Source organism: Nomascus leucogenys, chromosome 14 (genome assembly GCF_006542625.1).
Source record: "Nomascus leucogenys isolate Asia chromosome 14, Asia_NLE_v1, whole genome shotgun sequence".
Taxonomy (NCBI): Eukaryota; Metazoa; Chordata; class Mammalia; order Primates; family Hylobatidae; genus Nomascus; species Nomascus leucogenys.
Genome location: NC_044394.1, coordinates 862,407 through 1,150,764, shown reverse-complemented (window position 1 = coordinate 1,150,764; position 288,358 = coordinate 862,407). Strand labels below are relative to the sequence as shown.

General features: G+C 42.7%; 4 protein-coding genes and 2 long non-coding RNA genes across 9 annotated transcripts in view; 2 read left to right on the top strand and 4 right to left on the bottom strand.

Annotated features, from left to right (window-relative positions):
* Positions 1–8,284, bottom strand: part of LOC115838400 — a 10,170-nt gene extending 1,886 nt beyond the window's left edge. The window contains exons 1-3 of the long non-coding RNA XR_004033413.1: positions 8,015–8,284; positions 3,445–3,640; positions 1–172 (exon numbers count right to left, since the gene is read on the bottom strand). The exon at positions 1–172 is cut by the window's left edge and continues 1,886 nt beyond it. This is a non-coding gene — a long non-coding RNA (uncharacterized LOC115838400). The remainder of the gene's footprint in view (positions 173–3,444; positions 3,641–8,014) is intronic.
* Positions 8,285–107,284: 99,000 nt separating this feature from the next.
* On the bottom strand, positions 107,285–113,243 carry LOC115838401. Its single transcript, XR_004033414.1, has 3 exons — positions 111,928–113,243; positions 110,117–110,234; positions 107,285–108,582 (listed from the first exon to the last, which is right to left on the bottom strand). It is a non-coding gene; the product is annotated as an uncharacterized LOC115838401 (long non-coding RNA).
* Positions 113,244–157,945: 44,702 nt separating this feature from the next.
* Positions 157,946–193,055, bottom strand: UTP18 (UTP18 small subunit processome component). The gene is made up of 14 exons (XM_030827623.1): positions 192,617–193,055; positions 190,134–190,246; positions 186,942–187,040; positions 184,673–184,740; positions 180,232–180,320; positions 177,728–177,853; positions 176,418–176,592; positions 173,713–173,813; positions 173,339–173,429; positions 168,902–169,025; positions 166,068–166,242; positions 160,217–160,359; positions 158,870–158,908; positions 157,946–158,097 (listed from the first exon to the last, which is right to left on the bottom strand). Exons 1-13 carry the CDS (start codon positions 193,007–193,009, stop codon positions 158,884–158,886), a joined length of 1,722 nt encoding a protein of 573 aa, XP_030683483.1. The 5' UTR covers positions 193,010–193,055; the 3' UTR covers positions 157,946–158,097; positions 158,870–158,883.
* A 153-nt stretch (positions 193,056–193,208) lies between these two features.
* LOC100591792 (MBT domain-containing protein 1) lies at positions 193,209–261,365 on the top strand. Its single transcript, XM_030827439.1, has 13 exons — positions 193,209–193,418; positions 194,332–194,395; positions 228,976–229,151; positions 233,718–233,851; positions 235,128–235,242; positions 236,665–236,747; positions 247,335–247,452; positions 250,523–250,657; positions 251,208–251,296; positions 251,502–251,736; positions 252,357–252,412; positions 252,738–252,842; positions 261,218–261,365. The coding sequence occupies exons 1-13, from the start codon at positions 193,286–193,288 to the stop codon at positions 261,284–261,286; spliced, it is 1,512 nt and encodes a 503-aa protein (XP_030683299.1). The 5' UTR covers positions 193,209–193,285; the 3' UTR covers positions 261,287–261,365.
* LOC115838289 (MBT domain-containing protein 1-like) lies at positions 261,070–276,025 on the top strand. The gene is made up of 5 exons (XM_030827438.1): positions 261,070–261,300; positions 261,711–261,945; positions 262,447–262,524; positions 268,569–268,760; positions 274,710–276,025. The coding sequence occupies exons 2-5, from the start codon at positions 261,741–261,743 to the stop codon at positions 274,826–274,828; spliced, it is 594 nt and encodes a 197-aa protein (XP_030683298.1). The 5' UTR covers positions 261,070–261,300; positions 261,711–261,740; the 3' UTR covers positions 274,829–276,025.
* Positions 276,026–281,188: 5,163 nt separating this feature from the next.
* LOC100592128 (nucleoside diphosphate kinase B) lies at positions 281,189–287,615 on the bottom strand. 4 transcript variants are annotated; one of them, XM_004090315.3, is made up of 5 exons: positions 287,375–287,615; positions 286,010–286,139; positions 284,629–284,730; positions 282,894–283,006; positions 281,189–281,446 (listed from the first exon to the last, which is right to left on the bottom strand). In XM_004090315.3, exons 2-5 carry the CDS (start codon positions 286,133–286,135, stop codon positions 281,329–281,331), a joined length of 459 nt encoding a protein of 152 aa, XP_004090363.2. In that variant the 5' UTR covers positions 286,136–286,139; positions 287,375–287,615; the 3' UTR covers positions 281,189–281,328. The 4 variants fall into 4 exon arrangements, with proteins under 4 accessions (XP_004090363.2, XP_004090364.2, XP_030683002.1 ...); XM_004090316.3 differs by lacking the exon at positions 287,375–287,615 and adding an exon at positions 287,153–287,237; XM_030827142.1 differs by lacking the exon at positions 287,375–287,615 and adding an exon at positions 286,469–286,689.
* Positions 287,616–288,358: the final 743 nt, after the last annotated feature.

The window sequence follows — 288,358 nt, the reverse complement described above, 5'->3', positions numbered from 1 at the left end:
ACACATTGTTCAGCCAAAGCATCCAGATACTTCCCCAGATGGTGTCCCCAAGTCGGAAGTGGTGGCTCAGATGATTCCACAGAGCACTGCGTGGGTAACAACTTCCTCTCTCACTCCAGAGGAACTATAAATAATTCTTGATAAAGGGTGAATTTCTTTCAACCTAAGAAAACTGATTTTTAAAAAATAAAAAGAAGAAAATAATAAAGGGTGAATTTCTAACTCTTCCTGTTGAGACATCCCTCCTGTTTCACTGCCTTCAGAAGAGTTTCTTCTTAACACTGTCATTAAATAATGTTATTTCAGCGCCCAGAAGCCTCAGCTCAGTCAACCAATTCCAGGAGCCCCATATTTAGCTTATATCGTGGGGGGATTGGGAGGGATGTCCCTGTGGCATGTCCCTATCTTCAACGGTATCATGTGTCCCTCTACCATGCTCAGACTCACTGTTTACCCACCTCCCTTTTCTCCTAACAGTTTGGAAAATCTCCTTAGGAAGATCTCACAAGAGTCAGAAGGAAGTTCTAAAACTCATTTGAGATGACTCTCACCACAAGGGTGGTGGGTGCAGGTACACTGTCAGAGAGCCAAGTACGCACGGTCTGAGGGCCAGAAATTCCCCTTGGGTGAAAGTAGGCAAAGGAGGCCTCTGAAAATTGCTCAGAAGAATCAGCACCTAGAGACACAGGATTTCTTTAAAGTTGAAGTCTTTGTTGAAAGACATGCTTGGACTGATGGAAAATCCTCACCCAGCCCACCTGCTGAGGCAGAAGCCCAAGGAGACTGGCTGACGCAGCAAAGAAATTAGGGGTACAATGGACTCCCTGGTAGAAGCTGCGTGCTATCAGGCTCTGGGGAGATTTTAAGGAAATGCAATGCAGGGCCTGGAGAAGATAATTGTAACATGTGGTTAGACACGTTCTGGAGATGTTATTACAATACTGGCAGGGCCCTGAAGCAGAGGAGCGGGAACTGACAGTCAGTCTCCCACTCTCTGCTTCAGAAGCCAGCAACTGCCTCAGAGCTTCAAATGCCTCAGTCCCTGTGGCTGGCTGCCTAACAACATTCAAACAGGTAGCTAGAAATGCAGAGGGAAATGGGGACTCGACACTAAATGTTGACTGTGTTCCAACAGATAGGAGAAATGTTGTCCTCATATGTGTGTCAAAGAACAGTTGCTGGAGACAGCGTGGGAACTGTGAGCCGGCTCCCAAAGAGTGGCCCACCCCAGACTGTCCCAAGGTGGCATGACCAGGCCTTTGGGATTCTGCCCCTGACACTCAGGGTTCAGGGGAGTGGGACAGCCCCCACCTCTGTCAGAGGGTTTCCAGCAGAGACCTACTTGGAGTCAGCTATCCTACTGATGAAGATGGGGTCAGCTATCCTACTGATAGAGATAGCTACAAATTGCCTCTTGAGAATGTGACAGATCCAGGAAAGAGCCAAGAATGTGCCAAGCACCTTCTAAGGGTGGGGGAGACAAAAGTGAAAAGAAATGCCCTCTACTCTGAAGAAGCCTGCGGTCTCCTGGAGACAGAGTTACACAATGCAAATTATAAAGCAGTAAAGTGAGATCAGTGGTTTATGCAGGTTCAGAAGCTCTCCGAGACCTGAATGGGGTATGTCAATGGCACCCTATGTTTACTCTTCAATCACTGTCTTTTCTTTCTCCCTCTCCTACTATAGTGATCATGCAGAGATGAAGTACTATACCCCAGTCAACACCACGTCCCTGCTACGGCATCATGCCTCACAGTGGCAGGTGCAGTTATCTAAGCGAAAATTAAACACAGAACACATATGTTAGTTGGAAAGTAAAAACTGAGATATTCACACCCTTGAGAAACAGGGTACATGGCAGGAATACAGAGAAGTGATTTGAAAGAGGCAACACCTAGCACAGTACTCAAACCGAAAGAGCTCTCACTCTCATTTGGAAGAGTAGATGAAAGAATGCCAGACGTGGGTCAGAGGGCAGGGCTGCTGGTTCACCTGGGCCTCTGGCACAATGTGTGGTCAGGTGGTTAACCTCCTGAGCTTCATTCCATGGTCTTTAAAATGGGAAGAGCTACACCCCCACTGCCCACCTAATTAACCTCATCAAGTTGTAGAGAAGCTCACACAGTCAATGAAGAGACAGAATATAAAACAGTGCTATCAAGTGTTGTTCAGCAGTCAGGAGCTATTGTTCCTGTGCTTCCCATTGGATGGGCATGAAGGCCATGGCAGGCCCAGCGGCAGAAGTAGAAGCTCAGGGTTAGGAGAGAAGAGTTGGCCGAGACCTCCTGCCTCTCTCTCTCAGCTCCCAGCTCATGCTGGCTCCAAGGAGTCCCCACAGTGCCCCTTCCTCCTCTGGGCCCTGGGCCCCATGCACACATCAGCAGACCAGAACCACCTCTTCCTCAAGGAGAGAGGCCTGGCCCTTCCCCAGCCTGGGCAACTTGAGCTGAGCTGCCCTGGACCATGCCCGTCTATCAGAAAATCCATTCCTGCATTACTTGACTGAGGCCACTTTGCATGGTGTAAATATCACTCAGCTGGTATGATGGTTTGAATCTTTGTCCCCTCCAAAACATATGTTGAAACTTAATCCCCAGGGTGGCAGTATTGAGAGATGGGGCTTTTAAGAGGTGCCTGGGTCCTGAGGGCTCTGCTCTCATGAATGGATGAGTGAATTCCTAGAGTCATGGTTATCATGGGAGTGGGACTGGTGGCTTTATAAGAAGAGGAAGAGAAAGCTGAGTTAGCACACTCAGCCCCCTCACCATGTAATGCCTTGTGTTACCTCAGGACTCCACAGAAAGTCACCACCAGCAAGAAGGCCCTCACCAGATGCAGCCCTTGACCTTACACTTATCAGCCTCCATAACTGTAATAAATAAATTCCTTTTCTTTACAAGTTACTCAGCTTCAGGTATTCTGTTGTAAGCAACAGAAAACAGACTAAGACACCTGGGGTGCTGCAAACCTCCACTCTGGTGTCATCTCTACCTCACTTGAGCTGTGTGACTTAGGGGTGGGCATCCAACTCTTAGGAACCCTGTTTCCATATCTGCAAATGAGGGATTTCCAAGATCAGACTTTCTCAATCTCAGCACCACTGACATTTCAGGTTAGATGATTCCATATTGTGGGAAGCTATCCTATGCATATTTAGAGTCTGGCCTTGACCCACCAGAGGCTAATAGCACACACCCACCCCCACCATGACAACCAAAAATGTTTCCAGACATTACCAAATCCCCCACAGTTGAGAACAACTAACCTAGCTGATTCCTTAGGGCCTCCAACCTGCTTGGACTTCTGCAGCCCAGGCAACTCTGCCTTCAGTACAGGCTTCTTTTGCTTGAGACAAATGCCCCCTCATATCAACCACCACCTCCTCTTTAACAACCACACCCAAAACAAAGTCATTCACCTCTCTCCTTGGGTTTCTTCAGTTACCTGCATTCTTGTATTCCATTTAAATGGTTGTCAGACATGGAAATCTGAGCAGAAAGGACTCAGCTGTCACGTCACAGGGTCCAAAGGAAAGGGGAGATTTCTGGAATGACCTTGGAATCAAGCAGGTCTGAATCTGAATCCTGGCTTTGCTATGTGTCCTTCACCAATTCACAGAATCTCTCCAAGCTTCGACTTCCTGTGTATAAAGTAGGAAAATAAAATAATTGCATGGGACCAACATGAGGATTAACTAAGTGTTGAAAGGGCCTGAGGCTGTGTCTCTTCCACAGTGGGCTCTGGATGTGTGGTCGCTCCTGCTCTGCTCTGTAGTTGTGTTGATGGCAAGGAACTCAGTGACGGGGAGTCCCTCCAGCTCTTTGACCTGACCCCTTCCTCAAACCTAAGTTGACACTGCATGGCTTTGCTCCATCTCTCTTGGCTGTGGCGGCGTGTGGCCAGAGGCCCTGGCCCATTTTCATCTGGCCTCAGCAGTAGATGCCTGGTCCACGGGCCAGCTCTCCAGTAGGAAAGCCAGTCCTCATCTTCAGAGCTCTGCCACCAACACGAAGCAATTAAGCCCATCTTCACATCGCATGGCTGCATCCGGACTAAGTGGGAAAAGCTGCTGTGGAATTCATTACTTGCTGAAAACAGAATCCTCTTAACCCTGCTTCATCTCCCTTCCTGCCCGCCCTCCCCAGTCCTCACAGTTCAGTAATTTAATAGGAAGGAACCAGAACCAACAGGAAACGGAGCTGCCTGTCTGTTTGCAATAAACACAATAGAATCTCACTTCCGAACAAATCCAGGAACACAGGCTCGGCTATGAGTCATGCCTACAGATGAAGCGTCTCCCTTCCCCACTGCAGCAACGAGGCCCTCCCCAAGGCCAGGAAAGGCATGCAGAGAAAGCACATAAGCACATGAATTCTGCAGTGTATGTGTGATTTTGGCCTGTCTGCTCGGCCTTCTCTCTGTCAGAAAACATCAGATCAGACCAATAACTTCTGGAGGCCTTGAGCAAGTTAACCACCCTATGCCTCAATGGCTCATTTGTTAAGCAGAGGTAGTAAGAGTACATTACCACATAAGGAGGTTGTGAGGATTGAGTGAGTTAATATATAAAGCACTTAGGACAGTACCTGGGATGTACTTAGTACTATATAAGTGTGCCATGTTTTTGTTGTCATCATCATTATTATTATCCACAGTCTCTGTTCCTTATTTGGGGACCCCAGAGAGAGATGAGATCCAACACAGCACTATTACCCAAGCTTTCATTATTGTAATCACAATCAAAGCCAGTGTTGATTGAGAATTGACCTTGTGTATGTTTCTTCATTCTTTATGGCCATTCTGTGTGGCTCGTTATTATCTCCACTTTATAGAAAAGAAAACAGGCTTAGGGAGTTTGGGAGACCTGTCCAAGGACACCAATAAGCAAAGGGGCCACTAGATGTCACATCCAATTTGGCTTAGGTCTCTTCACTGCAGAGCCTGAATGTCACTGGGTGGCGTGGCCTGCATTTCCCAGCACTTCCAGAAATTTCTGAAACACAGAGCACATTTCTTACCACAATGGGGTTGCAAACAACAGAAAGTGGTTTTGCCCTAACTGAAGCAAAAAGGGATGTCAGGGCAGGAGAGGCTCTGGGAATCCACTGGAAGGCTGGGACCCGGGCCTGGATGCTACTAGGGGGCACAGACACTTCCTGGAGACAGGAAGAACAGAAATGGTCCTACTGCAGGAGCGGTCCTAAAGACAGTGGACAAAAGGTAATTATCCCAAAGGACCCCAAGGCACTGTTAGGAATGAGACATGGATGCCAGAGGGCCCGAAGGCATGCGTGCCAGCACCACGAGGCTTCCAAGAGTTTTCACATCACGGCACACGAGGAAAAGAGTGAGTCCTCTAATGAGGGGTAAGTCAAGTTACCTTGGGTGTGACAGAGCTAAATAAGAATCCTAATGTGCTAGAGTTTGAAGGAATCTTGGAATTATCTCATCTAGCCTCCCCCTCTCCCCTTTTATTTACAGACAAGGAAAGAAAAAATGGTAGGTTAAGAGAACCGCACCACATGTTGGTGGTAGAGCCAGGACAAACAAAGGACTCTGCAGCCCATCAGCGACTCTTCCACTAAAATACTAATGATCTCCCACTATCCAGAAGCATTGCCACCCTTTCCAAACAGCAAGTCAGGCCCCCGTGCAGTCCCGGAGATCTTTCTGGGGTCTGGAAAATCAGGTCATTCACCTACTCTAGGGCCTCCCTTTCCTGAGCAGCCAGCCAGAGATGCCCTTAGGGGAGGCAGAGAACCATAGAGAAAGGGGTAGTTCAGCCAGCCTCGAGACACCTGTCCACACACATTGGATCTGAATGGGAAGAAGAGTGTTGCTCATGCCTTTCCCCTTCTCCAGCTCCCTCCCAGCCTCCTGTGATCCTTTGCTGTATCCTCCCATCCCTGAAGGGGTCCTCAATATTCACTGTAACCAGACTTCCCAGTATTCTGATGTGGGGGAGTCTGGAGTCGGCTGAGACACACCTGGGTGTCACACTCAGATAAAGATGGCTCTGTCTGTTCTTGGTCTTTTGAGTTGTGACATCTGGACTGCCATTGCTAGTGCTCTAATTTAGAATTTGCATCCCCGCAGAGGCAAACATAAGGAACAAGGGGCCAGCAGGGGTGTGGGGATGGGGTACAATATGTGCTTCCAGGTGCTAGAGGGGTGGCCCTTGCCAAAAAAAAAATAATAAATGCTAGTTTTTGCAAATTCTAGCCAGCTATGTGCCTATAAGGAATGTGGGCACAACCATATATGACATCACCCAGGGGCATCATTAACCTGTTGATTCCATGCACTCCTTGTTTATATACTAAGTCAGGGTCATGCAGATGAAAGTCTACAAATACGGTACAGCGTATCCTGCCCAGGTGATGGGTGCACCAAAATCTCACAAATCACCCCTAAAGAACTTACTCAAGTAACCAAACACCACCTGTTCCCCAATAACCTATGGAAATTTAAAAAAAAAGTTACATATCACCTAGTCAAACCTCTGGATGGGGAAGAAAATTCATTGCCCCAACTGATTTATAAAAAGCTTCTAAGGCCAGGCATGGTGGCTCATACCTGTAATCCCAGTACTTTGGGAGGCCAAGGCAGGTGGATCAACTGAGGTCATGAGTTCAAGACCAGCCAGACCAACATGGCAAAATCCCACCTCTGCTAAAAATACAAAAAAAAAAAAATTAGCCAGGAGTGGTGGTGCACACCTGTAGTCCCAGCTACTCAGCAGGCTGAGGCAGGAGAATGGTGTGAACCCAGGAGGCGGAGCTTGCAGTGAGCTAAGATCGTGCCACTGCACTCAGCCTGGGCGACAGAGTGAGACTCTGTCTCAAAAAAAAAAAAAAAACCACTTCTGAGAGTGTTGATGCTGCTACCAAAAAAATGGCTTAGACAAGAGCAGACTTCTGCTGAGAAGGCAGAAAGTAATTAATACACTGCTCTTCCTCCTTTGCAAATGCAGTAAAGCTTGTGTTCCCATATATTAAAATGGGGCACTCTTCAAAATTTTCAAGATCATCACAAGCAATAAAACACTGAGACACTGTCACAGATGGGAGGAAGCTAAGGACCTCTGACAACTACACACAACGTGGGATCCCAGATCGGTTCCTGGAACAGAAAAAAAGACATTCGTGGAAAAGCTGGTGAATTCTGAAGTCTGTAATTAATAGTATTGTACCAAAAATGGTGAACAGCAAGGCAAGCTGGATGAACGGCATTTGGGAATTCTGCACTACCTTTATAACTTTCCTGAAAATTCAAACTAAAAAGTTAAAGTAGGGAAAGGATCTCAGATAGGGCAAAGGATGGACCACCGCTTGGTACTAAGCCCAGCATGGGTGTGAAGGGAAGCCTTGGATGAGGCACATTTAAGAGCAAATCTAGCTCAACCTCACTCAGGCCTTGAACATTCAGAAACACTTTGGCAGAAATGCCAGAGAAAGGAAGCAAAGCAATTGCCGAGAGTTACTCGAGTTAACAAGCAGCACCAGCAACCCAGGAGAGATCATGGGGACTTATCTCATCCTTGTGAAAATACGAAGCAAAAAAAAAAACATCAGGCTGGGCCAGCTTGGGTGGTAAGCTCCCAGATTTAAAAAAAGAAGAAAAAACGAAAAAAAAATTCTGTGATATTTAATAAAGGAAAACCTTAAAATTTTAAAGTATTAAAAAGGGAGCCAAGCGGTCAGGCAAACAAAGGGTGGAGAGGGGACAAAGATAAGCACCGCTGTCCTCTGGTCACAGGGGAGCAGAAATCAATCCAACTGCACAAACCAACTCCCTGGAAGCCAAGCATGCCCTTGACAAGTCCAACTCACCCTTCTGAGGCTCCCTACGGGGTTGACTGGTGGTAAATATCATGACTGCACAGCGCCCCACGTGGTGAGCAGGCTGATTCTTGCATAGGGGCTCCCCTGGCTGTACATCTAGAGCTTGGAAAATCGCAAAACCCCACACACTCCCCACCTACAATCTGCAGCCACCTCTTGGCTGAGCTCACCCAAAATACTTTCAGCTGAAAAGCAAAGGGAGCAAAAACTCCAAGAGGTAGTCTTAGCATCCAGGACACATCGCAGAGTCTGTAAGCTTTGACTCTCGGTTTTTCTTCTTTTTCCACACATTTATTTGTTCATCCAGCAGCTGCGTAACTGCCCAATGGGTTCACCTTGCCCGTTGCCTAGACACAGCTGATATATCAAGACAGGGGAATTGCAATAGAGGAAGAGTAATTCACTGCAGAGCCTGCTGTGTGGGAGACCGGAGTTTTATTATTACTCAAAGGATCAGAGTTTTTAAGGACAATTTGGTGGGTAGGGGAAAGCCAGTGAGCCAGGAGTGCTGATTGGTTAGGTAGGAGATGAAATTATAGGAAGCTGAAGCTGTCCTCTTGTGCTGAGTCAGTTCCTGGGTGGCGGCCACAAGATCAGATGAGCCAGTTTATCAATCTGGGTGGTGTCAGCTGATCCGTCAAGTGCAGGGTCTGCAAAATATCTCAAGCAGTGATCTTAGGAACAGTTTAGGGAGGCTCAGAATCTTGTAGCCTCCAGCCACATGATTGCTAAACCATAATTTATAATCTTGTGGCTAAATTATTAGTCCTACAAAGGCAGTCTAGCGCCCAGGCAAGAAGGAGGTTTGTTTTGGGAAAGGGCTGCCATCGTCTTTGTTTTAAACTAGAAACTAAGTTCCTCCCTAAGTTAGTTCAGCCTACACCCAAGAAGGTACAGCACAGCTTAAAGGTTAGAAGCAAGATGGAGTCAGTTAAGTGAGATCTCTTTCACTGTCTCAGTCATTATTTTGCAAAGGCAGTTTCAGCTGCACAAGCTGCTTCTCAGAATTCTTGCAGATTTGATCTTCTTAACTTCATTAACTAGCCTGCCAAGTTATGCCATTAGATATGAGTTCTAAATTTCTTTTCAAAGAATCAATATGTCAGTATATTCAATTCTTTGCCTTCTACTTTTAATCTTCATCATAAAGCAATCTTTTTCTATTACCTGCTCCACCCTCATTTCAATCACCTGCTCCAACCTGACTCATTCCGATTACCTGCTCCACCCTGACATTCTAATTACCTGCCACCTGCTCTGCCCTGACTCATCCTCCTCACCGCATAACCATTTTTTCCTGCCAAACCACTTGCCGCCGTCATGCTCTTTAAATTAGCCAATCAGAATTACTTTAGCCTGTGCGGTCTAACCCTAGCCAACAGGGGAACAACACAGCAGCAGGGGCCACAGCGCCTCAGGGATAAGAACACCTTTCCCTCCCTTGGCGCTCACCATTGCTCCATCTGTAAGGACTCACCTTTCTATAGAAGTACATTGCCTTGCTGAGAATTAGAAAGAAAATTTTACATTCAAGTGCTATTTCTTTTGCGGCACCAAAACGTTATAATACCCATCTCAGAGTTAAGGAAGCCGATGGTCAGTAATGTTAGTTAAGCTCAGGTGACTAACAAGGGGCAAAGTTGGGGCAAAAATAGGTCAAACTTGAGGGCCAAAATTGTGTCCTCAACATCATAGTAGTGAATTGCTTACCATGTGTAAGGCTATGGGAGAATATAGAAAACTTTTTTTTTAATGGTCCCTGTCCTCAAACAGATAAACACAGAGACCAAAAATGCCCACATATAATTCAATCGAATAAACATTTATTAATAATTAAATCTAAATGATAGAAGTGGGACATGAAATTGCAATAGAAGTTTAAATGGATTCTTAAACTATAAGGGGCATGCTCTAAGAAAAAAGTTAACATACAATTAAAATTCCAAATTATTTTGGCAAAACTGGAGGGACATGATCACTATTTCACTTGTGTAATTGTTGGAGATATATGTTTAACTATGTATGTTACATGTAAACACAGTAGAATATGAATTTATATTAGAACTTCTAATTCACTGGAGAAGAAGAAAAACGAATAAACTTTATCAACCTAACAAAAATAAGTAAAGCAGAAATGAGGGAACCAATAGAAACTGTAATAAACAGAAAGCATAAAATTAAATGGCAGGAGTGAGACCAAACCTCCTGGATGACAAATTCATGTGAGAGGGTTAAATTCCACTATGAAATGATACAGGTCCTTGGGGATGGGTTGGAAAAACAAAAATCCAATTAAATGCAATTTATAAGAGATGGACCTAAAACAAAATGACACAGGGAAGGTGAAAACAATTGGATAAGCAAACATGTATCAGACAAAAGCAAACAAAAGGAAACACGGATAGAGATATTAAGGGCTAAGAATAGAATGTTAGGCCAAAAATTTAAACAGTTTAAAGGAAGGATATTCTTAATGATAAAAGGGCACTCCATGAAGAAGTAGCTATAGTCATGAAAAATGTATGCAGTGAACAATCTACAATGCAAAGGCTCTTAGAAATGCAAGGCAAATTCAATTTAAAAAAAAAAAAGCACAGTGAGAATCCAAAACATCACTCTTCAAATTCTGTAGATTAAACAGACAAAAGAAGGAACAAGTATAGACATCATTTTGGCAACATAATTATCAATCCTGATTTAATAGATATGTAGAAAGAGAACCATGTACACTAAAGAGGAAAATATATTCTTTTTTTTTTTTTTTTTTTGAGAGAGTCTTGCTCTGTCGCCCAGGCTGGAGTGCAGTGGCGCGATCTTGGCTCACTGCAAGCTCCACCTCCCAGGTTCACGTCATTCTCCTGCCTCAGCCTCCCGAGTAGCTGGGACTACAGGTGCCTGCCACCACGCCCAGCTAATTTTTTTGTATTTTTAGTAGAGACGGGGTTTCACCGTGTTAGCCAGGATGGTCTCGATCTCCTGACCTTGTGATCTGCCCGCCTCAGCCTCCCAAAGTGCTGGGATTACCGGCGTAAGCCACCGCGCCAGGCCCCAGAAAATATATTCTTTATTCCCATAGAAGACTTAAAAATAGGGACCATGTACTTAACTACATATGTTATTTTCTAAAATGTTAGTATTTTACAGGTCATGCTAATTGACTATAATTATACAAATTCAGAAGCTAATAATTAACAGATAAGCAAACAAAAAATTTTAATCATTGGGGAAACCTGAAAATTATCCTTTAAATAACTGGGGAATTTTTTTAATTATTAGAAATAAAATGACAAAATTGTCAGGCACAGTGGCTCAAGCCTGTAATCCCAGCTACTTGGGAGGATAAGGTGGGAGGATCACTTGGGCTCAGGAGTTTTAGATCAGCCTGGGCAACAGAGTAAGATCCCATCTCTAAAGAAATAAAACTAAAAAAATTAGCCAGATGTGGTGGTGCATGCCTGTGGTCCCAGGTGCCCGGTAGATTGAGGTGTAAGGATAGCTTGAGCCTAGAAGTTCAAGGCTGCAGTGAGCTATAATCACACTACTGCACTCCAGCCTAAGTGAAAGAGCAAGACCTTGGTCTCTAAAAAGAAAAAAAACAAAAAAGATAAAATTATTTAGGGCTAACAAAAATTAGATTACTTCTTTTCAAATTCTTTGGGATATGGCTAAACCCATACTTAGAGGAAAATTCAGTCTTAAATTATTTATTAATAACTATCAGAAAGATTTTTAAAGGAATTACATAAGTAACGAGCACATGAGAAAATACTCAACATCGTTAATCTTCAGAGAAATTTAAACCATGATAAAATACCGCTACATACCTGCTTAAATTGATAAAATGAAAAACACATCACGTAATGGAAAAGATAGACACCATCGAAGGGGATGTTGAGTAACCAGAACTCTCGTACTTATTGGTAAGAATGTAAAATGGTTGTAACCAACTTTGGAGAACTGTTTGGCAGTTTCTTAATAAGTTAAATGTACATCTACCCTATAAGGTTGAAATTTTACTTCTAAGTTTTTGTGATTTAATTATTTTAAAGTGTTTAGAATGGGGCCTGGTACACAGTATAGGGTCAATAACTAATAGCCTTTATTATTTCAAAAGAAAGGAGTCTGTGGCTTATACTCCAGGTGATTTGGTAAAGTCAAGCTCTTGTTCCCTATTAGAAGGTCTTGTAGTTTAATGATGAGATCACTTATCCAGTAGTGTGAGCACCTCAACCTCACTAGGAGACTTTACTTCTGTCTTTTTCTATGAACAGTAACAGAAAACATCTTAACAGGGATAATACCCACTAGGCCATCTGAGCCAGAAAACAGGTGTAAAACCTAAATGTCCTATTGCCATTTCCTCCAATCTCCTTTCCCAAAACGCAGGGACCAGCTGAAGGCAGAAGATCAATGCTGAGGGGCACTGACAAGTCCCTTGCTTATCTGCAAGCTGAAAACATTTCACCCATGCCCTTATCTGTGAATATCCATCCATGGAGGGCAGCACGATGTAGAGAAAGCAGCAGGTGCTTGGGTGGAGTCCACCCGGGTCTGAATTCCAGCACTGTGGCCTGGGCCAGTCCCTGCACCACCTTCCCCACTGGGAAAACCAAGAGGATGACAGGCACCTGAGATATTTCACCCAAAGCAGCCTCCAGGACATGGCTTGTGATACATTTTAATTCTGTTGTTTAGTCAGATCTTTCTCAGTTGCAAGCATCTCCTTTGAAACTTTAATTGCCTGTATTGTTTGAATTTTGCTTACAATGAGCATGTATCACTATATAATCAGAAGAAACAACAAAGATATTCCCTCTACATGAGGGAAAAAAACACAATTACTCTGGACAAATAACCTTCTAAGCATTGATCAGCTAACCCCTTAATGAGGCAGACTGGATAAGGGTGTATGGGATGGGCGGGCAACGAAAACTGTCAGCAATAATAACACCACAACCTTACAGTTGCATAACACTTGTCCATATACAAGGCACCTTCAAGCATGTGATTTTGATTTGTTCTAACAACAAAGCAGCACAAGCTCTTCTTCCCTCCAGGTATCTGCCCTCCCCTCCCTTACTGCAGGGTTCTGTGGCCCCATCAGAGAAGCTGTCAGTGGCTGTTTCAATAGACACAACTTTTTCTCCATTACGCCATCTTCCATCCTGCCCTGTATTCATCCAGAGCACTGATCACTACCTGAACCTAAATACACAGAGATCTATATTTATATCTTTATTTATTTATCTAGATAAATCTAGCACCTGGTATGTGTTAAGAATTAAAGAAAGAGGAAAGAAACATGAAAGGTGGCTCAACAGTCAAGGACAGGTTTATTTTAGAGAAAGCAAACCTGAGAGTGGCTTCTGGCCGAGTTAGGTCAGAGCCCACTCTCTTACAGACTAAGAGATTTTAAGGATTCAGGGTGGGAGAGTTTGTCAGAGGCTTGTACTGCTTCTGTGTCTCTTTGTTGTGCTTCTCTGGGAGGGAGCGTTTTGTGTCTGTTCTCATACATCTTTCTGCAGTTGCAGGCATACCCCTGAGCCTGCTTTTAGTTTCTCTATCTTAGGGCATCCTGAAGGGAAAGGAATGTGCTTATTAAGGCCCACTGTTTTACTCGGGCCCATTGTATGAGGGTGAAGTTTGGCAGTTACCCAAGAGACTTTCCCCCCACCTCCCTCTGTGCCCAAGCTATCTTATCTGTGTTTTACTGTCTGCTTTTTCTGGTTGCTTGTTGTTAGAAGAGAAGTGATTTCCTTGAAATGCATGAGGCTAGTAAGGGAGCTGGAACTTAAAGTGGCAGTGTTTATCTGAGATGACGGTGCTCCTGCTCTGTCAGTACGTATGTAGCCTATCTCCCCTACCAGAATGCAAGCTCTGGGAGATATAGAATTGTGTCTGTCTTACTTGCTGTTGTATCACCAGGGGTACACAGTAGGCACTCAGTAAATCTGCATTGTGTGAATGAATGGCTGTGATAGGCGACCTCTAGGATGGCCTCCAGTGATCTCTCCTCATGGAACACATCCCCTTATGGTATTTCCCCTCCTTGAGTACAAGCTGGACTGAGTGGCTCTGTTCTTACAAATAGAATACAGCAGAAGTGAGGGAAGCCAATGTGATAAACGTCATTTCCAAGATTCGGTTATACAAGGACTTTTGGGAGTGCTTTCAGATTCTTCCATGGATCACCAGCTCCTCTGTCATGAGAACACTCAGGCAGTTCATAGAGAGGCCTGTGTGAAAAACTACCACGGCCCAAGTTGTGTTCCCCCAAAATCCATACGTTGAAGCCCTAGGCCCCAATGTGACTACATTTGGAGATAGGGCCTTCAAAGAGGTAATTAAGTTAATGAGGACATGAGGGTGGGGTCTAATCCAGTAGAACTGGTGTCCTTATAAGAACGGGTAGAGATCCCAGGGATGCAGAGGCACAGAGAAAAGGCCACATGAGGACACAGCAAGAAGGCGGCCATCTGCAAGCCAAGGATAGAGGCCTCAGGAGACAGCAACCCTGCCAGCCCCATAATCTTGGACTTCCAGGCTCCAGAACTGTGAGAAAATCAATTCCTGTGGTGTAAGCCACCCAGTCTGTGGTATTTTGTTATGGCAGCCCCAGCAGTCAGGAACCAAGGGTATGCAAGTGAACTTGAAGTTGAGCCTTAAGATGACTGCAGTCTTGGCCCACGGCTTGATTACAATCTCATGAGAGACCCAAAGCCAGAGGTACCCAGCTAAGCTGTGCCCAGATTCCTGACCAACAGAACTGAGAGATAATAAAATGTTTGTTGTTTTAAGCCACTACATTTTGGTGTAATAACGCAGCCATAATCCACTAATATAGTGAATGAACATTTCCTTGAGTTAGATATATCTAAGACTGGTATTATCATTGGCCCCTGTTCATGGGCAAGAAAGCTAAGCCTCCAAAAGGCAGAGTGACTTGCCTAAGGTCAAACAGCCTGGCAGAACCTGTCAAGGGAGAGCAGAGGAAACCAAAGATGAAGTTCAGCCTCTGTGCAAGTTTTGCCATGGGCAACACTGCCAGGCCTATTCAGCTGGGGACACCAAGGTACAGAGAACATTCCTGAAATACCCCAGAGTGTCACCTTAATGGTCTCCTTGGAGTCTTTGCTGCCAGAGTTGAACAAGAATTGGAGTTTTAACAAGGTTCACCGTGGTGACCTGGCCACATGCAGTAACAAGCCCCCTTGGACATAGTCTAAGAGAACCACCTCTGTCACACCAAACAGTGTGCTATTGAGGCTCGTGTCAGAAAAAAATCCTAATGTTTGTGGTCTTATCAGAAATTATAACGGCAAAGACTTACAGAACATTTACTTGTTCTAGGCAGTGCTCTAAGCACTTTGTTATATTCATTTAATTCTCTGAGGTAATTCTACAATCATCTTCATTTTATAGATGAGGAAACTGAGGCACCTAAAGGGGCTGAGCAGTTTGCCCAAGGTCACACAGTTAGCCAGTGATAGAACCAAGATTTAAGGCCAGGTAGTTTAACTCCAGAGTTAATACTCTGACAGATTTTTCTCTAGGTCTTTGCATTATTTAATATCTCCAATATAATAGTAAGTAATTTGCTGGCAAGGCTCTATATCCCAAAGCCTCTCTAGCTTTAAAACATCAAAGTGAAAAATAATCACAGCACATGAAGGCATCTTGCCATGCCCCAAAGAGAACATTTTAGGGGCTCCCCACTGCCCTCAGAGTGGCTGATGAGGCCCCCCCCAGGTTCTGGCTCCCAGCCTGCGCTCACTACTCCCGCCCCCACTCAAACAGCCTGATTTCCTCTTTGCTGTAACCCAGACACCCCACATCCTGTGCCTCCCTGCCTTTGCTCAGGCTCTGCCTGGGAAATCGCCTTCACTCATCTCCCTTCCTGCTAAACATTGTCTATTCTTTGTTTCTGGGGAGTTTCACCTTCACACCAGTCAGGAGCCTTAGTCCTGCCCCTACCACCCTGGAAACCCTGGCCCGGCACTAGTGTGTTACCCCCTCTCACTCCCTCTCCCACTGGACTCTGATTTCTGCAAGGGCAAAAGCAGCTTATTTGTCTTTATATTCCCAGCAATTAGCACAGCACCTGGTTCCTATTAAGTACCAGTTCACTGAATGAACACAAGCCCTCCAAAGAACCTAGCAACACTGTTTCATTTCTCACTCCAACTGTCTCCACTGGGTGGTCCTGGAGCATAGACCATACAAGGGCTATACTGGAAGGGACCCAACAGAGATGCCAGCTTAATCCAATCCCTTCGGTGAACAGGTGGAAAAACATTGCCTCAACTAGTCCAGGGCATAATAGGAGCACAGTGGGGTCAAGTTTCCAGACGTCTGAGCCCCCACCAAACGCTCAAAGTCATCTGTATTCGTTTCCTGCTGCTGCTGTGAGAGATTGTCACTATTTTTGGAGGGTTTTTTGTTTTGTTTTGTTTTGTTTTGTTTTTGTTTTTGTTTGAGTCTTGCTCTGTCGCCCAGGCTGGAGTGCAGTGATGCAATCTCACCTCACTGCAATCTCTGCCTCCCAGGTTCAAGTGATTCTCCTGCCTCAGCCTCCCAAGCAGCTGGGATTACAGGCACGTGCCACCTCACCCGGCTGATTTTTGTATTTTTAGTAGAAATGGAGTTTCACCATGTTGGACAAGCTGGTCTCAAACTCCTGGATTGTCACAAATTTAGTAGCTTAAAAACAACATGCATTTATTATCTTATAGTTCTAGAGATCAGAAGTCCAAAATGGATCTCACTGGACTAGGTCTCAAACTCCTGGATTGTCACAAATTTAGTAGCTTAAAAACAACATGCACTTATTATCTTACAGTTCTAGAGATCGGAAGTCCAAAATGGACCTCACCGGGCTAACACATCAAGGCGTTGGCTGGGCTGCGTTCACTCTGGAGGCTCTAAGAGTGATTGGCTCCCTTGCCATCCCAGCTTCCAGAGGCCACATGTGTTCCTTAACTTGTGACCCCTTTCTTCTTCAGAACCCACAGTGTAACATCTTCAAATCTCCCTCTTCTTGGATCTCACGCTTCTGTCATCTCCTCCTGCCTCTCCTGCCCCCTTCTTTTCCCTAGAAGGACCCTATAATAAGGACCCAGGATAATCTCATCTCATGACCCTTAATTTAATCGAGGCTGCAAAATTCCTCTGCCATGTAGAGCAACATGTTCACAGGCTCTGGAGATTGGGATGTGAACATCTTCGAGGAGCCACTGTTTGGTCTACCACAGCACCCTTCTGTTTCTGATGTAAAAACACTCATGATCTGACAGCATCTTCCATGGGCAGGATGAAAACAAAACAAAACAAAACTTCACCAATGTTCAAACATATTTCATTCTCTTTTTCCATTGTCTAAATGTCTAGTTTTGAAGAACTAGTAAAAGTGGTTTATATATATTTATATAAAATATGATATTATATACTAATAACTATAGTATATTCCTCTGCAACATTTATGTTTTAGGCATGCATTTCTAATGTATTAATCATTCTGATTGATTCCTTACAGAGTCTGTAATACCTAATATGCAAAGAGAGTGGATAGAAGGAAGTAATGTTTAGTGAGTATTGCTATATGTCAGGCACTCTGGGTCTTATCTAATTTAAACCTCACAATAGCCTTCTGACCTTGGCTCTATTATCTCCCATTTCATAGATGAACAAACTGACTCTTAGATGAGGTAACTTATCTCACTGATGGAGCCAATAAGTGACAGAATGGGTTTGAAACCCAGATTTATTTGACTCCAGAACTCATGGTCTTTCCACTAGACCTAGCGGTGTCCCCAAAAAGTTCAACTTTCTTTTAGCTGCCTGGTTTATTGATTGATCCAGAGAAAAAGGGCAAAGAGGGGCAGAGGAGAAAAAGAGAGAGGGAGAAAGAGAGCAGGATGGATAAATTTAGGTGGAAATTTCCATGTGCCAAGCAACTTTGGGGAAGTCCTTCTCAAGGGAGTATGGATGCTGTCCACCAAAATCTGCAGTGAGGTCCAGGAGACTGCTGGTTGCTAGGCAACTCCTCTCCGTCCACACTCCACATCAATCTAATTAGCAGATTTCACCTGAGTTCCAACAGTTGCTAGGTAACTCTCTGACTGGGGCCTTTTCCTCTCCCCTTCAAACCATTTCTGATTCCAAAAGAAAAGAAGGGTGTGTTTGGAAAAAAAAAAAAAATCCACTGATGTTATCTATCTACAAAATTCCCCTGTGCTTTCATTATATCCACCAAGAGTAAGTAAACCCAGGAAATGGAATTCAGTGGCTCTGATGTTGCAGCGAAGGGGATCCTAGAGCCAGAGAACTGATTCTTTAGGGACAAAAGACGTATGGGACAAGAAAAGGCCAGAGACTTGGGTCGGGCGCAGTGGCTCACACCTGTAATCCCAGCACTTTGGGAGGCCGAGGCAGGTGAATCACGAGGTCAGGAGATCGAGACCACCCTGGCAAACACGGTGAAATCCTGTCTCTACTAAAAATACAAAAATTAGCCGGGCGTGGTGGCAGGTGCCTGTAGTCCCAGATACTCGGGAGGCTGAGGCAGGAGAATGGCGTGAACCCAGGAGGCGGAGCCTGCAGTGAGCTGAGATTGCAGCCACTGCACTCCAGCCTGGGTGACAGAGAGAAACTCCATCTCAAAATAAATAATAAATAAATAAACAAATAGGCCAGAGACCAGGCTGAACTATGTTTGTGAACCACTTCAGACAAGAATTCCTATTGGTGACTCTAAAAGGACTGCACTTGGAGCGCCCTGAGAGGGAGGAAGGGAGGCTAATATTTATGGAGCACCTGTTACATACGTGGCAACAGGCTTGATGGTTTTGCAAACACCTCATTTAATCTCCACAAAATTTCAGTGAGTTGGGTAGCTGTTACCATCTACATTTTACCAATGAGAAATTGCAGTTCAGAAATAGTAAGTAATTTGATCACAATCATTTGCCCAGAGGAACTTTAAGTTAAAGACAGGACTGTCTGACTAAATTTCATGCATGATCTTTCCACGATTCACTGCACATTCTCCTGTCTCCGTGGGGCTATCTCCACAGGTTGACAAGTACTATCATTCATTCAATATAACTTCAGTATTAAAACAGACTACTGCAAACGAAGATGCAAGCAGAAAAAAAGGTAAATTCCCTTCTCCCGTTCATTGCCAGGGACTTAACATCACCCTAAGGCAGTGAGTGATTCTCAAACGTTTAATCCCGGGATGCCTTCACAGTCTTAAAAATGAGTGAGGACCCCAAAGAGCTCTTGTTTACATAGGTAACATCTATCAATACTTGCCATATCAGAAATTAAAACTGAGAAATCTCTACAAGTGTACACACTAATTCATCTTTAAAGTAACTAATAAACTCATTGCATGTTAACATAAATATCTATTTTTACATAAAATAACTATTTTCCAAAAAAAATAGTGAGAAGAGTGGCACTGTTTTCCATTCTTGCAGACTTCTTTGATGGCTGGCTTCACGGAAAACTTGGGTTCTCATGCCTGCTTCCACGTTCAGTCTGTAGCATGTTCATATGCCAGGCATCCCCTGGAACATTTCATTCTCCTCCACCGTACACCAGTGAGTCAATGACAGTAACATAAGCAAATAACTTCTTATATTATTATGAAAATAGTTTTGACCTTGAGGACCCTCTGAAAGAAACCTCAGAATCTCCCAGGGCCCCCTAGAACACGCTTTGAGAACCACTGCCTTAAGGCATAATAGCTAGAAAGCCCAGAATGCATTCTGTGCATTCCCTGTGTTCCCTCTGTTTTTTCAGCCAATTGTTTAAGAAAGCCCACATCTTTCTTGCCTGTAGCATTTTATGGCCCCTGAGAACCCTCAACTATCCCTCTGGTATGCTGTCTTTGCAATGCCATCTGTGAAAAATAAGATTCAGATACTGGCTCCAGACTGACAAGAATGGCTAGAAATATCAAAACACATAGTTTCTGTCTTCCCAGCAACCTTTCCCCCACCTCTTCTAGTAACTGGTACAGGAAGAAGCAAGAGACCCTCTGGCCTGTGATTGGTAGAAGGGATAGGCATTGGACTCAGCGAGGCCAATCAGAGCCCTTCCCTGAATTTTTTCACCCTGTCTTGCAATTTATCTTTCCCCTGAGGTATTAGCATGTTATACGGGATCACCAGCTTTATGTTGGTGCTTTACAGTCATACGTCCTGCCCTCCCACCTCAACCCCACACTATGATGTCACATGTTGGGAATTCTATCAGATGATTTCTAACAGAGCTTTTAACATTGAGGTTCTGCCCCAGGTTTGTTTGCTGAACAAATGTCTCATTGCCCCTGAAAAGTCTCATCTTGGCTGCCCATCAAAGTCCACAGCCTGGAACACTGACGGGCATCTCTCTGCTTCCTCCCATCCTCCCATGCACTTACCCAAATTCCTTTTCCAGGGACTCAACCCTTCTCTGCTTTCACGCAGTGGCAAAGCAGCTCAGGATGTACATATGCAGCTCCCCACCTTGCAGCTAAGTGCCATGGTAGAACATGCCTTTTGTCTTTGTGTGAGCCATTCCCAAGTCAGCTCAATGCACTTTAGCAGGCATTTATTGAGCACCTACTATGTGCTGGACACTGTACTGAAAATACAGAAACATAAAAGACAGTCCTGATCCTCAAAGAGCTCACATATAGGAGGGAAGATGAGACATAACCAATAACTACAATAAGAGCTAGTTGATAAGGTTTATATATCACCTAGGACTCTTACAGTACAAATGATAGAACAGGCACCCAAAACTGGCTTATACAAAAAGAAGGATTATTGGTTTTCCTAACTGACAAATCTAACACACATTAGCTTTGTGCTGGTTTTTTCCACTTACCTCCCCGACCCCAGATCCATTCTCTGCCCTTCTCTGCTGTGTTCTGTGTCTAGAAGGCTGACCTTAATCTCTGGCTTTGACTGTTGTGTCCAATCAATGCAGGGCCAGCAGAAGATGAGAAGGCTCCAGGAGGGTACGGTCAGAGCATTTGCCTCCCCCAGCCCATTCCCACTTCCTCCCTGCCTCATCACAGTCTGCCAACGGCTGCATTCCTCTGCCACCACCACCCCCCTTCCATGGCTCAGCTCCTATCAGGCTCTGGTAACACTGTTCCCTCCCCTCACCCCTTCAGGACTACGGGTACTAACAGCTTCCCACTGTTGCTAGTCCCTGAGTGATTCACTGTGCTTTCTCATTCCCTAATCTTCCTCCACACCTCTGCAAATACTCCTGGCATTAGCCTTTCTTCAGTTATGCCCTTTTGAGTATTCCATCTGTTTCCTGCTGAGAATCTGACATAAGTTAGATGCAGAGCACCAACTGATGACATCAAGAACTGGTTTCTTCTCTAGGTTCTGCTACATCTGTTGGCTCAATGCTCAGGCAAGGTCTCCCCTCGTGGCAACAGGGTGGCTACTGCTGAATAGAGCCTCCCAGGCTCGAGCTGTCAAGATCCCAGGCAGTGGAAAGTGGGTATCTCTCTTACCTGTAGCATCCACTAAATTCTGCTCACCTGCCCACCCCTGAACCAATCACTGTGGCTGGAGGAATTCAGTGGTCTGACATGCCAGGTGTGGCCATAGGATCCACCCCCAAAGCCAGCAGTGGAGCCATCTTCATCCAACACCTGTGGCCTTAAGCATGAGGAAGGAGTAGCCCAAAGGAAATTCTAGGTGCTGTCACCAAAAGAAGGAGGAATGGGCCCAGGTGGCCCCAAAACAAGGAATTTCACTTCAGTGCATCACAAAAGAAAGAACCAGGTGGAGATAGAGAGATGAGAGGAGCCACCAGTAACAGAGATTGTCCCTCTGTTGATTATGCCAGAACGTTCATGGCCCCCTTTTACTTCAAAAGTTATTCTCAGCATAACATGCTCACTATCTCTCACCAAGAGGGTGAGACACCTTTGTATATTCCTCCATGATTCTCTGAACCAGACTTCTCCCAGAATACTCACAGGAATATGCCTGCTGCCACTTCCTTTCAAAGTAATAAACTAACTCAAAAGCTGAAGTTGAGGCGTATGCCAAACCTCATCAGACTTGGTGACTGCTTTCAAAATTATCATAATATGTATGGATATGTGTGAACTTCCAAGTGATCAGTTGTAACAGACATCCCCTTTTATTCCATTTAATGCAGCAAATATATTGCATGCTGAAGTGGAAGCATTTTGTAAATTGAAAAGCACCATACAAATAGCAGGCATAATTAATGCCATGTTTAAGGAATGTGCTGGGCCCTGTCCCACCTGCTCAGCCCTGTAAGACTGCAATCCCAGCCTCCATGCCCGGCAGCCAGTACTACCCAAGGCAGATGCTTCACATCCACTATCTAACTTCCAAACCGCCTGTTCCACTACCCCACATCCCAGCCTGCTGCAAATCACAAAGCCTTGTGACCTCATTACTCTGGGTGTCCTCTGTCTTCAGACTTGAGCCTTCCAGGTAGGACCTTGTCTCCACTCCTGCACAGTTAATTCTTGCCCTGGCTGCACTGTCTCAGATCACATGATAGAGGGCCTCCCTCTGATCCAGGAAGGGCAAATACTCCCTTCCAAGGTGCTGTTGGTTCTGGTGTCCTCCTGACCTTTCAGAAAGAGAGTGCACAACTCTGAAGAATCCTGAGCCACGGCCCCTGAGAACAACACGTCAATTATCTCCCACGATATCAAATGCGGGGAGAGAGTGGGATACGGCAAGACCCTAGAAAGAACTCTTTGATTGTCAGACTCTGGCACACGTATCCATCAGTGCCTTAGAGTCTAAAATAATGGCTGATAATCTTGTAATCAATTAAATCTGATTCCTCTCTTGCCAATTTGTTGCCCTTCTGCACTTTCTCCTCCCTCAATTTGGATATCGATATCTATGGCCATACAATTTAGATGTGAAAAGCAAAAATTGTAGGATCGCATGACCTATTTTCAAATGTAGGCACTGTCCCTTATCAGCTGTGTGACCTCAGGCAATTCACTTAACCTCTCTGAACCTCAATGGTAAAATAAGGATAACCATTCTGCTCTATCCAGCTCATAGATGCCTGCAGATTAAGTGAGACAGTGAGTAGAACACAGTAGGTGCTCGAAAAAGATGTGTGTGAACTATTACTATTTTACCATTATCATTACTGTATTGCTCTGTTCTCATGCTGCTAATAAAGACATACTAAGACGGGGTAATTTACAAAGGAAAGAAGTTTAATTGATTCACAGTTCCACATGGCTGGGAGGCCTCACAATCACGGCGGAAGGCAAATGAGGAGCAAAGTCACATCTTACATCGCGGCAAGCAAGAGTGTGGCCAGGGGAACTCGCCTTTATAAAATCATTGGATCTCATGAGACTTATTCACTATCATGAGAACAGTACAGGAAAGACTGATGATTCAGTTACCTCCCACTGGGCCCCTCCCACAACACATGGGAATTATAGGAGCTACAATTCAGGATGAGATTTGGGTGGGGACACAGCCAAACCATGTCAATTACTATTAATAAAACTTGAGGGGACATAAGTCCCATTTTTCCCCTTCCAATAATCATACAGCACCCCCCAAATCGCCCCTCAAATACAGTCACCTACTTCAACCAAGCTCATGCCCCTCCCTGACCACCAGGGCACTGTTTGCCTCATATATTTCTCTTTAAAAGTATCATTACTAAACCCAGAGAATAAATAGAAGCAGCAGGTTTTCAGTAGTTTTCACTCTGACTGCTTCAATTAAATAAACTCCACACAACTCTTCCATTAGCATGTGGGCGGAGAAGCCGGCAATGTCTCAGCGACCCTCGCTCCGTGGTTCACTTAGACCATCCAATTATTTTTAGCCAATAACATCTCCTTGGCTGGTCTTGTTATGAGTAAACTGTGCCAATGTCTGCATGAAAAGATGAGGTTGGGACAAATCTGCTCTAACCTTCACATCTCTTACAAGTGTTGAAATTACAAATGTTTTTCGAATCATGAAATTCTTTATCAAGCAATTTTTTTTCTTCCAGTGTTTCTCCAGTGTCTTCTATTAGCAGACTCTTGAACTTATAAAAAGGCGAATGATAAATAAATGGAAATAGGAATCCTCAGCTTGGTTGAGAACGTACAAAATATAATCTATATAAGGAAAGTCCTGTGCCTGGTGGGGTGGGCACTCCACAAGTCAATGTGTACCAGGTAGCGTTCCTACATCTTTCCCTGTGAAGTCTTTCTTCAGGGCCACAGGTAGCCTGCTTTCTCGTTCCCACCAGATACAGCCAGGTAGCCTCTCCAAGATGTGGCCTGGCTGGCTGCCAGAGGAAGAGATTTCACTGCAGTGAGATGAAGTTGCTGAGGGACAAGAAGAGAAACCCTGGCTTTGGCATCAGTGAGAGATGTGGGGAGTGAAGGATGAGGGTGCCCAGAGTCCACACCTGCTGCAAGGGAAGCAGTTCTGCATTTGGATTTAGAAAGCTCGAGAGTGAAATAGAAAAGTGCCACCTCTCTACCAAGGAAAACAATAAAGTAGCTTGAAAGAATGATTCCAGTTTGCAAAAACTAACATGTAAGAATCTCCAAAACAGATTGTTAAAAGAAAAAAAAAGCCAGTTGCAATTTATCTACAGTAGTCCATGCATGTAAAAGAACACACAAGAGCATGCAAAATAAAACTATGTATTTCTATTGCTATATATATATGTATATGTATATGCACACCCTATATATGTGTATATATATATACACACACTATATATATGTGTATGTATATATACACACACACACTATATATATATATATATATATATATATATATATAGTGTGTGTGTGTGCGTGTGTGTGTGTACATGTGTAGAAAAAGATCGGGAATGTTAAACACCTAACTATTAATAGCAGAGTCCTGAAGACTGGGTTTGGGGTCAGGGGAAGAAAACTCAGATCCCACCACTTTCGATTTTTGCGTGAAGTTCATTCTGATTTTCCCCATTCTGCATGTGGGAAATTTGAGATCTTAAAAAATTACCCAGAGACCCAGAGAAGTCTCTGGCCTTTTGCACGAACATTGAACATCTTTGCTTTTATACCCGAAGATAATGGCCTTTGCTCCCTTTGTGCACCTGTGCGTATAGTAGGTATCGTGTGCACGTGCTTCCTCTAGCTAGTGATTCTCAGACACTGCCATCACAGTGCTTACTCGGGTACTCTTGCTTCTGTGGCCACATCAGCGTCTCTGCATCCTGACTATCCTTACTGTGGTCAGATCGTACTAAACTCTCACCAGGATTATTTCAAGAGACTCCTAAGTGGTCTCCCTGCCTTTCTCTGATCTACCCTACACTTAACTCCAGAGAGAGTTATCTAAACCACAGATTCAGCAGCATTACCACTTAAAACTCTTCAATGACTCTTGTCTATTTCCACAATAGTTCTCAACTTCAAGGTACACCAGAATCACCTGAGAGCTTCTTTAAAATGCAGATTTCTGGGTCCCTCCTTCAAAGACTCTGATTCTGCAAACCCTGATTTGTTTTTAACAAGCATTTCGGATGTGCTAATGCAAAGACTACAGGGATCAAACTTTGCAAAACACTAATCTTAGGCTAAAGAAGCCCTAGTTCCTTAGCATGGCCATCAGATTCTTTATAACCTGGTGCTTACTTACTTCTCCAGGCTTACCTTGCACCTCTCCACACCTCACACATTTCCTTCCAGCAACACAGAACAACTTCTTGTCCCCCACTTGCTGTTTTGCCCCCAACGTTGTTGTCCTCAGCTGTCCCATAAGGCTCTCCTTGCTCATCCACCACCACTCTTCATCTGGCTGATGCCTACACAACCTTTAAAACGCAGCTCAGGCATCACCTCCCCCAAGAAACCTTCCCCAACACTCCCAGGTTATGTTACATGCCCCCACCTCATCCTTCTAATAGGTAAGGTACATGTTAGGCAAAGCTCTTACGCTGTTTCCTGAATTTTTTAGAATTCCTGGATTCTGACGTCCTTGTAGCAAGTCTATGTCTTACTCATCACTTGACTTCCACAAGAGCTAGCACAGAGCTTGGCACACTGTGGGCAGTTATCGGGGCATGCAGTTACAGTGGGACACTGCTGGCAGTGTGCTGATGGTTGGATGAGGCCACAGCAGGGGAAGACTTTTCAGATAACACTTCCTTGAATCCACAAGAGCAAGTTGGCCAAGAGATGATACACTTGCCCCCAACTCCCCCTCAATCAAACAATGTTTCTACTTAACCTAAACTTTGGTATTTTTTCAGCTACACACACACACACACACACACACACATACACACACACACAAAATGCATCTAGCAGAAGTTTGGCTCCAAAAAATTCAATAACTGCTGTGACTGAGAAAGAGGATTTTGCCCAACCCCCTTAGTAAACCAGACAGTCTTATGCTGGGTGAGGTTCTTATTCATCTCTCAGTTTGCCATCATTCTATCTCCTGACCCTATCCTCACTACCAAATGATTTTTAATTTCTGGAAAATACTCACAAGGACCTTACCTCTAGAGAGCAATGGCTACACTTAGGGGCAAAAGTAAAGAATGAACTTTCCCTCTCCCCTTGCCTACAACATGGGTTTGGAGGTCCCTCATGAGTGACTCCATGAATGTTCACCTCATTCCTGAGGATTTGTGCTAATCAATTATAACCCTGTTTGACCCAGGTCACCAGTTTCTGACTTGCTGCTGTACACTGGACATCACTAAAAGGAAATAGACAATGCATTCCCAAACTTACTTGACAGACTGTCTCAAAGGACTAGTGTCCTCTGAAATATATTTTAGTAAATGCTGCTTAAGAAACTATTCGATCTTGAGATTTGCACAACTAATGCCCCAGATATTGCAACACATTGTCTTAGGATCCAATGCTTCATTCTATTTCCAGGGCAAGCTATGGAATTAGGGTAGAGGAAAGAATGGACCTCATTTAATCAGGATGACCTCATTTCCCTGAGACTTCTGAGGGAACCCAGTCCCTCAGAAAAGGTGAAAAGTAGGAGGTACTGTAGAGATTATATCCAATGCTCTTGTTTCCCGGCAAAGAACTGTTAAGTGCCAAATAGCTGGAAAAAAAAAAAGTGTCTAACTTCAAAGCCACACAGTCATGGAGCTAGGATCCAGAACAAGGTTCTAATTTAAATTCAGAAGTCTTTCCACTACACCATGCTGCCTTCGAATCATTTATTATATCTGTAAGATATATAATACTTTCACCTCCACAGCAGTATAACAATATGTAGTAATGCCATTGGGTGGTTAATGCATCCTAAATAGATAATGTTCTTCTGCAAGATCTCCCTAGATCTGTCCTCTCTGTTTCAAAGATCATTTCATGGCCGGGCACGGTGGCTCACACCTGTAATCCCAGCACTTTGGGAAGCCGAGGTGGGCAGATCACTTGAGGTTAGAAGTTTGAGACCAGCCTGGCCAACATGGTGAAACCCCCTTTCTACTAAAAATACAAAAATTAGCTGAGTGCGGTGGTGTGCACCTGTAATCCCAGCTACTCGAGAGGCTGAGGCACAAGAATCGTTTGAGCCCAGGAGGCAGAGGTTGCAGTGAGCTGAGATCATGCCACTGCACGCCAGCCTGGGTGACAGAGTGAGACTCTTGTCTCAGAAAAATAAATAAATAAATAAATAAATAAGCAAAGACCCTTTTACAACCATCCCATTTTTCCATCTCAATCTCACTATCAAGTGATTTTTAAATTCTAGAAATTATACACTAAGCACTGGAAGGCAGTGCTCACCCTTTGGGGCAGTCAAATAAAGCCTTCCCCTCACTCTTTATGCATCACATGACTTTGGAAGTACTTGATATTCAAATATTGCTAATTCTAATAATGTCTCCCTCAAAGCTGTTTCTGACCCATGGAACTATTCTGTGTTGATTGTCCCATCCACAGCCAAATTTCCTAAACAATGATGTACTATCTGTCACTTCCTCACATACCATTCACTCTTTTTCATCCAATCTGGCAAACTATCAATAGCTGGTGAGTTTAATTCATTCACATTTATTGTTGTTGATATATGTGGACTGGGTTTCTGCCATCTTACTTTGTGCTTTCTATTTATTTTAATTTACTTTTTCTTTGCTTCCTCCTTTTCTTGTACTACACCGTCAGGAGCTGAAGGAGATTGTGTTTTTGTTATTAGAAAAAGAGAGAATGAACACTGAGTAGGAAAAGTGAGAATTTTACCACATGCTGTTCAAATAATTTAAAACCACCTTTTTAGGAGCACCAATTACTCACGAACATTACATTAATTGCAAATCTTTCTTGTCTATTCATTATAGCAAAGCTGGCAGACCTCTAATTTTCTAACATTTCACAATATGTTTCATTTCTCCTCTATTCGTTTAAAATTTAGGCCAGGTGCAGTGGTTCACGTCTATAACCCCAGCACTTTGGGAGGCCGAGCCAGGCAGATCACTTGAGGTCAAGAGTTCAAGACCAGCATGGCCAAATGGTGAAACTCTGTCTCTACTAAAAATACAAAAAATTTGCCAGGCATGGTGGCGCACACCTGTAATCCTAGATACTTGGGAGGCTGAGGTGGGAGGATCACTTGAACCAAGAGTTAGAGGTTACAGTGAGCCGAGATCGTGCCACTGCACTCCAGCCTGGGTGACAGACGAGACTCCATCTCAAAAAATAAATAAATAAATAAATATATAAATATATATACACATATATAAATATATATATACATATATAAATATATATACATATATAAATATATATACATATATAAATATATATAAATATATACACATATATAAATATATATACATATATACATATATAAATATATATACACATATATAAATATATATATACATATATAAATATATATATACATAAATATATATACATATATAAATATATATACATATATACACATATATAAATATATATACATATATACATATATAAATATATATATACACATATATAAATATATATATACACATATATAAATATATATATACACATATATATACAATCTGTTTTTATTATTTTAGTGGCTGCCCTTAAAATTTTACCAGAAATACTTAGCATAACAAAGTCTAAATTATTGAGTATCTTAAAACCATCCACACTTCAATAAGATAAGGGTCTTAGAATACTTCATTTTCAATCACTGCCTCCCAATATATGTGTTCTTATCATCCAGCATTTTAGTTCTGTCCTTTTCCTTATCTCACGAATTTGACATTATCACCACCATCTTCATCACCATTCATCATTATAAACAGACAATGCTTATTTACATTTACCGACATGCTTTCTGATTTATTCACTCACCATTCCTTCTTACATCTCAGATATTTTTCCTGGATCATTTTCCTTTTGAAGTCCAATCCTTTAGAAGTTTCCTTAGTGAAGTTCTGCTGGTGATAAATTCTTGGCTTTTGTTAATCTGAAATTTTATTTTGTAGTCTCATTATTACTGTATAGATAATTCTAAATTGGTGGTAATTTTCCTTTGGCACTTTGAAGATATTATTCCATTGTCTTCTATCTTTTGCTGTTGTTAGAAAGTCCACCATCAATCTAATAGCTGCTTCTTTGTTCATGATCTGTCCTTTTTCTCTAGCTGCTTTCAAGATTTTATCTTCATTTGGGGGCTCTGCAATTTCACTATAACAGATCTAGGAATAGATTTATTTTTATTTATCCTGAATGAGATTTGTTTTGCTTCCTGATTAAGAATAACTTTTATCAGTTACAGAAATTATTTCTTCAAATATTTCCTCTCCCCCATTTTCTTTGTTATCTCCTTTTGTGAACCTGTTAAGACGTATGTCACACATTATCATGTGATTCTCAATGTCTCTTATCTCTCTTTACTATTTCTCAATTCTTTATCTCTTCATGCTTCATTCTTTATAATTTTTTAAACCTATCTTCCAGTTCACTAATTCTCTCTTCATCTTCCTCTTGTCTATTGTTTAACACATCCACTGAGGTTTTAATCTCAACAATTATATTTTTATTTCTAAAATGTCTATTTTCTACCTTTTCAAATCTGCCTGACATTTTTATGACCTCTTATTTCTTGCTCATAGTTCATTTCATCTTTTGTATCTTTAGACATTTTGCACTTAGTTGCCTTATATTCTATATCCAATATTTACAATATTTGAAGTCCTTGGAGATCTAAATCTCTTGTTTCTATTCTACTCATTCCCATGCATAGTGGTTTGTTTCCTTGTATGTTTGGTAATATTTTCACTGTAGGCTTATATTTTATAGAATTTAATTTTGGGAATTCTGAGGGCTTAAACTGGAAATATTTTCCTCTAGGCAGGACATGTTTACTCCTGTCAGATTCAAGGGACCCTACTGACTGTGTCTTGACCTTTTCATCTCCTCTCCTTTGCCAAGGTTCCAAGATCTAATCTCCCCTTTGCAGAGCTGATATTATATTTGCCAGTCAAGAAGTCCCCCTGTTTGAGTTTGCTTATTGCTCACAGCTCCCTCCTTCCTGATCTGTGTTTAACTACCTGATTTATGCACAATTTTTATTTGGTTTTGTTCTTCGTCTTGGTGATTTCTCTTATTTTCAAAAGTAAGATGTTAATTAATTATTAAAAATTAAGGCTAGGCATGGTGGCTCACTCCTGTAATCCCAGCACTTTGAGAGGCTGAGGTGGGTGGATCACCTGAGCTCAGGAGTTTGAGACCAGCCTGGGCAACATGGCAAACCCAATCCCTACCAAAAGCACAAAAAATTAGCCAGGCATGATGGCATGCATCTGTGGTCCCAGCTACTCAGGAAGCTAAGGTGGGAGGATTGCTTGAGACTAGGAAGCTGAGGTTGCAATGAGCCATGATCCTGCCACTCTGTCATCCAGCCTGGGTGACAGAGTAAGACCCTGTCTCAAAAAAAATTATTAAAAATTATACTTGATTGTATTTAGCATGAAGGCCTTTCATAGTATTTTGTTTGCTGTACCATCAGCCCACTGATGCTTCAGCCCAATGTAGCCTGGGTCTGACCTCCTCACTCCATTATAACTATTCTCACAAAAGTCACTGGCAACCACATATCACATCTAGTGGCTTCCTCATTCCAGCATTCATCCAAATTGACATCATTGTAGCATTTGTTAATATTAGCCACTAATGCCTTGTTAAAATTCTGGACTCCCTTGGTTTTTGCGACAGCTCTCTCTACCTCCTCCACCTCTGGTTATTCTATTTCTCTGGTTATTTCTCCGTGAAATGTCCGTCTTTTCACTGACTCCAATTCCTCTATCCAAGCCTTAAATAAATGCATTCCCCAGAAGCCAGTTCTTCACCTTCTGTCATGCTCTCTTCCTGGCCTCTCAAAATCACTTCTTGGTATCAATTAATGCCCATTCAAACTTATCCATCCAAATATTCATGATGCCTAACCCATATCAGCAGCCCAGGCTCTCACACAAATGCCATTCACAGACCCACCTCAGCCCCACTAGCACACCAAGCTAACTATATCTAAAATGAAACTTATTCCGTCTACCCACAATTGTTAAAAACTTGCTCTTTGTCCTTTGTCCTCTGTCTGTGGTGATAGCATGTCAATTCCCAATGTCGTTCAAGCTAGAAGTCACACTACCCTTGACTTCAACATTCCCTCCACCCATGAGGTGTCTTTGTCAATTCTTCCTATCACAACTGCTATTCCCTTGATTCCGATCTTCTTTTTATCTTGTCTGGATTCTATCAACAGCTCCCTAACTCATCTTCCCCACCCTCCTCACTCCATCTTCATGGTGATATTACCACAATCTGATCACATTATCTTCCTTCCTTGACTAAAGAATTACATTTATGATGACTATAAATACTACTTACAGTTTCCAAAATTCTATGATATAAAAAGTAAAAGGCATAGAAGATACATAGATACACTAAAAATATGCAAAAGAATAGATATGTGTAAAAGATAGACATAAAAATACACCAACTAGTAGTTGGATTGAGGTGATAAAATTCACCATGGATTTTTCTCTTTTGTCTATTTTTCATAATGAGGTTATACTACCTTTTCAACTGAAAAAATAAACTTATTTTTTAATATTAAAACTCTGATGCGTTCCCATCACCTATAGCAGAATTTTCTAAAGTGCTTTGAGATGTTAACCGGTCTTGAAGAAAAACAAAAAGGAAACTTGATGATCAAATAAACTGAGGAAATACCTGACAGACAAAGTTAAACAGGTCTCTTTGCTGCATGATTTCTTGGGGTTTTTGAATTATTGATGTTCATTATGAATCTTCAAATGGGGGCAAGAGTATTCAGTGATACCCAAAGTGATTTCATCTTTAAACCCTATTTCTGCAGAATATATCAAAGGACAGAGCACTTTTTTAGAATCTCTGCCCTGTAGGAAAAAAGAATGTAACCTACGAAGCTTTTCATAGCCTGGCTCTGCCTACTTTTCAGACTCCTTTCCCGCATCCTCTCTTCCCAGTCTGTATTAGGTTTCTATTGCTGCTGCAACAAATGACCACAACCTTGGTGGCTTCAACAACGCAAATGTATTCTCTTACAGTTCTAGAGGTTGTAAGTCCAGCACAAGTCTCACTGAACTAAAATCAAGGTGTCAGCAGGATCGTGCTCCTTTCTGAAGGCTCTGTGGGAGAATCCCTTGCCTTGCCTTGCCTCTAGTGTTTCTGGAGGTCACCCACACTTCTTGGCTTATGACTTCTTTCTCCATCTTCAAAGCCAGTTGAGTTCAGAGTGAGTTGAGTCTTTCTCACCTTGCATTACTCTGACTCCTTCCTCTGCATCCTTCTACTTTCAAGGACATTTGTGACTACATTGAGGCCCCCTGGATAATCCAGGATAATCTCCCTATTTTAAGATCAGCTTATTGGCAACTTTAAACCCATCTACAAAGTTAATTCCTCTTTGCATGTAAGGTAACATCTTCACAGGTACCAGGGATTAGGATGTGGACATTTGGAGGGCAGGAAGCATATTCTGCCTACCACACCACCTTTTACATTTCCTTACCTTTCTTCCATAATACCGTCTATACTTTTCATCAAAGCCACCTGTTATTCTCAGAGATAAAATTGTTCATTACTTTCCTCTAATACCCATTCCCATCCTCACCATTGTCTTACCTATCCAGAGCATTCCTACTTATCCATTGAAGTCTTTTTCAAATCTCACTTCCTCTATGAATATCTCCCTGAATCCTCCAAGTACAATGGGACACTCTGAGATCCTATATTATTTTGTTCATGTCACCAAGATAACACTCATCATACTGTATTGCATTCTTAATAATATAACAGCTAATACTAACTGAGCACTTATTAATGTGCCCATCACTGTGCTATGTGCTTCACCCATATTATCTCATTTTCTCCTCACAGCAACCTTATCAGGTAGGCATTATTGACCCTTCATCTCCTCCTTCAGCCCTAGATGATGAGCATTTACAATGCGTGAGCCTTCCATGCCTCCTTCAATTCCACACCATCAACACCTCACTCAAGCTCAGTTCGTTTGGATCTACTGAACTGCACTGCTAGTTCCCTGAGCCAAAAAAGTATTATTGGCCACCCTACTAAATGCTGGAGTGAAAGCTTTCCTGTAGGTCACACTAAAGGTCTATGACATCTGATCTGTCTTGAGTCTTGGGATCAGGAGCAAATATGTCTGAACTTGGTACATGACAGATCACAATGCAGCCCAGCTGTTTGAAGAGCATCACACAAAGCCCTCAATGAGCAAGAAAGAATAGCTCGTAAGGCAAGTGCTGCATCAAAAGCAGATTTCTGCTGTAGCACCTGCAGACACCACTGTGGTGTCCAGTTGGTCATGCACCCCTTCTAAAAGAATGAGCCATCCAGGCCAGACGCGGTGGCTTACACCTGTAATCCCAGCACTTTGGGAGGTCAAGGTGGGTGAATCACTTGAGCTCGGGAGCTTGAGACCATCCTGGGCAACATAACAAAACCCCCTCTCTACAAAAAAATACAAAAATTAGCCAGGCATGACGGTGCATGGCTGTGGGTCCCAGCTACTTGGGGGGCTGAGGGGGGAGGACTGCTTGGGCCCAGAAGGCAGAGGTTGCAGTGAGCTGAGATCGCGCCACTGCACTCCAGCCTGGGTAACAGAACAAGACCCTGCCTCAAAAAAAAAAAAAAAAAAAACAGCCATCCATCACTGGCTGATGATTCAGCCCTTAAATCAACCATGGAATAAATATTTGTTGAGTGTACCCAGTTACATATTAGTATAAAATAAATTCACTGATTAATAAGCACATTAGCATATTGAATAGCAACATTTCTTCATATAATAATAGTTCCTGAAGACATGCCACACTGGGCGCATAGACAATGAATAAAACCAGGCTCCCGCCTGTGAGGATGTCATGGTTCCATAGGAATAACAGACCAGAAAACAAATCTGTACAATTGGACTGTGATGTAATAATAAAACCCCTGGACAAAAAAAAGAAAAAGAAAAGAAGAAAAAAGATTTGAGCTTATTTATTGCATAAGCCTCAGGTTCCTCAGCTTTGCACTGGGGATAATAATAGTATCTACCTCTATAGGGTTTGTGTGAGGATCATAAGAATTATGCATTTAGGGAGCTCAGATGGACAGGAAGACACAGGGGGAGTTTTGTTTTGGTTTGGTTTGGTTGTTTTTTTGTTTGCTTGTTTCTTTGAGATGGAGTCTTGCTCTGTTGCCCAGGCTGGAGTGCAGTGGCACAATCTCAGCTCACTGCAACCTCTGCCTCCCGGATTCAAGCAATTCTCCTGCCTCAGCCTCCCGAGTAGCTGGGATTACAGGCGCCCGCCACCACACCCGGCTAATTTTTTGTATTTTCAGTAGAGACGGGGTTTCACCGTGTTAGCCAGGATGGTCTCGATCTCCTGACCTTGTGATCTGCCCGCCTCGCTTCCCAAAGTGCTAGGATTACAGGCGTGAGCCACCGTGCCTGGTCCACAGGGGGAGATTTCTATAGAAATAGTCTCATCGCAGGGGTGCCCATAAGGGAAAGGATGGTCCTTGCTGCTCTGCCCTAGGGTTTCTGTTTGACGCCGAGTTATGCCACACATGATGTTAGCCTAAAGAACTTGGACTGAGCTGTTTACAGCCAGTAATTTTATAATCCTTAACAAAGAAAGTGTAATAGATGGTTACACTTGTGCAGGGTATTTGTGGGGGCTTTGGGGGATGGAGGAGGTTACTGATTGTATTTATTGTGACTCTAAATCTTTAATAATAAAACAAATGTAAAAAAAATGTTTGCCATCAGACTAGAAGTTCCAATAAACGAAGCGGCAGAAATCAGTGGCTATTCCTTTTATCATTGAGGAAGTTTTAGACTTTGAAGGATAATAAAGAAATGGACAATTAAAAAAATTAAAATAAAGAGCTCAGAACAGGGTCTGGCACCTAGAAAAGTCTGATTCATGTTGACAATGCACAAAGTTCTGTGGAAGCAAAGAGGGGGACAGGTGCTCATGCAGAGCTAGGAAAGGCTTCCTGGGATTGGTGATGTTTAGCCTGGGCCTGGAAGGATAAGGAAATGTTCACCCACCCAGAGAAACAGGGTAGGAAGAATTTAGGCTTAAACTTTTAGAGTTTCGTTTAGGGAAGAAAAGTTTAGAGGAAATAGCAAAGACAAACGCATTAAGATTTGAGCTAGGCCAGGCACAATGGCTCGCGCCTGCAATCCCAGCACTTTAGGAGGCTGAGGAGGGCGGATCACCTGAGGTCAGGAGTTCGAGACCAGCCTGACCAACATGATGAAACCTCATGTCTACTAAAAAATACAAAATTAGCCAGGCGTGGTGGCACACGCCTGTAGTCCCAGCTACTCAGGAGGCTGAGGCATGAGAATCGTTTGAGCCCCAGAGGTGGAGGTTGCAGTGAACCAAGATCACACCACTGCACTTCAGCTTGGGCTACCGAATGAGACTCCATCTCAAAAAAAAAAAAAGATTTGAGCTACAGAAATAAAGCTATTTGTCCATCAAAACCATTTCTTTGTCCTCTTGGACACACAACTCAACTACATTTCCTAGTCTCCTATGCAGTTATCAGGGCCACACAATTGAGTTCTAGCCAATAAAATCAGAACAGAGTGATATAAGATCTGGCTCCTAAAACTTCCTAAGAATCCACCCATACACTTTTTTTTTTTTTTTAACAGTCTTCCTCAGCCACCGAGGATGGAGTGCGGTGGTGCAAGCTCAGCTCACTGCAACCTCTGCCTCCCAGGTTCAAGCAATTCTTGTGCTTCACCCATCTGAGTGCCTGGGATTTCAGGTGTGGGCCACCATGTCTGGCTAATTTTTATATTTTTAGTAAAGACGGAGTTTTGCCATGCTGCCCAGGCTGATCTCAAACTCCTTGCCTCAAATGATCTGCCTACCTCAGCCTCCCAAAGTGCTGGGATTACAGGTACGAGTCACTGCGGCTGGCCTCATCCATACACTTTATCCTCTCATCTCCTGGCTGGATGGCTCCAGGGTGAACTTAAAATCACTTGTAGAGATGGAAGGAGCCTGGATCCCTGAGTTATTGCTTGGAAGAGAGCTGCCCAGGAAAGCTGCCAAACCAGAAACGTCACATTAGACTGAGGAAAAGCAGTATATAAAGTTTTATTGTGTTAAGGCACTGAGATTTCAGAGTGTATTTGTTACCTCAGCAAAGCCTAGCATTACTTATCTTAATACAATATAAAACCTTATCTTGAGCTTAAACAATAACTAGGAGTTGTTTACTAAAATTTAGATTCGTGTGAGAAAAGGCTGGAAAGGTATTTGGGAATCAATTTGCAAAGGAGCATAAATGCCTCACTAAGGACTTTGGGCCTTGTCCTATAATCAATGGGAAGTTATTAAAGGTTTTGAGGGGGTGGAGCCAAGATGGCTAAATAGGAACAGCACCGGTCTACAGCTCCCAGCGTGAGTGATGGAGAAGACAGGTGATTTCTGCATTTCCATCTGAGCTTTGAAGAGAGCAGTGGTTCTCCCAGCACGCAGCTGGAGATCTGAGAACGGGCAGACTGCCTCCTAAAGCGGGTCCCTGACCCCTGAGCAGCCTAACTGGGAGGCACCCCCCAGTAGGGACAGACTGACACCTCACTAGGCCGGGTACTCCTCTGAGACAAAACTTCCAGAGGAACAATCAGACAGCTGAATTTGTGGTTCACAAAAATCCGCTGTTCTGCAGACAGTGCTGCTGACACCCAGGCAAACAGCGTCTGGAGTGGACCTCTAGCAAACTCCAACAGACCTGCAGCTGAGGGTCCTGTCTGTTAGAAGGAAAACTAACAAACAGAAAGGACACCCACACCAAAAACCCATCTGTACATCACCATCATCAAAGACCAAAAGTAGAAAAAACTACAAAGATGGAGAGAAAACAGAGCAGAAAAACTGGAAGCTCTAAAAAGCAGAGCGCCTCTCCTCCTCCAAAAGAACGCAGTTCCTCACCAGCAATGGAACAAAGCTGGATGGAGGATGACTTTGACGAGTTGAGAGAAGAAGGCCTCAGACGATCCAACTACTCCGAGCTACAGGAGGAAATTCAAACCAATGGCAAAGAAGTTAAAAACTTTGAAAAAAAATTAGACAAATGTATAACTAAAATGACCAATGGAGAGAAGGGCTTAAAGGAGCTGATGAAGCTGAAAGCCAAGTTTTGAGAACTATGTGAAGAATATAGAAGCCTCAGTAGCCGATGCGATCAACTGGAAGAAAGGGTATCAGTGATGGAAGATGAAATGAATGAAATGAAAGGAGAAGGGAAGTTTAGAGAAAAAAGAATAAAAAGAAATGAACAAAGCCTCCAAGAAATATGGGACTATGTAAAAAGACCAAACCTACGTCTGATTGGTGTACCTGAAACTGACGGGGAGAATGGAACCAAGTTGGAAAACACTCTGCAAGATATTATCAAGGAGAACTTCCCCAATCTAACAAGGCAGGCCAACATTCAGATTCAGGAAATACAGACAACGCCACAAAGATACTCCTCGAGAAGAGCAACCCCAAGACACATAATTGTCAGATTCACCAAAGTTGAAATGAAGGAAAAAATGTTAAGGGCCGCCAGAGAGAAAGGTTGGGTTACCCACAAAGGGAAGCCCATCAGACTAACAGCTGATCTCTCGGCAGAAACTCTGCAAGCCAGAAGAGAGTGGGGGCCAATATTCAACATTCTTAAAGAAAAGAATTTTCAACCCAGAATTTCATATCCAGCCAAACTAAGCTTCATAAGTGAAGGAGAAATAAAATACTTTCCAGACAAGCAAATGCTGAGTGATTTTGTCACCACCAGGCCTGCCCTAAAAGAGCTCCTGAAGGAAGCACTAAACATGGAAAGGAACAACCGGTACCAGCCACTGCAAAAACATGCCAAATTGTAAAGACCATCGAGGCTAGGAAGAAACTGCATCAACTAACGAGCAAAATAACCAACTAATAATGACAGGATCAAATTCACACATAACAATATTAACTTTAAATGTAAGTGGGCTAAATGCTCCAATTAAAAGACACAGACTGGCAAATTGGATAAGGAGTCAAGACCCATCAGTGTGCTGTATTCAGGAAACCCATCTCACGTGCAGAGACACACATAGACTCAAAATAAAGGGATGGAGGAAGATCTACCAAGCAAATGGAAAACAAAAAAAGGCAGGGGTTGCAATCCTAGTCTCTGATAAAATAGACTTTAAACCAACAAAGATCAAAAGAGACAAAGAAGGCCATTACATAATGGTAAAGGGATCAATTCAACAAGAAGAGCTAACTATCGTAAATATATATGCACCCAACACAGGAGCACCCAGATTCATAAAGCAAGTCCTGAGTGACCTACAAAGAGACTTAGACTCTCACACAATAATAATGGGAGACTTTAACAACCCACTGTCAACACTAGACAGATCAGCGAGACAGAAAGTTAACAAGGATACCCAGGAATTGAACTCAGCTCTGCACCAAGCGGACCTAATAGACATCTACAGAACTCTCCACCCCAAATCAACAGAATATACATTTTTTTCAGCACCACACCACACCTATTCCAAAATTGACCACACAGTTGGAAGTAAAGCTCTCCTCAGCAAATGTAAAAGAACAGAAATTATAACAAACTGTCTCTCAGACCACAGTGCAATCAAACGAGAACTCAGGATTAAGAAAATCACTCAAAACCGCTCAACTACGTGGAAACTGAACAACCTGCTCCTGAATGACTACTGGGTACATAACGAAATGAAGGCAGAAATAAAGATGTTCTTTGAAACCAACGAGAACAAAGACACAACATACCAGAATCTCTGGGACACATTCAAAGCAGTGTGTAGAGGGAAATTTATAGCACTAAATGCCCACAAGAGAAAGCAGGGAAGATCCAAAATTGACACCCTAACATCACAATTAAAAGAACTAGAAAAGCGAGAGCAAACACATTCAAAAGCTAGCAGAAGGCAAGAAATAACTAAAATCAGAGCAGAACTGAAGGAAATAGAGACACAAAAAACCCTTCAAAAAATTAATGAATCCAGGAGCTGGTTTTTTGAAAAGATCAACAAAATTGATAGACCGCTAGCAAGACTAATAAAGAAGAAAAGAGAGAAGAATCAAATAGACACAATAAAAAATGACAAAGGGGATATCACCACCGATCCCACAGAAATACAATCTACTATCAGAGAATACTACAAACACCTCTACACAAATAAACTAGAAAATCTAGAAGAAATGGATAAATTCCTCGACAAATACACCCTCCACCCCCCCCCCAAGACTAAACCAGGAAGAAGTTGAATCTCTGAATAGACCAATAACAGGCTCTGAAATTGTGGCAATAATTAATAGCTTACCAACCAAAAAGAGTCCAGGACCTGATGGATTCACAGCTGAATTCTACCAGAGGTACAAGGAGGAACTGGTACCATTCCTTCTGAAACTATTCCAATCAATAGAAAAAGAGGGAATCCTCCCTAACACATTTTATGAGGCCAGCATCATCCTGATACCAAAGCCTGGCAGGGACACAACCAAAAAAGAGAATTTCAGACCAATATCCTTGATGAACATTGATGCAAAAATCCTCAATAAAATACTGGCAAACTGAATCCAGCAGCACATCAAAAAGCTTATCCACCATGATTAAGTGGGCTTCATCCCTGGGATGCAAGGCTGGTTCAACATATGCAAATCAATAAATGTAATCCAGCATATAAACAGAACCAAAGACAAAAACCACATGATTATCTCAATAGATGCAGAAAAGGCCTTTGACAAAATTCAACAACCCTTCATGCTAAAAACTCTCAATAAATTAGGTATTGATGGGACGAATCTCAAAATAATAAGAGCTATCTATGACAAACCCACAGCCAATATCATACTGAATGGGCAAAAACTGGAAGCATTCCCTTCGAAAACTGGCACAAGACAGGGATGCCCTCACTCACCACTCCTATTCGACATAGAGTTGGAAGTTCTGGCCAGGGCAATCAGGCAGGAGAAGGAAATAAAAGGTATTCAATTAGGTAAAGAGGAAGTCAAATTGTCCCTGTTTGCAGTTGACATGATTGTATATCTAGAAAACCCCATTGTCTCAGCCCAAAATCTCCTTAAGCTGATAAGCAACTTCAGCAAAGTCTCAGGATACAAAATCAATGTACAAAAATCACAAGCATTCTTGTACACCAATCACAGACAAACAGAGAGCCAAATCATGAGTGAACTCCCATTCACAATTGCTTCAAAGAGAATAAAATATCTAGGAATCCAACTTACAAGGGATGTGAAGGACCTCTTCAAGGAGAACTACAAACCACTGCTCAATGACATAAAAGAGGATACAAACAAATGGAAGAACATTCCATGCTCATGGGTAGGAAGAATCAATATTGTAAAAATGGCCATACTGCCCAAGGTAATTTATAGATTCAATGCCATCCCCATCAAGCTACCAATGACTTTCTTCCCAGAATTGGTAAAAACTACTTTAAAGTTCATATGGAACCAAAAAAGAGCCCGCATCGCCAAGTCAATCCTAAGCCAAAAGAACAAAGCTGGAGGCATCATGCTACCTGACTTCAAACTATACTACAAGGCTACAGTAACCAAAACAGCATGGTACTGGTACCAAAACAGAGACATAGATCAATGGAACAGAACAGAGCCCTCAGAAATAATGCCGCATATCTACAACAATCTGATCTTTGACAAACCTGACAAAAACAAGAAATGGGGAAAGGATTCCCTATTTAATAAATGGTGATGGGGAAACTGGCTAGCCATATGTAGAAAGCTGAAACTGGATCCCTTCCTTACACCTTATACAAAAATTAATTCAAGATGGATTAAAGACTTACATGTTAGACCTAAAACCATAAAAACCCTAGAAGAAAACCTAGGCAATACCATTCAGGACATAGGCGTGAGCAAGGACTTCATGTCTAAAACACCAAAAGCAATGGCAACAAAAGCCAAAATTGACAAATGAGATCTAATTAAACTAAAGAGCTTCTGCACAGCAAAAGAAACTACCTTCAGAGTGAACAAGTAACCTACAAAATGGGAGAAAATTTTTGCAACCTACTCATCTGACAAAGGGCTAATATCCAGAATCTACAGTGAACACAAACAAATTTACAAGAAAAAACCAAACAACCCCATCAAAAAGTGGGCAAAGGACATGAACAGACACTTCTCAAAAGAAGACATTTATGCAGCCAAAAAACACATGAAAAGATGCTCATCATCACTGGCCATCAGAGAAATGCAAATCAAAACCACAATGAGATACCATCTCACACCATTTAGAATGGCGATCATTAAAAAGTCAGGAAACAACAGGTGCTGGAGAGGATGTGGAGAAATAGGAACACTTTTACACTGTTGGTGGGACTGTAAACTAGTTCAACCATTGTGGAAGTCAGTGTGGCGATTCCTCAGGGATCTAGAACTAGAAATACCACTTGACCCAGCCATCCCATTACTGGGTATATACCCAAAGGACTATAAATCATGCTGCTTTAAAGACACATGCACACATATGTTTATTGCGGCAGTATTCACAATAGCAAAGACCTGGAACCAACCCAAATGTCCAACAACGATAGACTGGATTAAGAAAATGTGGCACATATACACCATGGAATACTATGCAGCCATAAAAAAACGATGAGTTCATGTCCTTTGTAGAGACATGGATGAAACTGGAAACCATCATTGTCAGCATACTATCTCAAGGACAGAAAAGCAAACACCGCATGTTCTGACTCATAGGTGGGAATTGAACAATGAGAACACATGGACACAGGAAGGGGAACATCACACTCCAGGGACTGTTGTGGGGTGGGGGAGGGAGAAGGGACAGCATTAGGAGATATACCTAATGCTAAATGACAAGTTAATGGGTGCAGCACACCAACACAGCACATGGATACATATGTAACAAACCTGCACATTGTGCACATGTACCCTAAAACTTAAAGTATAAAAACAATAAAAAAATAAATAAATAGATAGATAAAAATTTTAAAAAAAAGGTTTTGACTAGGGCAATAGCAAAATCAAAGGTGTGCTTTTGGAAGATCACCCTGCAACAGGGAGGAAGGAGAACCTGGGTGGAAGTGGGGCTGAAAGTGGAAATTCAGTTATTAAAGACCATTAGTTAGTGAGGCCTTGAAGGCAAACAGTGTATCATGCCCAGCATTGTCCCAGGACTTAGCCCAGTGCAGCTCCTCAGTGCAGCTGGGTGGTTGGAGAGATGGATGGGTGGACAGGCAGATGTTATTACAGAAATCCTAGTGAGAGATGATGAGGCCTGAACTAGAATGGTGGCAGTGGGGATGGAGAATAAGGGACAGACTGGAGATGTATTTAAAGAGTCTGAGTAGATGAGGCTTGGGGAGCCATTGGCTGTAGAGATGATGAATTTCCAAGAAACATCAACTTCTGGGTCTTGAAGTCAGAGCCTAGAGCCAGGGAAGATAAATAGTAGAGGGCCCTGTCATGAGCCAGACTTTCAGAAGGACCATCTCGAGACATGGCCTTTTGCCAGACTTTCAACACATGTTTTCCTACAATCTCTGCAAAAGGCTTTGCATCCCCCACAGAGACAGAGGAATTAAAAGAAGCAGATGTATCCATTTCGTAATATTTCCTGGCTGCTATTGCCAGGTCTGTGGAAGGTCTATATTCTCCCTTCATTCCCCCTCGCTCCTTTCCCTGGAAAGTAGTGTTTTCTCACAAATTCTCTGCCTTAATCTATTGGGGGTTCCTCACTTTTCTGATTCTATGATTCCTCATTTTGAAATTCCTCCCACCTTAGAAGTCAATGATGTTCTATGTCAGGAATCAATAAACTTTTTCTGTAAAGGTCCAGAGATTAGATATTTTAGGCTTTGCGGGCCATACAGACTGCAACAACTCCTCAACTCTGTTGTTAAGCCATAGATAATATGTAAATGAATGAGCATGGATGTTTCCCAATAAAACTTTACTTACAAAAACAGGCAGTGGGCCAGATTCAGCCTGTGGGCCATAGTTGGCCAACCCCGCCCTAGACAGACCCAAAGCCATATTGGAGTGGAAACCACAGCCAGCAAGGAGAAGACCCGATCCCTGGTCTGCTTTTACTGTGTCACCATGAGCAAAGACTATAGAATCTCCCCGGACCCGAGTTCAGGGATAATAGCGATATCGTTATCAGTTATTCCTGCCATCCCTGATATTGCAGACAAAACAACTGACTACTCTTACATGCCAACCATGTGCCAGGGACTTTCTACTCCATATGTCATCTAATCCCCAGAGGGACCCCATGATGTATTATCACATCCACTTTTCAGATGAGAAAGGCAGGTTTCAGAGAGGTTAAGTAAACAACGTCTATATTAGTCTGGTCTCACGCTGCTAAGAAAGACATACCCAAGACTGGGTAATTTATAAAGGAAAGAGGTTTAACCCTCCACATGGCTGGGGAGGTGTCACAATCACGACAGAAGACAAAGGAAGAGCAGAGGCATGTCTTAGATGGCGGCAGGCAAGAGCATGTCAAGGGGAACCTCCCTTTATAAAACCATCAGATCGCATAAGACCTATTCACTATCACCAGAACAGCAGGAAAGAAACCTGTCCCCGTGATTCAATTACCTCCTACCAGGTCCCTCTCACGACACATGAGGATTGTTACAATTCAAGGTGAGATTTGGGTGGGGACAGAGAGCCAAACCATATCAATGTCACATTGCTAAAAAATAAATAAATAAAATAATAATAATAATAAAAGATAGAGCTAGGATTTTACTGTGGATCCACCTAGTTCCAAGTTCAACCCCCTTCCAGTATATCATACTGTTCCCCAAAGAGAGCTACTGCCAGGGAAAAGCCAGCCGACCAGCTCTGGCCAGAGAGGCCCTCAGCGTCATCATCACTTCCCCAGGTCTGGTCCTCAGCTTGCAAGGTGAAGAGTTAATTGACCTGTCTCTCTTGGACAAACTCCCATTAACCAAGCTCATAAAAGACTTTTTATAAATCAGAATGCCAAGGTGTCTGTTTCTCATGGGGGATCCCATTCCTCTTTTTTTGTAACTAGAATGTTCCAGTCCCTAAATCAGTGCACACCCCTTCCCAATATCAGGGCACGCAAAGGTCAAATTAAAATCCCAGTGGGTGTGGAATCAGCCAGGGGAAATGGGAAGCCAAGGTGAGGCCCAGCTCATGATCCATCTCTGGACATAACAGGGCCTGGAATCCTCATGGTCCCAAATTCAGGTCTCAATGACCAGGACACTGCTGTCCACTGCTCCCTTCTGTTCTCTCTCTGGCTCCCCATTTTCCCGGGAAGGAAAGTTGGTCATTGGTGGTGGAGGGATCTGAAGATGGACAGACATACAGTCTCTGCTTTTCAGACCTGTTGCTATTCCTCTCCACAGAGATCTGGACTAATAGAGACAGGCCCAGAGTGCAGCACGAGAGATGCAAGTCAGACCTAGGGCACAACTTGATGGCTGAACACCTCCCTTTTAATGGCTCATTCTTTCTTTCTGTAATAAGTGTTTATCTTATTCCAATTACAAGTTCATTTTAGGAAACTTCAAAACTACACTAAAGAAAATTACTATAAATCAGCCATAATCCACCACCACAACATAATTGACTGAAGACTTAGTCAATATTTTGGAATACAGACATTCAACCTTTTTTCTATACATGGTAGTATATATACACATAAGTATGTACATATATGCATATATATATATACACACATACACATATATGCTTTCATAAGACTGGCACTTGTTGTATATGCTTCCTGGTCACTTTTTTCTTCACTAAATAATATATGGCAAACAATTTCTTTCTTTTCTTTTTTTTTTTTTTGAGACAGAGTCTTACTCTGTTGCCCAGGCTGGATTGCAGTGGCACGATCTCAGCTCACTGCAACCTCCGCTTCCCAGGTTCAAGCAATTCTCCTGCCTCAGCCTCCTGAGTAGCTGGGATTACAGACCTGCACCACCACACCCAGCTAATTTTTGTATTTATAGTAAAGACGGGGTTTCGCCGTGTTGGCCGGGCTGGTCTCGAACTCCTGACCTCAAGTGTTCCACCTGCCTCGGCCTCCCAAAGTGCTGGGATTACAGGCGTGAAGCACCGCACCCAGCTGGCAAACAACTTCTCATGCTGCCATCTTGTCTTCTTGATCATTAATTTAATGGTTGCATGATAGCCCATTACAAGTATGTGCCATAATTCATTTTCCCAGTTCCCCTTCTGTTGGACTCCTTCTTCCTTTAGCTGCATTAATATTCACCAATTTGACAATAGCTTGTCCTGGGAACCTTCAAGTCTCTTAATCCTTTGCCTTATTTTTATTAGTCATGCTCTCTGCCTCTCCTATCTGAGCCATTCTTCCTCCCAGCATGCTCTGGGGTCTAAATAAGGTGTGCACATTAAAGCCCTCTGTGTGCTGTAGAGCATGGTCCCCAGGGAAGTGCTGATTGAGCCTGCATATGAGAAACCGACAGGAGGCTGGGAAGAAGGTACCATGGAGTGGGTTTGGGGAATGACCTTGGGTTTTCTATCCCTGGCCTCTCCCGCCAAGGAACTCCAGAAACGCACACTAGAGAACAAGGGAGTGGGACTGGGCAGGCAAAGGCCAAGGTGCATCAGTGCCCAGCACCATCAACTGGGACAGCTCACAGTGCTCCTGTACTGACTGCAATCACTCATGCAAACACACACACACACACACACACACACACACACACGTCAGAGTCTGCCAAGAATATGAAGCTCCTCAATGTCAATGTCAGAGTGACAGAGTCCCCTTCTTCCTGCGGCTGCTGAGAGAGCAATGAGCATCTGGGCTCTGGGTTCAGACTCTCTGGGTTTGAATTCCCAGCTCAGATCCTTGGGAACACTGCTTAACTTCAACACAGCTGTACACTGCGCCGTTGTAAATTGGTGATAAAATAATGTCTACCTTACGAGACTACTTGAGAAGCATGAAATAATGTATATTAAGTGTTAACATGTGTGCCCAGCACCTGGTAAAGGCTTAGCAGGCATGAGCTATTTTTATTATTATTGTTGTTATTATTGTTATTACTGCCGTTGTTAACAAAGGTTAAGTGACATCTCAGAGCCAGCTACACAGAGAAGAACCTGAGCCTTGATAAATTCCAGCTCACTAAGACCCCTAACAACTCCATTATCACAGCCATAAACCACTGGGGGCACCTTCAGCACGCTGGCTGATATAATGCTGTACTCTGGATGACAGAGGCCGGCCCATAAATAAATCAGACCAAGCTTCAAAGCCAGAGCATGCAGCCTCCTAAAACTTAGCAGTGTGCTTGTCATTTCAGCTTCCACCCTTTTTCCATCAGCAGGGTCCCAGGGCCTAGGTTTCCACAACCTGTCACCACTTGCAGGTCTAATTAGGAAGGGAGGCTGGGTGTGGGAGTATGCACTTCCAACCCTAGCTACTCAGGAGGCTGAGGCAGGAGGATCAGTGGAGCCCAGGAATTCTAGGCTGCTGTGAGCTATGATTGCACCATTGTACTCCAGGCTGGGCAACAGAGCAAGACCCCATCTCTTTAAAAAAAGGAAAAAAAGAAAAGGGAAGTGGGAAGTATCGTGGTGGAAGCAAAGAAAGGCACAAGTAGGAGGCGTGTGGGGATGATGTAATTGGCAGTGGAGCTATGTGAGGATGTACAGACCGTATAGTCTTTACTTTTCAGAGCCTGTTGCCGTTCCTCTCCACAGTGATCTGAGCTAATAGAAACAGGCCCAGAGTACAGCATGAGGGATGCAAGTCAGACCTACGACATAACCTTATGGCTACAACAACAGTTAAAACAGTGGCTAAGAAGCCAAAGTTGTTTTAGCATATCTTTCCTCCAGGGTATCGTTAAAAAGAAAAACAGATTGGATCTCCCTGGTTCAGGCCAGACTTCCCCGGCAGAGGGGAAGAAGAGGACGGTGAAATGGGGAAGAGGAGGCAGTGAACAAAATAGGAGGGAGACACGTGCTGTACCTGTTGGTCATATGCTCACTTTACTCAGAGATCAATTGCATAACAAGTTCATATACTCTAAAGTCAATCATGACATTAATTCCAAAAGGAGATTTATTTCCTCGCCCGAGTTGAAAGTCCTGTATTGACACATGTCTGCTACGTGGCACTCTTTTTGTAAATGAGTGTCTCTTTCCACCAGGGTCTGCATGCTGATGAGAGCAGGTGGTTTTGAGTAGCAGAATCAGGCTCCCGCTGCATGGTTTGAAATTATACTCCAGCGTGCGGCTGGATCCCAAGCAATTCACGCCTTCTAGGTTGACAATATCATCACCACCCACCCCACCCCACCCCACCCACCATGGGAGAAGGTGATCTTCCTGAGCTCTATGAGACTGGATGGGGTTCCTTCCCTGCTCCCTCATTCTCTTCTTCCCACATTCACTTCTTCCTGAGTCAAGGTCTTTGGTAAGGCTGAAAAAGAGGCACTTTGTTAGGATAATGACACCCCCAGGTTCTCCTTTAAGAGGCTGTAGCTAATGACAAAGCAAGGGTTTTGGTCATATGGAGGTTTCACTCAGAAGACTCGGAAAGACCTGCAGTGCCCAGGGTTGGGCCTATGATGAAGCCCTTCAGAGTGGAGCTGGGACTCTGTGGGGAGAAGCAAGAGCCTGAAAAGACCAAGAGGGTCCCAGTGTGGGAAGGGGACAAGAAGGAAGGGAGTCAGAGAGAAAACAGCCTCCCAGGCATCTAGTAATGGGAGTTCGATACAGACAGAAAGGTGGTCAAATGAAGCAGGAAGGAAATGGCTTATACCCTCTGGACTTGGTGTGTTTCTCTTGGTCGAGTGAGGGTAAGACTTTCATTCTGGCAATAGTCCGCATAACCACACCCCACCAGATGTCATGGACATTACCAAGGGCTTTGTCCTACACTGAGACTCTGTCTGTCTTTTTCTGGTTGCACATTGAGAGCCCAAGAAGGACCACATAATAAGAGTAACAGTAAATAAGGATTTGGAGTTTACTGCCTTTCAGGTGCTGGTCCAAGCACTGTATGCATATTAATTTGTCTAGTTTTCCCCACAGCCCTCTTACAAGCATAGCTCGTATCCCCATTTTATAGACGAGGAAACTGAGGAGCAGAGAGGTTAAGGAATTGCACAAGGCCACACAGCTAGGCAGTGGATGAAGGTGGGATTCAAATCCAGGCAGTCTGGTTTCAAGGAAAGACCGAGGGCCAGGATCAGTGCTGAGGAATAGAGCTTGGGGCCATGTCAAGGAGTTTGGAGCAAGGAGATAAACAAGATGAATGGGAGAAGATGTCAGGGACAAACATGAGTCATAAGGGAAGACTTCCTGAGTGCCTAGAACATCCTCTAGCATTCAGGACTTGTTTGGAGGTGCAAAGAAGTATGGGGCAAGGTGTGTGGATGGTCCCACCTGGCTTGATGGGCCAGGAGTAGTAGATGTACCAGATAAGCAGCACATTGGAGAGTGAGATACTGACAGGTTCTGCTTCTCCATCGACTACTCCTGCATGAGACCTTTTTGCCCTCTCTGATCCTTTCACTATATCAAATAGGAAGAGCCCACTAATGAATCAACACATATTAATTGAGAAGCTCCCATGAGCTAGTAACTGTCCTAGGTGCCAGGGGCATAGGGGAGTGAACAAGACGCAGTCCTGCCCTTAATGTGCTTGCATTCAAATGGGCCCGGAGGAATAAATTTTGAGCACAAAAAGGAGAGATAGGATGGACACATCCGAAGGGATGCTTTGAAAATAAAATTCCAAATACAATCTGGAAACAAAGCAATGTTTTCACAGCCCTTCTGTGTCAATCTGCAGGGAATGTCAGCATTAAGCAAACCAATTTGATCACTTTAGGGAATTCTCTTGCACATGGTACAATAAGCTAAACACCAATAAATTGTTCCAAAAATCTCACAATAATCAGTCATTCGGATCACTCTTCATGAATTCCATGTTATTTTAGAGTGATATTTGAATGCACTTTGCAAATTATGGTGTCTTCCCCAAATGGTATCTAAAGCTCATGGTAATTTTCAGTGACAGTATTTGTGTGAATATGGACGCCATTCATTCTTTTATATATTCCACAAGCAATTATTCAGTGCCTGCTCTGTGCTGGACACAGCATGTTGTGTTTGCCTTCAAGGATCTACAGCATAGCAGGGACACACAGAAAGAGCAGACAATTACAATATGGCCATGAGGCACTGAGTGGGGTGAGTACCCAGTACTAAGGAAGGCCTAGACTTGTGGAATAAGAGGCCATATGAAGCTAGGAATTCACATCCTAGCTAAGACCTGCAGGATGTATAGAGTGGCCAATAAAATACCCAAATAAGAATCCTGCTATCAGCTGCGCATGGTGGCTCACGCCTTTAATCCCAACACTTTGGGAGGCCGAGGCAGGCAGATCACTTGAGGTCAGGAGTTCAAGTCCAGCCTGGCCAACATGGTGAAACCCTGTCTGTACTAAAAATACAAAAATTAGCTGGGCGTAGTGGCATACACCTGTATTCCCAGCCACTCGGGAGGCTGAGGCAAAAGAATCACTTGACCGGGAGGCAGAGGTTGCAGTGAGCCGAGATCGCACCACCGCACTCCAGTCTGGACCACAGGGCGAGACTCCATCTCCAAAAAAAAAAGAAAAAAAAAAGGAATCCTGCTATCACTTCTGGAAAGAATAAAAGCTCTAGATTCAGAAAAGCCTAGGTGTAAATCATAGCTTACCAGCTGGGTGTTACTGAGCAAATTCCTTCATTTATGTGAGCCTGTTTCCTGATGTGGAAGATAAGCATGCTAACATTCCCTTTCCAGGCTCATTTTAAGGATTACTCGTAAATTGCCCAGCGCAGTACCTGGCACACAGTACATACTTAATAAATGGGAGCCATTGTTTGCATGACAGTGGGAAGTCAATAAACAATTGTTCCTTTCAACAGACCAGGAGTAACCCTGAGCTGACAGACACAGGCAGCCAGGGAAAATAAAGTAAAAACGTTACCATATTTCCTTATTAAAACCTGACTTCGCTTTGGAAATGAGAAGATTTTTCCTCCCTCTTCTCTCATACATTGTGATTAACTAACCTGCTCCAAAGTGGGAGAAATGCCACTTCCCTCTCCAATAAATAATAAGGTGAAATTTTTCTACATGCTCCGGGCCACCTCTGGTCTCATCTTTGTGAGCCAGCAGGAAGCCTCTCCTGAGTGCTGAGGGTGACTGTAATTGAATCATTTGGCATGAAATTGGGGAATGCACCATAATAAATCAGACCCACTCCTGCATCCTGAAAGAAGCAGGCACCTAAGAGACCCGGATGTCGGATCTAGCTGGGAGGGCCCAGCTGCTGGGGCCATAGAAGTTTGCATGCATTTCTGCACAGTTGTTGAAAGGAAGACTATTGACAGGTCATGCCACCTATCCTTCTGACTCCAGAACACCATGCACTCATCCAGCAGACAAAGACAGAGCCTTTGATGTGTGCAGACGTGCTCAGGAAAGCAGATTGCTCAGGCAGCAAAATCAGATAGTGGGAAAAGCAGAGGCTCTGAGTCTGACAGCCTAGTTCAGGACCAAACCTTTGTTCCATCTCTTGCTAGCTGTGTGTCTTTGGGCAACTTGCTCAACCTGACTGAGCTTCCTCATTTGTAAAAATGGGGATTATAAAAATACAACCGTATTAGTTTCCTACTGCTGCTATAATAAACACTTCAAACTTAGTGGCTTAACACAACACAAATTTATTCTCTTACAGTTCTGGAGCTCAGAAGTCTGAATTCAGATTCACTGGGCTAAAGTCAAGATGTCAGCAGGGCTGGTTCCCTCCAGAGCGTCTGAGAGGAGAATTCATTTCCCTGCTTTTGCAGCTTCTAACAGCCACTTGTACTTCTTGGTTCGTGGCCCTTTCCTCCGTCTTTAAAGTACATCACTACAACTGCTGCTTTATCACATTGCCTTCTCTGACTCTGAGCCTTTTGGCTCCCTCTTATAAGGAAGGGCCCTTGTGATTATACCAGGCTCATATGGATAATCCAGGATAAGCCCAGTCTTAAGATCATTAACTTTCATCTGCAAAGTCCCTTTTGCCGTGTAAGGTATCGTTCACAGATTCTGGGGATTAGAATGTGGACATATTTGTAGGGGTCATTATTCAAACCAACAACATTACCAAAGAACAAAACAAGACATGTAAAGCACCTAACACTATGCCTGGGACCCAACAGGCCCTTGGTAACCTTCCCTCCTTTCCTATTCCCCCTGAACCCCCACGGGACACTTGTGCCTGGAGGCATCATTGCATAGGCGCCCCTTGCCTTTCATGCCATACACACCATACCCTGTCTTCACAGCTGACTCATCCAGCTGCACTTGGAAGCTGCATAGCTTCCCACTGAGACTCTGACTGTTCCTGATTCTGTGATGAGGCACCTCTCGTCATCTGTGACATTCTTCTGGTCAGGGGTTGTTTGCTTTCAAGGAAAAGAAACTTTCTTGGGCTAGATTGAGTCATTGTAGGGCTACAACAAGCAATCAAGCACCCAGAGACAGGAAACTGGGTCGCAAAGGACTGGGAAACTCCCGCAACTCTCCGTCTGGACCTTGGCACATCTCTGCTTCTCTCTGCTTAATCCTCTCAAAAGACCAGCTTTGGGCAGGGCTCTAGAGTCTCCCCTAATACCTTCAGCTTGCCGATGGGTCTGGCTGGCCCTGGCTCCAACTCTGGCCCCAACATTGCATGAATGTCCCTTGCCCAACACCATCCCATCCAGTCAGTCTCTATACCCTTTCATTCTGTTGATCAATAGAGATTGGTTGGCTCAATGCATTGGTGATACCCCTGAGTTAGGTGTCCACCCCAGCTCAATCAGCTCTATGGTTAAGGGGCTGAGATGGCAGAGGGCAGACCTAGACTCTTAGATCTCTCTCCACACCTGGGAGAGAGAGAGAAATCTCCAAAAAAGGCAATCTAGGTCAATATTCACTCCAAAACACAGATATTTGACAACCATCCTTTTTTTTTTTTTTTTTTTTTGAGACAGAGTCTCACTCTGTCACCCAGGCTGGAGTGCAGTGGCATGATCTCAGCTCACTGCAACCTCTGCCTCCTGGGTTCAAGTATTCTCCTGCCTCAGCCTCCTGAGTAGCTGGGACTACAGGAGCACACCGCCATGCCCGGCTAATTTTTTTTTTTTTTTTTTTTTTTTGTATTTTTAGTAGAGACGGGGTTTCGCCATGTTGGCCAGGCTAGTCTTGAACTGCTGACCTCAGGTGATCCACCCGACTTGGCCTCCCAAATTTCTGGGATTATAGGCGTGAGCCACCATGCATGGCCGACAAACCACCCAATCTCTAAAAGGGATCCAGAACTGTGCTCATATTCAAAAGTGACCATTAGTTTTATTAGTGCTTGGAATACCCAAGAATCATTAATAACAAACTGCCTAATGATTAAGAATGAGAACTCCATGAATAGCTAATCACAAATTCCCACTTCCTTGCCCTGGAAGCTGGCAGCCTAGTGTAGTAAAAGGCACCAAATGGGCCCAGAGGCTAATGCTGCCAGCTGCTCTGCCCCTAGAAGCAAAGATGTCCGTTTCCTCCAAGGCTACAGAAAGCCCAAAACATACATGACAGTGCCTAATTTGGGAACTTTAGAAATGTCTTTCTTTATTGTTAGACCTAAGACAATTGTTCAGCAAGAAAAGCCAGCCCTGCTGTCTGAGTTTTCAATGATTAATGCAAAAATTGCCCATTTAAGGAAATACAGAGTTGAGTCTTGATTCCAAAAAGCCAAGAATTAGAAGGCAGACAGAGAAAGAGATAGAATCTGATCCATTGATCAGACTACAACTTGCCCACACCCCAGAATAATAGGAGATGGAGTCACCATGCCCTAGAAGTATCACTGGTGTCGTTTGTAACTAAGATGTCGTGGGCCTCATTGGCTGTTCTCCCAAAAAGGATGTGAGGACATCCCTGTGTAGGTGAGCCTCCTCTCATCTCCCAGTCCACAGAAAGGTAGCCAAATCAACGTGAGCTTGCACCCATCTGGACCCCTCTAGACCTCATCTGTTTCAAACACGCTGGAGAAATGGAGGTAGTTTAGAAGACTCTTCATGGAAACAGTGGTACTCCTGCCTATGGGAGGAGGCGGGAATCCTTCTAGGCCTAAGTTGGCAGGGTTCTGCCTCACTGCCGAGCCCAGCATAACGGAACACAGAGGGAATAGGAGTGAGATTCGTGCTGTGTATGTTTATCAGCCCGTTTCCAATTTTGTGTCTGAAATCAAACAGCCAAGGATCTGCATGCTTTGAATTTTAATCTGTCCCTTTAGGGCAGTCACAGGTTATGAATACAGAGTTCCCGGCATGGTGAGCCAGCTACGTACATCTATTTATCCTGTGTGTCCCTTTACCAAGGCCTCAGCATGTAAGTCCTGCTGGTCTTATTTTAGCCGAAATTCTTGTGCCAAAAAAAAAAAAAAAGAGGCATTTTTATTTCCATCCAATAAACACCATCTGACCATGCTCTGGAGGCAACCAGGTAGCTGATGAAATCCCATTTCCTCTCTTGAATAGTGATCCACTCTGACATCTCAGTCCCCAGGTGACCATGTTCAGAAAGAACTTCGTTTATCACTGATGTTTGACCTCCACAAAAACAGATTCTTCATTTTCAAAACATCTTCTCCGTGGTGGCAAAAAGAAACCAAATACTCATTCTACGGGGACTCAAAATTGAAACTGAAGTAAAATGAATATCAAAAAATAAAACATTAGAACTTTATAAGTAGCCATTGATTTTTAGATATTTCAAATGTATGGATTTCTTTTATGTGGCCTTAATGTTATGCATTCCATTATCTTTGGCCATGCTCAGGATTTTCAAAAGTTATATGTTGTCCTTAGATGTGAAGGTTGAGTTCTAAATTATGAAAACAACAAAGAGAGACTTTTTTTTTTTTTTTTGAGATAGGGTCTGGCTCTGTCACCCAGGCTGGAGTGCAGTGGCATGATCTCGGCAAACTGCAACCTCCGCCTCCCAGGCTCAAGGGATCCTCCTACCTCAGCCCTACAGGCATGCACCATGATGCTTAGCTAATTTTTGCATTTTTTGTAGAGACAAGGTTGCACCATGTTGCCCAGGCTGGTTTTGAATTCCTGAGCTCAGGCCTTCCGCCTGCCTCAGCCTCCCAAAGTGCTGGGATTACAGGTATGAGCCACCACGCCCGGCCAAGATACATTTTTGAGTAGGAAAAGATGACACCACAAGCAACTCCAGAAGTTCCTTGTAAATCAAAGCACCTGACATTCAGCTTGGACTCTTAACCAAGTCCAAGTCTACATATTTAGCAAGTTTGTACTGAATGGCTGATTGGGATTTAATCCTATTTAACTTGCAAATATGAAGAAAGAAAAAAATTGAGACAAGTTTTTTTTTAAGGCAAATTGGTTTTATTTTTGCAGAATCAAAGGGCAGTGCAGCTTTCTTTCCCCATTTCAGGCTCTATTCAAGATGTCTGTTTAAATCTAATCAAAGGCTTCTTCCTTTGCATACCATATCAGTGTTTCTGAAATTATGGATGATCAACCACCATAAAGCTGGAAAAGTATGAAACCATGTTTTGTTTTGTTTTTAATTTAAGGTCTACTTTGGCAAATGGATTGAATTATTTAGTGAGCCTACAAACTACATGTCAATTAAACTTCTTCTGGGCTTGGTAAAGAAAAAAAAAACGAGGGGAAATCTTTGGCCATGAGCCACTTATGCACACATAATCGTAGAAAAGAACCCCAATTTGCACACAGACATTTATCTTTGCACCTTCCCTACTTTAAATCAGTCTCAGTGCTAAATGGGCCCCTTGCAGTTCATTGATTTCTCTCTGTTGCCTTCAAGGACAAGATTTCCTAGAAACAGAGTTACTAGGAGAATTAACTCTAGAAGGTAGATTGAAAACGCTGAGAATAGTAGATTCTCCCACGTGATGGGCAACAAGGCACTGTTCTGGAGCCAGGAGGGTAATCTCACTGGAAACTGAGGGAGACTGAAAGCCTTGCCCAGAAGCCTAAAATGAGAGGGCGGATCGCAAGGTCAGGAGTTCGAAACCAGCCTGGCCAACATAGTGAAACCCCGTCTCTACTAAAAATACAAAAATTAGCCAGGCATGGTGGCACATGCCTGTAGTCCCAGCTACTCAGGAGGCTGAGGCAGGATAATTACTTGAACCTAGGATGCGGAGGTTGTGGTGAGCCAAGATCGCACCACTGCACTCCAGCCTGGGCAACAAAACAAGACTCCATCTCAAAAAAAAAAAAAAAAAATGAGAAAGATATATTGGATCTACTCTTTGCTCTGCCTCTAATACCCTTCTTTACCTCTCCCCTCATCTTTTTCAGCTGGAAGAACTTCCCATCCTTTGAGCTCAAACATATTGACATCTTCTCTCTAAAGCCTATTGATTTTATTGGCCAAATGAGGATAACCTCAGAAGAGAAAGGGTTTTTCGTGAAGATGGATGAGTAATGCTCTGAAAAGGACCACAGAAGCAGGAGGGAAGCTAATACTCAATCTACACCCCATTGACCAAAACCACTAGGCTTTGTCACACCTGACCCTATGCACCTTTTATCATGCTGTAACTTAATATGTTGTCTTCCAAGCTGATTCTACCTCCTCCCCACACTCAAAACCTGTGACCATGAGCCCCCCAAGGTTCAGGACTGTACCCCAGGATCTCACACAGAATAGAGCCTGAGACATAATCGTCTCTCAGAAAATCATCTCTCTGGTCTGTCCTTGTGGATTCTCAATCATGCTCATGATTTCCAGCTTATCTTTACTCTCCCCCACGTGAAATCCATCCTCCCTTCCTGACTGCCTACCAGGAGAACTTCAAGCTTCAGCATAAGGCAAAAGCCTAATAGAGACTGTTTAACCAACTTGCACAATTGAGAACAGAGTAAACTTGTAACTATGTGTATATCTCTCAGGGTTCCGTTTCTCTGATTGAACCTAGTATTGTTTTTTTTTTTTTTTTCTGTATGCTATGATGAATGGTGGAGGCCCTCTACTCTCAGACACAAAGAAAGACAGCCATCGATGTTCTCTAAAGCAGGAACTATTGGGTATAACAGGGTCCAGGAAAATTCTAAAGGCAGGAATTCCTTCAGAATTCCTAAAGATGAAAGTACTGTTGCACTCCCCAGTTCAGCCACAAATACTCCATCACAAGCCAGTCCTTGGCACCTTAAATGTTTTTGACCTGATACCCAGAAATCTGTAGTCTTCTTTATTTTCCCTCTTACTGGCTCGCTCTTACCCTTAAACTCAAGACTATGTGCCCAAACTGACTACGGCCAAATACACCAACCGCAAAACAGCCATTGCTGTTGATTAAAATGTGTTTGAAGATGCTGATTCTTGACTGGCCTTACCCTGAAAAATGGCTGTACACTGGTGAGTGTCCACGTGTCACCTTCCTTTCCCCAAACAGTGTACCTCAACGTCTTTGAGTGTCTTCAGCCTCGGCTCAGTGTTCTGGACCTCCAGCCCACAGTCCCTTGGGAGAATTTGAACTTCTAAAGTAAAAAAATAAATAAATAAATAGTAAAGAATGCTGCTTTCCACTGTCTCTTCACTCCACAGAACCAATGGCAAGGGCAGCTCACAGTGGCCAGGAGGGAGGGTGAACAGCGGGAACAAGAGTCTCCCACAGGTCAGCCCCAGAACAAGCTCCCTCCACCTTGTAATGGTGGTTGCCAGCTCTTCTGCCTGCACTGTCTACCCATTCTCTCCACAGCCACTGCCAGATATACACACACTCACAATACACACACACACACACACACGGTTCATTCTTAGCACCGTCTACCATCCAATACTCCAGCTGAACAAATGAGGTGGCTCTGTGATCTGTCAGTCTGTCAGTTTATCTAAGCTGAACATGATTTCCCAAAATTTCCTTCCCTGTGGCTTCCCATTAGGTTTGACCACAGGTTGGGGCAGAATCATCGCTGTTTTTGTAGCTCACAGGTTGTCACTTATCTGATGACTCACCTCATTGGCACGGGGGCAGTGTCAGGTCTGCAACTGTCCCACCTGCCCCTGGAGTCTCCTTAGCCCTCTCCGACTCCTGGGCCAGGCGTGCATTTTGCTCTGTGATGAAGGACTCCTGCCTCCACCACAGTATGATCACATCATCCAGGCTGGAGGCAGTGAGAATGCTGCAGGTTCTGGTCTGTCCTCATGGGTTCTCACTCATGCTCATGGGTTCCAGCTTGTCTTTACTCTCCCCCACTTGAAATCCATCCTCCCTTCCTGACTGCCTGCCCCAAGAACTTCAAGCTCCAGCATAAGATAAAAGCCTAATAAAGACTGTTTAACCAACTTGCACAATTGAGAACAGAGTAAACTTGTAACTATGTGTATATCTCCCAGGGTTCTGTTTCTCTGATTGAACCTTGTATTGTCTTTTTTTTCTGTATGTTATGATGTTTTAATGTGTGTGTGTGTGTGTGTGTGTGTGTGTGTGTGTGTCAGAGTCTTGCTCTGTCACCCAGGCTGGAGCACAGTGGTGCAATCTCAGCTCACTGCAACCTCCACCTCCCGGGTTCAAGAGATTCTCTAGCCTCAGCCTTCCAAGTAGCTGGGATTACAGGTGCCTGCCACCACGACCAGCTAATTTTTATATTTTTAGTAGAGATGGGGTTTCACCATGTTGGCCAGACTGGTCTTGACTCCTGACTTCAAATGATCTGTCTGCCTTGACCATCCAAAGTGCTGGGATTACAGGCATGAGCCACCATGTCCGGCCATGGTTAGATATCTTAATAACATTTCTAAGTGGGAAGAGACTGCCCCTCCCTGAGCTAGCCAATTCTTACAGAGCAAAGGGATCAGCCAGGATGTGCCTTAGAAACACAAACCAATCAACATAGAGCCGCACCTCTTCTATCTGACTTGTGATCCCCAGGAGACAATATTCCTCTGCCTTCATCATCCCAGAACTGGTAACAGGCAACTGAGGACCGTTGATGCACACACACCAAGTTCATTTTTAGCAACTCCACCCTTAAGCTTGTAGTCCGCTAAAATTATTTAAACTAGCCCATAGGCTGTGCCTCCCCTTTCTAGGACCTGAGAGTACAATCAGCTTTGTTTTCCTGAGCCTCTCCTGTGTCTCCTCTCGTGGCCACAGCTAACTGACCATTACATTAAAAACACAGGACAAATCTTGGCTGATACAACATAAATGCTAGAAGACCCTTCTCTTCTCCATCAGCTCTGCATTCCCTGGGATTGGACTGCTGTGTCCCTCCTTTGGTCTCACTGCAGTGAAAAGGCATTTTCTATCTTCTCTGCATGGGTGTTATCTTTATTCGCCCCATGATCTTCCATTCCCATTCCTGGATTATACCCAACCTGGGGCCAATAAAAGAACCAAATATCCCTCAACAAACATGACCCAAGCTGAGGCCATTACAGTCTTTTTACAATGGAGCTGACAGGGAATATTCTCTTGCTTTGGGGGTCATGGAGAAAGCTTCCCTGAAGGAAAAGGGAATGAAACTTAATGAAATCCAGCAGAAAGAAGTAGAGATGAGAGAGAAACTGACAGAGACCCAGTTCTATCACACGCTCCTGATTTCCGTCATGACATCACTCACACCAGTCCATGGACATCACTGCAGGTCCATGGCCCTTCACAGCTGTGGCCTGTTTATTTTGCTTCCCTGGAGCACCTTTCCACAAAGACTGTTTCCTAAAATACAAATTCCTCAACACGGCAAAGGATTCCACCATCCACTAAGATGGGGAAACCCTGTTACGGGCTCAGTTGTACCCCTCCTAAATTCATTCATTGATGTCCTAATTCCTAGTATCTCAGAGTGTGACTGTATTTGTAAATAAGGCCTTAAAGAGGTGATTAAGTTAAAATGAGTCCTTCAGGAATCTGACTGGGAGATTCAGGAAGGTGTACATGCAGAGAAAAGATCATGTGAGGACACAGTGAGAAGGGGGCCATCTGCAAGCTAAGAGCAATTACCTTGGGAGAAACCAAACCTGCCAACACCTTGATCTCAGACTTTCAGCCTCCAGAACTGTGAGAAAATAAATTCCCGTTTCTCAAGCCACTCAGTGTGTGGTACCACGTTATGCAGCTGATCCGACCAGGACACTCACCATAACGTCTCCATGAAGAGTCACAGTGTGTACTAACCAGGTAAAGGCTCTGTGAAGTCCTGCAGTGAAGATGACTTCTTGCCTTCAAACTGTGTTTCCTGAAGTTCTTTATCTATTCTCTGCACAGAGCTGCCATGATCAAGAATGATGGCAGAGAGAAGGCCATCTGCATATCAGTAAAAATTATGTGCTTGCTCTTCAGAAATAAAGAGGCGAAGAAATAATTGTCAAAACAATTACCCAATTATGAAAAAGGAGGGATGTTATAAAAATGTAGAACGGCTTCATGGTGTAAAGATAAAAACACCAAAGTTAAAATCAAAGTTCAGATTCCATCTCTGCTATTAACTGGCTGGGTGACTTTGGTCAAGTCCCTTCTCCTCTCTGGCCTCAGTTTCCCCATTTGTAAAGTGAGTGGTCTGGCTGGTGATCTCTTTAACTAGGTTTTCCCTGAGTCAGAAATTTGTTGGCATGCCAAGATTTCTTAGCGATTCCCTAGTTAACCTCCCAAGGTCTCTTTCTTGTTTCCAACATTCAGGTTGAAGTTGCTTATTGTTGCTATTTCAAATTTGAAAGCATACCTCATAACTTGGTTCCCAACTCCTCTCTGATGTTTTCAGTTTTCCTGCTCTTTAATTTTTTTTCTCACTCTGTCACCCAGGCTGGAGTGCAGTGGTGCGATCGCAGCTCACTACAGCCTCAACCTCCCAGGCTCAGACAATCCTCCTACCTCCGCCTCCAAGTAGCTGGGTCTACAGACATGTACAACCACGACCAGCTAATTTTTTTTATTTTTTGCAGAGATGGGGTCTCCCTGTGTTGCCCAGGCTGGTCTCAAACTCCCAGGCCCAAGCAATCCAACCGCCTCAGCCTGCCGAAGTGCTGGGATTACAGGCATGAGCAATTGGCACCCAGCTTTAATTTTTTCAGTCTTTAACTGTCATCATAAAATAACATTTTGATAAATTACCAGGATTTCCCACCTCCATGCATTTCCTTTATCCTTTGCTCTTCTTTTTCCATGAATATGAGCATTCATTCTATAGTTACCATTTCAAGGAAGAAATCACATAGCAAAATACAGAGAGAAAAAGTCAGTCATTCTTGGCTTTTTGACTGAAAATCCTGAAATCTGAGTGGGTTTGGGGCATAGAAGAAACATGAAGAAGAGCAAAGCTGGACTAGCTGGAGATTTCCTGGAAAGACTTCTGGTTCCAAAATGGTAACAAAAACCTCTTTCCACCCCCTTTTCTTCTGAAAAATTATCTCAAAATAACAAGTAGAAAAAGGTAACAGAAATCCAAATTAATGACGCTACAAGATATCTGTAAAATCAAACCATGACATACAGAAATAGAGAAGGATGGAGGAATGGAAAAGGGCATGGCAGAGAAAAGTCAACACTGAGCGTCCAGAGGAAGAGATCATCAGCGAGAAGAAAGCCAGTTCACCCCTCAGACCCTCAGAGAGGCGGAAAGGAGGGGAGGCAATAGACACCTTGAAAGGCGAGGCACTTCTTGACAGTCTCCATAAGGAAATAATAGATCCTGTGATGGCCAGTCTTTAGGATGACCCACAACGATCCCCATCTTCTGGTATTCACACATTTGCATTATTTCCTGCACATTGTAGCAGGGTCAGTTTGTGTGACCACAGCAGAAACGACAGTAAGTCATTTCCAAGATTAGGTTATAAAAGACACTGCAGTTTCCACCTGGGTCTTGGTCTCTCTGTCTCTCTTTCTCTCTCTCTCTCTCTCCTCTTATGGATACTAGTGTCATCTTGATTGGATTGAAGGATGTAAAGTATGGTTCCTGGGTGTGTCTGCGAGGGTGTTGCCAAAGGAGATTAACATTTGGGTCAGTGGACTGGGAGAGGCAGACCTACCCTCAATCTGGGTGGCCACAATCAAATCAGCTGCCAGCACTGCTAGAATAAAGCAGGCAGAAGAAGGTGGAGTGAGCAGATTTGCTGAGTCTTCATCTTTCTCTTGCGCTCATTGCTTCCTGCCCTCAAACAGCAGACTCCAAGTTCTTCATCTTTGGAGTCCTGAACTTAGACCAGTGGCTTGCCAGGGGCTATCAGGCCTTTGGCCACAGACTGAAGGATGCACTGTCGGCTTCCCTGCTTTTGAGGTTTTGGGACTTGAACTGATCCACTACTGGCTTCCTTGCTCCTCAACTTGCAGACGGTCTATCATGGGACTTTACCTTGTGATCGTGTGAGTCAATTCTCCTTAATAAACTCCCTTTCATGTATACATTTATCCTGTTAGCTCTGTCCCTCTAGAGAACCCTGACTCATACACTCCACTCCACCTTACTCCTTCTCTCTTTCTCTCTCTGCCTCTCTCTCCCTATCTTATCACTAGCTCTATGGACTAGTACAGGACTTCTCAACTGCAACACTGAAAGCTAGAAGATAATGAAGCAACACCTTAAAATTCTGACTGAAAATTATTTTCAGCCTAAAATTCTTGCCCTCACCAAACTATCAGTCAAGTGTGATGCAAGAAAAAATACTTTCAGATGCTCATGGACTCAAAAAGAATACCTCCGTGCACCCTTGTCGCAGGAAACTGCCAGCAGCTGTGCTCCACCCACATGAAGGACTAAATCATAATAAACAGGGCCCTGGGATTGAGGAAGCATAATTTCCAACACAGGAGAGAAGGAAGGGGCACCCCAGGGTGATGTGTATGCAGCAGGTGGAGGCACCTAGGACAGGCTGGGGCAGCAGGACAGAGGACTCCAAGAGAGACGACTCCAAGGTAGGGGAAAAAGGTTTGACCACGTGGACATTTGTATCAAAGACTGCTTCATAGCATTATTGGAAGATGTGAGGAGGCTTAGCCAGAAATGCAAAGAAAACAAGAAAGCAAATAAAATGTCACAATTATTAATGTTTTAAAAGAGCTGTTCAAGAAAGGACATAGGATCGAAGCCTATTCCATAGTGAGCAACAATAGTATAGTTATAATAATGAAACACTTTGTATGCACAAAAACCTGCAATACAACTAGATTAGAGGGATGAGAGCATTGAAGAGGGTGAACAAAGGTAAAATATTCTCATCTACCATAATAGGAATTAAGTAGAGAATGTCTAAAGTGGGCAAATCAAGAGGAAGCCCTATACACATATTATTTACAAAGCTGGAGAAACAGCTTTTTTTTAAATGGAAAGGGTTGCCTCTGGGGAATGAGAAGGAGTGGAAGTGGGAGATAGGCAGGTCAGAGTTGCTCGTTTTTACTAAAAGAATTTTAGCACAATTTGTCCTTCATGGACTGATGCTGGGATGAGGGGAGGACACCTTGGGAACAACAGCGGAGACACCACCGAGACCTTGGCATTATGTAAGATCCCAGAATCCATCCCACCACAGGAAATGGGAGAAGGACCCCAAAAAGACCATTCATTAAGTGTCCTTCACCCAGCCCCATAAGGGCTTGCAATAAATATTAAATTCAGTCATAGAACCTGAAGTTACATTTCTTAACCACTGAAGTAAACGGACTGATATTCGCACCTGTTAGCAACACAGCCCGGTAGACCTTTCTGGAATGGTGGAAATGTTCTGCACTGTCCAGTGTAGTAGCCACCAGACACATGTGGCTACTGAGCCCTTAAAATGTGGATAGTGTGACTGAGGTCCCGAATTTTTAACTTTATTTAATTTTAGTGAATTTAAATGTCAATAACCACGTGAGGCTAGCGGCTGCCATAATGGGCAGCGCAATAGAGTGTCTCCCATTACATCAGTCTGTCGTTCAACAAACGTGGGGACCTGCTGGGGTGAGGCCCTGTTCAAGGAGATTGAATAAGTCATGCCTAGTCCCTTTCCTCACAGACTATGGGGCTAAGTGGGTGACACAGAGACTCATGGTTCCCATGCGTGGTACCATGAAGGACAGACAGGCTGGGAAGGGAGAGCATCACTGTGGCTCCTCATTCAGATGGAGAAGTCCTCTCAGGAAAAGGGGGCAGGAACAAAGCCAGGAAACAATGGTCGGACCCGAGGCCAGGGTATCTGCAGGCCCAGGCTTGAGGCAAGACAAGGACCAGGAGATGAGGCTGCGCAGGTGGGCAAAACCGCATTGTCAGGGCCTCTTGGCCAGCCTGGGAGTTTACACTCTACTCTCAGTGGCACAAGCAGATTTCCATTTTAAAATGCGAATTAGGCTGGGTGCAGGGGCTCACACCTGTAATCCCAGCACTTTGGGAGGCCAAGGCGGGCGGATCACCTGAGGTCAAGAGTTCGAGACCAGCCTGACCAACATGGGGAAACCCCGTCTCCACTAAAAATACAGAAATTAGCCGGGCGTGGTGGCAGGCGCCTATAGTCTCAGCTACTCGGGAGGCTGAGGCAGGAGAATCGCTTGAACCCGGGAGGTGGAGGTTGTGGTGAGCCGAGATCACACCACTGCACTCCAGCCAGGGCGACAAGAGTGAAACTCAGTCTCAAAAAGAAAAAGAAAAAACGTGAATTAAACTCCAGTTGTGTGGAGAATGACGTGAAGAAGGCAGAGTGAACGGGTGAAGATTTGCAGGGGACTGCCCTAGCTAGGGGAGAGTGATGGTGACTCGGGCCACACTGGAGGCGGCTGAGGCGGCATGACCAGGTCGCAGCTGTTTATGGGAAGAGTCGCTGTGGTTGTGGGAGGGGACAGAAAGGGATGTGGGAGCGGGCCTAGAGGAGCCCATATGAGGGGAAGGGTGGTGGATGGATCCCGCCAGTGATCTGGGTCGGCGCTGCAGCTTCTCGGATCTGGGCATCTGTTCTCCACCCAATCTTGGAAGGCACGAGGGATGCAGGGGTCGTCCCTTCAGCTACCGGTGGATGCTCCAGAGCCTGAGCCCCCGTCCAGCTTACTACACAGTAGCAGCACTCGCTGGTGGCCCAGCCCCCTTTCCCCACCCCACATACCCATCTCACTCCAGTCTGGGTTTTCACCGCAGGTCCTTCCTTTCACCTGGAGTTCTTGTCACCAATGAATGTCTCTCCAGGCCCCATCTCCTCCACACCCCACCCCCCAGAAGCCTGTCCTGTGTTTTCCAGAGCAAAGATCCCCACGCTTAGGACAGGACTGGGGGCTCAGGGATAAGGGGCTGGGCATGGGAGTGGGCTGGATATGGGAGTGGGCTGGATTCAGAGCGAGGGCTGTGTTTCCAGGATGAGAATGTAACTGGAAGTCCAGGGGAGAGCCAACATCCCGGAGTCCGCAACGGAGGGAGGGGAGCGAGGACAGACCCCAAGCAGGATGGAAGGCTGAGGAGGCCACGGGCAGACAGCCCCTTCGAGAAGCTCCTTGGGAAGACTCCCCGGGCCAGTGGCACACAGGCAGGTGCCTTTTATGGCCTGTCTATGAAGGAGCTCTGGGCTGAAACAGAGCCCCTAAAACCACCTCAAGGAAAACATTTAACTCTGGTGACCTGTAAACTCTAAAAGGCTGGGCTGTTTTCCTTTACACAGAAAAGGCGCCGCACCTCAAACTCCGCAAAAGCCTCCCTACCTGGGACCACGTGGTCAGCGTCCACATTCTGGAGGAGCTGGTGCTCTGCGGCAGCACAGTCACGGCCATGTCTCTCAGATCCAGCCAGTCCATGGGCATGGCCATGACCCCTAACACTGCCCGAGGCTCCACTCGGCGCCTCCCTAGACCCGGAGGAGCTTGTGTTGCTCTTTTCTCCTTCCCATAACCTGACTGTTGAACAGGTCTGAGCTCTCAGGTGTGTACCCTTTTCTCTGTCTGGGGTAGGGGGTCCCCATCTGAGTGGCTCAACTAAGAGGACACCAGTTTAGGCATATCTGGGAAATCTCAGGAATCAGTGAGACGCCCTCCACCAGTGATCTGTGTGCAAAAAGGAAACAGGGGCCTCCTGGGATGTAGGGACCTCAACGTAAGAGGAAATGTGATATATAAACTTTTGGAAAGAGAATTTTTTTGGAAAGGTTGGTGAAGGTAGGGTGATTCTGAGCACAGTCCCAGAAAGAGGAGTTGGCTGGACTTAGAGCCCCGTGACAGCCTCTGCAAGGTGGTGTGAGCAGAAGCCAGACCCTTGCTTTGCAGCCTATGTTCCATGTTCCAGTGTGACACACACAGCATAAATGCCACCTCCTCCAGAGGACCTCCCAGTAACCCACAGCAGGTAAATTGTCCTTGCCATATGTTCCCACAGGATCCTGTGCTTCCCTGTCAGAATTTATCAACTTTCTCTAGCACTTGCCTGTCGGCTTACCCACCTCCCTGCTGGTTGGAACCATTATGAGCCCACAGGCCACGTTCGTCTTGTTTGCTGTTATATGCCCAGCACCTGCAACAGTGCCTGGCACAGGACTTGGAAAGTCATGATGCAAGGGTAGACACTTTCCCCATTTCAGTGAGGAAGCAAGTTCCTTCCTAGGGAAGATCACCTGCACTACCCACTGACATCCAGTGCCGAAGACCTCCTCAAGGAGCTGGCAGGAACTCAGGAGAAGTTTCAGTGACCACAGTTCTGCAGGCAGGAATAAAAGCATAGGAAAGCTGCATGCATGTGCCTGCAACCCTGAAACTGGCCTAGTTAGGAAACAACTACGACACACACTAGGACATCCTAAGCAAAGGATACCAAGGTCAGGGCCACATCTCTCCCGTCATAGGTTAAAAATGCAGGGACTAAGTTGCTGCACATGGATGTATAGAAAAGTAAAGCTTCTAGGCCCGGCGTGGGGGCTCATGCCTGTAATCACTTTGGGAGGCCGAGGCAAGTGGATCACCTGAGGTCAGGAGTTCGAGACCAGCCTGACCAACATGGCGAAACCCCGTCTCTACTAAAATTACAAAAATTAGTTGTGCATGGTGGTGGGCACCTGTAATCACAGCTACTAGGGAGGCTGAGGCATGAGAATCGCTTGAACCCAGGTGGTGGAGGTTGCAGTGAGCCGAGATCGTGCCACTGCACTCCAGCCTGGGTGACAGAGCAAGACTCCATCTCAAAAAACAAAAAAAAAAGTAAAGGTTCTAATAGAAGCAACGACATTTCTTCAGCTTTACAGACACTGTCAGATACCACGACAATATTCATTGTCTTTTCTCCTGACTTAAATCATTTTTCCTCAGCCAGAGGACCATCAGTTTAGAATCTGATGTACAGCTATCAGAGAGAATAACAGACACTTGCTGCTCCAAACTTGACTCCTAAAATAAGATAATAATTCTTTTGACACCTCAGAGAATATTCCATCAGTTGGTCAAAAATGGATGAAGCCATCTAAATATATTTCCAGAACTCAGCAAGAGTTGATTTAAGCACATTTGTTTTAAAGAATTGGAGAAGCGGGTAGAGAGGAGACTGCTGATTCTTAAGCCCAGGAAAGTCATGAATTTACTACTTGACCGCAGGCTAAAACCATATTAATTTTATTTCAAATGTATGTATCCATGCTAAGAGAGGGTGTCGTGAAAGGTTTAAATCTTAAATCAAATGTTCTTTCCAATAAGGTCATTAGTGACAGGCTGAAATGTTGCAAGGGATGTATTACATGATGGATGTTTGTCATTTATTCAAAGAAAAATGCTACAGTGAGCCTAAAGGGTCATTTCTCCAGCCACAAAGTATTCTCAAGGGGCAAAGCTGCCAAGCAATGAAATCCAAATTGCTCTCCTCCCCTTCTCACCATATTAATTACTCCTGAACTTTGCAAGGACAAGCATTCTGCTCTCAATCAGCGGTCTCCCACATTGCCAAAGGAAGTTATAGCCAGTATGTTTGAACATGTGCTCTTCAGGAAATCACCAAACCCCAGAAAAGGGAGAAGGAAGAAGAACCTTACATCATCAGAAAGGTCTGGAGGCTTTCCCTGAGTATGAGATTTATGGACATTTTTACATGTTCCTATTTGGGAATAACCAAAGTAACGAAGGATATCACTGGGCCAGAGGTGGATGTGGATTCCAATTCTACCTGTTGGTACATGGGGCCATTAAGTAACAATACCACTGCTGTGTCCCCCAGCATCTAAAACAGTGATAATCAGATAGTTGCAGAATCTCCCTAAAGTCCCCATGAACAATCTAGGGTTGCACAAAACAGAGTTAAAAAATAACTAGGGAATTTGAGATAGCGTGGGTGTAGGCAAGGTTAAGGCCTGACCCTACCTACCACTTCCTACCTGAGTGACCATGGATAAAATGTGCAGCTGAATAAACAGCCTTTCCCTGGTGCCCCACAACTCCTCCCAGAATCCCCTTCTTTGTCCCAAAGCCTGCTGGTATCCTCACTGTCAAGTAACTATAATAATCAGCTAGCAACCGTGGTTGCAATAAGCAGAATACCACTCATATATATACAGTCTACAAAGCATTGTCAGCATACGTTATCTCACATCTTTCTCCCGACATTCTCTTGATGGAGGGAGCACAGGGCTACTTCCCTATGTTACAGGCCAAGAAGAGCTCAGAGAGATGAAACCCAAAACCACACAGCAAAGAGATGTGCCAGGACTAATACTGGGAGCTCCAATGTTCTCTTTCTACACTGTGCCACCTCCTCACTCAGCACTTAGCGGTACCCACCAGTCACCTGGCATACACAGGAGTACATAACCGTGTCACAGTCTACTCCAGGAGGCCTGTAGGAAGCCTGTGGTCCCAGGGGAAATGACTGCCCTTGACTGGGCTTTATGAAGGATGTCATCTACAATAAAATGAAGCCAGGGCTGTCCTTGGAGAAAATAAAGTGGCTCTTCCATCACACGCAAACCTTTCCTTGAATATTACAAATAAGAGTTCATGGATGTCCATAGAAATGACCATATCATGGTGATACTGCCGCTCCGGGCGCCTCTGCTCAACTATCTTCCACAATATTGGATTTTCTGTTCTGAAACCACATGGAAAAGTCATTATAGAAATGATAATTCTCTACGCTCATTGTAAGTTGCCAAGATGAACAAGTCACCTTTGATATCATATTCAAGTGGCATTTGGTATGGAAAAAAACTGTGTAATTTACAAGTCTTGGACTGGCAACATCAAGGTACATTAGCCAAGCACAAAATCTGGAAAGTCTAATGGCAGGGCAGCCTCTTCTCTTCACATACATGGAAAAAAACAGCTCTTCAGGACCACTCCCTCCCTGCTTATTTATGTCTTTCCAGACTGCTAGAGTCAGAGCCAGGCACCCTCAGTGTCTTGGTCTCATACGTGGTCAGCCTGGGCTAGGCTTTGGGAGGCTCTTGCTCCTGTCCTGGAGGACTCCATGTATCTGATCTTTTCTGCCAGGAGGGACCTCAGGGATGGTTTTATCTTACAGCCTCATTTTACAGATGAGAAAACTGAGGCCAAAAGAGTTGAAGGCCCTTGCCCAGAGACAATCAGCAATTTAAGATATGAGCTCAGATGCTGATAAAGAGACACACTAAATGAACCAAAGCAGCACATGTTTTTCCTAATTCCCCATGCAATAGTATATTCAATCGCTTTTCTTTCTTTAGGGTAAGCATAACTCTTTTGTGCCACCAAGCTAAGCTCTGGGCCTGATATGATCCTTACATCAATAGAACAAAAGACACACATGATTAGTCTCATTTTATAGATGAGGACGCTGAGATGGAGTTGTCCAAGGCCACACAACAAAGAAGCAACAGAACCGAATACAAATATAGTTTGGCTTAGCTCCCAAGTGTGCTCGTTCCCCTTCCTCAGCCTGTGGAGTGTACAGAGGCCTCAGCTGGGTTGTTCTGGAGGCTGGCACTCACCTGGAATTTGGAAGTACACTTCCAGATAGGCTGCTGAGCACCTGGTCCTTGCTCTCCCAGAAAAGAACCCTTTCTGCTTAGCTGTCAGGGAAGCCTGCAGCAGCCAGATGCTTACGAATCACCTGAAGATGTGGAAGCCATTCTCCTGAATGCCCAGAAGGTGCCCTTTATGAACAGAGTAGCTGGGAGTCTCCACCTCTAACCTGCCACCACTGTGACTTAGCCCCTTTCCTCTGGCACTGGGAAGCCAGTCAACTGCAAAGAGTTCTGCCAGGAGAGTAGAAAAGCTCCTGCACCAAGAAATGGGGCAAAGGTCTAAGAGGGACATGAGACTCAGACCCATGTGACTCCGACTGCCACCTGAAACCTGCCTCGCACTGGCACAAATGCCCTCCACACCAGGCAGCCTGCCTCCCCTCGGCCCTGGGCTCCATGCTTCAGGAGTCTGCTCAGTCAGAGGAACGGCAGACCGCCTCTGTAGGCTGGTGCAAAAAGGAAAGCAAGTGATTTTGTTTGGGAGAATTTTATGTTAGTCCTTTTTATTATCTCAAGAAGGATCATGGAATCTACCAAAGCAAAATCAGTTACAACCATGCTGAGGGAGGCCAGAGCAGCCCTTTGGCTTTGAGCAAGAGGCAGGTCTCCAGATGAGAAACCTAGCCTTTGAGTGGCTGCTGGTCTTCTCTCTGCTGGCTTGGACTCATGTCACCCTCTGCTCTCTTATAAAGCTCCTTTGTCACCTGACTGGATAGGCCTGCCCCAAGACCCACAGTTTGGGACAAGGGGGGACACTAGTCCATACTGGACCAATTGATTCCCTCTCCTAGAATTTGAGAAGTGGGATCCTGAGCCAGATAGCCTCTGAATGTGGCTGGAACAGAAGGGACATTAAAATGGTAGCTGGGGAAAGGGCATCTTCTACCACGTGTTCTAAAAAGCAGGGGAAACCTGTCTGAACAGAAAAAGAAGAAACTGATAGATAAAAAGAAACAGAAACAAACGGCAGTGCGGAACTCTGGCAAGTCTTCAGACCCTGGCCCCAGACCCCCTGACTAGGCATGGCTTCCAGAAGGAACTCTCTCAGTTAAGCCGGCTCAGGCTGCTGTGTGCTGTTTGCAACCAAATATTAGAAATATTATTTTTCTTCAGTTTGGTAAATGTAAGAATAATGCCCCATAAATGTGTTCAGATGTTTTCTTTTTTTCTTTTTTTGAGATGGAGTCTTGCTCTGTTGCCCAGGCTGGAGTGCAATGACACCATCTCGGCTCACTGCAACCTCCACCTCCCAGGCTCAGATGTTTTCTTTTTTTCTTTTTTTGAGATGGAGTCTCGCTCTGTTGCCCAGGCTAGAGTGCAATGACACCATCTCGGCTCACTGCAACCTCCACCTCCCTTCAAGTGGTTCTCCTGCCTCAGCCTCCTGAGTAGCTGGGACTATAGGTGTCTCACCATGTTGGCCAGGCTGATCTTGAACTCCTGACCTCAGGTGATCCACCCACCTCAGCCTCCCAAAGTGCTGGGCTTACAAGAATGAGCCGCTGTGCCTGGACTCAGTTGTTTTCATTAAGAAACAGGGCCAGGTGCGGTGGCTCACACCTGTAATCCCAGCACTTTGGGAGTCTGAGGTGGGCGAATCACGAGGTCAGGAGATCAAGACCATCCTGGCTAACATGGCGAAACCCCGTCTCTACTAACAATACAAAAAATTAGCCGGGTGTGGTGGCGGGCGCCTGTGGACCCAGAGGTGGCAGAACGAGACTCCGTCTCAAAAAAAAAAAGAAAAAAGGAAAAGAATAAAAGAAAGAAAGAGTATGTTATACAAAATATCCAGAATAGGTAAGTCCATAGAGATAGAAACAGATTGTCGGTTGCCAGGGGGCAGTAGGGAGTAACTGTTTAATAGGCATGGGGCTTTCTTTCGGGGTGATGAAAATATTTTGGAACTTGATATAACTGCTGGTTGTACAACATTGTGATTGCGCTAAACACCACTGAGTTGTCTACTTTTAGATGGTTACTTTTACATTTGGTAAATGTCACCTCAATTTTTCTTAAAAAAAAAAAAAAGAGCTTGTTATACGTATGACTATCAGGAAGGCCCAATAAAGATACACATTTTGCCAACTAACTTGCTGAAGTATCTAATTCATTTGTCCATTTATTCATTAATGCGAACATATATACATAGTATTGGCCACGTGCCAAGCACTGTGCTGAGAATACTGTGGTGGCCAAGATAGACATGAATCCTTGCCTTGGAGAGTGAGAGTGGACAATGAGCAATCTGTAACATTAAAGTACTTGTTTTTGTCCTCCAGCACCCACTCCTCCCTTTCTTCCAGCAACAGAACTCCCCTATCCAACAAATAATGTATTCTCTCTCTGTGATACAGAAAGGAGGCTGGTCCTACCCACCCGTTCCAAGAGGTCAGTCAGAATACTCCCATCCTCCTGGCCACAGTGATTGGTTTGGAAATGGACACTTAACCAAAGGTGAACCAATGAGAAGCTCCCTGGAACTTTTCTACCATTGGTATTCTGAAAGACTCTTCGTTCCACTGATGTTGCTAAGCATGGGATGCTGGGGCCATCTTGCCCATCATGTGGAGATAACTGGTCCAAGAAGTAGAGAGAAAGAGAGAGGGACCCAGAGCCCTATAATTAGCTGTCCAGTGATATTTCACATTTCCAGTAATGAAGCCAAGAAAGTATCTTGCTTTTGTGTTAAGCTAGTTTGAGTTGTGTTTAATCACTTGTATTTAAGATTTTTTTCATTGCAAGGAGGACAAGGGACATACTTGATATCACGGAAGCTCACAACAGGCACATCTATTAGAGCACAGGTTATATGAAGTGCTTTTTCCTATAATTTACATATATATATATATAGGGTTTCAACATTGATTGATTAGTGAACATTTATACTCAAACTGCTGTTGCTATACATCACTACACTATGATTTCCAAAATGTTTTATGAGACCAAGCACAGTGGCTGATGCCCGTAATCCCAACACTCTGGGAGGCTAAGGCAGGGGGATAGCTTGAGGTCAAGAGTTCAAGACCAGCCTGGGCAACGTAGTGAGACCCCCATCTCTACAAAAAAAAAATTTTTTTAATTAGCCAGGCATGGTGGTGCATGCCTGTAGTCCTAACTACTCGGGAGGCTAAGGTGGGAGGATCTCTTGAGCCTAGGAGTTTGAATCTGCAGTGAGCTATGATCATGACACTGCACTCCAGCCTGGGTGACAGAACGAGACCCTATTTCAAAAAATTAATTATCAATTAATTAAATGTTTTATGACCACTGCTGCTTGGGAAACATGACACCACAACATACCATCTCTGAGCCCTTACAGAACAGTCAGTAAGGGAACCATTTCTGGGGCCTCTGTGTTTCCAGATCCCTGAGGAAATAGCTGGCTGAAGCCACACAATGGCAGTAGCAGTGCAGGGGTAACCTTCAGTCTCTGGAAGCTCAGAACAGCCTGAATTGATCATGTACATTTAGCATCCTTCATCACATCCTTCATTCCAGCAGGACTGAGGCTGGTTTCCTAGCAACCCTGCTCCATTCCTGTCCACCCACCCAGAATTGCAGTCCATTCTTCTTCCCTAGGTTACTAGAATTACTCCCTGATGGTCAGATTCTCAAAGTCTACTACCTCCCTTCTCCCTTAACTGCCCCCCCAGGAAGGAAGTTCTCACTATTCATCACACATGACATTTACATACAGCTTCACCATTTATAACATGCTTCCACTCACCTTTCTTCCTCAGATACTCACTGCCACCCTACGAGGTAGGAATTACTCCCTTCAATGGACTGATGAGGAAACTGAGGCTCAATAAAGGAATGAGGATGGGACAATTAAAGAAGAAATCACCCATCTCAACAGACTGCTGTCCACATGATTACTCGTAGGCTGAACACTCTCCCACCCTGGTTTCTGGGCTTTGCCAGTTGATTCTGTCATCAGTCTCATTGAAACTCTGTGACTCTTGCTATCTTAACTGGCAAGGGACCTGATCCTGCTTTACCTTCCAGGATGCAGTTTCCACATCCTGCCCACATTCTTGGGGACATCTAGTCTCTTACTAGCTGAGTGTTTTGCTTTTCACCCATCACAGACATCTCAGGAGGTCACAGGGTCACAGGCATAGGACAATGGTTGGAAAACACCAAATCCAGGAGGTCTTTTGACAACCTGAAGGTTTAGGTGCCTGTCAGTTATAGCTAATACATAGGTTAACAATAGGGATACACAAGATAATTCAGGATATGGCTGATGTTTCCAAAACTAATTTGACATTTATGGCAAAGAGAACTCAACCCTAACAGGACTCTGCCCTGGCTCCCTGGGGTGGGCCAGCGAGCTCAGTTCACCAAGGCAGGGGGAGCTTCCGGAGAAACCAGAAGCAAAGCAGTTTCTCCAGAAGAAGGTGCTGATTAAGCAGAGGAGATTGTGCAAACTGTTCGATTCCATTTAAAATTCTGAGAAAAAACTCCAGGAGACCTTGTGTCACAATGTCAGCCACAGCAGTTGTCTGTGACAAGGCTGGCCATTCAGAGCCCGGTTACCAAGCTCTGGCAGCAAGAGTTTATCTTACACGACGATATGTGTCTATGTGCACGTGTGCGTCTGTGTGTGTGTAGTTCTATGATTGTGGCATATAAAATTGCTGTTTTGCTTTGTTTCTGGGTTGTTTTTTTTTTTTTTTTGAGATGGAGTCTCACTCTATCGCCCAGGCTGAAGCACAGTGGCACAGTCTAGGCTCACTGCAACCTCTGTCCCCTAGGCTTCAAGCGATTCTCGTGCCTCAGCCTCCCGAGTAACTGGGATTACAGGAACTCACCACCATGCCTGGCTAATTTTTGGATTTTCAGTAGAAATGCGGTTTCGCCATGTTGGCCAGGCTGGTCTCGAACTCCTGACCTCAAGTGATCCCAAAGTGCTGGGATTACAGGTGTGAGCCACCGTGCCTGGCCTAAAATTGCTGTTTTTCTAAGACCAAAGCAGCTAGGTCTTGGAAATGTTATTTGGTTCAAACTAATGTTTTGAAAAATGGAAAATTCCATATTCATGGATGATGTATTCACAACCCTCCTCCGAAAGTTTACTTTTCAAAACCAACAAGCAATACAAAGGATTGATTTGGCTTTCAGTCGATGAGTATGAGAAGTAAGGGCCCGAGGGAGAGTGGGCCGTGCTCTCAATCATGCCCAGTCCCTGGCAGCTCCAGCAGGAGGGATCACAGCCGCCTATCAAAGGCTTCATCTGCTGGAACAAAGTCAGACCCTGCATATTCTGCTCGGAACCCCTATGTGCCTCATTTGCTGGCAAGATGATCTTGTTCTCTGCTTCTGTTTCCCCTTCGTGGTCTCTAGCACTTCCTCTGCTTCCCAGCAAGCGTGAAGGCTTCCAGGACTCCGAGCTCAGCCTGCAATTCCACTCCTGGCTTCTCTTACTGCAAGGTGTCTTTTCCTTACCGTACACCCCCTCCCAAACCCTCTTTCCCCCCTACTCCCCATTCAATGCCAGCACACCACAGGATGGCTTTCGTGAATGTTTTTAAATATCTCAGAAATGTATTTCAATGGAAATATTTGTCATTTTTATCCAGGTCCATTCCCCTAAAAATGCAGGCTGTCTTGAGAAAACTTCAATAAGGCAGGATACTGCTTTCAGAGAAAAGAGACTCCAGGAGAAGCTGGGAACCTTGCAACCTTATTGAGGAGGACCTGGGGAAAGAGAGGCCTGGGAGATGGCAACCCAATAAGGGGCACAGTTGGCCAGAAAAAAGGAGCTGTCCAGGAAGGGATGAACCCTCAAAAGCTACCCATAGGAGTTTTCAGGGTCTGATTCACCCTAGGTGGGCTTCTCCAGGAAAAACATCCCAAAACCACATACCCTGAGACAGGCAATGCAGCCTTCGGTTCAGACGCTGCTGCTGGCAGTCCTGTGGGAAGAAGGTAGAGACTGAGAAGAGGGAAGGGAAGTGTGCAGAGGAAGTCAAGAAGCTGACGTTACTGGGTATGGGGTACCCACCGACAAGGCTTGTGCAACTTCTCCATTGTTTACAAAGCAGGCATTTCACCAAAACAAGGCTCTTTAGTTTGGTGATGTTATACAAAGAGTGCAATATTTAGGACATATTTATACTAAAATATTGTTCACTGTTTATCTGAAATTCAAATTCAACATTTGTCCTGTATTTTACTGGCAATCCTAGGAGGGTGGGGAGGCTTCCAGAAGGGATACAAAACCACCTACCCAACCTGTGATGACAGCCTACCCACACCTCTCCCCCATGGTGAAACCTACACTACACTACCGGAAGCACAGATGAAGGACAGGCTCACATTTCAAAGGGAGAGTCAAGAGGGGTCAGGATGAGGATGCGACAAAGAAGTGCTCCCAGCTCCCTGCATCCAGCCTGGACTCTGGCCCAATTCCCAGACCAAGGGTCTAAGCATACATGATGTAAGTAGCTCCCACACCTACCTGTCCGTCACCTCCAGGAAGTATTGTATCCCTCACCCTGTGACACCTTCCCCAAAGTACATTTGTGGTCCCTACAGCAGCATTTTTAAATTTTAATCTTGACTATGTAAATGATAGCTGTAAATGATGATGCAAATGGTTCACTGTAAAAGAAATGGAAAATAGAGGAAACCCTAAGTGAAAGAACAAGAGGCAATCCCATTGTGCTGAAATGCTCTCTTGCAGTCTCTATGCAGCTCTTTTCATATGCATATATGCACTTCTTTTTACGTAGCTGGCATCATGCCATACATTCATTGTTTTCCCTTGCTTTTACTCCAGCTGTTTTTTCATTTGACATCATCCCATTCAACTCAACTTTAGTTAATAAATATTTACCAAATGTCTGCTATAGGTGCCTCACTGTGTGCAGAGCAGTAAACAAGCCTGACAGTCTCTGCCCTGTGATGCTATGATTCAGGGTGGGAGTCAGAGACTGAACCAGTGAGATAAAAAGTGAATTAAATAGCCTCCTACAAAGTCTGCAATATAATTCAATTGTATATTTTGCTTTCGAGGAAATTTGTTCTTAGAAATACAGAGAGAATATTTTAAAGAGTTATATTTAAAGCAAATATTTTGTGCATGACTCTAAGTGGTAGAACATTTAAATGAAAATAGGTATGGCCTATTTGAATTTCTTTGTGCCTCACGTGAACCCCGAGGCTTCCTGGGATTGCTACTTAACAAAGCACTGTGATGTCTGAAGGGCCAGCATGTTCTTCTACCACATGATTTTGGGGGCTGCCTCCAACACTTTTGTGTGACACTTTTGTATGAATAGACTATAAGTTCTTTAAGATGTTATAGATAAACATTTACATTGATTCTAAACATTTACTTTTATAATAACAGAGCAATGAACATCTTTGTGCATGAATATCTGTGTGTGCAAACCTGATTATTTATTTGGGATAAACTCTATCATCCATATAAAGAATGAGTCTGGGGCAGAAATTGGCTGGTTATACACAAAACCTATTTCCTCTTTCTCCCGGGCACAGGCTAGACTACATTTCCCAGCCTCCTTTGTAGTTAGGGATGGCCACATGATTCATTTCTGGCCAATAGAATGAAGGCGGAAGTGATGTTTCCATCCCTATTGGGCTTGGCTGGAATACCTCCCATGTGTGCTCCTCCATGTTCCTTCTACTTCTTGTAAGAATCTGTAGAAGCCACGTATTGAAAATGGAAGAGTCCCAAGTTGGAAGGAGGTTGGGTGCTTCTATCACCATTTGAGGAAGAATTACCCACTAGCTGATCAGAGATCAGCCATTCTGAACATTACACAAGCAGGAAATGAACTTCTATTGTGGTAAGCCACTGAGATTTTAAGTTTTATCTGCTATAGCCACTGGTGTTAACTAATACAGGAGTCCTGCCTTCACTTCCTCTGCCTGAGTCCAATCCAGGTATGCCCAGCTGGGCATCTCAGGTGGTAGAAATGCCATGGTCCCCACTCAAAGTTTCCTCTCCATTCGCCTATGCACCTACCTAGTTTCACCACAGGAACCAAGCCCCAGTCTTGTTCTTGATAGTCTTCCTCCCTAGGAATCATCCCAAAAGCAGAGCCTCAGTGGAAGCTGCCCTGCCCAGATATCCACCTGGGAAGACCCCAGAGAAAGCCACTGGCTGCCTACCCTGGGATTTGCTTTGTAGCCTCTGCATCTAGAAGGCCAGCACCAATTTCTACCCAAGGAACAAAAAGAATCTCTACACATCACAGGATAAATAACCCCACAGATTACAAATAACCCATTCTCCAGGCTCAATGGCACTCATTCTATGCCCGGAAACCTCTGTGTCATTTTGTCTCTATGTCTCTTTCATCAGAAAGCAAAATGGACAATGTAGCTCTGTTCTGGGAAGAGCTATGGGTTACTGCAAATGGAAGTATCTGCCTATGACTGCCGGACTGCCTGGAGTTTGGGTCAGCAGGAGATGTCAGCTTTTCAATCCCTCTCTAAAAGCCCCTTCCCCCAACTATGCATTAGGGAGCCTTCTCTGTAGCGGCAGGACAGACGCTCAGTGTTCCTTCCTGGAGGCTGCAAGCCCATCCATCCTTGTGCTGTGATTGCCATCTTGTGGCAGAGAGACAGCAAGGCAGTGGGGGAGGACCCAACCAATGATGAGCCTCCCAAGAGCACCATGAGATGATGGTCAAAATCAGAGTTCCTTCCAAAGCCCTTTCCTTTGTCTGCCCCCAACCAAAAAAAAAAAAAGAGTCCTGCTCTCTGTTTACCATTCCCCAGATCATATGCTTTGGGGATTCTCTGCAACTAGTTTCTTTATTTAGCTATTATAAAAATGATACATGCCTATCATTTACAAATTTAGGCCAGGTGCAGTGGCTCATGCCTGTAATCCCAGCACTTTGGGAGGCCAAGGTGGGCGGATCACAAGGTCAGGAGATCGAGACCATCCTGGCCAAAATGGTGAAAGCCTGTCTCTACTAAAATACAAAAAAGTAGCCAGGCGTTGTGGCGCGCACCTGTAGTCCCAGCTACTCAGGAGGCTGAGGCAGGAGAATCGCTTGAACCCAGGAAGAGGAGGTTGCAGTGAGCTGAGATTGCACCACTGCACTCCAGCCTGGGTGACAGAGCCAGACTCTGTCTCAAAAAAAAAAAAATTGAAACACGACAGAAGAATTTAAAGACCAAAGTCACAAGTCACCCCAAATGCAGCCACTCTGAGCTACCAGCGTTAGTACGTGGGGCAAGTCCCTGCAGACATCTCTCCATGCCACCGACAAGCAGAGAAGCAGATGGCCCAGTAGCGGTTCAGAGCTTGGGCTCTGGTGCCTGGCTGCCAGGGTTCCTGGTTGGCTTTGCCACTTCCTAATTTGTGACCTTAGGCAAATTCCTTAACCTCTATGTATCTTATGTTCTCACCTTAAAAACAGGGACAACAGTGGCATCTCTTACAGAGTGGCTGTAAGGACTTCCTCTGCAAACCTCAGAGCACAGTGCCTGGCACTTGGTAAACATTCACATGTCAGCCACCGTTATGATGGATGGATGAACAGGCAGATAGTAAGATATACTTTTAGGAGAAGGATGTTTAATGTCGCATGTTACTTTTTTTTTTCAGTTTTATTTTTCCCCTTCTTTTCACAGGTGGTGATGCATGTTACTTTTTAATTTAAAGGAAAAAGTATGAACTGTGAAAAGAACAGGATAGAGAATCCATAATTGGAGAGGCTAGACACTGAGTAGCTGAATCCTCCTGGGTCCACAGGTGATTAGCCACATGTCTCCTGACTGGCTCTTCATCCCCATCTGGTTTCCCCCTGCCACCGGCATGCCACCAGGGATGCTGTCCCTAGCTGTAGCAGTTCCCACTTAAGCAGTTCTCAATCAGGAGGAACAAGGTGTGCTAATAACCAACCAGGGAGAAACAGAATTAGGAGAGAAAACCCATCCCGCTGCTGGCACAAATCTCTGAGAGCCAGCACCAATGCATTGCTCTGTCCAGGGGCTTCAAGGCCACTGAGGAGGACGAAAGAAATCAGTGACCATTTCTGCAGTTGTGAAAGGCAGCGGGCATACCACACCTCCTCACTGCCTTCATGTACTGCCCACTAACTCTATGATGCAGGCCTTCTCCCAGCCCCTAGCAGAACACGGACCTGCCCTGGCTCTGACTCTCCAGAACCCACAGTCAGGTGACTGGACCTCTTTCCACTCCAAACTGTGGGTGAGATGGCCAAGTTATGCAGAGCTGGCCATCACCAGGGCCAGCCTGCTTTCCAGCCCTCTGGCTTCCCCATCCAAGATTTGAAGAGTAAACCCAGAGTTTCCCAAAGCAGTCAAAGGAGCCCTGAGAAGAGTCACAGAGACGGAAGGAAAGTTCCTGCCACATAAGAATGGGGCATAAAAGGCTATGTCCAATTCCCCTTAGGAATCCCATACACCTGTAGGGAAAAAAAGAGGCAGGCAGGCTGTGAATGTGCTCACAGAAACAGCCAGCCTTTGGGAGAATACCAAGTAGCAAGGGCATGGACATTACCTCTTGCCCAGGACACAGGCACACACCCTGGGGCCGCTATTCTCCTTTCGTCCTCCCCTCCCCTCCTGCAGTGAGTGGAGGCCTGGACAGGTAAGAACGTCCCACAGAAAGGCATGTGCATGACGAGGCACTGGGAAAGAGAGAACAGCATTCCCAGAAATGTGTCCCAGGATTCTGCCAGACCACAGATTTGTCACATTTGAGTAGTCCTGAGAAGGCCCCTAGATCTCATCGTGTACTAGTTGGCTTTGTAAGTAGACATCAGATTTGGATTCTGGAAACTTGGGCTCAAGTCCCAATCCAGGCACTAGCCATGTGACCTTATGTAAGGCATTCCCCATATCTGGGCCTCCGTTTGCTCAGTAGAGTGACAGGGTGAGTTAAGAGATGCCTCCTTGGCCTCCTCCAACCCTGACTCTACAGCCCTCAGTAGCGGCCGTAGCATGGAGAAAGGAGAAGAGGAATGATAGGGGAGGCTCCTGCTCAGCTTAGGTCCATCCCCAGATGCAGCAGATGAATGACTGACTGTTTATGTTTCCACTTTTCTCTGTCTACCCAAAACATGTCTGCCTTTGTTTAAGGAAAGCAACTTCTGATCTCCACCTTGATTTCACATCAGAAAGACATCAGAGAGATTCAGAGTGCAGCTGGGCTATCCTCACATTTTACACGCAAAGAAGATAAAGCTCCGAGAGTTAGAAGCATTGCTAGCCGTGAAACCCAGGACTCTGAGTCTACCTCTGCAGAGTGACTGCAGGCTTTCTGAAGCATGCTATCCTTCTGATTCAGACTGCCCAGAAACACAGGGGCTGAAATGGCACTAGGGGCACTAGAGTGGTGTGCACAGAGTATGAACATGGCAATTATTAATTCTAGGAATCCAGCTGCATTACAGCCCAATTATTTACTTAATCTCAACAATGGAAGTGTCATACATTTGGAGTTCATTAAATAATTGTTCTATCTTATAAGAAAGTTGGAATAATGCAGTGGCTCATTCTGTGGATCTAAAGAAAACAATGGACTGTGATCTTGACCCTGATTTCCCAAAAACGTAAATGCCTGATTTTGAAACAATTTCAAAGGATCCCCAAACCCAATGAAACTCACAAATAATCTACTAGGTGTTATGGGACCCCAGATTAAGAGTCCCTGGAGAAGAAAGACCTCAGGCTTTTAAAAATTGACACATGGGATCTAATTAAACTAAAGAGCTTCTGCACAGCAAAAGAAACTATCATCGGAGTGAACAGGCAACCTGCAGAATGCAATCTATCCATCTGACGAAGGGCTAATATCCAGAATCTACAAAGAACTTAAACAAATTTACAAGTAAAAAACAAACAACCCCATCGAAAAGTGGGCAAAGGACATGAACAGACACTTCTCAAAAGAAGACATTTATGCGGCCAACAAACATGAAAAAATGCTCATCATCACTGGTCATTAGAGAAATGCAAATCAAAACCACAACAAGATACTATCTCACGCCAGTTAGAATGGCAGTCATTAAAAAGTCAGTAAAGAACAGATGCTGGAGAGGATGTAGAGTAATAGGAATGCTTTTACACTGTTGGTGGGAGTGTAAATTAGTTCAACCATTGGGGAAGACAGTGTGGCAATTCCTCAAGGATCTAGAACCAGAAATACCATTTGACCCAGCCATCCCATTACTGGGTATATACCCAAAAGATTATAAATCATTCTACCATAAAGACACATGCACACATATATTTATTGCAGCACTATTCACAATAGCAAAGACTTGGAACCAACCCACATGTCCATCAATGATAGACTGGATAAAGAAAATGTGGCACATATACACCATGGAATACTATGCAGCCATAAAAAAGGATGAGTTCATCTCCTTTGCAGGGACATGGATGAAGCTGGAAACCATCATTCTCAGCAAACTAACACAAGAACAGAAAACCAAACACTGCATGTTCTCTCTCATAAGTGGGAGTTGAACAATGAGAACACATGGACACAGGGAGGGGAACATCACACACTGGGGCCTGTCAGGACCCTGGGAGGAGCTAGGGGAGGGATAGCATTAGGAGAAATACCTAATGTAGATGATGGGTTGATGGGTGCAGCAAACCACCATGGCACGTGTATACTTTGTAACAAACCTGCACATTCTGCACATGTATCCCAGAACTTAAAGTATAATTTTTAAAAAAAAAGGAAAGAAAGAAAGACCTCAGTCCTCTTAGCTAAAATTCTAAGGTTCAAATCTCAGCTCCATTACTTGTTATATAATCTTAACCCATTTTCCAAACCTCTGAGCCCCCATTTCCTCATCTGTGAGGCGGAGGTGATACCTCCTCCAGTTGTGGGATTAAAGGAGATGTGAAATTCTATCATATAGGGATGCTGCCAGGCTTGCAGTCAGTAATAGGGGATAGAAACTGAGTGCTTTCTAAGCACCAGGCTCTGCCGTATCCACTGTATCTGCACTATCTCAACACCACTAGGAGACAGGTACTATTGTGATCCCTGTTTTATAGATAAGAAAGCTGAGACAGAGAGGTTAAGTATTTGCCCAAGATGGCACACCTTCTAAATGGCACCGCCAGTCAGTGGATTCCAGAGTCCATGCTTCTAACCACTACATCGTATTATCTCATTAAACAATATAATTTACTCCAGAAGTGTGGCTTTAAAAAAATTAAACTCAGAGAAGGAAGCAGAATGGAAAGAAAAAGATAGATCTTGGTGAGGAATGAGTTGACCCAAAGGCCCCTTTGCCAACCTGTCCATTTTGTCCCTTTTTAGGGACAGATGCAGAAAAGCAGTGTCCTGAGGTCTGGGCAGAAGATGGCCCTGAAGCTCCATCTCACCCAGGTTGTGGCTGGCCGGTGCCTTGAAGACACATTTCATGTGCAGGCACTGCCCAAAAATGCTTTGCAAAAATCATCCCATTCAATTCATCCCACACACTCACAGTGCTATGAGACAGAGGCTACCACTAGCTCCATTTTACAGGTAAGAAAACTAAAACACAGGTGTAAAATGTCCCCCACAACCACTGCTGCCCTAAACTACTTTAGACATAAACCACATGTGGTTTCATAAACAGTTTTGGTAAACCGCAGGGTCTCATAAACAGTTTTGGTAAAATGCTGAGAGGGGATAGTTCCCTTGACCCCCTTTGCGGGCAGGAACTGGAGTGGCTCGTTTCACTCAGCCCACCACTGGCCACACCTCGCAGGAAGGAGAGTGTGAGTGAGCGAATGCAGGAACCCAAGCGAATGAACGCTAGAAATGGAACCGGCCGGTCACTCCTCTCTGGTGGGAGCAGGCTCTGTGTGGGACCCACAGCAGCATCCAAATGTGTTACAGCCAGTGCTCTTTCAGCTCTGCCATCAGGACCAGCCAAATGCCAACCAGCTCAGTGGAGGGTCAGGGTGGCAGCCTCTGCCCTCTCGGCACCCAGGTTCTTGTCCAGCGTCCAAGAAGAATCAGGTCACATGGACTGTTTGAAATGTGATCAATGCGGAAGACTTTATTGAGTAGTGGGTGGCTCTCAGTGAAAAGGAAGGCTGGAAAGGGGATGGGAAGGTGATCTTTCCCTGAAGTTCAGCCGTCTCCGGCCGGGCCCCTCTCTGAAGCCACGCTGTCTGAAGTCAGCCACACCTATCCATAGCCTCTGACGCTCAGTTGCTTCTCTGCTCACTCCTCAGCCACTTGTATCCTCGATGCTCAGCCGCTTGAGTTGTTCTGCCAGCTAAAGTTTTTTATGGGCACAGGATATGGGTGAGGCAGGCCAAAAAGGCAACATTTGGACAGAAAAATGGGGTCAGCTGTTTTCACTTAGGGGACAGTTCCAGGCTTAAGTGTGGGGTTTAGCTGGAAGCCCAGCCCTCTGTATCAGTACGATGGTTAAAATCAGAAACTTTGGGGCCAAATCCAGTAAAACATGTGGGGGTGGGGAGAGGGGCTGTTAGGGAGGAGGGTTAAATAAGCACAGTTCACATACTGCACATTGGAGCTGTTTCTACCCAATGTGAACTGCATGGGTGTAAGGAACATGGCTGTGCTTTGGTCAAGGATAGGCCGAGGTAAGATGTCTACATCCCTGTGTGTCAGCTAGTTCAGAGCACAGGTGTATAACTCCACTTGTTATCATAGCCAGGTAGCCATCACTAGATGGGAAGGCCATCGCTTGGCTCCACACCACTATTGTCTATAAAAGGCATAATTGCCCTGTTGATACTGCGCAGGTGCACTGGCACCCAGAGAAAGAGAGAGAGAGAGCCAAAGCTGTCCATCTGCAAGATGGACAGAGGGGAGCCACGGCACAGCTCGTGCTGGTTCCCAGAGAGAGAAAGGGTTGAGTTGCTGACCCTGAAGGCAAGAGAGAGCAGGCCACGCAGCTATGTGTGGGGGCCGCCGGACCAAGCAGCTGAGACAGGGTGGACAGTGTGAGAAAGCTGTTGATAAGAGCTGCTGCTGAATAAAATAATTCACCTGCCTTCGGCCACCCAAGTGTTCTTTCTGCTCATCCACCCGCTCCCTCCGGACCTCAACTGACCTTTGGCATAGTCGTGAACCTGACAATGGGTGTGGCAGGACTCACCAGAGAAGCCATCCCAAGGCTGGAGTAGATAAGTAGAGGAAGTGAGCTGGCAGATTTGAGTCAGGAAGTTGTTGGGCGAGGCAGGCGGCGCTTTAAAGGAGGAAATTGGAGGCCTGAAGCCCAGCTAGAAAACAACAACCCACTCTAATTTTCAGAGCCCCTGGGAAAACTCCGCACTCAGGGCTCTGGCATAAACGACAGTGGGGCACAGGAACAGCCCTTGCCCCATCCCCTCCAGCCAAGTGAACCAGACCTCATCCTTTGGCTCTGAATTCAGCCTCTAGATAAGCAGCGGCAAGTCAGTGGGGGCAGGACGCAGACTTTCCAAAGGAAGAAGTGCAGGACCACGAAAAAGCTGACACTCCATCTGCATGTGCATCCTGACACCCCTCACCTTGCTTAAAAACAGTTGTTCCTAATCTTGGCCACACAGTGGAATTACTTGAGGAGCTTTTTAAAAATATCAGTCTTCTCTAGGGATGGGACTTGGAGATTCAGGTGTCAAAAACTCACCAGGTGGTCTTCATGTGCAGGCAGAATTGAGGATCCATCCTCGATTTGTCACCCATCATGTCCTGTCGAGGACACCTGCACTCTAAGAGTGGTCCACACAGCCTCCGCCTCAACATCGCCTGGGAACTCGCTGGAAATGCAGAATCACAGCTCCCTCCTCAGTCCTCCAGACTCGGAATCTGCATTTTAACAAGATCCCCAGATGACTCATGTGCACAGGAAAGTTTGAGAGATGCCAGTTTAGACTCTTACTACCCACCCACCACCCCTTTCCGTCTGAACAATCAGCAGCTGTTCCACTCCCCACCTCCCTTAGCCTGAGACAGGAATCAAAATGTAATGCAAGGGTTCCCAAGTTTTAGCATGCCTCAGAAGCATCTGGGAAGCTTACTTAAAATACAGATACCCAGGCTCAGGTGTGTTTAACACACACTCCCCACCCCAGGTGCTTCTGCCGCAGGTGCTCCAGAAGCTGTGAATGGAAAAGCTGTTATCGCGAAAGCACAGTTATTGGAATCAGGTGAATTACACCCTAAATTCTGACTCTGCCACTTGCTATCTATGTGAACTACAGGACTCACAGATGTCTCTAAGCCTGTTTTATCACCTACAAAAATCAGGATAACGACATCTCACTTACAGTGATGTTATGGCTTGTATTGTGTCCCCCAAAAAGATATGATAAACTCCTAACCCCCAGTACCAGAAAATGTTACCTTATTGGGAAATAAGATCATTGCAGATGTAATTAGTTAAAATAAGGTCATCCTGGGATAGGGTGGGCCCTTGATCCAATATAACTGGTCTCATTTAAAAACACATATACACAAGGGGAGAATGTTTTGGGACAACAGAGGCAGGGACTGAAATGCCATAGGTGCAAGCCAAGGAACACCAAGAATTGCCACCACCACCAGAAGCAAAGAAGAAGCAAGGAAGGCCTCTCCCCCCTCCAGGTTTCAGAGGGAGCATGGCCCTGCCGACACCTTGATTTCAGACGTCTAACCTCCAGAACTGACAGTCAGTTTCTGTTGTTTTAAGCCACCCAGTTTGTGGTGCTTTGCTATGGCAATGCTGGGAAGCAAATACCAGTGAGGGTCAAGGATTAAGGAGTTAATATTTGGGAGATCCTACAAATACAAGGTATCAACAAAGATGGTTCCCGTTTCCTGTACCCCATTTTCTGGTTTTCCAGTCCTTTGCCGGCATTCAACATGACAGCACTACAGCTGCCCACTCCTTCAAGGAGCTTTGGGTCCAGAGTGAAGCGGCAGGGAAAACTCTTTGCAGGGTAACACACGAAGATACTCAGTCCTTGCACCATAAGCAGCCAGACAACAGCTCTCAGGGCAGAGCAGTGTGATCAAAACCTAACTCTGCCTGTGCCGAGTCCACCGCAGCAATGACTGCCCCCCGCATGGCCCCAGCAGCTGTCAGCAGCCCAAAAGGAAGCCTTCTCCCTAAATGACCCACTGCTTCCCCTACCCACACCCCAAAGAAAAAATACAAAGAATGGATCAAATAACTACTCACACTTGGAAAATTATTTCAGAAAAGTCATAAAATCTTAAAAGGAACTTTGAGTGATGCCAACTGGATGGGGTAAAAGAGAAAAGAGATGCAAGGACAAGGCTATTTGAATACGAAAAGTGAAGAATGGCTCTTAGAATGAAGAATTATAAGACATTCCTGCAAAAGGGAAGACTTAGAAAGCATCTCCCATTCCCGCTGCTGAGAGGGCGATGAGCTCACCCTGAATCATTTTACAGATAGGGAACTGAGGCCCAAAGACAGGAAGGGTTGTCCAAGGTTACACAGGTAAAACAGAGCTAGGACATGAGACTTCTGACTCCCAGCCTGGTGCTCTTTCCAACACTAGAATTCCTGGGAGGATGCTTCATTCATTTGTCTGTACAGGGTTATTGAGTCCAAGCTGGTTTGATTGTGAGAGGTTCTCTCAAGCCATAGAGCTATGAGCATGTGAAAGAAACCCGAGAGTGTGGCAGCAGGGATCCTTCCATTGAAGTCAATACAAAGAGAAAAGTTTCATTTTGTCATAAAAAAATCAGACCCAGAAACCCTGCCAGGCAGCAACTCTGGGCAGTGCTCCCCGAAGCTCACCTGTAGACTTCGCCCTGGTGTCTTCGCTGCACAGACAGAGAACCTGCTGGGCTCCCCTCACCTTAGATTGTATCCTGACCCTTTGTTATGGACGGAATGTTGGTGTCCCCACCAAAATTTGTACGTTAAATCCCTAATGCCTAATGTGATGGTATTAGGAGATGGGGCCTTTGGGAGGTAATTAGGTTTAGATAAGGTCACGCGGGTGGAGCCCCTATGATGGGATTCATGTCCTAACAAGAGGAGACCAGAGCCCTGTCTCTGCCACGTAAGGATACAGTGAGAAGGAGACTACTGTGAGACGGAGGCCATCCAAAAGCCAGGAGGAGGGTCCTCACCAGAACTCAACCATGTTGGCACCTTGATCTTGGAATTCCAGCCTCCAGAGCTGTGAGAAATAAATGTGTGCTGTGTAAGCCACCCATCTATGGTAATGTTACAGAGAGCTGGACAGGCATCAGCAGTACTTAGACACCCACTAAGAATGCTGGGTGATGGTTCGGCAATTATGACATTGCCTCTCTAAAAGTGATAAATTAAGGCTGGGCATGGTGGCTCATGCCTATAATCCCAGCACTTTGGGAGGCCAAGGCAGGCGGTTCACCTGAGGTAGGGAATTTGAGACCATCCTGACCAAAATGGTAGAACTCCGTCTCTACTGAAAATACAAAATTTAGCTGGGGCTGTGGTGGTGTGTGCCTGTAATCATGGCTACTCAGGAGGCTAAGGCAGGAGAATCCCTTGAACCCAGAAGGCAGAGCTTGCAGTGAGCCGAGATAAAGCCACTGCACTCCAGCCTGGGTGACAAAGGGAGACCCTGTCTCAAAAAATATATGAAATAAAATAAAAGTGATAAATTGGCAGCTGGTGCCAGGGAGAGGCCATTTCCTCCTGTTGCACTAAAGGGTTAATTGCGGCTGGGCACGGTGGTTCACGCCTCTAATCTCAGCATTTTGGGAGGCCAAAGTGGGTGGATCACCTGAGGCCGGGTGTTCGAGACCAGCCTGACCAACATAGAGAAACCCTGTCTCTACTAAAAATACAAAATTAGCTGGGCATGGTGGTGCATGCCTGTAATCTCAGCTACTTGAGAGGCTGAGGCAGGAGAATGATTTGAACCTGGGAGGCGGAGGTTGCTGTGAGCCAAGATTGCATCATTGCACTCCAGCCTGGGCAAAAAGAGCAAAACTCCGTCTCAAAAAAATAAAAAATAAAGTGTTAATTGAATGCAGATGCCTGGGAAGAAGCAACTTCCCAGGCATCTGCATTAAGAGACAAAATGGCGGAGTATGACTTTCCGGGATCACTCCACTGGAAAAGGGAAGAAGAGCCTCAGATGGGTATGCATACAGTTTCCTAAGCACACTGCATGTTCTTACTTCCCAAGCATAAGAAGGGCACTGCACACATGGGCAGCCCATCCTAAGGGAAGAATCATGGGAAAGGGTCAGCCTATAAAGCCCTAGGATCACAGTTAAACTCAGCACTTGAACTTCAGGTGCCCACTTGGGTTTCTTCCAAGCGTACTTTTCTTTCTTTCTTGTTCTAAAGCCAATTTAAATAAACTTCTACTCCTGCTCTGAAACTTGCCTCTGTCTCTTTTTCTGCCTTATGCCCCTCAGTCAAATTCTTTCTTCTGAGGAGGCAAGAATTGAGGTTGCCGTAGACCCGTATGGATTCACTGCCGGTAACTGGGATACCTTCCACTGGTAACAGTATTTTGTTATAGCAGCTTGAACAGAGTAAGACATCCTTAAAATCCTAGAATGGCTCAGCCAGAGGGGGCCTGAGGAGCATTCTGGTCAAACCACCTCATTTCACACCAAAAGCCAGGCCCAGAATGGAAGGACACATTTGGAATGGAATAATGAGAATAGCAATGCATGGTGGCAATAACAGATGCTTGTTAAACAGTGATTGTGCTAGCCATGTGTCAGGCACTGCTGCATACATAGTACTTTTATGACCTCCTTGAATTCTCATGACAACCCTGGGAGGTACTTGTGTCAATTGGGGTTTAGTACAAGAAACTAGGCACGGTGGCTCATGCCTGTAATCTCAGCACTTTGGGAGGTCAAGGTGGGGGGATCACAAGGTCAGGAGTTCAAGACCAGCCTGGCCAACATAGTGAAACCCCATCACTACTAAAACTACAAAAATTAGTCAGGCATGGTGGCATGCACCTGTAATCCCAGCTACTGAGGAGGCTGAGGCGGGAGAATCACTTGAACCTGGGAGGTGGAGGTTGCAGCGAGTTGAGATTGCATTATTTCACTCCAGCCTGGGCAACAGAGCAAGACTGCATCTAAAAAACAAAAAAGAGAGAGAGAGAGAAAGAAAGAAAGAAACTGGAACAACTCTGAGTATTTTAAGCAGAAAGAGATTTAATAAAAGAAATTAGGCACTACAAAATCATTGGAAGAGCTGGAGGAGTAGGCTCTGGCCTAGGTGCCAGGACTGATTTCCAGAATAATAAGCACTGGTCAATTTGGGGAGATGCCATCTCTAAGGCTGACACTAGACTACTAGGTCCATACTGTGGCCCCAGTGCTATGAGCCAGAGGTCAGAAACTAGAATGAGGAATTCTCTGCCCCCAAATACTGTCTCCGTAACCACTGCTCATTCCAGGAGGCTGGGAGCAGGATACTAGAATACTGCAATAAAACCTTTTACTCTCACTCCCTTGCTTGCCAGCAGAAGGGTCAGGAAGAAGGCAGGTGCATGGCCTCACTTGGCCTTTCAAATACTGAGGAAGTGTCTCTAATTACAATTAGACCCTACATTCTATTCTAGGCCCTAGCTGCAAAGCATCTGGAAAATGTAGGTTGTTGCTTTCCAGGCTCCATAGTACGAGAAGGCAGCCTAGAAGGGGAGTGGAATGGAGATTGAGCAAGCCAATCCACAGCATTGCTAGCCAATCCATAGTAATTACTAGCGTCATTTCTATGTCTTACAGATAAGGAAAATGAGGCATAGAAAGGTTCAGTATGCCTAAGGTAGCACAGAAAATCAGTGGTGGAGCCAGGATTTGAACCTAAGGGATCTGACATCAGGATCCTCACTCTTAAAATGTTCCCTTTCAAGAAAGGACAGTTTACAACTTTAGACAGTATATTTACAAAAGATTTATACTTTTTCTTTTTGCTGCGGAGAATGACAAGATAAAGCTTCATTTTTTGATACTACACTATCAAAAAATTGTCAATGTGAGACTCTAAATTCAGCAGAACTGCTTGAAATACAGTTCAAATATCTAAGAAGTTTTTAAAATAGCCATTGTATAAAATCTAGTCTCACATGTTGATGGAAATAGAAGGATGAAGTAACACTATGTTATTCAACTCAGAATATCCTAGGAGAACAAAGAGAAGCAGAGAAACTATAGCCTTGGAGCACCAGCAGCTTGTCCTGGCTTCTTTGTGAATGGCCGTGAAGAAAGGTGAATAGGGAACTGTAAAACTACTAGAAGAAAACAGGGAAAGCTCTACTCCATTGGAAAGTATTTCGTGGATATCATTCACCTCACAAACACTGGCAACTAAAGCAAAAATAGACTAATGGGATTGCATCAAACTAAAACACTTCTGCACAGCAAAGGAAACAACAGAGTGAAGAGACAACCTACAGATTGGGAGAAAATATTTGCAAATCATGCATCAGATAAGGCACTAATACCCAAAATACATAAGGAACTCAAACTACTCAATAATAGGAAAACATATAACTCTTTTTTGTTTGTTTCATTTTTGAGACAAGCTCTCACTCTGTTGCCCAGCCTGGAGTGCAGTGGCATGATCTTGGCTCACTGCAACATCCATCTCCTGGGCTCAAGCGATCCTCCCACCTCAGCCTCCTGAGTAGCTGGGACTACTTAATCTTAAGCAGGAACAGGTGCATGCCGCCATACTCAGCTAATTTTTTGTTTTTGTTTTTGGTAAAGATAGGACTTCATCAGTTTGCCCAGGCTGGTCTCAAACTCCTGGGCTCAAGCAATCCAGCCACCTCGGCCTCCCAAAGTGCAGGAATAACAGGCATGAGCCACCGCACCTGGCCCACTCTATTTTAAAATTTGCAAAAGACCTGAATAGCCATTTCCCAAGAGGCTGTATAAATGGCCAACAGATATATGAAAAAAATGCCCAACATCACCAATCATTAGGGACGTGCAAATCAAGGCCACAATAAGATATCGCTTCACCCTAGTTAGAATGGCTATTATCAAAAAATAACAAATGCTGCCAAAGATTTGAAGAGAGGGGAATTCCTATACATCATTGGTGGGAATGGAAATGAGCACAGCCATTGTGGAAAACAATATGGCGGTTCCTCACAAAATTGAACACAGAACTACCATATGATCCACCAATCCCACTTCCGGGTGTATATTCAAAGGATTTGAGATCAGTATGTCAAGGAGATGTCTGCATCCCATGTTCATTGCCACATCATTCACAATAGCCAAGATCTGGAAACAACCTAAGTGCCCGTCCATAAATAAATTGATTTTTAAAATGTGGTGTCTATATATACAACAGAAGATATTCAGCCTTGAAAAAGAAGAAAATTCTGTCACTTGCAATGGCATGGATGAATCTAGAGGACACTACGCTCAGTGATATAAGCCAGGCTCAGAAAGACAAATACTACACATGATCTCACATATATACGGAATCTTTTTTTTCTTTTCTTTGAGATGGAGTCTCACTCTATCACCCAGGCTGGAGTGCAGTGGCTTGATCTCGGCTCATTGCAACCTCCAACTCCCGGGTACAAGCAGTTCTCCTGTCTCAGCCTTCCAAGTAGCTGGGACTACAGGCACCTGCCACCACACCCGGCTAATTTTTGTATTTTTAGTAGAGACGGGGTTTCACCATATTGGTCAGGCTGGTCTCGAACTCCTGACCTCAAGTGATCCACCTGCCTCGGCCTCCCAAAGTGCTGGGATTACAGGCGTGACCTACCGTGCCCGGCCATATATGGAATCTTCAAAAGCGGAACTCATAGAAGCAGAGTAGATTTTAAATGTCCTCATCACAAAAAAAAATGGTAAGTATTGAGGTGATGGGTATGTTCATTAGCCTGATTTGATCAATTCTACAATGTCTACATGTGTGGAAACGTCACATTGTACCCCATAAATATATATGATTATTATTCATCAATTAAAAGTTCACAAATTAGCCAGGCATGGTGGCTCATGCCTGTAATCCCAGCTCTTTAGGAGGCTGAGGCGGGAGGATCACTTAAGGTCAGGAGTTCAAGACCAGCCTGGCCAACATAGTGAAACCCTGTCTCTACTAAAAATACAAAAATTAGCCGGGCATGGTGCGCACCTGTAGTCCCAGCTACTCGGGAGGCTGAGGCAGGAGAATGGCTTGAACCTGGGAGGCAGAGGTTGCAGTGAGCCAAGATCGTGCCACTGCACTCCAACCTGGGAGACAGAGTGAGACTCCATCTAAAAAAAAAAAAAATTAAAAATTACAGTGGATTAATTCTGAAAAAATAAAAGGAAAGCAGATAGGCATCTGGAAAAGGTATCAGAACCTCTCCGTTCCAAGGTTACTTATCACAGAGTTGTGAATGGATGTCTTGGGGTGATGCTGTAGAACAAAGCGATCAAGGACAAGCAATGATTCCCAAACCCTCACCTGGGATCTAGGGTGCAAGACCCAGAGACCTGCCCTGTGGGCAGTCAGGAGAGATCAGTGAGCAGCTGTCCTCACCCTTGGGTGCCCACCTCCTTTCTTCACCCTTACAAATCTGACCTGTGGATATAAGGTCTATAACCCCCATCGACATAAGTCTGATTTTCTTTCTGTTCTGTTTCCAACACAGACAAGAAGAGAACCTTTTAGGGCCCAAAAGAAAAATGATAAATTCCAACAAGGTTTGAGATTAATTGCATTTTTCATTTTTTATTTAACTCTCTTTGCTTTCTATGGCTACGGGAAAGCGTGAGTAGTATATAAGGTCTGTCCCTTAGCTGAGCATCATAATCTTTGCTAATTCAGGACCATGACATGCATGGAGGAACAAATGGATAGTTACAAAGATAAATTGACTATTGGTGGGTAGATGAACTGGTAGATAAATAATGCTGTAAAGAGAGAGGAACAGAGACAGAGAGAGTAAATTTTAAACAGCCAATCAGCAAGGCCAGGGCTGGAACAAACACCATCTCCCTAGAATTGCCCAGAAGAAGAATGTGGCTTCTGGAAGGCTTCTAGGAGTGTACATGGAAGAATATTCAAACTGCCCAAAGAAATAGCAACAACAACAACAACAACAACAAAAATCAGTTATCCAACTACAAAAGAGTGAACAGAATAATTATGAACCTCAGGAATTAGAAATAGAAGAGGAAAGAAAATGGAAAGACAGACTTATGAAAAACCTTAACACTTCTATCTACTGCCAGGTTCAAAGTAAAGTCCAAACCAGTCAGCAAAACTCCTAAGAGGAGCCTGCGGCTGCGAGAAATCCTTCTGAGGTCACTGAGTCCCTACCCTGCCTGAGGGAGGCAGAGCTGTTCCTAAGTCGCCCTCCCCTGGAACAGAAGCTCGGATCCCCAAGGGCTGATTCCTGTGCCTTGGAGAAATACTCTTTAAAATTAAAGAATTACTCGGCGGGTTTTTTCTTCTCTTGCCCAGTCGTGCATTACCAAAAGGGAGAATGAGCTGCAACTGTCAGGTCCAGCGGCTCCACCCTCAGTCTAGGAAGGAGGTCACATGTGCACTGTCATCAGACAGATCGGTCCCTAGAGCCGAGATGTTCTCCGCAGTCTCGGTTATAATGCTCAGAAAATTAGATCCAAGGCTGCTGCTGTTTCTGCAGACTGGCGTTGGTCAGTTACAGGCAGGGCAGGGAAGAAGGAGTGGATGGAGAAAGTAATTATCTGTTTTGAATAGGGATGGCAGGGAGGCAGTATGGGGGCGGGAGGAACATGCACAGATCTTTGGGTTTTCATTTCTGCTCTGCCAGATGGCCACTGTGTGCCTGTGAGCAAGTGACCTCACCTCTCTGCCTCTCTGAACTTCCACTTCCCCATCTACAAAAAGAGATAGTAGTGCCTATCCCCTGAAATTATTTCAGGATTAAAGATTATGCATAAAAGGGCCCATCCCACAATCCATGAAAGCTGTCATCACAGCCATCAGTCCCTGCCTGGCTCTCAGGCCTGCCCCGCTGCTCCAGCCCTGCCCACAGCTGAGGCTTCTGACTCCATGTGCAGTTTCTTCCCCTCACTTCCCTCCAAAAGGCAGCTCCAGACAGAATGTGTCAGCTCTGCCTCAGTCTTCCTTGCTACCGTGCCAACTCTAATGGGGTGGCCCCAGCTTTAGAGGTGGCCTTTGACCTGGTGTCTGCCTCTAGTTTCTTGGCCTCGTCAACTATGCAGTGGTCTTACTGAGCACCTGCTAACTCAGGTCCCTTCTGAAACGGACATCCTGCCTGGCTCCTGCCTTACTCACGGTCTCTCTCCCAGAGACTGGACCTCCACTCCGAGCCCCAGTCTGATGACAAATGCTTTGCTATTCAAAGAGAGACCTCTGCACTGACAGAATCCTAAGCATCTCCCACACCAGGATCCCTGTTGCTGGACTCTGCCCACGTCAACCCCCCCCATTTGGTTCAGTCCCACCCGTGTTGCAGGCTGCCTGCCAGAGATCACCAGGCACCTCCCTCCTTCCTGCCAAATCTTTCTCCCTCTGCAGAATGTGGTCTGGTGGAATAGACACAAATTATAGAATCAGACTGCCCTGCATATCTATGTGGGACCTTGGGCAATTTCTTCACCTCTCAGAACCCCATGTATAAAATGAGGACAACAAGAGCCTCACTGGGCCATGGAGGAAATTCAGGGAAGGGCGTGCATTGCAAGCCTGGCACTGTGCCTGGCATGGGGGCAATGCTCCCTAAAGGCCCACTCCCTTTTGCCTCCTCCCATCGCCAATGGCCTATAACTGCTCATGCCCACCTGAATCCAGAGGTAGAAAATGGTCATTAAAAAAATTGTCACTTGATTCTGTAAGCCAGGTGGCACATGACAGCCATTAATTTTTCACATGAAAAATGGCTCTGCTAATTGAGAAACATCAAAAAGATTGAGGTTTACACAAATGTTCAGCTCTGTTTATTTTTTCTAATTTACTTTTCAGCAGTCAGTAAGAACTTAATGAGCTCTCATTTACGGCTTCCTCCCTATTTATAGATATTGGCGCCTGTGGTGTTCTAGATGTATATACTGAGAGCATTCGGCCTGGGCTACATGGCCAGTAGGGAACAGTTACAATACCCAGGTAAATTCCAGACAGGAATTACTGCTCTTCAAAAACTTAGCTGATACACTGTTCATTAGGAAAACACCCTGGTACTTTATATTGGCTAGATACTGCTTTCCTCTTCTTGGGACAAATTTTTCTAGCTGAAAGTTTCATTTGATATGACATGAAAATAGGTAACATTTATTGAGCAATTGCTCTGTTTCAGACACCGTGTTGTGCATGGTATGTGGATTCTTTCATTTCATGCTTGTCATAACACTGAGGAAAATACCCTTGTTAACCCTGTTTCCAGATGAGAGAATTAAGATGTAGGGGAAAATTAAAAATGTTGAAACCCAGTTTTCTCTGAGTCCAGATTCCATATTTTTATCATGGTGTCTACACAGCCATACCCTCTTTTCAACAAGCAGAGAGCCAACTGGTGAGTTCTGTCCATTTGAGGAGAGACAGATATGGGAGAAGAGCACTGCACCAAGAGTCAGGAGACACGGATTCAAGTCCCACATCTTCCAAGAGTCCTCAGGACCTCGAGCAGGTCCCTCACCATCTCCGCTTTAAAGTTTAGAGGTCTGGGGTAGGGCTGGAGCCAGAACACGGGCACCAACCCTTCTTCCCCTCTCGCTGACCAGCTAACAAAGACAACAAGGGGAATTAGAGTTTCAGATTTATTAATGGCCAGTTTTATACCCCCAAACCACCCAAAGTAGAGCCCTCTGACAAAGCTGGAATGGCAAACACAGATTAGACTCAGGACAAAGTGGAGGCCTCTGACTCCTGCCCCAGGTCTAGACCTTGGAACCCACCAGACCATGAAGATGCCCCACCTGTTCAGGCTTGGAGTGAGAACAGAGGTCTCTGAGTCCTGGGGCAAACAGCTCAGAAAGATAAAGTGGAGCCTCTTTCCCACTGCTGAGGCACCAGAAACCCTGCCCAGCAGCAAAACATGACTCAACCAGTCCTCTAATGAAGAGAAACAGGAGGGCGGAGAGAGGAACAGAGCTTACACAGCAGTCAGTCCCTGAGCAGGGAGACATAAGAGCAGAAGTTCTCACCCCCATGGGCCAAGGTGGGGGTCAGCAGAGAGGAGGAGAAAGATCCCCCTAAAATTCTTGACCTGTAAACTAAAAGGCTGGACCCCTGAAGCAAGAGGCAACACAGATGAACGAGAGGAATGGCTGCAACTATGCAAAGTGAATGGATTCAAGAAGTTGGATTGTACCTGACTCCAGACTAGAGATGCAGCAGTGGGAAGGTTGGCACCTCTGGTTTGGAGAAACTGAGGATGATCCCTTTGAGTTAAGGACACTGTCTTATTCATTCTGTATCCCCCACACCCTGCACTGATGGAGGCTGGCTCAGGGTCAGGCTCAATCAGTGTCTGTTGAACTAATGAGAGAATGAATAGAAGGGCTGTGGTTTGGCATCTCCTGAGACAAGCCCACAGAGCTGCTCTGAGACATGATTCATAAGCCTTCTGGTGCTGCAGGGATGGTCACTCATGTTGCACCTGTTCATTTGGACTCCCAGTCACATATTAACAACCAAGATGGCAGAAGTTCTCACGATAGCATTTGTGGGGAGATGACACAAATAGAAATAAATTACTTCTAGAGATCAGCATGTTACAGCTCAATCACTTGTATAACTACATACCTCAGGCCTTGGGAGTAGAATCAAAATTTAGCCTGGAACCCTGGGCTCCCGACTCACATTCTGGTGCTCCTTTCCTCCACCACAGAGCGCAGCGGAGGCTGCCATACAGGCAGAGCTACACACAGCACAGGACTCAGTGAAGACCCCATCTACACTGAGGCCAAGAACTCCTTTTTTTTTTTTTTTCTTTTTTTTTTTGAGGCAGCATCTCACTCTATCACCCAGGCTGGAGTGCAGTGGTGCAATCTTGGCTCACCATAGCCTCAAATCCCTGGGCTCAAGCAATCCTCCCACCTCAGCCTCCCAAGTAGCTGGGACTACAGGTGTGCATCACTATGCCCGGCTAATTTTTTTGTTTTTAGTAGAGATGAGGTCTAGCTATGTTGCCCAGGCTGGTCTCAAACTCCTGGGCTCAAGCAATCCTCCCACCTTGGCCTCCCAAAGTGCTGGGATTACAGGCTTGAGCCACCACACCCAGGCAAGAGCTCTTCTTACAAACTGGTTTTTTCAACACTCATAACCTTGCCATCATCCCAGAAGTAACAAATAATCAAAATCCTCTTCTTGGACTTCAAATACAAGCACCAGGAATATACAGAAATATATGCATGAGTTCTCTTGCAATCTTATGTTGACAACTGAACCAGTGAGTTCAGGCAGCTAGTAAGCAGCTGATCTGGGCTTCGGTCCCAGATATTCCCTGAGCCAAGGCCGAGGAAAAGCTTTTTCAAGAATGTGATGTTTAAGCTGAGCCCAGGAAAATGAACAAGCAGGAGTTAGCTTGGGGAAGGGGATGAGATAGAAGCTCCTACAGGGAGAGGGAGGAGCACTTTCAACATCCTTGAGGTGGGAGCGCCTATGATTTTTCCATCAGACCATGCTGCTTCACAAAACCTCATTTTATGAATGAAAAGAGGACTTCCCTCAGAACAAAAATCTTGTATCATATCACGCGAAAGGAAGGAAGGGGCAGGGAAGGGGAGGAGGGGAGAGGGGAAGAGATCGAATTCTTCCCCTTTCCAATATGATAACATCCTTTTCAGCAGATCACTCACCTTGGGAGATGCTCCATAAAAACAGAGTTCTAAGACCAAATAAATGTGGGAAATAACCTCATAGCTATATCCTCCTCTTGACAAGTCACACAGCTCATTAACCATTTAAAGACCTTGAGAAGTCCTGCAGCAAAGAACATGAGTTTCTCCAACCCATTTGACTACTTCTTCAATCAATACCTATTTAACATTCCACAGGATATATGTCAAGGAAAGCCTTCCATAAATTAACTTCAACAGCCACGTGGAAAGTGCTAACTCCGACCTCAGCCCCAAGGACCAAAAGCTCTTTAATACCACAGTCTATTGCGCCAAGTTTCCTATGCAGTCCCGTGAGCATCACAAGAGCCCTGGTCAAGCCCCAGACTTAAAGCACCTATCCCCAAGACAAGGGGCGTGTGGAATGAAGCACACGCTCACTATTTGATCCCTGGGAAAAGGGAGGAGGAGGCATGACTCGAGCTGGCTTAACAGAGATTTACTTCACCGGCATCCTTTGGAATGGATATTCTGCATGATTGAGCCGGGCTTTGTTCAATTCTCAAAGCAATTTGCCAGGAGTGAGAAAGGAGTGTTAGAAAAGCAAGTTGGTCAGTCCTGGATGATTACTTCTTATTCCAAAACAATCACTGTAAAGGTAAAATGGGTTATGTTGCTGTAAAAAATATGACTCTCTCCAAACAGTAACACATGGATTCCCAACCGGAGCCATCAAGGCCATGGCCAAAAGCAGGCCGGGAATAGGAACTCAGTGGGAGATGCTTCTGCCTGTCAAACAGTATTGGTTTAAAACAGAATTAACACGGATAAAGGAGGGCTAGATAAGTAGGGGTTGTGGGGGGCAGTGATGGGGTGCCCTGAAGACAAGTACCTCCTTAGCAGCCTGAGCCCATCACTACAGAGTACTCTGAGATGTAAAAAGACAAACACTCAGTTTCCTTCTTCTTCTGCCTCAACCTCCAGACCCACTGGACCTCCTAAAAGAATAGGGCTAAGTAGGATTTCTCAACGTCAGCACTGCTGACATTTTGGTTGGGTAATTCTTTGTTGTTGGGGGCAGTCCTGTGCATTTTGGGATGTTTAGCTGCAGCCCTGACCTCTACCCCAAATACCAATAACAATCCCTCCTCCCCACCCAGTTGTGACCATCCAAACTGTCTCCAGACATTGCCAAATGTCCCCAGGAGGTAGGAAGTACAAGCAAAATCACACCTGATTGGGAACCACAGGACAAAAGCAATATGGACATGGGAGAAGGATCCGACCAAGTCTTTGGATCCAGCCCATCGCCAAGAGAAAACTGTGCTCAAGACTGGCCTCTCCAAGAGAGCAAAGAGGAATGCATCCAGAAGTGGTTGCTGTTGGCCTCTTTCTGGGCACGGATGGAACAAGAGGGGTCTGAGTGCCCAGTCACTGGCATCACAGCCACATTCCCAGCCTGCTCCACAGAGAACAGCCAGCATAAGGGATAGAGCCAAAAGACACCAAGGAGCCTTCCTGATAAGCCAAGTCATTCTAGGCAGCCACTCCCCTTACCTAGCCTGGCTTCCAGTCATTCCTTTGCTGGTTGAAAGAAGACAAGTTAAAATATGCGAGTGTCTTGTAAGACTCAGGGAGGCTAAGTAGGAAGAGTTTGGTAACTGTTTCTCAAAACTAAAGATGTGCATTGTTCCCCAACTGACAGCCAACAGATAATGTTGCTATATAATGGCCTGGGTTTGTTTCTCACAATTTATTAACAAGCTTCCATTAATATGAACTGCCTATGAATGACAGAGTGGGAAGAATGCCTTGGTTTGGGTTAGATGCTGAGGTACAGGTCCTGATGCTGACATCTGTTCAAGATCACTTCACTTCAGCATCCCCAAGCTTTCTGTCCACCATAAAATGAAGAAAACAGCAATATTCCAATATCCACCTCCCTGGGTTGTTGCAAGTTTCAAATGCAATGTATGTGAAAGCGAGTTGCAAATGCAGAGCACCAGGCTGATGTCAGTTGTTTTTATTAACTCATCAGGTCACTTTTGATTCACTTAAAAGTAGACATGAGGTAACAATTTGCAGAGGAGAATACTGGGAAGAAATACCTGCTTTGAATATAGTGATTAAGGGAAGCTAAGATGGAAGAAAAATGTGGAATGGTGTTTTTAAGATTCTAAGAGTGATTATTAAGGCATCTCGGAACTCTTAGGTACATAGAGAAAAAATAACATTGCTCTTCAAAGTGGTTCTTTCTGTGTCCTTTTTTCCACTTTCTTAGCCCTTTATTCTCTTTTCCCCCATTCACCTCATTTCCATCTCCACCCAGGCCCCTGCAGTACACTTAATTGTCATTGCCAGCCTCATCCAGAGCCACTATGAAGCGTTTAACTGCTGATGGCACCAACCAGGCACTGTACCGAGAAAATTACTATTGGTGTAGGAGGGAAGGAGGAAGAGAGGGAAAGAGAGAGGGAGGGAAAGAAGGAGGAGGTGAACAGAGGGAGAAGCTGGGGCCTGACCTCTCTTAAGCTTTGAATCTCAGCTCTACATCCAAACCTGGAAGTAGGAGGGGAAACTAACATTGACTGGGGACCTAGCATGTGCCTGGGACTGTGCTAGGTGCTTCACATAGCTGATCACATCTAATCCTTGCAGCATTCTTAAGTAGGGCAGCCTTCCCAAAGCATGTTCCATGTAACTGCAATGGAACTACAATTGCATTGATTCAACCAATGTTTACTGTGCTTAGTCTACGTGCCAGACACCAGTATAGGTAACTATAAAAGCAAATATTTATATAGGGCCTATTATTTGCCAAGCACTGTTTTATATATGTTCATCTAATCACAACAACTTTATAAAGATATTATTCTCATACCAATGTTACAAATGAGAAGAGTTCAGTTATTGCCCAAAGTCACACAACTAGTGGGACAGGCAGGCTCTCAGATGGTCTCTGAAGACCCCGCCTTCGGGTATCCACACCACTGCGTACTCTCTCTCCTTGAGTGTGGGCTGGCCTAGGGACTGCTTCTAACCAACAGAATATAGCAAAGGAGACAGGCTGTTACTTCCATGATTAGGCTACATGAGATCATGCCTTCCATCTTGATAGCACACTCTCTTCTTCACTGGCCTTAATGAGGCAGAATGTTATGCCGGAAAGGCCCACATCTCCAGCCAACAGCCCATAGGGAACTAAGTCCTGCCAACAGTCCCATGGGTTTGGAAGCAGATCCTTCCCCAGCAGAGACTTCAGATGAGAACCCAACCCTGGCCTGCACCTTGGCTGAAGCCTCATGAGAGACACTGAAGCAATGACTCAGCTCAGCTCTACTGGATTCCAGACCCATGGAAACAGTAATATAATGAAAGTGCATTGTTTTCAGTCACTATTCTTATGGTCATTTGTCACACGGCAGTAAACAGCTGATACAACTAGTAAGGAACAAAGGTGGGGCTTGTGTTCAGGCCATCTGGCTCACAAGCCTGTGTCCTTCACCACTACATTATATCATCTTTCATGTCTAAGGGGATATTCTGTTTGTTTTAAAAAAAAGAAGTGGTAACATAAGTTTGGAAATGTTGAATGTTATATGGCCTTCTTGAAGATTCACATTGCAAGAAGTCCTGTAGTGAAGAAGTGTCTTTATCTTCACATAACCCAGCATTGCTCCTACTTTTCAAATCACATATTTCTTTGTTTATGTGACACCTGTGGCATCCCACCAAACCAGAACTCCATAGAAGGGATTTTAGAAATGTTGACACAGGCATAATCTGCTTATTTTACAGATGAAAAAAACTAAGGGAGGTTCAATATTGTCAGAAGTCACATATGACAATGGCGAGCCCGAATTTGTGGTCTGACTCAAAGACCCATGCTTCTCCCACCAATCTACCCTGAAAAGGGAAGGGCAGACAAAATGATGTCATGAGTAGGGTGGGGAGGAGTTGGGGAGTGGAGAAGAAATTGCCTGAAGCAAGCATCGTTTGACTGATCAGCGGCCACTGCTTAAACCACAGCCAATCAAAAAGTCACCAGCCTCACACCCGGAAGCCCTCAGTGCCCAGGTGATATCACCTGAACACTGGGAAAGGAAGTCTCATCTGCTGGGGCCACAACTGCAAGATGACTGTGGTGAGAAAGGACAGGTGGGAAGGTGCAGTCCAGTAAGCAGGGGAGAGAGCCCCCAGGACCTGTGTCTACAGCATGTGCAACCCCAACTTTCCTTTATGCCTTGCTTTGCCTGGACAATCAGGTCCCGAGGCCCTCAAAGTGCTGCCTACAAGCAACCTAGAGGCCTGCTGTCCTCTTCGGCCAGGTGGACACCTACACTCATGCCCTGTTTGAGGGAGCTTGGCATTATCACCCCTAATTAGCTCATCCTTTGAACTGACCTCTGAAAAAATGACGAGAAGGAAAGAGGAACACTGCCAAGTGGTTATATTGTTCCATGCTAGATGCTGAACAAACACTATAGCATTGAATCCTAACAAGCTTCTGAACTGGTGACTCTCCTGCCTCTCCCATTTTATAAGTGAGAAAACCGAGGTTCAAAAAGATTAAGGCATCTGCTCAAGGTAAGTAAATGGTAAGTAAACACAGGTGGGTCTCACTCCAAAGCCCAAAATTCATTTAAATACAGTTTGAGGCAGGCAGAAGTTTCGTAGAAACCCTTTTCCTGCTCTCCACATTTCACATAAAGCTGATGAAACATAGATGCATTGGGAGCTTTTAGAGAACTAGCAATGTCAGAGCAAAGCACCCATCTCTTCAAGAACACTCAGCTCTTGCTGGGTTTCAAAAAAACCTTGGTGCAAAGAACAACTCTAGAAGGAATGTTTCTGCCCCATCTGTGGACAAATGTAGAAAAACAGCCTCAGGGGTTAGCTTAGGATGTGAGGTTTTGGTTTTCTTTTAATGGCCATTTTTATAAGTGAAATGAAAGGAACTACACTTCCCGGAATAACAGAGGGGGAGTTTTGTCATCCAGGATGTCTTGGAAGCTGCATGGGCCAGACAGAGCAGAGTCCATCAGAGACAGAGGCTCTGCCTTGTAGGAAGCTGTGGTTCTGGTGCACCACTGGCATACCAACGTGAGCAGGATCCACAGCAGCCCTTTGTGTAGACAGGCTGTGAAAGCAGATGTCTTCGTTAATATTCTGCAGGGCTACTCCTGGGCTCACATCTCCTTCCGCGTATGTGTTTGTTTGTGTTTGTGTGTGCGTTTTGTAAGATTCAATCACCCCTAGATGGGCAAATAACTATGAATCACTCCATCAATCCACAAAACAACACGAAAAGGAAATTTACATGGAATGAATTCACTCCCAGACTCTGCACCAGGCACTGAGCACACATTTTCTTGTGTAATGCTCAACTTGCAAGGCAGACCCTCCCCCATCTGCTATCCCCAGTTTATAGATGAAGAAAGAAAGGCTCTGAGAGGTTAAGCCACTTGTACGACACCACACAGCTAGTCCATAGTCAAGCCAGGATCTCACCCAGGTCAGCCTGGCTGCAAAATGCACATCCATCTTCTGCACCATGCTACTTCCGAAGGGAGAGACATAAAGAGAAAAATGAGCAAACCCTAAGGGGTCCCAACTGCATGCATAGTGTCTGTGCTGGCTGCCTTCCACATTCAATCCTTACAGCAATCCTGCAAGGTAGATCCTACCATGCTCATTTCACAGATGAGAATGCAAAGGCTCAGAAAGACTTAATAAATTGCTACAGGATCAGCCATGATCTGAACCTAGAAATACCTGACTCCAAAGCCTGGGAGCTTTCCACCACACCGTCAGTACTCATTGACACAACTCTGCCCTCTTCCCCAGCCCTGCACCTCCACTGCCCCACCCCCCCCAACCCACTCCAGGAGCACTGACCCAGGGAGGTAAAAGAGACAGACTGGGAGCTAGACTCGCTGTTTCGGCACCAGCATAGAGTGGGTTTGGGGGACCAGTGTTTGTCTCAGCCTGCTACGGTGAGTAAGGGTGGATTCTGGTGACAGTAGGAATCATTTTCACTTATGGAGCAGTGTGTGTGCACTTGATGAAGGAGGGGCTTGGGCGAAGGAAAAAGCATATTTGTTGCCTCTGGCCCAGTTATTGTGTTCATGCAGCTACAGTGGTCCCATCTGTAAAGTGGGATCGACCCAACAGTCCTGACGCACCTCACCTGCAGGTGCACAAGTGGAGGAGTGTTGGTTTCCGGAGACAGCAGCATGCTGAAGCAAATGCCTTTGGCCCAGAGCTAAAATCATTCGAGCACCAAGTAGCCAAAAGAAGTCACATGAGACTCTACAGGCCCATCCTATGTATTCACCTTTCCTATTCCACTCCTCTTCGTTCTAAAAGATTCACTCATGTTACATTATAACCTCTAGTTTGTTTATTTTTGCCTAGATAAGAACAAATTTACTTTTTGGGGGTTCAGATTACATTATGTAATTCCAGTTTTAGTTTGCTACAGCTACAGCCATTTAGGGAAGCCTCTTAGAATAGTAAAATATGGGTTTGCTTGTTTGTTTGTTTGTTTGTTTTGAGACAGAGTCTCACCCTGTTGCCCAGGCTGGAGTGCAATGGCGTGATCTTGGATCACTGCAAACTCCACCTCCCAGGTTCAAGTGATTCTCCTGCCTCAACCTCCCGAGTAGCTGGGGTTCAACCTCCCAAGTAGCTGGGTTTACAGGGATGCATCACCACACCCAGCTAATTTTTGTATTTTTAGTAGAGATGGGGTTTCGCCCTGTTGGCCATGCTGGTCTCGAACTCCTGACCTCAAGTGATCCACCCCCCTCCGCCTCCCAAAGTACTGGGATTACAGGCGTGAGCCATTGTGCCCGGCCAATAAAACATGTTTAAAGGAAATGTTTCAAAAATGAGTCTCCATGCTCTTCCAGGAAGCAAGAGGTCACAGCCTAGTGCCCTGTCTTATCCTGTGTTCCCTTTGATCCCTGCACAGCAGGCTGCCATGCGTCGTTACTCTCATCATCCATCCATTGATGCATTCCTTCCTTCATTCACTGAAATGTACTTATTTATTTATTCATTCAACGCCTACCAAGTATCGGTTGCTTGGGAAACACAGTCATGGATGAGCAAAAATAAGCACGGTACTTCTCATAGAATTTAGTGTCTAGTGGAGGGGAAATGAATTAATATGTCACATGCAAAAAAAAAAAACAGTATCCCTAAAAAACATGATAAGGGCCTGGAAGGAACAATACATGATACTTTGAGAGCAAATAACAGAAAGACCTGACCTGCTTGAAGAAAATAATGCTTGTGGGTGGGTGCAGTGGCTCATGCCTGTAATCCCAGCACTTTGGGAGGCCGAGATGAGCAGATCAACTGAGGCCAAGAGTTCAAGACCAGCGTGGCCAACATGGTGAAACCTCCATCTTTACTAAAAATACAAAAATTAGCCAGTGTGGTGGTAGGCACCTGTAATCCCAGCTACTCAGGAGGCTGAAACAGGAGGAGAATCTCTTGAACCCCGGAGGCAGATGTTGCAGTGAGACAAGATCACACCACTGCATTCCAGACTGGGTGACAGAGCGAGACTCCATCTTAGAAAAAAAAAAAGAAAAGAGAAGAAAATTGAGGTGTGATCTAAGAAGGCACAATAGAGCTAGGCATGGTGGTGCATGCCTGTAATCCCAGCTACTCGGGAGACTGAGGCAGAAGGATGGATTGAGCCCAGTAGGTCAAAGCTGCAGTAAGCTATGATCACACCACTTCACTCCAGCCTGGGAGACAGAGTGAGACTCCATCTCAAAAAAAAAAAAAAAAAGGAATGGGGTAGAAGGGAAGTTCCAGATATGATCAGATTTGCATTTTTATAGCAGGGAGAGTCAGGGGCGTAATTTTCCTACAGGGTACAGTGTTCACTGTTTGGGCAATAGGTACACTAGAAGCCCAATCCCCACCAGTATGCAACTTGCACGTGTAATAAACAAGCATAGGTACCTCCCTGAACCTAAAATAAATCAATCAATAATAAAAGATCCCTGGATGCAGGTTGGCAGTGGAGACAGTGCAGGCTCCAGGGCATGTGAGAAGAACAGATGGGAGAATGTTACAAAACTCCAGGAGAGAAGTGATGCTGGCTTGGACCAGGGTGGTAGCTACAAGTTGAATAATGGGCAGAGTTCAGAGCTATCACAGCAGTGTCACTGACAGATTCAGTGACTGGAGGGTGAAAGGAGGAAGCATCAAGATTGACTCTTGGTTTTGAGGCTGCCTAATGGGATGGCTGCGGGTGCCATTCATTGAATTTATCACCCACGGTGTGCCCAGCACAGTGCCCAATGCCATGAGCCACACAAAGGGAGCACTGGTCTTGGACCCTTCCCCTGTGTCCACGCCTTACAAAGGCCCAGGTTTCATAATCTCTCATACAAACCCATCCAAGCCATTAAATGGTTCCATGTGAAGGCTGTCATGGTTCCCCTGGCGGTGCTCTAAACCCTGGTCACAGTGAATTCCGCATCCTCTCCATCCCAGAAGATGCCAGGCCCCATTACAAATTCAGCGGCAAAAAAAAAAAAAAAAAAAAAAAAAAAAAAAAAAAAACAGGCATGGCTCCTGCACTGGTGTAGAAGTGAACTTGAACTTTCCCTCCCAAAAACCCAGGTGTCCACCCTGACCCACAGTCCCTCTTGCAGCCATTGTCACAGACTCTTTGGCTGGGCTGTGACCTGGCTCTTGGTGTCCATTCTGTCCTAATTTTCAGCAGCTTCACATACATTTCCCACAGCCCCCATCTCAGTCACGCACCTGGTGTCTGCATCTGATGACTGAATTTGGCCCTCCTGCTTTAAATCCTGCATGCTCTAAGGTCAAAACCCTGTCCCCCATCTAGCTCCTTCCACCACCCTGAAGGGCAGGCTTCTAGGACTAAAACACTAGGAAGATAGGAATTAAAAGCCCTGGGACAGAGGGCACCAGTGCATCGGTGGGTTTTCTTTTGTTTTGAGGGAGAAGAGTTAATGCATAAGAACGTGATAATTACCTAGATGGTTGAAGATTACCAGAAAGCAGGAATAAAAGGGGTTAGAATTTTTCTGTGAAGTCACCATCATAAAGAGAGGTAGATTTCCTCCTGAAGGAAAGCTCACTGGGTTGTAGAAAAAAGACCAAGCTTGAGTCACCACTTAACTGTTGAAGGAAGTGATGACAGACAGATCAGATCATGAGTGTGGCCTCTCTCCCCTGTAAAGCAGAAAATAACATCCACCCAACAGGGTCATGATGAGATCTAAATGGGGTCGTGGGAACCTCAAGGTACTATACACAAGTAATTCTTGTCACTGCCAGCAGGTCTGCAAGGCTCATTCTAAAGCCTGAATCTTCACATTCACTTTCTCTAGACCTGTTTCCTCTGCCTTCTGTTCAAAGAGGTCTTTTGGTCTGCAGAAGGCTTCCCTAGGGGCCTGATGGGTACTGTCCCTCTTCTTTCTCATCCAGAGGCGAAGGGAGTGATGCATTCAGGCCCCAGAATTTCAGCCCAGTGGGCACCCTCCCTGCCAGTGCCCCCCAACCCTATTCATCATTCCATCAATACATATTTAGTGTGGGACAACTTTGTATTGGGCACTGTTTGGGGTGCTGAAGGTACAGAAATAAAAAAAATAACACAGCGGCCAGGCAAGGTGGCTCATGCCTGTGATCCCAACACTTTGGGAGGCCGAGGTCAGGAGTTGGAGACCAGCCTGGCCAACATAGTGAAACCCTGTCTCTACTAAAAATACAAAAATAATAGCTGGGCATGGTGGTGGGTGCCTGTAATCCCAGCTACTCAGGAGGCTGAGGCAGGAGAATCGCTTGAACCCGGGAGGCGGAGGTTGCAGTGAGCCAAGATCACGCCATTGCACTCCAAGCTGAGCAACAAGAGCAAGACTCCATCTCAAAACAAAATAATAAATAAATAAATAACACAGCACCTCTCAAAAAGCCCATAGTCACGGGAAAATAGCTAGGTAAATAAGCAAGTGTTCTATGACAAGGTATGTACCTTTAGATAAGGCAGGTGCTTGCATAAGATAAAAAGGCAACAGTGAGGAGGAAGATTTAGCCAGGAGCCCACCAGGAGGCTCACAGAAGAGGTGAAGCTTGAGGAAGGCATAGGACAAATGCGGTCAACCTGAGATCTTCTGGGGTCATGAGCAGGACAGAGATGTGGAGGAGAGAGAGGAGGCCTTTCTAGAATCAAAGAAAGCCATATTGGAAAATAGAAAGAATTTTCCCCTTCTGCCCTTCTTGGAGTGTTTTCCTGCCAGGTCACAGAATTTTTCATCACAGTGGAATCAAACATTCTTGGATTGGAAAGTGAGACAGCTCACTCATGCATGTTCTTTTAAAAGCATGTGACAATAAAACCAGTGACCTGGTTAACATCCTACATGGGTTGTCTTCTTTTCTTCTTTCTTCCTTTGCTTCCCTTTTACCTGAAAGGGGCAAACATGATGTATACCACCACCACTGATAAATTAGGCAGCCACAAACCCTGAGCTGAGCAACTTTGGGGAAAGTATAGCTTTTTTTTTTTTTTTTTTGCAGTAATCACATGCACATGATAATCCAGGGACAAAGAAATTAGCAAACTCTTCCAGTTACATTCAAAATTCCAACCCTGGCATTTACTTGAAAATATTAAGTATCTTCAAGGCAAATCACTGAAGTGGCCGAGAAGTCTCTACTGCAACATTTAATGATGCTTATAAATCCTAAAACCCACATGGGACCATTGCTGGCTGGTGATGGAACAGTGTTTGATGTTTCTGAAATTTTGAGTGTTTAATTATGTCTAACTAAGTTGGTTATCAATAAAGTGTGCATCCATGTCTGAACTCAATCCATCTTTTCCTGTCATTTAGGATGACTGGGAATCAGTTTGAATGGGGTTAGTGAGCTTTTTCTGTAAAAGTCCAGTTACTACATATTTTTAAGCATTGCTGTCCACAATGTCTCTGTGAAAACTATTCAACTCTGTCATGGTAGGGCAAAAGCAGCCAGAGATAATCCATAAGTAAATGAGCAGATCTGTGTTCCAATAAAACTTATTTATGGACACCAAAATTTGAATAGCAGTTTTCATGTGTCATGACATATTATTATTCTTTTGATTTTTTTTAACCATTAAAAAATGGTAAAAGGTCAGGTGCGGTGGCTCATGCCTGTGCCCTCATTTAATCTTCACCAAGGGCCTCTGATTATTCATTTTATTTTATTTTATTTTATTTTTATTTTTCTGAGAGAGGGTCTGGCTTTGCTGCCCAGGCTAGAGTGCAGTGGTGCAATCTCGGCTCACTGCAGCCAAGAAGGCCAAGGCTGGAGGACCACTTAAGCCCAGGATTTCAAGACCAGCCTGGACAATAGTTTTTCTATTGATTTAATTTATGCTGTCAGAATTTATTATAACACTGTATATCAACTGTAGAAGTAAACATTTAAAAAGTTTAATGCAGTAGGATTGCATTGAATGATTGTTACAGATCAGAATAAAGGAAATTTCTAAACTATGATTTAGTAGGTTAAATGTTGCTTTTATATTTATTCAATATTTATTCAAGACATATATTGACCACCTATTACATGGTAGGCCCCTTACCCCATACCGAGTATTCAACTTATATTTAATGCCAAAGAAAGGAAATAATATTGAGAATATAGGCAAAATTATATCATTCGAATTAAAGAAGTGCTATTATCCACGGAATAGTTTCTCCATTTGTTTCAGGGATTCAGCTTATAAACAAAAGCCAAAGTAAGGAAATAATATCTAGAATGTGGAATAAATTACATATTTAAAATAAAGAAATGTAGGCTGGGTGTGGTGGGTCACGCCTGTAATCCCAGCACTTTGGGAGGCTGAGGCAGGCAGATAACTTGAACCCAGGAGTTCAAGACCAGCCTGGGCAACATGGTGAGACCCCGTCTGTCCAAAAAATACAAAAATCACCTGGGCATGGTGGTGCTCACCTGTTGTCCCAGCTACTTGGGATACCGAGGCAGGGGGATTGCTTGAGCCTGGGAAGCCAAGGTTGCAGTGAGCTGAGATTGTGCCACTGCACTTCAGCCTGGGCGACACAGTAAGACCCTGTCTTTAAAAAAAAAAAAAAAAGTTATTACTCAATGGATAGTTTGCCATTCAATTTAAAAATAGCCTTGTCTCTACAAAAAAAAAAAAAAATGTAGCTGGGCGTGGTGGTGTGTACTTGTAGTACCAGCTACTTCGGGGCCTGAGGTTGGAGGATCACTTGAGTCCGGGAAGCGAAGGCTGCAGTGAGCAGAGGTTGTGCCGCTGCACTCCAGCCTGAGTGATAGAGCAAGACCGTCTCAAAAAGAGGAAAAAAAAATGTAAAAACCATTCCTAGATCACAGGTCACACAGAAACAGGCAGTGTGGTGCATTTAGCCTGCAGTCTGTAGTATGCCGACCCCTGATTTTGAATGTTTGGGCTGCATGGAAGAGTATGAAGAACATAAACTTAGACTTCCACAATCCTTACACCTGGGCAGCCAAGCAAGATCCTTAAGCTCCCTGGGTCTCCATTTCTTCTCTCTAAAATGAATAATCCGGCCAGACGTGGTAGCTCACGCCTGTAATCCCAGCACTTTGGAAGGCTAAGGCAGGTGGATCTCTCGAGCTCAGGAGCTGGAGACCAGCCTGGGCAACATGGCAAAACCCCATCTCTACTAAAAATACAGAAAAATTAGCCAAGCATGGTGGCATGTGCCTATGGTCCCAGCTACTCTGGAGGCTGAGGTGGGAGGATCGCCTGAGCCCAGGAGGCAGGGGCTGCTGTGAGCCAAGATTGTGCCACTGCACTCCAGCCTAGATGACACAACCAGACCCTGTCTCAAAAAAATTAAAATAAAAATAATAAAATGGGCTGTGTGCAGTGGCTCATGCCTGTAATCCCAGCACTTTGGGAGGCCAAGACGGGCAGATCACCTGAGGTCAGGAGTTTAAGACCAGCTTGGCCAACATGGTGAAACTCCATCTCTGCCAAAAAAAAAAAAAAAAAAAAATATATATATATATATATATATATTTTAGCTGGCATGGTGGCACATGCCTGTAGTCCCAGCTACTCGGGAGGCTGAGGCAGGAGAATCACTTGAATCTGAGAAGCAGAGGTTATAGTGAGCCAAGATCACACCACTGCACTCCAGCCTAGGTGACAGCAAGACCCTGTCTGAAATAAATAAATAAGTAAAATGAATAATCAGAGGCCCTTGATGAAGATTAAATGAGGTGATGTATGTATAGCAGAGAGATGTTCAGGAAGAATCCAGAAGGTTCGAGCTCGGGAGGGATCTGAGTGCTCTGTAAATGCCAGCTCTCTCTTTCCCCTACTTTCTAAGTGTCTTACTACCAGTGTTTTTTGTTTATTTCTCTATCTTTGTATCTAATCTTCCCTTGTAGCAACTGATTAAGTAATGAAGCATGAGAACAGATTTGCTCCTAACAGGAGGAAAACCAGCCCCGTCCCTTGTTGACTTGAGCCCTCCCAGGCTGACACTTTTCCTCTTGGTGTGGGTGGCCTAAGCCCGGTCCTGGAGGGCTGGGTTTTAACTACTATTAAATATCAGGGAGAAACTAATGAAGCCACAATTGATTCATCAAGCTGGATCCCATCTCCCTGTGAAAGCACCCCATTAGAGATTTAGAGTCTCTTTGAGGGGATTTACAGCAGCTGCAAATATCAGTGGCAATCATATGCGTCTCATCTTTCTTATCAAGCGGCCACCTTCTCCTCCCCCTCCCTCAAGTGCCCCAAGGTTTACCAGTCACAAGCACCACAGGTCACAGCATCCTCCACCAGACTCAGTGTGTCCCATGGGCTGGATGGCGGTGGGGGAGCATCTCTCCCTAGCATGAAAGGAAAATCCTAGAAGAACTAAGGAAGCCAGAGCTTCCTGAGAGCTGGAGAGTGGAATCCAAGTGGGATCTTAAGATCACCTGAAGCTAATTCTTTCTAACTGTGAAACTATCCAGAAGTTATTTTAAAGAGGTATGCTCTGACCTACTGCTTCTTGAAGAACAAGATCAGAAATCCTCTCATTTCAAATCCTCCGTATCTGTATTAGTCAAGGTTCCCCAGGCAGGCAGAACCAGTAGGATATATGAAAAGAAATGTATTAGGGGGTATTGGCCCATGTGATTACAGAGGCGGAGAAGTCCCATGATAGGCCACCCACAAGCTGGAGAATCAGAGAAGCCCGTAGCTTGCCTCAGTCCAAATCCGGAAGCCTCAGAATCAGGGAGGCCAATAGCACAGACCTTCGTTGGAGGCTGAAGGTCTGAGGGCCCCGGGAGGCCGTTGGTACAAGTCCTAGAATCCAAAAGCCAAAGACCCTGTAGTCTGATGTCCATGGAGAAAAGGCATCCTGCTCCAGAAAGGGGGCAGAGAGAATCCTCCTTCTTCTGCCTGTTTGTCCCAGCCTGGCCTTGAGCTGATTGGATGGTGCACACTCACACTGAGAACGGATCTCCCTCTCAGCCCGCTGGCTCACATGTGAGTCTCCTCTGGAAACACTCTCACAGACACACCCAGGAATGATGGACTCCACCAGCCACTGAGGCATTCCTCAACCCAGTCAAGCTGATACCCTAAAATTAACCATCACAGTCTCAGATCTTAAGAATGCCCAAGGACATCTATTCCGGCTGGCCAGTATGCTAAAGTTGATTGGTGCCATTGGGAAGAGCTGATGAGATGCACTAGAGATGACGCAGCTTTAGAGTTAGGAATCAGTGTCCAGATTTCTGCCTCTTCCTGCCTTTTGATGCTGAACTTGCCTCTCTGATCCTCGGTATCTAAACCTCTAATGCCATAGGAAGATGGAGATCATAGCTCCTAATGTTAACCAAGGAGACAGCATCTGTTGTGCTTTTGGGTTTTCCTATGAGTACTTCTTCCAGGAAGGCCCATCGAACCTTCCTCTATAAAGGCTTATTCCTCCAGTGAGCCCTGCAAGGGCAGAGAGTGCCTCGTGCCCCCTCACTATCCCTAGCAGCCGGCTGGGTGCAGGACCCAGCAAGTGCTCAGTAAGCAACTGCAAAGCAATGACAGGGTGCCTGGAATCTACTGAGAGAAGAAATCAAATGGCCATTGTTCACAGCTGGCCAGGTCTGCCATAACAAAGTACCACAGGCTGGGTGGCCTAAACAACAGAATTTATTTTCTCACAGATTGGGAGGCTAGAACCCTGAGAGCTGGTTTCTTTGGTGGCCTCTCTCTTTGGCTTGCTGTGTGTCCACATGATCATTTCTCTGCCTGTGTGTTTTCTGTGTCCTAATCTTCTCTTGTAAACACACCAGTCATATTGGTTAGGACCCACCATATGACCTCATTTTATCTTAATGACATTTTTAGCGGCCATATCTCCAAATACATTCACATTCCAAGGTACCAGGGATTAGGACATCAATATGAATTTTAGGGGGACACAGTCAAAGCCTACATCCCCATCCTTCTGCTTTGCCCTTGTGGCTTCACTTCCTGGGTTCTCCATGCAAGGCCAAGGGTGGAGACGCCACACCTGGATACAGCCACCTCAGAACCCACCATTCAGAAAGGCCTCTGCAAGTGACTTGGGTCCCTGACAATCACTCCCTTGTGCCTCTGACCACGTGTCCTTGTTCCGAGAAGCAAGCATGGGGTAGCTGATAGGACCTCTTGTAGATTCTGCTATGTCCTCTTCTCCATGGGCAAACTCTTTACCTTCTTGCAGGCCTGTGCTCTCACCCTTCACCCCCTCAGCCCCACCTTGGTCCACCGCTGCAGGATCAGACCCTCCTGGACCCAACACCAGCCTGAAGTCCACAGACCCCAGCAGAGACACACCCCTTTGGTGTCAGGCTCCCACCATCCTGACTACTGGTTTGTCCCTGGCCCCTGAGATTCATCTGCTCTCTTTATCTCCTGTCCGTTCACCTGCACTCCTCTGCACTGGGATAAATTTTGAAGAGCTAACTAGTATGTTTTCCCCACCACCCATTTTTTCCTAGCCAGCCCTCCCTACCACAGCTTCTCTTACGTCCATCCCCCCTGCCTGCAGCATCTTCATCTGTCCCAGCAGAAGGGGAGGAGGAAAATCTACTTTCTGCTGATCACACCTTCTTCCCAAATCTTTCTACTTTGTAACTGCTCCTGTGGCTCCGGAACTTAATGGGTAATAATTTGCCACCTCTTTTCTCTGTTCTGCACAATGCTGGTCTCCTCACTGGTCTCCTCCCTCTTGGGGAGAATCAAAGGGGCTGGATAAACAGGGCGTGTGCAGAAACCACATTGATGAGTTTCTTACCCACCACCCTCCCTGCCACACACACATCTGAGGGCCTTGGTTTCTGATCCCACCTCACTCCCTTGGCCCCTGTCACGGGCTAAATGTTTGTGTTTCCCAAAAATTCATATATTGAAATCCTAACCTCCAAGGGGATAATGGAGGTGGGGCCTTTGGGAGTAATTAGGTCATGAGGGTGGAGCTGTCATGAATAGGATTAGTGCCTTATAAAAGAGACCCCAGAGAGCTCTCTAGCTCTTTCTGCCATGTGAGGATAAGAAGTCAGCAGTCTGCAACCCAGAAGAGGGCCCTAACCAGAAAGTTGTTGTGGCCCTGATCTGACTTCCAGCCTCCAGAACTATAAGAAGTCAATGTCTGTTGTTTACAAGCCACTCTGTCTTGACTTTTGTTACAGGAGCCCAAACTAAGACAACCCTATCTGAGGCTGGGCACAGTGGCTCACGCCTGTAATCCCAGCACTTTGGGAGGCTGAGGCAGGCGGATCACAAGGTCAGGAGTTTGAGACCAGCCTGGCCAACATGGTGAAACCCCATCTCTACTAAAAATACAAAAATTAGCCAGGCACGGTGGTGCATGCCTGTAATCCCAGCTACTCAGGAGGCTGAGTCAGGATAATTGCTTGAACCTGGGAAGCAGAGGCTACAATGAGCCAAGATTTTCACACTGCACTCCAGCCTGGGCAACAGAGCAGGACTCCATCTCAAAAAATAAAAATAAAAAAGACAACCCCATCTGGAGAAAAGTAAAAAGGCTCAGTCTTTCCCCTGGGCCCAGAATGCCCTTCTTCCCCCTGCCCTAGGAAAGCCCAGTCACCTCTGAGGAGGCAGCAACATCCTGGCTCCTCCCACTTGCTTTCAGTGCATCCCCACATCCATTCTCTCATGGAACCCTGTGCACATCTCTGAGCACCAGTAAGACTGTGTCCCGCTAGCTCATGTGTTCATCATCTCCGTGTTGACTGTAAACTTCACTTTGTACCCTGTTCCCCAGAATCCAGCACCTAATCTGGCACACTGAATGAATGAATGAGTGAATCAAAGAATGAGTGGGCAAGTAAGTGAATAAATTAACAAGCTTCCCTGGAGCGATGACATAGCATTGTTTCTTAATTATTTTGTAGGTTTCTCCTCTTTCCAGCTTCTATATCACAACAGGATGATTCCAAAGGGCCATCCCATCTTCAGAGTTCCCTGGGGGCTAGCTGAGGCTTTCACTGGGACTTCATCAGTGCTCAGCTTCTTCATCTGCCCCATCCTGCTTCCAACTCATTCTTTCCACAGGTGTTGATCCCAGGCACAGTCCTCGTAAATCTCCTGCATACAAATCTCCATCTCAGAGCTAGCTTCTGGGAACCCTCATGCTACAAGTCATTAGGAACATGGATTTTGGGCACTTCTAACAAGCCTGAGTTTTAGTCCTGGCTCTTGTACTTACTTGTACTGTGACCTAGAGAAAAATTACCTAACTTCTCAGAGGCTTCATCTGCAATAGAAATGAATTCACTGAGTCGTGAGAGTTCAATGAAATGTTGTTTGAAGCACATTTAGCACAGCACCTGGTACACCAATAAGTACTCACTAAAGGATTATTTGTATCATCATCAATATTGCATGGTCCAAGACACATGGCAAGGCTATGGAACACACAGAAGCCAACTAGATTGGCTACAAGGCCAGCCTCAAGAGAGGTAGGTCCACTCTTGCTTTCAAGAGGTGGTGGTTGGGCCTGTAGTCATATGGTAGTGGCACCTGGAGTGTGCATGCATCATGGGCTGTATGATGGGTTCTTTGGGAGCTGGTGGGATTTCAGAATGAAGTCTACAGTCTAGGTACTCCATCAGTCCTCAAGCAAGTTCCATGAATCATGGGGAACTAGAATTTAATCAGCCGCTAGAGAAAGCAATGATGCATTTTTCCAATGGTGCAAGTGGTATTGTCCTAGGGGGATGCAAGTCTGGAATCTGTATCAGACTACGGAGGGAGGTACTGCTTTTCTGACTGGGATGCTAGAGACAGACCTGAATACATGCACAGGTATGTTGTGCTTTGAGTAAATTTGGCTTTGTTTAATCTCTTCTCTTAGTCTTAGAAGTCACGGCTGCAAAAGCACTTTTGTCTCTTAAAACATCAGGAAACACAAAAAGGATGGTCCCTTGTTAAAGGTCTTGGATGTTCTGTTCTCACTTAGTCTTATTTAATGCATACTAGGCAAGAGAGTTTCAAAAACGAATAGGACCAGATCCCTACCCTTGAGACGCTGATATTCTTATAGGAAGAAAGAGATGTATATAAAAAAATACAAATTGTAAACCTTATCATGTAAGTAGTCATTTGTCCACTAACTGGCTGTTTAGTGCTAGGCGCTGTGTTCAATGTGGCAGACACAAAGATGAACTAGATGTTGCTCCAGACCACAAGAGACAAAGTTTAGTGGGTACAAGGTGCAGTGGGAGCAGTAAGGAAGCAAAGAGGGAAAGCCTGGAAACAAGAAATGAATTCTGAGCCAGAGCCTGGCTCCAGTCATGAAAACTAACCCGGTCCTGATGTTCCAAAGACTCTTAGACACCCTAAGTCTTTGTTTTGTCACTACCTAGAAATATTGAGGTAATAAGGCAAACCCAACACACAATCAAATGCAGTAAACCTATTTCATTGCATTCATTTCAGTGTCTAGCAAAATGTAAATCAGATTTCTGCTTAATGCAACTTCCCAGCACCTACTCCACTAAAGAGAACCCAACTAAATAAGTGTAGTCTCTTTCTGGTTAGTATACCCACAAAGACATACATTAAATATATTTTTATACACACCAGAGAAAATTAGAAATATCCTTGCCCAGTTCTCCAGCAAATAACCTGTGATATAAATTTATTAAAGTGGAATAACAGAAGTTTCTAGCTTCTGATGGTAGACTGAACACATGTATTTATCCCCTCTCATTTTAGATTTCACTGAATTTATAGTAAAGGAATAAAACACCATATATGCCCACAAAAAGGAAAATGGGGGTAAAGGGGCTTATTGTGAGTAGAGATTTCCGCAAAGTTGTAGATATCAGGCAGCCAGTGGCAGAGCGATCACTGGTGGAGCAGAGCAAGCAAGCCCTAGCAAAGCGTGCTCCAAGGGGGGCTACAGACAAGAAAGCCAATTTGCCCTCACAGAATGCACAGAAGCTCAGAGACTCCACACTCAGAGAAGCACAGGAGTGAAATGCAGGGTTAAAAACAGAGATTAATTGAGAGATTTTTAGGAAGAGTAGACCCCTCACCTGTCCCTTTACCATCACTAAACCCCATCCCCAAGCTTCACATAACATTGATGAGTAGGCAGGCATTTCCCCACACCCACTATGGCAAAGACTGGAATTTTCTCCTCTGAAAAAATATCAGGATGGGTACGGTGGCTCATGCCTCTAATCCCAGCATTTTGGGAGGCCAAGGTGGGTGGATCTCTTGAGGCCAGGAGTTTGAAACCAGCCTGGCCAACATGGTGAAACCCCCGTCTCTACTAAAAATACAAAAATTATCTGGGCATGGTGGCTCATGCCTGTAATCCCAGCTACTCGGTAGGCTGAAGCAGGTGAATTCTCTTGAACCCGAGAGGCGGAGGTTGCAATGAGCTGAGATCGCACCACTGCACTCTAGCCTGGGTAATAGAGTGAGACTCCGCCTCAAAAAAGAAAAAAAAATTCAGGTTTTCCCAGGGAAAAAGACCGCCTCATTCTAGCCTTCTCCTCCAGCATAGCAACAGTATCTTCCCCACTCACCCAAAGCAAAGCCTGCCAGTCATGCAGTACCTCCTTCCCACTCAGAGTTCCAATGAGCTTCACTATGCCCCACTCCTGTAATCTAAAGGACCAGCCTTTTGTCACCAGGTTACTTGAGAAATACAGGAAAAAAAAAAAGCTCCAACATAAAAAAAGATAAATAAGAAAAAGTAACATTCTAACCTAAAAATCTATCATTATTTTCTTAAAAGATAGTAGAGAAGATATTGCACCCATAAAATAAGAAGACTTTATGAAGAATAAAGTTAAAAAACAAGAGTTTAAGAAATTTAAAAATATCTGCTAAACTATGAAAATTTAACAAAAAAGTCAGAAGATAAAGTCAGAAAGCAGAACAAAAAACACAGACAGAAGATATAGGAGGGAAAAATGAGAGATATTTTAATTCAAGAGGTCCAAAATCTAACTATTGACTTAGGAGTTCTGTTATAGAAAGAAACACAGAAACTAGGAAGGTAGAATTACGGATGAAACAGTTCAAGTTAATTCCCAGAGCTGACGTTTACAGATAGCAAGTTCCACTGAGAACCAGAACAAGGGATGCAAAAGACACAAACCAAGGGACGTTATCATAAAATCCTGCAGTACCAAGAATAAAGAATGGATTCTAAAAGCTACCAAAGAAAAAGGCAAAAAAAATTAAAAATTGCTTTGAAAGTAAATAGAATCAGAGTAGAATCAGATTTTGTAACAGTAATACTGTCTACCAGAAGAACAATGCCTCAGAATTCTAAGGGATTTGATTTTCAGATCCAAGTAGTTATTTTCAAGTTCTAAGAAAATTTGCCTCCAATACATCCTATTTTAGAAAGCTGTTTGAGAATGTGCTAGGAAAAAGCAAGAGACTAAACCAACAAAATGGAGAATGTGGGAGCCAGGAGACAGAAGCCAACCACCAAGAGAGCAGCCAAGGAGAATCCTAGAGTCCAGATGGGAGCAGAAGGAAGATTCAGGAAAATGGATCAGTGCCTAATCTAATGGCACAGCTGGAGGAAAACACAAAAACAAACTGAAGATACGATAAAGGAAGGCAACATAATAAATTAATTGTAATCAAAATATACCATTTCCATTTCTAGTTAACAATATTCACTTAGTCAAAATAACAGAAACAACTAAACATAATAAAATTACTATATTGGGAGGACTGAATAGGGGAAGGGAGACTGGTGCAATAGAGATAAATTCTCATGTAAATGTTACAGAAGGAATTAAACATAAAATGTCTAAAGATGATACACCATGAAAAAGTAGTATTAGCATATTATCTGGAGATACGGAAGCAGCTATCAGATGAAAGGGCGAAAGGGATGCCAAATGTCTGCCTCTAAGGGGTAGGACTGAGGACTTACTTCTAGGATTGGGCCCCATGTTTAGGAGAAACTGCACACCATAAAGACACATCCACAAAACAGAATAAAACCATTATTGTTTCAAATCAAGCTCAAACACATTTTTTAAACTACAAGACATAAAAGAACATTATAAATCAGAATTAGAAAAACTCAGAAGTGAAATGACAGAACTCAGGAAAGAATTGAAAGAAAAAGCATTTCAGAAATGAAGACTAAACTAGAAAGAAGATCAAATAAACACGTTTATTTATTTATTTATTTTATTCTTTAAGTTCTAGGGTACATGTGCACAACGTGCAGGTTTGCTAAATAGGTATACATGTGCCATGTTTGTTTGCTGCACCCATTAACTGTTCATTTACATTAGGTATTTCTCCTAATGCTATCCCTCCCTCTGCCCCCAACCCCACGACTAGCCCCCATGTGTGATGTTCCCCACCCTGTGTCCAAGTGTTCTCATTGTTCAGTTCCCACCTATGAGTGAGAACATGAGGTGTTTGGTTTTCTGTCCTTGCAATAGTTTGCTCAGAATGATGGTTTCCAGCTTCATCCATGTCCCTGCAAAGGACATTAACTCATCCTCTTTTATGGCTACATAGTATTCCATGGTGCATATGTGCCACATTTTCTTAATCCAGTCTATCATTGATGGACATTTGGGTTTGTTCCAAGTTTTTGCTATTGTTAATAGTGCCACAATAAACATACATGTGCATGTGTCTTTATATTAGAATGATTTATAATCCTTTGGGTATATACCCAGTAATGGGATCTCTGGGTCAAATGGTATTTCTAGTTCTAGATCCTTGAGGAATCACCACACTGTCTTCCACAATGGTTGAACTAGTTTACACTCCCACCAACAGTGTAAAAGTGTTCCTATTCTGCCACATCCTCTCCAGCATCTGTTGTTTCCTGACTTTTTAATGATCACCATTCTAACTGGTGTGAGATGGTATCTCATTGTGGTTTTGATTTGCATTTCTTTGATGACCAGTGATGATGAGCATTTTTTCACATGTCTGTTGGCTGCATAAATGTCTTCTTTTGAGAAATGTCTGTTCATATCCTTTGCCCACTTTTTGATGGGGTTGTCTGTTTTTTTCTTGTAAATTTGTTGAAGTTCTTTGTAGATTCTGGATATTAGCCCTTTGTCAGATGGGTATATTGCAAAAATTTTCTCCCATTCTGTAGGTTGCCTGTTCACTCTAATGGTAGTTTATTTTGCTGTGCAGAAGCTCTTTAGTTTAATTAGCTCTCACTTGTCTATTTTGGCTTTTGTTGCCATTGCTTTTGGTGTTTTAGTCATGAAGTCCTTGCCCATGCCTATGTCCTGAAAGGTATTACCTAGGTTTTCTTCTAGGGTTTTTATGGTTTTAGGTCTAAAATTTAAGTCTTTAATCCATCTTGAATTAATTTTTGTATAAGGTGTAAGGAAGGGACCCAGTTTCAGCTTTCTATATATGGCTAGCTGGTTTTCCCAGCACCATTTATTAAATAGGGAATCCTTTCCCCATTTCTTGTTTTTGTCAGGTTTGTCAAAAATTAGATGGTTGTAGATGTGTGGTGTTATTTCTGTTCTGTTCCATTGGTCTATCTCTCTGTTTTGGTACCAGTATCATGCTGTTTTGGTTACTGTAGCCTTATAGTATAATTTGAAGTCAGGTAGTGTGATGCCTCCAGCTTTGTTCTTTTTGCTTAGGATCATCTTGGCTATGTAGGCTCTTTTTTGGTTCCATATGAACTTTAAAGTAGTTTTTTCCAATTCTGTGAAGAAAATCGTTGGTAGCTTGATGGGATGGCATTGAACCTACAAATTACCTTGGGGAGTATGGCCATTTTCACGATATTGATTCTTCCAACCCATGAGCATGGAATGTTCTTCCATTTGTTTGTATCCTCTTTTATTTCATTGAGCAGTGGTTTGTAGTTCTCCTTGAAGAGGTCCTTCACATGCCTTGTAAGTTGGATTCCTAGGTATTTTATTCTCTTTGTAGCAATTGTGAATGGGAGTTCACTCATGATTTAGCTCTCTGTTTGTCTGTTATTGATGTATAGAAATGCTTATGATTTTTGCACATTGATTTTGTATCCTGAGACTTTGCTGAAGTTGCTTATCAGCTTAAGGAGATTTTGGGCTGAGACAATGGGGTTTTCTAAATATATAATCATGTCATCTGCAAACAGGGACAATTTGACTTCCTCTTTTCCTAATTGAATACCCTTTATTTCTCTTGCCTGATTGCCCTGGCCAGAACTTCCAACACTATGTTGAATAGGAGTGGTGAGAGAGGGCATCCCTGTCTTGTGCCAGTTTTCAAAGGGAGTGCTTCCAGTTTTTACCCATTCAGTAGATATTGGCTGTGAGTTTGTCATAAATAGCTCTCATAATTTTGAGATACGTTCCATCAATACCTAGTTTATTGAGAGTTTTTAGCATGAAGGGCTGTTGAATTTTGTTGAAGGTCTTTTCTGCATCTATTGAGATAATCATGGGGTATTTGTCATTGGTTCTGTTTATGTGATGGATTACGTTTATTGATTTGCATATGTTGAACCAGCCTTGCATCCCAGGGATGAAGCCAACTTGATCGTGGTGGATAAGCTTTTTGATGAGCTGCTGGATTCGGTTTGCCAGTATTTTATTGAGGATTTTTGTATCGATGTTCATCAGGGATATTGGTCTAAAATTCTCTTTTTTTGTTGTGTCTCTGCCAGGCTTTGGTATCAGGATGATACTGGCCTCATAAAATGAGTTAGGGAGGATTCTCTCTTTTTCTATTGACTGGAATAGTTTCAGAAGGAATGGTACCAGCTCCTCTTTGTACCTCTGGTAGAATTTGGTGGTGAATCCATCAGGTCATGGACTTTTTTTGGTTGGTGGGCTATTAATTATTGCCTCAATTTCAGAGCCTGTTATTGGTCTATTCAGAGATTCAACTTCTTCCTGGTTTAGTCTTGGGAGGGTGTATGTGTCCAGGAATTTATCCATTTCTTCTAGATTTTCTAGTTTATTTGCATAGAGGTGTTTATAGTATTCTCTGATGGTAGTTTGTATTTCTGTGGGATTGGTGGTGATATCCCCTTTATCATTTTTTATTGTGTCTATTTGATTCTTCTCTCTTTTCTTCTTTATTAGTCTTGCTAGCAGCCTATCAATTTTGTTGATCTTTTCAAAACACCAGCTCCTGGATTCATTGATTTTTTGAGGGGTTTTTTGTGTCTCTCTCTCCTTCAGTTCTGCTCTGATCTTAGTTATTTCTTGCCTTCTGCTAGCTTTTGAATTTGTTTGCTCTTGCTTCTCTAGTTCTTTTAATTGTGATGTTAAGGTGTTGATATTAGATCTTTCCTGCTTTCTTTTGTGGGCATTTAGTGCTATAAATTTCCCTCTACATACTCCTTTAAACATGTCCCAGAGATTCTGGTACATTGTGTCTTTTTTCTCATTGGTTTCAAAAAACATCTTTATTTCTGCCTTCATTTCATTACTTACCCCGTAGTCATTCAGGATCAGGTTGTTCAGTTTCCATGTAATTGTGTGGTTTTGACAGAGTTTCTTAATCCTGAATTCTAATTTGATTGCACTGTGGTCTGAGAGACACTTTGTTGTAATTTCTGTGCTTTTACATTTGCTGAGGAGTGCTTTACTTCCAACTATGTGGTCAATTTTGGAATAAGTGCAGTGTGGTGCTGAGAAGAATGTATATTCTGTTGATTTGGGGTGCAAAGTTCTGTAGATGTCTATTAGGTCTATTGGTGCAGAGCTGAGTTCAAGTCCTGGGTATCCTTGTTAACCTTCTGTCTCATTGATCTGTCTAATGTTGACAGGGGGTGTTAAAGTCTCCGGTTATTATTGTGTGGGAGTCTAAGTCTCTTTGTAGGTCTCTAAGGACTTGCTTTATGAATCTGGGTGCTCCGGTATTGTGTGCATATATATTTAGGATAGTTAGCTCTTCCTGTTGAATTGATCCCTTTATCATTATGTAATGTCCTTCTTTGTCTCTTTTGATCTTTGTTAGTTTAAAGTCTGTTTTGTCAGAGACTAGGATTGCAACCCCTGCCTTTTTTTGCTTTCCATTTGCTTGGTAGATCTTCCTCCATCACTTTATTTTGAGGCTATGTGTGTCTCTGCACGTGAGATGGGTCTCCTGAATACAGCACACTGATGGGTCTTGACTCTTTATCCAAGTTGGTAGTCTGTGTCTTTTAATTGGGGCATTTAGCCCATTTACATTTAAGGTTAACATTGTTACGTGTGAATCTGATCCTGTCATTATGATGTTAGCTGGTTATTTTGCCCATTAGTTGGTGCAGTTTCTTCCTAGCTTTGATGATTTTTACAATTTGGCATGTTTTTGCAGGGGCTGGTACCGGTTGTTCCTTTCCATGTTTAGTGCTTCCTTCAGGAGCTCTTGTAAGGCAGGCCTGGTGGTGACAAAATCTCTCAGCATTTGCTTTTCTGTAAAGGATTTTATTTATCTTTCACTTATGAAGCTTAGTTTGGCTGGATATGAAATTCTGGGTTGAAAATTCTTTTCTTTAAGAATGTCGACCTTCCTTCCTTCCTTCCTTCCTTCCTTCCTTCCTTCCTTCCTTTCAGATGCTCTCTCTCTGTTGCCCAGGCTGGAGTGCAGCGGTGTGATCTCTGCTCACTGCAACCTCCTGCCTCGGGCTCCCGTGATTCTCCTGCCTCAGCCTGCCGAATACCTGGGATTGCAGGTGCACACCACCGCGCCTGGCTGCTTTTTGTTTTTGTGAGACGGGGTTTCACCGTGTTGGCCAGGCTGGTCTCCAGCTCCTGACCTCGAGTGATCTGCCCACCTCGGCCTCCCGAAATGCTGAGATTACAGACGGAGTCCCGCTCACTCAGTGCTCAATGTTGCCCAGGCTGGAGTGCAGTGGTGTGATCTCGGCTCGCTACAACCTCCACTTCCCGGCCGTCTGCCTTGGCTTCCCAAAGTGCTAAGATTACAGCCTCTGCCCAGCCGCCACCCCATCTAGGAAGTGAAGAGTGTCTCTGCCCAACTGCCCTGTCTATGAAATGAGGAGCGCCTCTGCCCAGCCACCCCATCTGGGAAGTGAGGAGCGCCTCTGCCCAGCCGCCACCTCGTCTAGGAACTGAGGAGTGTCTCTGCCTGGCTGCCCCGTCTAGGAAGTGAGGAGCGCCTCTGCCCGGCCACCCCATCTGGGAAGTGAAGAGCGCCTCTGCCTGGCTGCCCCGTCTGGGAAGTGAGAAGCACCTCTGCCTGGCCTCCCCATCTGGGAAGTGAGGAGCGCCTCTGCCCGGCCGCCCATCATCTGGGATGTGAGGAGCGCCTCTGCCCGACCGCCCCGTCTGGGACCTGAGGAGCACCTCTTCCCGGCCGCCCCATCTGGGAAGTGAGGAGTGCCTCTGCCCGGCCGCCCCATCTAGGAAGTGAGGAGCACCTCTGCCCACCACCTTGTCTGGGAAGTGAGGAGCATCTCTGCCTGGCCACCCCATCTAGGAAGTGAAGAGCACCTCTGCCCAGCCGCCACCCTCTCTGGGAAGTGAGGAGCGCCTCTGCCTGGCCACTGTGCAACCTTCCAAGTGTGAAGTGACAGCCTTCATTGTAGAATGAATGAAGACACTGGCACTGATTATATAACATCTTGGCAGCTATCTGAAGTCATTGACGGTGGAGGTATTGGAATTATAGAAGAAAGCAAACACACAAATTTGACTAAAGGCGATTTTGTGACTTCTTTCTATTGGCCCTGGCAAACCAAGGTTATTCTGGATGGAAATAGCCCTGAAAAGGTGATATATATATGAACGTATCTGATTTTTTTGCCCCGTATAATTCTTACTTTGTGCATCTGATATTCAGTTGTGTTTGTAATCATGGAAAAATAGAAGCATATATTTTCAAAAAAAAAAAAAAAGAATGTTGAATATTGGCCCCCACTCTCTTCTGGCTTGTAGAGTTTCTGCCAAGAGATCCACTGTTAGACTGATGGGCTTCCCTTTGTGGGTAACCCGACCTTTCTCTCTGGCTGCCCTTAACATTTTTTCCTTCATTTCAACCTTGGTGAATCTGATAATCATGTGTCTTGGGGTTGTTCTTCTCCAGGAATATCTTTGTGGCATTCTCTGTATTTCCTGAATTTGAATGTTGGTCTTCCTTGCTAGCTTGGGGAAGTTCTCCTGGATAATATCCTGAAGACTGTTTTCCAACTTGGTTCTATTCTCCCCTTCACTTTCAGGTACACCAGTCAAACATAGATTTGGTCTTTTCACATATTCCCATATTTCTTGGAGGCTTTGTTTGTTTCTTTTTACTCTTTTTTTCTCTAAACTTCTCCTCTCGCGTTATTTCATTAATTTGATCTTCAATCACTGATATCCTTTCTTCCACTTGATTGAATCGGCTATTGAAGCTTGTGAATGTATCACATAGTTCTTGTGCCATGGTTTTCAGCTTCATCAGGTCATTTAAGGTCTTCTCTACACTGTTTATTCTAGTTTGCCATTCGTCTAACCTTTTTTCAAGGTTTTTAGCTTCCTTGTGATGGATTCAAACATCCTCCTTTAGCTCGGAGAAGTTTGTTATCACCGACCTTTTGAAGCCTACTTCTGTCAGCTCGTCAAAGTCATTCTCCGTCCAGCTTTGTTCCATTGCTGGTGAGGAGCTGCGATCCTTTGGAGCAGAAGAGGTGCTCTGGTTTTTAGAATTTTCAGCTTTTCTTCTCTGGTTTCTCCCCATCTTTGTGATTTTATCTACCTTTGGTCTTTGATGCTGGTGACCTACAGATTGGGTTTGGGTGTAGATGTCCTTTTTGTTGATGCTGGTGACCTACAGATGGGGTTTTGGTGTGGATGTCCTTTTTGTTGATGTTGATGCTATTCCTTCCTGTTTGTTAGTTTTTCTTCTAAGAGTCAGGTCCCTCAGCTGCAGGTCTGTTGGAGTTTGCTGGAGGTCCACTCCAGACCCTGTTTGCCTGAATATCACCAGTGGAGGCTGCAGAACAGCAAATATTGCTGCCTGATCCTTCCTCTGGAAGCTTCATCCCAGAAGGGCACCCACCTGTATGAGGTGTCAGTCGGCCCCTACTAGGAAGTATCTCCTAGTTAGGCTACACGGGGTTCAGGGACCCACTTGAGGAGGCAGTCTGTCCATTCTCAGAGCTCAAACACCATGCCGGGAGAACCACTGCTCTCTTCGGAGATGTCAGACAGGGTCAATAAACACACGTTTCTTAAGAGAAACAGGTGAGGTTCATGCCTGTAACCCCCGCACTTTAAGAGGCTGATGCGGGAGGATCACTTGAACCTAGGAGTCCAAGACCAGCCTGGGAAACATAAGGAGACCCCACCTCTATTCAGGAAAAAAAGAGAGAGAGAGAGAGAGAGAGAAACAGGTAAAAAATAGGAAAAAGAATCTTAATAAAAAAATGAAGGGATAAAAAGAACTGAAGAGAAACTGACAAATATTGAAGGCAGGCAAAGAAGATCATACATACAGATAATAAAGTTCTTAAAAAAACCACAAGAAAGGAACAGAACAGACACAATAATTCAAGAAAACTTTCCTGAAATAAAAAAAGATTCCAGGCTTCATATTAAAAGAGCAGACCTCATCCCTGAGGATATTTACCCAGAATAACCAGTACCAAGACATTCTAGTGAAATTACTGTACTTTAAATAACAACGGCTTTAGCTATAAATAAAATTAGAGTACATGATTTTAAAAAGGGAAAGAAATTCAGCTTATTATCAGACTCTTCAACAGCAATATTTTATGGTAAAGGAAATGGAATTCACATATTTAAGATGGCCAAGGAAATAAAGAGCCAAGGATTTTATATCCAGTAAAACTGATCTTCAATTGTAAAAGGCACAGACAAATGTTATCAACATGCAATAAACCCCTTATCTCATGTCCCCCTAGTTCTAAATGTTTATTGAAAAGGTCTAGAAATAAGGCCCAACCTCAGTAGAAATGATCATCACTAGCAGATTGTGGTCTTGATGTACAATTTTGTATTAGGATTCTCTAGAGGGACAGAACTAATGGGATAGATGCATATATAATGGGGAGGTTATTAAGGGGTACTGACTCTCACAATCACAAAGTGAAGTGTGAACAGGCCACCTGCAAACTGAGGAGCAAGGAAGCCAGCCGAGTCCCAAAACCTCAAAAGTAGGGAAGCTGGCCAGGCGCAGCGGCTCACGCCTGTAATCACAGCACTTTGGGAGGCCAAGGCGGACGGATTACCTGAGGTCAGGAGTTCGAGACCAGCCTGACCTTGTCTCTTCTAAAAATACAAAAATTAGCCAGACGTGGTGGCACATGCCTATAATCCCAGCTACTCAGGAGGCTGAGGCAGGAGAATTGCTTGAACCCAGGAGGCAGAGGTTGCAGTGAGCTGAGATAGTGCCTGTACTCCAGCCTGGCTGATAGAGCAAGACTCTGTCTCAAAAAAAGAAGAAGAAAGAAAGAAAGTAGAGAAGCCAAAAGTGCAATCTTCAGTCTGTGGCAAAAGGCCCAAAAGCCCTGGCAAACCAGTGGTGTAAGTCCAAGAGTCCAAAAGCTAAAGAACTCAGGGTCCGATTTTCGAGGGCAGGAAGCATCTGGCATAGGAGAAAGATGAAGGCCAGAAGACTCAGCAAGTCTGCTCTTTCCATCTTCTGCCTGCTTTATTCTAGCCACTCTGGTAGCTGTTTAGATCGAGCTCAGACTGTGCCCATCCAGACTGAGGGTGGGTCTGCCTTTCCCAGTCCACTGGCTCAAATGTTAATCTCCTTTGGCAACACCCTCACAGACACACCCAGGAACGATACTTTGCATTCTTCAATCCAATCAAGTTGACACTCAATATTAACCATCACAAATTTCTTATCCAAAGAAACCAGTGATTCTCAGAGAAATGGCTCATTTTATGTCTGGAGCAGGAAATATATGAGATGAGCCTGGAACACTTCTTCATGTCAAATAATAAGGGAACTTTAAAAAACCACTACAGTCATGTCAAAAGGACTTAGGATCAAACCTGAAGAAGCTTCCACTGACCAAAGATGGGGGACAACTTGAGCTTCAATGATGACAATAATTGCAACAGACCAGGGGTGTCCAATCTTTTGGCTTCCCTGGGCCACACTGGAAGAAGACTTGTCTTAGGCCACACATAAAATACACTAACAACAACTGATGAACTTAAAAAAAAAATTGCAAAAAAAAATCTCATAATGTTTTAAGAGAGTTTACAAATTTGTCTTAGGCCACATTCAAAGCTGTCTGGGCAGCATGCAGACTGTGGGCCACAAGCTGGATAAGCTTGCAATAGACTAAAACCATCAAATATATTTAAACCTATGGATTCATAATAACATTTTTTAAAATGATTGGTCACCCTCAGAGGATGATAGGGAATTAATTCATTGTCTTGAAAACTGGTATGTAAAGGGGGAAAACTCCAGCATTAATCCAGCCTTTCCCATAGGAACTGCACCACTGGGTAAACAAATAATAAACAAGGGTAAGTTTCCCTTTAGAAAAGTATCCCAACTAATAAATGGAATATCACCATTCTGCAGCCCTCAATAAACTACGTATGAATGGTTACAAACATAAAAAGAGAGACCATTAGATATTATGCACTTCCTATAGTCACGCTTAACACCACCAACAATCTTGCCAAAGAAACTGAACCTGAGTTCTAATCCAGTCTCTGAACTACCTGCCAATTTGTAGAAAACACAGAGGACTGAGGAACATGCTTAACTGCACCATGAATATGCAGTCAGCAAAACCCAGAATATGGGAAACTCTACAAACCAAAAGGCCTGAATTCTTCTACAGGTAAATTGTAAAGAAAAAAAGAGGGATGGAGGAAGAATTTACTGAATAATCGTGGCTTTAAAAAATTATCACTTTTTTTTTAATGAGCAAGACTAGAGTATCTTGGGATGTGCATTTGAACTTTAAAAAAAACTTTTAAAAGCAAGTAAATGATTACTACAAAAGTCAAGAGAGTGGCTACTCATAGAGAGAGAGGGGTAGGCAATTGGGATGAGGGAAAGGGGCACAGGTTCTAGGGTGGGTAGCAAAGTTCTACTTCTTAACTCGGGTGGCGTTCACAATAATTCATTAAGCCATGCATTTGTTAGGTGTGAGTTTTTGTATCTGTGTTTTATTTTTCAATAAAAAAAGTTGAAGTATGCTTAAGTAAATTGGGAACTTTCACTCACAGAGTTGATGGTAGTATAAACTGATAAAGGTTTTTATAAGGCAATTTAGCCATATCCTTCTCCATTTCAAATTCATACTGGTCCCATGTGCCTCATGGGTTTGGAGCAAATTAAGTCATTAATGTTACTGTGGATGGACAAATATGAAGGACAAAGATAAACACATAAGATAAACTCAGGCTGACCAAGCCCCTAGTAAGTGTCAGGGACAGTGCTATGCGAGGCTCTTTACAATACGTCAACTCATTGAACCCTTTACACAGGTCTGTGAGATAAGAGTCATCACTTCAGGCCAGGCGCGGTGGCTCAAGCCTGTAATCTCAGCACTTTGGGAGGCCGAGGCGGGCAGATCACGAGGTCAGGAGATCGAGACCATCCTGGCTCACACGGTGAAACCCCATCTCTACTAAAAATACAAAAAATTAGCCGGGCGTGTTGGCGGGCGCCTGTAGTCCCAGCTACTCGGGAGGCTGAGGCAGGAGAATGGCGTGAACCCGGGAGGCGGAGCTTGCAGTGAGCCGAGATCGCGCCACTGCACTCCAGCATGGGCGACAGAGCGAGACTCCGTCTCAAAAAAAAAAAAGAATCATCATTTCAGATGTGGCACCCGAGGCTCAGAGAGAGGTTCAGCAACTTACCCAGCATCATGCAGTCCACAAGTGAAACACCCCTTCATTTCAGAAGTGAATACTCCAGAGGTAAGAAAATAAGCAAGCAATAGCCCTACCCTGCCAACCTATCGGACAACAAAGAAGGATGAAATCAATGCTTTTATTGAACAAAATGGAATGTTCTTGGTAATGTGTAAAAGCAAGAGGCCCAGAGGCCTTGAATAAGAAGTTATCCTTTGTATAAAATGCAAGTAAAAACTCATTAGTATCTTTCCAGTAATATATATATTACAATACTTGATATAAAATTAAATCATTCTGCAATTTTCAAATGCACAAATATATGTTAGGTTTTCTTTCAAGTTGAAGGGATTCAACGTAATTCCACCCAATAGACAACTCAGTTAACTCCCAGCTGAAGGCTCAATGTACTCACTGCATGAGCAGGAACCCTCCAGCCTTCCAACGACTGCGTAGCCCTCCTGAATCCTCCTGAGAGGCCTGCATCCTGGCCTCACAGAAACAGGTAGCATTTTGACTGGTGAGTTTCTGGAAACTAACACCAGGCAGAATTCTGAGAAGCTGGAAGGAAAGAGAATTCACAGACATGAAAGTCAGGCAGGTCTCCAAGGGAAATACCATTCATTTCAGAGGCCACTCAGAGGGAGAAGGAGCACTGAACTCAGAGTCAGACCACCTGGGGTCCTGACTGCCATTCACTGGCTCTGTGACCTCAGATCAAGTCATTTAACATTTCTAAAACTCAGCCTTCCCAGGGGTATAGAAGGGTTAATAACACCTGCCCTGCCTATCTCCCAAGGCTGCTGTAGGGATCAGATGAGAAAATAATAACAGCTGGCATTTATTGAATGCTTGCTATGTGCCAGGCAGTGGGCCATGTGCTTTATATGTCGTAGCACCTCTTAATTCTCCATCAGCCCTCTGAAGTACCTTCGATTGTTGTCCCTCAGTGAAGAAACTGAGACTTGGAGAGTTTAAATAATTTGCCCAAGTTAAGGCTGACGTTAAACCCAAGTAGACTGACTCCAGGTTCTGTGTTCTTAACTCTGATGCCATACTGCCTGCTAGAGCACATCTCTAGAAAGACCTCTAGACACTCTACAACAGAAGGTGGCAGTAGGTATGAACTGTCACCTATAACACAATTCCTCCAAAAGTGAAGCAGAGGGATGCTTCAAGGGCACTTGTAAGCAAAGATTGAGGAATGTAGGGAGATTCCATGATATAAGTCCTCCAAATGCTCACTCAGATGAGACAGACTCTGGTAAGTAGCAGGAGGGGGCATTATTTTTTTTTTTTTTTTTTTTTTTTTGAGACGGAGTCTCGCTCTGTTGCCCAGGCTGGAGTGCAGTGGTGCAATCTCGGCTCACTGCAAGCTCCGCCTCCTGGGTTCACGCCATTCTCCTGCCTCAGCCTCTCCGAGTAGCTGGAACTACAGGCGCCCACCACCACGCCCAGCTAATTTTTTGTATTTTTTTAGTAGAGAGGGGGTTTCACCTTGGTCTCGATCTCCTGAGCTCGTGATCCGCCCACCTCGGCCTCCCAAAGTGCTGGGATTACAAGCGTGAGCCACCGCGCCCGGCAGGAGGGGGCATTATATCCTCCCCCAACTTCCACCCCATCCCTGAGAGACAGCGAGGCATGCTCTCTAGAGAGAATTTCCAGTTTCTAGGATTGCATGAGATAATCCACTTTTTGCAGAGGAGACAAAAAAAGACTTTTGAGCACAGAGTCAAGGCCTTTGTCACTTTCTAGTGATAAAAGACAGGGACTCCACAAAGAGACTGGAAGAGCATGGGGTATTGTCGTAGAGCATTAAAGCACAAATCAGGACGCCTATGCTCAAGTATGAAGACCTGGATCCCAAGTCCAGCTCTAACATTAATTAATAAGTCGTTTAACCTTGGACAAAGCCTTCCCACTGTCAGGATGACTTCTAAGGTACTCAATAAACATTTGATTCCTACAACCCTATCTTCTCTGCCTTAACTGGCCCATGGGCACTGGGATAAGGGAAGATGAGTAAGCAGTTATGAAGTGCCTGTTATGTACAATGTACAGTCAGAGTCTTTTAAAAATAATACTAGGGGTAATACATATCAAGAACTTACCCTGTGCGGGACCCAGTGCTAAATGCCTTATCAATGTAGCAATGCTATGATAAGAAAAGTTAAGAGACAAAATGATTACCCCATGGAAATGAGACAAAATGATTACCGTGTCCTTTAAAAGTCATATTAGAGCATTGTGTAAGAAGGAAGAGTCACAGTAGCATTTTTTTTCTTTTTTTTGAAACAGGGTCTCACTCTGTCACCCAGGCTGAAGTGCAGTGACAGGACCACGGCTCATTGCAGCTTTGACCTCCTGGGCCCAGCCTCCAGATTAACTGGTACTACAGGCGTGGGCCACACACACCTGGCTAATTTTCTGAGAGACAGGTTTCACCATGTTGCCCAGGTTGGTCTTGAACTCCTGGGCTCAAGAGATCTGCCCACCTTGGCCTCCCAAACTGCTGGGATTACAGGCGTAAGCCACCACACCCAGCCCACAGGAGCATTCTATTCCCAGACTGAAATGGGGAGGTGGGCAGAGCCATCAAAGAGCAGAGACCCACTGGAGACCCAGGAGCTTCAGGAAGAACCCAGGGCTGGAAAAAGAGAAGCAGTCAATAAATGCACAGGGAGCTTTCACAGTAGGACAAGGAATTCCAGAGGACAAGGGAGAGCAGGTTTGGGGAGAAATGGGGTGAGGGGAAGGCGCTGGCATGAAATACTCCTGGCCAACTTCTACTCACTCTTCTGAACTCAGCTTAAACATGGCTTCCTCAGGAAGACTTCCAGGACCCTTCAGACCAGGTCCTGTTTCTTGGCCCTATGTTCCCAAAGCACTACGCCTTTCTCTTTCGGTCATGTTTGTCCAACTTGTAATTAACTAATCCATGACTTTGCCTCTGTGAGTGCTGGGAACCCAGCATGAACCGCATAGTGCCTAACATCCACAGGAACTCCACCGATTCTCATTGGGTGGATGGGAGGAGGGATGGGTGGGTAGATGGAAGGAGGGATGGGTGGGTGGATGGATGATCTGAAAATCCAGATGAGGGCAACAGAAGGAAGATGTTGCATTTGAGGAAGCAAGAGTTTGGGGAAGAACAGGAGGTATATAAAAATAACAGCATATAACCTTACTGGAACTTTTGGGAATTTGATTTTATTTTACAGAAAGCATATAGGCAAGCCCATATATGCTTTCTGAAGAAGAGGTAGGATCTACAATGAGGGAATTTGATCACTGCTTAGGTGTCAATGAGAAAATGCATTTGCCAGCTGCTGGCTAATTCAGTTTCATGGTTTATTTTCAACTCATCATTTTTAAAACTGACTTGAATTTTGTCTACAGCTACCTATAGTTCATCTGTCCTCATGCCTCAACATTCCCTCTCAGGCTCTTCTTTACAATTTAAACCCCCAAATAGTCCCAATTCCAAATATTCTGACTTGCTATCCACAAACCATCAAAATACCTTGGAATTTTCATCATGTCTACATTCATACCATGCCTCCAAGACAGCGTATCACATCTGAAAATGGCACAAAAATCCTTAGTTAGCCCATCTATCTTGATTTGGGACTCAGAAAATGTGCTTTTAGCCCTCACCTCATATTCACTCTGTAAACCAAACATAAAATTCTAAACCCCTCAACTGACTGAATGGACTGCCGCCTCTCCACCAAGGGCATTTCCAAAGTAAACCTGAAAAACTAGTTCAGGCCATGATAGGGAAGTCGAACATCCCTCATTATGCCCTCCTCCCTTTGGAATTCAGGCACAACTGATCAGCATTATCATTACAACAGAGATATTAAGACTGACAAAACAGAGTCTTTGTAGCAGTAAGATACCAAATTCCAACCTGACTCTAGGATAGCATCACATGACAGATAGCAGGCCCTGAAAGATTTCAAAGTATTTTACCCAAAAATATATTTGTTTGACATATTTTGAAATGGCCCTGCAAAGCTCTCTCTTGTAGGGAAAAATCCATATTCTGTAGAGAATCCCCTTCCCTTTCCAGGTCTTTTCTGATCCAGGAGATAGTTAATTGAGAGTCTGGCAGCTTTTTAGGTCTGATAAGAGGCGTGTGCCATCTCTTCTCTCTGAAGCCAGCTACCTGCAGGCTTCATCTGCAATAATAAGAACTTTGGTTTCCACAACCTCTTGTCTTAACCCAAATCTTCCTTTTAATTGATTCCAGGTCTTTAGATAATAACTTAACTCTTTCAACCAATTGCCAATCAGAAAATATTTGTTTTTTTTTTTTTTTTTTTTTTTTTTTTGCAGGGGGGATGGTACATGCAGGATATAATAATGCTTCTTCAAAGGTGTTAGCCTATAAATTGTTAAGTACAATGAGTTCTGAGATCCTCTCCAAAGAACCAATGTATCAGTACGTTCAGCTCCCCTGTTCTTTGTTCTTCATTTTAAAGCTTAACTTCTTCATTCTTTACATCTCCTTGTCCCTAGTTTCAGTAGACAACCCCTCCTAGCCTCTATCACCTGCTCTGACCTTAGTCACCCTTGGTCACCTGCTCTGACCTTAGTCATCCTTGGTCACCTGCTCTGTTCTTAGTCATCTTGAGTCACCTGTTCTGTAACCGTCCTTCCTGCCAAACTACTCTCCCTGCTGCTCTGGCTCGTACCCCTGCTCTCTTTAAAATAGCCCATTGGAATTAGCTTAGACTATGTGGTCCAACCCTAGCCAAAGGGGAATGACACAGCAGTAGGGGCTACCTGTGTCAGGGATAAGAACCCCTTCCCCTCCCCTGTGCTCTCGCCATTGCTCCATCTGCAAGATGCACCCTTCTATAGAAGTAAAATTTTGACTTGCTGAGAAAATTAATGTTCGAGTGCTGTTTCTTTTGCAGCACCACAAATTTATTTCTAACAGTGCAGGAGGAAAGAAAAGAGCTCACTCTGTCACCCAAGCTAGAGTGCAGTGGCTCACTGAAGCCTCGAATTCCTGGGATCAAGCTATCCTCCCACCTCCCACACAGCTGAGACTACAGACATGCACCACCACACATGGCTAATTTTTAAAATTTTTTGTAGAGACAAGGTCTCACTATGTGACCTATTTTTTGTAGAGACAAGGTCTCGGACTCCTGGGCTCAAGCAATCCTCCCACTTCAGCCTCCCAAAGTGCTGGGATTACAGTCATAAGCCACTGTGCCCAAGCTAAAAAATCATTGAATCCACCTACAAGCTAGAAACCCTCCAGCCCTTCAAGTTGTCCAGCCATTCCAGACGGAACCAATGTATACCTTACATGTATACACACTGATGTCTGCCTGTATCTGAGACAGGTCTCAGTTAATTTAGAAAGTTTATTTTGCCAAAGTTGAGGATGCACACCCATGACACAGCCTCAGGAGGTCCTGATGACATGTGCCCAAAGTGATTGGGGCATAGCTTGGTTTTATACATTGTAGAGAGACATGAGACATCAATCAGTATATGTAAGAGGTACATATTGGTTCCGTCCAGAAAGGCAGGACAACTTGAAGCAGGGAGGGGGCTTCCAGGTCACAGGTAGGTGGGAGACAAATGGTTGCATTCTTTTGAGTTTCTGATTAGCCTTGCCAAAGGAGGCAATCAGATGTGCATTTATCTCAGTGAGCAGAGGGATGTTGAATAGAATGGGAGGCAGGTTTGCCCTAAGTGGTTTCCAGCTTGACTTTTCCCTTTAGCTTAGTGATTTGGGGGCCCCAAGATTTATTTTCCTTTCACATTTTCCCCCTTTTCTTTTGAAAAGCTTTTGGAGAAAGCATATTGGAAGGAAATGAGTCTCTGGCCTCAGGTTTCATCTGATCTCTTATGGCTAGGACAGTTTATTCCTAGATGGTAGGTCCCAAGTTATCAGGAAAGTTCACCTTTAGCAGGCTGGGAAGTCTCACGCCCTAAGAAGAGAAAATAGGGGGAGTAATGGTGAAAAACAACAAAAAACAAAAGAACAATCCTGGAAAATTGATATAGGCCATATTACTCTGAAGTCCATAGCATCAGTAAGCAGGTAAGAAAGTGGCATATATATGTATATGGTTGCTGTTATTTTCTTCTGAAGTTTAAGTTGTCTAGCTTCAGTTTGCAGAGTTTTAAGAAAGCACAGCTTAGTTTTCAGTTATTTCACATTGGGAAAATGGCGGGGGCGGGAAGGAAAAGAAAAAAGAAAAAAATGGAAAACATTATTTTGGAGACTTGTAGGCAGGAAAAATTAGAATTCAGTCCAAACTGTAGAAAATAATAAAAACTGAAAAATATTAGGCAAGACTAGAATCTAACAACAGATGTATTATAGTTTTTGAAATATAATTTTTCTCTCTCCTGTTACCAATTTTTACAAAAGACAAATCATGGTAGGACCAATTTGCTTTATCATACTTGGCCAGACTATTTGTATAAAGTGAAGCAAGAATAATTATTTTTCACATAGGCTTTTAAAATTGGCTTTGATGGAACTTTGTTCCATAGAAAGAATCTCAGATAAGACTTTTTAAAGCCAAGCCCAGTCATGGATTTGTACCATCAAATACCTATGAGTTGTGTAAATTCCTCTCTTCTTGAGGTCCCAAGATAACTTGGGGCTCCTGGGCCTGTCAGAAAGTGACATTCTTTACTTACCACAGGTCAGGAACCCTATTCAGGAACTGTGTAGACATGGTATGCAGCCAGTTTTCTTCTAAGGGGTTTTTATTGGCTCTATAAGTCAAGTTTGATTCCTTAAAGAAAAGCATGCCATTCCAGTCAAGCCTTTGGTAAAACAACCAGTTTCTCCAATTCTGTCCTGTTACAAATGAAAACAGATTCTTATTGCACTTATGCAAATAACTATATGGCCATAAGTTAGGAATATTCTCAAAAGGTTTCCAAATTCTGGAGAAATCAGGTAGCAAGAAGCAAATATGCTCTAAATTTTGTTCATAGGAGTATACTTTACTTAATTGTTAAACACTAGCCCAGAAGAAGTTTCCTTTACTCTGAAAAACAAAACAAAGGATCAGCAACATTTTAAGCAAAAACTAAAAAGATTACTCCAGTCTTCTATTAGTTCAGTCCACTCAGTTAATTCCTGTTCTGCTTAATACTCATGAATATTTCAGCTCTCCATGAGTCCTGCCATTTTTCCTCTATTCTGATGTCACAATCTCCAAAGTAATCAGAAACCTGCATTCAAGAGCACCTGTTAGAGTTTTATAGCTAATCAGCCATAAAACCACTTTCTAAAGACAAGACAACAATTGTCTGTGGATAGCAAAAAGTTTTAAGGCAGCCATAGTCAAAGACACGATTGACGAGGGGTTACCTCTGGGGCACATAATAATTTAACAAAACAATTATAATTATTCCTGATAACATACACTAAGTCATATCAGAATTATAGGAGTTTTCCATAATTTTGGAACACATACCAATAATATACAAATATAGCCCAAAGAAAGCCAAAAACCATTTCACATTTGACAATGCTTCCTGTATAATTTTTATACCAAATAAGCCAAATTATGTCATTTTTTGGACTTTAGGGAAACTAATATCTTAAAGGAATATTTATGTCAGAAAAAGTCATAATTTATAATTTGATTTTGGAAAGTTTGTCAGATATCAGAGGTTTAAAACACTTGATATCACAAAATAGGATCACAGGTCATTGTAAAATAAGTCATTCATTTAACCAAAGTGATAACTCAAGGATTTCAAAAAAAGGCAAAAACCTTCATTCTTCAAGAAACTTAATTTTCCAAACAATAAGCCCTAATAAAAAGAGCATGAAGACAATTAGTTTTTCAAAATTTTATAAAATATAATTTTAATATTGACCATAAGATATAACTTGCATAAGCCTTTTACAATCGTTATAAGCTTTATTAAGAAGTCAGTTAATACTTCAAGAAAACATTGTTGCCTGTAATCCCAGCACTTTGGGAGGCCGAGGCAGGCGGATCACGAGGTCAGGAGATCGAGACCATCCTGGCTAACACGGTGAAACCCCATCTCTACTAAAAATACAAAAAATTAGCCGGGCGAGGTGGCGGGTGCCTGTAGTCCCAGCTACTCGGGAGGCTGAGGCAGGAGAATGGCATGAACCCCGGGGAGCAGAGCCTGCAGTGAGCCGAGATCGCGCCATTGCACTCAGGCCTGGGCAACAGTGAGACTCTGTCTCAAAAAAAAAAAAAAAGAAAGAAAAGAAAAGAAAAGAAAACATTGTTAATCTGACAAAGAGGCCCATATGCTGGTCTTGCATCAGTGTACCTTTCACATTAATGGTTAATTTATAGAGAAACTGAACTTATTTTATCTCTCAATATGAGCCCTTATAATCTCATGCACCTACCTTTTCCACAATAGCCCCTGGGACCTGAGGAGTTGAATAACTTTAATTTCTGGCCCTGTGTCTCAGGAACACAGTTTATTTTGATTGGCATCTTCTACCAGGCCAGAAGATGAGGCTTTAATTACTGCCAGTGTTTAAGATTTAGGAAGACATAGTGTACTTTTTATTTTTTATTTAATTTTTTTTTTTTTTGAGGCAGAGTTTCACCCTTGTTGCCCAGGCTGGAGTGCAATGGTGTGATCTTGGCTCACTACAACCTCCACCTCCCGGGTTCAAGCAATTCTCCTGCCTCAGCCTCCCAAATAACTGGGATTACAGATGCACGTCACCACATCCAGCTAATTTTTGTATTTTTAGTAAAGATGGGCCTCACCATGTTTGCAGGCTGGGCTTAAACTCCTGACCTCAGGTGATCTACCTGTCTAGGCCTCCCAAAATATTGAGATTACAGGTGTGAACCACCATGCCTGGCCTGGTGTCCTTTTTAGACCCAGGTGTCAAAGCCCTGTAACTCAATGTCACAAGGACTTTAAAAGCACATACAGAAAGATACACAGGTGTAATAATCTTAATTCAATTTTATTTTATTTTATTTTATTTTTTTGAGACAGAGTCTTGCCCTATTGCCCAGGCTGGAGGGCAGTGGCACGATATCAGCTCACTGCAACCTCTGCCTCCCAGGTTCAAGCAATTCTCCTGCCTCAGGCTCCTGAGTAGCTGGGATTATAGGCACACACCACCACGCCCGGCTAATTTGTGTATTTTTAGTAGAGACAGAGGTTCACCATGTTGGCCAGGCTGGCCTCAAACTCCTGAACTCATGATCCACCTGCCTCAGCCTCCCAAAGTGCTGGGATTACAGGTGGAGCCACCGCACCAGGCCAATAATCTTAATTTTAACAAAAACTTTTCACGCCTGTAATCCCAGCAATTTGGGAGGCTGAGGCAGGAGATCATGAGGTCAGGAATCAAGATCTCCTGGCCAACATGGGGAAACCCCATGCCTATCAAAAATACAAAAATTAGCTGGATGTGGTGGCATATGCCTGTAATCCCAGCTACTTGGGAGGCTGAGGCAAAAGAATCACTTGATCCAGGGAGTTGGAGGTTGCAGTGAGCCAAGATCACACCACTGCACTCCAGCCTGGCAACAGAGTAAGATTCTGTCTCAAAAAAAAAAAAAAAAAACTTTTTTAATCTCAGTTTTTTTCTAATCAAACCAAAACTTAATAATAATGGCATGGGAATTATTTCAATAAAACATTACCAAAAGGCAAAAGACCTTCTGCACTGCACAGAATATTATGTTGGAAGAAAACATTTGCTTTAGACCTTTAAGGAAACATTGTTAGCATAAGGCCACAGCAAACAGAACCTGAGGGGTGCGGAAAAAAACTTAAGCTGGAAATGGTTTGAAGAAGAGTGTTATTATTTCATGCCTTTTAAAGGGAGAGAAAAAACTGAAAATGGCAAGATGCAATAAAAGTTGAACTTTGGGTTAAAAAAAATTAAAATCTCTTAAGAATAAATTAATGCCTTAAGAAAATTTCACCATTCTGGCCAGACACGGTGGTTCACACTTGTAATCCCAGCAATTTGGGAGGCCAAGGTGGGCGGGTCACCTGAGGTCAGGAGTTCAAGACCAGCCTGGCCAACATGGTGAAACCCCGTCTCTACTAAAAATACAAAAATTAGCCAGGTGTGGTGGTGGATGCCTGTAATCCCAGCTACTCCAGAGGCTGAGGCAGAGGAATCACTTGAACCCAAGAGGTGGAGGTTGCAGTGAGCCGAGATTGGGCCACTGCACTCCAGCCTGGGCAAAGGAGTGAGACTCTGTCTCCAAAAAAATAAAAAGATAAAAATAAAATTATTGTTCTAACCAATTTTTTAGTGTATAAGAGTTTTTTTTTAATATCAAACCCAATCTCTAGAAAGGTCATTATATTTTCCCTTTAATTATAGACAACTTGATCATATAAATGTTTTTGGTATTTTTTTAAAATACTCTTATATAGACCATCCATGACATGCTGGGACTTTCTGGTTTGTCCTGAACATCTCTCTTTCTTTTTCTGTTTTTTTTGTTTGTTTGTTTTTTGGAGATGGAGTTTCACTCTTGTTGCCCAGGCTGCAGTGCAGTGGCACAACCTCACCTCACTGCAACCTCCGCCTCCTGGGTTCAAGCGATTCTCCTGCCTCAGTCTCCCAAGTAGCTGGGTGTACAGGTGCCTGCCACCACACCCAGCTAATTTTTTGTATTTTTAGTAGAGACAGGGTTTCACCATGCTGGCCAGGCTGGTCTCGAACTCCTGAACTCAGGTGATCCACCCACCTCAGCCTCCCAAATTGCTGGCATTTAGAGGCATGAGCCACTGCGCCCGGCCTAAACATCTCTCTTTCTTAAACAACCAGTCATTTTATTATAGGACTAAATTTACAATACAAGATTCTTTCTCATATGAAATCATTTCTCTTGGCTGGGCATGATGGCTCACACCTATAATCCCAGCACTTTGGGAGGCTGAGGCAGGTGCATCATTTGAGCTCGTGAGTTTGAGATGAGCCTGGCCAACATGATGAAACCCTATCTCTACTAAAAATACAAAAATTAGCTGGGTATGGTGGCGTGCACCTGTAATCCCAGCTACTTGGAGGCTGAGGCAGGAGAACTGCTTAAACCCAGGAGACACGGGTTGCAGTGAGCCAAATTTTGTCACTGCACTCTAGCTGGGCGACAGAGTGAGACTCTGTCTGAAAAGGAAAAAAAAATCATTTCTCTTTAAGCTTTCTTACCAAAAAATACCTCTTTATTTCTATAACTTCCTTTTTTTTGTTTTTTGAGACAGGGTCTCACTCTGTCACCCAGGCTGGAGTGCAGTGGCATGATCTCAGCTCACTACAACCTCTGCCACTGGGATTCAACCGATTATCCTGTCTCAGCCTCCCGAGTAGCTGAGATTACAGGTACGCACCACCACATCCGGCTAATTTTTGTATTTTTAGTAAAGATGAGGTTACACTATATTGCCCAGGCTGGTCTCGAACTCCTGGCCTCAAGTAATTCACCCATGTCAGCCTCCCGAAGTGCTGGGATTACAGGCGTAAGCCACTGTGCTGGGCCTTTATTTCTATAACTTTCTTTACATCTCTCTTATTTCCTGGTTCCTTTTACCTTGCTTATACATAACCTTTAAATAAGCATTGAATTAGACAAAAATTACTCACCTTTTTCAAAACAACTCTTTTTTTAAGAAGGAATGTTTTCCTACAATACCATTTTATTGGGAAATACACAAATAATGAAATATCTATTATTTAACATAAGTTTAGATTCTAAATTATGACAAGTTTGTCTACAAGTATTTCTGCCATTACGTTTACCTTTTTATTTTGTTTACCTAGATTATTTATGAAAACTGCAATAGTCATCATTTAAAGTTATGAAACTGCCATTGCAAAATCATAACTGAGACAGTGAAAAAGATATGACTTAATCCATCTTGCTTCTAACTGCCAAGCTGTCCTTGTTCATTCCTGGGCATAGGCAAAACTAACTTTGGGAGGATCTTAGTTTATACTTTAGCTTTTGTGATGGTTAATACTGAGTGTCAACTTCATTGGATTGAAGGATACAAAGTATTGATCCTGGGTGTGTCTGTGAGGGTGTTGCCAAAGGAGATTAACATTTCAGCCAGTGGGCTGGGAAAGTCAGACCCACCCTTAATCTGGGTGGGCACAATCTAATCAACTGCCAGCTCGGCTAGAATAGAAGCAGGCAGAAAAACGTGCAAAGAGAGACTGGCCTAGCCTCCCAGCCTACATCTTTCTCCCGTGCTGGATGCTTCCTGCCCTTGAACATTGGACTCCAGGTTCTTCAGTTTTGAAAGTCGAACTGACCCTTCTTGCTCCTCAGCCTGCAGATGGCCTATTGTGGGACCTTGTGATTGTGTGAGTTAACACTTAATATTAACTCCCCTGTATATATATATAAATATATATAATATATAATACAAAGTATATTTATATATTCCATTAGTTCTATCCCTCTAAAGAACCCTGATTAATACAGCTTTGAAACGAAGACAATAACAGTCCTTTCCCAAAACAGACCTCCTTCATGCCTGTAGACTAGACTGCCTAAAGCCACAAGATTAGAGTTTATAGTATTTTAGTAAATCAAGATGTAGCTATCTTCATTAAACCCATGTCAATGTCTTCTTTATTAAAAATTATACAAGCAAAGATCATTCTGTTTGGGACTGGATTTATAGTTTTGTAACCCCTATACCAAAATTTTGACACCTTATAGTATTTGGCAGGGATAAGTGTGAAACTGCCTGAACAATAAATACAAACAAAAATGCATGCTGGCAATTCTTAAGACATTTCTAATATTACTTTACCAATAATTTTAAAGCTAGCTTATTTATTAAAGATTTTACTTAAGTCACATAAACTTGAAAAAGCATTTGACTAGTCTTTCCTTTTTTTCTGATAAAGTATTTGAGTGCTTTTATTTTTTCTTTAAGCCAATTAATTAGAGCTTTTTTATTATTATACTTTAAATTCTAGTGTACATGTGCACAACATGCAGGTTTGTTACATAGGTATACATGTGCCATGTTGGTCTGCTGCACCCATCAACTCATCATTTACATTAGGTATTTCTCCTAATGCTATCCATCCGCCACCCCCCAATAGGCCCCAGTGTGTGATGTTCCCCACCCTGTGTCCAAGTGTTCTCATTGTTCAATTTCCACCTATGAGTGAGAACATGCGGTGTTTGGTTTTCTCTCCTTGCGATAGTTTGCTGAGAATGATGGTTTCCACCTTCATCCATGTCCCTGCAAAGGACATTAACTCATCCTTTTTTATGGCAGCATAGTATTCCATGGTATATATGTGCCACATTTTCTTAATCCAGTCTATCATTGATGGACATTTGGGTTGGTTCCAAGTCTTTGCTATTGTGAACAGTGCTGCAATAAACACACATGTGCATGTGTCTTTATAGTAGCATGATTTATAATCCTTTGGTATATACCCAGTAATGGGATTGCTGGGTCAAATGGTATTTCTAGCTCTAGATCCTTGAGGAATTGCCACACTGACTTGTACAATGGTTGAACTAATTTACACTCCCACCAACAGTATAAAAAGCGTTCCTATTTCTCCACATCCTCTCCAGCATCTATTGTTTTCTGACTTTTTAATGATCACCATTCTAACTGGTGTGAGATGGTATCTCATTGTGGTTTTGATTTGCATTTCTCTGATGACCAGTGATGATGAGCATTTTTTCACATGTCTGTTGGCTGCATAAATGTCTTCTTTTGAGAAGTGTCTGTTCATATCCTTTGCCCACTTATTGATGGGGTTGTTATTTTCTTGTAAATTTGTTGAAGTTCTTTGTAGATTCTGGATATCAGCCCTTTGTCAGATGGGTAGCTGGAAAAATTTTCTTTCATTCTGCACATTGCCTGTTCTCTTCTGATGGTAGTTTATTTTGCTGTGCAGAAGCTCTTTAGTTTAATCAGATCCCATTTGTCTATTTTGGCTTTTGTTGCCATGGCTTTTGGTGTTTTAGTCATAAAGTCTTTGCCCATGCCTATGTCCTGAATGGTATAGCCTAGGTTTTCTTCTAGGGTTTTTTATGGTTTTAGGTCTAAAATTTAAGTCTTTAATCCATCTTGAATTAATTTTTATATAAGGTGTAAGGAAGGGATCCATTTTCAGCTTTCTACATAAGGCTAGCCAGCTTTCCCAGCACCATTTATTAAATAGGGAATCCTCTCCCCATTTCTTGTTTTTGTCAGGTTTGTCAAAGATCAGATGGTTGTAGATGTGTAGTGTTATTTCTGAGGCCTCTGTTCCCTTCCATTGGTCTATCTCTCTGTTTTGGTACCAGTACCATGCTGTTTTGGTTACTGTAGCCTTACTGTACAGTTTGAAGTCAGGTAGCATGATGCCTCCAGCTTTGTTCTTTTTGCTTAGGATGTCTTGGCTATGTGGGCTCTTTTTTGGTTCCATGTGAACTTTAAAGTAGTTTTTTCCAATTCTGAGAATAAAATCATTGTTAGCTTGAAGGGGATGGCATTGAATCTATAAATTATCTTGGACAGTATGGCCATTTTCACAATATTGATTCTTCCTGTCCATGAGCATAGAATGTTCTTCCATTTGTTTGTGTCCCCTTTTATTTCGTTGGGCAGTGGTTTGTAGTTCTCCTTGAAGAGGTCCTTCACATCCATTGTAAGTTGCATTCCTAGGTATTTTATTCTCTTTGTAGCAGTTGTGAATGGGAATTCACTCATGATTTGGCTCTCTGTCTGTTATTGATGTATAGGAATGCTTGTGATTTTTGCACATTGATTTTGTATCTTGAGACTTTGCTGAAGTTGCTCACCAGCTTAAGGAGATTTTGGGCTGAGATTATGGGGTTTTCTAGATATACAATCATGTCAACTGCAAACAGGGACAATGTGACTTCCTCTTTTCCTAATTGAATACCCTTTATTTCCTTCTCCTGCCTGATTGCCCTGGCCAGAACTTCCAACACTATGTTGAATAGGAGTGGTGAGACAGGGCATCCCTGTCTTGTGCCAGTTTTCAAAGGGATTGCTCCCAGTTTTTGCCCATTCAATATGATAGTGGCTGTGGGTTTGTCATAAACAGCTCTTATTATTTTGAGATATGTTCCATCAATACCTAGTTTATTGAAAGTTTTTAGCATGAACGGCTGTTTAATTTTGTTGAAGGCCTTTTCTGCATCTATTGTGATAATCATGTGGTGTTTGTCATTGGTTCTGTTTATGTGATAGATTACGTTTATTGATTTGCATATGTTGAACCAGCATTGTATCCCAGGGATGAAGCTGACTTCATGGTTGTGGATAAGCTTTTTGATGAGCTGCTGGATTTGGTTTGCCAGTATTTTACTGAGTATTTTCACATTGACGTTCATCAGGGATATTGGTTTAAAATTCTTGGGAGGATTCCCTCTTTTTCTATTGATTGGAATAGTTTCAGAAGGAATGGTACTAGCTCCTCTTTGTACCTCTGGTAGAATTTGGCTGTGAATCCATCTGGTCCTGGACTTTTTTTGGTTGGTAGGCTATTAATTATTGCCTCAATTTCAGAGCCTGTTATTGGTCTATTCAGAGATTCAACTTCTTCCTGGTTTAGTCTTGGGAGGGTGTATGTGTCCAGGAATTCATCCATTTCTTCTAGATTTTCTAATTTATTTGTGTAGAGGTGTTTATGTATTCTCTGATGGTAGTTTGTATTTCTGCGGGATTGGTGGTGATATCCTCTTTATCATTTTTTATTGTGTCTATTTGATTCCCAGTGATATCCCCTTTATCATTTTTTATTGTGTCTATCTGATTCTTCTCTGTTTTCTTCTTTATTAGTCTTGCTAGCAGTCTATCAGTTTTGCTGATCTTTTCAAAAAACCAGCTCCTGGATTCACTGATTTTTTTGAAGGGTTTTTTGTGTCTCTATCTCCTTCAGTTCTTCTCTGATCTTAGTTGTTTCTTTCCTTCTGCTAGCTTTTGAATTTGTTTGCTCTTGCATATTCTCTAGTTCTTTTAATCGTGACGTTAGGATGTCAATTTTAGATCTTTCCTGCTTTCTCTTGTGGGCATTTAGTGCTATAAATTTCCCTCTACACACTGCTTTAAATGTGTCCCAGAGATTCTGGTATGTTGTGTCTTTGTTCTCATTGGTTTCAAAGAACATCTTTGTTTCTACCTTCATTTCATTATTTACCGACTAGTCATTCAGGAGCAGGTTGTTCAGTTTCCATGTAGTTGTGCAGTTTTGAGTGAGTTTCTTAATCCTGAGTTCTCGTTTGATTGCACTGTGGTCTGAGAGACAGTTTGTCATAATTTCTGTTCTTTTACATTTGCTGAGGAGTGCTTTACATACAACTACTGGTCAATTTTGGAATAACTGCAGTGTGGTGCTGAGAAGAATGTATGTTCTGTTGATTTGGAGGGGAGAGTTCTGTAGATGACTATTAGGTCTGCTTAGTGTAGAGCTGAGTTCAAGTCCTGGATATCCTTGTTAACCTTCTGTCTCATTGATCTGTTTAATATTGACAGTGGGGTGTTAAAGTCTCCCATTATTATTGTGTGGGAGTCTAAGTCTCTTTGTAGGTCTCTAAGGACTTGCTTTATGAATCTGGGTGCTCCTGTATTGGGTGCATATATATTTAGGATAGTTAGCTCTTCTTGTTGAATTGATCCATTTACCATTATGAAATGCCCTTTTTTGTCTTTTTTGATCTTTGTGTGTTTAAAGCTTATTTTATTAGAGACTAGGATTGCAACCCCTGCTTTTTTTTCTTTTCCATTTGCTTGGTAGATCTTCCTCCATCCCTTTATTTTGAGCCTATATGTGTCTCTGCACGTGAGATGGATCTCCTGAACACAGCACACTGATGGGTCTTAACTCTTTATCCAATTTGCCAGTCTGTGTCTTTTAATTGGGGCATTTAGCCCATTTACATTTAAGGTTAATATTGTTATGTGTGAATTTGATCCTGTCATTATGATGTTAGCTAGTTATTTTGCCCATTAATTGATGCAGTTTCTTCATAGCATTGATGGTCTTACAATTTGGCATGTTTTTGCAGTGGCTGGTACCGGTTGTTCCTTTCCATGTTTAGTGCTTCCTTCAGGAGCTCTTGTAAGGCAGGCCTGGTGGTGACAAAAACATCTCAGCATTTGCTTGTCTGTAAAGGATTTTATTTATCTTTCACTTATGAAGCTTGGTTTGTTGGATATGAAATTCTGTATTGAAAATTCTTTTCTTTGAGAATGTTGAATATTAGCCCCCACTCTCTTCTGGCTTGTAGAGTTTCTGCCAAGAGATCTGCTGTTAGTCTGGTGGGCTTCCCTTTGTGGGTAACCTGACCTTTCTCTCTGGCTGCCCTTAACATTTTTTCCTTCATTTCAACCTTGGTGAATCTGACAATTATATGTCTTGGGGTTGCTCTTCTCGAGGAGTATCTTTGTGGTGTCTCTGTATTTCCTGAATCTGAATGTTGGCCTGCCTTGCTAGGTTGGGGAAGTTCTCCTGGACAATATCCTGAAGAGTGTTTTCCAACTTGGCTCCATTCTCCCCATCACTTTCAGGTACACCAATCAAATGTAGATTTGGTCTTTTCACATAGTCCCATATTTCTTGGAGGCTTTGTTCATTTCTTTTTACTCTTTTTTCTCTAATCTTGTCTTCTTGCTTTATTTCATTAATTTGATCTTCAATCACTGACATCCTTTCTTCCACTTGATAGAATCGGCTATTGAAGCTTGTGCATGCATCACGAAGCTCTCATGCCATGGTTTTCAGCTCCATCAGGTCATTTAAGGTATTCTCTACACTGTTTATTCTAGTTAGCCATTCCTCTAACCTTTTTTCAAGGTTTTTAGCTTCCTTGCAATGGTTTAGAACATGCTCCTTTAGCTCGGAGAAGTTTGTTATTACCGACCTTCTGAAGCCTACTTCTGTCAACTCTTCAAAGTCATTTTCCGTCCAGCTTTGTTCCGTTGCTGGTGAGGAGCTGTGATCATTTGGAGCAGAAGAGGCATTCTGGTTTTTAGAGTTTTCAGCTTTTCTGCTCTGGTTTCTCCCCATCTTTGTGGTTTTATCTACCTTTGGTCTTTAATGTTGGTGACCTACAGATGGGGTTTGGGTGTGGATGTCCTTTTTCTTGATGTTGACGCTATTCCTTTCTGTTTGTTAGTTTTCCTTCTAACAGTCAGGTCCCTCAACTGCAGGTCTGTTGGAGTTTGCTGGAGGTCCACTTCAGACCCTGTTTGCCTGGGTATCACCAGCACAGGCTGTACAACAGCAAATATTGCAGAACAGCAAATATTGCAGAACAGCAAATATTGCTGCCTGATCCTTCATCTGAAAGATTTGTCCCAGAGGGGCACCTGCCTGTATGAGGTGTCTGACTGCTCCTACTGGGAGGTGTCTCCCAGTTAGGCTACACAGGGATCAGGGACCCACTTGAGGAGGCAGTCTGTCCATTCTCAGAGCTCAAATGCCATGCTGGGAGAACCACTGTTCTCTTCAGAGGTGTCAGACAGGGACGTTTAAGATTGCAGAAGTTTCTGCTGCCCTTTATTCAGCTATGCCCTGCCCACAGAGGTGGAGTCTCTAGAGGCAGTAGGCCTTGCTGAGCTGTGGTGGGCTCCACCCAGTTTGAGTTTCCTGGCTGCTTTGTTTACCTAATCAAACCCCAGCAATGGCGGATGCCCCTCTCCCCGCCAGGCTGCAGCCGCACAGGTCTATCTCAGACTGCTGCGCTAGCCTTAAACAAGGCTCCATGGGTGTGAGTCCCACCGAGCCAGGCATGGGAGAGAATCTCCTTGTCTGCCGGTTGCTATAACTTTGGAAAAAGTGCAGTATTTGGGTGGGAGTGTCCCGTTTTTCCAGGTAGAGTCTGTCACAGCTTCCCTTGGCTAGGAAAGGGAAATCCCCAGACCCCTTGCACTTCCTGGGTGAGGCAACGCCCTGCCCTGCTTTGGCTCACCCTCCATGGGCTGCACCCACTGTTCAACCAGTACCAATGAGATGAACTAGGTATCTCAGTTGGAAATGCAGAAATCACCCATCTTCTGTGTCGATCACTCTGGGAGCTGCAGACCAGAGCTGTTCCTATTCAGCCATCTTGGAATGAAAATTAGAGCTTTTATATATTTTTAGTAGTGAAACATCGTGTACACAACACATAATTACATAGACATATTAGGCGTACCAATAGAAGTACATCTTATAGATTCATAAGACTTACTTTTTTTTCCTGTCTTAGACTTGCAAACTCTTCATAACCTGTTTCATTAACCTGGCAGTTGTCAGCTAAATTGCCTTAAATCTGCATCTTGAAGGAAACAACTCTTAGGTGAAAAATCAGGTAACAAAATTTACATCTCAAGGTACAGAGACAAAAAGTCTGGTGATGCTAGAGGGAGATTAAAGATGGATGCCAAATCAAACATAAAATTATAGAAATCTATCATAGGATTGTATAAGGAAACCAATTTTATTTAGATAGGGACTATCTGCCTTTTAAGTGGATCTCTGATCTCCAAGCAAAGCCCACACTGAATCCTGGATCTCCAAAAAAGGAGAATTACTATGAGGCTAGACCTCATGATGCTTTTCCAGTGCACTCAAAAAAAAATTTTTTTAACAAAGACATTTCTAAGTGTGTAAACTACATTGTTCCTTAACAACCCAAGAGTTGCCTCTGTTGCAGTAACTATTTTAGTTAAAAAAAATCAGGTAACACAATACAAAAAGCAAGCAGTTTGAGAGCTGAGACGAACTTGTCTGTTTACACTCTTTGGATTCCATAAGGAAAAACAGACATTTCCCAAAAGGGAGTCTGGCACCTTCTCTGTTTTTTTGGTTTTTTTTTGTTTGAGACAGAGTCTCACTCTGTCGCCCAGGCTGGAGTGCAGTGGCACAATCTCAGCTCACTGCAAGCTCTGCCTCCCAGGTTCATGCCATTCTCCTGCCTCAGCCTCCCAAGTAGCTGGGACTACAGGCACGCGCCACCACACCTGGCTAATTTTTTGTATTTTTTTTTAGTAAAGATGGGGTTTCACCATGTTGGCCAGGATGGTCTTAATCTCCTGACCTCATGATCCACCCACCTCGGCCTCCCAAAGTGCTGGGATTATACCTTCTCTTTTTTCTTTTAGGGACTTCTGACTATTATAAACCATTTTAGGTCTTCATGCAGCAGAGGGTGCAAGACAAAGGAGGGACAGCAGAAGCAAATAAAGAAAACAGAATTCAGTCAACAGACAAGAATAAAGGTTTTGTTCAAAAAAAAGAAAAGGTCCTAAGAGGAAAAAAAAATGAAGGCCTTTAAAATACACACACACAGACACACACACACACACACACACACACGCACGCATCTTCGATGTTAGCTTTTAATTGAGCTGACTTTTAACCACTGAGCTCCTTTTAAAAAAATCTTTTTAAATTTCATTACCATATTTCAAATAGGACATATTGCTGCTATTTCAGAAGTACCAAGTATTAAACCAGAAAGGGCTTCATTTAGGGACAAAACCCAGGCTGTCGTGGTGATAAAAAGAAGGCAGAACATTAGCTATGGAACTCCACTGTAGGGTAACAGCCCTTGCTCTTACAGTTTGGCCTGGCTAGCCAAAAGGTGGCCTTCTTATGTAAATAAAGCCCTTTGAGTAATCAAAATCAAATATCTTTCCTTTTTTTTTTTTTCTTTTGCTGGCCATTTTTCTCCCCTCACCATACCACCTTTGTGTGTGTGGGAAGTGGGGTGTGGGGGGAGTATGGGGGAATTGAAAAACAGCCAGCAAGAGGGAAAAAAAAGGAAAGATTTTTTATTTTGACTACTTAAGGGCTTTATTTACATAACAAGGCCACCTTTTTGTGTATGTGAGGGAATTTAGCCAATTCAGAGGGCTTGTTCCCCATAATTTGAAACTTTCTTTGGACTTGATCAAGTCAGATACAGTTGGTCAAACCCAATGGGAAAAAGGTTGAAACAACAAAAACAGAGACAACAACAAAACCATTCAGCAAAACAAACAATTGCACAATTTATATGATTACTGAGCACTCTAATGGTAAGGAGAAATGAAGACCAGCTGATTGTTAACCTTAACTTTAGCCAAGACAAACCCCAATTCAGTTACTTACCTGGGGACAGGAAAATAAAAACCCTCAAATTTGCCTTCCCTGTTGGGAGCAAGTTCAAAGCCCTAAAGAAGTAAACTATTTGTCATGGAAGCAGGAAAACTAGCCTTCCTTGTGCTGGAGGAAGCAAATAAAACTAAAAAAAAAAAAAAAAAAGGAGTTGTATAGCAAAATAAACTTCAGATCTTGACCAAATTTTGACAGATCAGGGATTCTCTGGAGGGCGTGCTTCCAGACCTCAGCAAATTGCCCTATTGGTTCGAGCCATCAAGACAGCTCAAGATGGTACTAAGCACCAATAGGAGATTTGTCAAAGGCTGGGGGGGGCACCTCCACTCAGAGTTCCTTTGTGGTTACCAAAATGTGAACTCTGAATATCCGAGACAGGTCTCAGTTAATTTAGAAAGTTTATTTTGCCAAAGTTGAGGACTTGCACCTGTGACACAGCCTCAGGGAGTCCCGAAATCATGTGTGCCCAAGGTGGTCAGGGCACAGCTTGGTTTTATACATTTTAGGGAGACATGAGACATCAATCAATATATGTAAGAGGTACATTGGTTCTGTCCAGAAAGGCAGTACAACTTGAAGCAGGGAGGGGGCTTCCAGGTCACAGGTAGGTGAGAGAAAAACAGCAGCATTCTTTTGAGTTTCTGATTAACCTTTCCAAAGGAGGCAATCAGATGTGCATTTATCTCAATGAGCACAGGGATGACTTTGAATAGAATGGGAGGCAGGTTTGTCCTAACCAGTTCCTGGCTTGACTTTTCCCTTTAGCTTAGTGATTTGGGGGGCCCAAAATGTATTTTCCTTTCATGCTTCTGTCCCCCTAAAATATCTAAAATCAAGCTATAACCCAACCACCTTGGGCACATGTTCTCAGCATCTCTTGAGAGTCTGCATCGGGACTTGGTCACTCATATTTGGCTCAGAATAATTCCCTCAAATATTTTATGGAATTTGACTCTTGCCCACTTTTTGTTCTGTCTGTAATCAAGTCAGATTTTTTAAGTTTATAGAATTATATATCTAACATATGGAGCAAGCATTGAACTAAATGCTGGAGACACAAAGGTGAATAAAACCTAGCAGGAAAGAAATGAGTTAACAAATACATGTCAAGAATGTGGAGGCAGGAAAGTATTGCTTTCCCTGATGAACTAGAATAAACTTCTCTAACGATGTGAATCACCTAACCTGTGCTGCCCTTTGTTCAGTGGCAGAAATCAAAATCACAGCTTGAGCAAACTAAAATAATAGGAATCACGTTTCACTCATGAGATTATGAACAACATCTAGTGGTGAACAAATACAATAAAGGGTAGAGGTACTATAGTAAAAGTCCATCCAGTTTACCATTGAAGACCAAAAAATATAGACAAGGAATTCCAACTGAGTCTTGCTAGATAAGCAATGTTTGAAAGGAAGCAAAGGAAAAAGCAAGGGAGAAACATCAGCAAAACAAAGTCATGCAGGAGAGCAACAGCTTGGCTTATTCAGGGAAATTACAAGTAGCTCAAGATTTGTGCAGCCTCATAGGACTGAGAAAGCTGGATAGATGTGAAAAGGCCAAAAAACAGGTCTTTCTAAGAAGCTAAGGAGCTTGAACATCATCTTGCAGCTGATCATAGTCAAAATGATTATAATGACGGTAACTAACATTCACTGAGAATGTGTTCTGGGCCAGGTGCTGTCATAACTAATCCTAAAAGGCAGGTCTGTTTTTATGCCCTTTCTATGTATGGAGAAATTAAAGAGTGTTTGGGAGAGATGAGCTGTTGAAGAATTTTAAGCATAGCATGTTAACATTTGCATTCTTAAAACACATCTCTGTATATACTACAGATGAAATAATACATCTTGCCTTTGCTTCAAAATAAACCAGAGTTTGTGGGTAAGGATATAAAGATTTCCACAACCTGATAGTTGTTGAATCTGGGTGATGCATAGTATTATACTAATCTCTCTCTCTCTTTTTTTTTTTTTTTTGAGATGGAGTCTCTGGTCGCCCAGGCTGGAGTATAATAGCGCAATCTCGGCTCACAGCAACCTCCGCCTCCCAGGTTCAAGTGATTCTCCTGCCTCAGCCTCCCAAGTAGCTGAGATTACAGGCACACACCACCACACCCAGCTAATTTTTGTATTTTTTAGTAGAGATGGGGTCTCGCCATGTTGGCCAGGCTGGTCTCAAACTCCTGACCTCAGGTGATCCACCCAGCTCAGCCTCCCAAAGTGCTGGGATTACAGGTGTGAGCTACCACGCATGGCCTCATCTTTTATGTTTGAAGTTTCCCATAATAAACGTTTAAAATATTCTCTGGCTATAATGTGGGCATCCAATTGAAAAGCAGGAAGTGGGAAGTAATAAAACCAGTTAGAGGATAGTTTAATAAGTGAAAGCTGATGAGAGCTGGGGAAGTGGCGGTATGCTAGAGAGAACAATCTTTTTTATTAAATTTTTAATTTTTGTGGGTACATAGTAGGTGTATATATTTATGGGGTAGATATTTTGATACAGGGATGCAATGTGTAAGAATTACATCATGGGGCTGGGCACGGTGGCTCACGCCTGTAATCCCAGCACTTTGGGAGGCCGAGGTGGGTGGATCACCTGAAGTCAGGAGTTCGAGACCAGTCTGACCCATATGGTAAAACCCCATCTCTACTAAAAATACATGCGGTGGGGGGCGCCTATAATCCCAGCTACCTGGGAGGCTGAGGCAGGAGGATCACTTGAACCTGGGAGATGGAGGTTGCAGTGAGCCGAGATTGTGCCACTGCACTCCAGCCTGGGCAACAGAGCAAGACTCTGTCTCAAAAAAAAAAAAAAAATCATGGAAAATGGGGTATCAATCCCCTCAAGTTTTTATCCTTTGTTACAATCCAATTACTCTTATTTTAGAATGTACAATTAAGTTATTACTGACTATAGTCACTTTGTTGTGCTATTAAATACTAGGTCTTACTCATTACAGAGAAAAATTGGAAAAATACTGCTTTGAACCAGTCTTCGTAGGCGGGGTTAGGATAGAGAAAAATCTCAAGTTTAAAGTCAGTCTAAAGTACCTAGCTTATGTGATAGCTAATAGAGAAGCTTTAACATTAAAGGGAACATAAAAAGAGAGTTTGGGAACAGTGGAGGACAGGGTGTGGAAATGTGTCAAGTTTGGCATGGCAGCCAGGCACCTAGGCCAGTGGTCCTTTAATAAGAAATGTATGTTGAGGTGAGAACGGTGGCTCACGTCTATAATCCCAGCACTTTGGGAAGTTGAGGCAGGCAAACTGCTTGAGCCCAGGAGTTCCAAGACCAGCCTGGGCAATATGGAGAAACCCTATCTCTACTAAAAATATAAAAATTAGGTGGGCGTGGTGGGGTGCCTCTGTAGTACCAGCTACTCGGGAGGCTGAGGTGGGAGGATCACTTGAACCTCGGAGATCGAGGCTGCAGTGAGCCATGATCATGCCACTGTACTCCAGCCTGGGTGACAGAGCAAGACCATCTCAAAAGAAAAAAAAGAAATGTACATTGAATGTACCCCCAGTATAAACATATGTTTATGGCCGGGTGCAGTGGCTTACACCTGTAATCCCAGCACTTTGGGAGGCTGAGGCAGGTGGATCACCTGAGGTCAGGAGTTCGAGACCAGCCTGGCCAACATGGCAAAACCCCATCTCTACTAAAAATACAAAAATTTAGCCGGGCATGGTGGCGGATGCCTGTAATCCCAGCTACTCTGGAGGCTGAGGCAGGAGAATCTCTTGAACCCGGGAGGCAGAGGTTGCAGTGAGCCGAGATCACAACATTGCACTCCAGCTGGGTAACGAGCGAAACTCCGTCTCAAAAACAAAAACAAAACAAAACAAAAATATGTTTCTAAGTTATCTCTATGATCTACAGTATGAATACATTATGTAACAAAAATACTTTTTTTTTTTGAGACAGAGTGTCACTGTGTTGCCAGGCTGGAGTGCAGTGGCACGAACTTGGCTCACTGTAACCTCCGCCTCCCGGGCTCAAGTGATTCTCCTGCTTCAGCCTCCCGAGTAACTGGGACAAAAATACTTTTTACACAGCATAGAAGTTCTAGTATTTCCTTCCCACAATCTAAAGGGCTGTATCTCATACCCTTAGAGTATGCAAACCCTGCTTTGTGGACCACTGATCTATGTCAAAATGATGGCTTTGGGACCAAGATGTTCAATCTCTTGAAACTTCAATTTACTTTCCTGTAAAATGACAATGTTATTTTCCTCACAGAGGAACGAGAATTATATGAGATTCTACGTATATATTACTGATGTCAGCACAATTACAGCACCAGGGGGTCGGAAACGCTATCCACATCCCCACAGCCTACCTTCTCCGCAAGCCTCTTGCGCCAGCCTCCATTTCCTCCAGTTTAAAATAAAAGAATGGAAAATGCTTTGTTTCTTGTGTAATGACTTTGCAGATGCATTTAAGTATCATCCCAAGCAGCTTAAGAACTCTTCAAAGCTGTGAGCCAGCACCTGACTTCATGGGCATTTGCTTGCCTCCATCCCATCCTCAAACTGGAGGTGCAGATATGCCTACAAACCCTTCAGCTGGTCAGCTTGTAACAACAGGTTACATATCTGCACCAGAAACACACACATACACACACATTTAACGTCCATCGGTAAGGCAAATGACTTTTCACCTGTACTTTGTCTAAACAGAGGAAACGTCTTCATAAGACTAATCATTCTTCGGTTCACTAATTGTTAGTGAGGATGTGAGGGAGAGATGAATGGGGTACACCAAAGATTTCAATTTGTCAATTTATCACTCAAAGTATACCCAAGTACATCCTGTGTGGCTCTGGATGACAAAATATCACCTCACAGCTCAAGATGGTTCCCCCCCAAAACAGAGACATGAGCCACTTTCATGCTGTCACAGCAACTGCCAAAAGAGCATCTATAAAGAATTTCATGGCTATGGATCTCATTTCCTTGAAGAATTAGCTTGGCACTGGTTACAAGGAGATGCAATGAAAGTCTGACTCAAATCCCTAACTCTCATTGAGGGGGAAAAAAAAATTAAACATTAAAATACGAAACACAGGATTAGTAACATCTGTCTACCTTGGAGATTAGAACTGGATTCTTTATTCTGCTCCTAGTAGTGTATAAAAATGATCTGGAGAGTTTAACAAAGAACAGTTAAAATTTAGACTCTGCTTCCATCATTTTCTGTAGGATAAGTTCCTATAAATTGTCCCACTTCTGGGAACTGAAAACCATACGCAAAATAAGCACATACAAGGCTTGGTGTCCATTTCTGAAACGATTTACCTGAAGCTAAGGACAAGGGGACAAGCAAAAAGCTCCAAAAGCCTTGCCTTCAACTATTCATGTGATACAATGCTGCCCTCTAGCAATAGGAGAGAGGAATAGCACTAACAAGCCCACTGGTTTCAGGAATTCGAGGTTTTAGCATTAATAGTATTTACTATGGAGAAAGTTGCTGAAAAAGGAGGAAGTAGGGGAAGGGTCTCCACAATTACATTGCAACAGTCCATCTCAACAGAAAACGTTCTTTTAGAAAGACGTTGGGATAAATTAACACAACCCATACCTATTGCACTGCTCTATGTCCTCTCCAGCTGACCCCCCTTCGTGAAGACACGAAGGGACTCTCCACTAACCTGGAACCTATTACTTCACTGGGCAGAGCTACTTTCTGTTGCTGAAAAAACTCCCTCCTCCGCCCTGACTTCTCTCTTCCATGTTTTAGTAGAGGGTGGGGCTGAAAGCTATTAGTCCTAACTTGATACTTCTCATAACACCCGCCCAAGCCCTTTAATACTTCCTAAATGCACGATATAGTGTCAGTTCTTCCTAAGAAATCTAAGGACTGGTCTCAAGCAAGGTTATATTATGGTAAGAGAACCATGGAGCCAGCTGTCAACCTTGAAATACAAATTAAACATTTAAGTTGGCATAATGAACATTTCCAGGAAGGGCAGTGGCTAATAATCTGTAGGACGAGGCTACCAGGTTTACTATGGCTCCTCTTCAAATGACAATGACAAAGATTTGAAGTAATAAGCCCAGAAAAGCCTTTTCATTTCCAAAATCATCTTTCCTGGAAGACTTGGAAGTTCAAACTTCACTACGTGAGATTTCACTGCTCTCATATCAAGCCGACTGACCTCCACAGCTCAAGAGACTACCTGTTAGCTGATCCCCTAAAGCATGGAGAGATCTATTCAGGAAGGAGGATCCATTCAGGAAGAGATCTATGCATCAGGGTTAGCTGTACGAGAAGTATGAGAAAATCTGCTTATATTATTTTTGGCTACAGACAGGTGTTTCCAATTTCTCATGTTTAGTCTTACATGCATCCAAGTTTGTGTGTGTGTGTTGGGGGTGGAGGGAAGAACCAGATACACTTATTTTCAAACAAAAGCTGCCACATGTTTATTAAGACATTACTGGCTCTTAAGCACAGCTGGATCTATAAATCATTTTCCATATATTATGACACATTCAGGAAAGTTTCTGAGACGATATATCAAGACAGGCTTCTCTTGTGACTCAACTGGACCTGAGGAAAGAACAAAAGAAATTACATACCTGATTTATAGCTGCTGGTCATCAACAAACACGTACTGGCAATGTAATCTTTAGAGACAGGATAGCTAAACTGCTTTCCCCTCCTTGCTAAAGCTTTGCCCAAAATGCCTGTTCCTTTAAAAATCCTTTGTCCTAATTAAATCTATCAGCATTCTCAAAGTCCCTCAACATTCATCTCTGAGGAGACCAAACAGTCGACTGTGATGAAGAGGCCAATTGCAAAGCTCAATCTCAGAACCACCACATCTCAGGCCCGAAAGGACACCATGAGAAGGGAAGGATGTTCTACGGTTTTAAATATTGGGCAGCAGAACTAATGGCCAGCCCCATTATCTAGCTCTGTGAAACAGGGCAAGTTGCTAATCTCTCAAGAAACATATATATAATAAGAGGATTTAAGCTCATACAAGCTATAGCTATATCTGAAGACCCATCTCTCTGTGTTATTAAGTCCTTTGTGGATTAAACATGTTCAGTAATTACAATTTTGATGAGAATTATTGAATGCAACATTAGAGATCAGACCTCAGAATAACCGAGCCAGATTGTGATTTGGGATAAGAAAGGAAGGTTCAACTTCAGCTAGACAGTTCCTGATCTACTTCCATCCCACCCCTCTAAATAAAGATGCAGTAACCTAGGGGTAGAGAAACAAAGCTCAGCTAATGTGCTGCTTCCACCAACTGGCAACAATGGGTGTAATCTTAAAACCTGCAGAATTTGTAAGAAAAGGGCTTTCTTACTTCAAACAGTCTCTTTAGAAGTCTGAGTAATGGTGCAACCTGGAAAAGTAAAAAATAAGTCATCTAAACAACTTTGTAATTACCCACAGTGTTTTCAATTAGATCACAGAATGGCACTTAGGAAGATTTTAGTGGGAAAAATATGTAATCACAATCATTCACACCAGGTAGTTAGGTTCAGACTCCTCAATCTGACATTCTGGAGGATCTGAACGCCTCATATTTTAGATAACATGAGTAAGCTTCCTCCAAAGTTTCACATGGGGGGTCTATGAAATACCTGATCACACATAATCAATACAAATATCATCAGTCAATTCCAGTCACTGGTATAGCTAGAAACAGTCTCATTCTAAAGAGCAATGCTCTGGTGAAAATTCTAATGGCCTCTGGGTCTTAAGAGAAAAGAAAATTTCAGTTATAAAAATACCAAAGGATTTGGAAGAAAATTCTAAGTGCAATAAGAATCTGCATCCTTTTATAAAATACAAACTGAAACAGAACCACTCCAAATCTGATCTGAAATGAGACTGATGAAATTATCCTGGTATAACCTGTTTTCCTTTCAAAGTAAGTAGAACTGTAAACCACATTATTGTCTGGTATATTCTCCTTTCACAACTATTTCCTCAAAACCAATTTACATTCCTCCTTTTCTTCACTCCAGATTTTAGTCCATTTTGAAAGCAGGAATTCCCTAAAGCATACAAACATAAACACAGGGTTCTATGTAGCATTCACTACCAACACAAGGAGCAAGGAAAGAGGGCTGTGATTTACACATCACAAGTTTTCTACTGAAAGCTCTTTAGTTCTCCCTAAAGATCCACCTTGTCACCTGTATCTTCTAGCAATGATGCAATTAGGTTTTGTTTGTTCCTGTTTTATAGCCAAGTATGCTGGGTACAGAAAAGAACCTGGACAGCACATAGAAGTTTTGGTTATCTTTGTGGTTAACGCCCTTATTTATAGCTTACAGCTACAGGGAAAGAAACACCTTTTAAAAAGAAATCAATTAAATCTAGTGGAGTAAACTGAATTATTAAATCAGCAAAAGATAATCTAAACATAAGGCACCAAGAAAGTGGAAATATTATTAAAGTGGCTACTTTTTCTCCATTTGACATTCTCCAAATAGTGCTTTCCAAAAAATATATATATTCCCCAGGTGAACTTTCCTGCTAGTGACATTTTATGGTAGAAAATTACCCAAAGTAAGATAATGAAGATGACAGTCAAGATAAACAGACTACTATTAACTGTAGAATTAGGAATATATAGTATCTCTTCATACTGTCAGAAGTAGTTTATAGGTATCTCTGACTTTTAAACATAAATAATACCTACCTATACATCAGGGCCTTGCCCTTTTCATTCCCCAAGGCAAAGTATCCACTTCTGGGAGAAAAATCCATGGTATGAACATGAGAAATATTCTTATTTTTAATGACTGGGAAGTTTGAAAATACTGTACAGGAAGGAAGATGAACCTGCAGGAGATAATAAAAAGCTTTAAAGTGTAGCAACTGGGAGCTCATGTTTCTGAAGTTGTAATCTTCATTCTATCTTTCTGCTGAAACATAAAGCTCATTTTGATCGTAGCACACAAGAAAGTACAGTCTGTTAGTGCAGCAAAGTGTTCCAAAATTAAGTTTGATCTTTCATTTTTTTATTACTTTATTTTTATAGTTAAGAGATACAACTGCAGTTTTGCTACATGAATTTCTTGCACAGTGGTGAAGTCCGGGCTCTTAAGTGTCACCATCACTCCAATGGTGGACAGCGGTGTCCAATCTTTTGGCTTCCCTGGGCCACAACGGAAGAAGAATTGTCTTGGGCCACACATAAAATACACTAACACTAACGACAGGTGATGAGCTTAAAAAAAAAAAAAAAAAAAAAAAAAAACTCATGTTTTAAGAAAGTTTACAAATTAGTGTTGGGCCACAATCAAACCGTCCTGGGCCGTGGGTTAGACAAGCTTGATGTACACTGTACCCATCAGATCATTACTTATCCCCTACACCTCTCCCATGCTCCCACCCTTCCAAGTCTCCAATGCCTATTATTCTACTCTCTGTGTCCATGTGTACACACTATAAAATTTGATCTTTAATGTGTTATTAACTGAGCAGAAAAGGAGGAAAGACAAAAAAGCGTCAGTACAGCATCTAGCATGATGCCTCAGAGATTCACGTTTGCTGAATGAATAAATTAATGAATAAACTACAGCAAAAAGTACCCACTCTAGCTTAATGACCACAGTAAAGAATACTAAAATCTGATCACAGGGAAAAGAGATTCTAAACATGAAGATTCATCTGGTTAGTTAAATGGTGAAAAAAGCTAAACATTATAAAGTCTGATTTTACATAACTGAAGCCTAGGCAAAGTCATACCACATATTCTACTATCATAAAATTGCCATTTTGTACTTTCAATTTTCAACTATTGTAGATACTCTTTGCCTTTTACAATTTCTCCTCGAAGAGGGCTGAATCATGAAAATCTAACTCCAAGTGAAACTGTTCTGATTTAGAGGGAGCCAAAAGCTCACCTCAAAGCCAGACATTAAGTATGAGGAGGAACACACACAGTCTCTTTCTCCAGAGTCTCTTCCTAAGTTCAGGAGAGTTGAGACAGGTCCTCACCCAATTTGTAGATGAATAAAACCCAGGTGTGGAAGCAGTTACCTTTAGGCCACAATTGTAACAACGCTCACTTTCAGATGTTCTCTAGCTCTCCCAAGAGATATAGCAGCTTCATGTTCAAATACATACAACCGTTATCATTCGGCTGGGCAGTTAGTCATCCTCCACACTTGCAGGTCAGACTTTATACCATCAATCAAAGTGATTTTCACAGGCAAGTGCTGGGTAAAAACCACTGATACATACACCTATTAAACTGGTTTCAGTCAGTCACCTATTAGGCCAAATTCTGATACATACTTACTGACCGTTTTGTCAAGAAAATACTGTTTACAGTGAATCTCCAAGCCACATTCAATTATTTTCAACTTTGCCAGAGGGCAGGTTCTGCCTGCACAGCGTGGCATCAGTGTGAAGGCGATGGTGCTAATGAGAAATGGTCTTGACCCATTAAAGCTAAGAAGTTGGCAGTACCCCAATTTGGTCTTCACTTCTAAGTTCTTAAATACCACTCTCTATACAGGTTCCTCGAGAAATTACTTTTAAGTATATATATTTTTTCAAGCACTTAGTAAAAAAGCAGAATCCTGTTTTACAGAGAGAAGCCACAACATGCATATTGCAAAATTTATTTACATTTAATTTGGGAAGGCAGATATTATATAAATTTGTGATAAGTACCTTAGCTTAACTGTGTTTCGCTTGGGTTATTGTAAGTTTGCATCCTTCAAGCATGCCCCAACTATGAACAGATGATCCAAAGCATCAGGAAAGCAGATGATCAGGAAAAAAACATTTGCTGCAAGGGCTGAGGACAAAGCTGTTCTACCTCTGCCTTTTGTTCCCACCCTACTCACCTGATACTATGAAACTATGCCTCAGGCCCTCGCTCACCAACTTTCCTGGAATGACTTTGAAGTTTGGGGAGCTGGTTTTCTGACTCTTCCTCATCAAAATACACTAGAACCAACCTTTCTATCTGAATGACTTCTTTTTCTTTTTCTTTTTTTTTTTTTTTTTGAGATCAAGTCTCACTCACTCTGTTGCCCAGGCTGGAGTACAGTGGTGCGATCTCAGCTCCCTGCAACCTCTGCCTCTTGGGGGCAAGCAATTTTTCTGTCTCAGCCTCCTAAGTAGCCGGGATTACAGGTGTGGGCCACCACACCCAGCTAATTTTTGTATTTTTAGTAGAAATGGGGTTTCACCATGTTGGCCAGGCTGGTCTCGAACTCCTGGCCTCAAGTGATCCTCTCACCTTGGCCTCTCAAAGTGCTGGGATTAAGGTGTGGGCCACTGCACCTGACCTATTTTAAACTTTATCTCTGCTACTGACTTGGAATATCGGGAAAAGGAGGGGGATTGTTTACAATGTACTCCTAAGAGATCAATAGCATCTACCTGCAAAATTCCCCAGTGTAATCTCTCAATGCATTGGTGAATCTTCCCTCAGGCCAATGATCTCACCTGATTAAAACTATGCTGTGCTCTGACATCTATTTATAGCCCCCATTTTAAAAGCTATAATTGAACTATTAATTATGAAAAATGCCTATAAAGATCCAACTTCTTTAACTCCAGGCCTCAGGTGATCCGTCTGCCTCAGCCTCACAAAGTGCTGGGATTACAGGCGTGAGCCACCGCAGCCGGCTTTCTAATACCATTTCTGTCACGACAGTTAAGTGTCCAGATATGAAAATTCAACAAGTAAAAGCTCGCTCATCCTTGATTTAATGGGTAGAAAGTTCCAAGACATTCTACTATACCCAAAATTGTTGATGTAACAGGAATTTGACTTCTGAGTCTCCTACTATTCCAACAGCCTAAATTCACAGTGCTTTGTAATGGGATGACAAAACCATCTGGATCATTATAAGGAATTGACTGCATTTAACAATGCTAACAATGTTTTACCAAGGCATTATGGAGCTGCTATGCCTTCTTTCCATTAGATATTATGGTTGACTACCATTTAAAAACTATGATTTGGCTTTTACTAATGAATTCCTTGTGTGATTTTGCCACAATAAAAAAAATATAAATGCTGTCATGATCACTGAAGCAAACAATGCAGAACTAACTATTATGTGTCTTGCAGAAAATATTATGTCAACAGGAGATAGATCCCATGGTTTTCTAAAACAATTTACTACCATTAAAATGATAAAAGGTTAATATTACTAGTATACCACTCCCATTAGGGAGCAGGGATTTTAAAGCTGACTTGAATTAGAACCTTCTCATTTATCAAATGATTCATTCAACAGGATAGCAATAAAATGCTATGCTGTATTTTTCACACTCTTTTTCCAGCAAACCATTTTGTTGTTGTTGTTTTTGAGACAGAGTTTTACTCTGTCACCCAGGCTGGAGTGCAGAGGCACGATCTCAGCTCACTGCAACCTCCACCTTCCAGGCTCAAGCGATTCTCCTGCCTCCGCCTCCTGAGTAGCTGGGTTTACAGGAGCCCACCACAATGCACAATGCCCAGCTAATATTTGCAATTTTAGTAGAGATGGGGTTTCACCACGTTGGCCAGGCTGGTCTTAAACTCCTGACCTCAAGTGATCCACCCACCTCAGCCTCCCAAAGTGCTGGGATTACAGGTCTGAGCCACCGCACCCAGCGCAACAAAACATTTCTTAAGGAAATCATATGCAGAATCCCATTATATACCACAAACAACGACACTGCTCTACACAATACAAGTAAGGAGCTTAGCCTCCTCCTTGCCCTACATGCCACATAAAGCCCTGTGCAGAATCTAGGGCTCTGTGGAATTCAGTCAGAAAACCAATGAACTGCTAGAAAAAAATGTGGAATCTAAATCACAATTCTGCTTTTTATTAACTGTTTACTTTGGTTAAGTTAATCCTCTGAAGAACTGTTATTTGGCTCAAACTTTTTGTAGAACTCTTTGTAAATCTTTGTAAACGATACATTCTAATACAAAGCTGATGGCAGATGCAAGGCTTTTTGCCAAGTAAGCACAATAAAAATAACATACTTTGTAAAGTGCATACAATCTGGTAGTACACACATAGCAGCAAACGTAATTCTGCTATTCAAAGTTCTATGCCTTCTGTGTATCTGGTGCCTTGAGCAAAAAATTGTTAAATCAATGAGGAAACTGGTTCTGCCTGAAGAGTAGGAAACCTCACAGAGATGGGGTGACACTGAAAGTGAGCTCTGATGTTGGGCAGAAAAGAGTTTACATAGGCCCGAGGCTGCTATCCTTAGAAAGTTCTGGGCTGGGTGCAGCGGCTCACTCCTGTAATCCCAGCACTTTGGGAGCCCAAGGCAGGCGGACCATGAGGTCAGGAGTTCGAGACCAGCCTGACCAAAATGGTGAAACCCCGTCTCTACTTAAAAAAACAAAAACAAAAATGAGCTGGGCGTGGTGGCGCATGCCTATAATCTCAGCTACTCAGGAGGCTGAGGCAGAAGAATTGCTTGAACCCAGGAGGCGGAGGTTGCAGTGAGCAGAGATTGCACCACTGCACTCCAGCCTGGGCAACAGAGCGAGACTCGGTCTCAAAAAAAAAAAAAACAAAAAAAAAACAAAAAAAAACCCAGACAGGTCTGCTTACAAGGGTGGCCACTGCATGGTGTCGGAGAACTTGACTAGCACACAGTTCCTACACTAGCATGAAACTTTCCCTAAATGATATGGGTAGCTCACTGTGCCTAAACTGTTTGCACAAACAATGTGGTTTATGCTAAACATCTTTTCTTCTGGGAATCTAGAATTTTGGTACATGCTAGGCAGAGGGTACCTATATGAAGTCCCAATAAAAACCTTCCGCAATGAGTCTAATGAGCTTCCCAGGTAGAAAACACTTAACACATGTTGTTACAACTCATTATTGGAGGAATTAAACTGTCCTGTGTGACTCTACTAGAAGAGGACTCTTAGAAGGTTTCCTCCTGACTTTACTCCATGCATCCTTTCCCTTTGCTGATTTTGCTTTGTATCCTTTTCACCGCAATACATTTTAGCCATGAGTTCAATGAACGTATGCAGAGTCCTGGAAGTCGTCTCTAGTTAGCCACCAAACCTGGAGGTGGTCCTGCAGATTCCTGACACAAAGGGTATATTCACAGGTACTACCTAGCTATTTAAATTACAATACTTTTACACAATTTAATTTTCAAGTTCAACTTACTTTCAAAACCCGAGAATTGCCTCCATTCTGTTAAAACAGGCCTTAAAAAGGTAAATGAGGAAAGAAATTGTGAAGGAACGAAGTGTCTGCCTTAAATATAGTCCTTAACATTAATACTAAAAGAAACCTCTGAAAATGAGGAGCACTTTAGGAATGGTGAGAATGGACAGCAAAGCTTTACTGAAAGAACTGACGTAATCAAATGCGGTGGCTACTGTGCATCCTTCCAACAACCACATCCAAGAGCTACAATACTAATAATTCCTATATCAAAAGAAGCCACTGTTTTAAAAATAATTCAACGTTCTCCTTTCCTGTTACTCTTACATGTTTTCAACTTAAATTTAAAAATTAACAATAATAAAGAGGTAATGAAATATTTACCAATCTGACTGCTTCTTTCATTTTTTCTGAAGCAATTGCCAAGATTTCTGTAGTAGGATTGAAGGTCAGAGAAGTAACACCTGTAACCAAGTTCATTATAGCTTTTATTGGCTTTGGGTTTGTTTCTTGGAGACAAGAATCTTGATTGTATATATTTACCACTCCACAATTAGAACTACAAAGAGAAAAGGGATTAAAATAGATTAAAAAACAAGTAAAAGGGCTTTCACAACCTAAGTGAATACAGATTTAACCCCACAAACTGGTATTTACAGAAATCATGTTACAAAGAGACCAGCTATCACCACTATAGCCACAGATGTCCTATAGAACCTCCAACCAAACAGGTTGAAAACAGAATTCAAATTCTCCCCCTTCTGTTGACTTCTTGAAGGTTAAACTTTACTGACTCTTCTTGCATCCTGTTTCCTTCACAGTCACCTCTTTCTCCACTGATTCTTGTCCCCAGGATTCTATTTCCAACCTACTTCTAGTGTCTCATTCATCTCATTTACTCCCACAGACCACCTATCACCCACCACATCCAAATCAGTGCCTTTAGTCCTAATTATGCACTGCAGTCCTAACGGTTTGTGGGGGTGGCCACATGCATATTATCTCTTCTAACACCATCACCCGTCCTCCCCTCCTTCCGCCTCCCTTCAATGACAATTCCACTCCTCTGGTTGCACAGGCCTGGAACCTGAGAATGTGAATACTTCTCTCCCACTCCCCATCTTCTAAGCACTTACCAAATACATTACAAACATCCTTTGCCTATTACCCTATTGCCATTCCTACTGTCCTGGTGACTCATTATCTGATGCCTGCCTATTGCTGCAGTGACCTCAAGGCTCATCTCCCTGTCCTTTCTTCCTCTTCTAAAAGCTTAAAGATTTGCTTAAGATTCTTTGAGAATAACTTTAAGATTCTAAAGGCTTAAATGGTCTTTGGCCAAGCACATGAGAAATCAATTACACTGAAGGGCAATTAAAATTAAATGAGTTTAAGCTACTAGTATTAGATTCTTTCCTATACAGGCCCTTCAAAGGGGGCTAATAAAAAGTGATACAAAAAAGAGAGGGCAAGGAAGACTGGCTTCACAAATCTGAGTGAAGATAATTTTTGTGCAGTTTTTCTTGCCCCACATAGAGGCAAATGCAGTTCTTAAAACTACTTATAATGGACACAGGAAGGGGAACATCACACACTGGGGCCTGTTGTGGGGTGGGGTGAGGGGGGAGGAATAGCATTAGGAGATATACCTAATGCTAAATGACGAGTTAATGGGTGCAGCACACCAACATGGCACATGGATACACATGTAACAAACCTGCACATTGTGCACATGTACCCTAAAACTTAAAAGTATAATAAAAAAAATTTAAAAACTACTTATAATGAGTTTAGACAGCAGTCTTCATTTTAAAGGAGCTTTATTCCCAGAAGATCTCCTACTCATGAACTGCTGCGCACACTACCCTGGTAAATGCTTGGCTTGTGCTGAGATGTCCCTCGCTACAGGCTTGGCACGGGTATGGGTAGGAAAGGAAGGGGCCTTCATCAGGGCACTCTCCCTCCAAGGGATCTGTTACTGTCTTACTGCCTAAGGCAGATGGCCTGGTCTCCAAGCTCCACAGCCTAGTTCTACTTGCCTGTCCTCCCAAACTCCAATTTGCAAACGGTGGCAGGGATATATATACAAGCAGTTTCCCCAGTTTTAATCTGGAAGGAGAGAGTGAACAAAGAGTAGAGAGTATGCTAAGTTTCTGGACAACAGGACCCCTTGACTTCCCATCCCAGGGAGGATTTGACTGAAATCATTTCATGGCTCAACTGTGTTTAGTCTAAGAAAATCATAAAAGCCTACTTCTTGAAGTTACAGAATTATGGGTGCTAATTAGTGGTTTAGTAAGGTAGCTCAGAATTACTGCAAAGTATCCAATGCCTCATCCTCCCACCCTGCATCTTCAGAATCAAGTAGAACACAGCCATCTTTTCCCCAGTGTAATAACCATTTTTTCAGTAATAGCAGAATAAAACGTGTTCTAGATAATATTTTTAAAGTTTCTACAATACTAACAAATGGTATTTCCTAGAAACATGTTTTTTATTTATACCCCCAGCTAGATAAAGCAAAAATGCTTTAGGTATCTTTAAGATTTAAACCCAAAGTTACTTATTCTATCTCCCCATCAATGACAAGAAGCTGAAAATAATTATAGGAAAACTTGATGTGAGCAAACAGGTATTTTAAATAGGAAAAAATACAATGATATAAGGTAGCGCCAGAATTTTCTTTGCTAAAAAGGTGTTCAACTGCAATTATAGTAATCCCTCCTTATCTGCAGGACGTATGTGCCGAGACCCCCAGTGGGTGCCTCAAACTGTGGATTACTGAACTCTATGTGTACCGTGTTTTCTCCTATACACACATCTCTATAAAAAAGTTTAATTTATAAATTAGGCATAGTAACAAACTAACATAACTAATAATAAAACAGAAAAATTATAACAATATATCCTAATAAAAGTTACGTGAATGTGGTCTCTTGCTCTCAAAATACCTTACACAGATTTCAGATTGTGATTAACCACAGGCAACTAAAACCACAAACAGTGAAACTGCAGATAAGCGGGGAACTACTGTAATATTATTATTCAACACTGCACAAAGAAGATAAAATGAAAAAAGCTCAGCTGGGTTGACCAATTTCATATTACTGAATAGTTTATAAAGAGAACTACTCATGCACTATCTAGTGTATTCAATTCCTCAACATATTCTCATTAGCACAATGTGATTAAGGTTACAAGAACCTCTCTTTACTTACCCACAAGCAACATACTGTCCATTCCTAGATGTGGCAATGCTTAATCCATATAAACTGCCTTCATCAACAAATCTGTTAAGGCACTTCCTTGAGTTCACATCCCAAACATAAACTTCTCCATCCCCTGAATAAAAGAGCGAAAAAAAGAGTTGTTAATTTTGCTTTAAACTTGAAACGCAAGTAAACTGGCCACTCTCAGTCCCTCTTAACAGTACAGGAGACTACAAATACAGACCTATTATAACCCTCCTAGTTCTGGAAAACTGGACTAAGAATATTTCTTTTTCTTTTTTTCCTTTTTTTTTTTTTTTCAGACGCAGTTTTGCTCGTCGCCCAGGCTGGAGTGTAACTGCGCCATCTCGGCACACTGCAACCTCCTTCTCCCGGGTTCAAGCGATTCTCCTGCCTCAGCCTCCCAAGTAGCTGAGATTACAGGTTTGTGCCACCACGTCCAGCTAATTTTTGTATTTTTAGTAGAGACAGGGTTTCACCATGTTGGCCAGGCTGGTCTCGAACTCTTGACCTCAGGTGATCCACCTGCCTTGGCCTCCCAAAGTGCTGGGATTACAGGTGTGAGCCACCATGCCCGGCCTAATAATTTTCTTGTATACATTCACATATACAGAAGAAAACTGCATCAGTTAGTCATTAATAGACAGTACCTTTAGGTTTACAGGAAAAAATCACAAGCTGTTGGTTTGAGTTGAACTTTTAGAAAAAGCTTCTAAGTTCCACTCAGATAAATTATTGGAGCAAAAATCTGAGGCAAAACAAAACACCACTCACTAGCATAACTCTTCCAATATCTATCAACAGGTATTAGACTACCTAATAGGCAAGGTTAGTGATTTAGATACCAAACTGTTAATGATGATGGAAGAGGCGGAAGTGAAAAATGAACAGATCCAGAACACGGGAATTTACAATTAAGAAGACACATACAATTTATCTATTACCAAGTTATTTAAATGATTAAAAAATGCTAAACACAAGCTTACGAATAAGCACAAATAGTTTACTGTAATGACCCTACATCCATCTCAAAAGTGGATCCTCACTATTTTACCTCTTCCTTTTTCTAGTACCTCAATATCCTTCCTTGTAGGATATTGCTCTAAAGTTCACCCTTCCATCTGTACTCTTATTCTCCCAATGAGAATTCAGTGAATCTCAGTTTCAACTCCCTAACAAATAAAATGTTCCAGGCTAGAGTAAGGGTGCAGATTAAGCAGCAGTAAAACATATTTGGGAAAACTGAATAGGATCAAATTTTAAAACCTTTGCCTTATATGTTTGCCTGTACATTGCTATAATAAAGGAAAGTGTTTAAAGATGAGTCTCTCAGTAGACTAAAATGGGAAGAGATCAAAAGCAAGAACATCTAGAAAGCAAGTGCATGAAATGGTCATGAGTTGGTGACTTATGGCAAAAAAGGCAACAAAGAATCCGTGAGATGGCCAGGCATGGTGGCTCATGCCTGTAATCCCAGCACTTTGGGAGGCTGAGGCAGGAGAATTGCTGGAACCCAGGAGGCAGAGGCTGCAGTAAGCCGAGATTGCACCACTGCACTCCAGCCTGGGCAACACAACAAGACTCAGTCTCAAAAAAAAAAAAAAAAAAAGAAGTGGCTGGGTGCGGTGGCTCACGCCTGTAATCCTAGCACTTTGGGAGGCCAAGGCAGGTGGATTGCCTGAGCTCAGGAGTTCGAGACCAGCCTGGCCAACACAGGGAAACCCCGTCTCTACTAAAATACAAAAAATTAGCTGGGCATGGCGGTATGCGCCTGTAATTCCAGCTACTCAGGAGGCTGAGGCAGGAGAATTGCTAGAACTTGGGAGGCAGAGGTTGCAGTGAGCCGAGATCGTGCCACTGCACTCCAGCCTAAGCAACAGAGTGAGACTCTGTCTCAAAAAAAAAAAAAAAAAAAGAAAAAGAAGAAAAGGAGGAAGAAGGGGAGAGAGAGGAAGAGAACCATCAAAATTTCAAAATTACCCCTAACTTACCAAGGCTCAACTTTTTATTTCCCCTTCCCTGCTTTCTTAGAACCTTATGATAAATTAGATCTCCACAGCCATGACCAAATTTGTAAATACACTACATCTGCATCCAATTCATATATCAAATTTCAGTACCTCTGCTGACCAACCCTCCCCACCTCTTTTCCCTCCCCAGCCTCTTCTCCCTCCCCCACCTCTTCTCCCTCCCCAACTCTCTCTCTCTCCCAGGGCCAAGGGCCATTTCATCAGGAATATTACTCTGAACTAATTCTTTCTTTCCTTCCTTCCTTCCATCTTTCCTTCCTTCCTTCCATCTTTCCTTCCTTCCTTCCTTCCCTCCCTCCTTCCTTTTTCTCTTCTTTTTCTTTCTTCTCACAAAAACGAGTATAATATAGAAAATATAGCTGCTCCTGGCCTTATATTCATTGATTAAAAACATACAAATGTAAATAACCTTGTGAAAGTCTGATTCTAGGATAAAAACAAAACAAAAATTAATGTTAATGCTAAAATTAATCCTTTTAAAAGTTAAAAAAAATTTTAATTAATGCTATTAATTTTATTAATGTTATATTACCAAATGCTCCTAGCTGAGGTCAAATAAAAATTACGCTAAAAAGCTTTACAGAGGTTGCTGACTACTACTCACAGAGCAGAACCACCTGAAAGCCTCTCACTACCAAACACAGCATTAGCTATACTAAGATTATGTAGCTGTCCCAAGGGATGGCCCCCATGGTCCTCTGGGATAGAGAATAAGAGTTAAGAAGACTTGGGCAAGTCAGAAAGGTAGAAGAGCAGGACAATGCAGGTTAATCAAAAGAGCTACAGAAATGTCAGAAAGGAAAATAATGTAGAAAATTTAACACACTATGGAAGTCAAGAGAGTATTGCTACAAAGGCTGATGATTTTAAGTAACTTTCAAAAAGAAAGTCAGAAAACCTTCAAATGAATCATCTTTTTTAAAATAATGTCTGCCTTATCTTTTTAAGAAAGGTAGGACTACTTATTTAAAATTATGCCTTTTAAGATAATTGTAGATTCACATACACTGTAAGGAATAATACAGAAAACACAGTGTACTCTTTACTTTCCCAGTTTCCCCCCAATGTTAACATTTTGCATAACTACAGGACAACATTACAACCAGGATAGTGACACTGATACAGTCAAGACACAAAACTTCCCATCACAAGGACCCCTCCTGTTGCTCTTTTATAGCCACCTCCACTTCTCTCCTGCCCTCAAATCCTCCTTAAACCCTCATAACCACTAATCTATTCTCTATTTCTACGATTTCGTCATTTCAAGAATGTTAATATAAATGAAACTATAGTGGAAGTTTTTCCTTTGCCCCCTGAAGGTTTCCTGAAAACCAAGTGACAAAAGATAGAATAGGGGAAAAAAGGCATGTAAAATTTTATTTTAATTTTCATAGCGTGGGGAATCATAGGAGAATGATTTACCCCTGAATAATCTTTTAAATCAGCATTATCTTCCCATTCTTTCCCCAAACATGTTAAAACTGCATGTTAAATTGTTAGCCCTCCACTATTATTAATGAGAAGGCAATGGCAACAAAAATGAATTCTAAAAATAAATCTGATTTTCTAGCTAGAAAGAAATTTTAAAACCAAACACAACTTTTTGTTAAATTTATATATATATATTTATATGTATTTACATATATATTTTTATATTTATTTATATATATATTATATATATATTTATATACATATATTTACATATATATTTTATATATATATATACAGAGAGAGAGAGAGAGAGAGACGTGATCTCAGCTCAGTGCAGCCTCTGTCTCCCAGGTTCAAGTGATTCTCTGCCTCAGCCTCCCAACTAGCTGGGATTACAGGCAAGTGCCAGCATGCCTGGCTACTTTTTGTATTTTTAGCAGAGACAGGGTCTTACCATGTTGGCCAGGCTGGTCTTAAAACTCCTGACCTCAAATGATCCACTCGCCTCAGCCTCCCAAAGTGCTGGGATTACAGGAGTAAGCTACGGCGCCTGGTCCTAGGTTTTTTTTTTTTTTTTTGAGACAGTCTTGCTCTGTCGCCCAGGACAGATGGCTAAAAAAAAATTTTTTTATTGAGATGGAGTCTCGTTCTGTCCCCCAGGCTGAAGTGCAGTGGCCCAATCACAGCTCACTGCAACCTCTGCCTCCCAGGTTCCAGAGATTCTCTCACCTCAGCCTCTCAAGTAGCTGGGACTACAGGCCCATGCCACCATGCCCAGCTACTTTTATTTTTAGTAGAGACGGAGTTTTACCATGTTGGCCAGGCTGGTCTTGAACCACTGACCTCAAGTGATCTGCCCGCCTCGGCCTCCCAAAGTGGTGAGATTACAGATGTGAGCCACCGCGCCTGGCCCAAAATTTAAAATGTAAAAATATCCTTAGCTTCTTTCATGTTGTTGTCTTACCCGAAGAGACGTATACTTTCCTACTATCTGAAGAGAACGTGGATGCTGCAACCCTTCCATTAATTTTCATGCTTCCAATCAGTTCTTTGGTCTAAAACAATAAATATTATTTATCATACTGTTAGAAAGTATACAGAAGAATCACACAATGTACAGTAAAAACAACCTAGTTCTCTATTTTCTAGCATCTACTCAACTTTATTTTTCCCTGTAATCAAAATGTCTCCCCCAACTGCCCACAACTTCTCTCCAAGTCCCACCTGTGCTCCTCTACTTGGAGATGCAGATTTAAGGACACACCGAGTTAATGTGCAAGACTATCCCTATACTAGCGTCTTGTGGGAGAAGAATAAGTAGCAATAATAATGCTTTACCTTCATTGCTAGCAAATGCAAATATCCAGCAATGCCATTTATGAGCAAGAAGGACCCATCTGGGGAGACTTCAAAGCTCCTCACTATCTTCTCTTTCAAACCTAAAATAGGAAATGAAGCAATTAAATAAAGTTTTATATAGTTTTCAATAAAACTATCATCTATTGACAAATGAGTTTCTTACTTTTTAAAATATGTAAGTGGCTCAAATTAAACAAAACCCTGGCTCAGACCCTGAGTAAGTCTAAACGCAGACATCACTGAGTTTGACCCAAACATAAGGTCACTACAAAGCACTTAGCAAACTTCTCTTCTTTGTCCTGGTTAGCATTCACAATTTTAACTGCAGGCCAGAGACTCAGCTCTCCGAACAGTAAACATATCAACTAATTTTCCAAATATATGCAGTAATACCTCTAAGTAACTAAAAGGATAAATTATACTTCTTTGTCACAAAGTTCATTACCAGAAGGGAAATACACTGCCACTAGAGACAGCCAAAAACATAAAAACATATATAAACTAGCTGCTGGCCACTTACTAAGCAGCTCATGATGGACAGGAATCTCATCTTTAACTCTGTGAGTCAAAAAAAAAAACAAAACCCAAAACTTTCACAATATGTCAGTTTACTTAAGGACTGACTAGCTTCTCTGGATGTGACACATGTAACCAAATCATATGAGAGCTAGGTATATACAGTCAAACTTACTTACAAAAGGACATGTCTCTTTTTCCATGACTGAAAAGTTCATACTGACTATACAGGGGACTCCTCCTGATATCAACATGCTTAGAGAGCCAAGTTACTCATTAAAAAGTTACCTAACAGGATGCATCAGAATGCATACAACTGGCTACCTCCAAGGAAGGAAAGTAGGTAGCCAGGGAGACAGAGCAGAAGAGAGTTTTCACTATCCATTCATTTCTACATAGTAGATTTTTAACACCGTGTGAATATATTGCCTAGTCAAAAATGTATGTCTATATTTTCAAAATTTTAAGTTACTAAGTTGAAATATTAATTAGAGAAAAAGGACTTACAAAAATCTGGTTAAGGACCCTTGTTCCACTACAGGAAAACAGAAATTAAGGCTACTTTCCACTACTACAAACTGGACATCGCACTCTAGTCCTGTCTCCCAAAGACTACATCTTAGTTCCCTTGCTTGGACTCATGCTCCCCAATATTATTTCAGACACATATTATATTTCCAATCACTGGGGTTACTTCTGCTGATGACTAGTCTCCTTACTATGAAAGGCACTCCACTGTGCCTATTAAGGGTAATTTTAATCCCAATTTCTGAATAAACCGTATGTACTGACTAAAGTATACTGAAGTAGTTTCAAACATAAAGAAAATACCATTACGTGATGAGGTAGGACAGGAGGCTTGTTCTAACACCATGTGAAGCTACAATTGGAAACACCTACAGACCTAATCCTAACAGCACAGCATCAGGTGGTGGAAATGTGAAAATAGAAAAAGGAGAAATACTGGGAAGGAAAGATCAATGCCATGTCTTCAAAGCAGTTGGTGATTGGACACACACTCCTGCACCACCTAGCAGATCCATGGTAAAGATCACTAACTGTATCTTGGCCAACGCATGGTGTGCTTTCTCTCAAGAGGATGCAAGACAAGGAGACTCCAGAATCCATTACTTTTGATTAGTGAGGTCCATGGACCACAGTATCACCATCACCTGAGAGAATCAGAAATGCAGACTCAACCCACCTAAGACCTACAGAATCAGAATCTGTAGCTTAATGAGATCCCCAGGTGATTCATGTGCACATTTACTTCTGAGAAGCTCTGCCTGAGAGTAAACCAAGGATATACTCCGAAAGGATCAAAGTGTCAGGAACACAGGAAAGAAAAGATTGGAAATGCTAAAGATACACATCATAAATGTTTCTAAAGTTGACCCCATCCACTTTCAACCACTAGTAGAAAAATGGTTGCACAGAGCTACTCTTGTCCTTTCTAGCCACATGCATGTGCAGTTTAATAGGGAAGGCACCACTGAGCAGTGCCATACGCCAACACTACCTCCTGAGATTAGCCAGACAACCTCATTAGAAGCGCTTTGGTTCCCAAAGGATGCATGAAGGTGTCGGTGTATTTTGGGGTATAAAGGAGTAGGGAAATATAGGAAAAGAATGGGTATGGTAGAGGGCAGATAAATTTTCACCTCCTAAAAAAGCATTATTTTTTAAGCAGTTCATTCTTTAAAATACAGAAGTACCTCCAAAAGCAGTGCTTTATTTCCTTTAAATATAAATCAAAATTTTATTATAACTAACACTAAAACTACAGAGTATCCAAGTTTCCTGAAGATCAGAGAGGTGAAACAGTTTGTCCCAAGAAATGGAATCCTGGTCTTCTAGCTCCATGGCTCATGCTTTTTCTGCTGCATCAACTGCTAACTTTACAGCCAAATATTTGCAATTGCTTGTCTGGTGTAGGGGGAATATATACTTCCAAATTATGATCATTCCGTAAGTGTTCAATAAAAAAGTTCACTGGTTTCATTCAAATGTGTTATCTCAAAAGCACAGACATTTTCCAAACACTATACTTAAAGAAACTCTTATTTTTAAGAATCCTATGGAGTGAAAAAAGTGTTGTAAACATTGTTACATAAACTCACCTTGCGGGGGGGGGATGACTGGTTGTGTGCATTCAACAGAAATCTTACCTCTCACTTGATGCACAGGAATTAACTTTCCAGCTAGCATGTCATAGACATAAAGAACCTTGCTGTGGGTACTCGTGGCTAAAACTTCTTCCCCATTAGCACTAAAACAAGCCTTAAAGATTGGAAACCTTTCCAAATAGATGCTCTGGATTTTAGGATTTGTTTTCCCATCAACCTATAAAGAAGTACAAAATGGTTCTTTTGATTATTTCCATGGACCCTGTATCCTGGTAGTACATACTTTTCACTACAAGTGTTCATTTAAAAATACATACCCAAGGGGCTGAAGGCTGACTTAAGCAGCCATGGCCAGTGATTTAATCAACCATGCCTATGTTAAGGGGCCTTCATAAAAAAGCTTAACAGAAGGGATTCAGAGAGCTGGGTTGCTGAACACATGGAGGTGCTGGGGAGGTGGCGTGCCCTGAGAAGGCACAGAAGCTCCACACTCCTTCCCCATACCTTGCCCTACTAATTTCTTGAGTTTGTCCACCCACAGATAAGGAGATAAAGTCAGTCCCATCCAAACTACATGAACTGGACCAAGTGTTATTCTCTAAAAGAAAACTGGGATACCCTATCCAAAAGCAGATACTGTGAAGCACCTGCAGGACTGAATGGTGACATTTGTGACCATGTGTTCACCATCTATACCCCCATCAGAGAGTGACATCCTGAAGTGAAGGGCCAGGTCCGTTGTTTATTGTTGCAACCCAAGAAACTACCAGGGTACATCAGTGTGAGATTAAACATGGAATACCCAGTAAAGTCATGAGGTTATATTATCGCTTTGCTCTAATAACTCACCAGAAAATTAAAAGAACACGTTTTTGTAGAGATAATATATTCCCTAACATGATTAATATATTCTTCACTTCTCAATCTATTATTTTAAACCACTATTTTACTGAACTTTTATATTCAGTGGAAGAAAAATTTTACTCCAAATCCCCTATTATTATGGCTCCTTGTACACTGAAGTCATACAGGTGCATTCAATAAAAATGTGAGTGGGCAAGGGATGGTGAGCAACCCAAACTGTGAACAGGCAAGGGGTGAGCAGCTGTGATTGAAAACAGTGACGACAGACTTTGGAGCAAGAAGCAAGGGCAGTATGCTGACTGGATGTTCTATTTTGTACTTCCAAGCAAATGAACTGTGTCACTTCTGTGAGACTTGGCTATGCTTCGGGCTATGATGTTTTAACTATGAATATCTTTTTTCAGTATTTTTGCATTTGGGGTTGCAAATGTCTGGTTCTTAAATAAAAATAATGCATTAGAAATAAATAAGTAAATAAAGATGCATACCTGAAATAGTGATACAGCATTATCTAATCCAGCAACCATCACAATCTGTGCACCGGGATGGAACTGCACAGATGATATCCGAGCAACAGTAGGACGTTCAGCATTCGCATGCTGGCAGTTCTTCATCTATAGGAAATGAAAGCTGGGATTTTATCAATTGAAATGAATTAACATTATTTTCTTTAGAGTATGAAGAAAAGACATTATAGTTTATAATGCAGGAATAAAGGCACTGGAATGGTAACCAAACACAACTCAAAAAAAAAAAAAAAAAAAAAAAAAACTGTAGCTCTGGCACCAACTAGCAAGTCACCTTACCACACAAGAATCCATTTTTACCATCTTTCAAATAAAAAGATTAAATCATTAAAGTGCTTTCCATATCTCGAAGTCTGAATGTATTACTCATTCTTGGAGCACTAGTATGTAGTCATTTCCCCAAAATACATCCATTTGTGTTAAGAGACTTTCACTTCTGAGGAAATTTCACTTAAAACTTCTACTTTGGCACCTGGCATCTTTGCATTCATGGCACAAATGCAAGAGGCACTGCACAGTTGTCCCCACAGTTCTTCAATTGGCACAGGTGGCTTTATTCTCTTAGGGTACATGGTTCCAAGTTTAAAGTAATGGTAATCTTATTTATTTTGTTTTTACAGGTTTCCCCTTGAATTTTTAAAATGCAGTTAAAAACAGAAGTATGTGTTTTGTTTGTAGCCACTGAAGTTAAATTTTTATGGTAACTACACTTTTTTTTTTTTTTTTTTGAGACTGAGTTTCACTCTTGTTGCCCAGGCTGGAGGGCAATGGCGTGATCTCGACTCACCGCAACCTCTGCCTCCTGGGTTCAAGTGATTCTCCTGCCTCAGCCTCCCGAGTAGCCGGGATTACAGACATGTGCCACCACACCCAGCTAATTTTGTATTTTCAGTAGAGACGAGGTTTCTCCATGTTGGTCACGCTGGTCTCAAACTCCCAACCTCAGGTGATCTGCCCGCCTCGGCCTCCCAAAGTGCTGGGATTACAGGCGTGAGCCACTGCACCCGGCCATGCGGTAACTACATTTTCAATGGAGATGAATTCACCCTGTGAAGGGCTAAATGAATTGTCCTCATAAGGTGGGAGAGACAAAATCACTGTATCTAATTTATCATAATAGTTTCCCTTGCCCCATTTAAATACTCCTGCCATGGTGTAATAAGAAAAGATACCTATGTCGCTGGGCGCGGTGGCTCACGCCTGTAATCCCAGCACGTTGGGAGCTGAGGCGGGCAGATCACCTGAGGTCAGGAGTTCGAGACCAGCCTGACTAACATGGAGAAACCCTGTCTCTACCAAAAAAACAAAAAAAAATTAGCCAGGCATGGTGGTGCATGCCTGTAATCCCAGCTACTTGGGTGGCTGAGGCAGGAGAAAAGCTTGAACCCGGGAGGCGGAGGTTGCAGTGAGCCGAGATCACGCCCTTGCACTCCAGCCTGAGCAAAAGAGCAAAACTCTGTCTCAAAAAAAAAAAAAAAAAAAAAACCAAACAAACAAAAGATATCTATGTCACAGAGAGATCTGTTAATATGACAGATATTTAAGTACTGTCTGTTAGTATGACAGACATTTAACTAAAGTACTGTGCTAGGTAGGCAGCTGGTTACCACAACGAACATGCTGGACATAGTGATGAGTTAGAAAGTGAATAGTGTAGACCACTTTAGAGAAAGTCTTGTCTAAGGTGCCATCTGAGCAGAAAGGTAAGAATGAGCTAGCCATTAGGACTGCCTGAAGACAAGACAGGCAGAACAAAATAGAAAGAGCAAAGGTTCACAGGCAAGAAAGGACCTAGCAGCATGTCCAAGAAACAGAAAAAGGCTTGTGTGACTCAAGTGGGAAATCATGGGAAACAGGTCTGAGATGAGGCTAAGGATCCAGGCAAAAGCCACATTGTAAAGGGCAGTGTAGAATACGATAAGGAATTCAGAAGTTTTCAAAAAGCAATGAAAAGTGACATGACCTGATGTTTTATTTTTAAAAGATCCCTCTGGCTGCCATACAAAGAATGATTTAAAAAGAGGTAAAGTGGAAGTAAAGAGTCCAGTCACAAAGCTACTGCAATATGCCAGATAAGAGATGACAGCAGTATGGACTAGGCTGATGCCAATGAAAATGAAGATAAACCAAACAGGATTCCTAGAATTACTGGAAAAGTTATTATATTTATTATTTTAGAGACAGGGTCTTGCTTTCACCCGGGCTAAAGTACAGTGGTTCCATCAGAGCTCACTGTAGCTTCAAACTCCTGAGCTCAAGCAATAGGAACATAATACCTCCTCTAGAACATTTTTGCAAAAGGAAAAAAACAAAACAACAATAACGTAAGTATTTACCAGAGCAAAATGACAGCAAACATATTTAACCCCACAGATAATAGGAATCCATACATCTGTTACTGGGAAGCAAATTAAACTGCAGAGGTAAGTAGTTCGATAGAGTCCCCCAACTTCACTGACTCTCACCTTCAAGATTCCTCTTGGAAGAGAAGTTGATGTGGATATGAAATTGCCAGTCCTTTGCAACAAATCATCTTCATCCTCTTCACTTTCATCTAAGTCAAACAAACCCAGAAGGCTGATCTTTAGAATCAATGAGCTGCCCCTTTACCTACCCCAAACTTCTATGAATATATTTTCAACATCAACTCCCTTTCCAGCCTCCCTACCTCAATTGCTTTTTTTACAGCTGCAATTGGCAAAAGCAAAACAGGAAAAAAAAAAAAAAAAAAAAATTTAAAGGAGAAGAAAAAGATGACACAAAGCTTAACATCCATAGTTAAAATCAAAGTTTAACTCTAGAATGAAAGACTAACACATACACAGATGGTTACTACAACAAGATGAAGTGAAATAAAAGTTTAAAGCCAGCATTTCATTTAAAAGAAGCAACTCATAATTATGGCAAAATTGGCAACAGGTTGGCTACTGATCTAGCTTAACAACTCACATGAATAAAAACCAGAACTTTTAGCTGAATAATCATTGTCAGCAATCTATGTATCAGAACTTCAAAAAGAGCTAATAGGGCTGCTTTTCTCCTGGAGATGACTGATGATTCCAGTGGAGACAGCTAAGAAGCTGAGCAAACTTAAAACACTTGCAGAGCTAAGAAGGGAAAAACTACCTCTAAGCTTCTTGACAGGGTCTGGTAAGCCATCAGGTTTTGGATTGGGGCCACAAAGGGCTACCACTAGGATTAAAGACGAAATCAAAGAATTATAAGAAAATCTTCCAAAAACTGAAATTCTGCTTCACAATTCCTCATTAAAATAAAACGTTCTGGGATTGCTAGTGCCCTCTGCCAAGCTACCTACCTAGAAGTAAACATATAAACCATCATCCTAGATCTAATTAATCTACATTATTTTTCATACGCAATGTCCACCACTCAATGAAATACAATCAGGCAAATACTGACAAGATAACTTGACTAAAAACCACAAGGAAAAACAGACAATCCCCACAGGGATCTAAACAATGGAATTATCAGACACAAACCTTAAAAATACTATGTTTGGGCCAGGCGCGGTGGCTCACATCTGTAAACCCAGCACTTTGGGAGGCCGAAGTAAGTGGATCACCTGAGGTCAGGAGTCAGAGATCAACCTGGCCAACATGGAGAAACTCTGTCTCTATTAAAAATACAAAAATTAACTGGGCATGATGGCTTATGCCTGTAATCCCAGCTACTTGGGAGGCTGAAGCAGGAGAATCACTTGAACCCAGGAGGCAGAGGTTGCAGTGAGTGAGACTGCGCCACTGCACTCCAGCCTGAGCGACAGAATAAGACTGTCTCAAAAAAAAAAAAAAACAACGACAACAACAAAAAAACTATGTTTAATGTATTTAAGAATGAAAGACAAGATTCAAAATTGAGCCAGAAATCTAGAATATTTGAAAAAGAAATTCTAGAGCTGAAAAATATGTAATTAAAATAAGCCCCCAACAGGCCAGGCATGGTGGCTCATACCTGTAATTCCAGTACTTTGGGAGGCCGAGGCGAGTGGATCACTTGAGGTCAGGAGTTCGAGACCAGCCTGACCAAAATGGCAAAACCCCACGTCTACTAAAAATACAAAAATTAGCCAGGCGTGGTAGTGCACACCTGTAATCCCAGCTACTTGGGTGGCTGAGGCAGGAGAATCACTCGAACTCGGGAGGCAGAGGTTGTGGTGAGCCAAGGTAGCACCACCGCACTCCAGCCTACACGACAGAGCAAGAATGCCTCAAAAAATAATAATAAATAAAATTAAATTAAGCCTCCAATAGATGTTTTTAACAGTATATCAAAATTAGCTGTAGAGAGAGTCTGTGGTCTAGAAAACGAATCAGAAAAATATACCCAAACTGAAGTACAGAAAGAAAAAGGATAAAAAACACTGAATACCAACGTGGGCAACATAGTAAGATCCCGTCACTACAAAAAAAAATTTTTTTCATTAGCTGGGCATGGTGGCACATGCCTGTAGTCCTAGCTACTCCAGAGGCTGAGGTGGGAGGATTGCTTGAACCCAGGAGGTCGAGACTACAGTGAGCCAAGATCACGTCACTGCACTCCAGACTGGAAGACTGGAACAGAAACAATACTTGAAGACAGGTGAGAATTTCCAAAACTTACAGAAGACATCAAGCCAGTTCAAAAGTACTATGAAGTCTAAGCAAAATACAAAGCAAGCTAAAATGATAGGGGGAGGGAATAAACAAAGGGCAACACAATAAAACAATTCATAATATTAATGAATTGCTGTTGATTTTTGGAGGTGTGGTTATGTTCAAAAGGGAGAATTTTCTTATAAAGAAACTCAGTAAATATTTACAGATAAAAATAACACACTGGAGATAATCATGAAGCTGAGTGCTAGTCACCATTGTGTCAACAATAAGTATACCTTCAACAAGTCACTATCTCTTTGAACCTCTCTCATGTACAAAATGAATGTATTAGACAAGCATATCCCATACTGTAGCAGACTGACTAACCGCCGACTTAATTCACTTCCTTTTCCGCCTGTGCACAAAGCCAAACTACACTTCCTAGGATCCTCTCAGCTAGTGTGGCCTTATGACTGAGTTCCAGCCAACAAAATGTAGGCAAAAGTATCCTGTACCATTTCTAGGAAGGGCCAATAAAAATCCCCTCTTTCTCCTCCTATAAGCCAAGTGGATGTCAACATCTTAGGCAACTTTGGAAGAACCAACCTGAAGACGACAGAACTTCTATAAACTTGGGTCCCTAAAGTAAACCATCACCTTCCCAACACCCCAATTTTATGTGCTGAAAAAACCAACCTCAATTGGATTATGCCACTGGGATCTGTGGGATTTTGTTTCAACAGCTAGCATAACCATATCTAAAATTACAGGAATCTAAACTGCTGTGGGGTTCTATAAATGCAGCATTCTGAAATGGATAATAAAATTATGTTTCATCCAGGAGGGCAAACTGGTGATCTAGGGTCTAGAAGTACGCCACCAAAAAAATGCTCAAAATAACAAGGGATGTTTAACATATTAAAAAACGAACATGGAAAGAGGCTTCCCAAATAAGAGAAAAAGAAGATAATCTGTATGTTTCAAACCGTAAGAGTAGAGAGTTGTTGGGACACACATTTCAAAATAGGAAAAACTGTCTAACAGTTCTTAAAGAAAAGGGAAGAAGGGGAAGAAACAGTTTAGTAAAAAGTACAGTATTTAGGCCAGGCACAGTGATTCATGCCTGTAATCCCAACACTTTGGAAGGCCAACAGTTCAAGGCCAGCCTAGCCAACACGGTGAAACCCCGATTCTACTAAAAATACAAAAATTAGCCAGGTGTAATGGCGCGCACCTGTAACCCCAGCTACTCAGGTGGCTGAGACAAAACAATCACTGGAACCCGCGAGGCAGAGGTTGTAGTGAGCTGAGATTGCCCCACTGCACTCCAGCCCTGGGTGACAGAGTGAGATTCTGACACTGACACACACACACACACACACACACACACACACACACACATTATTTGATATATTTAAGCAGAGGATAATGTAGAAAAGATTACTGCAGTGGATAAAGTCAGGCCACATCACTAAGATTCCTTCAACCTCTAAAAGCAAATGGCTAGAAACAAAGAGTCAATTTCTACTTAATAACAGACTGTCTTTTCTAATAGAATTATATAAAACACTGGCTCTTTGTATGGACTCCCTGCATTTACATACCAGGAGGACTAACAGGGTAGGCAGAAAGGGGACAGAGGTGGTGGTCATAATCAAACTGAAGCTCTACGGACATCAAGGATGCTAAGGAAGAAGCTCCTCCATGATGTGAGAGGATATACTCTGGACTCTCAGGATTTCAAAGGTTAATTCCAAGTCTAAAACGTGTAACTCCAAGCACGCAAACCAGATTTTAGCTAAGCCATCCATATTTATAACAGCTAAACTCAAAAGATCGAAAAAGCAGAAAATAGCCATGGTACAAGTTAAATTTAAAAGCTACAGTCAAAAAACAGATTTTTGGGGTTTTTTTTTTTTTTTTTTTTTTGAGACAGAGTCTCACTCTGTCACCCAGGCTGGAGTACAGTGGCACTTACCACAGGTTACTGCACCCTAGTCTTCCCTGGCTCAAGCAATCCTCCCACCTCAGCCTCCCGAGTAGCCGGGACTACGGAACACACCACCAGGCCTGGCTAATTTTTGTATTTTTTGTAGAGATGGGGTTTCGCCATGTCACCCGGTCTGGTCTTAAACTCCTGGACTCAAGCAATCCACCCACCTAGGGCTCCCAAAGCACTGGGATTACAGGCATGAGCTACCGAGCCAGGCAAGAAATACCAGGTTTTAATGAGCCTCATAAGAAAGCTCAAATGATAACAAACAGGAACAGGGACTTACGTACTAATTTAAACAGAGATATCAACGCTCACCATCTGAAGATGTTTTCCGCTTAGTAGTCTCTGCCCAGGCAGGTACTCCTCCCATGGCATGTTGGAATCTAAGCAAAAATATTTGAAAAATAAATTTATGGCAACCACTACCTGTCCATAAAGCTTGATACATTTAAAGCATATAGGTTGAATCACCCTTGAGAATATGTATGGACTCTCTTCCAAAGAAGTAACTATCTTTAAGAACAGAAGTTATTATCTTTACTCACACAGAACAGTCCCAACCTGCCTATACTGGAAACCTCCATGAACCTCTGCCCACTTAAACTAGTCCTGGATACATATTTTTTGTTAATTATTTCCATCTGGTTACAAGGTTGTCTTATTTGTTCTTATCAACACATCCTGGATATCAGGACTATGTAAAGAAGTCTCTTTGTGGTTTATGCCACAGTACATAGACTACACACTAGAACATGTCTAAAAGAAACTGACCAGATTGGTAAGAATATACAAAACTTCATTATATATCATCTGAATAAAACAGAATCACTTCACTCTGGAAAAAGTAAGCTTTAACAGAAGCATGATAGCTGTGTTCTTAAGAACTGGTACCTGGAAGAGGGCAAAGAGTTTTTTTAATTTTTTGATGTAGAAGTACAGACTAGCTCACCAAACTAAGCCCACTAGCCATAAACAACTGGAAACCTGGACAAAGTGTATGAAACAACTTTTTTCAGAAACTGGATGACAGCATAAGACTGTGATCCCTCAGAGAAGGGAAATAAGCAAGATGAACTCCATCACCAACACGAATTTTCCCCTAAAGGCATTTATAAGACCCTGACACAAAGCTGAGAAAAAGATCAGACTTGAAAGAGACTGATACAATTGGACTTTGAGGGGCAGTATCTGGTACACATCATCTTAAGATACTCCTCACCAAAATACGTAATTGAATTCTAACCAAGACTTTAAGCCCAACTTAACAGGAAATACAGATGACAGAACAAGTTAAACAACACAAAGAAAAAATAATCAGATTGAGGGAAGAGAAAGTGCAAAGTGACTAATTAACGGAGAGTTTTCTTTTGAGGTGATAGGAATGTTTAAGAACCAAAAAAAAACAAAAAAACAAAAAAAAGTTTTAGAACTAGAATGAAAAGGTGTTGGCACAACATTCTAAATACACTAAATGCCACCAAATTTACACTTTAAAATGGCTAACACTGTTATGTGAATTTCACCTCAATAAAAAAAAGGAGGCTTAAAATTTCAGAATGTGGGATATTCTACAAGACAACAGGTCTGAACACTTAAAAGATAGGTAATGGCTGAGCACAGTGGCTCACGTCTGTATTCCCAGCACTTTGGGAGGCCGAGAAGGGCAGATCACTTGAGCCCAGTTCAAGACCAGACTGGGCGACATGGCGAAAAACCTCATCTCTACAAAAAAATACAAAAATTAGCTGGGCATGGTGGTGCACACCTGTAGTCCCGGCTACTCAGGAGGCTAAGGTGGGAGGATTTCTTGAGCCCAGAAGCTCAAGACCAGCCTGAGCAACATAGTGAGACCCCGCTTCTACAAAAAAATTTTAAAAATTAAGGTGGTACATGCCTGTAGTCCCAGCTATGGGGAGCCCAGGAGATAAGAGGTTGCAATGAGCCATGACAGCACCACTCCATTTCAGCCTGGGGGACAGAGTGAGATCCCATCTCAAAAAAATAAATAAATAAAGGACATAAAATCCAAATAAAATGTATGCACCTTACAACAATTGGAGAAACTAACATGGACTAGCCATAAACTGTTAATTTTCTTAGGTATGACAATGGTATTGTGAATACGAAGGAAAACATCCTTAATCTTAAGAGATGCACACTGACAAATTTATGAGTTGTGTCGCATTATCTGTACCTTACTCTCAAATACATTGGGAAAGCACACACATCCCCCAAATACATAAAGCAAATATGACAAAATGTTAAAAACCATTGAACCAAGGTGGCAGCCATTTAAATTTTTGAAAATGTTCATATTATAAAATTATGGTTTACCATAGGCAAATGAACAAGTAAGCAATATCATCACTGATCATATTTGAGTGGTAAGATAATTTTTTTCCAAATTTTCTTTGTGTTTGTGTTTTGTCCCCTCTCCCCTAAAACTACAGAAATTTAGTCACTGCCCGCAATAGCAATCCTCTTACTATTTCAAAATCGAAACTACACAAGAAGCGGTTACGGTTAATGACTGGGCGTTGGTTATATACACCTCTTGGTAAATCATATGAAAAAAGACACTTACTCTTCTTTAAGTCTCTTTTTAAGGTTGTCTTTCGAAAGTTTACTTTCACTAGCATTTTTCATCATATCTTTCCGAAACCGATTGTTCATCATGTCAACCCTACAAAAACAAAACAGCGTGTTTTAAATAACTTTTAAAGAGTTAATATAAATAGCTGCTGCTTTTAGCACTTGGAGAAAAATGTTTAATGAAACAATATAGGTCAAGATTTTTAAGATGTGAACATTTCAAATGCATCTTCTCTGTTCTTCCTAAAACAAAAAAGTAGCCGCCAATATTTCAGATCATCTGGTTTACACTTTGGAGAGGTACTATTTGAGAAAATTCATCATGACTTATCTACATACAGTTTATGAAATTCTCCAAAATAAATCCCAGGTAAATCAAAGAGTTAAATATATAAAGAGCAAACCTTAGGCCCGGCGTGGTGGCTCACGCCTGTAATCCCAGCACTTTGGGGGGCTGAGGCAGGTGGATCACGAGGTCAAGAGATCGAGACCATCTTGGCCAACGTGGTGAAACACCATCTCTACTAAAAATACAGAAATTAGCTGGGCATGGTGGCACACACCTGTAATCCCAGCTACTCAGGAGGCTGAGGCAGAAGAACCACTTGAACCCGGGAGGCAGAGGTTGAAATGAGCCCAGATTGTGCCACTGCACTCCAGCCTGGGCAAAAGAGTGAGACTGCCTCAATTAAAAAAAAAAAAAAAAAAAAAAAAGGCCGGGCACAGTGGACAGTGGCTCATGCCTGCAATCCCAGCACTTTGGGAGGCAGACACGGGCAGATCACTGAAGGTTGGGAGCTCGAGACCAGCCCGGCCAACGTGGTGGAACCCCGTTCTCTACTAAAAACACAAAATTAGTCCAGTGTGGTGGCAGGAGCCTGTAATCCCATCTACTCGGGAGGCTGAGGCAGGTGAATCGCCTGAACCTGGGAAGCAGAGGCTGCAGTGAGCCAAGATCGCACCACTAAACTCTAGCCGAGGCAAGAAGAGTGAAACTCCATCTCAAAAAAAAAAAAAAAGAGCAAACCTTAAAATACTATGAAGTAAAAATACAGGTAAACATTTGTCTCTCTCTGTTAAAGAACTACTTACTATTAAAAACAGCAGTAAAAATAATGAAGGAAAAGATTCACAGATTTGACTATATAAAAATTTAAAACTTCTATGCACAGAAAGCTAGGGAAAACCTACAATAAATCTAACATACAAAGGTGTGAAATTCTCAACATGTCAGGAACTAATATACCAAGATTATTAAAAAGTCTCCAATAGACAAGGACATAACAAAGAATAGTTATAAGAAACGAGGCCAGGTGTGGTTGCTCATGTCTGTAACCCCAGCACTTTAGGAGGCCAAGGCAAGCAGGTCACTTGAGGTCAACAGTTCAAGACCAGCCTGGCCAACACGGTAAAACCCCGTCTCTACTAAAAATACAAAAATTAGCTGGGCATGGTGACATGTGCCTGTAATCCCAGCTACTTGGGAGGCTGAAGCAGGAGAATCACTTGAACCTGAGAGGCAGAGGTTGCAGTGAGCCAAGATCGTGTCACTGAACTCCAGCCTGAATGAAAGGATGAGAGTCTCAAAAAAAAAAAAAAAAATGACAATGACTAAACACAAAAATGTTTTCTCAAAACTAGGTAGAGATATACCCACCACCAAACTGACAAAGTCTGAAAAAAAAAAAAAACAAACCATTTTGTCTAAGAATGGACTGAAACTGACACCTTTCAATGGGAAGGCAAACTGGTAGAACCTCATAGCATGCAGTCTGGCAGTACTTATCAAGAGCCTTACAAATAACTGTGCTCTTTGATCAAGTAATTCTACCTCAAAGAATCTTTCTTAAGGCAATAAATTAGAAAATAAAGAAAGGTTTATTCATAAAGAGATGATAAACATTAATGCCACATTAAAGAGAAAAATAAGGCTGGGCACAGCAGTTCACGCCTGTAATCTCAGCACTTTGGGAGGCAGAGACGGGCGTATACTTGAGGTCAGGAGTTCAAGACCAGCCTGGCCAAAGTAGCAAAACTCTGTCTAACTCTGTCTCTACTAAAAATACAAAAATTAGCCAGGTGTGGTGGCACACGCCTGTAGTCACAGCTATTCGGGAGGCTGAGGCAGGAGAATCGCTTGAACCCGGGAGGCAGAGGTTGCAGTCAGCCAAGATCACACCACTGCACTCCAGCCCAGGTGAAACAGCAAGACTCTGTTTCAAAAAAAATAATTAAAAAAAAAAAAAAGGGGAAAAAGAAAATCTACCCAACAATAGCCACGTAAATTATGGTTAATTCACATAATTGACTACAACACAGCCATTTTAAAATGTCTATTTTTTTAAGTAGGGAAAAATGTTTACAAAGTAACTTCATGTAGAAAAAGTCAAAACGTTCAATCAAGCATACAGTACATTCTCATCTACGACAGTTCCTATGGCGTGAGCTACCTTCTTTTTAGCCTTTACTCACTTTCAGGCACTGTGCTAAAAGCTCTACATGTACTATTTCGTTCAATCCCAACAAACTTCTGATCTAGTTACTATCACTGTGCCCATTTCACAAAGGAAAAAATGTAGGTTCCAAACTGCCCACGGTCAATTAGAAACTGGCCAAATGAGCAGGCAAATCGAGATTTGACTTCAAACACTGTATTCTCTTAGCTACTGGATACAGCAAAGAGGAGACCGAGACAGAAGTGTGACAACATGCTAACAGCAGTTCTCCCTCGGTGGTGGGATTAGGAACCATGAAAGATCTTTTCCATACTTTCAAATATTTTTCAAATCTTCACATAATCACAAATTGGTAAAAAGAATGATTTTAGCCGGGCGCGGTGGCTCATGCTTGTAATCCCAGCACTTTGGGAGGCCGAGGCGGGCGGATCACGAGGTCAGGAGATCGAGACCACAGTGAAACCCCGTCTCTACTAAAAATACAAAAAAATTAGCCGGGCGTGGTGGCGGGCGCCTGTAGTCCCAGCTACTCGGAGAGGCTGAGGCAGGAGAATGGCGTGAACCCGGGAGGCGGAGCTTGCAGTGAGCCGAGATTGCGCCACTGCACTCCAGCCTGGGCGACAGAGCGAGACTCCGTCTCAAAAAAAAAAAAAAAAATGATTTTAAAATCTGCAAAATAACTTTTTTAAGTGTCCAGAGGGATTCAGAAGAAAAGTCAGGCAACTTACATTTCCTCATCTTCATCTTCTTCATCCACCCAAACTGGCTTCTTTTGAGGTGGAAAATTATCTTTTGCTTCATTCTCCACTTCTGAGTCACCCGAGTCTTCATGTCCTTGAACCTACAGCAGACAAAACACCCTCAAGCACTGAGATTTTCCTATCCCATGACTGCAGACACATAGGCCTTATAGCTAAATGGCTCATAGAATGTTTTTTCTACCACTCTCTGATGAAATAATGGGATAGAATGCTACCATTGCAAACGCTGGAAGCAGAGGCAGAAAATGGAGAAATCAGAGAATAGCACCACCGGCTGGACAGGTGAGGCAAGATGGAACAGTCAAGGAGAAAAAGTCAACACTCAACAGCAGAAAGGAAAACATCAAGTAAGACAAGAACAAAAGATGAGTCTGCAGATGAAAAAAGGAGGAGAAATGTCAGAACTACAGAAATTACAGGACCGGAAGCAAACTAGAGTCAAAGATATCCCCATTTTCCTGATCTGTTTTTGACCCCCTACCTCCTTAAGAGACTTTATACCAGCAGAGAGCGCAGTGCCTCATGCCTGTAATCCCAACACTTTGGGAGGTCAAGGTGGGAGGACTGCTTGGGCCCAGGAGTTCGAGTCCAGCCTGGGCAACATAGGGAGACCTCGTCTCTACAGAAAATTTTTAAATTTAGCTGGGTGTGTGGTGTGCACCTGTGGCCCCAGCTAGCTACTTGGGAGGCGGAGGCAGGAGGATCACTTGAGCCTAGGAAGATGAAGCTGACTTCTGGGCTTAAAGTGCTTGGAGAATTGTGCAGGTGTAATTTATCTGTGACCAACAAGAAGAGCAACCGGTTACTATTAGCAAAAGGGAGCTGGAAGACTAATAGGTGCCACTGCACTCCAGTCTGGGTGACAGAGTTAGACCGTATCTCTAAGTAAGTAAAAAATATATTTATACCATCAAATCTAAATTCTAAAGTTATAAATTTATACCATAAAGTTTATACTATCAAATCTAAACCTAGGCCGGGTGCGGTGGCTCACACTTGTGGTCCCAGCACTTTGGGAGGCCGAGACGGGCGGATCACGAGGTCAGGAGTTTGAGACCAGCCTGGCCAAGATGGTGAAACCCCGTTCCTACTAAAGATACAAAAAAAAAACTAGCCAGGCGTGGTGGTGCACGCCTGTAATGCCAGCTACTCCAGAGGCTGAGGCAGGAGAATCGCTTGAACTAGGGAGGCGGAGGTTGCAGTGAGCAGAGATGGCGCCACTGCACTCCAGCCTGGGCGACAAGGCGAGTCTTAAAAAAAAAAAAATCTAAACCTAGACCTCAGAATACCCTTTGAAGTGAGTTTGAGCTTGCCAAAACCAATAACAGAAATGTGCAAGTGGTTTCAACTCGCTCTACTACCAGTCTAATAGCCTTCAAACCCAACAGCTCCCACCTCCGTACACTGTTCCTTTTCCAGACGACAAAACTGTCACACAGTTCAGCATGTTTCCAGTAATAGTTCTGTACTTCCCAAACAGATTGCTGCCACTTCTCCCACAAGCACCCGAAGGCGGCTCTGGTAAGCAGCTGACATTAGCTAGGTCAGCATTTGTGTAATAAACATGGCCTGGGTAATTCTCGGTGAGCTTTCCTCTGCCCCCTTTATCTAAAATTTCACAGGCCTCCTCTACACACGCTCATCTCCCTTTCCCGAATGTCCTTTTTTCTCTTCAGCACTTGTCACCAACAAACCTTAAGTTTACTCGTTTATCTCATCTATCTTGTCTCTGCCACTAGCACACAAGGGCCAAGAGGCAGGGATTATTTGTCAGTTTTTTCCATTGCTGTGTCTCCTCCAGTGCCTAGAACAATGTCAGGGACTCTCTCAAGAAAAGCCTGGTATAGAATTAAAGGGATAGCAACATGTCTGCAAAAAGTATGATCAATCACGCAGGGTTTGCCATTGCCAGAAAGGGTATCTGGCAACCAACAGGTTCACCGATATTGGCTAAATGAACGAAATATACGATCATTCTCAAAACATGGTGGGTCTCATAGTCACATAGGGAGATAGTTACGACGCAGATGCCCAGGACCGTGCCCACGAATGGATTCCATCAACGACATCGAATTCCTGAATCACAAGGAATTGAGGCAGGCGGTCAAAAGACCACCCTCAGTTTGGGAAGAGGCTACCGGAGTCGAGCAGCAGCGAAAGATGCTCACGACCACAGTTCGCAAAGCAGATGCCCGAGCAGCGGCGCCTCCGGGGGCGGAGAAAGACGCGGTCCCCGTCCTCCAGGCACTTTCAGTCTGGAGAAGGGAGGCGAGGGACCCGCAGCTGCGACCCTCCGCCGCTGCGACCCTCCGCGCCCGCGTTCTCGGGCTCCCGCCCACCTGAGCGCTCCCCGCCGCCGCAGGTCGCCCAGGCTCCGCCCCCCGGAGCTTCACCGCCCACCGCGCGCCCCGCCCGAGTGCGCCCAGCCTGCGCGCCGCGGCCTCCCTCACCCTCGGGCCCCGCAGACGCCGCAGCAACGCGTCCTCGTCGTTCTCGACGTCGCCGAAGACCAGCTCCTCCAAGCACCGCTCCACGGCCGGTTTGTCCTCCTCCAGCGTCAGGCGGTTCCGCTGCCGGAGCCGTCTCTCCTCCTCCGCCGCCGCGACTGCAATCGCAGCGGCCGCCGCGCTTGGCCGGGCCGGCGGTTTCCGCTGGGATGAAGGGGCAGGCTTTTGGGGAGGCCCGCCTGGCGCCGCTCCGGCTTTCCAGTCCGGCCTCATTCCGGGCTTCCGCTTCGGCTTCGCTCGGGTTCTCCGGTCCAGTTTCATTCGTCTCCTCCGTTCCGGCGGCATCGTTAGGTTTGAGGAGAAACGCAGGCGCTCACGTGGAACCTCGCTGCGCATGCGCCCAGGCGCCTCGCTGGCCGCCGCCGCCGAAGCCCCGAGGGCCGGAAGGAGCGTGCGCAGCCTCTTGCCACGTGACCAGCACTCCCTCCCTCTACGTAACTCCTACTCCCCTACCCAGCCCCGCCCCGTGTGGGAGTTCCTCCGGGAGGGCCAATCTTCCGGGTGTAGGGGAAAGCGGCGTGACTGGAGTGGAAAATTTTTCCAACACAACTTCGCAGCTGCAACATATTGAAAGGAGCGCAAGAAAGCCCGAGTACACACTGGGACGGCTGAATGGAACTTCTGCTTTTCCTCTTGACTTTAACCTCTGGACACAAGCCCCAATACGCTTTCCTCCCTTCGTCTTGGTACGGTCCTTGGAGTACGGAGCCTGCAGAGGGTCCCACGCTGGAAGCGAGAGAGGAGGGTATGTAGGGAAGTGGGCCAATCGGGGCGCGGGTCACGGCGCAGGCGCGCTGGGGAGGGAGGGCTATGCTAATGTTGTTGATATCCTGGGGCCACCCGAGTTAAAGGGGGGAAATCCGGGGGCTGCTGCAGCCGCCACCGGTCTGGGCCCAGCCGGGGGCCCCCTGTAGTCGCCGCAGTCCCGGGGAGAGGCACCTGCCCCCAGCCCGGGGAGGGGGCGCCGCGGGCTCGGGGAGCACGGACAACCCCTACCCATGAGGCCCTGATGGAAAACACAAAGGATCTGGTGAGAGCCGAGCGCGGCAGCCGCTTTGTGTGCCAGGTGGGGGGGACGCCTGCAGCTCCCCGACCCCAGGAACCCCGCAGCTCCCTGACCCCGCTCCCTGGCCTGCTTCTCCATCCCACGCCCCCTCAACCTCCGGAGCCCCCCTCCCCCTTCCAGCCGTTAAACGATTCAGGGGTTCCCCTCCCCCCACCCCGTCAGCCCTGGACTCGTTGGGGTTCTCTCCATCTCCTCCACCCTTTGGAAGAAAAATTCGAGAAGAAAGTTTTTCTCTGCGTCCTGCCCCCGCCCCCTGCTCTGGCTAGGGGGGAAAGGCTGGATCCGAGACTTCTCCTTTTTTAGCCACCCAGGGTGGGAGAGTGGAGTAGTCCTCTCTTCTTGGCGGGGAGGGGGAGCGTAGTTTTGGTGCTTTGCAGGGGAAGGTGTCTATCTGCCTTGGGGCCAGTGCCGCGAGGCGGTTTGCACGTGGAGGTGGAAATATTGAAAGGGGGCGGGGTGGGCACGTGCGGGAGAGGTGGGAGTGGTGTTTGGGAAGCAGCCTCCAAGGCTGCATATTTAAAACGGTTTCAAGTCGGTGGGCTTCTGTGACCATTGCGTTCTCCTTTGTGAAATAAGAATCCTAACATTTCAGAGTCGGAAGAGACATTAGAGGTCATCCAAAGCAGCCGTCCCCTCTGCAGCCTCTCTGACAAGTGGTAGGTAGTCTGATCCTGCTTACACCTCTAAAAGAACTGAGCGCTCAGGCCAGGAAAGCCCATGTTTCAGTAGTTCTAATTGTTGTCTGCCTACCCTTATTAGACCCTTCAGTCTCATTCATGTCCTGGTTAAGTTGCTCCTTTTTTTACTTCTCAAATTTTCTCTCACATCCTCCTCACCCACCCACTGCTCATTGGCCTATATTTTCTGTGCCAGGAAAGAACAGCAGGGAAGTGGAGGAAGGGGGGGTTGAGAGATAGTGAGGGCTAGCCGAAAACTTTGCTGGGTCAGTGTCAAGTGTGCTGGCTTACATGCCTGAAGATGTTTTTCTACAGGAAGCTAAAGAATTACAATATGGGAATTTCGTGCCTGTATTCTCTCACGAGTGCATCTTTTTGAAGTTAGAAATTTCAGCGTCATCTCCGTGGTTCTTGTATCACAAAACACATTTGCTTGTTACCTAAATCACTTCTCCTAAGGATGTCTAAAACTGTCTCTTAGGGATGGTAGGGAAGCTGTTAGAGGCATCACCTGATCGAGGGATGATTAGATGATTACCACCCCCACCCGTATTTGACCTGTGTTCCTCGGAAGCTAATTTTTCCTCCAAGGGCCACTCTTCCAAATGCTTTTACTCCTTTTTTTTTTTTAAAGTAACTATCTTTTATGAGATTTGAAATTTACGAACCATTTTAATACTTATTTAGAGTTTACAATATTTTTAATTCTCCTTATACTAGCATGCACCAGTACTTATCACTGGGTGGTTGAGATAGTTGAAACTATTGTCACTGGGTGTTTTTCTAACATTCTCCTTCATTTGGTGAGCTATGCTGCCTCCAAAAGTAGTTTTATTGGCCTAAGAATCTTGGATATACCTGTTACTCTCTAATGTGGTGAAGTGGGGGTCAAGACATAACAGGTATAATGTAGAAATAATGCATCTGATTTAAAAGCCAGCAAATAAATTTCACCTTAAGCCCCAGTCTCCTATTTAAAAGGTTAGACTCAATTTTTCTCTCCTCCTCTTATAACTTAGAGACTGTTGCTTTGCTCTTGTGTACTTAGACTGTTATTTTTCATTTGTTTACCTCAACACCAGAGTGTTTAGCTGTGCTTTTTTTTTTTTTTTTTGCACCACCTCTTTCTCTGAATAACAAGTAGCTTCTGTCTATCTAGAACCCCATACTGAATGCTTGGGAGTACCTGGCAAATTATGGCAACATCTGTCTTGAATAAGTATTTGTTCATAGTGCCTTACGTTGTTGCGTCATGCTTTTTAACTATCCAGTTGCTAACTTTATGTAATGTTTGACGTAAAATATTTCCTCTAAATCTACTCACTAGAATTCAGCTTATGAAAAAGAATCAGTAGAGCTGTAAAAATAGTGTTTTTAACATTTTAATTAATAAGGAGTTCCAAGTTGTTTTCCTGCTTACTTTAAACATGAACTGTCATGACTTAAGTTGACTGACTTTGGAGACATCTGCATTCTAAACATACTAGACAGGAACAACTGGTTTTATTTTTAAGACGCTGCCATATTCTTTAAAGCTGGTTATATGTTGACCTTATTATCTAAACCTTTCTAGATGTTCTAGTGCTTTTAGTCCCTCAATTATGTTGAAAATTAAAACAACATTTTAAGTTGTTTTCAAATGTAACAGTGGTCAAAGGAAAATATAAGCTATAGTTTAAAAGTGAAAACAACATATTAGTATAAATACTAAACCACTGAATTACTAAAAGCCAAGAGTGCTCAGTAGTCTGAGTAACCACATTCTAAAATTAGACAAGTGACATTTTTTGGGTTGCTCTTTGTTTCTCAGCTTTTCATCTTTAAAATGTTTGCTAAATAAGATATAACCTTTCACACTTATGTATCATTAGTCTGAGGGTTTCAAAATTCAAGAAAGAATAAAAACATCAGGACAATAAAAGAGAAAGGACTTACAACAGTTAAAACAAGCTAAGATATGTCTCTTAACACCACAGTATTCTTAACTGTGCAAGATGACTTTTGATTTCATGCAAAAATTGCAGATAGATTTAATCATTTTTTAATAAACCTTGGCTTTAGGATTTTTTTACCTGCGAATTTAGGTTTTCTCTTCTTGCTTTGCTGGAACCCACAATAAAAGGTGAAAAGGAAATAATTCCCATTTGAACAAACCCTGAATATGAGATAGAATGAGGTGATACAATAGGAGGGGTGCAGGCAGTGAGGTTGATGTCACAATTCTGCCACTGACTAGCTCCATGGCCCTTGTTGGACAAGATCCTGTGCCTCCATTTTCTCATGGCAGTTGAAGGGTTAGTCTAGTATCAGCTTAATCCAATAGAACTTTCTGCAATGATGGAAATTTCCTATATCTTTGCTGTCCAGTTATGATAGCCACTAGCCACATGTGGCTGTTGAGCACTTGAAATGTAACTGGTGGGACTAAAAATTGAAAAACTCAATTTTTAATTTTGCTGTTATAATCAATGTAAATTTAAGTAGCCAAATGTCTGGCATACTGGACATACAGACATAGAACACTGTTTTCTAAGCATAACTAATTATTAGAATCACTTCTTGGAGGCTCTTGTTAAAATACAAAACCTCTCTCCTATAACTTATTTAGTAGGTCTGCAGTGGGTCCTGGGATTGTGTTTTTAATGTATGCCCCAGAGAGTTTATCAGGTTGGTTAGGAAACACTCCATTAGGAGATTTCTGAGGTCCCTTCGAGTTCTCACTTTAGCACTGATAATTTAGAATTTAGTGTAGTAGAAGTGAGCTCTGGACAAAGTCGGCAAGCTAGCTCTCTGAACTGCGATCTTAAGTGAGTTGTGTAACCTCTTTGAAAGCTTCACTTTCCTCATCTGAAATACAGGGTGAACATCAGCCCTGCCTTCTGTAGTTTCTGTAAACCTCCCCTCAGATGTTATGCCCGCTGTTTAAAAAAATGTAAGCTGCTGTAAAAGATGAGACAAGTCAGAAGATAAAATGTTAAGATGTGTTCCCAGGCTTTGCTTTTTCCGTTTTCACTATGTTTAATTCCTACTACTAGTCTTTTAAAACTGGTTGTATATAATACTCATTAGTTTGTTCAACGCTGTGGCCGAATTATTTGGCCACCGTTTGCAGTCTAAATTGTAGGACAGGAATGTTAAGTCTAATACTTCTTTGTATTTCTGGTGCTAAGCGTAATGATTTGCATATATCATTCAATAAATATTGGTTAATATTAGCCAGGTGTGGTGGCTCACGCCTGTAATCCCAACATTTTGAGAGCCCAGGGCAGGCAAATTGCTTGAGCCCAGGAGTTCAAGATGAGCCTGGGCAACATGGCGAAACCCTGTCTCTACAAAAAAAAAAATAAAAATTAGTCAGGTGTGGTGGCACACACCTGTAGTCCCAGCTACTCGGGGGCAGAGATGGGAGGATTGCTTGAGTCTGATGGGAGACCCAGGTTGAAATGAGCTGTGATTGTGCCACTGGACTCCAGCCTGGGCGACAGAGTGAGACTCTGTCTCAAAAAAAAAAAAAAAGAAAAAGGAAAAAAAGAAAAGGTTATCATCATCTATTACTTTAAGACTTCTAAGCTTTAAAATTTGCTATAGATTATTTTATACACCAGAGAAGTAGCCCCCTTGTGTATATGTATGTGTTTAACCCAACTTTAATTATTAACAGCCTGTAGTTACTATTGTTCAGTGGTTTTATATCTTCTGAGCAACCAGTTCCAAATATATTTTTTTAAAGGTAAACACCAAGAGAATGTTATCATTTCAGATCAAGTGTTTTTAGGTTATATCAAATCAATATGACACTGAATAAGCTGTTTAATTTATTTTCTCTCTTTTTTTTTTTTTAAAGATGGAGTCTCGCTCTGTCACCCAGGCTGGAGTGCAGTGGCATGATCTCGGCTCACTGCAGTCTCCGCCTCCTGGGTTCAAGCGATTCTTCTGCCTCAGCCTCCCGAGTGGCTGGGACTACAGGCGAGTGCCACCACACCCAGTTCATTTTTGTATTTTTAGTAGAGGTGGGGTTTCACCATATTGGCCAGGCTGGTCTCAAACTCCTGACCTTGTGATCTGTCCACCTCAGCCTCCCAAAGTGCTGGGATTACAGGCGTGAGCCACTGCACCTGGCCCGTCTCTATGTTAACATACTAATAAATGATCTTGTTTGATCATTCAGACCACATTTGCCCCACACACCCAGCTTGAGTATGAATTTTATTATTGGGGGTAGAATTGATAGCTGATAATGATCTCAGGGAATCTCTAGGCCGCTGCATGTTTCAGACTTAATTTTGATATGGTCATTTTATTTTTAATTAGCTTTCCAGGTTCGTACTTAAGGATTCATAGCTTTCTTCGGGAGAACTGAAAGCCTATTCATGTGAATTTTTTTTTATCATACATCCTTCCTGTGTGGTAAGTGATGTTTTTCTTATTTAGAAGAGAGGGAAACTGAGACCCAAGTAATTGTTACATCCAAAGTCATAACAGTGATAGGTCTAGAAGTTGAACCCAAGGAGGTAGAAATTTGTATTTCTTGTAGATCAAAGAATGACTTCCTTTTGCTCACTGCTGCTTTAAATCTTAAAATATTGCTATGTAGCATATTGTCCTCTCCTGTCCTTCTCCTGGGTACTTTTCCATTTCTTTAGATGAGTTGTTCAGAATATTATTGCCTTCAGTTTCCTCTTGATTGTATCATTGACATGAATTTATTCTTGCTTGCACATTGAATTTGTGGGAAATAAAAACCCAGTAATCCCAAATCCTTACCATTTATGTTCCTCGTAACAGTAAGCTTAGAAAGAAAGAAGGCATTTCTCTTTACACTGATGAGTTTTATCACTATACCAGAATGTGCTTTCATCCTCATAGTATAATAGAATGAAAAAGAGGCCTGCAGGAGCTAAATAGCTCTTGAGCTCCTACCAAGTTCAGTCATTGTAGAGTATGTATTAATCTCTGTTTTGTACTTTGTGATCTCACGCATACAACATTCAAATTTAAGGTTCTAGAAAATATTTGCTCCATAGCTAAATACAAAACTTTGAAAATTATGTGAGCCACTGCTCCCAGTGGGTTTGGATAATGAAGAATTGGTTGACTTCTGATGAGTTTATTCATATCTGATGAGTTTACTCATACTGAAATTATACTATTATTAATATTACTTGGCTCCATATTTATTGACACCTGCATTTAAGATTTCAAGTGTTTTCTGTCGTTTCTCCCAGAAATGTTTAGTTTTGTTGGAACTTTTGTTTGATTATACCAATAAGTTAATGACTATGCCTTTTAATTCCCTTGTAGATTTCATAGGGAGGATGGTTTACCTAAGTGACAGTTACAGTAGGACAATGAAGTTCTGTTGTGATTTGTGAGCTCTTCTTTAATTTTGTTACTATAAAAACCTTTTGTTTTATTTTTTATTATAGAAGTACACCTATAATGTTTTAAAAAAGAAAAATATTGAAAAGTTAGATTCATCTTCTCATGCTACTCCTACCCTGCTAAAAGTTTAGCTACTCCTAAGGTCTTTCTTAGTGCACATAAAAACAAACATACATATATTGATCTGTGTATATGCCAGTGTATATTGTTTCTTTGAATAAAAAGTGAGTCATACTGTGATATATTTTATTATACTATATATTGTGATTTATTTTTCCACTCAGTATTTTACCTGTTGCTCATCATTCCCCTGCTGATTGTAAGATTGTCTCCAGTTTTTCATTATTATTACATTAGCAAACATCCTTCTACATAAGTTCTTGTGTCCTTGTATGTATTATGTATGAGTATTTCTGAAGGACAGATTCCTAAAAATGGAATCACCTAGTCAAAAGGCATAGCCATTTTAAGTTTTCATGTGTAATGTCAAATTGCCTTCCAGAAAGATAGTGTAAGTTTACCTTCCTACCAAGTGTATATGAGCACTGTTTTTCCCACATGTGTTTACTGATACCAGATATCATCAATCTCTCAGTATATACCAACTTAATTTTTTAATGTACTATATACTTCATATAAATTAGCTTTTTTTATCAAAGTAATACATGTACTTGTTAGTACAATAATTAAACAATGCTAAAAGTATTCCAAAAAAAATGGTTCCTTGTCCCAATTCAGCTCTGAGGAGACAACTACTTTCATTCTTTTAGCTTTCTCATCTAGTATCTATCTCTCTAATTCTAAAGCTTAGGCTTATGTTATTTATTTAGTATATGAATTTTAGACATTAGTGACTTTATAGTAGACAGGGAGTTAGAACATACAGGCAAATATAAAGCAAGGTTTACCTTCTTACAATCATTCCATCTCCCTATATTCAAGACCGTAAATAGTCATCTAATATGATCTGCAGTTTTGTGTTTTTTTGTTTTTTGTTTTTTGAGACAGAGTCTCATTCTGTCGCCCAGACTGGAGTACAGTGGCGCAATCTTGGCTCTCGGCAGCCTTCACCTCCCGGGTTCAAATGATTCTCCTGCCTCAGCCTCCCTGGTAGCTGGACTACAGGTGCCACCACCACACCTGGCTGATTTTTGTATTTTTAGTAGAGACAGGGTTTTACCATATTAGCCAGGCTGGTCTGGAACTCCTGACCTCAAGTAATCCACCCACCTTGGTCTCCCAAAGTGCTGGGATTACAGGTGTGAGCTGCTGCACCTGGCCTCGGTTTTATCTTGAAGAGCAAAATGTTCATGAAGGCACATTACCTGAAACATATTTATTTGATGCTTGTTTTCTATGCTTACAGAGGCTAGCTGACAGAACCAGTATTGGGGGGCGGGGGGGGAAGAAGGTTAAAATTTAAAACGTTTTAAGATAGTCCCATGATTCATATTATTAGTGTTCATGGTGGTTATATGATCTTGGGCAAGTTGCTTAGCCTATTTGGGCCACTGCTTCCTCCTGTAAAATGAGAGTAACACTCATAAGGTTTAAATGCGTTGCTACAGATTTAAGTGCTGAATATGCCTGACACATACTAAGCATATTACAAATATTATAATAATAACCAAATCAGATCAGTAACAAAAATATTCCAACATGGCTGGGTGCGGTGGCTCATGCCTGTAATCCCAACACTTTGGGAGGCCGAAGTGGGCGAATCACTTGAGGCCAGGAGTTTGAGATCAGCCTGGCCAACATGGCAAAACCCTGTCTCTACCAAAAATACAAAAATTACCCAGGTGTTGTGGCACACACTGTAATCCCAGCTTCTCGGGAGACTGAGGCATGAGAATCGCTTGAACCTGGGAGGCAGAGGTTACAATAAGCCAAGATCATGCCACTGCACTGCAGCCTGAACGACAGAGCAAGTCCAATATTAGGTTATTGTAGAATTTACAAATAAACTCCTATAAGACAAAATGTGTTTAAGAGTTCAACTCACAAATTTAGTTTATTTCTCTACCTATAAATAGAGATTGTAGATTCTTATAGGTAGAGAAATAAACCATATTCCAACTGCTCCTTATGCTCATTCCTCTAGGTGTTAAGAGTGGGAGAGGGAAGGCTTGACAAATCTACTGAAAGAGGTATGGGAGCGTGAAAGCTTTAGACAAGGTACAAAGATCCACTCCCAGAAAGAGAAAATCTGAAAGAAGTTCCCAAACATTGATCATAGGTTTGGAGTTTGATAGTTCACAGCTCTATGTATAGAGAAGAGCTTAAAGGTAAGCAGTACCAGAATTGGTAGCTTTAAATTATAAGCATTGCCTCATAAGGGAAACATGAAGACTTGGAGACATGGCAGTGAAGAAGAAGAAGAAAGAAGAAAAAATTCTTCAGGAAAAGAAAAAAACTAAACTTAAGAGGGTGTTCTTGAACTAGGAGCTCTGCCTATGAAATGAACAGAAATGGAAAAGAGCAGGCCACATCCATACAGAATTGTAAGAAAAAACAAACAGGAAATGTGAATCAGCATTTCAACTGATGAAAATCTACCCCATCAAAAAAAGCAGGAAAAAATTGACACAATGCTCCAAGTGAAATTAAACATCCTCAAACCAATGTTTGGAGATTTGAAAAATAAAATTAAGAAATATTCTGAAACAAATATAAAACTCAGAACAGAAAGGAACAAAAAGCATTAAGAAATGAACACAAAGTAGATTAAACAGAAAAATAGAAGATGAAATCATAACCAATAATGAAGTTTTAACATTCCCACACGACAAATTCAAATTCAGATTTAATAAAAAGTATTGAAGAAAAGCAGGAAAACAGGATAATTGAGATGAGATTCTTGTTTTGAAAATTGACCAAGTTGAAATGGGAGATGGATCCAAAGTCTACTGTAGGTAATTGGTGTCCTTCAAGAAGAGAAAATATTTAAAACTATAATCCAAGAAAACTTTCTAGAAGTGAAAAGAGATCTGAATCTATACCACAGAAGTTCATACCAGAAGGCACACTCAAAGATATTTCCTAATAAAGCTGTATGACTGTAAAGATGCAAAGAATTCTCAGGGTCTCCAGGCAAAGACGTGACATAGAGGCAAGAGAATTAGACCAGTGTCAGATTTCTCAAAAGCAACATAACAAAGCAAGACAGCAGAGCAGCATGAGGAAAGTGACTGCTAGCCAGGGATTTTATATCCAGCTAACTGTTGTTCAGGTATTAAGACTGCAGAACAACAGTTTGAACATGCAGGAACTCAGGGAATACTGTACTCGTTTACCCCTCCTGAGGACACTCGAAAAGGATGACTTTCATCTAAAAGAGATATTTGGGACATTTCCTACAAAAAGACTGACAATAAGTATTTCAGATATCTTTTTTGAACTGAGATTAAAACCAATAGTAGGGACCTAGAGAATAGTACATAAACATTATACATTCTGACAAAGCAGAAAGAATGCAACTAAAATATAATGGGATGGGAAATAAAAGGAAAAACTAAGGCCATGTGTGGTGGCTCACACCTGTAATCCCAGCACTTTGGGAGGCTTAGGTGGGTGGATTACTTGAGCCCAGGACTTCTAGACCAGCCTGGGCAACATAGTGAGACTCAGTCTCTACAAAAAAAAAAGCGTTTAATTAGCCAGGCATGGTGGCTCATGCCTGTAGTCCCAACTACTCAGGAGGCTGAAGTAGGAGGATCATTTGAGCCCGGGAGGTCAAGGCTGCAGAGAGCTGTGTTTGCCTAACTGCACTCTAGCCTGGGCAACAGAATGAGACCCTGTGTAGAGCTGTTCTTTTCAGAACTAGAATAAGAATAATTACTGTAATTGAAGTAATATGAGGGAGTCAGGGGCTACCATCTAAAACCGAAAGACCAAATAGAAAAGATTAGGTAAGAAAAAAAATACAGTGTACTGTAAAAGCTATTAATATAAAGGTAAGCATGAGGAAGACTTTCCAAAATACTGAGAGAAATTTTTAAAGAGACAAAACCATGATGGAACAGAAAAAAAAGTACACAGTACATAATGTACACCCTAATGATAAAATATGTGGAGAATTGAGAGCAAACATAAAGGCCAGGACAAATATGTACTAGGCAAATAGAAACCCCAAGAATGCAAGACTGAAAATGCTGATACCAAAGTAGAATTCAAACCAAAAAAAGCATTAAATCAGATAAAAGAGAACAGTTTATAATGCTAAAAACCATGATTCACAACAAAGAATTCACAGTTAAATATGTACCAAATAACACAGCAACAATCTGTATACAGCAAAATCTATATGAAGTATAAGAAGAAATAGCCGGGCACGGTGGCTCACGCTTGTAATCCCAGCACTTTGGGAGGCCGAGGCGGGCGGATCACGAGGTCAGGAGGTCGAGACCACGGTGAAACCCCGTCTCTACTAAAAATACAAAAAAATTAGCTGGGCGTGGTGGCGGGCGCCTGTAGTCCCAGCTACTCGGAGGCTGAGGCAGGAGAATGGCGTGAACCTGGGAGGCGGAGCTTGCAGTGAGCCGAGATTGCGCCACTGCACTCCAGCCTGGGCGACAGAGCGAGACTCCATCTAAAAAAAATAAAAATAAAAAAAATAAAAAACTAAAATTAGGGGACTTTGACACTTAGCACAAGATGTAGTGGGTAAAAAAGGATATAAAAGATCTAAATAATATAATGTAAATCTTCAAGTATATCCCTAATAAGAATATACTGCTTCCCCCTGCCCCCGCTGTCTCCCAGGCTGGAGTACAGTGGCATGATCACGGTTCACTGCAGCCTTGACCTCCCCGCCTCAGGTGATCCTCCCACCTCAGCCTCCCAAGTAGCTGAGACCACAGGTGCACACCACCATGCCCAGCTAATTTTTTTTTTTTTTTTTTTTTGCTTATTGTAGAGACGAAGTCTCGCCATGTTACCCAGGCTAGTCTCAAACTCTTGGGCTCAAGCAGTCTTCCTGCCTTGGCCTCCCAAAGTGCTGGGATTGTAGGCATGAGCCACCATGCCGGGCCAGAGAGTATGTTCTTTTTAAACACAGAATAGTCACAGAAAATTGTCAATCTATTAGAAAAACATTAGTAGATCCCATACAAGAAAACAAAAACAAATCCAAAAAGCAAAAGGACATTGCACTTCCGTCTTGAAATTAAGAAACCTTGTATTATGTATTCACAGAAAACCTTTTACAAGAATTTTCGTGGCAGCTTTATTCATAGTAAAATCTGGGTGAAGAAAGGGTAAGCTGATATATTGACGAGTATTACTCAGCAATAAAAAGAAACCATTTATACATGTAACATGAATGAATCTCAAAAATACTATGCTGACGAAGAAATTAGACAAAAATATGCATACGATTTTATGCCATTTATATAAAATCTTAAATCTATACAAAATTTAGCCAAAGCTAATAGAACTCAGGACTGGGGAGAGACTGAGTGGGAAAGGACAGGAAGGAGCTTTCTAGAAAAGTCCTATATTTTGGTAAGTGTTCAACAGTATGCCTTAATTTTTAAAAGTTTAATGGGTAAAAGGGAAACACAAATTGCAAATTTCTGGAAAATGATAAGAAAAATACTACATAATACTACATACCAGAATCTGTGGAACACATTTAAAGCAGTGAGCAGAGGAAAATTCATAGCCCTAAACACTTACATACTTACATAAATGAAAATAAATTCCCAATTCAGAAATGAACAAAGTAAGCCAAAAGCACAAGAAAGAAAATAAAGATAAAAGTAAAAGTTAATGAGTTAACAGAAAAACTATACGTCTAGTTGATGAATCAATCTTGGACCCTTGAGGGAAGAGTCACATAATAGATGAATCACTAGCTAATTTAACCAATTGGGGAAAGGGAGAAAGCACAAATGAAATTTTAAGAAATGACAACAGGAAAATAACATTGGATACAGAGGAAATTGAGAACTATTTTAATACAGAACTATTTTGCACACCTCTGTACAAATACATTTCAAAACCTAGATTGAATGGATAATTTTTTAGGAAAATACTGTTTAATAAAATTGACCTCATTAGAGATTAAAAGAAAATAAGACCAATTTTCCTAGAAGAAATAGAAATTTGTCAAGGAACCATCCCACCAAACACCAGGCCTAGATGGTTTCACAGGGGAATTCTGCCTGACCAGATATCCCCGATGCTACATGAGTATAGAAAATGGAAAGCTAATTATTTTTATGACGTAAGAGTAATGCTGGACTGTGCGCAGTGACTCACGCCTGTAATCCCAGCATTTTGGGAGGCCAAGGTAGAAGGATCACTTGACCCCAGGAGTTTGAGATTGGCCTGGGCAATTGTAGTGAGACTTCATCTCTACAAACAACTAAAAAATTAGCTGAGCACAGTGGCGTGTGCCTGTAGTCCCAGCTACTTGGGGGGCTGGGGTGGGAGGATCACTGGAGCCCAGGGGTGTTGAGGCTGCAGGGAGCCAAGATCGTGCCACTGCACTCCAGCCTAAGCAACAGAGCAAGACCCTGTCTCAAAAAAAAAAAAAAAAAAAAAAAAAGTAATGCTGATTTCTTAGCCTGATAAAGATAGCTCAAAAAATGAAAATTAGTTATCACATACAGATACTAGTGGAAAACTATTACTGTGCAGTCTCTCACACCATATTTACAAAAATACATTTTGAAGAGTGAGTTTTATACCAGGAATACAAGGATGATTCAGTATTTGGAAATCTGTTTATGTAATTCACCATGCTAATCGGTCAAAAGAGAAAAGTTGTGTTCTCTTTATAGAAGCTGAAAAAGCCTATGACAAAATTCAACACCTGTTCCTAACAAAAATTTTTCAGAAAATAAGAATGGATGAATACTTCCTTAACATATAATATTTTTATTTTTATGAATACACACATATGCACATGTACATAGCCTTAACCCTAAAGCCAGAATCTTACTAAGAAACACCACAATCAAGAATAAAGTAAGGATGCCCATTTTCTCCATGACTTAACATTATACTGGAAATATGAGCCAATACAGATAGAAAAGAACACAAATGGCCGGGTGCGGTGGCTCACACCTGTAATCCCAGCATTTTGGGAGGCTGAGGTGGGTGCATCACCTGAGGTCAGGAGTTCAAGACCAGCCTGGCCAACATGGTGAAACCCCGTCTCTACTAAGAATTTAAAAAAAAAAATTATCCGGGTGTGGTGGTACGTGCCTGTAGTCCCAGCTACTCAGGAGGCTAAGGTGGGAGAATTGCTTGAACCCTGGAGGTGGAGGTTGCAATGAGCTGAGATTGCACCACTGCACTCCAGCCTGGGCGACAGAGTGAGACCCTGTCTCAAAAAACAAATTAGAGACATAACAGTGGAAAAAGAAGAAAATATTCTTTGTTAGTGACATGATTGTTTATCTGGAAAGCCTTAGAAAATCAATGACAAAACCACGTTCAAACAATTCAGCGAGGTAGGATATAAAATAATAAACCTTTGTGTAGTGAGAAAATAACCAGTTAAGAAAATACAACAAAAGAGAAGATTACAATAGCAACAACAAAACATAGATTGAGCATCCCTAATCCAAAAACCTGAAGTCCAAAATGCTCCAAAATTTGAAACTCTTTGAGCATGGACATGACACCACAGATAACCACATAGGCAACTGAGATAGTGACACAAACCTTAATTAATGCACAAAATTTTTTTATACTGTATACAATTATCTTCACGCTATGTGTATAAGTTGGTTATGAAACAAGTGAATTTCATGTTTAAACTTGGGTCTCATCCCCAAGATATCTAATTATGTGTATGCACATATTCCAAAATCTGAAATGTTTCTGATCCCAAGCATTTTGGATGAGGAATACTCAAACTGTAATTAAATTCCTAAGGATTTACTTCTTAAAAAAGTTGTTAAAAACCTAGGTGAGCAGGCTATATAAAACATTCCCAAAAGACACAAAGCAGACTTGAACAAATGGAAAGACATCCATTGTCCTTGAGACATATCAAAATGGCACTTTTTCCAAAGTTAATTAGAAATTTAATGAGATCCTAATATAAAAAGACTGATAACTGTTTGGTATAGAGTTGAACTATCTAATACTTGAAGTGCACTTGGAAAAATAAACATGCAAGAATGTAAAAACATTAAAAGATTTTTGAGGGGGTATCTAGCTCTGCAAGATATCAGAACATATTCCAAACCCTTAATGATTCAGAAAGCAAGATATTGGCACAAGAATAGACCAGGGAAGTAGTGTGAAATCCAGAAATGGACACAACTACATATGGAAACCTAGCACTTAAAGTGGTATTTTAAGTCACTGAGATAAAGATGGACATTTTGATAAAGGATATTGGCGCAACTAGACAGCCATTTGGAAAAAATATTAGAACTGTTCTTCATGCCATACATAATAATAAAGTCCAGACACATTAGATCTAAATATAAAAACTATACGAATACCAGGAAAAAATATGGGAAAATTTTCTGTACCATGCTTCAGGAAAAAAATTTCTGACTTATAATCAAGGTACAATGAAATAAAATACTGATGCATTTTGCTATCTCAGATATTTTAAATATACGGGCAAAAACTTCATGTGCAAAATCAGTTTTCCATACATACAGATAAAGGGTAAATGTAAATTTCTCAATGTCAAGAACTTTGAAGAAAATTAAGACTAAAAACCCTAAAGAAGAAAAAAGGTAGGCACATAAAACCACACAAAATAAGATTAAAAAATCCTCTAGGGCCAGGCACAGTGGCTCATGCCTGTAATCCCAGCAGTTTGGGAGGCTGAGGCGAGCAGATCATGAGGTCAGGAGATCGAGACCATCCTGGCTAACACGGTGAAACCCTGCCTCTACTAAAAATACAAAAAATTAGCTGGGCTTGGTGGCACGCGCCTGTAGTCCCAGCTACTTGAGAAGCTGAGGCAGGAAAATCGCTTGAACCTGGGAGGCGGAGGTTGCAGTGAGCGGAGATCATGCCACTGCACTCCAGCCTGGGCGACAGAGTGAGAACTCCATTTAAAAAACAAAAAATGCTCTGTAGAACTGCACTGAGTGCCCAGATCTTGGCTTTCAATATCAGTTCTTTGCTAATAAGGACTAGGGTTCCTTGGAAAAATTATTGATTTCAGGGCTGGAGCAGCATAGGTATAAAATGAGCCTGGAATATCTTGATAAGGAAGAAAGTAAGGAATTCCTCAAAAAAAAGATGGAAGCATGTCAAAAGGACACAGAAGGTCTGGCATGTTAGGTCATGCCTGTAATCCCAGCACTTTGGGAGGCTCAGTCGGGCAGATCACTTGAGGCCAGGAGTTTGAGACCAGCCTGGTCAACATGGTGAAACCCTTACTGTACTAAAAATACAAAAATTATCCTGGCTTGTTGGTGCATACCTGTAATCCCAGCTACTCAGAAGGCTGAGGCACAAGAATCACTTGAACCCGGGAGGCAGAGGTTGCAGTGAGCTGAGATCACGCCACTGCGCTGGCAACAAGGGGAGACTGTCTCAGGAAAAAAAGGAGGACACAAGAACCAGTTCAGGGACGTCATTGTGGCCACATCTGGCATATTTTGAGCCCCAGAATAAGAATAGTGATGAATGATAAACCACTGGGAAAAAAATAGAAGTTAGTGAATTCATACTGATAAGGAATAGGTAGGTATGTCAATAAAAGGGGATGATGACAGGATTTCTTGCTGACTGATAAGAAAAAAGTGCTGGAGTTGGGAAATCGTTTTGCAGCCATCATATTAATGTTATCATTAGATGCCAAATTTAAGAATGGCGGTGAGATTTCAGTGAGAAACAATGTGGTCATATTTCAAAGTGTGTCCCTGAGGTTGCCTGTTGGTTGCAAGGAGAAATACATAGTATACAGTGGAAAGCTGGACTACACCTTAACAAAGTAATCAACATTAACATCACTAGTGAGAGACAGATAGGAACCTTGTGACTCTGGTTACAATATCCTGAGGACAAATGTAATATTATGGGGTACATAACCAGAGTCTCCTAAGGACACAGACACATCAGATGAACCTCAAATGAGAAGCATTCTGTTAAGGAGGAAGGGGCTTGCTTGCATTCTTCAAAAATAATTTCAAAGGAAACACGTCAGTGTGCACCTGTAATCCCAGCTACTCAGGAGGCTGTAGTGGGAGGATCGCTTGACACCAGGAGTTTGAGTGCAGCCTGGGCAACATAGGGAGACCCTGTATCTAAAAAAAATTAAAACTAATCTTCCAGATTAAAGGACACTAAAAAGATAAATACAACTTTTTAATTTTTATGTGATCCTGGTCTTGAAGGAGGAAATGCTATAAAGACATTGAGTCAGTTGGAATGTGGATGGTGAATTAGGGAAAAGTATCATATATTGTCAGATTTCCTAAAACTGATAACTGTGCTCCAGTTATAAGAAAATGTTTTTATTCCAAGGAAATGCACATTGAATTATTTTGTGATACGTAACTTTCAAATTATTCAGAAAATCTATGTGTTTAGAGAAGAAAAAAATGGGGCAAAATATTAGTAATTGTTGTGTTTGAGTAGAGTACACCGGACTGCATTGTATTATTCTTCTAACTTTCCTGGAAGTTCAAAGTTATTTCCAAATAGAGAGCTTTAAAAAAAAAAAAAAGACAGTGACAACTATACTGGCATACCATTTTTCATCCATCATTTTGGGAAAAATTCAGACACTTGACAATACATTCCCAGCACCTCTGGGGAAACAAGCACTCTCAATATTGCTGGTGCAAATGATTACATTTCTTTGGAATGGAATTTGGCAGTATCTAACAAAATTACGAATACATATATCCTACCCAGCAATCCCATTTCTTTCTTTTTTTTTTGAGACGGAGTCTCGCTCTGTCACCCAGGCTGGAGTGCAGTGGCGCAATCTTGGCTCACTGCAAGCTCCACCTCCCAGGTTCGCGCCATTCTCCTGCCTCAGCCTCCCGAGTAGCTGGGACTACAGGCGCCTGCCACCACGCCCGACTAATTTTTTGTATTTTTAGTAGAGACAGGGTTTCACCATGTTAGTCAGGATGGTCTTGATCTCCTGACCTCGTGATCCGCCCGCCTCGGCCTCCCCCAGCCATCCCATTTCTAAGAATATACCCTGGAGGTATACCATGCACAGTATAAACACACAGATACTAAGTTTGCTGCAGCGTATTGGCAGTTGCAAAACATTGAAAACTAAATGTTGAAACGAGAGATTTGTTGAATAAACGTACACAATGGAGTACTATGCAGCTGCAAGAAGAATAAGGAAGATGTCAGTGCACTGAAATGGAATGATTTCCAGGATATAGTTCTAAACTAATAAAAACACAGGAGAGAGGAATATAGTATGTGACTTTTGTGTAGGAAATGGAAATAAAACATACATATAGCTGTACATATACTGTTTACCTTTTCAAAATATACACAAGAAGAATGAACCAGAAAGTGATAAAGTTGGTTACCCGCTTAACAGGGTGGGTGGTGAGGCAGGGAAATAAATGACATTTCTTTGAGTTACACCTATTTGTGTAGTTCTTTATTTTTGCAAGAAGGATGATCTTCCCAGTAGTTCCCCCAAAAAATGAAATTAATCCTATAAGGATGATGGAGGAGACTAAAAACCAAAAGCAAACCAATTCTTATTTCAAATCAGTAACAACCACATTGAAATAAATAATCCAAGGAACTTTTATACTCAGTAGTCAGTCTAGAGAGAAGTGACTGCAAAGAAATACTAAACTCCAACAGTTTTTTTGTAGTGGTATGCTGTAATGCTTCTGTAACTATTTAAATGTCTAAAAGGGTTGAGCAAATGAGTAGATAGGTTTTGTTAAGAGCCAGCATTCTGTCGAAAAAGACACAAATGTGAAGTGTGGGAAGGTGAGAAAAAAGCCCTGTGGGGATGGCTTGGAGTTGGGGATTTAAGTGTGAGCTCATAATTTTCTAAAATACATGTGTGTATACTTTGTCCAGTGGAAAGGCCCAGAAGCAAAGAGATACCCAAATAGCAATAAGTACATTGAGTACCTAGATCTTTATTTCTTATATCATTCCCCACTAAAAGATACCAAGGCTGTTAGGAGAAATGTTTGGTTCCAGGGCTGGGACAGAGAAATGGCTATAAGATAAGCCTGGAATACCTTGTTATGCAAGAAAGTAAGGGAATGCTCAGAAAATGATAGAGGCATGTCAGAATGACACAGGAGTGGGCTTTAAGGGGCTCCCACTGGCCTACTCTGGGACAGTATGAGCACCCAGATAATTAAGGACAATAACGAGTTATAAAACCTTGAAAAGTAGGCTGGGCGTGGTGGCTCACGCCTATAATCCTATCACTTTGCGAAGCTGAGGCGGGCAGATCACTTGAAGTCAGGAGTTCAAAACCAGCCTGGCCAACATGGGGAAACCCGTCTCTACTAAAAATCCAAAAAAAAAAAAAAAAATAGCCTGGCATGGTGGCAGGCACCTGTAATCCCAGCTACTTGGGAGGCTGAGGCAGAAGAATCGCTTAAACCCGGGAGGCGGAGGTTGCAGTGAGGCAAGATAGCACCACTGCACTGCAGCCCGGGCAACAGCGAGACGCTATCTCAAAAAAATAAAACATTGAAAAATAGAAATCCATGAGTTGATACCAATAATAAATAAAAAGAGAAAAAAGAGAGCTGTTCCTTAGAGAATGCTGACTGGTCAATGTACAGGGAATGTTGGGGTTGGGAAATCATCACAGTGAGAGACTGGGCAAGAATCATTGGATCCTAAATATTAAGTAAAAATTTGATGAGCTGAATATTTGCATTATCTTTAAAGTGTCTCCCCATAGATTGCTTATTAAAGAAAATAGTAAAAGTACAGCGGAGAAACCAGACCATGTCTAGACCAGGTCATTAAAATTAACACCAGCCAGGTGCAGCAGCTCACACCTGTAAGCCCAGCACTTTGGGAGGCCAAGGCAGGAGGATCACATGAGGCCAGGAGTTTGAGACCAGCCTGGCAACATGGCAAAACTCCGTCTCTACGAAAAGTACAAAAATTAGCTGGGTGAGGTAGCACATGTGTAATCCCAGCTATTCAGGAGGCTGAGGCAAAAGGATTGCTTGAACCCCAGAGGTGGAGGTTGCAGTGAGCCAAAATCATGCCACTGCACTCCAGCCTGGGTGCAGCCTGGGAGACCCTGTCTCAAAGAAAAAAAAAAAAAAATTAACATCACCAATAAGGGGCAGATGGACCTTGTGCCTCTGGATTTGATGCCTTGAAAATTATAGCATCAATTAGGTAGTGCAACCTAAGTATAATCCTGAGGACACCTAAAACCCAAAACGAGGAAATTTTTTATTTTTTAAAAGAGGAAATCTATACAGAAGAATTCCAAATACTTTATATGAATATTCCATTCTCAAGGAGGGGAGTATATAACTCCCTGTTCCTTAAGTGTGGGGTATACATAGTCACTTTGTTCCAAAGAGTATAGTTTAGGAAGGGATTCAGAGTAACTTCACAGCAGAGAAACCTGATAAACACTACCTCGACCAGATAGATGATCAAGGTCAACGTCAGCATTGATAGGTCATGTTAGTATATATCGTTGAAATGGTCTGATACAAACGACACTTTATCTCTGCCATGTACCTGCCAAAAACATAACCCCAGCCTGATAATGAGGAGACTATCAGACAAATTCCAATAGAACAGTCAGCAAAATACCTGACCAAGATTCCTCAAAACTGTCAAGGTCATGAAAAACCAAGAAAACCTGAGAAATTCTCACAACCAAGAGAAGCTGTATGACAACTTAAATAATGAAGACTTAGGGTGACTAAAGGTACTGTGGGATCTTGGAACAGAGAAAAGAACAGTAAAAATGAAGGAAAACTGAAAGTATAGACTTTAGTTAATGACAGTGTACATATCAGTATTTCATTTATTGTAGCATGTTCAATACTAATGTAAGATGTTAATAGGGGAAACTGGGCCATACGGGAACTCTACTAAATTTTCACTTTTACTGTAAATTTATTACTTCTCAAAAAATAAAGTCTTTAAGAAAAAAAGACTTTTGAGAACAGTCATAGATTTATAGAAGAAAGGTAAAAAGTCTTAAAGGGACTGCATTCTTAAAAGACATCAAATAGAAAAAAAGATAAGGTCTCCCTCTAGACCAAGGCACATGACAAATGAAATACATGACTCTGGGCTGAAGAAGAAAAGAAGATCTTGTAAAGGGTGTTGTTGAGTCAGTTGACGAAACTGGAGGATGGATGGTAGATCAGATGAAAGTATTGGGTTAATGTTAAATTTCTTGAAGATGATAGCTGACCTATGATTATGTAAGAGAATATCCTTATTACTAGGAAAGGCACATTGAAGGATAAGGCAATAGTTCTCAACTGGGATTTTTGTTTTTTTTTTTTTTTGCTTCCAGGGGACATTTGGCAATGCCTAAAGGTGTTTTTGGTTGTCACCGTTGGGGGATAAAGGCGAGTGTTACTGCCACAAATGATGCTAGACATCTTAGAATGCACAGGCTAGCCTCCTACAAAAAAAGCATTTTCTGGCCCAAAGTAATATTGCCAAGGTGAAAAAACCCTGAGCTCTGTTTCTACTTCTGATTTAGAGGTAAAAGGGTTTAAAGCATATAAACCATTCATTAATGGTTGAGAGGGAAAAATATACGTATAGAGAGGAATAATTGGGAGAAAATGTTAATCATTGGGCAGTCAAGATAAAGGTTGTCTAGATGTTCTTTGTATTGTAACTTATAAATTTATAAATAAAAAGTTTTTTATGGTGAAAACCTATAACCATCCTTAAAGAAAGTGATCTTACAATAAAGGACATGATCTTATAATAAAGGGCAGTAATTTAAATTTAATGAATTAAGCTTTATGAAAAATAAAAAATGTATTAGTTGATAAAAATAGACATTTGCTCTTTTACTCTCTATCCCCTAAACTGTTTTTATTCGAGTTGATCCAAAAAAATTCTGCTTTTTAATCTCATTGGGAAATGAGAAATGAGGGGCCACCTTGTTTTCACACTTACCCACTTCATTGACTTTTTTCGAGACGGAGACTCGCTTGGTTGCCCAAGCTGGAGTGCAGTGGTGTGATCTTGGCTCACTGCAAGCTCCTCCTCCAAAGTTCAAGCAGTTCTCCTGCTTCTGTCTCCCGAGTAGCTGGGACTACAGATGCACATTACCATGCCCAGTTAATTTTTGTATTTTTAGTAGAGACAGGGTTTTACCATGTTAGCCAGGCTGGTCTCGAACTCCTGACTTCAAGTGATCCATCCACCTCAGCCTCCCAAAGTGCTGGGATTACAGGCATGAGCCACCGCACCCAGCCCACTTCATTGACTTTTATCACAAGTTTTGTTTAAATTGCTAGTGTTTATATAGTACATAAATAGTATTTACAGCTTCCCAGCCAGTCACTGTACTGTTTCCTTTCTGATACAACTTCGTTTCCTGCAATTACTGATTGGTTCACTTTTTTCATTTAGTCAGTGTTGAAAGTGCCTGTTGCCTTTTTCCCCATGCTGCTGCAACAAGCTCCAAACACAAAGATTCATTTTTTTCCTAGAATCCTTCCAGAGCCATCATCCGTCCTTTTCTAATACAATCTGGTTGCTCTCTAAACCCGCTATACAGCGGTAACGCTGAGACATCCCTTTATCATTGCTTTAGAAACTCTCGTTACCTCTGTGCTGTATTGAATCATGTAGTTCCTAAATCAGCCGTCTTCCTCTTTCTTGGTTACTTTGATGTTATAATGAAACATATCTTCTAATCATCTCCTGAGAAAAAGTGAACACGAGAGCTAAGTTTTTTGAAGGGGCTTCAGGGGCATATCTGAAAATACATTTTCTACCATTAGACTTGGTTGATAATTTGGCTGGCTATAGATTTTTTTAACAGACTTATTGAAGTAAAAATTGACAAAATTAAACTGCACAGAAACATAGGTGTACACTCATGAAACCTTCACCACAATCTAGATAGTGTATTCCTCATCTCCAAAAGTTTCCTCATGCTCCTTTATAACTCCCCTTTTCCACTCCTGGCCCCCACCGCATCCCCAGGTAATTATGATCTGCCTTCTGTCACTGTACGGCTAGTTTGCATTTGTAAAAAGAGTAATACAGTAAGACGTTTTTGGGTCTGGCTTGGGTTTATCCACACTGTGTATATCAATAATTCGTTCCTTTTTATTACCAAGAAGCAAAATGAAATCATTGTATGGATGTACCACAATTTGTGTAATCCCTTATTGATGGGCATTTAAACTGTTTCCAATTGGCTATGATGACCATTGGTGTTTATGTCTTTGTATGGGTATATGCCTTCATTTCTCGCAGATATATATCTGTGAGTGGAATGGATGGTAAGTGGTTGTTTAACTTTTTAAGAAACTGCCTGCTTTCCAACATGCTTGTACCATTTTACATACCCATCCACAATGTATGAGAGTTTCATTTGCCACACTGACTGTAGAGGACTTTTATAAATTTTAGTCATTCTAATAGGTGTGTTACAGTATCTCGTGGTTTTAATTTGCGTTTTCTCAATGACCGCTGATGTTGAGCATCTTTTCATGTTGTTACTTGCCGTCTGTATATCTTTGAATTTCTGTTTAGATCTTTTGCCCCTTTTTATGAATTGGGTTATTTCAGTCATTGAATTTTGATACTTCTTTATGTTTCTAGATACAAATCCCTTATCAGATCTGTGATTTGCAAATATTTTTCCCAGTCTGTGCTTGTCTTATTCTCGTAAACATTATCTTTCAAAGAGCAGAAATGCTTCATTTTGACAAAGTGTAGTTTATGAAATTTTTTCTTTTTTCTTTTTTTTTTGGAGACAGAGTCTCACACCATCACCCAGGTTGGAGTGCAATGGCCCGATCTTGGCTCACTGCAACCTCCGCCTCCTGGGGTCAAGCGATTCTTCCACCTCAGCCTCTCAAGTAGCTGAGATTACAGGCACCTGCCGTCATGCCCAGCTAATTTCTGTATTTTTGTAGAGACAGGGTTTTATTATGTTGGCCAGACTGGTCTTGAACTACTGACCTCAGTGATCTGCCCGCCTCAGCCTCCCAAGTGCTGGGATTATAGGCATGAGCCACCGTGCCTGGCCAAATTTTTTTTTCCTTTATGGGTTATATTTTTTTTGTCATAGCTAAAAACTTTTTGCTTAACACAAGGTTGTTAATATTTTTCCCACAAGTTTTATAGAACTCTTACATTGGCTGGGCGTGGTGGCTCACGCTTGTAATCCCAGCACTTTGGGAGGCCGAGGCGGGCGGATCACGAGGTCAGGAGATCAAGACCACATTGAAACCCCGTCTTTACTAAAAATACAAAAAAAATTAGCCGGGCGTGGTGGCGGGCGCCTACATGTAGTCCCAGCTATTCGGAGAGGCTGAGGCAGGAGAATGGCGTGAACCCGGGAGGCGGAGCTTGCAGTGAGCCAAGATCGCGCCACTGCACTCCAGCCTGGGTAACAGAGCAAGACTCCGTCTCAAAAAAAAAAAAGAACTCTTACATTAACTTACATTTAGGCCTATGAACTACTTTCAGTTGATTTTTATATATGACGTGAGGTATGGATCAAAGTGGTATTTTGGCATATGAATATCCTAATTCTTCCAGCACCATTTGTTCAAAGACTATTTTTTTCTCCACTAAATTGCCTTTTCAGCTTTGTCAAAAATTAATTGACCATATGTACCTATAGATATATAAGCAAACAGAGAGAGGTGATGGAGGTTCAGCCAGGGCCTGCGAGGGCAGCAGAGGCCTCCCTGCCTCGGGCCTCGTGCCACACCATTGAACTGTGCCACATGCTTGGAGGGCTGGAAGATGAACAAGACTAATCTTGATGAGCAATGCACAAAGTGGCATAAAAAACATAGGCCAGATGCAGTGGCTCATGCCCATAATCCCAGCACTTTGGGAAGCTGAGGCGGGCAGATCATTTGAGGCCAGGTATTTGAGACCAGCCTGGCCAACATGGTGAAACCCTGTCTCTACTAAAAATAAAAAATTAGCTAGGCATAGTGGCACACGTCCGTAATCCTAGCTACTCAGGAGGCTGAGGCAGGAGAATCGCTTGAACCCAGGAGGTGAAGGTTGCAGTGAGCTGAGATCATGCCACTGCACTCCAGCCTGGGCAACAGGGTGAGACCCCGTCTCAAAAAATAAAAACAAAAACATAATGTCATTACATAGTGTGAACAAAACACTGGGGATATAGATATCTATAGGTAGAGATATGTGAATCTATAGATATATATATAGACTCTGTAGATATCTATATAGATATTGGCATATCTATAGGTATGTAAATCTATAGATATATATACATTCTATAGATATCTATATATAAACCCATATATACCCATAAATATACATATAGAGAGAGACCGATAGATAAATAGAGGTCTGTTTATGGACTCTTATTCTGTTTCATTGATCTTTTTGTCTATATTCATGCTAAAACCCTACTGTCTTCATACTGTAGCTTTATAATATATCTTGGAGTCAGGAAGCTTTAGTCTTAACTTTGTTCTTTTGAAATTTGCTTTGGCTGTTCTAGAGCCTTTGCAGTTCATATGAATTTTAGAACCAGCTTTTGATTTTTACCCAAAAATCTGCTGTGATTCTCATTGGATTGTGTTAAATCATAAATCAATTTGGGAAGGACTGACATTTTAATAATGTTAATTTTTCTGATCCATGAACATAGTACGTCTTTCCATCTATTTGGATCTTTTTAAAATTCTTTAAGCAACATTTTGTCATTTTCAAGATACCAGTCTTAAACATCTTTTACCAGATTTGTCCCCAATTGTTTCATAATTTTGACTGTATTGTAAATAGTGTTTTAAAGTTTCCGTTTCTAGTTGTTTGTTGCTAGTATATAGAAACACAACGAATTTTTGTATATTAATACTGTGTCTTCCAGTTTTGCTGAATTCACTTATTAGTCCCAATAGCTTTTCATAGATACCATCAGATTTTCTACATAGATAATTATTTTGCCTGGGAATAAAGATGCATTTACTCCTTTTCGAATATGGATTCCTTTGTTTTTTGTGCCTTATTGCACTTGTTAGAACCTCTAGTACAGTGTTGAACAAAAGTGACCAAAGCAGACACACTCACCCTGTGTCCAGCCTTATGGGGGAACATAGGCAGCCTTTCACCATTAAGTATGATGCTAGCATTAGGATTTTCCTAAATGCTCTTTATCAGGTGAGGAAATTTATTCCTAGTTTGCTAAGAATATTTTTCAGTAATCAATGTTAGATTTTTGTCAAGTGCATTTTCTGCATATTTCAAGGTGATTATATGGCTCCTCTTTGGTCTGTTAATGCGGTAAATTTATTGATTTTCAAATGTTGAATTAGTTTTACATTCCTGGAAGGAACATACTTGGTCATGCTATGTTCTTTTTATATATTGTTAGGTTCAATTTGCTAAAATTTTGTTAACAATATTTTCATCTAGCTGGGCATGATGGGTCACACCTGTAATTCCAGCACTTTGGGAGGCCGAGGTGGGCAGATCACCTGAGGTCGGGAGTTCGAGACCAACCTAACCAACGTGGAGAAACCCCATCTCTACTGAAAATACAAAAAAAATTAGCCACGTGTTGGTGATGTATGCCTCTAATCCCAGCTACTCGGGAGGCTGAGGCAGGAGAATTCCTTGAACCTGGGAGGCGGAGGTTGTGGTGAGCCAAGATTGCACCATTGCACTCCAGCCTGGGCGACAAGAGCGAAACTTCGTCTCAAAAAACAAAAAGAAAAGTTGGTATAAAGTCTATAGTATTTCCTAAGTAGAATTCACCAGTAAAGCCATTTGAGCCTAGAGTTTCATTTGTGGGAAGATCTTTAACAAATTTAGTTTTTTTTTTTTTTTTTTTTTTTTTTTTGGAGGGGGGACAAAGTCTCTCCTCTGTGGCCCAGGCTGGAGTGCAATGGTGCAATCTCAGCTCACTGCAACTTCTGTCTCCCGGGTTCAAGCGGTTTTCCTTTCTCAGCCTCCTGAGTCGCTGGGATTACAGGTGCACGCCACTACACCCAGCTAATATTTGTATTTTTAGTAGAGATGGGGTTTTGCCACATTGGCCAGGTTGATCTCGAACTCCTGACCTCAGGTGATCCACCCACCTCGGCCTCCCAGAGTGCTGGAATTACAGGCGTGAGCCACCACTCCTGGCCTTGTTACTTCTTTCGTTTATGATATTGGGATATTTGTGTCTTCTTTTTTTTTTTCTATCTCTTGATTTGAGGTTTATCAGTTTTATTGATCTCAAAAAACCAATTTTGTTTTCACTTTTTTTCCTTTTTTCTATTTTTAATTTCATTTATTTTCACTTGGAGCTTTGAGTATAGATTTTCTGTTAAGAATTTTTTTCTTTAGAAATCTGAAGGCAAGGCATTTATCAGTCTTGCTGTTGAGAAGTCCACTGATATTTTGATTCCCTTCTCTTTTTGTGTAGCATAGTGCCGAAGCTTTTAATACCAGTATTGGCAGAGTTCTGAATTGTTATAATGATGCATGTTGGTATAAATTTTTTTTTAAGTCGTTAAGCTGGGCTTATATGGTCTCTTTAAATGTGGATGCCCCGTTTTGGTCTTGAAAATCTGTTTTGTTTTGTTTATTTTCTTTCATGTAACTTTGTTCCCGTCTGTTTTCTCTTTCTTGAATATCTCTTAATTGGATTTTGGATCTTCTAGATTGAACTCATTTTTTTCTTTCTTGTTGCCTAGCTTTTTGTCTCATGTATACACACACACTTGCTTTTTGAAAGATTTCCTTGACTTTATCATCCATTTATTGAATTTGTTTTGCCATTTTTGTTTTTAAATTTCAAAGTCTATCTTGTTCTCTGATAGTATCCTATTCTTACATCTCTGAAGAATTCGTTATTTTTTTTGGAGTTTTCTTATGCTGTTTGCTTTTCTTCTGTTTCCTATAGATGCATCTTTCCTGGAGATTTGTTTTGTCCTTTCATATACTTAAAGGCCTTAATGGTTAGGTACTGAGCACCTGATTAGACTGTCTACCTGAGTAGAGCTTGTTGACTGCTGAGCTTCACTGTGGTGATTGGTTCCTTTTTAATATCTTTCTTTTGATGTGCTGCAGTTTTACGATGATCTGTTTAGATGTGGATACCTTTTTGTTGTGCTTAATTTACATTATAGTTTTATCTGTGAATTCAGGTTCTCTCTCTCTCTCTCCCTCACTCTTTTTTGGTGAGGGAAGGTCTCGCTCTGTCGCCTAGGCTGGAGTGCAGTGGCGCAATTGTGATTGCGCCTCACTGCAGACTGAATCTCCTGTGCTCAAGTGATCCTCTCTTCTCAGCCTCTTGAGTAGCTGGGACCACAAGCACATACCACCACAGCCGCCTAATTTTTTTTATTTTTATTTTTTTGTAGAGGCAGTGTCACGCTTTGTTGCTCAGGCTGGTCTCGAACTCCTGGCCTCAAGCAGTCCTCCTGCCTTGGTCTCCCACAGTTCCGGGATTATAGACATGAGCCACTGTGCCTGGCCTAATTCATGTTCTCATTTCTGCAGAATTCTTAGCCAGTATCTAATTCAACATTGCCTTTCTCCATTCTCCATATTCGCTCCTTTAAGAATTCTTATTAGACTTTTATTGGATCTTTACATTCCGTTCTCTTATTTTGACAGCTTGTTTTCCAGTTTTCTATTTTTCTTTGCTGCATTTTGAGTGTTTATCATGTATCTTCCATTTTTTAATTTTCTTTAGCCATGTCTAATAAGTTGGCGTTTGTTTTATGTTGCTTATTTTTCAATAATATGTTTCTTATTAAACAACGCATAATACTTATTTTATGTTCTGTCTCTGTCAATTCCAATGCCCAAAGTATTGGGGATTCTTAATCAGTTCTGCTGATGCTTGCTCATGGTGGATTACTTATTATGTGTTTGCTATTTGATCGTGCGCTCATACTTGATAAAATTGGTGGGAATGCTGAAAGGCCTGAATGGTAGGTGACTTATTTCCTGATCTAATTTAGGTTTGCTTCTGCTAGGTATCAGAGGGCACTGGTAGCTTGGAACCACTTTAATTTCTTGGCCTGGGAGTTCCCTGACCTTAGAGGGAAGAGAAAATTTCAACCTCAGACTTAACTCCTGAGGTCAGGCCTGTGATTACAAAATCCAGAGAAGCCTCTTCACCAAGAGCATGGACCTGAAATGCTCCCTTGCAGGTCTTTTGCGTATAATCAGCTTCTTTCTCACTCATGCTTTTAGTGAAGTTACAGGCCCTTTCAGGGGTTTTGGTCTAATGTAGGAGTTTCCAGTTAAGCGCCCTCATAGTAAATAAAAGGTAAGTTTTACATAGGGTAAATCAATTATAGTTTATATATTAATATTTAGTTCACTGGTATTCTATCCTAATGTATATAAAAAAAAAAAGATAAGTCACTGTAATGTTTGCAAGGGGGAAAAAGTACAAAAAAAAAAAAACCACTTTAGAAAACCACATTGCCTAAGTAGAATAAAGCTTACTAACCAGTGTTCCTTAGATTAGGAGTATGTCCAGGTATTCATTCCTGCAATACTTAGGACAGTCAGAGGCCTTAGGCTGGGTGCATCCAGGGGTTTATTCCCCTTGTGTTGTGCAGATGATCATTTTCTGTGTGTGCTAGGACCATGGAAAAGATCAGAGAACATTTCTCTAAAACAGTCCTAAAAGATGCTCTAGAAAAGACTGCATACTGTATATTCCTCTTTAATCACTATAATGTTCATAAGCATATTAAAGTCTCCAGAAGACCTTGGCGTGAGGAAAATTTCCCAAACATCTTTGACCATGGCACTTTTTAAAAAAATACTATATAGCCTGTAATTATAGAAAACAAAATATCTGTCATCATTGACCTCCTGAAATTTTAAGGCTATATTCCCTGAAAATAGAGTCAGAATAAGATATTCTGGGTTGACATTTAAGGGTCAATAATCTTACATTAGCTGCTAACCAAGTTGGCTATATATTAATAGTAGACAAGCCTATATGAAAACTACGGATATAAAAGGTCTGGCCAGGCCGGTGGCTCACACCTGTAATCTTAGCACTTTGGGAGGCCAAGGCGGGCGGATCACAAGGTCAGGAGTTTGAGACCAGCCTGACCAACTTGGCGAAACCCCATCTCTACTAAAAATACAAAAGTTAGCCTGGCGTGGTGGCAGGCGCCTGTAGTCCCAGCTACTTGAGAGGCTGAGGCAAAAGAATCGCTTGAACTCAGGAGGCGGAGGTTGCAGTGAGCTGAGATCGTGCCACTGCACTCCAACCTGGGCAACAGAGCAAGACTGTCTCAAAAAACAAGAAAACTATGAGTATAAAAGGTCGCCTCCAAATGGAGGTGAGCTGTGTGACTCTATTAGAACGTAGAATCTAGCCAGTGTTTATTAAATGTGTAGAGCGGGCACTGTGATAAATAGTTCATAATGTCTTCCCATTGCCTTCAGGAAAAAAATCAATTCCTTATCCTGGCCGACAAGGGCCCTCATAATCTGCTCCCTACATCCTCTGACCTCATCTCCCATACCTTTCACACTGGGTGCCAGCCACACTGGCCTCCAAGTGTGTGCTAAGTTTATTCTAGCCCGAAAGCCCTTGTCTTGCACTTTCCTTTGCCTAGAATATGCTAGCATCAGATGTTTAAGTGGCTGCCTTTTTGTCCTCATGGTCTTACCTCACTGAGATTGTTCCTCACTGCTGAATCTCAGCTAATTGCTCCTGCTTGAGTGACTGTACCCTCACACAGCCTTGCTTGGTTTCTTCCTACCAGTAGCTTACAGTCTTCCTGAAAACCATGGATCTTGTCTGCTTTGTATGCTCTTCTGTCTTTAGCCTTGGTTACTATGAGACTCACAAATACTTGATAAATAGATGTCGAATGAGTAAGAGAAGAAACCCATAACTTGCGCAAGTTCACAGCTAACAAGTATCAAAGTTGAGTTTTAACCCATGTTTGTCAGAATTCTGTGTTCATAACACCACACTGTATCTAAATGTGGTTGTCCCATTCCCTTCCACATTGTCAGTTCAAAGTGCTGTTAGAACTTTTCTTTTGTATTGCCTTCAAGGTCTCACTTCATCTTTTAGATCTCCTGATTGTAGCAAATCTTGATTCTTTGAAGATACCTTTGATTTATGGAAATACCTAAAAGTTATTCAGAACCAAGTCTGCTGAATCAGGTAGATGACCAAGCTAGGGAAGACTGATGCAGGGAACAGGAGGAATAATTCTGAAGTGACCACAAATGATAGGTTTTTCTTTTTAAAATTGTATCTAAAAGGCAGTACTAAAAGAAGTATACTGGCTGGGCGTGGTGGCTCATGCCTGTAATCCCAGCATTTTGGGAGGCCGAGACAGGTGGATCATGAGGTCAGGAGATTGAGACCATCCTGGTTAACGCAGTAAAACCCCGTCTCTACTAAAAATACAAAAAATTAGCTGGGCACGGTGGTGGGCACCTGTAATCCCATCTGCTTGGGAGGCTGAGGCAGGAGAATGGCATGAACCCAGGAGGCGGAGCTTGCAGTGAGCCAAGATCGCGCCACTGCACTACAGCCTGGGTGACAGAGCAAGACTCCGTCTCAAAAAAAAAAACAGAAAAAGAAGTGTACTAAAAATGCCTGGGCTGTGGCAACATTATTAGAACATGTATATAACCTCCCAAGGGGACTTCTTTGGTAATGTAATATTTCCATTGTGTGGACTAAGAAATCAGTTTTTGTAGCTTTCATAGCTGCACCTGATACAACTGAAAATTAGTTTCCTGTCTCAGTGCAAATGTTTATTACCTGACAATGACATGTAGATGGTTTTATCTTGTCAAATTTTGGACAACAGATTTCAGCCTTGTTACTGGTCATGTAATACTAGCTTTGTTTTGTGGTCATTTAATACCAAAAAGAAGGTAGACTAGCCAGGAAAAAAAATCTCAGCTTAAAGTGTAGTGTGAGAGGATAAAAAAAAAAACTGTATCTATAGAGCAAAAGAAAAAGGATAGGTGCCAAATCTCAAAAGATTCTTGAGTTGATAGTTTTCATCTCTCTGGTGATAACTCACTTAATGTTTTATAATGGTTTTGTTTTGTTTTCGTGTTTGTTTGTTTAGTAGAGACAGGGTCTCCCTATGTTGTCCAGACTGGTCTTGAACTCCTGGGCTCAGGCAGTCCTCCAGCCTCGGCCTCCCAGAGTGCTGGGATTACAGGCGTGAGACACTGCACCTGGCCTGTTCCTGTTTGTTTTTTCTTTTTCTTGTTTTTTTTTTTTTTTCTGTTGTTGTTTGTTAGGTTTAGGGACATGAGCTGGGCCTCAGCCAGTGGCCCGTTGCCTGTTTTTATTTTGCATTTGAGATACCTTTCCCTTCCCCTTCCCCCCCCCACCCCCACCCCGCCCCGAAGGACTCTTCCTCTGTCACCCAGGCTGGAGTACAGTGGCGCCATCTCAGCTCACTGCAACCTCTGCCTCCCAGGTTCAAGCAATTCTCCCCGTCTCAGCCTCCCGAGTAGCTGGGATTATGGGCGCCTACCACTACTCCCGGCTAATTTTTTTTTGTATTTTTAGTAGAGGTGGGGTTTCGCCATATTGGCCAGGCTGGTCTCAAACTCCTGACCTCAGCCTCCCAAAGCACTGGGATTACAGGCGTGACTCACCGCGCCCAGCCTCCCATTTTTTTTTTGTCCTTTTTATTGTCTTCTATTTTCTTTTCACTTCTCACAAAGCCTGTAGTTTTGGAATTTATTTTGGAAATGGTTAGAGTAGCAATATTAGTTTTTTCTTGGTTTTGTTTTTTTTTTGTGGTTTGAATGAGGTGACATCTTGGAGGAGACATAAGACTAGCATTCACTAAAGATGATATAACTTCTTTGTATTTTTCTTTGTAAAGGAAATTTTTTTTAATACTTTTAAGTTCATGGGTACATGTGCAGGTTTGCTATGTGGGTAAATGTGTGTCATGGGGGTTTGTCGAACAGATTATTTCATCACCCAGATACTAAGCCTAGTAGCCTAGTACTCATTTGTTATTTTTCCTGGTCCTCTCCCTCCTCCCACCCTCCACCCTCCAATAGGCCCCAGTGTCTGCTGTTCCCTCTATGTGTCCATGTGTTCTCGTCATTTAGCTCCCACTTATAAGTGAGAACATGTGGTATTTGGTTTTCTGAGGAAATACTGTTTAGCTTGAGAAAATTGGGTTGGGTTTTAAACCATTGTTTGTTTTTTTAAAAACTGAATAAATATATATGTAGAAATATTATCTCCTACAATTTTTGAAATATTTGCCATCTTAAAATTGTAAAAGGTAAAAATTTTCTTTTTTTTTTTTTTTTTTTTTTTTTTTTTTTTTTTTTTTTTTTTTTGAGGTGGAATCTTGCTCTGTCGCCCAGGCTGGAGTGCAGTGGCACAATCTTGGCTGACTGCAACCTCTGCCTCCTGGGTTCAAGCGATTCTCGTGCCTCAGCCTCCCAAGTAGCTGGGACTACAGGCATGCACCACCACGCCCAGCTAATTTTTGTATATTTTTAGTAGAGACGGGATTTCCCCATGTGGACTAGGCTGATCTCAAACTCCTGACCTCAGGCGATCTCCCTGCCTCAGCCTCCCAAAGTACTGGGGTTACAGGCGTGAGCCACTGTGCCCAGCTGAAAGGCAAAATTTTCTGTTAGACCCTTCAGAGCTCTTAGCAGTGATTTTTTTCTTTTTCTTTTCCAACATGATAAAGTATCAAGCAAAGTGGTTCTTGGTTTTGGGTTTGAGACAGGGTCTCACTCAGTCACCCAGGCTGAAGTGCAGGGGCACGATCATGGCTCACTGCAGCCTCGACCTCCTGAGGTCAAGCTGTCCTCCTACTTCAGCCTCCCAAGTAGCTGGGACCACAGGCGCAAGCCACCATACTTGGCTAATTTTTGTATTTTTTGTAGAGATGGAGTTTTGCCATATTGCCCAGGCTAGTCTTGAACTCCTGGGCTCAAGCAATACACCAGCCTTGACTTCTCAAAGTATTAGGATTACAGATGTGAGCCATCATGCCCAGCCAGCAAAGCAATTTTTTTTTTTTTTTTTTTTTTTTTTTTTGAGACAGAGTCTCACTCTGTCACCTAGGCTGGAATGCAGTGGCTCAATCTCGGCTCACTGCAAGCTCCGCCTCCCAGGTTCATGCCATTCTCGTGCCTCAGCCTCCCCAGTAGCTGGGGCTACAGGCACCTGCCACCAAACCCAACTAATTTTTTATATTTTTAGTAGAGACGGGGTTTCACCATGTTAGCCAGGGGATGGTCTCGATCTCCTGACCTCATAATCCGCCTACCTCGGCCTCCCGAAGTACTGGGATTACAGGCGTGAGTCACTGCGCCCAGCCCAAAGCAATTTTTAAAAACGTCTGTATGTTGGCTGGGTGCAGTGCCTCATGCCTGTAATCCCAGCACTTTGGGAAGCCGAGACAGGCGATCACTTGAGGCCAGGAGTTCAAGACCATCCTCGTCAACATAGCAAAACCCCATCTCTACTAAAAGTACAAAAATTAGCTGGGCATGTTGGCACGCACCTGTAGTCCCAGCTACTCGGGTGGCTGAGGCACAAGAATCACATGAGCCTGGGAGATGGAGATTGCAGTAAGCTGAGATCATACCACTGCACTCCAGCCTGGGTGACAGAGCGAGACTCTGTCATCAAAAAAAGAAAGAAGAAAAGCATCCATATTTTCTGGATACTCCAAATTGGTCTAGAAGTTTAGTTTTAGAGATGAAAGGCAAATTTAAAAATCGTGTTTGTTATGTATGTTTCACCACAATTTTTATTTTATTTTATTTTTGAGATATGGTCTCTGTCTGTCATGCAGACTGGAGTGCAGTGGCATGATCTCAACTCACTGCAGCCTCCACCTCTCAGGCTCTAGTGATCCTCCCACATAGCTGGGACTACAGATGCGTGCCACCACACCCAGCTAATTTTTGTATTTTTTATAGAGTCAGGGTTTTGTCATGTTGCCCAGGCTGGTCTCAAACTCTTCAAGTCCTCAAACTCCTCTCATCACTTCGGCCCCTCAAAGTGCTGGGATTATAGGAGTGAGCCACCATGCCTGGCCCACAATTATTTTTATATGGTTTTTTTTGTTTTGTTTTTTTTGGTAGAGAGGGAGTCTCACCATGTTGCCCAGGCTGGTCTCAAATTCCTGGGCTCAAGCTATCCTCCCATCTCGGCCTCCCAAAGTGCTAGGATTAGGCTGGGTGCGGTGGCTCACGCCTGTAATCCCAGCACTTTGGGAGGCTGAGGTGGGCGGATCACCTGAGTTCAGGAGTTTGAGAACAGCCTGGCCAACATGGCAAAACCCTGTCTCTACTAAAAATACAAAAATTAGCTGGGTGTGGTGGCATGCGCCTGTAATCACAGCTACTCGGGAGGCTGAGGCAGGAGAATCACTTGAACCCAGGAGGCAGAGGTTGCAGTGAGCCGAAATTGTGCCACTGCACTCCAGCCTGGGCAACAGAGTGAGACCCAGTCTCAAAAAAAAAAAAAAAGTCTTAGGATTATAGGCATGAGCCACCATGCCCATCCCATAATTAAAAAGAAAAAAGAAATCTGGGCGAGGCACACTGGCTCACACCTGTCATCCCAGTGCTTTGGGATGCAGAGGCAGGACATCCCTTGAGGTGGGGAGGTGGCTCACATCTGTAATCCGAGCACTCTGGGAGGCTTGGGTGGGCAGATTGCTTGAGACGAGGAATTAAAGACCAGCCTGGGCAACCTTGCAAAACCCCATCTCTACAAAAAAACACAAAATCGTTTATGGGATGGTGGCACTTGCCTGTAGTCCCAGCTACTCAGGAGGCCAAGGTGGGAGGATCATCTGAGTGTGGGAGGTGGAGGTTGCAGTGACCCAAGATTGTGCCACTGCACTCCAGCCAGGGTGACAGAGCAAGACTCTGTCTCAAAGCATTTAAAAAAAAAAGAAAATGGTTATTTCTCAGGGCTGTGTTTTCATTTATCAAATCTCATTTACCAGAATTTGTGCTTGGGTCTTTTAGGGGGTGTGTATGAGTGTTGTGTCATGTGTCACTGGTTTCTCTACTTCAAAGACTGAACATTCTTCACGATCTGAAAGGAAAAGAAGAGATTCTTTCGGGATGTTTGACGGTTATGATAGCTGCAGTGAGGACACAAGCAGCAGCTCCAGCTCCGAAGAGAGTGAGGAAGAAGTCGCTCCTTTACCTTCTAATCTCCCGATTATCAAAAACAATGGGCAAGTCTACACATACCCAGATGGTAAATCTGGCATGGGTGAGTATTTATAACCTTCACCTGTTCTACAGCTCTATGTTTAAGGGTGTGTTTTCATTTGGTTTCTTCCGTCATTCCCCCTTCCTTAGAATTATTAAGGGGCAGTTTGAAGAGCTGACGTTTATAATTCAAGATAAGATCGCTGAGTTGGTGTTTAACTCTTTATTTTGCCTACCTCCTGGTGGAAAGCAAATACAACAAAATAAAAAACAAAAGTCCAGTGAGAAACTTCATGTGGATATAAATTTAGTAATTAGATAAGAAATGCCTCTGTAACTGAAAGTAGAAGTGCATAGGATCATGGGCTTATAAAGTTGAAAGAGACATTAAAGGTTGGGCTCCCTCCTCTATATTAATTTCTTGTGATTTCTGTTTTAACATAACTGGTGCTTGGGTATTCTCTGACTCAGTAAGGAATTTCTTTCTTCCTAAAATCTGGCTTGAAAAAGAAAAAGGAAATGAAAAAGGAAGAAGTTTTATTTCTTAGTATCTCAAATTACTAGAATAGTCTCTTTATTGAACCAAAATTTCCTTCCTCCAACTTTTATATTTTGGTCTTAGTTTTGCCCTTTTAACTTTGCTTCTGGGAGTCTGGAAAGTTTTGCTTTTTAAAGCTACACAGAATAATTCTAATCCTTGTTCTAACGACATCTTTTTTCTCCACAATAGAATCCTTTGTTCTGCTTTATCTCTAAGACATACCAAGGAGCCATAGTTGCTTCAACCATTTCTCTCATGGTGTATCCCAGTGATTTAATTCTTTGATATCCTGGTCACTGTATTCTGGGGATACTTCAGATTATGTGGTAGTGGGGTGACAGGTCATCCTGATTTGCCTGGAACTGTCCTGGTTTTACCATTGAAAGTCCCACATCCTGGAAATGTGGGAACCAAACAAATGGCCATCCTGTGTGAGGCCAGAAGATAGTTCAACCTTTGTCTCCCCTTTTCAAGGCACTGTTTCCATGCATGCCACCAAAATTGCTTTAGCTTTCTTGAAAATGATAATGAACTTGTAAATAACTGATGTCCTTTGACCTTTACCACATGAACTAACCCAGTTTAAACCAGTCTTAGTGCGGTTAACTTTTTAAACCCAAGATGTAGGACTTTGGATCTCTCTATATAACCTTTTTCTTACCATCAGTCTTAGAAATTGTTTTTGTTGTTGTTGTTGTTGAGACAGTCTCACTCTGTTGCCCAAGCTGGAGTGCAGTGGTGCAATCTCGGCTCACTGTAGCCTCCGCCTCCCGGGTTCAACCGATTCTCCTGCCTCAGCCTCCCAAGTAGCTGGGACTACAGGCCTGCACCACCATGCCTGGCGTATTTTCGTATTTTTAGTAAAGATAGGGTTTCACCATATTGGCCAGGCTGGTCTCAAACTCCTGACCTTAAGCGATCTGCCTGCCTTGGCCTCTCAAAGTGCTGGGATTACTGGGGTGAGCCACCACACCCAGGCTTTTTTTTAATTTTTTTTTTTATTTTTTATTTTTTTTTTTTTGAGACAGTCTTGCTCTATTACCCAGGCTGGAATGGCAGCAGCAAGGTCTCGACTTACGGCAATCTCTGCCTCCCGAGCTCAGGTGATCCTCTCACCTCACCCTCCCAAGTAGCTGGTACTGTAGGCACATGCTACCACACCTGGGTAATTTTTGTATTTTTTTCAGAGATGGGCAATTTTCACCATATTGCCCAGGCTGGTTTCAAACTCCTGAACTCAAGCGATCCACCTGCCTCAGCCTCCCAAAGTGCTGGGATTACAGGTGTGAGCCACTGCACCCTGCCCAGTCTTAGAAATTTTTGATTGCTAATTCTGTCATCTAATATTGAATGCTGTGTCATCTAATCTTCCAGTTTTATATCATTTACAGTTTTGATAATTCTGCCCTGTAGATCCTATTCTAGTCTTTTGGTTAAAAAGATGAATAGCATGGCCAGGTGTGGTGGCTCATGCCTGTAATCCCAGCAGTTTGGGAGGCCGAGGCAGGCAGATCATGAGGTCAAGAGATCGAGACCATCCTGGCCAACATGGTGAAACCCCGTCTCTATGAAAAAAAATTGAAAAAAATTAGCTGGGCATGGTGGCATGTGCCTGTAGTCCCAGCTATTCAGGAAGCTGAGGCAGGAGAATTGCTTGTACCCGGGGGGCGGAGGTTGCAGTGAGCTGAGATCGTGCCACTGCACTCCAGCCTGGCTACAGAGCAAAAAATAAAAAAATAAAATAAAATAAATTATGAACAGCACAGGGGCTGATAGAGAGTCGTGCAGACCATGTCAAAAAACTTCATTTATCAGGATTCACTGGGTGTGGTCATCCTCCAGTTAAAACCTATCTGGGTGTCACTGGGTGTGGTGGCTCACGCCTGTAATCCTAGTACTTTGGGAGGCTGAGGCGGGCAGATTGCCTGAGCTCAGGAGTTCGAGACCAGCCTGGGCAACATGGTGAAACCCCATCTCTAACAAAAAATTAGCCAGGCATGGTGGTGTGTGCCTGTAGTCCCAGCTACTCAGGAGGCTGAGGCAGGAGAATGGCTTGAACCCGGGAGGCAGAGGTTGCAGTGAGCCGAGATAGTGCCACTGCACTCCAGCCTGGGTGACAGATCGAGACTCTGTCTCAAAAAAAAAAAAAAAACAAAAAACTACCTGTGTGTCTTCCGCTCCAGCTGAAATTTCTCAGTCCTGTTATCAAAGCTACATGAGATTTTATCAAATGTGTTAGCTCCTGTTAGTGTGTATTCTTGCCATGGTTTGATTATAACATACCAGCCTAGTAATCCTATCATAAAAGGAAATAACGTTTATTGAAGCTTTGTGTGTGCTAGCATCTGTTTTAAATACTGGAGATATGCAGATGAACAACACAGAGTAAGTTTCCTGTCCTGATGGAACTTGCATCCTACTTGTGGGAATTCTAGTTTGACATTGTATAATTTCTGGCAAAGATTCGCTGTTTCCTTGGGATCACAACTTTTCTGTCTAGGTGTTCAGAACGTTCTTTAACAATCTGTTCTAGAATTTTTGCAACAGAAAACCATTTAGTTTTTTCTCCCAGTAGATACCCTTTGTTCACCTGCAATCTTTGGCACTTTTATCTTTTTTCCATGATTTCTCATAGATTTGTAAGTAAGTACAGTTGTCTCCTGGTATCCATGGGGGATTGGTTCCAAGACTTCCCTCAGATACCAAAATTCACAAATGCTCAAGTTCCTTATATAAAATGGTGTGGTATTTACATATAACTTACGCACATCCTTCCATATACTTTAAATCATGTCTAGATTACTTATAGCTAATACAGTGTAAATGCCATGCAAATAATTATTAATACTGTACTGTTTAGAGAATAATAAGAAAAAAATGGTCTGTATATGTTCAGTACAGACACAATTTTATTTTCCCAAAATATTTTCAGTCCGCTTTTGGTTGAATCCACAGATACAGAACCCGTGGAAGCACGGAGCAAACTGTACCGGTTACACGACAGGCCTCTCTAGTTTACCTGTTTGGGTGGAGGCTTTAACTCACTGAGGCAGTGATTTGCTATGTTACTTTCTATCTTTTTTAAACTTCAATTCTTGTGAACCTTGTTCTAATTTTACCTTTCAAATTATTGTCTATTATGCAATAGTAGCCAAGAGTTCTCCTGTTTCCCACTGTCACTGATTAATAATAGAGCACCTACGTCAAACTTGTTTTGTTTTTTTTTGTTTGTTTGTTTTGTTTTGTTTTGTTTTGATTCAGGATCTCCTTCTGTTGTCCAGGTGAGAGTGCAGTGGTGCGATCATAGCTCACTGTAACCCTGAACTCCTGGACTTAAGCAATCCTCCCGCCTCAGCTTCCTGAATAGCTGAGACTACAGGTGTGTGCTGCCATGCCTGGCTCTTTTTTATTTTTATTTTTTGAAGAGACTGGATCTTGCTATCTTACCCAGGCTGGTCCCATACTGCTGGCCTTGAGCCAGTTCTCCTGCCTCTGCCTCCCAAAGTTCTGGGATTACCGGCATGAGTCACTGCACCTGGCCTCTACCTCAGACTTTGAACCCATTCCTTTTTTTTGTACCCTAAACATAACTTGAAGGAATCCTCGTACAGCTCTTAGGATTTTTCCAAGTATTACCTCTTTTTAAGTTTCAACCTTTGCAGTATTTTCAAGGCCTGTGTTATACTTTGTTATTAATCCTCAGTTGTGTGGCACGTTTCATCTTTCATGTGTAATCATTTCAAAAGCTGGAATTTGTTGTATATGAAAATGCCTGGCACGGTAAGCACTAAGGAAATGTTGGTTGAATCCAGCGTATCTGCCCTGTTTCTGTTGACCTTTGTAAAGCCTTTCAGACCTCAAGCCACTATCAGACCTTCTAGAGCCCATCACCATGGCACAATACCAGTGTTCTCTCTGACTTCTCTGTGCAGGCTTCTTTATCATTTGTATAGGAGATAGAAGAAATATTCAAGGCAAATTTTTTAATTAAAACTTTCAGATGGCAGGAGAAATTATTTAAACTGTTAGATGAAGATTGATTTTATTATATCATCATAACACCAGTGTTTTTATTTTGTTAATTAGCTACCTGCGAGATGTGTGGGATGGTTGGCGTCCGAGATGCTTTTTACTCTAAAACAAAGCGTTTCTGTAGTGTTTCATGTTCAAGAAGTTACTCGTCAAACTCCAAGAAGGCAAGCATTTTGGCCAGACTTCAGGTAACGGTACAGAAACTTTCTTACTTATTTCCATTATTTCTATGGCTTTTGCCATTTATCTGTCATTTGACTGTGATTCACTGCACTCCACCTCTGCCCACTCAGTTATCGTTTTATACCACATCTTGAGGAAACATGTGAGCCCCAAAGTTTGTTCAGCCTATAAAATTGAAAAACTGTTTTAAATGGATAAGGCATACTATCCAAATAAACTTATTTGCAGAAGTTAATTAAAATATCCTTTTTCCAATAAGTATAAACACTTTTGTGTATACAGAAATTAAAGACATTTTCCTGTTTCCCCTTGTTTCCTTTTGTGTTAACATCAAGGTAGAGACTTTCAACATTTGGGGGGAAATAATTTAATCTCTGGTTTATTTTCTCATCGTCCTCGCTTTGTACTTTTTAGTACAATCCATTTGATACCTTGACCAAATGTATTTGGTTAATCCAACTAACCTTTTTGACAACACTCATGGTATGGAAAGAAAATCGTCTTGCTTTAAATGTACATCAGTGCCTACAGAATGACTGGAGACTTGACCATTTGACTAAGTTCTTACTATTGTAATGTAAACAACTTTTTAAAGGCGTTAACTTAACTGATTTTTGCAGTATTTTTATTGGATGATCACAGTCTTCTTCTCATTTATTGTGATCATTACATAGCACTGAAAGGGTTATTTAAATCCTCCAAATTAAGGAAATACATCACTTAGATGTATTTCTATATTTCAGATAGACAGTACCTAAAGATCCTGAGCAGTGGTCTGTACCCAAATGGATGGCAGTTTGTCACACTGTGAATTTGGCCCATGATCATTTTGTCATTGATCTTTTGCGTTAGCACTAAAGGTATAAACCTCAGTCACTTGCTCTTTGAACGTTAAATTATCTTCTCTTACCATATAAATAGCAATGCTTGGCAACCTGCATGAGTAAATAACCACTGGTTCTATCTACTATAAGAAGGAATCAAGTATCCACCACAGCCTATATTTTAACATCTTGTGGGATATAATTTTTTATTAACATATTAATTTGCGTATTGCTGTTGTAGTCTATGCCAGCTCTGCTACCCATATTAGCTAACTACATTGTAGCAGAACTCCAGAAAAAAATTCTCATGTTACAATTCTTGTATGTTTCCTCTGCTTTAATAATTTTCTAAACCCTCAATGTTTACTTAAGCAGAATGTGTAGTATGCAGTCCAGTTAAATTGTGGTGGTGAGGGGATGAAAAAGAATCCTATTTACTTAACTTTTCTTGTTTTAGGGTAAGCCTCCAACAAAGAAAGCAAAAGTTCTTCAGAAACAACCTTTAGTTGCTAAGCTAGCCGCATATGCTCAATATCAAGCTACCTTGCAAAATCAAGCAAAGACAAAAGCAGGTAATATTGGTGAATCTGACAGAGATGAAATATTTGACATTGATTCATTTAGTTTTAATTAATGACATTGCAATTTTGAATTCTGTTTAACTAAGCTGTTTCTATGTCCTGTTAGCACATTACGGCTCTTAGCTTCCTAATAGTTATTTTGATTTCAATAAAGTACTCTAGAAGAGTATAGTTGCATACATAAGTTCAAGTGCTTTTGGCAATCTGCTTAATGTTTTTATTTGGTTTATTATTTACTTTTCATGTGCTGATTCTCTGAATTGTGAAGATATTAGGCAAAGAAATAGGACATTCAGCAGGCTTCAGAGGGATTGAGGGAAGAAGAGTATAAGAGGAGATGAAGGAAAGGACCATTTCCGGTAGATTTTTTTTTTTTTTTTTTTGGGAGACAGAGTCTTGCTCTGTCAGTCAGGCTAGAGTCCAGTGGCGTGATCTCAGCTCACTGTAACCTCTGCCTCCTGGGTTCAAACAATTCTCATGTCTCAGCCTCCCAAGTAGCTGAGACTACAGGCGCATGCCACCACACTCAGCTTATTTTGGTATTTTTAGTAGAGATGGGGTTTCACCATGTTGGCCAGGCTGGTCTAGAACTCCAGACCTCAAATGATCCACCCACCTCAGCCTCCCAAAGTGCTGGGAATACAGGTGTGAGCCACAGTGCCCGGCCAGAAGATTTTTAATAGAAGTAAATAGAAAGTGAAGCAATAAGTGAGTAAATAACAGAAGTAAACAGAAAGTGAGGTAATTAAAAGTGATATGGGGTAGGTATCTCACTGAGGTACATGGCAAGAACTGAAGGGAAATAAAAGCACAAAAGCAGCCACAACAGTGTTTGTCATTCTGTACACTTCTCTCAACTTCTCTTTGCTCCCTTTAACCGAAGAGCTTGTACCTCACTTCCTCAGGAGCATGTGTCATGTATAGAACAGTTAAACTCCTGGCCAGGTGTGGTGGCTGACACCTGTAATCCCAGGGCCAAGGCAGGTGGATCACCAGGTCAGGAGTTCAAGACCAGCCTGGCCAATATGGTGAAACCCCGTCTCTACTAAAAATACAAAAATTAGCTGGGTGTGGTGGCATGCACCTGTAGTCCCAGATGATCAGGAGTCTGAGGCAGGAGAATCACTTGAACCTGGGAAGCAGAAGTTCCAGTGAACCAAGATCGTGCCACTGCACTCCAGCCTGGGTGTCAGAGGGAGACTCAGGCTCAAAAAATAAAGAAACTCCTGTTTGTTTGCAAATACGATATAAGCCAAAGCTCATGCTATTTAGAGAAGTTATTTGATCTTTACATAAAGAAAACGTTCTTTAAATGGGATAAATTTATGTCCTTTCACACGTTTTAACAATGATAACCTTCTTATAAATAAAAGATTTGAGAATTGTAATATATCTAAATTTGTTTCATTTTAGCAGTCTCCATGGAAGGTTTCAGCTGGGGTAACTACATCAATAGCAATAGCTTTATAGCAGCTCCGGTTGCCTGTTTTAAACATGTAAGTACAGAATTTCTCACCTTAGTTTGAAGTACTTAGTCATCGTTTAAATCCGAAGGCACAGTAACACCTATAAGCATCTTGTCCCCAGAAGGTGTTTGTTTTTATGTCTTGTAATTGAAATGCTTCTTTTATTATTATACTTACTAATAGTTAACAAGAACTTCTGTAAGTTTTGTAAGTACAAGTTTCCTATAAAGAAGTTGCAGTTTGAAGTTATTTTCAACAGGGAGAAACACTAGTCTTCTCTTATAAATACTAGTTTTTTTTAATATTGATTTATTTTTTAAATTTTTTTGTAGAGATATGCTCTCACTATGTTTCCCAGGCTGGTGTCAAACTTCTGGCATCAAGCCGTCCTCCCACCTTTGCCTCCCAAAATGCTGGGATTACAGGTATGAGCCACCACACCCCGCCTCAGCAGATGTTCATATTAGGTTGAACTGCCAGCTTTGTCCGGGCACAGTGGCTCAACTGTATTCCTAGCAACTTGGGAGAATGAGGCAGGAGGATCACTTGAGGTCAGGAGTTCGAGACCATCCTGGGCTACATAGTGAGACTTCTTTTCTACAGAAAATGAAAGTAAATGAAATTGCTAGTATCGTGTATCAAAAATATATGCATATTGACAATGTCATACGATTTGACCTAGCAGAAACCATTCATTATATATGTTACTTAAATCTGCAGTTTGACCTGATAATTCAGAAGAGGAAGGATCTTTTTTCTAATTTTTTTTGTCTCCAAATGTTAAGTCACAAAAACAAGGAACTGTTAGTAACATAGTATTGTGAGCTGAAATATGTGCTATATAAAAAGGTTTTCTTTTCAGCAAGTGGATTGTTACAGAGCATTTAAAATAATTTAGAATTATGTTTAAAATTTATCTGATGACAAGTTCTTTCCTTTTGATTATTCCTTTAGATTTAATTAATTCTGTCCAATACTTGTTTAACCTAACTACAACTTTAATTAATACTTAAAGGTCCTTTCTGCTGCTATACATGTTTAAGAAGAAAAGAGAATTTAGAAAACACATGAACTTTTGTTTGCACTTAACACTTTGTTAACTTAGGGCTCTAGGCCGGGCACGGTGGCTCACGCCTATAATCCCAGCACTTTGGGAGGCCGAAGCAGGCGGATCACCTGAGGTCGGGAGTTCAAGACCAGCCTGGCCAACATGGTGAAACCCCGTTTCTACTAAAAATACAAAAATTAGCCAGGGGTGATGGTGGGCACCTGTAATCCCAGCTACTTGAGAGGCTGAGGCATGAGAATCACTTGAACCCAGGAGGCAGAGGTTGCAGTGAGCTGAGATTACGCCACTGCACTCCAGCCTGGGCAATAGAGCAACACTTAGTCTCAAAAAAAAAAAAAATTAGGGCTTTATTTTTAGATAACAGCATGTGAACAAAGCTGAGCTTAGGTTCCTGTTGTAGAAATCTAAGTGAATTTTCACTGATTCATGGCCGGTAAAGGAGTTTGATCAAAGTCAAGCATGTTAATTTGCTAATTTTCATTCTTGAAAATACAATATGAAGCCCTTAATCAGTGACGTCTTGCCTTAAATGGAATCTTATTTCTGTGTAAAGTAAGTGATTTATTTTGCTGTAATGTTGATAATAGTGTCACATTTGTGAGAAATACTCCATACACAGCAATAGCAGCTTTAAAGAGAGATCTTTAAAAAAAAAATCTTTAACTCTCTTCTCTTGGGATATTGCTTTCCTGAAGCTCAGAATTAGATTAAGTTCTCAGTTACAGTAACTCTTTCATCTCAGATTCCTGGAACATTTGTCTTTTGTCTCCTTCTGAATGGCCTTTCTCTCTTTTTGTATCTGTTTTTATATTATAAACCATATCAAACTGTTTTCTGTAAGTAGTCAGCGTATTAAAAAGAATGGCATTTCAACCCCAGAAGCATAATATTTTATTTTCTGTCCAAATCTTTGAATTGTTATACTATATTAAAGTTATTTATGAGAATATCTCTATGGTAATAATGAAGTTGATTGACTTTGTTCAATTCTGCCTTTTTTGAGATTGAAATGTTCTATCAGGGAATCAAGCAGCTAACCTTATCACATGATTAATGATAAGAATGTGGAGCCTCTGCTTTCTCACTCAGAAGTGAGGCATCTGTTTCTCAATTATGTGGACCCAGTGCCTTCCTGTTCCATTTACCTCTCTTTACTGCCTTCTCCTTATCAAACAGGAAAAATCTGTCTTAGTAATTCCTTGGTATGTTTTTGTACAAAGAGCTTGCTCTCTTACCTTAACTGGCATATTCATTTGAAGCCATTTTGTTAAGGGGGCCACACTTGATTTTGTACTTTAGAGTTGACTCTTCCTGGTTGTCCCCTCCAAAACAGTTTTCTGGGTCTCTAAGGAGAGTTACTAGATTTGTCTTTAGAAAACCTATAGTCAGGAACTACTAGGAGTACAAGATCCTGCCTTGTATCATCAAAGTCTTCTAAGACTTGACACTTGCTCTGAAACCAGTTCATTAGTCAGGAAGGCCTCTTTGTTCCAGACTCTACACCTGCCTTCTCTTCTACTTGAGTACAAGTCAGGAGCCTTTCCTGCTCGTAGGGGATTCTTTTTCAAACATAATTTATGAGAGAACACCCAGCGTGTACCATGTAACACGGAAGCAGAGCTGTTGTGATTGAATCAGGAATTGGGATGGGGACGCTGTGAGAGCCCTGGCTTCTTTAACTTAACCCAACCTCTTCTTCTAGAATAAGGGTCCCAGATAAATACTTCCTGTTTTCCAGCACATAGATATTATTGTGATTAGTTCTAAAATCATAGAATTTCAAGAATGTAATTCTTCTTTCCATGGTCTGTCTGTAAGCTTCTGAGAATGAACTTTCTACAGAGTAGATCATAGGACTATATCCTTTTTGATAATTCCTGTAACTATTCATAGTGGCTTATCCCTAGTCAGTCAATTACAACAGTATTGGACAATTTTTTTTTATAATCAGCAATGGAAATCAAGCCCCAGTTGACATTTAATGTATCTACTTAGGCTGGGCACAGTGGCTTACACCTGTAATCCCAACACTTTGGGAGGCCACGGTAGTAAGATGGCTTGGGGCCAGCCTGGTCAACATAGCAAGACCCTGTCTCTACAAAAGTGTGTGTGTATGTGTGTGTGTGTGTATATATATATGATGTGCATATATACATATGTGTGTGTGTATATATATATGTGTTTATACACATATATACATACACACACACGTATACTACTTAAAAATCTGTATATTATGATTGGCTGATATGTCTTTTATTATATCTAGGGGTTAGTTTTTCAGACCTTTTATTTAAGCATCATAATTGCCCTTTTTTTTTTTCTTTTCTTGCCATACGTTGGCAAGAATTCCCCTTTTCTCTAACAAAAATCTTAGACCTCAGAACACAGGATAAGAGGAAACTGCATTGATTATTCTGGCAGAGATGGGGTGTTGCTGCCAGAGCCTTGGCTCCTGACATTTGAACACCCCATCATTGGCAGTTCCTAAGGCTGGAAACCACTAAAATTAGGTAATATCACTTTTAATTAATCCTAAATCATATGGTCACAAAGCTAGAAGGCATCTTTAAAATCATCTGGTTCAGCTAGTCTATCTCTTATAAATGAAGAATACTTGCTACTTTGTTGAGTAGCTGGACTATAATTTTCAGCTTTGGACTTTAACCCATTTTTCATAATGCAAGTCTTTTTTTTTTTTTTATGTGCTTTTTAATTAAGCCCCTAAGAGCAGTATCCATATCTATCCTAATGGTGGAAAAATCTCCAAAATAGTAATACGGTATTATATGCCAGTTAGGTGCAATGTATAGATCAAAGAAATTCACAGATTATTTTCTGTTAGTAATTTAACTTTAACCCAGCAGAGCCTTCAGTTGATGTCTGTGTATTCAGAACATTCGGCTTTAAAGCACTCTAGCCAAGAGCAGTGGTTCACACCTGTAATCCCAGCATTTTGGGAGGCCAAGGCAGGAGGATCAGTTGAGTCCAGGAGTTTGAGACCAGCATGGGCAACATAGTGAGACCTCGTTTCTACAAAAAAATTAGCTGGGCATGGTGGCACATGCCTGTAGTCCCAGCTACTCAGGAGGCTAAAGGGGAAGGATTGCTTGAGCCCAGGAGGTCAGGGCTGCAGTTAGCCCTGATCGTACCACTGCACTCCAGCCTAGGTGACAGAATGAGACACTGTCTCAAAAAATAAATAAAAATAAACGCTCTTCAGGCCAGGCACGGTGGCTCACGCCTGTAATCCCAGCACTTTGGGAGGCCGAGGCAGGCAGATCACGAGGTCAGCAGTTCAAGACCAGCCGGACCAACATGGTGAAACCCCATCTCTACTAAAAATAGAAAAAAAATTAGCTAGACTTGGGAGGCTGAGGCAGGAGAATTGCTTAAAACCGGAAGGTGGAGGTTGCAGTGAGCCGAGATTGCGCCACTGCACTCGAGCCTGGGCAATAAGAGCAAAATTCCGTCTCAAAAATAAATAAATTAAGCGCTCTTCATTATTTTTTAATTACTTAAAGACTTTAAATTGAAGCACTTCTATTTCCCATTATTTGCCATGTGAAATCAAGTAAAACTTTTTTTTCCTAGGTATTGTAGCACGGGCTAAAATGTATAAATGTACATAAAGTCGTCTTCTTTCAGTTACATATTTACAGACTTCAGATTTCTTCTGTTTGGTACCTAAACTAATAATCTCATATCTTATCGATGCTGTCTTTACTAAGATCAGAAATGTTGAAATCATCCCATTTTCTCCCTCAAATACAGTTGTAGTTTGTACCAAAAAAAAAAAAGTCTTTTGTACACATATATGCAGAAACTTTTCAGCCGAGTTTATCATACTTTTTCTTTTCTTTTCTTTTCTTTTTTTTTTTTTTTTTTTGAGACAGAGTCTCACTCTTTCAGTCAGGCTGGAGTGCAGTGGTGTGATCTCGACTCACTGCAACCTGTTTCCCAGGTTCAGTCGATTCTCCTGCCTCAGCCTCCTGAGTAGCTGGGATTACAGGCCTACGCAACCACACTCGGCTAATTTTTGTATTTTTAGTAGAGACAAGGTTTCACCATGTTGGTCAGGCTGGTCTTGAACTCCTGACCTCGTGATCTGTCCACCTTGGCCTCCGAAAGTGCTGGATTACAGGTGTGAGCCACAGCGCCCGGCGACATACTTTTTCATTCTGCCTCCACAGATACCCTCTTGTTACTTACATGACATACTCTAATCCTCTTTCTTTTGCCTGACCTATATGTATGTCAGCTTTTTTGAAGGGATAAAGTTACCGTGTTTTTTTGCAGTGCGTATCACATATCCTTTTAGGTTTTAAGGAAAGAAAAATAAAAGCCCTTTTGTGTATGTACAGTAGCAATAGTTTATAGTAAAACTCATTATCTGTTTCTCAGTTATGTGCTTATTAGTAAAATATTTTTCAAGTAGGGTCATTTTTTTTTTCCCTAGTCGTGACCCCACACACAGGACTCTATTAAAGGTTAGAAATAAATCATATTACTTCATCTCCATTTTAACTAAAGTTAAAATCTTCAATGTAGCATTCTAGATTGCAGGATTTTCCTTCCAATGGAAATAAAACTTAAATTAGTTTATGTCACTTGTTAGTGCTCCATCTCAGTTAGCTAGTCTTGAGTGTTTTCATGAAATAAATTCTCTGCAGGAAAGCAGTGGACTCTAACATAATAAACATCACCTGTCTTGTCTTTTGTTTTTTGTTTTTTTTTTTAAAAAAAACAGTCTCACTCCTGTCGCCCAGGCTAGAGTCCAGTAGCACGATTACAGCCCACTGCAGCCTTGACTTCTTGGGCTCAGGTGACTCTCCCACCTCAGCCTCACAAGTAGGTGGGACTACAGGCACCATACCACCATGCCCAGATAATTTTTTGTATTAATTTTTTTCTATTTTTAGTAAAGACGGGGTTTCACCATGTTGCCCAGGCTGTTGCAAACTGCTGGGTACAAGCAATCCTCCCACCTTGGCCTCCCAGAGTACTGGGATTACAGGCATGAGCCATCATGCCTGGCCCTGTCTTTCCGTTGTTTTAAAGAAAGCCTAACTTAAAATTTTTTTTCTTTTTTTTTTTTTTCTGAGATGTAATCTTGCTCTGTCACCCAGGCTGGAGTGTAATGGCGCCATCTTGGCTCACTGCAAACTCCACCTCCTGGGTTCAAGCAATTCTCGTGCCTCAGCCTCCTGACTAGCTGGGACTACAGGTGCGTGCCACCACACCCGGCTAATTTTTGTATTTTGGCTAGAGACAGGGTTTCGCCTTGTTGGTCAGGCTGGTCTTGAACTCCTGGCATCAAGTGATCTGCCCACCTTGGCCTCCCAAAGTGCTTGGCATGAACCACCACACCATGACAATTCTTTTTTTTTTTTGAGACGGAGTCTTGCTGTGTCACCCAGCCGGACTGCAGTGGCACGATCTTGGCTCACTGCAAGCTCCGCCTCCCGGGTTCACGCCATTCTCCTGCCTCAGCCTCCCAAGTAGCTGGGACTACAGGTGCCCGCCACCACGCCCGGCTAATTTTTTTGTATTTTTAGTAGAGACAGGGTTTCACCGTGTTAGCCAGGATGGTCTCGATCTCCTGACCTTGTGATCTGCCCGCCTCGGCCTCCCAAAGTGCTGGGATTACAGGCGTGAGCCACTGCGCCCGGCCCACCATGCCAATTCTTTAGTGATATTGGTTTAATATGTTTTTTTTTTTTTAAAATTATGGACCGTTTTATGCATTTTGTTGTTGTTGTTGTTGTTGTTGTTTTGAGACAGAGTCTTGCTCTGTGGCCCAGGCTGGGGTGCAGTAGCACAGTCTTGGCTCACTGCAGCCTCTGCCTCCTGGGTTCAAGTGATTCTCCTGCCTCAGCCTCCCAAGTAGCTAGAACTACAGGCATGTGCCCCCACACCCAGCTAATTTTTGTATTTTTAATAGAGACAGGGTTTCTCCATGTTGGCCAGGCTGCTCTTGAACTCCTGACCTCAGGTGATCCACCTGCCTCGGCCTCCCAAAGTGCTGGCATTGCAGGCATGAGCCACCACACCCGGCCGCCTTTCAAATTAGTAACCAGTGCTTCCTATCTTTTTACATACGCATAGCATTATCTCAGCCTTAATCTTACTTCCACCCTAGGCATCCCATTTTCCTTTTTGTCCTCTCCTTGAACTCCCCATCTGCCTGCTACCACCATCCCAAAAGATAGATTCTGGTATCAAATCAAAAGGTGAGTGGAGGACAGGCACAGTGGCTCATGCCTGTAATCCCAGCACTTTGGGAGGCTGAGGCGGGCAGATCATCTGAGGTCACAAGTTAAAGAACAGCCTGGCCAACATGGCAAAACTAAAAATACAAAAATTAGCCAGGCTTGGTGGCACGCGCCTGTAATCCCAGCTACTCAGGAGGCTGAGGCAAGAGAATGGCTTGAACCCAGGAGGCAGAGGTTGCAGTGAGCTGAGATCACGCCACTTCACACCAGCCTGGGCGACAGAGTGAGACTCTGTCTCAAAAAAAAAAAAAAAGGTGAGTGGACTTTATGGAGAAGGCAGGAACAGTTTTTTTTTTCTTTTTCTACTTTCTACCAGAAAATTCTGTAAGTAGTTAGGAACTCTCGTTTCTTTCTACTTAATTTTCTGTAATGTTTTCTCCCCTTCCAAATAATATCTCATCATCCTCTGCTAGATGTACTTTGCCTGTTAGTCTGAAGACATTTTGATTGATGATGGCTTTTTGTACATTTGCCATCTCATTGGGATAAATTATTCCTTCTTGGTTACCTATATGCAACCTCAGGTCTTGTCTCTGCCCACTTATAGATTAATATTAAAGATTGTATGGTTATCCTTGGTTGGCAGCTCTGCAGAGGGAAATCTCTATCTCTGCCATAAAGTATCGTGTGTGCAGTGCATCAACCCCCTGAGAGTCTGAACACTAGCCAGCTGAGCTGTTGGACCATCTGGGAATGATCTTGAAGTATAGCAAATAAGACTTCCCACCCAGTTGTTTTCTTACAGTCATGTGGAGGTTGTCATACATTTGTGTTGGGGACCCCTCAGCATTTGGATTTGGCCATGTCCTGCAGGACCTGATGACAGCTTACCTTGCAGGGAAGGAGAGTCGCTCCCAGATAGCCCTCACGAGTGGCCCTGGAGCAGGAAGTGGTGGAGCAGATCTTCCTTGTTTGGGAGGAGCCTGAGGTGGACCTCGCGTCCTGAGTCTGGAAGGTAAATTTGTTGTTACCTGTAAGTTATGGTTCTGCTAGTTCATGCTATGCCAATCCAGACTTTCAGAGGTATCCCTCCTGCCAGCAAGAGAAGACAGATGACTTGGACGAAGATGGCTGTCAAGCCCTGGGTCATTTAGTCTTCCACACTTAAGAATATTCATTTTAAACAAAAGGGCAGACATATCTATGAAATTACCATATTATTTCAACACATTGAGCACATACTATGCTATGACCGTGGTGCTCTTTCTTGTTGATGTTTTTGTTTCTTCATTTTTTTTCTTAGAATGAACCATATGGATTGGTTTAAGAGGGCCTAGCAGAACCACAACCTTACAGGCAAGAACAAATGTCACTTTCTGCTACTTTCTCCTATACCAATCCAGACTGTAGGGACCAAAACACAGTATCCTCCACCAAAGTGAACATTATTTTTTAAGCAAGCATATTGACATTTTGTTTTCTTTAATAAAGTAGTATTAAAAGTTTTCTTCCAACAAATGTTAAGGCTTTAAAAAAATAAAAGTCTGTGACACATTTAGCTCAGAAGGGAGTACTGTATGCCAAACTTACTTACCAGTGTGCCAACCTGACCCCCAGCTCATTAGCATAAGCATGCCTCTTTCTTCTCAGTGAAAAATAAACCCAATTCACAGATTTGTTAACCAGACAAAGAGGGATGGATGCTGCACTGCATTCAGTTAACTGCATCTATCTGCTCGAATTGGTACATCCTCACAGAAATGAATACATGATCTTTGTGTTAATACATGTTAACTTATTCTATGTTACCTGTCTTCCTTCTAGTTTCTCCTTTTTTGATCATATCTGCTGGCAATAGGGATGGCCCTACAGTCTAGAATGATATAGGGGAAAGATAGCAGAACCTGAAGAGTCCAGTCTTTCAGTTTAAAGAAGAGGTAGTCACAATGAATATATTATTTTTTGCACAAGTCGGGGAGATAGTTGTATGTACCCTTCCAGAACCGCGAATAGTTGAGCTAGTCCATTTCTCCAAGTTACTGAGGTAAACTCATTGCTTACTACTTAAACCAGTAGCCATTAATTGATTCTGTCTTTGGTTTCTAGACTTATCCAACTTCGGTATTTGACATTCTCTTCCTCTCCTTCAGAAATTCCAGAAACTCCTGAGAGGGTAGGGGTTGAATGTTGTTTTAGGCTAACCCTCCTGTTGGGTGAGCATCCACCAACGTAGGAGGGGCCTTGCATGAGGACATTTGCCTAATGTTCAAATTGGCTAGTTTATGTAACTCCTAGATATCTTTGCTCATCTTTGAGTTTTGAGGCTATTTTGGTTTTTCCTGATTTGTTCATACTATCAAGTCTTTTATAACCTCACATAATCCTTTTCTTTATGATCAAGGTTCTAAATTGAATGAGGAACAGATTGTCCAGAGCAACACAAACTGTTCAGTATTATCAGCATTTATATTCTTAAGTTTGCTTATTTGATTTAATTTACCATTGCATAAGTTCCAAGTAATTGTGAATTGCCTTGAGTTTTAAAGATTAAAATATAATGGAAACAGTACTTTGGGAACATCTGTTAGATTTCGGAAAATCCCTTCATGATGCTCATTTAATTGATTTTCCGAGTCCCCATCTTAACCATTTGCTGTGGGAGGCTAGTGATTACCAGTTCTAACATTGGAAGTTTTCTCTTCATAGTAATTTCTACGTGAGAAATTTTGAAATAATAATTTAAATAGTTTACCATGGTACTCATCTCCAAAACTCTTCAACTCCACCTTCTTAATAACTTTATCGAGTGCTTTCCCCTCATGTCCATCTTTGTGGACTAGATTTATATTCTATGAATTTAATTTAAATTGAAAATTTTCATTTCTCTTATTCATGTTGTTGGAAACCACATTGCTGATTGGAATTGTTTTTCTTTCTGCTCTTTGGCCAGATCTTTTAAAATTAGAAATTAGGGTAAAGTGTATTCATTCAGTACATGTTAAAAATAATAAATTTCTTAAATCAGTTTAATCATATTAAATCTGCTATTGAGTTTGTAATTCCACTCATAGAAAAATCACTGCTTAAATCTTATATTAGGACAGTATCAAATTTTGAAGTCAACATGAATCTAGTCTAATATATGTGAATTCTCTCTTTATCTTGTTTGTCCCTGAAACTGGCTTTTTCCATATAGAATTCTATGAAGCAAATGGAATTAAAATGACATTTTTAGTTTAATATTCCTATTATTGATGGTAATGCTTAATTTTCATTGATATGTTTTAGGCTTTATGTTAATAAGACAATAATTTAATGATTTTTATATGACAGGCACCTATGGGGACCTGCTGGGGTGATATCTCAGAAAATGTGAGAGTAGAAGTTCCCAATACAGACTGCAGCCTACCTACCAAAGTCTTCTGGATTGCTGGAATAGTAAAATTAGCAGGTGAAAAGCATGAATAACAATTTAGTAGAAAATGCAGAGATCCTTGTAACCTTTCGTAAAAGAGCATGTTTATAAATTTTGCAAGTATTGCCAAATAAAAAATATGTTATGATATGGGGCAGGGGTTGGCAAATTGTTTTCTGTGGAAAGCCAAGCAAATATTTTCAACTTTGCAGTTCATATGATCTCTGTCACAGCTATCCGTCTCTATCATTATAGCATGAAAGCACCCTTAGCAATACATAAACAAATGGACATGATTGTGTTCCAGTAGACCTTTATTTACAGGAAATTTGAATTTCATGTAATTGTTATGTATCATGAAATACCCTTTTTTTTCTTTTCAACCATTAAAAATGTAAAAGTAATTCTTAGATCACAGCCATAAAAATAATCCAGCAATAGACCAGATATATAGGCCATAATGTATATGTTACTTTGAAAAGTAACAAAAGTTGAAGTACTAAAAAAAGTGGTAAGAGCTGGCCACAGTGACTCATGCCTGTAATCCCAGCTTTTAGGGAGGGAGGCAGAGGCGGGAGGATAGCTTGAGCCTAGGAGTTCAAGACCCACCTGGGCAAAATAGCGAGCCCCATTCTCCATTTAAAAAAAATAAAAATAAAGTGGTAAGAACCTTAATATGAAATTTATGCAAGTGTTGATCATTTTATATCTCTTGGATTCTTCCTTTCTCTTTATTCCCACTGCCTCCATCATACCAAGCCCTTTACTGCTAATGAAATAAACATGTTAGGAATCTACTATGGTAGACAATGTGGACAAAGGATGATGTCCAGAAGTATAAGACTTGTATTTTTTTCCAGCATGTTCACATCAGCCAAATGTTGACTACTACCAGGCATTAATATGACAAGGTGCTCAGTGAGTAGTGCAGTAGGGCAGTGTGGAGGAGAGGCAGGCAGCCACTCATAAGAAAAGTTATCTTCGATTACTACTGTGACAGATTTTTAACTCCTCCCACTCTCTCTAGTTTAATTTCCAGCATTCTCCTCAAAACACACTGTAGACTGCTCTGTTGTGTGCTGCTAATTGTCTTAATTTACCTAAAAATTATTTTAATTTTATTTTTCTGTTCGAGCATCTTTTATGGCCTCTTTGTACTTAAAGGATCAAGATGGCCAGCATTTATGGCTATTGATGAGTTGCACCATATACCACATGCCAGATGTATTGTAGTTCTCCAGCATAAATGATCTGTTGTGATGAGGCCAGTCTCCCTCTCCCCTCCATACAGCATGTTTTTGTCACCTCTGTGCCTTGGGTTACTCTTGCAAGAGTGTCCCATCTCTGTACTGAGCTGTACTACTACCCAGGTCAATTCCCCATCTTTTTCTTGAAACATTTTCCCAGCTGTATAAGCATTCACTAAATGCTTGTATTATTCTGTACACTGTAATTTAAAACAACAGCATATTATTTTTGCCCTGAGTGTTTAAGTTAGTTACATTTAAATAGCTCTTAAGATCAGTGCATTTACTATCCAAAAATTACTTCTGCCTTCTATCTCCGATTTTACATTTCTCTTTTATCTAACTGCATCATGTATCTCCTTTTAAGCCACTTTAATGCCATTGTAGAAGTGAGCCTAATGTTAACCAGAAGCTAGAGTTCAGCGGTAATTAGCAAACTCATAAATTGTTCTGAGATATTACTGAATTTTAAAACTGAACATTTAAGGCTATAAATTTTCACAGACATGAAAATGCTGACTGAACTTGTCTCCTAACCTGAAATACACATATATTGGCCTTTTTCTGTTTCATTAAAGGCCTTAGATTAAATCGTAATCTTTTATCAACATAAAGCTTATAAAATTATAAATAGGATATTTTACCTATTTTTTGTACTTTCCAAGAATAAGCCTTCCTATTTGCCTAGGACATACAATTTGTAACTCATTTTACATAATTTTCTTTGTGTTTATTAAACTTTTTGCCTGGCATATTCAAATCTTATTTCTAAATACATACGACAGAAAAATTTAGATTCTTAAAGTAGCCACATTCAAATTACCCAGGAGTAATTGGCCACCTAAGCAGCTGGATAAAGCAGTTTCTTTGAAATATATTTCAAGGCCAGGCGCAGTGGCTCATGCCTGTAATCCCAGCACTTTGGGAGGCCAAGGCAGGCAGATCACCTGGGGTTGAGAGTTCGAGACTAGCCTGGCCAACATGGTGAAACCCCATCTCTACAAAATACAAAAATTAGCTGGGCATGGTGGCACACGCCTGTAATCCCAGCTACTCAGGAGGCTGAGGCAGGTGAATCACTTGAACCCAGGAGGCAAAGGTTGCAGTGAGCCAAGATCACACCACTACACTCCAGCCTGGGCGATAGAGCAAGACCCTGTCTTCATAAAATATATATATATAATTATATATCATATAAATAAATATATAATATATATTGTTATATGTTTATATGCTTATACATAAATATATATGTTATATGTAAAATTACATATATCTGCCTGTAATCCTAGCTACTTAGGAGGCTGAGGTAGGAGAATCGCTTGAACCCAGGAGGCCAAGGTTGTAGTAAGGCAAGATAGCGCCACTGCACTCCAGCCTGGGCAACAGAGCAAGACTCCATCTCAAAAAAGAAAAGAAAAAGAAATTATGGGTACAATTGAAATACATGTAAGGATGCCATGCTCTGAAAACAGTTGAACTGTTTGCACTGAACAAATGGTTCTCAAAGTTTGGTCCATAGACCAGCAGCAGTGGCATCACCTGAGGACTGTTAAAAAGGCATGGTCTCAGTTCCACCCAAGATCTATGAAATCAGAATCTCTGGAGTGGGACCCAGCCATCTGTCTGTCAGCAGCAGTGGCATCACCTGAGGACTTGTTAAAAAGGCATATTCTCAGTTCCACCCAAGATCTATAAACTCAGAATCTCTGGAGTGGGACCCAGCCATCTGTCTGTTAACAAACCTTGCAGGTGATTGTATTGCAGACAGACACTAGTTTGCCAACTGCTATCAGATGCTGTATTGTTTTATTTAATTTTATTTTCTTACTATGTAGTGATTTATTTCTGGGTTTCAGGTTACAATGCCCTTTTAAGATACGAAGGATTTGAAAATGACTCTGGTCTGGACTTCTGGTGCAATATATGTGGTTCTGATATCCATCCAGTTGGTTGGTGTGCAGCCAGCGGAAAACCTCTTGTTCCTCCTAGAAGTAAGTAGTTTATTTACCCTTACCGTAATTTTTTATATGTGTACTTTAATGCTATTTTACACATAGTAATGTTAGAGTAATATGGAAATTAAAGGCCGGGCACGGTCGCTCACACCTGTAATCCCAGCACTTTGGGAGGCCAAGGCAGTTGGATCACTTGAGGTCAGGAGTTTGAGACCAGCCTGACCAACATGGCGAAACCCCATCTCGACTTCCTAGCTGGGCATGGTGGTGTGCGCCTGTACTCAGGAGGCTGAGGCAGAAGAATCGCTTGAACCGGGGAGATGGAGGTTGCAGTGAGCCAAGATCACGCCACTGCACTCCAGCCTGGGCGACAGAGCGAGACTCCATCTCAAAAAAAAAAGAAAATAGTTTTTTTGGTGTCAAGCAGCTTTTTGCTGGCAAGGCGTATACTCGCTTTCTCTATATTTGTTAGTTTTCAGAATGTTAATAGCCTGACTTTGCAAGGAAATTTGTTACTTTTTCAACAAATAATTTATGAAGCAGTTCTTTTTTGCCAAAGTGTAACTGGTTATTTCTTCTATTTTAGCTATTCAGCATAAATATACAAACTGGAAAGCTTTTCTAGTGAAACGACTTACTGGTGCGAAAACACTGCCTCCTGATTTCTCACAAAAGGTAAAAACAGGATCTTATAAAGACTGAAGAGCTCTAGAAAACAAGGGTAACAGAGAACATTTTTAAGGAATTGGTTTAATTTTGTGAACCAGATGATCTGTGTTACATTTCAAGTGCATTCAGTATTTTTTACAGTATAATATGAAAATTTCTTGTAGACCTTTGTCATGAATTTCGAGCAGTTTTTTTTTTGTATGCTTTTAAGGTTTCAGAGAGTATGCAGTATCCTTTCAAACCTTGCATGAGAGTAGAAGTGGTTGACAAGAGGCATTTGTGTCGAACACGAGTAGCAGTGGTGGAAAGTGTAATTGGAGGAAGATTAAGACTAGTGTATGAAGAAAGCGAAGATAGAACAGATGACTTCTGGTGCCATATGCACAGCCCATTAATACATCATATTGGTTGGTCTCGAAGCATAGGTCATCGATTCAAAAGATCTGGTAAGCACCTATCACAAGAACTCCTGTCAAAAGCATCATTGAGGCTGATTATACTAGTTGGTTATTTTTCTCTGCAGAATTGCATAGATGAAAAATAGCATTCTAGTTGTTTGGGCTGCTGCTTCTACCTTAATTAGTGAAGGTTCATACCATATTAGTGTCCTAATAAATTTTTTTATATTCCTTCCACTTGTTCTCCAAAAGAAGGAACTTTTGGTCACAACTACAATTGTTTCTTTCTTTTATTATTCAGCCCATTTGAAAGATCTAAAGATACCTTTCCCTTTCCATTCAATTTTAATCAAAATAGCAAGATTAAATGTGGTTAGACTTAATACTAAGCACATGAAAACATGCTTCTAAAGTTGTAATTTTCTAACTAGGGAATTACATTAAAATTATGAGCATTAAAATTGGCTGAATATATTTAAAAGCATATATGCACATGTACCCTGAAGAGAGAAAAGACTATTAAGGAATATTCACCCCAAATGTAGAAGGCATGTCTTTTTGCCGTGTTTTATAGTATGACATACTTTGTGAGTTTGAAGCCTTCAAAGAACGTGGTTTTTGGTCTTCTCACAAATGCTGACAGATTAGTGTGTAACTTTTCCTTGTAGATATTACAAAGAAACAGGATGGACATTTTGATACACCACCACATTTATTTGCTAAGGTAAGAAGTTTTTATAAGAACCCTCATTTGTAAATTAGGTTTGAAAGAGGGTTGTGGGTTTTTTCCTAAAATTACGGAAATCACAATTACATATGTTCACTTAAAAGAATTAAGACCTTGTAAATTCATAGGTGTCACAACTCTTTATTATAATTATTCTTAAATTCTATTTGTCTGAATTCTCTCTAAACCTTAATGGAAGTTTGAGTTATAATATTAGGTAGGTAGGAGAAGGCACCTGGTAAATCTTTTCACATTGGTAATATTTTAATTATTAAAATAACAACATTTGTAACAGTAGATGTGCTTTCATATAATTCTTTAGGTAAAAGAAGTAGACCAGAGTGGGGAATGGTTCAAGGAAGGAATGAAATTGGAAGCTATAGACCCATTAAATCTTTCTACAATATGTGTCGCAACCATTAGAAAGGTAAGATAATAGGTTTTAAAATATAGAAACGCAATTATAGGATTTGGGTGTAAGCTAATAGAAGGAGTCCCCAAGCATATTCGTTTTGACATAAAATGTGTATGTGTGTGTATCTTCACTGGGGAGAAGGTTGCTAGGAATTTCAAAATAAATTTGAATTCTCTGATCTTTCTTACATAGTTTATTGTCAAGATTGTCATTTTGAGTCTGCTACATTTATTTATGGAAGTATATCCTAATTTAGAGGAAAAATATTTATTTAAGTTACTTCTAGTCAAGGCTAGTCCAATTCAGAATTGTAGCAAGGCCAAGTTTATCTTCAATTTCCTGTGTTTCCTTTTTAGGCCTTTTTCTTCCTTTTGGTAGTAGTTTTGGCTGCTTTTCTCTTTTCCCCCTCATCTGAAACTGCTCTTACAAAAAGACCTAGAAGAGAAATTCTTGGGGTTTTTTTTTGTTTGTTCATTTTTTTTGAGACACAGCCTCTCTCTGTCGCCTAGGCTGGAGTGCAGTAGTGTGATCACAGGCTCAAGTGACCCTCCCACTTCAGCCTTCAGAGTGGCTGGGATCACAGGTGTGTGCTATCATGCCTGGCTAATTTTCTTATTTTTATTTTTGTAGGTACAGGGTCTCCCTAGGTTGCCCAGGCTGATCTCAGATTCCTGGGCTCAGGCAATCCTCCTAAAGTGCTAGGATTATAGGCGTGAGCCACGGCACCCAGCATTTTTTTTTTTTTTTTAAAGACATGGTCTCACTCTGTCACCCAGGCTGGAGTGCAGTGGCATGAGCTCAGCTCACTGCAACCTCTGCCTCCCGGGCTCAAGTGATCCTCCTGCCTCGGCCCCCCGAGTAGCTGGGATTACAGGTGCATGCCACCACGCCTGGCTAATTTTTGTATATTTTGTAGAGATGGGATTTCACCATGTTGCCTGGGCTGGTCTCGAATTCCTGGACTCAAGTAACCCACCTGCCTCGGCCTCCCACAGTGCTGGGATTACAGGCATGAGCCACCATGCCTGGCTTCTTTTTTTTTTTTTTTGAGATGGTATCTCGCCCTGTCACCCAGGCTGTAGTGCAGTGGCGTGATCATAGCTCACCACAGCCGTGAGCTCAAGCAGTTCTCCCACTTCAGCTTCCTGAGCAGCTGGTACTACAGGCACAAGCCACCACACCCAGCCAGTTTTTTTGTTGTTGTTTTCTTAGCAATGAGGTCTCACTGTATTGCCTAGGATAGTCCCGAACTCCTGAGCTCAAGCAATTCTCCTGCCTCAGCCTCCTGAGTAGCTGGGATTACAGGCAGGAGCCACCTGCCTGGCTAACATGGGCATTTTTTTAAGGTCCCAGGTAAATATCATGTATAGCCATGGTCAAGAACCACCTAAGGAAAGTCTACTTACATAAAGGTGTAACTTAAATCGTGATTAGCATTTCAACAGTTTGAAACCTTCAGCTAAAAGAAACACAATTATGATGGCCCGGGCATGGTAGCTCACGCGTATAATCCCAGCACTTTGGGGGGCCAAGGCAAGCGGATCACGAGGTCAGGATATCAAGACCATCCTGGCTAACACGGTGAAACCCCGTCTCTACTAAAAATCCAAAAAATTAGCCGGGCGTGGTGGCACGCGCCTGTAGTCCCAGCTACTCAGGAGACTGAGGCAGGAGAATCACTTGAACCCGGGAGGTGGAGGTTGCAGTGAGCCAAGATGGCACCACTGCACTCCAGCCTGGGCAACAGAGTGATACTCTGTCTCAAAAAAAAAAAAAAACAAAAACAGAAAAAAAGAAAAAGAAAAACAATTATGATGGCTGCCATGTCACATGGTCAAACAGCTGGACAAGACTGGCTCCAAACCCTGTTCTTCCTCTTTTCCTGACTAGTAATCAGAATGACCCAATAAGATTTAAAACAGGCCGAGGCCAGCGAATCACAAGGTCAGGAGTTCGAGACCAGCCTGGTCAATATGGTGAGACCCCATCTCTACTAAAAATACAAAAATTAGCCGCGCGTGGTGGCGGGCGCCTGTAGTCCCAGCTACTCGGGAGGCTGAGGCAGAAGAATCGCTTGAACCCGGGAAGGGGAGGTTACAGTGAGCTGAGATCGCACCACTGCACTCCATCCTGGGCGACAAAGCAAGACTTTGTCTCAAAAAAAAAAAAAAAACACTGATTCCTGAAACACCTTAATCACGTTAAAAAGAAAAGAAAAGGCCGGGCCCAGTGGCTAACACCTGTAATTCCAGCACTTTAGAAGGGCGGATCATGAGGTCAGGAGTTCAAGACCAGCCTGGCCAACATGATGAAACTAAAAATACAAAAAAATTAGCCGGGCCTGGGGCTGAGCACCTGTAATCCCAGTTCTTGGGAGGCTGAGGCAGGAGAATGCTTGAACCCGGGACATGGAGGTTGCAGTGAGCTGAGATTGTGCTATTGCACTCTAGCCTGGGCAACAAGAGCAAAACTCTGTCTCAAGAAACAGAAAAAAATAAAGACTGGGTGCAATGCCTCATGCCTGTAATCCCAGCACTTTGGGAGTCCAAGGCGGGTGGATCACTTGAGGTCAGGAGTTCAAGACCAGCCCGGCCAACATGGTGAAACCCCATCTCCATACAAAAATTAGCCAGGTGTGGTGGTGTGTGCCTATAATCCCAGCTACTCGAAAGGCTGAGGCAAGAGAATCACTTGAACCCGGGAGGTGGAGGTTGCAGTGAGCTTAGATCGAGCCACTGCACTTCGGCCTAGGCATACAGCGAGACTCCATCTCAAACAACAACAACAAAAATCACATGGATTCCCATGATCGACTGCATGTCTACATGACCAGAATCACAGTCAAGGCCAGGCTTGGTGGCTCATGCCTGCAATTCCAGCACTTTGGGAGGCTGAGCTGGGAGGATCCTTTCAGTTCCAGCTCCCACCCGTGTGACAACAGTCTCTGTGTCTGTTAATTCTGATTACTGAGAAAGAGTCTGAATAGCTGAGCTAAGCCTTTGGTTTGGTTCCATACGTGATACATACAAGTCCCTAGTCCAGTCACCTGTATTTAGAAGAATGAAGAAAGGAATCCTATGTAAGTGTGGTAGTTCTGTCCAGAGGTCTTAGGCAAAGCTGTCAAGCTTGAGAGTAGTAAATTTAGTGTAGATGTTTACCATATAGAAATAACCAGAGAAAGGAACTTGGGGGAAGAGACCAAAAGATAATGTGGAACCATTATTACAGGCTTTAAACACTTGGTCAAGTCATCCGAGAGTTCCTTAGTAGAGAGGATAACTTGGTACAGGTACTGGCCTGAACAGAGGTTGGACTGAAGGAAAGTTTTACTGTCTAAGAGGGGCAGCACCCATAGAGGATGGCTGAAAGCAATTATATCAAACAAGATAGCAAAGTCAAGACAGAGATTAATGGCAAGTTGAGGTGGAGTTGTGGAATATGGTGATTGATTACCTCTAAAGGAGTAAGAGGAGTTGTTGGTTTGACACCCTGTATTAACTCAGCGAATATGTTCAGCATGAAGGTAAAATGCTGGACCAAGACACTGGAAGAGAGGCAAACTCATGATAAAACTTTAGGAATCACTGGTGTAGAAGATTATCATTGTAGCACTGGGGTGGATGAGGTCATCAAAACAAAAAGAAAAGAGCTAAAATCAGAAACTTGAAGGTTGGCGGTGAAAGAGCAAGTACCAAAAGGAATGCAGAAAGAATGATCAGAGAGATGAGAAGATTGATTGATAGACCAGAATATGATAAGAGACTAGGAGAAAATGTTTCAGAAAATTAAGAGTAGGCCGGGTGTGGTAGCTCACGCCAGTAATCCTAGCACTTTGGGAGGCCGAGGCGGGCAGATCGTTTGAGCCCACCTTGGCCCCCAGGAGTTCGAAACCAGCCTGAGCAACAGGGCAAAACCCTGTCTCTACAAAAATTAGCTGGGTGTGGTGGCACACCTATAGACCCAGCTACCCAGGAGGCTAAGGTGGGAGCATCACCTGAGCTCAGGGAAGTTGGCTGCAGTGAGCCATGATTATACCACTGCACCCCAGCCTGGGTGACCTTGTCTCAAAAAAAAAGAGTGGTGAGCAAGTAGCAGAGACTCAGTAAGGTTGGGCAAATTAGGAGTTTATTCATGAATTTAGCAGTTTAGATAAAGGCAACATACTGTAGGAAAAAGATAGCCAAAAACAAAAATTCAACAAATAAAAAATATGAAGGAATATTTGGGAGGCAGAGACAGGAGAATCACTTGAGGCCAGGAATTTAAGACCAGCCCAACCAACATGGCGAAACCCCATCTCTACTAAAAATACAAAAATAAGTCAGGTGTGGTGGTGAGCACCTGTAATCCCAGCTACTTGGGAGACTGAGGCAGGAGAATTACTTGAACCCAGGAGGAGGAGGTTGCAATGAGCTGAGATTGCACTACTGCACTCCAGCCTTGGCAACAAAGCAAGACTGCATCTCTCTCTCTCTCTCTCTCTCTCTCTCTCTCTATATATATATATATATATGTATGTATGTATGTATATATAATAAAAAAAATAGATAAAGACAAAAATCAACTGCAAGGAGTTGCATGGTATGTAACTTGAATTGAGCGTCTGGGTGAATAGAGTTTATTCTACTATTCTATAACCTTGACCCTATTTCAAAGTAAAAAAAAAAAATTTTTTTCCCCTTTGAAACAGTCTTGCTCTGTCGCCGAGGCTGGAGTGCAATGGCATGATCTCAGCTCACTGCAGCCTGTGCCTCCCGGGTTCAAGCAATTCTCCCTGCCTCAGCCTCCCAAGTAGCTGGGATTACAGGCCCCCACCACCATGCCTAGCTAATTTTTGTATTTTTAGTAGAGACTGGGTTTCGCCATGTTGGCCAGTCTGTTCTCAAACTCCTGACCTCAGGTGTCTGCCCGCCTCGGCCTCCCAAAGTGCTGGGATTACAGGCATGAGCTACCGTGCCCAGCCAAAATATTTTTAATATAATGGAACTTGGGAAACATTAGAGTATAAGAGATGGTCTTTTGAAAGCAAAATTCCAGTGGTAATAGGGCAAGATGGGGAATTTTGTCTTAGTTTTAAAAAGGGGGGGCAGCCTGGCCAAGGTGGGTGGATCACCTGAGGTCAGGAGTTCGAGACCAGCCTGGCCAACATGATGAAATCCCATCTCTACTAAAAATACAAAAATTTGCTGGGCATGGTGGCGCATGCCTGTAATCCCAGCTACTTGGGAAGCTGAGGCAGAAGAATCACTTGAACTCAGGAGGCAGAGGTTGCAGTGAGCCGAGATTGACCCATTGCACTCCAGCCTAGGTGGCGAGGGAAACCCCGTCTCAAAAAAAAAAAAAGGCAGGGTGGGGACAGCCAAGCGTGGTGGCTCGTGCCTGTAATCCCAACACTTTGGGAGGCCACGGCAGAAGGATCACTTGAGCCCAGGAGTTTGAGACCAGCCTGAGCAACATGGTGAGACCCCATCTCTACAAAATAAAAATTAAACAATTAGCCGAGTGTGATGGCATGCACTTGTAGTCCTAGCTACTCAGGAGGCAGAGACAGAAGGATTGCTTGAGCTGGGGAGGTCAAGGCTGCAGTGGGCCATGTTCGCACCATTGCACTCCAGCCTGAGTGACAGAGCGAGACCTTGTCTCTAAAAGGGGGAGTTGGGTACTTGTTAAAACAGTCTCTGAGGCGCGAAGAAACGAACAAGAGGACCCTTAATGTGGACCGGCCTTAGCACCTGCCGTAGAGGAGTATGGTTATCTGTAGCATAAAAGAGATCAAGTTGGAGCTTGAAGAAGGTGGAGACCGTTTGTAAAAACTCTGTATGTGATAAATCAGAAAGAAGAAGTAAAAGTGTTACCAAGTAGGATTTGGAGCCTAGCTGAAACTAGATAGGTACATTGTAAGCACTCAGCCCAGTTTCATGATGCCGCGACAGCAGGCAGCTATAGCCATGGTCAAAGGCACTGCTTTTCCCAGACGCCTGAGGTCAGTTATAGGTAATCCTGCTTTTGTTTCTGGAACACACTAGAATTTACATAGATTTTTTTTCATTAGAACTTCTGTTATTTAACATAACTCAATAGAGAAGCATGTTTCACTTTGAAGAGACCTTTATATGATAGATTTTCCTTTCTTTTAGAATGTCAAAGTATTATTTTTATAATAGTGGTATCTAATTTCAAGTACTTAGAATTCTCTTCGTTAAAAAGGTGCTAGCTGACGGATTCCTGATGATTGGGATCGATGGCTCAGAAGCAGCAGACGGATCTGACTGGTTCTGTTACCATGCAACCTCTCCTTCTATTTTCCCTGTCGGTTTCTGTGAAATTAACATGATTGAACTTACTCCACCCAGAGGTACTTCATCCTAATGTAAACACTGGGTTTTAATCGTTGCTTTCTCCTTACATGGTTTTTGTTTACAACATTTAACACAGCCCTACATTTCCTGAGTACGTATATAATGTGTGTGGATAAACATATACATACAGGAGCTGTAGGTTGCTCTAAAAATATAAAGTACTATATTCTAGCTTACTTTAATAAATTACAGTAGTATAGAATTTTTCCTGAGCATCTGTGTATTTTATAATATGAATTGGTATTCTCAAACTCTGTTGAGTCAGTAATGTAGGCTCAACAGGCTATGGCATACATGATTTTTTTTTTTTCCCAGTAAAGACAGGGTCTTGCTCTGTTGCCCAGGCTGGAGTGCAGTGGTACAATCATAGCTCACGGTAACTTCCAACTCCTGGGCCCAAGCAATCCTCCCACCTCAGCCTCCCTAGTAGCTGAAACTACAGCTGAAAGGCACAACCATGTCTGACTTTTTTTTTTTCTTTCTTTTTTCTTTGTATGTACAGACAGGAATCTCACTATATTACCCAGGCTGGTTTTGAAGTCCTGGCCTCAAGTGATCCTCCCACCTCAGCCTCCCCACAGTGCTGGGATTACGAGTGAACCACGACACTTAGCTGTGTGGATTTTTTTTTTTTTTTTTTTTTTTTTTTTTTTTTTTTTTTTTGAGAAATCTCGCTCTGTCACCCAGGCTGGAATGCAGGGGTGCTATCTCATCTCTTTACAGCCTCCGCCTCCCAGGTTCAAGTGATTCTTGTGCCTCCTCTCCCAAGTAGCTGGAATTACAGGTGTGCACCACCACGCCCAGCTGATTTTTCTGTTTTTAGTAGAGACACGGTTTCGCCATATAGGCCAGGCTCATCACGAACTCCTGGCCTCAAGTGATCCGCCCACCTTGGCCCCCCAACATGCTGGGATTATAGGTGTGAGCCACTGCACCCAGCCCTGTGTGGACTTCTAAAAGGATAGCTGTTTTACTCATGGTTTAACCAGTGATTTTCCTAATTTTAATACTTGAGCATTAAGTTGTTCCTTTAAGAAAGGAGGAAAGCTATAACAGAGGTCTATAAAAATAGTATTTGCTCAGCCAGTTTTCTTTCTTGCAAGGAAAGAAAAATATCACTCCATAGTATTAGGTGCCAGACTCTTCTAAAGCCTAGGATTGAAAGAGCAAAAATGTACCGTTGTCGTAAACAGAAAAAGAGAGCCACTTTTGCGTTAGACTAAGTAGGCACACCAGTGTTTCTAGAAAAGGGAAGGAAATCTGTGTAACATGGAGGAATTATTGCACTCAGCAGTATAAATCATATAGGCCAGGTGCAGTGGCTCATGCCAGTAATCCCAGCACTTTGGGAGACTGAGGTAGGAGGATTGCTTGAGACCAGGAGTTTGAGAACAACCCGGGCAACATAGGGAGACCCTGTCTCTACTAAAAACAACAAAAAATTAGCCTGTCACAGTGGCATGTGCCTGTAGTCCCAGCTACTAGAGAGGCTGAGGCAGGAGGATCACTTGAGCCCTGGAGGTTGAGGCTGCAGTAAGCCATTGAGGGCACTACTGCACTCCAGCCTGGGCGACAGAGCAAGACCCTGCCTCAAAAAAAATAAAGTTGGCCGGGCGCGGTGGCTCACTCTTGTAATCCCAGCACTTTGGGAGGCCAAGGCGGGTGGATCACGAGCTCAGGAGATCGAGACCATCCTGGCTAACACGGTGAAACCCCGTCTCTACTAAAAATACAAAAAATTAGCCGGGCATGGTGGCGGGCGCCTATAGTCCCAGCTACTCGGAGAGCCTGAGGCAGGAGAATGGCGTGAACCCGGGAGGCAGAGCTTGCAGTGAGCCGAGACTGTGCCACTGCACTCCAGCCTGGGCGACAGAGCAAGACTCCATCTCAAAAAAAATAAAATAAAATAAAATAAAGTTGATCATATAACCTATGCTCTTAAGATTTTGTGTACTGTTACTTTTTGCTACATTTTAATATTATGCTAATTTTAAATGAACTGCTAGTTAAACCAGTTGTGTTTTCTAGGTTACACAAAACTTCCTTTTAAATGGTTTGACTACCTCAGGGAAACTGGCTCCATTGCAGCACCAGTAAAACTATTTAATAAGGTAAATTTAAATGGCAGCATAATTATGTGAGGGCTTATTAATGCCCCACAAATACAATTTATGTTCATAAAGATGTCCTTGCCTTGTATTAGAATTTCTTAGTGGAGATATAATATAAACAAATACAGCAATGAAACAATATAAATATTTTATTTACCTGGGAATCAAAACTTGTTTCCAAACTATGTTTCGTTTTTAATCTGAAGGAAATAGAAATGAAGACTTTTCCTAACTAGTTTTTAAATATTTCACCTTCGTATTATGTTTAAATAGTTAAAGAATTATTTGGAATTTATGGTTTAAATTATGTTATTTAGCTAGTTGCTTCTGTTTTTTGCTTTCTTAGTGATAGTATGGTTGTGCCTTCTTTCTTCTTTATACCAGTATTAATGTTTTCTTCTCTGTGTCAGGATGTTCCAAATCACGGATTTCGTGTAGGAATGAAATTAGAAGCAGTAGATCTCATGGAGCCACGTTTAATATGTGTAGCCACAGTAACTCGAATTATTCATCGTCTCTTGAGGATACATTTTGATGGATGGGAAGAAGAGTATGATCAGTGGGTAGACTGTGAGTCCCCTGACCTCTATCCTGTAGGGTGGTGTCAGTTAACTGGATATCAACTACAGCCTCCAGCATCACAGTGTAAGTTGGTATACAGAAAAGGTGTCCTTTTGTAAAAATCAGCAATTCTCCAGAGGACTATCTCACATAAGTCATCTTATGAGCTCACAGGACAAGAATGTACCTATGTCTGATTGGTTGCCAGGTAAGACATTAAGACTCAACAACAATATCACAGAATCAGACCATGTGTACCATGGCAATGTGAATCCAGTAGTCAATTACATAATGACTATAGAAACACAACAGTCACCAAATTAAACTAGGCTTATTATTTTAGTGAGTTAAAAATTACAGACTAAAAGTTTACTGGTATGTAATAAATGCTTTTGAGTAAATAGTGGAATCTGTCTCATGTTGAGGCTATGGTTTTGTAGGAACAAGTACCCTTATTTTCAGAGCATCATGTACTTAAGTATAATGGTCTTGGTAAAGATAGTTCATCTAAGTTGTATCTAGACAACTGTATCGTCTAAATTGTAAACAATTATCTGGTACCAATTTTCCCTTTTTATTTTTCAGCATCAAGAGAAAACCAATCAGCTTCATCAAAACAGAAGAAAAAGGCTAAGTCCCAGCAATACAAAGGACATAAGAAAAGTGGGTCACCACGTGGTGTTCACATACATTTTCTAATTGTTAACTAATTGGAGTCACAGTATTCTTGGACAGAAAATGGTATCTCTTGTGAGAACTGATGACTGTGCGTTATGTATTATGCTTAAAGGTGCAGTATGCCATAAAAGGCAAACCCTTGCAATAATGAGAAATACTGATATTTTACTAACAGGAGAAATGATTACCACAGTATTTAAAGTATACGTGGTAAAGAATAGAGCCTGTGAATGATTCTTGAAATAATATGTAAAACCTACTGAAAGTTAATCCTTTTGAAAAACTTTATTTAAAAAGAAAAATTAGGAGCCAGGTGCAGTGGCTTACGCCTATAATCCCAGCACTTTAGGAGGCCGAGGCAGGCGGATCACAAGGTCAGGAGATCGAGACCATCCTGGCTAACACGGTGAAACCCTGTCTCCACCAAAAATACAAAAAATCTGCCGGGCGTGGTGGCACGCGCCTGAAGTCCTAGCTACTCGGGAGGCTGAGGCAGGAGAATCACTTGAACCCGGGAGGTGGAGGTCACGCCACTATACTCCAGCTGGGCAACACAGCAAGACTCTGTCTCAAAAAAAAAAAAAATTAGCAGATGCTTGATGCTTACAGTAGATGTGAAGTCTAATAAACCCATTTTTCCTAGAAAGCAAAACTTTCTAGAGTGATACTGGTAAGAAATCCAAGTTGCTGGCAAACAAGCTTTACCAAATTTTTCTAGAAATGCTTTCTATACTAAAAAATTAGCCGGGCGTGGTGGTGCATGCCTGTAATCCCAGCTACTTGGGAGGCTGAGTCAGGAGAATCGCTTGAACCCAAGGAGGCAGAGGTTGAGGTGAGCCGAGATCGTGCCATTGCACTCTAGCCTGGGCAACAAGAGCAAAACTCCATCTCAAAAAAAAAAAAAAAAGAAATTCTTTCTATACTATATTTTACCTTACAGTGAATTGTTGGTATAAGCCAAAGTAATAGAAAATATTTTGATAACTATATTTGATTTTTCTTATATCTTATTTCCCCACCATAGAAAGCCATAGCTTTCTCTCTTCATACAACTTGTCATAGAATATTTCATTCTTTTTTGAGACAAGGCCTCACTTTGTTGCCCAGGCTGGAATGGAGTGCAGTGACACAATCTCCACTCACTACAGCCCTGACCTTCCCTGGCTTAAGCAGTCCCCCCACCCCAGCCTCCTAAGTAGGTTGGACCACAGGCATGTGTTGCCACACACCCAGCTAAGTTTTGTGTTTTTTTTGTAGAGACAGAGTCTTGCCACATTGCCCAGGCTGGTCTCAAACTTCTGGGCTCAAGCAGTCTGCCCACCTCAGCCTCCCAAAGTGCTGGGATTACAGGCATGAGCCACCACACCTGGCTATATTTCATTCTTAGATAAGGTTTTATATATATATATATATATATATATATATATATATGTTTTTTTTTTTTTTGTTTTTTTGTTTTTTTTTTTTTTTTTTTGAGACAGTCTCAGTCTGTCGCCCAGGCTGGAATGTGGTAGTACGATCTTGGCTCACTGCAGCCTCAACTTCCCGGGTACAATCAATTTTCCCACCTCGGCCCCTGGAGTAGCTGGGACTACAGGAGTATACCACCATGCCCAGCTAGTTTTTATATTTTTATAGAAATGGTGTCTCACCATATTGCCCAGGCTGGTCTCAAACCCCTGGGGCTCAAGCGATCCATCTGCCTGCCTTGGCCTCCGAAAGTGCTGGGATTACAGGTGTGATCCTCTGAGTCTGGCCAATTTTTATTTAAAGATATTTTTTAAATTGGACTGGACGCGGTGGCTCACGCCTGTAATGAATCCCAGCAACTTTGGGAGACCGAGGTGGGCGGATGGCTTTAGACCAGCCTGAGCAACATGGCAAGACCCCATCTCTTAAAAACAAAAAAAAAAGGAAGAAAAAAGCAAGCTACTTAAAAAATGTAAAAATACACTTGAGGATTAAAACTGAAACAGATTTTTCCAGCTGACTTGCCAAATATGTTCGGGTACGTGCTGATCTGCCTCAACAACCTAGAGACTGAAGCGGCAGGAAGAATCGAATACACTCTGTTCTAACCTTTCTGATGTTTGCTTGTTAAGTGGGAAACTTAAAAATTTCTACTGTCCACTGTAGTAGTACTTTGAAAAATAAGTTTTCTCCTAGCACAAAACCCATGTCAGCCACACACAAGTAGCAACCTGCAGGCCTGTCTCTTGACCTCTCGTTATAGTCACAAGCCTCCCACAGGCCCAGAATTATTTTGCCCACCAGCTGCTTGCTGGGTCTGATACTCACCTAAAAGAACTGTAGGGAGCATTGCCAAACCAGCCTGATGAAAGGGAGTTCTCATGTATCTAAATGAGTAGCAAGAATTCACATGGGAACTTCATTTATGTCAGTGGACTGACAATAGCAGGTATGACCACTAAGCTTTCTGTGAAGTAAATAACAAGTCTGCTTTCACTTTCTGTTGGCTAAGACTTTGGAATTTCAGAATTTTCTTTCCAAGATGTCAAATTAAAAATGGTTTTTATTACTCAGTGGCTATATGACATTGCTTTTTAGAATTTATCTGTGAGTTTTGTGTAGACAATTCATTTGCCTCCCTCAGCGTGACTCTTGTAGGATTTGTTTCTGACTTGTGGGGTTTAAACTGCTTTGAATTAATGGGCTGGGAACATGGAAAGAAATATGTAATTAATGAAGAAATATTAGCACCACAGTTTTTAGTGATATTTACCATTACTAGAGTTCTGGATTCACTGAAAAAATGAATTTTGGTCTACATGTAACATATTCCTTAACTATAATGTTTTACTATTTCCTAATAGTATGACATCATCTCTAATACCTTTAAATTGTCCTTTGGACATAGAAAAGAAAAGAACTATGGACCCACAGTACCTCATTAGATGCCCTTGGGACCAGATGTGCATTGGAATTCAGAATTTTTTGGATTTTAGAAGAGAAATATAGTCTGTGTAACATACATTATGTAACACTCCAGACTCTGAAACATTTTCTAAAGCAAATATATATATAAATATTTACATTAAATGGCCCAAATAAAAATTATAAGTGGTGTCACCAAGTGAGATACAGCTTTGTGCCAAAGTCTTTTTAAAAAAACTTCCTGAGGCCAGGCGCGGTGGCTCACGCCTGTAATCCCAGCACTTTGGGAGGCCGAGGCGGGCGGATCACCTGAGGTCAGGAGTTGGAGACCAGCCTGACCAACATGGAGAAACCCCATCTCTACTAAAAATACAAAATTAGCGAGGCGTGGTGGCGCATGCCTGTAATCCCAGCACTCGGGAGGCTGAGGCAGGAGAATCGCTTGAACCTGGGAGGCGGAGGTTGCAGTGAGCTGAGATCCTGCCATTTTACTCCAGCCTGGGCAACAAGAGCAAAACTCCGTCTCAAAAAAAAAAAAAAAAAAAAAAAAAACCTTTTTGAATGTTGGAATTGAGGATAAGGAAGTATAGTGCCGTATTAAGAAGCAGCAGTTTTCACTCTAATGGTGCCGCCGCCTCTTATTTTTTTCTATTACTCAGCAAACAATTTGTTAGAAAGTTTTCTCACTAAGCTTTAGTTACACAAATAAGTATTTGGGGTTTAGAAAACTGTCATCCATTGCAGGCAGACTGATATAAATACCAGATGGGCTATAAAACTTTTTGTCTTTACGTTTGCCTTGGTAGATTATCATATTCTGGCTCTGTTGTTTCATCTTACAGCTCATTGGCCTTTTTGAACTTAAGATCATCTGTTAGTGATATATTCTTTGGCAGTGCCTATTGTACAGAAACAGCTGATGAGCTTCATTGGTCTAGCTTGCTTTGTAGTAAGTTGTGTTCATGCCACGAAGGAGGGATAATTACTAACACTTTTGAGAATAAGTATAAGGTTCTGCCAGAAGGATCATAGACACTCTCTAGTCTCAAAAGCCTGTTTTCCTTAAGATGTGGTAATTCTAGAGCAGGAAAAGCAGTAGTGATTTCTGCTTTAAATCTCACCATTTTCGGGGGCTACTGTAAGTAGTAAGAGGGGACATTGCTCCTTGCGTTTTTATCTGTATGTGGTATATTAGGAAAAAGTCTTAAGTTGTTGCTGCATGTGGTTTTGGTTTGGCTCTTGAGAATTGAATCTACTCAATAACAGCTTAAATCCCACATCATTTTACATAGGAATACTGTGTGGCTTACATTTACCTTTTAGTTTTGATTTTGTGAAGCATAATTTTTTATTGCTCTTACTTGGTTTATTCTGTCATCTGGAAGAAAACAGACATAACTCAGTCACAAGGATAAGGATCCTTTCGCTTTTTTTTCTTTCTTTCTTTCTTTTTGAGACAGAGCCTTGCTCTGTCTCCCAGGCTGGAGTGCAATGGTGCGATGTCGGCTCGCCACAACCTCCGCCTCCCGGATTCAAGCAATTCTCCTGCTTCAGCCTCCCAAGTAGTGGGATTACAGGTGTGCACCCCTACTTACAGCTAATTTTTGTATTTTTAGTAGAGACGGGGTTTCACTATGTTGGCCAGGCTGGTCTTGAACTCCTGACCTCAAGTGATCCACCCACCTCGGCCTCCCAAAGTGCTGGGATTACAGGCGTGAGCCACTGTACCCTGCTGATCCTTCAGCTTTCAATATGATTAATGCACTATGCCTGGTTCTTCAATATTTGCAGAGTTCAGAGTATTTTTTTGGTTGGCAAAAGCATTGTACATGTCTTAGAAGGCTTATATTTGTATAGAAAACTATAGCTGAAGGGTGTGATACATATATATAGGGTGTGATACATATATATATATATATATATATATATATATATATATATTTTTTTTTTTTTTTTTTTTTTTTTTTTTTTTTTGAGACAAGGTCTCACTTTATTGCCCAGCCTGGAGCACTGTGGTGCAATCATAGCTCACTGCAGCCTTGAACCCCTGGGCTCAAGGAAATCTCCCACATCAGACTCCGGCATTGCTCAGCTAATTTTTTTTATTTTTTGTAGAGATGGGTCTCACTGTGTTGCCCAGGCTGGTCTTAAACTCCTGGCCTGAAGCCATCCTGATTCTTCTGCCTTGGCATCCCAAGGTGTTGGGATTACAGGCATAAGCCACCATGCCCAGCCTGATAAATTTGTTTCAGAATAAATCAGATTGCTTAAGAATTTACAGGCAATAAGCTTTGAATTTGGAAGTACCTTTTAGAATAAGAATTGTGTTTTCTAAAAGAGTGAATTGTAAACTAAAAGTTAGGGAGCACATTTTATATCAGTAACATCCTACACCCAGATAATACATTTAAATTGTTTTGATTTCTCCACCAGTGTTTGGGCTTATATGAGCTATGAAATGCTACCTAAAAGTAGTATTTTAAGACCCTTTCTTCCTTCCTTTGGGTTTTTGTCCCACCTCAAGCAGAGACTTTCTTGAAAGAAATTAGCCAGCTGTTTTTTTGTTTTGTTTTGTTTTTTGAGACAGAATCTTGCTGTGTCACCCAGGCTGGAGTGCAGTGGCGCGATCTCGGCTCACTGCAAGCTCCGCCTCCCAGGTTCACGCCATTCTCCTGCCTCAGCTTCTCGAGTAGCTGGGACCACAGGCGCCTGCCAGCACACCCAGCTATTTTTGTATTTTTAGTAGAGATGGGTTTTCACTGTGTTAGCCAGGATGGTCTCGATCTCCTGACCTCGTGACCCACCTACCTCGGCCTCCCAAAGTGCTGGGATTTACAGGCATGAGCCACCATGGCCGGCCCAGCTGTTCTTAAAGCTCTCTATAATTCATTTTACTTCGTCTTGTTTTAAATTTGAGAGTCAGAACTAGTTATTACCAGACTCTCGGAGAGTAGAAACAATCTCCCCCAACACACACATTCAGTCTCTCTTTCCTTGTTTTCAGAAATACAAACTTTGCATAATTGGTTCTCTTTTGAGAGTGTCCTCCGCAGCACAGCTTTCCTAGTTATATAATGCACTTTTCTTACCACGCATGTAAGTGAAAGCTTACTTTAGTCTGACTTGATATTTAGAGAGGAAGATGCCAATTGGGAAGAAGCCTGTCAGTTTGTCGAGCCTGCCCATGACAGGTGGGGTGCGGAGGGGCTTCTCTGGTGACGAAGAGTTGACTCCTCCTCCATATCGAACCCTTCCAGCACTGACAGCCCCGGAGGCCTTCCCACCTCCCAGCACTAGCCGAGAGTTCAGTCCCAGCCTCAAAACAGGTAATTAGTCACATCAGCATCTCAGGTACTTCAGAGGGTAAAAGTACTGGGTAGGGTGGTGGGAGACAAAGCATGGTCTGGCATGACAGATGCTGACTCATTGAATTTTTTTTCTTTTTCTTTCAACTAAAGAATTCATTTCACTAGTCCTTAGTAGTCACTTCACTAAGACAAAACATCAGGGAAAGATTTTTACTTTGTTATAAAATACTTCCGAGCTTCAAATAAGGGTAGTTATAATTTCAAGTTCTGGAATTGTGAGACAACTTGGAATATTTCATGGTTTTGAACATTCCTCATTGCAGAATTGTATGTGACTTGACCTGGGAACAAAGTGTGTCATTAGGGATAAGTCTGATTAAAAAGACAGAAAAACGAGGCTTTGTTCATAACATTTCATAGTGTCTCATTCATGGAAAGGATGTGTTTTGAGTTCCAGTTTAATTTTAGTTGTGGCAGTAACATTGATCACAATCTTAGTTGAATAACAAATTTGGAAATTCAATACCTGCATTTTATTATTTCCATAAGTTCATGATTATGTATGTATAGTGATTAAATAGTGGCATTTGATTTGAGTGTAATTGGTTAGGCAAAGGTAGTCGATTGTAAGGAAGACTGCAGAAGGCTTTGCCCTTTGTAATTACTAAGAACAAACATGGTATTATCATAGGGTATGAAGACTTCACTTAGGTATGATGAACTTCAGGCGTGAGTACAGATCAGATCATACAGCTTCAAAGCCAGAGTTATACCTGCCTTAGCATATGTTCTGCCATATGCTAACTATTGCTTTTAGACTAAATTGTTTTCTCTAATCAGCATTCTTTCAAATGTTTTGTATGTTGAAAACCTAGATGAGACTTGTTACCTAGCTCTGTTTTCTTCTCATTCTTCTGTTTGCTAATATTTTTGCACCTATGGGGGTTTTCTTGTTTGTTTCTGTTGTTGGTTTTTTGGTGGTTTTTGCTATTTTAGGATATGTTCTTTAGCTTTTGCCTCCCTCATAATGTATTAGGCCATCTTGCCCCCTTCCCAGTCTTTTTCTCTGAAGATCACTGTGGTGTTCTTACATCCAGAGGAAATTACACTACTTCTTTTGTACGAAAAAAAATTAGGATTGTAAATCCAATGTACCTGCTCTTTAACGGAAAAATGTTCAAAGTCTAAAGAGCGTTCCAGTTTCTTTTCTTGTCTAAGTTTTTTTCTTTTTGCACTTATTTATGAAATAGTATTGCATTACTTAATTAACTATGGATATTGTGAGTTCCGAATATATTTGAGCTTTTATTGGATCTTGGATGTATTTTCTTTAAGCATGAGGCTGGTTTTGAAGATGTATGTCACATTTTGTGATAGGTTACTGATTCATTTAAAACGGAACTTCTGGCACTGGCAAAACCCAAGAATTTAGAGTAGACGAACTAGATGGAAACTATCTGGCCTCCTATGTGACTTCCTTCTTCCACTGGTGTCTTCTGAGCTGGGGCACAACTTGTGGGACTTGGTGTGATTTTTCTCTGATGAAACTAAGTAGGGACTACATTGCTACCTTAACTATCTGAAAGCTGTGGTTTCATTAGCTGTTGAAAGAGTTTATTATTTATGGGCTTCGTAGCTGGAAAAATGTGATTTCAGTTAGCTTATCTCCTGAAATGTTAGTGATTAGTGTCAACAAAGTGACTTCCTTCTAAAAACAGAGCTGAGAAAAGAAGAGGCATTTGTGTAGAAAGGACATTCAACCACAGGATCTGTTTTATTTCATCCATCATTTATTGAGAAGGCCTGGAAAGGAGAAATGATTCATGTGAAGATAACCAGACAGGCTTTGTTTTAGATTCCATGAAAACAGTGAAACTTTGCATTAAAACATTGCACATCTGAGTGAGTGTTTCACCTTTATCTTGAGTGACTTTTTTTAGCACATCATTTTCATATTTTAACATGACTAGAAGCATAATCCAGAAATTTGTTGTTAGCAGTAAGGCATATAGCTTCAGGATATGTACATTTTTTTAAAAAACATCCGTTTGAATGAAACATGTTTGATCTTGAAGCACAGTAATTCTTTTCTCATTCATTTAGCCATCCAGTCATCATAGAACAAGATACTGTTTTAATCAACCTTTTATTGTGGGTACTGCACCTTTAATGAAACTTGGGTTTCGTTTCCTTTTCCATGTGTGTATTTTCTAGGTATTGTTAAAATGGCCCTCACGCTGAATGACTGCATGCTGGCTAGATTTGAAGGATAACTGTCATACATTTGATACCATGCCTCATAAAAGCATTTTTATTTATATTAAGTAACTTTTTAATGAAAGGAAGAACTAACTGCACAGTCTTGTTTGCTGTACCTTTGAACAGTCTGATGGGTGTTTGCTATGATTATATGCATAACGTATTCACTTTTCTGCCTTTGGCCTGTTAAATTTTTGATCACCAATACCAAAACCAGTACCAAATAAAACAAATTGCCATCTCTCAAAAGATTATTCTTGGCTGGGCACAGTGGCTTACGCCTGTAATCCCAGCACTTTGGGAGGCTGAGGCAGGTGGATCACCTGAGATCAGGAGCTTGAAACCAGCTGGCCAAAATGAGGAAACCACATCTCTGCTGAAAATACAAAAATTAGCCAGGTGTGGTGGTGCATGCCTGTAATCCCAGCTACTTGGGAGGCTGAGGCAGGAGAATCACTTGAACCTGGGAGGTGGTGGTTGCAGTGAGCCGAAATTGTGCCACTGCACTCCAGTCTAGGTGACAGAGCGAGACTATCTTAAAAAAAAAAAAAAAAAAAAGATTGTTCTTTAAATTAGCAAGTAAGATGTCAGGAGCCATTATTTTTAAAGTAATTGCTTGTAACTAAAATCAAGACATGGGCCAGGCATGGTGGCTCACGCCTATAATCCCAGCACTTTGGGAGGCTAAGGTGGGAGGATCACGAGGTCAGGAGTTCGAGACCAGCCTGACCAACATGGTGAAACCTCATCTCTACTAAAAAAATAAAGACATGAAGTATTTTTCTGACTGTACTATTTAACTTTAAAAGTTGTAGCAATTTTAATATTGTTCCATATGATGGCACTGCCATTGCTTCATGAAAAACTTAAATGGCATACTACCTATCCAGATACTCTGTTGAGTTCTCATTCTCATCAGTTGACTTTTTTCTCTGTATGAGCAGTTTCCAATTTACATCCCATATATGTGTATCCTCTCCATTTATTAATGAAAAGATACATAATAGAGAAAAATGAAGAACTTTTACCCTTGATCTGGAGCCAGATGCCTGCAGGGGCTGGTGGTTACCTGTGTGAGTATTGTGGGCAACCTGGGCAGTGAGCTCTGTGGTGGACAGAGATCTCAGGCTGCCCAGATTCAGGGGGTATTAAGTAGCCAGTCAGTTCCCATTGATCACAGCTCTTTAAGGGTGCTGCGCTCATGTTTCCAAGTCTATCTACTTTTCAGATTTTCATGTGAAATCTCTTGTATCGAAATATTCAGTCAAATGCGTAAAGAACCATTCAAATGTATAAAGAGCCCAGGCGCGGTGGCTCACACCTGTAATCCAAACACTTTGGGAGACCAAGGTGGGTGGATCACATGAGGCTAGGAGTTCAAGACCAGCCCAGCCAACATGGCAAAACCCCATCTCTACTAAAAATACAAAAGAATTCGCCAGGCGTGGTGGCACAGACCTGTAATCCCAGCCACTCGGGAGGCTGAGGCATGAGAATCACTCGAACCCGGGAGGCGGAAGTTGCAGTAAGCTGAGATCATGCCACTGCACTCCAGCCTGGGTGATGGAGTGAGACTATGTCTCAAAAAAAAAAAAAATGCACAGGGCCCAGGCAGGGGTGGAAAAAGCAGTTTCTACTTCTGATTTAGCAGATCCGTGTATGCTAAAGAAGTTGGGGAAGAAGGTAGCATTGCTCACCATGGGACTAGATTCAAGTGGATGTGTTGGCACAACAGACCACCTCATCTGTTCTTTTTTTTTTTTTTGAGACGGAGTCTCGCTCTCTCACCCAGGCTGGAGTGCAGTGGCACAATCTCGGCTCACTGCAAGCTCCGCCTCCCGGGTTCGCGCCATTCTCCTGCCCCAGCCTCTCCGAGTAGCTGGGACCACAGGCGCCCGCCACCACGCCCGGCTAATTTTTTGTATTTTTAGTAGAGACGGGGTTTCACCGCGGTCTCGATCTCCTGACCTCGTGATCCACCCGCCTCGGCCTCCCAAAGTGCTGGGATTACAAGCATGAGCCACCGCGCCCGGCCCTGTTCTTTAAATTATTTGAGCTCAACTTTGGTTAGACGGTAACCTGAATACAGCCAAGCGCGGTGCTCACGCCTGTAATCCCAGCACTTTGGGGATATGAAACTGAAAAACCGTTTTCCATACTAAAGACCTACGGAAACATGGCTATACTGTTAATTTGTTTTCGTTAAAAAGTAAGTCATCAAATAAGAACTCAGGCAGGCACTCAGCTTTGAACTGGCCTCTTCCCTTGTCCTCCTACATAGCTGGGACTGTAAGCATTAGCCACCACACTTGGCTCAGGAGTTTAATATTAGTTTTTCTTGGTAGGAGGAGAGGTACACAGGATCTCACTCTGTCACTCAGGCTACAGTGCAATGACACAATCATAGGTCACTGTAATCTCGAACTCTTGGGCTCCAGCAAACCTTCTGCCTCAGTCCTGAGTAGCTGGGACTACAGGCTTGCACAGCGATACCCAGCTTTTTTTTGTTGTTTTTTGTAGAGATGGGGATTTGCTACATTGCCCAGGCTGCTACCACATCCAGCCCAGATTTACTCTTTAAAAATATGTTACATCCTTATATAATTTATAATTTTTTAATGTTTTTATTTAACATCAGATTTATATCTTTTTCTTCAGAGAATCTTTTTAATAAAGGTACTCCTTGAGGCCGGGCGCGGTGGCTCACGTCTGTCATCCCAGCACTTTGGGAGGCCGAGGTGGGTGGATCACAAGGGCAAGAGATAAGACCATCCTGGCCAACATGATGAAACTCTGTCTCTACTAAAAATACAAAAATTAGCTGGGCGCGGTGGTGGGTGCCTGTAGTCCCAGCTACTTAGGGGGGCGGTGCTGAGGCAGGAGAACCGCTTGAACCCGGGAAGCGGAGATTGCAGTGAGCCAAGATCACACCACTGCACTCCAGCCTGGCTACAGAGCGAGACTCCATCTCAAAAAAAATAATAATACTACTCCTTGGGATTAATAATTTATTAAAGTCATATTTATTGTGTTGGTAATTAAGATTGTACTTAAGAGGCGAGGCATGGTGGCTCACGCCTGTAATCCCAACACTTTGGGAGGTTGAGGCGGACAGATCACAAGATCAGGAGATCAAGACCATCCTGGCCAATATGGTGAAACCACGTCTCTACTAAAATACAAAAAATTAGCCAGGCATGGTGGTACGTGCCTGTAGTCCCAGCTACTTGGGAGGCTGAGGCAGGAGAATCGCTTGAAGCGGGAAGTGGAGGTTGCAGTGAGCCGAGTTCACTCCACTGCACTCCAGCCTGATGACAGAGTGAGACTCCATCTCAAAAAAAAAAAAAAGATTGTACTTAAGAACCATGAAAGAACTACATCGTTTGTACAAACATTGACATAAAAGTGAATACTTAATCACAAACAAAATTCTCATTATCCCAGTCAGATTAGTGAGCACCATTACCGCGAACATTTCATTGAAGATATCCGTTACGCAGTACTATTCTTTCCAGAATGTTTCTTATCTGCTAATATACTTGAAAATTAAAATTAACTGAATGCTCGTACTTCAGGGATTTAACTTGAAGTTACTGAAGAAATGAAGAAGTCTTAATAACCGTAAAGCTGATGGAACGTGAAGATCACTGGCAATCCGAGTACTCTAGAGAGCCCTAATGCCCATGTGTTTCTCTCTCTTTCATTCAGTGACGACACTGCAGCTGAAGGAGGAATTGCTGGATGGAGAGGATTATAATTTCCTTCAAGGAGCATCAGATCAGGAAAGCAATGGCTCTGCCAACTTCTACATCAAACAAGAGCCATGAGGTGGCTCAGAAACTGAGGGCGGGAGGGGGAGGATTTTACACAAGACTGATTTATAATCAATCCAGCTGTACAGGGGGCTATTCTACTGGGACATTTTGCTAAACATAGAAGATTTCAGTTCCAGATTTTTCAGGTGGGTGGGGGAACTATTTTAGTCGGGAGGGGGTGGGAAATTTTCAATTTATAAAGATGGACAATTTTTGTGTTGTATTTGAAGCTTTTGAAAGAATTTTGTAATATTTTCCAAGTTTGGATTTATGTGCATTGTTAACAAGAACTGAAATTCTAACTTTTTTGGTAAGATTAAAGTTTAGGTAACAGGATTGAAGGAAATGATTTAAGAAGGATATAGCTGTTAAAATGCAAATGAACTGTCATTACAAATGAACCTTTTTGGTACCTGTTGGGAGATTTTGGGATTTTTAGAAGTTAGGCCAGTCACATCTCCAGCTTCTTTGCTGCAGAAATATGCAACTGAACTCCTCATGGAGGGGTCATCACCACAAAGGTCATGGAAGGATCATTATTTCTGCTTGTTGGCATTTTATTGCAGCCCATTTTAAATGTTTGTACAGAAATATTTTTCATTCTGTGAAAATTTATTTGGAGTTCTGTATGAAACTGGAAGAACTCTGGATACTTTTATATGTTCTCTTTTAATTAAAAAAAAAATGATTAGAATTATCCTAACACTAAAGTGTTAAACTGGAATGGTTGACAAGATATACAGGATCTCAGTCTACACATTGAGGGGTTGGGGAAAATGTAATGTTGTCCTAAGTTTATTTTCCTTTCTAAAAAAAATACCCCACGAAAGGGATTCTGATCAGTTCTCTGCCATTTCCCTCTATCTGTGAAATAACAGCTTGGTATAACCACAACCAAAAACAGATGTTCTGTATTAGGAGAATCGAATTGAAAGTTATTCAAAGCCAAAATAAGTTTAGATTTCAAAATCATTCCAGCTCTGCTTTTATCTATCCTGGATTTGGTAGAAAACTAATTTGAAAGAGAATTTAATTTTCTTAAAATTCCATATATATATATATATAATTGTCTTTAATTGTATTCAGGATTTATTTTAATAATAACCGATTTGGACCATCTTGAACATTCCCTGTTTTAAAATTCACATGACTTCCTTTTAAAAAAAAAAGGATACAAGGGTAAATTGGTGAAAGGTTTGCTCTGCATTTTCTAACTTTCTACTGAGTTGTGACTGAATGAGAGCGCTCTAGCGTTTACCAGTGAGGTTCATAAACTAAACTCTCAGGAATTAATTGCATCTGTTCTAGAAGTGCTTCTGGGTCTTAGCCTGGCCTCTTCAGAGTGGTAATATTGACCATCTCCTCTGGAATATAGGTAGGGCTAATTAGAAATTAATCAAAATGATTAACCTCTACAGTCCTTCAGCCTATGGAATGCTTTAAAAAATGTTAATGGAAAGCCCCAGGAGACCATTTTAGGTAAGATTTTTGTTTGAATTTTAAAATGCATAGAACGTTAAAAAAAAACCAGCAATTTATTTTCTAAAATATTGCTCTACTTTTGGGAATACTAGCATTGGTAATACGCACAGGTTTACCTCATTCTATGCAAGAGGGGTTAATAACATAAGGTTTTATAATAGCTACTGGAAGTAAAATTTGTTACTTTATAGTGTAAGAATGTGTGGAATCGCATGTCACCATTTCTTAATACTGACTCTTTAGGGGCATAAATGCAGATCACATCAACGTAAGTTGATTCTCGTGTCAAATATATGTGAATTCAGCTGTTAAATTACTGGATATTTATCTTAACATTGCTGAGAGGGACCTACTGTATATGGGACATCCTCACACTTCCCATATCTTTAACTTTGAAAAATCTTCTCGTAAACTTAAAGCCTAGAAGTATTCCAAAGCAAGGGTTAACAGCAGTCTTTATTCTCAGGCTCACTGAATTAAACCCAGGACTAATTCCACAGCACAGGCACAAGAAGCCTGTTGTATAGTGCACTCTGCCAGTACCTTGGATTTAGGAGCTCCATGGGGAACTGACTAAACCAGGAGAGAGAGGATTTGGAGCTAGTCAGTCCTGGTAATCTATGAAATGCTCATTTATACCCAGGTTTCATAAGCTTCCAATTCTATAGCAAACCCAGGCTCTGAGTGTTTTAGAATTTCCTAATTCATGAAGTGTTTCTTGTCTTGATCCCGTGACCAACAGTTGAAGGTTGGTGAGGACTTTCCTGCAGTCTAAACACAACCTAAAGCCCTCTTTCATCGTTCATACACTAACTCCTGCTGCTGACGAACCGAAAAATAATTAATGCAGAGGAGATTTATGTCTTAGCCATAACTCCAGTTGTACAACTCAATCGCCCCATTCTCTTTTACGGTTCAAAATGTACTGCTGACCTTGGGTTTGTTTTTGTTTTGTTTTGTTTTTCCTGTTAGGATTTATCTGGGGACTTTTGGTAGTTTAAACTCTTTAACCTTTTCCTTGCCGTGTATGAGGAAAGCTAAAGCTGTTATCAACTTCTTATTCTACGATACTAACACGGGTTTTCAGTGTTTGTTTGTTTTTATTATTATTAATTTTGCGTGATGTGAATACCCTCTCCCATCAATATTTGTATTATGGTGCTATATATTGGTAATGATCCTTTAATATTGGGAAGGGATTTTAAAAATACTGTGATTAAACTGGGTTTCTTCCTTTGATTTTCATATTTTAAATAAAGCCACAGTCATTTATACAAAAGAAAAGCATCTGTCCCTGGGCAAATCTTTTGAGGACAGAGGTCAAAGTAAACTGCATAAGGTTTTTACATCATTTCTGTATGTATTTGATATATAGATCAATATCTGTACAAATTTAATCTTTTATTTTCTTGGTAACTCGTGATCATTGAGAAAGTGTTTGAAACTTTCTCATGAAGTGTATATATAATGGCGTGAAAAATTCCTTTGGAAAAATTTATGTTCCTTTCATTTTTACCAAATTGCAAATTTTCAGCATGGATGTGAAAAGCATTAAAATTATAACTTTGTGTACAAGATGAAAATAATTCACTAAATTTGCCCTTTTTTACACAAAATAAAATGTTAAAGTTAAGCTGGATTTGAGCAGTTCTTTAATATGCTTTGGTTTGGGGGTTGCTTTTCTGTTGCATGCCCTCTATAAGCAGTCAGAGACCCCTGTGAAAGTTGGATCAGTCCCTTCCTCTTACAAGGGGTAGCAGGCACGTAAGTGCTGTAAGGAAGAATTTACCAAGAGTAGTATGGTTAGACATATGGATGAGGTTGCATTGGAGGTGGGATTTCATGGGCAGGGAGGGAAAGGGCAAAAACCACAGCAGGAGCCAAGGTGAATAGGGACCTTTATGGGGAAATTAAATCATCTTAGCTAGAATATCGTGTTTTCGGGTTGGCACACTTAGTAGGAGACTTTTTTTTTTTTTTTTTAGACGGAGTCTTGCTCTGTCGCCCAGGCTGGAGTGCAGTGGCACTATATCGGCTCACTGCAACCTCCACCTCCCGGGTTCACGCCATTCTCCTGCCTCAGCCTCCTGAGTAGCTGGGACTACAGGCGCCCGCCACCACGCCTGGCTAATTTTTTGTATTTTTAGTAGAGACTGGGTTTCACCGTGTTAGCCAGGATGGTCTCGATCTCCTGACCTCGTGATCCGCCTGCCTCGGTCTCCCAAAGTGCTGGGATTACAGGCATGAGCCACCGCGCCCGGCTAGTAGGAGACTTTTTTTAACTCCATTACCCACCTTAGCAGCAAAGTTAATTGGATATAAATAAAGTATCCCAGCTAGCTCTTGCCCTTAACATTAAAAGGGAATGCAAAAAAGCCCTCCTTTACCAACAGCTGGCTCTTTGGAAAATTATTCAATTTTTACTGCAGATGCAGTTGGTAGAGATTTTTATGAATTGGGAAACAATATGTAAGACAGTAATGAGATGGACCAGGTCTCTTCAGGGATTAATTTCATGTAACACATTCCAAGAAAAAAAGAGCCTAATTTCTGCCCTGCTTTCTACCTTAAGTGGTTTGAACAGTTGCTATAGTAAGCTGGAATTCCTAGGTTGGTGCTCATTTACTATCCCATGAGCTTTGACAAATTTATATATATATATATATATGTGTGTGTATATATATATGTGTATATATATATATGTGTGTGTGTGTATATATATATATATATATATATATTTTTTTTTTTTTTTTTTTTTTTTTTTGAGATGGAGTCTCTGTCACCAGGCTGGAGTGCAGTGGCATGATCTCGGCTCACTGCAGCCTCTGCCTCCTGGGTTCAAGTGATTCTCCTGCCTCAGCCTCCCAAGTAGCTGGGAGTACAGGCGTGCACCACCACACCCAGCTAATTTTTGTATTTTTAGTAGAGACAGGGTTTCACCACGTTGGCCAGGATGGTCTTGATTTCTTGACCTCGTGATCTGCCTGCCTCAGCGGCCTCCCAAAGTGCTGGGATTACAGGCGTGAGCCACTGCACCCAGCATTTTTTTTTTTTTTTTTTTGAAACGGAGTCTCACTCTGTCACCTAGGCTGGAGTACAGTGGCGTGATCTCAGCTCATTGCAACCTCCATCTTCCGGGTTCCAGCAGTTCTCCTGCCCCATCCTCCCAAGTAGCTGGGACTACAGGCACACACCACCACGCCCAGCTAATTTTTGTATTTTTCAGTAGAGATGGGGGTTTCACCATATTGGCCAGGCTGGTCTTGAACTCCTGACCTCGTGATCTATCCGCCTCAGCCTCCCAAAGTGCTGGGATTACAGGCATGAGCCACCGCGCCCAGCCACATGTATTTCTTTAAACCGTTACATGCTTCTTGAGAAACTAGTTATGCCCAGAAACAAGTGTCTCAAGAGCTCAAGGGATGCCCCTGCCTTGGCCTCCCAAAGTGCTGGGATTACAGGCATGAGCCACTGCATCCAGCTAAGGTAATGCATTTTAAATAATAACGCACTTTTACTATTTTTTTTAAAAAAACATTTATTGAAAGCATGAGATGGCCGGGCGCGGTGGCTCACGTCTGTAATCCCAGCACATTGGGAAGCCGAGGCGGGTGGATCACAAGGTCAGGAGTTGAAGACCAGCCTGGCCAAGATGGCAAAACCCCGTCTCTACTAAAAATACAAAAATTAGCCGGCTGTGATGGCGGGCACCTGTAAACCCAGCTACTCAGGAGGCTGAGGCAGAGAATTGCTTGAACCTGGGAGGCAGAGTTTGCAGTGAGCCAAGATCGGGCCACTGCACTCCGGCCTGGGCGACAGTGAGACTCCGTCTAAAAAAAAAGCATAGCATTGTTATATATAGGAGTGACATTTAGCTTTTACTAGTTTTTTTATAGGAAATGTAAATTTATAATTGATTCCAGGTGATAGTGCTGCAAATGATTTGTATTGACAGGTGCTACTAACATTTTACAACTGTTCCAATCCAGCAAAATTAACCTCAAAAGCAGGGAATACGCCTCTAGCAACCACTCACCGCATCTAGCCCAGGAAACCAGCATGAATAAGTATCTTACCCCAGGGAAAAAAAATAAAGGGGTTAGGGTTGCAGAAATATGTACCAACTATAGGCCAAGCGCTAGTTAGCTGCATATACATAATTTCACTAATCTTGCATTACAGTGGTAGATAGGCCCATTTCACAGATGTCTTTAGGCTTCCATTTCCTAATAAGTAACTTGCCCAATTTGTAATCAGCAGATATATAAATCTAGAGTATTTCCCTAGTCTGCATGTTTCACTCCAAGTTTCAACAAATCTTTCTTACAGGTGGCCAGGTGCAGTGGCTCACACCTGTAATCCCAGCTACTCAGGAGGCTGAGGCACAAGAACCACTTGACCAACTAGGCTTGAGTCCAGAAGGTGGAGGTTGCAGTGAGCTGAGATCACGCCACTGCACTCCAGCCTGGGCGACAAAGCGAGACTGTCTCAAATAAATAGGCCGGGCACAGTGATTCACACCTGTAATCCCAGCACTTTGGGTGGCCAAGGTGGGCAGATCACCTGAGATTGGGAGTACAAAACCAGCCTGACCAACATGGAGAAGCCCCGTCTCTACTAAAAATAGAAAATTAGCAGGGCGCGGTGGCAAATGCCTATAATCCCAGCTACTCAGGAGGCTGAGACAGGAGAATTGCTTGAACCCGGGAGGCAGAGGTTGCGGTGAGCCGAGATCACGCCATTGCACTCCAGCCTGGGCAAGAGAACAAAACTCCGTCAGGATCAGATCATTCTTTGACAAGCAGGATTTAGATGTAGATAATGCTACTATAGCCGGAGAACCAAGTCACTTCTTTCAGCTCAGTATCAAATAAGCACAAGGAAACAGTGTCCAGCTTCCAAAAGCTTTACTGGCAAATATGCTCTATAAAAGAATCATCGATCCTGTTGCCTCTAAGTCAGTGGAATGAAGAGCTGTGTCCAGGGACACACCACGCCGTGCTGAAGGAGACTGCTGCTGTGTCCACCTCTTATTCATAGACCCAGTCATGAGCACAAGACTTGTAGTCAACCAGTTCTTCAGGCTTAAACCATAGGCTGATTTCTTTTTCAGCACTTTTTACTGAATCACTGCCATGAATGATGTTCCTAAGAAAGAAAAGAATTACGAGTTGCCATGTTTTAAAGTGCAAAAGTCTGTTTAATGGGTACCGCAACGGACAGCCACTCCAGACTCTTTCAGCCAAACTGCCACTTGAAGCAGCAGACCAATTTATACCCCCAAAGCATTTCCTTTTAAAAGTAGCTATGCAACTGCAAAGGTGCTTGATTTAAAACATTCCTTGTTTCAACTGTATTATGCTTCCAAGTCTGGCCTCCCCATCAAGAGTGCTTGTACCCCAAGATTGCCGATGACATAAAACACTCCTCCTCAAATTTTGAAAAATACAGTAATACTCAAACCCACTCCAGATCAACATCCCAACTAGATATGATGTATTCATTGTCATAGGCCAGCTCTGCTGCATTTTCTTATAACACTGATTTGCAAAGCCCAACCATGACATAACACTGCTTATTAATAAAAATCCCTTTATCCCACTTGAACCTCACCACTTTGTAAAGGTTTGGAACAGATTCTGTACAGGTGAGGGAATCAAAAGGTTAAGTGACACACCCATGGACAAAGTACTCATGGATGTGGCTGGAATGCTTCCCTTCTCCACACCTAGCATTTTTTGCTGTACTACACAGGAATTACCACATATGGCTCCCTTGTTATCTTGCTTAAAATTAAGTAACCTAGGGAAGAAGCTATGTGTGAAAGCTTTTTTTTTTTTTTTTTGAGATGGAGTTTCGCTCTTGTTGCCCAGGCTGGAGTGCAGTAGCGTGATCTTAGCTCAAGGCAGCCTCCACCTCCTAGGTTCAAGCGATTCTTCTGTCTCAGCCTCCTGAGTAGCTAGGATTACAGGCATGCATCACCATGCCCTAATGTTTTACTTTTAGTAGAGACGGGGTTCATCTTGGGCAGGCTCCAGGCTGGTCTCAAACTCCTGACCTCAGGTGATCCACCCGCCTCGGCCTCCCAGAGTGCTGGGATTACAGGCGTAAGCCCCTGGCCTGAAAGCTTTTATACAATGATATACCCAGCCTGAAAGTTTTTATACAATGATAATCACCAACTAATTTAAAAGTTCAGGCCAAGTGCGGTGGCTCATGTCTGTAATCCCAGCACCCTGGGGGGCCGAGGCAGGCGGATCACCTGAGGTCAGGAGTTTGAAACTAGCCTGGCCAACGTGGTGAAACCCTGTCTCTACTAAAAATACAAAAATTAGCCGGGCGTGGTGGCACGCACCTGTAATCCCAGCTATTTGGGAGGTTGCAGCAGGAGGATCGCTTGAACCCGGGAGGTGGAGGTTACAGTGAGCCGAGATGGCATCACTGCACTCCAGCCTAGGCAACAGCGGGAGACTCCATCTCAAGAAAAAAGAAAAAAAAAAAAAGTGCACAGATTGTTCTGAAAGTAGGATACGCCCGACGTCTGCTTTAAATGGTGTTGCATAAAAGTCATCCACCCTCTTGTCCCTGGACTTACCTGCCAACCTGAATGCAGAAGTCCCCACGAATGGTGCCTGGCTTAGAATCTGCTGGATTGGTCTCCCCAAGCATCACTCGGCCTGTCTTCACCACGTTCAGCCCCTCCCAGACCTCGAAAGTGTGAAAATGGATTTATAATCAGATCTGCCACTCAGGACAGGTAGGGTCTAACATTTACTCCTACCTGAAAGGACACATCAATGAGACCAATCAGTGACATGATTATCAGCTAACCCCAGCAGAGAGTAGGGGCCTATAAAAAACTCCATTCCAAACGTATTGCTAGGATTCAAAGAAAAGTCTGTCCAACTTGGGGACCTCCCAGTTTAGCTGAGACAGAGATAAACAATGTTGAAGAATCCTTATGCAGCCATCAACACAGAAGAACTGGTGAAGAAAGAAGAAAGTGGCCAGTGTGGAATAGGATCAGTGGGAAGGGCATCCCAGAAGACTGCTAGAAGAGGGAAAAGAAAGACTAACATGCTAGGGTAAGGATTCCAGGGAAGAGCAGAAGGAAGAAAAAGGGGAACAGGAAATAGATCTACTTTCTCAACAATTTCACTGCCTCCCTATTTTACTCTCTCTCTCTCTTTTTTTTTTTTTTTTTTTTTTTTGAGACAGAGTCTTGCTCTGTTGCCCAGGCTGGAGTGCAGTGGCTCAGCTCACTGCAACCTCCGCCTCCCAGGTTCAAGCAATTCTCCCACCTCAGCGTCCCGAGTAGCTGGGATTACAGGCACACGCCACCATGCCCAACTAATTTTTGTATTTTTTTTTAGTAGAGATGGGGTTTCACCATGTTGGCCAGGCAGGTCTTGAACTCCTGACCTTGTAATCCACCCACCTCGGCCTTCCAAAGTGCTGGGATTACAGGCGTGAGCCACCTCACCCAGCCACTCTCTCCTCATATTCTCTCCACTCCCAATTGGACATTAGCACCATCCAGAAGAAACTGCTTCTAGTATAGGATTGAGAACTTCTTATATCCTTACATTTGAATTTTTCATGAGAAAATAGGATAAAGTTTTTTAATCTAGGAAACATTAAGGTCTAAAACACTTGTCAAACAGAAGAAATTTAGTACTTTATAATTTTTTTTTGAGATGGAGTCTTGCTGTCGCCTAGGCTGGAGTGCAGTGGCATGATCTCAGCTCACTGCAACCTCCGCCTCCCGAGTTCAAGCGATTCTCGTGCTTCAGCCTCCTAAGTAAATGGCCTCCTGAGTAATTGGGATTAACTCCTGGCCTCCGGTGACACCCGCCTCAGCTTTCCAAAGTGCTGGGATTACAGGCATGAGCCACCGAGCCTGGCCCGAAAATTTACCACTCTTGCAGGCAGTGAGATTCTATCTAACCCTAGAGACATGTACCTGAAAAAGTCCTTCCCATATCTTTTTTTTTTTCTTTGTTGAGACAGAGTCTAGCTCTGTTGCCCAGGCTGGAGTGCAGTGGCACAGTCTCGGCTCGCTGCAACCTCCGCCTCCCGGGTTCAAGCAATTCTCCTACCTCAGCCTCCCAAGTAGCTGAGATTACAGCCGTGCACCACCACACCCAGCTAACATCCTTCCCATTTCTAAGGTCTGATTTGCTTTCTCCTCCCAAGCTCCTAGTTGCTCAGTTAAGTAACTTCAGCGGGTTCCATTCATAAAATGAAATTTAGATTAGCTGAGGGAGATGTCTAACAAAGAACACCGAGCACTTTTTCCTCATTTTCTCTCATTCCCCACAAGCACTCACCATGGCCACGACCGGCCCTGAGTTCATGTACTTCACCAGCCCAGGGAAGAATGGGCGGTCTTTCAGGTCAACGTAGTGCTGCTTCAGGTGTTCTTCAGAGGCCTGGCATTGGAGAGGAGGCACCAGTTAGGAGCTAAGCTGGAAAGACTCCATCCCATCCTCTGAACCTCCCATTAGCAAGTCTGGTTTGATATTCTAGCCCACGTTCCTAAGTGGGGTGTGGAAATATATATATATACACACACATACACACATAAATATTTTTTAAATCCCATCCAAGCCATGAAACTAATGCCATTTTAACAGAAAGACTGTTCTTTTTTGGTGTGTTGTTTTGGTTTGTTTTAGGAGACAGGGTCTCACTCTCCTCACCCAGGCTAGAATGCAGTAGCACAATCATGGCTCACTGCAGCCTCAACTTCCAGGGCTCAAGTGATTTTCCTACCTCAGCCTCCCAAGTAGCTGGAACTACAGATGCACTCAACCATGCCCAATTAATTTTTATTTATTTATTTATTTATTTATTTGTAGAGACAGGGGCTTGCTATGTGGCTCAGGCTGATCTCCAACTCTTGGGCTCCACCCACCTCGGCCTCCCAAATTGCTGGGATTATAGGCGTGAGCCCTGCGCCTGGCCAAGACTGTTCTAATCGTAAAGACACCCTCATACTGTCAATGACATTAGGGGTTTTGTAAGCCTAAAAAGTAGGTGGTTTGAGGATCTAGATTTAGGGAATTAAATTTTGGCTGCAACTGAAGTACATATGACAGGTCATATGCCTGGCAGAAGTCATGTTAAACTCCCCTGGGCCACTCACAATGCCCTCTTAAATATTTCAGATAATAACTGAGAACATTCTCCACCGATGAGCCTGGTTGAATTTCAGTACTTACATACCCGTAAGTGTAGAGATTCAGATCTGTGCCCCAAATTTAATGTGGAAAATATTGTTCCTACCCTATGCTAAAGGAGGAGCACTGCACTGGAACTCGGAGTTTCAGACTAAAGCAAAGGAGATTCCAAGCCTCCATCCTGTGCCTCGGTGGACCCGAGTGGGCAGGCGCAAGGGGTCTGGGGCGCTGGGTTTTTCCGCTCCCTGCTGCCCCCACGCGGCGGGTGAGCAGGTAGCGGCCCGCGGGAAGGAACCCAGACCCGGAGGGCGAGTCACGCTACCAGCGCTTCACCTTCCCAAGGGCGTCTGTCCCCACCGCCCCGGGAAAGGGTCGGCGGGCCCAAGCCGCCGCGGGTGGGGGCAGACGGCAAAGGGATTTCGCTGCAGCGAAATGAACTCGGAAAGCAGAGGCGGACAAACCGCCGCCGGGAGGGAAAAACACCCGCGAGCCGGCTGCCGCGGGGGAAGGGGAGACGGGGGCGAGTTACCCGGAGGAACTTCATGGCCACGAGGCGGAACCCCTTCTGCTCGAAGCGCTTGATGATCTCGCCCACCAGGCCGCGCTGCACGCCGTCCGGCTTGATGGCAATGAAGGTGCGCTCGAGGTTGGCCATGGTTCTGCGGGGCGAGAGGTGCAGTCAGGGCCCGGGCGAAAGCCCTGGCGTGGCCCGCGGAGGCCACCTGGGCGCCGCCGGGCCCGCCTCCCCCACCACGCGCGGCCGCGGGGACACGTGGCTTCCCGGCCGCTTCCGCCCCGCGCAGGGCCGGCGTCCCTCTCCGGAGCCCGAAGGCCCGCGGGGAGCAAGCGGCAAGGGAATCTCCCGCTCCGAGCCCGCGCGGGACCTGCGGGAAATCGGGGGGCGCCCACAGACCGAGCCCACCTGCGGCAGCGCAAGCGGAAGAGGGAACGGGAGGAGTCGCCGGGGGATGCGCCGCCACCGCCTTACCGGGAAGCTAGAGGGGCCGGGCGGCGGCGCGGAGCTGGGAGAGCGGAGAGCTGGAGCGGCCACCACACCCGGGAGCCGGCGGCGGAGGAGGGGCGCGGGGCGGAGCGCGGGGTGGCCACACCCCGGAGGGCCCAGCCGCCCAACCCGCAGGAACGCGCCACCCGCCCGGCCCGACGCGGCCCGAGAACTGTGTCCACACCCAGCCGGGGCGCGCCCTCGCCGGGCAGAGATCGAGACGGATCCGGAGACAGGAAGTGATTCCTTCTCCACCTAGACGTCCTGTGAGTTCAACTACGCACGTCCCAAATCCCACTCCTCACCTCTCAGTACTTCCCGTGGCCCCAAAAGCTCCTACACACACACACACACACACACACACACACACACACACACCTGCTCCTGCTCACCACACACACACACACACACACACACACACCTGCTCCTGTGCTCGAGTTCTCACACACCCACACCACAAGACCTGCTCTGTGCTCGAGTTCTCTACCCCGGTCAAGGCCGTCTGCTGCTTTCACCATCCGCCCGAGCACCGGCATTAACCTTGACTTGGCTCTCCCTCCCCGTCGTGCACCCACGGTCCTTACCCTCCCTACCTCTGAAATCCAGCCTTCCCTCCCCTCTGCTTGAGCCGCGGTTAAGCCTCGGACTCCCAACGGGCCTCGATCTCACCTCTCCCCGCAAACCAGGAGCTTTTCTCAGCACCTCAAGCGGCCATCTGGTCCTGCGTCTGCCCTGCCTTGATGACTCCCCCGCCTACAGGATGGGGTTCAGACTCCTTAGCGGGATGCTCTTCTCGCAGGATGCCCTGCTCCCTGGCTGCCGCCTCCCCACCTACATTTCCAGCCCCAATCAGCCGCCCACTCCCACCGTGACATGGGGATCCCTGCCCACCTGGCACTAAAGTGCGGTCGAGTTTTCCAGTTCACCCTGAGGCGCGCCCCTGGACCCTGAGGGAAGTCTAGACCCTGTCATAGAGATCAGGCCTGTCATCGACCTGTAGACGCTTCCTACTTGCAGTGTCCCTGGCAAACAAGCTCCCTTTGGTGATGCCCAGCTTCCCTGGGGCGGTCACGAGCCCCTCCTCTCAGCGCCTGCAGCACTGACTGACAGCCGCACAGCAGTGGTACTGCCCTGAGACGGTGGGAGCCCGCTTGCTTCCCCTCAGGGCTCTGAGCTGACCACAGCGATCATGCCATCACCCGAGTGCCCCCAGCACTGCGCTGATCACCTGTCACTGGCCAGATGGATGACAACCTGGCCTCTGTTATACCTTATCGGCTTTCCAAACTTCTAGTTACAGAGCCTTAGCCCACCAGACATTGACAATGACTGTCATGTGCCCTCATTTGGGGGCACTGTATTTTTTGGCTTCAATCTGAAGCACACGCTCATTTGGATTACCAAATGTCAACTGTGAAAACAGGTCTCGAAAGTGCATGGACTTTTCTCTGTCCGGGGGAGAGCTATCTGCTCCCCTTGGTCAGGTCACTGATGGCTCCTCAGGGTACAGTCAGGACCACCCCTCTGCTTTCACCTCTTCTTTCCTTCCTGGGAAGACTGTCCTTAACTGGGGAGGCTGTAACCCTCCAGCTTCATTACACACATGTTCATTCCCCAAGTCCTGGTATGCTCATCTCACGCCCCAAAACAAACAGGCCATGCTTTGTGTAAAATATTAATAGAAATTCAGGCTGGGTGCGGTAGCTCACGCCTGTAATCCCAGCACTTTGAGAGGCCAAGGCGGGTGGATCACGAGGTCAGGAGTTCGAGACAAGCCTGACCAACGTGGTGAAACCCCGTCCCCACGAAAAATACAAAAATTAGCCGGGCGTAGTGGCGTGTGCCTGTAATCCCAGCTACTAAGGAGGCTGAGGC

Excerpts from the sequence above, each read along its gene's own strand:
- LOC100592128 (XM_004090315.3), bottom strand. The coding sequence starts at position 286,135 with ATGGCCAACCTCGAGCGCACCTTCATTGCCATCAAGCCGGACGGCGTG. Across the intron at positions 284,731-286,009 it reads TGGCCATGAAGTTCCTCCGG|GCCTCTGAAGAACACCTGAA; the intron begins GTAACTCGCCCC and ends CTCCAATGCCAG. Across the intron at positions 281,447-282,893 it reads TTCTGCATTCAGGTTGGCAG|GAACATCATTCATGGCAGTG; the intron begins GTAAGTCCAGGG and ends TTTCTTTCTTAG.
- UTP18 (XM_030827623.1), bottom strand. The coding sequence starts at position 193,009 with ATGCGCAGCGAGGTTCCACGTGAGCGCCTGCGTTTCTCCTCAAACCTA. Across the intron at positions 169,026-173,338 it reads GAAAGTATACGTCTCTTCGG|GGGATGGAGAAGTTTATGTT; the intron begins GTAAGACAACAA and ends TCTTTTATTCAG. Across the intron at positions 158,909-160,216 it reads GGCAAGGCCCTGATGTATAG|GTTGCACCATTACTCAGACT; the intron begins GTAGGTATTATT and ends TTACTTTTCCAG.
- LOC100591792 (XM_030827439.1), top strand. The coding sequence starts at position 193,286 with ATGGAACTTCTGCTTTTCCTCTTGACTTTAACCTCTGGACACAAGCCC. Across the intron at positions 235,243-236,664 it reads TCAAGCAAAGACAAAAGCAG|CAGTCTCCATGGAAGGTTTC; the intron begins GTAATATTGGTG and ends GTTTCATTTTAG. Across the intron at positions 251,297-251,501 it reads CTCCTGATTTCTCACAAAAG|GTTTCAGAGAGTATGCAGTA; the intron begins GTAAAAACAGGA and ends TATGCTTTTAAG.
- LOC115838289 (XM_030827438.1), top strand. The coding sequence starts at position 261,741 with ATGAAATTAGAAGCAGTAGATCTCATGGAGCCACGTTTAATATGTGTA. Across the intron at positions 262,525-268,568 it reads ATACAAAGGACATAAGAAAA|AGAGGAAGATGCCAATTGGG; the intron begins GTGGGTCACCAC and ends CTTGATATTTAG. Across the intron at positions 268,761-274,709 it reads CAGTCCCAGCCTCAAAACAG|TGACGACACTGCAGCTGAAG; the intron begins GTAATTAGTCAC and ends TCTTTCATTCAG.